At 52.3% G+C, this 273,581-nt stretch overlaps 19 protein-coding genes, 1 long non-coding RNA gene and 1 other non-coding gene across 58 annotated transcripts in view; 8 read left to right on the top strand and 13 right to left on the bottom strand.

Moving 5' to 3' along the window:
- Window positions 1-12,307, bottom strand: part of LOC132338303 (copine-5-like) — a 12,806-nt gene extending 499 nt beyond the window's left edge. The window contains 21 exon segments of the mRNA XM_059867674.1: window positions 1-127; window positions 130-224; window positions 446-503; window positions 1,178-1,280; window positions 1,347-1,474; window positions 2,241-2,422; window positions 3,110-3,156; window positions 3,944-4,005; window positions 4,083-4,136; window positions 4,885-4,960; window positions 5,253-5,294; window positions 6,231-6,335; window positions 6,518-6,621; window positions 6,845-6,908; window positions 6,994-7,053; window positions 8,107-8,183; window positions 8,271-8,310; window positions 8,770-8,873; window positions 10,011-10,057; window positions 10,672-10,712; window positions 12,145-12,307. The exon segment at window positions 1-127 is cut by the window's left edge and continues 499 nt beyond it. Coding sequence (XP_059723657.1) covers window positions 8-127; window positions 130-224; window positions 446-503; window positions 1,178-1,280; window positions 1,347-1,474; window positions 2,241-2,422; window positions 3,110-3,156; window positions 3,944-4,005; window positions 4,083-4,136; window positions 4,885-4,960; window positions 5,253-5,294; window positions 6,231-6,335; window positions 6,518-6,621; window positions 6,845-6,908; window positions 6,994-7,053; window positions 8,107-8,183; window positions 8,271-8,310; window positions 8,770-8,873; window positions 10,011-10,057; window positions 10,672-10,712; window positions 12,145-12,227 — 1,692 coding nt within the window. The 5' untranslated portion in view covers window positions 12,228-12,307 and the 3' untranslated portion in view covers window positions 1-7.
- Window positions 12,308-13,952: 1,645 nt separating this feature from the next.
- PPIL1 (peptidylprolyl isomerase like 1) lies at window positions 13,953-16,891 on the bottom strand. Of its 2 annotated transcripts, none has more exons than XM_059868057.1 (4): window positions 16,738-16,891; window positions 15,381-15,535; window positions 15,233-15,301; window positions 13,953-14,235 (listed from the first exon to the last, which is right to left on the bottom strand). In XM_059868057.1, exons 1-4 carry the CDS (start codon window positions 16,791-16,793, stop codon window positions 14,015-14,017), a joined length of 501 nt encoding a protein of 166 aa, XP_059724040.1. In that variant the 5' UTR covers window positions 16,794-16,891; the 3' UTR covers window positions 13,953-14,014. The 2 variants fall into 2 exon arrangements, with proteins under 2 accessions (XP_059724040.1, XP_059724041.1); XM_059868058.1 differs by lacking the exon at window positions 16,738-16,891 and adding an exon at window positions 15,639-15,711.
- A 50-nt stretch (window positions 16,892-16,941) lies between these two features.
- PSRC1 (proline and serine rich coiled-coil 1) lies at window positions 16,942-20,569 on the top strand. 8 transcript variants are annotated; one of them, XM_059868056.1, is made up of 7 exons: window positions 16,942-17,083; window positions 18,218-18,255; window positions 18,338-18,395; window positions 18,800-19,142; window positions 19,338-19,494; window positions 19,573-19,743; window positions 19,830-20,569. In XM_059868056.1, exons 2-7 carry the CDS (start codon window positions 18,240-18,242, stop codon window positions 19,943-19,945), a joined length of 861 nt encoding a protein of 286 aa, XP_059724039.1. In that variant the 5' UTR covers window positions 16,942-17,083; window positions 18,218-18,239; the 3' UTR covers window positions 19,946-20,569. The 8 variants fall into 8 exon arrangements, with proteins under 8 accessions (XP_059724039.1, XP_059724038.1, XP_059724034.1 ...); XM_059868053.1 differs by having other exon boundaries at window positions 17,047-17,078; XM_059868054.1 differs by lacking the exon at window positions 16,942-17,083 and adding an exon at window positions 17,114-17,214.
- Window positions 20,226-51,385, bottom strand: CELSR2 (cadherin EGF LAG seven-pass G-type receptor 2). 4 transcript variants are annotated; one of them, XM_059868046.1, is made up of 35 exons: window positions 47,496-51,385; window positions 44,689-45,336; window positions 43,908-44,130; window positions 43,229-43,344; window positions 42,746-42,834; window positions 41,937-42,094; window positions 41,330-41,493; window positions 40,348-40,473; window positions 39,720-39,886; window positions 38,908-39,093; window positions 38,665-38,778; window positions 37,179-37,353; window positions 36,389-36,530; window positions 35,815-35,935; window positions 35,408-35,591; window positions 34,480-34,581; window positions 33,616-33,710; window positions 33,329-33,538; window positions 32,526-32,709; window positions 31,517-31,627; window positions 30,767-31,001; window positions 30,211-30,396; window positions 28,981-29,107; window positions 27,752-27,952; window positions 27,114-27,288; window positions 26,008-26,120; window positions 25,859-25,935; window positions 24,944-25,070; window positions 24,338-24,454; window positions 24,125-24,255; window positions 23,520-23,608; window positions 23,283-23,426; window positions 22,513-22,719; window positions 22,214-22,439; window positions 20,226-20,841 (listed from the first exon to the last, which is right to left on the bottom strand). In XM_059868046.1, the coding sequence occupies exons 1-35, from the start codon at window positions 51,325-51,327 to the stop codon at window positions 20,820-20,822; spliced, it is 9,324 nt and encodes a 3,107-aa protein (XP_059724029.1). In that variant the 5' UTR covers window positions 51,328-51,385; the 3' UTR covers window positions 20,226-20,819. The 4 variants fall into 4 exon arrangements, with proteins under 4 accessions (XP_059724029.1, XP_059724028.1, XP_059724027.1 ...); XM_059868045.1 differs by having other exon boundaries at window positions 31,515-31,658; window positions 47,496-51,384; XM_059868044.1 differs by having other exon boundaries at window positions 23,283-23,608; window positions 31,515-31,658.
- Window positions 51,386-52,714: 1,329 nt separating this feature from the next.
- Window positions 52,715-60,190, bottom strand: SARS1 (seryl-tRNA synthetase 1). The gene is made up of 11 exons (XM_059867940.1): window positions 59,989-60,190; window positions 57,847-57,917; window positions 57,601-57,681; window positions 56,896-57,054; window positions 56,301-56,444; window positions 55,966-56,121; window positions 54,994-55,215; window positions 54,444-54,573; window positions 53,453-53,610; window positions 53,237-53,366; window positions 52,715-53,163 (listed from the first exon to the last, which is right to left on the bottom strand). The coding sequence occupies exons 1-11, from the start codon at window positions 60,122-60,124 to the stop codon at window positions 53,009-53,011; spliced, it is 1,542 nt and encodes a 513-aa protein (XP_059723923.1). The 5' UTR covers window positions 60,125-60,190; the 3' UTR covers window positions 52,715-53,008.
- A 154-nt stretch (window positions 60,191-60,344) lies between these two features.
- On the bottom strand, window positions 60,345-76,342 carry ELAPOR1 (endosome-lysosome associated apoptosis and autophagy regulator 1). 8 transcript variants are annotated; one of them, XR_009489451.1, is made up of 23 exons: window positions 73,520-76,342; window positions 71,230-71,419; window positions 70,070-70,262; window positions 68,864-69,011; window positions 68,236-68,316; window positions 67,888-67,993; window positions 67,661-67,810; window positions 67,218-67,306; window positions 66,968-67,145; window positions 66,240-66,368; window positions 66,067-66,157; window positions 65,882-65,987; window positions 65,672-65,809; window positions 65,315-65,569; window positions 64,523-64,696; window positions 63,503-63,668; window positions 62,769-62,865; window positions 62,591-62,692; window positions 61,946-62,072; window positions 61,699-61,877; window positions 61,452-61,617; window positions 61,047-61,298; window positions 60,345-60,664 (listed from the first exon to the last, which is right to left on the bottom strand). XR_009489451.1 is itself a non-coding variant. In XM_059867932.1 (22 exons), exons 1-22 carry the CDS (start codon window positions 73,814-73,816, stop codon window positions 61,230-61,232), a joined length of 3,231 nt encoding a protein of 1,076 aa, XP_059723915.1. In that variant the 5' UTR covers window positions 73,817-76,342; the 3' UTR covers window positions 60,959-61,229. The 8 variants fall into 8 exon arrangements, 7 of the variants coding, with proteins under 7 accessions (XP_059723915.1, XP_059723916.1, XP_059723917.1 ...); XM_059867932.1 differs by lacking the exon at window positions 60,345-60,664 and having other exon boundaries at window positions 60,959-61,298; XM_059867933.1 differs by lacking the exon at window positions 60,345-60,664 and having other exon boundaries at window positions 60,959-61,298; window positions 61,699-61,814.
- On the bottom strand, window positions 76,044-76,358 carry LOC132338481 (small Cajal body-specific RNA 2). Its single transcript, XR_009489457.1, has one exon. It is a non-coding gene; the product is annotated as a small Cajal body-specific RNA 2 (non-coding RNA).
- Window positions 76,359-76,757: 399 nt separating this feature from the next.
- On the bottom strand, window positions 76,758-78,629 carry TMEM167B (transmembrane protein 167B). The gene is made up of 3 exons (XM_059867646.1): window positions 78,492-78,629; window positions 77,805-77,936; window positions 76,758-77,434 (listed from the first exon to the last, which is right to left on the bottom strand). Exons 1-3 carry the CDS (start codon window positions 78,499-78,501, stop codon window positions 77,352-77,354), a joined length of 225 nt encoding a protein of 74 aa, XP_059723629.1. The 5' UTR covers window positions 78,502-78,629; the 3' UTR covers window positions 76,758-77,351.
- Window positions 78,630-82,278: 3,649 nt separating this feature from the next.
- Window positions 82,279-83,239, bottom strand: LOC132338291 (uncharacterized). The gene is made up of 2 exons (XR_009489419.1): window positions 82,875-83,239; window positions 82,279-82,593 (listed from the first exon to the last, which is right to left on the bottom strand). It is a non-coding gene; the product is annotated as an uncharacterized LOC132338291 (long non-coding RNA).
- A 51-nt stretch (window positions 83,240-83,290) lies between these two features.
- On the top strand, window positions 83,291-90,789 carry INAVA (innate immunity activator). Of its 4 annotated transcripts, XM_059867714.1 has the most exons (9): window positions 83,291-83,339; window positions 83,927-83,986; window positions 84,709-84,833; window positions 84,912-85,031; window positions 85,644-85,848; window positions 86,987-87,055; window positions 87,316-87,715; window positions 88,661-89,228; window positions 90,431-90,789. In XM_059867714.1, the coding sequence occupies exons 2-9, from the start codon at window positions 83,941-83,943 to the stop codon at window positions 90,521-90,523; spliced, it is 1,626 nt and encodes a 541-aa protein (XP_059723697.1). In that variant the 5' UTR covers window positions 83,291-83,339; window positions 83,927-83,940; the 3' UTR covers window positions 90,524-90,789. The 4 variants fall into 4 exon arrangements, with proteins under 4 accessions (XP_059723697.1, XP_059723695.1, XP_059723694.1 ...); XM_059867712.1 differs by lacking the exon at window positions 83,291-83,339 and having other exon boundaries at window positions 83,394-83,986; window positions 84,912-85,028; XM_059867711.1 differs by lacking the exon at window positions 83,291-83,339 and having other exon boundaries at window positions 83,396-83,986.
- A 709-nt stretch (window positions 90,790-91,498) lies between these two features.
- On the top strand, window positions 91,499-95,923 carry SHISA4 (shisa family member 4). The gene is made up of 5 exons (XM_059867476.1): window positions 91,499-91,802; window positions 92,818-92,989; window positions 94,107-94,240; window positions 95,259-95,441; window positions 95,526-95,923. The coding sequence occupies exons 1-5, from the start codon at window positions 91,730-91,732 to the stop codon at window positions 95,570-95,572; spliced, it is 609 nt and encodes a 202-aa protein (XP_059723459.1). The 5' UTR covers window positions 91,499-91,729; the 3' UTR covers window positions 95,573-95,923.
- A 548-nt stretch (window positions 95,924-96,471) lies between these two features.
- Window positions 96,472-99,915, bottom strand: LOC132338193 (myb-related transcription factor, partner of profilin-like). 2 transcript variants are annotated; one of them, XM_059867474.1, is made up of 2 exons: window positions 99,193-99,915; window positions 96,472-97,129 (listed from the first exon to the last, which is right to left on the bottom strand). In XM_059867474.1, the coding sequence occupies exons 1-2, from the start codon at window positions 99,674-99,676 to the stop codon at window positions 96,603-96,605; spliced, it is 1,011 nt and encodes a 336-aa protein (XP_059723457.1). In that variant the 5' UTR covers window positions 99,677-99,915; the 3' UTR covers window positions 96,472-96,602. The 2 variants fall into 2 exon arrangements, with proteins under 2 accessions (XP_059723457.1, XP_059723458.1); XM_059867475.1 differs by having other exon boundaries at window positions 99,199-99,914.
- A 983-nt stretch (window positions 99,916-100,898) lies between these two features.
- On the bottom strand, window positions 100,899-122,331 carry LMOD1 (leiomodin 1). The gene is made up of 3 exons (XM_059867473.1): window positions 121,848-122,331; window positions 102,884-104,464; window positions 100,899-101,740 (listed from the first exon to the last, which is right to left on the bottom strand). Exons 1-3 carry the CDS (start codon window positions 122,106-122,108, stop codon window positions 101,714-101,716), a joined length of 1,869 nt encoding a protein of 622 aa, XP_059723456.1. The 5' UTR covers window positions 122,109-122,331; the 3' UTR covers window positions 100,899-101,713.
- A 6,659-nt stretch (window positions 122,332-128,990) lies between these two features.
- Window positions 128,991-141,229, top strand: TIMM17A (translocase of inner mitochondrial membrane 17A). Its single transcript, XM_059867435.1, has 6 exons — window positions 128,991-129,138; window positions 133,567-133,666; window positions 135,056-135,119; window positions 135,864-135,992; window positions 136,526-136,636; window positions 140,940-141,229. Exons 1-6 carry the CDS (start codon window positions 129,113-129,115, stop codon window positions 141,008-141,010), a joined length of 501 nt encoding a protein of 166 aa, XP_059723418.1. The 5' UTR covers window positions 128,991-129,112; the 3' UTR covers window positions 141,011-141,229.
- Window positions 141,230-142,159: 930 nt separating this feature from the next.
- ADIPOR1 (adiponectin receptor 1) lies at window positions 142,160-148,908 on the bottom strand. Its single transcript, XM_059867434.1, has 8 exons — window positions 148,811-148,908; window positions 148,467-148,702; window positions 147,732-147,851; window positions 146,883-147,054; window positions 145,748-145,934; window positions 144,564-144,751; window positions 143,164-143,357; window positions 142,160-142,909 (listed from the first exon to the last, which is right to left on the bottom strand). Exons 2-8 carry the CDS (start codon window positions 148,632-148,634, stop codon window positions 142,781-142,783), a joined length of 1,158 nt encoding a protein of 385 aa, XP_059723417.1. The 5' UTR covers window positions 148,635-148,702; window positions 148,811-148,908; the 3' UTR covers window positions 142,160-142,780.
- A 1,423-nt stretch (window positions 148,909-150,331) lies between these two features.
- Window positions 150,332-152,778, top strand: LOC132338449 (tetraspanin-18-like). The gene is made up of 6 exons (XM_059867947.1): window positions 150,332-150,388; window positions 150,635-150,829; window positions 151,377-151,451; window positions 151,694-151,792; window positions 152,307-152,390; window positions 152,731-152,778. Exons 1-6 carry the CDS (start codon window positions 150,332-150,334, stop codon window positions 152,776-152,778), a joined length of 558 nt encoding a protein of 185 aa, XP_059723930.1.
- An 11,114-nt stretch (window positions 152,779-163,892) lies between these two features.
- Window positions 163,893-168,861, bottom strand: UBE2T (ubiquitin conjugating enzyme E2 T). 5 transcript variants are annotated; one of them, XM_059867786.1, is made up of 7 exons: window positions 168,798-168,861; window positions 167,707-167,852; window positions 167,097-167,166; window positions 166,274-166,379; window positions 165,557-165,655; window positions 165,102-165,182; window positions 163,893-164,189 (listed from the first exon to the last, which is right to left on the bottom strand). In XM_059867786.1, exons 2-7 carry the CDS (start codon window positions 167,810-167,812, stop codon window positions 164,064-164,066), a joined length of 588 nt encoding a protein of 195 aa, XP_059723769.1. In that variant the 5' UTR covers window positions 167,813-167,852; window positions 168,798-168,861; the 3' UTR covers window positions 163,893-164,063. The 5 variants fall into 5 exon arrangements, with proteins under 5 accessions (XP_059723769.1, XP_059723770.1, XP_059723773.1 ...); XM_059867787.1 differs by having other exon boundaries at window positions 168,725-168,836; XM_059867790.1 differs by having other exon boundaries at window positions 168,732-168,830.
- A 136-nt stretch (window positions 168,862-168,997) lies between these two features.
- Window positions 168,998-205,955, top strand: LOC132338333 (cryptochrome-1-like). Of its 4 annotated transcripts, XM_059867729.1 has the most exons (14): window positions 168,998-169,313; window positions 170,292-170,416; window positions 171,460-171,532; window positions 172,979-173,439; window positions 174,337-174,453; window positions 177,148-177,295; window positions 177,549-177,689; window positions 178,822-178,992; window positions 179,532-179,672; window positions 180,101-180,252; window positions 182,269-182,366; window positions 182,837-182,947; window positions 203,781-203,851; window positions 205,894-205,955. In XM_059867729.1, exons 4-13 carry the CDS (start codon window positions 173,027-173,029, stop codon window positions 203,837-203,839), a joined length of 1,551 nt encoding a protein of 516 aa, XP_059723712.1. In that variant the 5' UTR covers window positions 168,998-169,313; window positions 170,292-170,416; window positions 171,460-171,532; window positions 172,979-173,026; the 3' UTR covers window positions 203,840-203,851; window positions 205,894-205,955. The 4 variants fall into 4 exon arrangements, with proteins under 4 accessions (XP_059723712.1, XP_059723710.1, XP_059723711.1 ...); XM_059867727.1 differs by lacking the exons at window positions 203,781-203,851; window positions 205,894-205,955 and adding an exon at window positions 184,621-185,536 and having other exon boundaries at window positions 169,000-169,313; XM_059867728.1 differs by lacking the exons at window positions 171,460-171,532; window positions 203,781-203,851; window positions 205,894-205,955 and adding an exon at window positions 184,621-185,536 and having other exon boundaries at window positions 169,000-169,313.
- On the top strand, window positions 200,061-211,763 carry LRIF1 (ligand dependent nuclear receptor interacting factor 1). The gene is made up of 4 exons (XM_059867723.1): window positions 200,061-200,200; window positions 205,894-207,418; window positions 208,764-209,039; window positions 210,262-211,763. Exons 1-4 carry the CDS (start codon window positions 200,091-200,093, stop codon window positions 210,724-210,726), a joined length of 2,376 nt encoding a protein of 791 aa, XP_059723706.1. The 5' UTR covers window positions 200,061-200,090; the 3' UTR covers window positions 210,727-211,763.
- Window positions 211,764-220,510: 8,747 nt separating this feature from the next.
- Window positions 220,511-237,593, bottom strand: DRAM2 (DNA damage regulated autophagy modulator 2). 6 transcript variants are annotated; one of them, XM_059867735.1, is made up of 10 exons: window positions 237,455-237,593; window positions 233,082-233,173; window positions 232,329-232,402; window positions 229,550-229,707; window positions 228,555-228,622; window positions 227,843-227,982; window positions 225,519-225,696; window positions 222,072-222,154; window positions 221,289-221,381; window positions 220,511-220,825 (listed from the first exon to the last, which is right to left on the bottom strand). In XM_059867735.1, exons 2-10 carry the CDS (start codon window positions 233,095-233,097, stop codon window positions 220,718-220,720), a joined length of 918 nt encoding a protein of 305 aa, XP_059723718.1. In that variant the 5' UTR covers window positions 233,098-233,173; window positions 237,455-237,593; the 3' UTR covers window positions 220,511-220,717. The 6 variants fall into 6 exon arrangements, with proteins under 6 accessions (XP_059723718.1, XP_059723719.1, XP_059723720.1 ...); XM_059867736.1 differs by lacking the exon at window positions 237,455-237,593 and adding an exon at window positions 236,628-236,718; XM_059867737.1 differs by lacking the exon at window positions 237,455-237,593 and adding an exon at window positions 235,976-236,314.
- CEPT1 (choline/ethanolamine phosphotransferase 1) lies at window positions 236,558-269,791 on the top strand. 4 transcript variants are annotated; one of them, XM_059867730.1, is made up of 9 exons: window positions 236,558-236,698; window positions 239,085-239,485; window positions 242,765-242,912; window positions 243,969-244,110; window positions 251,650-251,734; window positions 265,029-265,160; window positions 265,790-265,948; window positions 267,170-267,295; window positions 269,004-269,791. In XM_059867730.1, exons 2-9 carry the CDS (start codon window positions 239,147-239,149, stop codon window positions 269,121-269,123), a joined length of 1,251 nt encoding a protein of 416 aa, XP_059723713.1. In that variant the 5' UTR covers window positions 236,558-236,698; window positions 239,085-239,146; the 3' UTR covers window positions 269,124-269,791. The 4 variants fall into 4 exon arrangements, with proteins under 4 accessions (XP_059723713.1, XP_059723715.1, XP_059723717.1 ...); XM_059867732.1 differs by lacking the exons at window positions 236,558-236,698; window positions 251,650-251,734 and adding exons at window positions 237,449-237,577; window positions 260,189-260,273; XM_059867734.1 differs by lacking the exons at window positions 236,558-236,698; window positions 251,650-251,734 and adding exons at window positions 237,835-238,088; window positions 260,189-260,273.
- Window positions 269,792-273,581: the final 3,790 nt, after the last annotated feature.

The raw sequence follows: 273,581 nt of genomic DNA, 5'->3' as shown, positions 1-273,581 counted from the left end.
CACCTTATCATCCCTCCACACCAGTCCCACCAAGTGCACCCCAGGAGAGATGGGGCTGATTTGAGCTCCCCAGGGCACCCCCCCCCACCATCACCCTGCTGGGTGGGCTGGGAGGGGGTCCCCAGATTCCTCATTCCTGAGGTTGGTTACCTGGACAATATCACGCTCAGCCACTTTCCCACGGGAAGAGATGCGGATGTCGTCCCCATCCAGCTCCACCATGGCTGGAGGTGATGTAGGGGGGAGGTCAACAGCACCCCAGTGCCCCCCATTGCAGGATAGGATCCCATTATGTCCCTCTCAACCCCATACCCAGAACTCCCAATCTGGGGTATGCTGAGCCCATTCATATGCTGACACATGCAACTCATAGTTCCAGTGGCCAAGGAACCACACCCCCATCCCCTCAGCCTTCCCCTAGTTCCCCCCAGCCCCCAAATCTTACCATCGAACTCGGCCTGGCCAACCCCCACGATGATAATGGACATGGGCAATTTGGCAGCCTAAGGGAGCCAGGGTGTGAAGGGAGTCCCATGAAATTTAATGATGCTGCCACCAAATGAGCCACCCCCTCCTCCCTGCAGCACCCAGAGGTGCCAACACCCCACCCCCACCAAGGATTCCAGTCCCTCACCACCCCCCCCATCACCCAAAGGTCTCAGACCTCCCCAATGGCACCAGGGGGTTCCAGGAACTTCCCAGCCCCCTTGCAGCACCCAGGGGTTTCAGAAACCCCTGCACATCAAACCCTGGGGGTCCAAGCCCTTTCCCACCTCTCAATGGTCCCAGTCCCTCCTCACTGCCTCAAGCACCCAGGGGTCCACACACCTCTCCCCCCCAGCACCCAGGGCTCCCAGCCCCTTCCCCACCCCTCCAGCACACAAGGGTCCCAACCCACCCCTTCCCTCTCAGCTTCAGGGTCGCAGCTCCTCCTCACCCATCCCATCACCCAAAGGGTCCCAACCACCCCCAACTCCTCAACCCAGGAGTCCATGCCTCTTCCTACCCCTTAAGAGTTCTAGCTCCTCCTCAACCCCCCAGCACCCAGGGGTCTCCAACCTTTCCTACCCCCTCAAGGGTCCAAATGCCTCTCCACTGCCCCAATCATCCAAGTGTCCCAGGTTCCCAGCACCCAGGGGTGTCACCACCCGCCCCAATGCCACTACAAGGGTCTCACATTGACAATGGCCTCCTTGGTCTGGGCCATGTCAGAGATGACACCATCGGTGATGATGAGGAGGACAAAGTACTGGGATCCGTCCAGCACCGTGGCTGCCGAGCTAGGGGGACCCTGCGTGACGCCAAGGGCGCAGGGACCCCACCCCGGGGCATGGGGCCCCTCTTACCGGGCAACATGGTTGACGACAGGGGCAAAGTTGGTGGGGCCGTAGAGCTGGACATGGCGCAGGCTGCGCTGATACGCCTCCAGCACCCCCGCAATGCCATGGCACGCCGGGTTTGATGCATCCCCATTCTGCCATAGGGTCACCAGGACCACGGTGACACCACAGCCCCCACCCATGGACAGGGTGACACCACAGACCCCACCCACAGACAAAGATGGCATTGCTGTGGCCCCCAAATGCTAACAAGGATGATCCCACTATGTCCATAATGTGGTGACAAGGAAGACACCAACATGTTCCCAACTCATTGTCAAGGATGATACTGCCATGGCCCCAACCCAGTGACAAAATGATGATGCCATTATGTTCCCATCCCAAGACAAGGATGACATCACCACATCCCCAACACAGTGACAAGTGAGAATAGGTTACAAGGACAACATCATCATATGCGCAGCACAGTGACAAAGACCACACCACCACATCCTGAACCTGGTGACAAGGATGATGCTACTATGCCTCCAACCTGGTGACAATGCCATGACCCCAAACCAGTCACAAAATGATGATGCTACTACGTTCCCAGCCCAAGGATAAGGATGACACCACCACATCCCCAATCCAGATCCAACCCAAACACACCATATACCCAACTTGGTGATCAAAGATGACCCCAAACTGGTGACAACACCAAGTCCCTTCCTAACCTGGTGATAAGGATGACACTGCCATGGCCCCAGACCAGTGATAAGGATCACACCACCACAGCCCCAACCCAAGGACAATGTCCCTCCATGTCCGAAACAATGTGACAGGATGATCCCACCATGGCCCCAACCGTGTGACAAGGACACCACCCTTCATCCACAGTCCTGTCCTGCCTTGGCCCCTCACCAGTGGGAACTCGTGTGACACGTGCCCATCCGGGGGGACCTTGGCACCAAAGCCAAGGGCCGGGAACATTTTGTCACTGTCGTAGTCCTGGATGATGTCCCCCACGGCCCTCAGTGCCAGGCTGTAGGCATTCAGCTGGAAGGGGCTCAGGTAGTGCAGGGACGTGGGCTGCGAGGGGTTCCCTGTACAGGCATGGGGCTCAGCACCCCCATAGCCCCCCCCAGCACTGTCATAATCCCCCCAGCACCCCCATAACACCCCCAGTATTCCCACAAGCATGGCACCACTATGGCCCCAACCCAGTGGCAAGGATGATGTCATCCCCAACACGGTGACAAGGACAAGGATGATCCCACCATGTCTCCAAATGCCACCACATCCCCATCCCAGTGACAAGAGTGACACCACAATATTCCCAACATGGTGACAAAGGTGATGCCACCACATCCCCAACCTTGTGACAGCTGGTGACAAGGATAACATCACCATGGAACCGACAGTGACAAGGAAGACATTGCCATGACCCCAACCCAGTGACAAGAATGGCACCACTCTGTGCCAAATTCAGTGGTGATGATGGCATCAAATCCCCAACCCAGAGACAGCTGGTGACAAGTATGACACCACCTGTAGTGCCAATACAGTGACAAAAATAATATCACCATGGCCCCAAACCCACAATAAGGACAATGCCATCATGACCCCAACAAAAGGGAGTGACAAGGGAGACGTGACCATGTCCCCAGCACAACTACAAGGACAACAACACCATGTCCCCAAGCTGGTGACAAGGATGACACCACCATGACACCAAACTGGTTACAACTGTCCCAGATAAATCCCCCAGGGGGGACACAGTCGCCACTCACCATTGGATGCCGTGAAGTCTATGGCCACTGTGAAGTTGAGCTGGGTCCTGGGGGGGTGGGGGTAAAGTGGCCTTAGGGTGACATAGGGAGTGACCTGTGGGTTTGGGGTGGGGCACCACTCTGGCCACAGGCTGGTCTGGGTGCACCCATATCACAATTCAGAGCACCCCCAAGTGTCCCTACACTGAGGTGTCAGTGCTGCACCTAAAGGAGTGGCTGGGGGTGCTGGGAAGCCCCAGATGACCAATTTGGGGGTGCTGGGGAGCCCCTGCCCATGAGCAAGCATCTGGGTGGGGTGCTGAGGATCCACAATGGAGAAGATGGGGGTGGTGGGGATCCTCTTTCCCCAAAGGAGCAGCTGTGGGTGTTGGGGACCCCAAAGCTGTTGCAAGTGCTGGAGACTTCTAAAGGGAGCAATTGTGGGTTCTGGGGACTACCAGTGAAGCAGCTGTGGGTGATGGGGACAGCCTGCCCCCAAGGAGGCAGCTGGGTGGGGGTGCTGAGACCCCCAGTGGAGGAGCTAGGTGTGCTGAGGACCCCCCAGTGGAGCAACTGGGGGTGTTGGGGATCCCACAGGGAGGAGTTGAGGATAGCAGGAACACCACCCACCCCTCCCCCCCATCCCCGAGGAAGCAGCAGTGGGTACTGGGGGCCTCCAAGGGAGGAGATGGCAGTCCTGGGAACTGCCCTGCCAGTGAAGTAGAGGCAGGAGATGGTGGGGTTTCTCTGCCCTTGAGGGAGCAGCTCAGAGTGCTGGGTACCCCCAAGGAAGGAGCTGGGGGTGTTCGGGACCCTCAAAAGTGCAGCTGGAGGTGCTGGGGACCCCCTGCTCACCCGCCCCTGATGTAGTCCAGGAAGGTGTGCTCGGCCTCCACAGTGAAGGACAGCAGTGTCACCTGTGGGGACATGGGACTCAGGGGAGGAAGTTCCCACTCCCCCTGAGTTCTCCCCCTCAGCACATCCCCATCCTCACTGTCCCCGAGTTCTGGTACTTCTTCTTCTTCATCTTCTTCCGGGGGTTCACCACCTGCAGGGAGGGGAGGAGAGGGAAGGGTGCTGCTTCTCACAGAGACAGAAGGCCTCAGGGGCAGTGTAACGGACTGTCACATCCAGAGGGACAGTGGGGCACAGAATACTCTGGGGGGCAGCAGTGGGAGCACTGTGCTGAGGTGCAGAGAGGGACCTTGAGAAACATATGGTGGGCAGTGACACCCAGGGGTGCATGTGGGGACCCTGGGGATTGTAGTGCAGCTGGAGATCCATGGTCGGGGCTGGGGACCCTCAAGGGAGCAGCTGTGGGTGCTGCACCCCAGGGTGCAGCATGGGAACCATAACACCCCAGGGGTGCAGTGTGGGGATCCCAACACCCTAGGCTGTAGCACAGGGAATCATGAGGACTATAGACCTCTATGGCTGCAGCATGAGCACCCTGGGCATCACAACACCTCAGAGTGCAAGAGAGGGACCCTTGGGTATATGGCACACCAGGGTGCAGGGCTGGAAGGGACCCTGGAGACCATAACATCCCAGGATTGCATCACGGGGATCCTGGGGTACATAGCACCTACACAGAGACCCCGGCATGCAGAGGTGCAGCAGAGAGACAGACCCGGGCACCATAACACCCAAGGGGTGCAGTGTTAAGACCCCAACACACAGGGGGGCAGCACAGGGTCCCTGTGGACCGTAACCCCTGGGGGTGCAGCAGTGGGTCCGTGACCCCCATGGGGGGCAATGCACGACCTTCAGTGCCCATATACCCATCCTCCCCTCACCTCATACACATTGAAGTGGCTCTGGCCTCGTGCCAGCTCCCGGTAGCTGGTGGTGAACTCCCCGATGAAGTCGTGGCTGCACAGCCGGTGGATCTCCATCAGTCCGGTTAGGGAGGCACCCATTACCCGGGGGGATCCCCATCAATCAGTGGTGTGGATATAGGGGACTTCCCATTGCCCAGGAGGTTTCCCATCAGCCAGAGAGTCCCAAATAGCCAGGGGGGATTTCCATCAACCGGGGGGGGGGGGGGGGGGGGGGGGGGGGGCGATCCATCTCCCCGGGGATGCAGGGGTAGTGGGGGGGTCTCTGTCACCCAAGAGGTGCAGGTCCAGGGTGTGGGGGGTCTCCAGGACCACACACAGCTCACCTGCCATCACGGTCCCAGTCATATACCTCCACCTTGATGGCTCTGCAAGGTAGAGAGGGGATCACCGACAGCCCCAAATCCCAACCTCCCCCCACCCCTCCCCTGGGGACCTGTCACACACAACCCCCCACTCCCTGTGGGATTTGTTTTGACGCCTCTGCGGGCTTTTTCCTGCTTCCTTCTCCTCCTCCCCAGGATATTTTTATCCATCGTTGCCACAGCAACGTTCAAGGTGGGGCCAAAGCAGTGTGAAGAGATTTTTGCTAGGACAGTAGCTGGTGACACTGGTTTGGGATTGGCAGGGGTGGGGGCAGGAATAGCTCAGTGACAGCTGTGATGCCCATTGCTCAGATGGGTAAACTGAGGCAAAAGCAGGTAACACTTAGGGAGGGAGGGGAGGGGTTCTTGTGCTACTGGTACCACAGAAACGGGGGAGGGGGTTCTGGAAGTTCAGGTGGCCACAGAGGTGGGGGGAAGGGTGTCTCATGGGACCACAGAGAAGGTGGAAGGACTGCAGGGGGTCCCGAGGTACCACAGAGATGAGGAGAAGAGGGTAAAGATGGTCCTGAGGTACCACAGACACAGAGGAAGGGATTCTGGGGGTTTGCAGAGAGAGGGGAAGGGGATCCTGGGATACCATGGACATGGAGTGAGGGGGGCTCTGGGAGTCCAGAGGTACCACAGAGATGGGGACATGGGGTGCAGGGGTTCCTAGAGTACCTGGGAGATGGGGGAAAGAAGGAAAAGCGTGTCCTGAGGGTCCATAGAGATGGGAGGAAGGGGATTCAGGGGGTCTCAGAGAACCACAAAGATGGGAGTGCAGGGTGTCCCCGGGTATGACAGAGATGGGAGAAGGGGGTTCAGGGGCCCTAGTGGACCCTAGAGATGGGGGGAAGAGGGAGAAGAAGGTCTTTGGGGCCAAAGAGGGGGTGCAGGGGGTACCAGTCGTGCAGGGGGTACCAGTCCCCTGGCACTCACCGGTCATGATCCCCATTGCAGAGGGCACGCACAGGAATGGCAAAGGCTGCCCAGACGGGGTTCAGCGTGTTCCGCACCACTTCTGTCTTGTGGCAGATGGTGAAACTGAGGGAAAGACAAGGGGGTAAAAGGGAGTCACTCCCCCAGCCCAACACCCCCCCAGTCTGTCACCCCCAGACTGCAGTGAGGATTTTTGGACACCCCCACCAATGCCAGCCCAGAGATGTCCTGTCCTGGGGCTGAGGTATGGGAGGGTCACTGCAGTTTTGAAGGGGGGGGTCACTTACGTCCCGTCTTCGTTGCTGCGATAGAAGACCATGAAGGGGTCAGATTTTCCGAAGAAATCCTTCTTATCCAGCTTGTTGGCACAGAACTGGAGTGTGGCCACGTCCTGGGGGGGTGGAATTTGGGAGGATCATCCAGCCTCCACCCCCCTCAGGGGTGGGATCCTTTGGGGCAGCTGCTCTATGAGGGAAGAGGGGATCCAGGACAGGCGGGACACAGCATGAGGCTAAACAGCCCACACTCTCATCTGCGGGCTAGTGTGTCTCAGCCACCCCCGATATTGCAGGGTTCCCAAGCTACACCCCCTCCCCTGCCCCGCCGCGGCTCACCCGGCAGTTTCCCAACTCTTCAGCGAGGAGTATGATGGTGCCACACTTCTTCCCCGGAATGCCACTGCCGGGATGAGATGTGAGCAGACTAGGGGCACACATAGTGTCCTGGGGGGGGCCTCCCGCACACTCGGCACCCCAAAACTTACCCATGGGAGGCAGCTGGGGCAGGTCTTCTGCCCCGGGAGTGCATGGTGGCTGTCCCCATCCTGCAGGGACACATGCTGAAGGGTGATGGAGGGGATCCCCACCCAATAAAAAGACCCCCTTCCCAGAAAAAGGAAGTCTACAAAAAAAAGCCCAGCTCCCCCCCAGATTCCAGCACCCTAAAAAGAAGCTGTTTCTCCCCTCAAAAATGCCAGTCCCCAAAAGACATTCAGCCCCCCCAAAAAGTCAATTCCCACAAAACAAACTGCCACTGAAAAAGTCAACCCCAAAAAGTCCAACCCCTCCAAAAGCCAGATCCCCCAAACCCATATTCCCTCCAAAAGCCATCATCCCAAGAAAAAGCCAGACCCCTCAAACCCCACCAAAAAGCCAGACCCCAAAAAATGCCTTTCCTGCCAAAAGCCACCTCCAAAAGAAAAAAAAAAAAAAAAAAGCCAGACACACCCCCGCCCGCCCCCCCCCAGTCCAAAACGACACTGTTGGCTCTGGGGTCTGGGTCCATCCTGGGCACACCAAAAGGGACCTAGGGAGACATGAGGACACTGGAACCATGGGGGTTCATGTCAAGGGCTTCTCCAGGGAAGGACATGGGGACACTGAGTTTCCCACTTTTCTCCAAAACACTGGTTTTGGAGAAACCCAGGATTTTCTCCAAAGAGGACATAGTGACCTCAGGGACACTGGGGCACAGGCAGGACTTGTGTCAGGGGCTTCTCCATGGGAGAGGTTATGGGGACATTGGGATCAGTGGGGGAGGTGGCTCACATTAGGGGCTTCTCTGGGGCGGAGACATAGGGACCATGGGACACTGGGGACAAGGGAGGCTACCATCAGGAGTTTCTCCAGTGCAGGGCATGGGGACCCTGAGGACTTTGGGGACACTGGACAACAGTGGAGGCTCAAACTAAGGGTTTCTCAGGGAAGGGGGTGGGAGGTGGGTGAGGGCAGGGACATGGAGACACTGGGGCTGGGGGGATTCATGTCAGGGGCTTCTCTAGGAGGAACATAGGCATACTGGGGCACAAGAGGGGCTCACATCAGGGGCTTCACTGGGATGGGACATGGGGACACTGGGGCAAAGTGGGGGGGCTCACATCAGGGGCTTCTCCAGCCGGCTGCCGGCTGAGCCCACAATCTCCCCCAGGGTGCAGAATGCCTGGCCCAGGAAATCCTGCAGGATCAGGAATACTGGGTGTCACCAGGGGGATGCCCATCCCAGGGAGGCCAGGGGAGCAGGGCTGACTGATCCTGCACTTACATGCTTGGAGAGGTCAGGGCTCTTGGAATCCACATCATACCTGGGGGCAGAGGGAACATGTGGGCATGGAACAGGAAGGGGGGGGGGCCTTGGATGGGACAGGGATGAAGACTGGGATGGGATGGGATGGTACACAAATAGGGATGGATTAGGTGTGGGGATGGGATGGGAAAAAGAATAGGGATAGGATGGGACAAGGATGGGTAAAGGAACAGGATGGGGTGGGATGAGGACAATGGAATGGACGGGGATGAGATGTGGATAGGGACAGGATGGGACAGGGACAGAATGGGGACAGGATAGGATAGGGATGACAATGGGATGGGACGAGGATGGGGACAGGGATGTGAACAAGGGTGGTAATGGTCCAGGAATGGGGACAGAACAGGGATGGGGACAAGAACACCCTGGGGGGCTGTGCCAGGGTGGCCAGGGGGTGACCATGGGGGACAGGGGGGTTGACACTGGGGGCGACACTGGGACCACAGGGGCCACTTACAGGTCAAAGCGCAGGTTCTGCCGCTCCTCAAAGCAATAATCGAGGACAAACTTGTGCAGGAAGTCAGGATTCAGGGAATTGTCAATGACCTCAGTCCGGCCAAACTGGGGACAGTGGGGATAATGGGCTGACAGGAAAACAGGGTGGGGACACAGACATGGAGACACAGGGATATGGGGATATGGTGATTTGGACACAGGGACATGAGGACATAGAGATGATGAGACATGGGGGTATAGGGATGGGAACATGAGAACATGGGCAGGGGGGATGGGAATACAGGGATATGGGGACATGGAGATGCATAGTCATGGGGGCATAGGGATGAAGACACAGGGACATGAGGATATGGGAACACAGGGATGTGTGAACAGCACCGGAAAACAGGGGCATGAGAATGAGGGTGAGGAATAGGGATGGGTGCAGTGGAACATGAGAATGTGGACATGGGGATATACAGATAAGGGGACACAGTGACATGGAGACACAGGGATATGACAACATGTGGACATGGGGCTGGGGACATGGGAACATGAGGATATGGCGACATAGCAACATGGGGACACAGGGACATGAGAACATGGGAACATGAGGACACACGTGGGCGGAGGAGGTGGAGCAAGGGTGGGCAGCAGGCCCGGACCAGGGCACATGTGGGGACATGGGAAAGGGGTGGGGAGGGGTGGGGAAGGCCCAGCTGCCGCTTTGTGCCTCGGGGCCAGCCCCACCCCCTGCTCATTACCCCGCAATTAACACACTGTTAATTACAGGGGGACGGGGCTTGGCTGCCTGCCGACAGCTGATTAGCTGGGCACCTCGACATGCTCCCCAGATCCCCAGGATGCTGGTTGGCTGGTCACTCTGCCCCCAGGCTGCTGCATCCCAGAATGCCCATTGTCCAGGTGCTGCATCCAAAGATGCTGATTGCTCACTGGTGACTGGCCAACTGGTTGGCACCCCAACACACTGATTGGCCAGTTGGCCATCACCCCAACATGCTAATAGGCTAGACTCTTATATGCTACTTGGCTGGCTGCCATTACCCCTGACATGCTGATTGGCCATCTGGTTGGCACACAGACATGCTGACTGTTCATTGCCCCAGCATGCTGATGATTGGTTGGCCAGCTAGCACCCCAACATCTTGATTGGCTGGCTGAGTACAAACTAACATGCCAATTGGCCAGCTGAGCACAGCCCAACATGCTGATTGGCTGCCCCCCACCAATCGGGTCACTCACCTCCCGCCATTGGTGGCTGCCAGGACGCTGCGTGTACAGCACACAGACTGTAGGGGGAGGGGTCAGGGGAGGCAGGCAGAGACCCCCAAAACTCTTAGAGACACCACCATTCCCAGAGACTCCCAAAACTCCCCAGAGAGCCCCCGAAACACCTCAGAGACACCCCCCAAACCCCCCCAAAACCCCCTAAGCTCCCCCAGAAACTCCCAAAATTCCTCAGAGGCTCCCCAAATCCCCCAGAGATCTCCAAAACTCAAAAGACCACCCAAAACCCCCAGAGACCCCAATACTCTCCAGAGTTCCCAAGACCCCCAGAACCCTCCAAAATGTCCTTGAGACCCCCAAACCCTCATAGGACCACAACAACCCCAAAGACCTCCCAAAACATGCCGGAGACCCCAAAAACCCCCAGAGACCACAACACTCCCCAGAGACACTGATGCTTCCAGAGACCTCCAGAACCCCCAGATACTCCCAAAATACCTCAGAGACACACACCCCCCCCAATCCCCCAGAAACCCCCAAACTCCCAGAGATATAAAAATCCCCTGAGTGCACAACCTTCCAGAGACCCCAAAACCCCCAGAAACCCCAAGCCCCTCAAAGACTCCTCAAAATACCTAAGAACCAAAACACACCCCATCCCCCCAGCCTCACTCACTTGGGTCCGACTTGGAGAAGGTGTCCCTGTCCAGGAGCTGCCTGGGGGGCAGGGAAGAGGGAGTGTGAGTGTGTGTGTGAGTGTGAGTGTGAGCACCTGGCTGTGTCTGTGACTGTGTGTACCCGTTGTGCGGTACGCACAGTCACAGACACAGCCAGGTGCTGTGATGTGCCCCAGAACACATGTTGAGGTGCACAGCCACATGTCATGCCCTGTTGTGACAGCGTGTATGGCAGGGTGTGCGCAACCAGGTGTGCCCCAGGACATGGATTGGCGTGCAAAGCATGTCTGACACATGTTGGGGGGCCATGCACTTTGGGGCTCAACCATGCGCCAGGGTGCACAGCAGAGTGTTGGTGAGCATGGCCAGGTGTTGGTGAGCATGGTTGGGTGTTGGGGGTGCACTGCCAGATGTGCCCCACAACACATGTTGGGGTGCACAGACACATCTGCACAGGGTGCACAGCATGACACATGTTACGAATGCCATAAGTAAGGGGTACAGTTATGTGTCAGGACACCAAATAAAGGCCTCAGGTTGCAAAGAGAGGGTACAGGGACTGTAGGGTGGGCAGGGGGTACAAAGGATGCAATGGTGCAGTGCAGCCCGGCCCGAGGATTCAGGAGTTTCAGGGTGGGCAAGGGATACGGGGGGCGCAGGGGATACAGGGTCCAACCTGACCCACCTGCATCCCCAGGATCCCCCAAACTGGACCTTCTTGCACTCCCAGTCCCAAAGACCCCCAAATGCCCCCCCATGCCCCCCACTCCCCTCAGTGCCCCACACCCTCAGCACCTTTGGCTTACCCAGTGCCCCTCTGTCCCCATAGCCAACACTCCGTGTACTCCCCATGCTCCCCAACACCGCCCAGCACATTCCAATGTCTTCCAGTGAATCCCAGTGCCTCCTAATGCATTTCAGTGCCTCCAGCGCCAGTTGCCTTGCTTCCCAGTGCCTACCAGTGCTCTTCATTGCCGACTGCACCCCCTTCCCTCGTGTCTCCCGGTGATTTCCAGAGCATCTCAGTGTATTCCAGTACATCTCAACAATTCACACCACCAACTGCTCCCACTCTCCGGTGCATTCCAGTGCCTCCCAGTGCATCCCAGGGGATCTCAGTACATCACAGTGCACCCTGGCATCCTTCGACGCCAGCTGCTGCGGCACTCCAGTGCCTCCCAATGCGTCTCACTGCGTTCCAGTGCAACCCAGTGCCCTACAATGCCAGCTGCTTCCAACTCTCCAATGCTTCCCAGTGCATCCCACGGGATCTCGATGCCTCCCACCTCAGCACCCTCCAACGCCGCTCCCCAGTGCTTCCCCGTGCCTCTCTGTGCATCCCGGCACCCTCCAACGGCAGCTACCCCTACACCACAGTGCAACCCAGTGCCTCCCAGCACTTTCCAACACCTGCACCAGCGCCTCCCCGCGCCCCCGCCGCCCAGTGCCGGCTACCGCCGCGGCCCCGCTACCTGCAGGACACCGTGAGTTCCACGCGAGTGGCCGGGACAGGACCGGGTCCGGTGCCCGGTTCCGAGGCGCCCAGGCCCGCCATGCCCCGGGCTCCGTCGCTGCCCCGACACCGGCACCAGCACCGCGATCGCGATAGGCTCCGCCCAGGTACCGCCCTTGACACCGCCCGAGACTCCCGGCACTGGCTCCGGTCCTGCACCGAGGGACTGCCCCGGGCTCTTCTTCGGGACCACCCGCCGGGAGACCGGGACCGCCTTTGGCACCGCCTGGGGCTCCCGGCACCGGCCCCGGCCGCGCACCGAGGGAGTGCCCCGAAGTCTTCTTCGCGATCGCCAGCGGGGAGACCGAGACCGGCTCGGTACCGCCTCCGCGATCGTCCTCAGATCCGCGGTACCGCCTCCGGGATCGCCTCCAGGGCCGCCTCCCCCTCCCCTGTACCACCACGGACCGTCGATACTGCCCCCGGGATCGCCCCGAAATTTTCGGAATCACCCCCAGATTCCTGCGATCTACCCTCGCACCGCTTCCAGGCCTGCTTCCAAATCCCCGGTACCTCCCGGGCCCGGGGAACCCCTCCGGCTCCGCCTCGGAAACGCCCCCAGATCTCCGGGATGGCCCCCGCATGAACCCCAGCGCAGCCTCCACAGCCCGGTTCCCCCCTGGAAGTCCGGTAGGGTCCCTGGGATCCCCCCCAGATTCCCGGGATCGCTCCGGGATCAACGCCAAATCCCTTGTACCTCTCCTGACCACTGCCACCTCCCCCGCATCGCCCGCGGGGCCGCCTCACCATTCCCGGTACCGCCTCGGACCACCGGTACTGTCCCCAGGATAGCTCTCAGATCCCCGGCATCAGTCCGAGGAAGTCCGGTGCCTTTCCCTGCATCGTCCCCAGTGCCGCCTACCCATCCCCAGTGCCCCCAAGACCCGGGTACCAAGGATCAGCCCCGGGATCACCCCGAGACCACTGCTACTGCCCTGGGATTGCCCCCCAGGCTGCCTCCAGACCCTGGTACACCGCGGACCATTGGTACCGCCCCCGGGATCACCCCCAGACCGGACCCCCCGGTGCTCCGTCCCTGGTAGGCCCAGCACCCCTCTGACACTCCCCAGTGCACTCCCCTGTGCCATAGTGACACTCTCGATACCACCCACTCCCCAGAATGAGGTCACAATTCCCCTAGTTCCCCCTTAATCAGAACCTTCCCAGTATCCCCACAGTCCCTCTGTAGATGCAGAGTTCCCCAGTCCTCTGCTATCCCCCAGTAGCTCCCATCATCTCCCCTGCACCATCCTGATAACGTCCAGCAGCTCCCAGTACTGTCCTGCACTGGGAGCAAGGGGAGTGACAACGGGAGCCAGAGAGGGCACCCATTGCTGGGGGGGGGGGGGGGGGGGGGGCTACCCAGTGCTGGGGGAGAACCCAGTGTGTGCTGGCTTGAGGACTCCACTGCCAGTTTGAGGGTCCCCAGTGCTGTGTGGGGAGCCCACTCTGCAGAGACAGCATGAACCCCCCCTTTCCAACCAAAGCTCAGTGATCCAACGGGTAGAGGGACACTCTGGGGTGTCCCAGGAAACTTTGAGGACACACAGACACAACACAGTAGGGGTAAATTTGGGTCTCTGGCATCCACTCTGCACACCCAGGAACTGGGGCCACTGGCAGCTCCATGTCCCCAAGAAGAGACACTCATCCCCCCAAGGGCACCCACAAACACTTTTTGGGGGCACTCACAACCTCCCAGATCCCACTATGCCAAAGACACTTCCCCCACCTCCCCCTAGAACCACCACTCTGTGGGGGAGCCCACCACCTCCAACCTCCTTTATTACAAATGAGCAGTACAATTTGGAGGGAGGGCAGCCCACATCCTATCCCGAGGGATACGCCTTGATGACCTTTACATCGTCGAGGGGTCGGTCCTGGGAGTTGGTCTCCACCATGGCTAGGCGCCCCAGCACCCCCATTCCTTGGCACACCCTCCCAAAAATGCTGTGCTTCCCATCCAGCCACTGTGCTGGGCCCAGTGTCAGGAAAAACTGGCTTCCATTGGTGTCCGGCCCTGCATTGGCCATTGCCAGGATCCCGGCACCTGTGAGACATGGGGGCATGTCACATCATGGATGGGGATACAGGGGACATGCCACCCCACAGCCAAGGTTCCAGCATGATGGGGGACATGTCATCCCATGGGAGGATGTCATCTCATGGCCAAGACCCCAGTATCATGGGAAACATGTCACTCCAAGACTGGGATCCTGGAGGGTGTCATCCTATGGCTGCAATCCTTGGGACATGTCACTCCATGAACAGGCTCCAGGGGAACCTGTCGCCTGACAGAGGGATCTTAATGGACATCAGTAACAACTTACTCCCATTGGTGTCCAGCCCCATACTGGCCATCACCAGAATTCCAGTGCCTGTGGAACACAGGCCAAGGATCCTGGCACCCTGAGGGATATGCCATGATATGACCAGAGTCTTGGAGGACATGTCACTCCAGGGATGGGGTCCTGGGGAATATGGAGGACATGCCACCCCATGGATGGGGTCTCAGGGACATGTCATCCCCTGGCTGAGGTTCTGGTGTCATGGGGAAAATGTCGTCCAATGGAGAGGTCTTAGGGGAACATGAGGAAGAATCGGCTCCTGTTAGTGTCCAACCCCATGTTGGCCATCGCCAGGATCCTGGTGTCTGTGGGACACAGGGACATATCACATCAGGAATGGGGAAATACAGGACAGGGCATCCCATGGCAAAGCTCCTCGGGGTCATGTCACTCCATGGATGGGGTTTTGGGGACACAGAGAACTTGTCACCCTACAGATGGGATCCTGGGGGACAGGAGAGACATGCCACCTCATGGCCAGGGTCCTGGAGGACCTACTCCATGACCAGCCTCCTTGAGACATGCCACCCCATGACTGAAGTCCAGGGAGTCATGTCACTCCATGGATGAGGACACAGAGGACATCCCATCTCATCCCATCCCACAGATGTGTTCTCAGGGGTCCTGCCCCTCTATAGGTGGGGTCCTGGGGTCCCAGGGATGCCCCTCCAGTGTTGTCCCAGTGCTGGCCCCACTCACCAGTGAACTTCAGGTCAGGGTGCAGCTCGTCCTCAAACTGTTTCCCGTAGATGGAGGCGCCACCACGGCCTGCAGGGGGATTTGGGGGTCAGCAGGAACCCCTGGCACCAGGGAGGGTCCCAGGAAGATTTCAGAGGCCTGTGCTCACCAGTACCCGTGGGGTCCCCTCCCTGCACCATGAAGTCCTTGATGATGCGATGGAACTTGGTGCCGTTGTAGTACCCACGGCGGCTCAGCTCAGCAAAGTTCTTGCAGGTGCGGGGGGCGTGTTGCCAGTACAGTTCCAGCACAAGTGGGCCCATCCTGGGATGGGAACACAGGTAATGGGAATGGGAAAGGCATCAGAAATGGGGAACAGTAATGGGAATGGGAAAAGGAAATGGGGTCATCCCAAAGTGATACCCACATCCCCAGCTTCAGACCAAAGCCAGGGGTTGTGTTGCCAGTGCAGCTCCAGCACCAGCAGGCTCATTCTGTGAATGGGAACAGCAGGAATAGGAATGGGAACTGGAGACAGGGTCATCACACTGTGATTCCCACACCCAGTTTCAGACCAAAGCTAGGGGCTTTTTCTGCCGTAAGTACAGCTCCAGCACTGGAGAGCCCATCCTGAGAATGGGAAAACCAGGAACAGGAACGACACTGGGAATGGGGAACAGCACCAGGAATAGGAATAGGAATAGGAATAGGAGATGGGGGCGGTCACCCTGCTGTGAACTCCTCCACCTATAGGGTCAATTCTTGCAGCTGCAGGGCAGGGTCATCCCACTGAGACCCCCAACCCCAGTTTGAGATCAAAGTCGGGCTGTGCTGTTAGTACAGCTCCAGCACCAAGCAGGCCCATCCAGGGAATTGGAAATAGGAATACTGGAAATGGGAATGGGAACAAAAACAGGACGGGTAACAGGAAAAGCCTCTAAGTAATCCCCCACTTCCCCCCCACCCCCCCATCCCCCAGGGTCAGTCAGGGACAGGGACCACAGGGGTGAGAGGGAATGGGGGGCAATAGGACACCAGGAGGACACGGATGGCTATTGGTACCAGGGGAAACAACCAGGATTGGCTGATTCTGTGCGGTATCAGGAGACACTGGGGCTAACGGGATAACACGGGATCGCTGGGATCTGCCTGGTACCGAGGGGCCTGGGGGTCACGAACACCAGGGGGGACACCGAGGGAACCAGGGGCCCTCTAGTACCGCGGCGGAAACCAGGACTGGTTCATATCGGGAGATAACGGAGCTGTCCCGTTCTGGAGACACGGGGAATTTCTTAGCACCTGTGGAGTTCAGGGTCTGCCTGATATCGGGGGCTCAAGGACACCGGGGACTGCCCCGTACCGGGAGGATCAGGGACTCAAGAACACCGGGGCTGCACAAAAGCCGGGGGGAGAGGGAGTGGACACCGATTTACCGCCAGTACCGCGGAAGGGGGCGGGACAAGTGGTGGGCAGGGCCTCCCGTGCCGGTACCGGTGCCGGTACCGGGGCGGTGCCCCGCCCCTTACGTGGTCTCCATGGAAACGGTGGGAGGCTGCCAGGAGTCGGGCGGGACGGCGGCCATGCTGCGGAGGCACCGATGGCGGAAAGACCCTCAGCCGCCGCACTTCCGGGCCACACCCCCAGCGGTTGAGGGCGGGGCGTGGGGGGAGGGGAAGAGCCAGTCAGCGAGGCGAAAGGCGAGGACACTGACCAATGAGAATGGATATTTAAAGGGCGCAGACCAATCGGAACCCGGGGCGGGTGCGCTGCGATTGAGCCGCAAGGGGAGGGGGAATTCGAACTAGACCACGCCCCTTTCGTTAGGCCACGCCTCCTCGGCGCGCGCGACGAGCGGGAGCCGGGGGCGGTGAGGTAGTGGGGGAGAGGGGGGATGAGGGCAGACCGAGACTCTCGAGGAGAGGGGAAACCGGCGGGGAGATCGGTTGGGCCGCGGAGCGCCGGATAAACCACCCCATGCGGAGATAGGGAGACGTGGGGTCGGGGTGAGGGGCTGGGACCCCCTGGTAGGGGCTGAGGACCCCGAGGGCTGGGGCTGTGAGGCCTGGATCCCCGGCGGGGGCTGGAACCTTCTCAGTGTGGGGCTGAGGTCACCAAGGGATTGGGGTGCGCGGCTGGGACTCGTCGGTGGGGCTGGAGTTGGGACCCCCCAATGTGGGATTGTGGTCTTCTGGGCTGGGGGATTCCTCAGGTGTGGGGGAAGGATCGCTCCATTATGAGGCTGAGACCCCACAGTGTGCGGCTGGGAGGCCCAGGAGTGAGAATGGGACCCCCAGGGTCGGGGTTTGGGTCTGACACCCGATCCCCACCCCACCCCCGCCCCGTCTGGAAGCTAGGAGGCCTAGGAATGTGGATGGGACTCCCTCGGGATCGGGATGCAGGGCTGTGACCCCTCAGAGTGGGGCTGGGGTCCCTAAGTGATTGGGATGAAGGGCTGGGACCTCTAGTATGGAATGGGGTCCCCTTGCATGCGGATGAGATCCCCTGAGGATCAAGATGTGGGGCTGGGGATCCCTCAGGATCGGAGTGTGGATGTGGGGCTGGGACGCTCTGGGTGTGGAACGGGGGCTCCCCTGGGTGTGGGGCTGCGACCTCTCAGTGGGGTTGGGCCCCTGCAGTGTTGTGCTGTGGTCCCCTGATAGGGGCTGGGAACCACCATTGTGGCGCTGGGGACTCACACGGATCAGGGTGCGGGGCTGGGACTTCCCATCGTGGCACTGAGGAGACTCGGGTTGGGGGTGCTGGGCTGTGGGTTCCCCGGGTGGGGGTCGCCGGTGTCACCCCCACCCCTACTGGCGCCGACGGAGCCATCCCTGTCCCCATCCCGGTGGCACGGGGCCCAGCGGCGCCTGGCACTGGCCGTGTCACTCGTGCGCTGGCTGGTGCCACCAGGCCCCCGCGGGGGGTTGGGACACGAGGTGGGTGGCGGGTAGGGGCACGGATGGGGAACCCCGATGGGGTCGGTAGTGACCCCCCCAGCTCCCGCAGGTGGCCCCGGTGCCCCGAGGCGATGGCCGAGGACCGAGGTACGGCAGCACCAGTGCTGCATGTCTCCCATGTTTCCCCCCTGGGGTGGGGGGCCGGGACTCACCCCCAGTGTCACCCTAGATGTAAGATTTGTCACCGAGGAGAGCTTCGACTTCGGTGTGCTGTCGCCATCTGACAGGTACAGGAGGATAGTGGGGACAGGGCACCTAATAGTTGGGAACATGGGGAATAGGACGGGACATAAAGGACAGGGCACCTCATTGTCAATGTCCTAGGGGACATGTCACCCCATGGATGGTGTTGTGGGGGATGTGGCAACTCATAGCTGGGATCCTGGGGGCCATGAGGGAGACATCGCACCCCAAAGATTGTGTCCTAGGGTCCATGTCACCCCATGAACACGGTTCTGGAGGTCCTGTGGATGTGTCCCCCTCATAGATGTGGTTCTGGGGGTCCTCGGGGATGTGTCACACAATGAATGGGGTCCTGGGTGGCATGGCAGGGGGCGGGGTTCCTCCCACTTCTTGGCAGCGGCGTTTGGGGGGCTAACACCGCCATTCCCCCTCCCCTCCCCATCCACAGCCAAGAGGAAGAGGATGAGGATAGCCCCGGCAGGGGGTGCCAGCACGGGGGTAGCAACGGGCGCTGGAGTCCCCTGAGTGGGGCCCATCTGGAAGAGATGATGCGGGAGGCAACGCGCCTGGCGGCGCAGTTGGAGGCATGTCACCTGCTTGCTCCCGGAAACCCCCCCGGACCTGCCACCACGCCCCCGAGTACACCCCGCAGTCCCCGCCGCCAGACCTTCGTGGTGAAGGACAGCCCGGTGCGGGCACTCCTGCCCACCGTGGAGTCTCAGGGCCCTGCCCCCATCCCCCACTCCCCCGCCAAGCCCCGGGGGGCCTCTGCGGCCACCAGTGTCCCCAAGGTAGGTGAGACCCGAGGGTAGGGGCCCCAGTGTAGCCGTGTCTCACCCGGGCTGAACACCCAGATCCCCCCCAAACCCATCCTAGATGGGGCAGTGAGTGCCCCCCTGTCTCCAAGGGGCATCGTGAATCCCCCAGCCCTGTGGGTGGGGGGCACTCACTGAGAGATGTCTCCATGTTCCCTGCTCTATTTTCAGGCACCCCCCAGCCGTAATTCCACAGCAGCGGCAAAGGGACCCTTGGGTGGCAGGAGGCTTCCCCCCAGCCGCATGGGCCCCCCCCGGCCATGCCTTCCCCAGGGGCTGGGGGCTGATGCCCGGGGCAAGTCAGAGCCCCCCCAGGGGGGTACAGCAGGTAGTTACGGCAAGGGAGTGGGGACACCATGGCCATGGGGGCTCCTGGGCCGTACCCCAACTCCCCCTCTCTCCCCAGGCAAGGCTAAGGTGAGGGGGGGCACAGTCTCCTGCCCCCCCCCCACCCGCCAGCTCCACACCAGGACCACCACCACCTCTGCCCCCTCTGGCTGTTCCCCAGCACCTACTGCCCTTCCCAAGGTGTCCCCTCGGACTCTAGCAGCGGGTGGGAGGACCCCCACCCCCAGAGGTAAGGATGTAATGGGGTTTGGGGGGCGCAGGGGATGCCCCATCCTCCGTGCCTCAGTTTCCCTGTGGCTTCTTTCCCCTTTGCAGGTGCAGTGGCAGCACGGGCAGCCCCCCCAACTGGTGCCTCAGGGTGCAAATCAGGACCCCCCCCCACCCGCCTGCAGCCCTCCCGCAAGACTGCGGTGAGCAGCACCCCGAGGTGACACCCCCAAACCACCCCACACCCACCCTGGGGGCACCCAGACCCCCCCTAGGTACCAGCTAAGGTACCTAGGCTTGGGGGGGGACAGAGCCAAGGCCACCCCAGGGATGAGTTGAGGCATCCACTGGGTTTTGGAAGGAGGCAGGCAGCACAAGGGGCCCCCAGGGACCAGCCAAGGCACCCATTGGGTTGACAGGTTGTAGGGCAGAGTTGGAACTCCCAGGGACCAGCTGAGGTTGGGGTGGCAGAGCCAGGGGCCTCCCCAGGGATGAGCCGAGGCACTCATTGAGTTTTGTTTTAATTACAAAAGGTCTCATCAGCATTAGGAAACCCCCCACATCCTCCAGCACCCAGGGGCCCCTCATCCCCCAAGACCCTTCCCTGGGTTCCTCCACCTGAGCCTCATCCCTGGGCAGGGGGGTCCCAGACTTCCCTGTAACCCCTAGCTGATCCCCCCTCCACATGCTCCCCACCTGGGTGAGTTGGCACCATGGGACGGGTTGCACCTTCATGGGGGTTGGCACCTTGGGGGGAAAGGGGGCTGGCACAATGGGGGAAGTTGGTTATAAATTCCTTTTTTTTGTATTTTCATGTATTTTTTAAATAAAACACTCTGCTGGGCAAAGGGGCTGGGGGTGATCATGGGGGGACAACAGGGGCACCCTGTGCCATCTCCCCAAGGTGCCAATCCCTGCAAGGATACAAAGTGCACTGAGGGGGGGTGGTTGTAGCTCCCTGCTCCTTCCTGATGTCCTCCCAGTCCTAGTGCACCCCCAGTCCTGGTGTGTTCTGCCCCCCGCCCCCACCATCCTGTAGCCCTCCCTGTCCTGGTGTCCCTGGCACAGTGGGTGGGCTGCCTGATGGGTGGGTCCCCATTAGATCGAGGTCTCGTCGCTCCTGGTGGGGGGACAGACAGATGGGGGGGGTGGATACAAAGTGCAGGATGGGGGGAGAATAAAAAACAAGACAGACAGATGCATGATGGAGGAGGTGGGTGCCAGGGTGCCCTCTGTGCCCCCCAGCACCCAGCGCCAACCCCTGGGGAAAGATGGTGGGGTGGGGTTTGGGGGGGGAGCCCCCAGCCCCCTTGGGTTAATGGAGAAAATTAAAAAACAGAAATCTGGGTGGTAGAGGGGGAGAAAAGAGTAGGGTTAGTGCTGCTGTGCCACCTCTGCCCTAGGCATCCATGGGTGGTCAGGTGTACTCAGTGGACACCCCAGCACCCAGTGAATGCTCCAGTGGGCACAACACCTAGTGAGCACCCAGTGGTCAACGGGCACCTTTGGACAGTCAATGGGCACCCAACATGCACTCCAACACTCGATGGGCACTGTTAGACCCAAGGGGCACCTAATGGTCAGTGGACACTCATGAACAGTTAACACACACCAAGAGGTGCTGTTAGACCCAGTGTGCACACAGAGGTCATTAGGCACCCAATGGGCAGTCAGTGGACACCAAATGGATCCAATACATAATGGTCAATGGATGCACAATGGGTATCCAATGGGCACCCATGGACAGTCAAGTGGCATCCAATGGGTGCAGTTAGACCTGATGAACACCTAGTGAGTATTAAATGGGCATCCAATGGGTATTCAGTGGGTACCCCAGCCCTCAATGGGCACCCAGTAGGAATCTTGTGGGCAACCAACAGCCACCTTTGCAGCCCATGGGCACCCAAGAGGAATCCTGGCACTCAATGGTCACCTGTTGGTTACCCTGGCACCCTATGGACATCCAACAAACACCCTTACACGTGATGAGCACCAAATGAGCACCCTGGCACCCAATATTCATTGGATCCAAAGGGACTGCTGGGACCTGATGGGCACTCAAGAAGGAACCCTGGCACCTGATGGGCATCCAAAGGGCATCTGTTGGGCACCCTGGCACCAAGTGGACACCCAAAAGGAACCCTGGAACCTGACGGATACCCGACAGGTAATGTTGTGCTCCATGGGTGTCCAGTCAGTACTGTGGCACCTGATGAGCAGCCAACAAGCAGTGTTGGACCCAATGTGTGCCCAGCGGTCACCTGAGAGAAACCCTGGCACCAAATGAGAGTGCAACAGGAACCTTGGCACCGTGGTACTCAGCTATCCTTGCATCTGATAGGCACCCAAAGGGTACCCAACAAGTGGTGTTTGTCCACCCAACAGGAACCCTGGCATCCCAAGGGCACCTTCAAACCCAACAGGTGCCCAGAGGGAACCCTGGCACCCAAAGAACTCCCAGTAAGCACCCCTCAGATGTGGTGGGCACTCACTCAGAGCCAGAGGAGTCCTCGTCAGCAGTGCCTGTGCGGATGCTCATGGCAATGGGGGTGAGGCCGCTGAGCTGCTCCTGGAGGCTCTGCCGAGGCCGGGGGATGGGGGTGGCCCCTGTGTCACTGCCCGAGGAGGCAGCCGTGCAAGCAGGAGGTGGTGGGGGCAGCTCAGGGTGCTGGGCACTGCCCCGCTCACTGATGGGGGGCAGGCACTTCTTCAGTATCCCTGCAGGAGTAGCATCACCCATGGGTGGGGAGGCCAGATTTGGAGTGCCCACCCTTGCCATGGCAGCCTGTACCTTTGTGGGGGTGGGGCAGGGGCAGCAGCAGGGGGTCCCTGGGGAGCGCCTCGCCGTTGGGCCAGGGGGGGTCACCCCAGGGGTGTCCCTGCCCCCCTGCTGGCTGCACTCGCAGCCCCTCACTACCTCCTGGTCCCTCACTCTCGCTCGCTGTTGTCACAAACTCCCCTGGCCAGTATGGGCACCCCGGGGGCACCAGGGGGTCACCTGTGGGGAAGGAAGGAAGCTGGGACAGGCAGGACCAGGGACCCCCTCCCATCCTCACTGGGTGCCCCCATCAGCACATAGTCAGTGTGAGAAATGCACCCAAACCCATTGTATCAGTCCCATCCACCCCCCAGACTGGACAGGGGGCCATCTTTCCCCCCTGGGTGCCCCAGTCAGCACCTCTGACTGCATGAGGAACCCCCAAACCTTTTAGGTGTCTCCCATCACCACACCAGAGCTGACAAGGGATCCTCTCCCTCATACCCACTATACCCACTATGTGTTTATCAGAATTCCAGGCTGGACCAGGGATCCTTTGTCCACTCTGTGTGTCCTGCATCAGGACCCAGCCAAGATGAGGGACCCCCTCCCACCCCCCCAAAACTATTCAATGCCCTATCACCTCTCCAGACTGGACAAGGGACCCCTACCCCCGCCAGGTGTCCCCCATCACTGTTGTGGATAAGGCGAGGGACCTCACCCAACCCACTGGGTATCCCCCATCAGCACCCAGCCAGGCTGAAGGTCCCCCATCTCCATGGGGTGCCCCCTGGGGGTGTTACCAGGGCCGGGGGGACCCAGGGGAGCCCTGGGCAGGGGGTCCCAGCCACGGGGGACCTCGTCCTCGCTGTCGGAGGAATGTGTGGAGCCATAGGATCCACTCGGGTCGTCCAGGGACAGGTCACTGTCTGACTCTGTGTCGTGCTCTAGGGGGGGGTCACGGGTCAGGAGGTGCCCAGAGGCACCTCCTGCCCCCTGGGCCAAGGCTAGGGGCACTTGCCCTATGGGTGAGGCCATACCCTCAGGCTGGTCTTGGGTGTCAAGGAAGAGCCCCCCAGGCTCAGGCAGCGCAACTGGCCCTGGGCTGCCTGCCAGACCTGAGTCCTCCCTGTGGAGACACAATACTCATCAACACCTGATCCCCACTCACAAACACCTACCATCCACTGTCACCCACTGACTGACACCAATCCACTGACACAATATCCACCCACTGACACCCAACACCCCAATATCCACTGACACCCACTATCCTGATATCCACCTACCCCTGCCACCTCTTCACCCCGACACCCCCTCAACCCCCCACTCTGTGACCACCCTGCCACCTCACCACTCCATGTGCATGCCACTCTGCCACTGTAGTGCTGTGCACCATGCCACTGCCCCACCACCCAGCCATCCCAACTCCCCCACAAGCACACTACCCCACCACCCACCATCCTGCCATCCCAATACTCCCATGTCATGTAATGCCATACTGCCACCCCCCGCAACCCACCACTCAACCACCCCAGCACCCCACTACCCCATATCCCATCACCATTCCATCTTGTCATCCCAGTGCCCCACCAGCCCAGGATCCCACAAAAACCCATGCCCTGGTCCCTGCTGTGCACAGTACCGCCGCACAAAGGGGATGTAGCTGTGGTGGCTCTTGCCCGAGCGTGCAGTGCTGTGCAGCGACCCTGAGGACCCACTACCTGGGGGAGGGTACAGTCGCCCTGCCACGTATGTGCTGTCCCTGCCATACGCCTGCCAAGGGCACAAGGATGTCATAGCCATGGCACTGGCTGCCCTTCTCTTCCTGTCACCCCCCATGTGGTCCAGCACTCACGGGAGTGAGGGTGGCCTTGGTGGCCAGTGGTGGGTGGTGGCAGCGGGCACAGCTCAGGCGGAGGCTCCTTCGCACCTCCTTGCTCAGCACCACACAGGACAGGAAGATGAGCGGGCCCTGGGCAGAAAAGGGGCAGGGGGGACAAGGAAGGGTGTGTACAGCCTGGGAGGATACCAGCAGCACCCTGGACCAGTCAAGGGGTCACCATCCAGATTGGGTGCATCCCATTGGCACCTCAAAGAGAATGAGCGTGCCCCCCACTGATATCTCAGACAGGATGAGGGACCCCATATGCACCGGATGCCCTCCATGGGCACCATGGAGTGGTTTAGGTGCCCCCATAACACTGGATACCTCCCATTAGTGCCCTGGATACAGCAAAGGACCTCTCTGTGCCCACTAGGTGCCCTACAAATAGGCATGGGACTCTGGAGGTGCCAAGGGTGTGAGGTTCAGGGGGTTCTTCTGGGATCTCTGGGAGTCCCAAGGGTCATGGTCACTGGGGATCCCAGGGGCAGAGGCTTTGGGGTTCTGGAGTCTTTGGGGGTCCCCGGGGCAGTGGCTCTGGAGGTTCCATGGGTGGAATCTCAGGTGGTTCCCACTGACCTGGAGGCAGTTGGAGGCGGCGAACAGGTAGTGACAGAGCAACGTGTCACTGTTGACTGAGAGCAGGGCCAGAAGCCAGGCCAGGCTGGGCATGGCCAGCAGGACTGCAGCTGTGCGCACCCCAGACCTGAGCACCCCAATGGCACCCCAGTGTCACCACAATGACATCTCATGTCACAGCCCTCTGTACTTCTGCCCCTCGGGGATGACCCAGCCCCTCATGGCCCCCTCCCCCTCCAGATGCCCCAACCCCCACCTGAGCCACTCTGCCATCCATGGGTGCTCCAGCCCCCTGAGCTCCTCTGTTCCCTGTGGGCCCAGCCTAACCCCAGTCCCCTGTGCCCCTTGCCCCCAATGCCCTTTTGCCTCCCCATGGGTGCTCTGTAAACCCCTGCCCCTCTAGCTGCCCCAATCTCCCCTGACCCCCTCAATCCCCCACAGGGGCCTCTGCCCTTGATGCCCCCCTGCCCTCCACAGGTGCCCCAACCTCCTGTGCCCCCCCTGGCCTTAATGGATGCCCCAGACCTCTATATCCCCCTACCCACCATGAGTGTCCTAGTCCTTCCTGTGCCCCCCTGCCCTCCACAGTTGCCCCAACCTCCCATGCTCCCATGCCCCCCATTGGGTCTAGCCCCCTGTACCCCCCGGCTCCCCATAGCTGTCCTGCACCCATCTGCCCCTATAAATGCCCCAGCCGCCACTGTCCCCTCCTACCCCTGCCCCATAGGCAGCCCAGTCCCCAGTGCCCTCCTGCCCCCCCGGATGCCGCAGTCTGTCCTGTGCCTCCCTGCCCTCTGCAGGTTCCCCAAAAGGCCAGCTCCCCATGTGTGCCCCAACCTCCCATACTCCCCTTGGGCAACCCCATCCCCACCGTGTCCCCTGCCCCCTGTAGGTGACCCCGCCTGGGTGACTCACGCTGAGCCCTTTTTCTGGAAGCCCTGAGGGGTGGCACAGGTGGCCCTGGCTGCCAGCACCAGGAAGAAGATGCCAACCTGGGGGATGCAGGGAGTGAGCAGGGTGATAGGGGGTTCCATGCCCTCCCCAGCCCCCAGCCCTGTACGCACAGCAAGGGCTGCAGCACAGGGCCCAGCCAGGCTCCACACCAGGCTGTCGTGCAGGGTCAGCCAGCAAAAGTCGGGGTTCCCGTAGCCTTCGGGGTCCAGTCCCACCGCTAGCCCTGCACAGGAGAGATCAGGAGCGGGGCCAGTTCAGTGGATGGGGCAATAAGAGGAGACGGGGCTAAGGTGGGAGGAGCGGGGCTAAACAGTGTGAAGCTATGGCAAGACGGGGGCTCGTGGAATGGCTCATAAATGGCACAGGGCTGGCGAGAAGGTACTGCTCTTGGGGGTGTGGCTACAGTGGGTAGAGACAGCGCTATGCAAATGAGGTTTGTCTAAGCTCTTGGGCATGTGGCAGTGTGGATGAGAGCAGGGATATGGCACGGGAGGCTTGTCTAAAAGGTTAGTACAGGTCTAGTCTCTGGGGGTGGGGTTATGCTGATGAGGGCGGGGCTAAAGTCGCAGGGGAGTATCTGACTACAATTGATGGAGAAAGGCTATGGCCCTGGGAGCATATTAAAGAGATTGGGAAAGATGCTCTTGGGGTGGAGATATGATGGATGAGGGTCGGGCTAAACTCCTGCAGTGGGGATAAAATGTTCACCAGATTTATACACTTTGGGAGAGGGCTATGACCCTGGGGGTGTGTCTGAAAGTTTGGGGACAGAGCTATGATGAATGAGGGTAGGATTATGGACCCAGGGGCCTGTCTAAAATCTTGGGGACTGGGTCTGATAGACGAGGGCACAGCTATGACTCTGCCTATGTATTAGGGTGGGGCTATGGTGGTTAAGGGCGGAGCTAAACTCTTGGAGTGGGGCTGTTTTGGATTGGGCATGACTATCCTGCTGGAGGCAGGATTATATCCAGGGGTGTGGCTATGCTGGTAAAGATAGATTTGGGAGTGGGCCTATATTCTGGGCGTAGGGTTACACATGGAAATAGGACCCCACCATGCATCAAACTGATTGCGGGAGTGAGATTCAGGTGGCAGGCCATAGCCTAGAAGGGGGTGCATAGCCACCAAAAAGTGTTGATCCAGGTGGAGGTGGGCAGCTGGTAGTCCAGGGCATGGGGTGAGAATGAGAGCAGGGTTTCACAGCAGGGCTCACCAGTGATAAAAGCAGGCAGTCCCCAGCCCAATACATGGTAGAAGCGCATGGGACCACGGTCGACATGACGGGGTTCACTACGGCGCCGGTACAGGTGCAGCGCCTCCAGCAGCGCCCAGCCTACCGCACTCAGATACAGGAACTGCAGCAGGATGGCCACCACCGTGCACGCCAGCTGCACCCACTCTGTCAGTGCCAGCCCACATGCCGTCCCCTGGCCGCGCCCACAGCCCCACCCATCCAACCATATGCACAACACCTTCCCCCCCCAACCTTGAGTGCCCCACCTCTTTGATGGGCCCCACTCCCTTGACAGCCAACCCCTTTGAGATAAAATGTACCCCTTAGGGAGCCTCACCCCGTTTATAAGACCCGCTGCTCTACAAGCCCCATCCTTTTATACAGACTCCACCCCTTGAGATCACTACCCCTTTGACAGATCCCACCCATTATAGTCCTCATGTCTTTTAGCTGCCACCCCTTAGGCCCAGCCCACCATGGCCGTGCCCACTCCTTAGCCCCACCCATTTCAGCCCAAACAACCCAAACACTTAAGGCAGCAGATCCCCTGACCCAGCCAGCCCTTCCCAGTGATCCCCTCTCCTTCCCGCCTTTCCCAGTCCCCTTTTCCCACACACCGGGACATCGGCCTGGTTGATGCCAAGCAGGAAGACAAGCTGTGCAAGGAACAGTGCAGCTGTGCCATGCCGGCGGATGCTGTGGCGGTTGGAGTGCAGCTGCCTCAGGGTCCCCAGGGCCAGGACGACCAGCGCCAGCCCCGCCAGCGCCACGCCCAGTGAGCTGTAGGTGAGTGCTGCCAGCGGCAGCACCTCCCCGTTCTGCAGAACCAGGATCGGCATATATCAGGCATGCGCTCAGTGGCATGCACCCCCAGACATTCCCGTCAACAGACACATGGTCCCTCTTACAAAGCAATCAGTCCCTGGGCCTGGGAAGTCCTGCCCACAATGCATAGCCCAATAGGAAGCCCTGCCCACATTATTCAGCCCCGCCCCTGGTAACCCCACTCTTTGAAACCCTTATCACAGCGCTTCAACCATGCCCCTCAAAACCTCACCCACATTTTGTAGCTCCACACTTTTAAACTTCTCCCATACTACTAAGCCCCAGCCCTCAAAACCCCACCCACAACTCTCAGCTCTGTCCCTTCCAACCCCACCTACTACACTCGACCCTGCCCCCCGAAGCCGCACCCACAACATTGACCGCACCTCCTTATGTCCCACCCACAGTTTTCAACCCTGCCCCAGGAAACCCTGCCCATATTAATCAGCCATAGCCCCTGAAAACACGCCTGCATCACTCAACCACACCTCTTGTAACCCCACCCACATCAGCTCTGCCCCTTGGAGACCGACCGGCCCAGCCTGCTCAGCTGCACCCACTGGAATCCCACTCATGCTGCCTGAACCCGCACCTGGGAGAGCTCTGCCAGATCTGACATTGCCTGGCCCATCCCACTGAGCTCTGCCTCAAGGGTGCCCCACCCACTGGATTTAGCCGTACCTCTTGGATTTTGCGCCACCCCACTTAAGCCCCGCACTTCCCTCAGTTCCGCCTCCATGAGCACTCACACCTCCACCCTGCCCCTGCCCCTCCTATTCCTGTCCCTCCCCTTTTACCAAAATCCCCGCCCCTGTCCATACAGCCCCGCCCCTATGCCTGGCACCTGCTGACATCCCGTGCCTGTTTCTGCATATGTCTCCATCCACCCACATGTCCTCACCAGGACCCTCACCCTGAGTCATTCCATGCCCCCAGGGTCACTGTGTCCCTCCACGTCTCCCATGTCACATCTGTCACCCCGTGTCCCCACGCACCCCTCCATGTCCCGCTATGTCCCCACCTCTCGGCGGGAGATGTCCATGAGGACAGCAAAGCTGGTCAGATGGTGGCACTGGCAGCTGACGTGGCTCTGGTTGCGGAAGGCGACTTCGCAGCCTCGTGCCGACCAGCCACCTACACTGCCCGCCCTGCACAGTACCAGAAGGCGACATGAGCCACGAAACCCGCCAGGACACCCACCGGTTTCAAACATATACACACACACTGGGACACCCACCAGGGACACCCACCAGGAACATCCACCCCCGCCCAAGGACACGCACCCAACCCAGGACATCCATCCAAGGGGTCACACACTTGGACACCCACCAGCATTCACAGCACTTCAACCATGCCCCTCAAAACCCCACCCACATTGTGTAGCTCCACCCCTTTAAATCCACCAGGGACACATGCGCTGGGGACACCGGCTGGCATCACCCTCCCACAGGGACTCACACCCACCAGGTACATCCACAGACAACATACACCCACCCACTGGGACTCCATCCACCCAGGAGAGACAGCCGCTGCCACTTGCAGACACTCACCCACCAGGGACACTCACTTAGGAACTACCCTCTATTTGGGGACACACCCCCATCCTATCTGACACCCACTAGGATCAGAGCTGCCCCCTTATGTCCTGCTCCCAGGTTACTCATCCATGACCCACAGGGTTATTGGGGCATCCATCCTGCCCTGTCCCCATATTCCCTGTCCCCTTAAGACGTCCCTATTCCCATGTCCCCTGTCGCCTCAAGGTGTCCTTATCCCTGTTATTATGTCCCCTGTTTCCATGGGATGTCGCCATCCCCATGCTCCCTGTACCCGCACAGTGTCCCCATCTCCTTAGGGTGTCCCCATTCCACGTCCACTGTCCCCTTTGAGGTGTCCCCATTTCCCTGGGGTGTCCCATTTCCATGGCCCCTCTCCCCCCACGGTGTTTCCTGTTCCCCTGGTATGTGCCATGTCCCCTGTTACCTCAGCATGTCTGTGTCCCCCCATGTTGTCCCTGACTCCCCAAGACGTCCCCATCCCTCCAGGGTGTTCCTTGGGATATCCCCTGTTCCCCTGGCTATTGTTACCCCCAGGTCTCCTGTCTCCCTGGGGAGATCCCTTGTCCCTCTGGAGTGTACCCATGTTCCCCAAGGTGTTCCCATCCCCAATCCCATATCCCTCTCTGCTGGGATGTCCCAGTGCCCCCAGGGTATTCCTGTAACCCCTGGGGTGTCCCCTGTCCTGCCCTCACCACAGAGAGTGGTTCCAGAAGACACAGATGGGCTTGGAGCGCTCCTGGGTCTCCAACAGCCGGAACTGGAGGGTGATGGGCTTGGCCAGCACCCGGGGGGTCCCCATGCCCCCCATGCCATCTGTGCCCCCCGTATGCACGCTGATGCTCACCACTGGTGTGTTGATGACGGGGCGCTTGGGCACCCTGGGGGGCACTGGTGTCAGGGAGCCCACTCAGGGTGCCCCAAAACCCACCTTGGTGCCAGAGAGTGTCCTGGCACCACACAGACACTGTGAGGGCACCTCTTTCTCCCCTGTGCCCTCTTTTTTGGGCACCCCATGTGCACCATCCTTGGGCATCTCTTGAGCCATCTCCACAACCCTCTGCCCCCCATCCTCAGGCATTCTCTGTGCCTCCCAGCCTTGGGCACCCCACGCATCCCCTTTACCATCCCTCCCCTGGGAACCCTCCGGACACCCCTGGCCCCATCTCCCTATGCCCCCCAGATGCTTGGTTTTGCCCTGACACCCCATGTGCCACCCCCAGCCCCCCAGGCCCCCATCCCCAGTGGCACCGGAGGCTGCGCTTGTCGGTGTCGAAGTGCTGGGGCAGGAGACCGGCCAGGGTACGGTAGATGATGACGCTGACGATGGCCTGGCCCTCACTCAGGGATGGGTGGCGCTTGTGCCGGGTCACCACAGTCATCCCTGCCTCCTCCTCCACTTTCTCCTCTTCGCCCGCTTCTTCTTCCTCCTCCTCCTCCTGCCCACCTGTGCCCTGTGGTGCCTGCCCATGCCCAGTTGAGGGGCCTGGGGGCATGGGCAGGGGGCAGCATGATGCTCTGAGACCTCATTGGGGTCCCTATGGCCACCCTGGAGTCCCCAACTCTGCCAGTGAAATGACCACAAGGTTCCCCCAACACTTCCAACTCCAGGAGTCCCCACGTCCACACCAGGGTCCCCAACCCTGTCAGCTCTATGACCACAATGAGGTCCCTAACCCTGTCCCCCGCCATGGCTACACCAGGATCTCTGATGCCATCCTGGGGTCCCTGGTCTTTGCATCCTTACCAGGGTCCCCAGCCATGCCAGTACCATCCTGGGGTCCCAAACCTGCCAGCCCTGTGGCCACACTGGACTCCCAACCCCGTCAGCCCATGGGCATTCTGGGGTTCTCCCATCCTTGACAGCCCCCAGCCAGGGTCCCCAGCTGTGCCATGTCCCCATGGCCAAATTGGGCGTCCCCGAAGCTCTCCCAGCCCCATGGATGCAAATGGGTCCCCAACCCTGCCCCCTGTCCTCCCCACTATGCCCCAGACTCACGCCTGTCCTCGCGGGGCCGGAAGATGCTGTCAGGCAGGATGATGGTCGTCTCCAGATCTGGGAGTTTCTCCCCCCGTAGCGCCTCATACCGTGGCAGGCGGGCACCCGCAAAACTGCTCTTGTCCAGCAGCACCACTGACACCACTGTGGCACCACGTCACCCATGGCCCAGCATGGCTCCCACCCACCCTGAGGCACACAGACCCCGGCACCCACCGACCCTAGAGCATACCGACCCCAGCATTCACTGATCCCAGGGCGCACCAGGCCCAGTAAATACCAATACCAGCACCCACCAATCCTGGTACCCATCGATCCTGGGGCACACAGACCCCAGGACCATAGATCCCACCACCCACCAATGCTGTGGCACAAAGACTCCAGAACCCACTGAGCTCAGCACCCAGTGACCCTGGCACCCAACGACCCTGGAGCAATGAATCCATACACCCACAGACACTAGAAGCCACCAACTCTCGGGCACATGGACCCCAGAACCCACTGACTCCAGTACCCACCAACCCTGGAACACACAGAACACAGCACCCTCTGTACCCAGCAACCACTGACCCCAGGGCACACAGACCACAGCCCATGTCCCCAGGGACACACACATGCCTCTAGGCACACCCATGTTCCCCAGGACATGTTTCCCAGCCACACAAATGTCCATGTCCCCAGCACACGTACCCAGGTACCCATCAGACATGCATGCATGCTCCCAGCTCACATGTCCTTGTGCACACACATGTCCTTGTGCACACATACTCCAGGTATATACGTTTGTGTTCCCAGACAAGCATCCATGTCGTCAACACACACACATTCCCTGAGCACACACATGTCCATGTCACCAGCACATACATCCCCCAGACACATCCATGCCCATTTGTCCAGCACCACACCAAGGGCACATGTGTGTACCCAGGCAGACACATGTTCCCAGCATGCCTATGTTCCCAGGAAGACACCCCCCACCACAGCCCTCTGGCCACACACGTCCCCACTGACCGATGTTAGGGGTGACAATGGTGAAGGGGCTAAGGTAAGTCTGGGGCATATTCCGTGCCAGGGCTCGTGCATACTCCTCAAAGTGCTGCAGCAGCTGGGCTGTGCCACCCTCCGTTTGCTGGATCAGCTCCCAGTGATGCTTGTTCCCCATGTCCAGCAGTGCACTGCCCACCTGCAGCAGGTTCTGGGGGCAAGGCAGAGGTAGTGGCACTGGCAGCTGGCACTTTAGGGTCTGGGCAGGGGGTCCCTAACATCCCCTGCAGGACTCTATGGCTGGGGCACCCTGACACTGGCAGTGGGGAATGGGGGTGCTGAACCCCCACAAAGTTGAGGGTGCACCCTGCTCAGGGCTGCCCATCACCCTGGCATCAAACCTCCTACAGCAACATTCCTCTCTAGGAGAGTGCCCATCACCCTAGTGCATGGGATCCCTCATCAATCACCCTTCCCAAGTGGGTGCCATCCACCCTTGCAGCCAGATTCCTGCACCAACACCTCCCCTCTCCCCCTGCAGATGCCCATTACCCCAGTGTTTGACCTTCTGCCCAAATATAGCCCTCCCCAAAGGGGTCCCTATAACTCCAACCTCCCTTCCTTCTCCCTCAACCTCCCTCCGCAATGCCTGTCACCCGGTTATCTTCTCTCCTGCCCCAATATCCCTCCTCAACAGGGTGCCCATCACCCTGGTGTCTGGGCTCATGCACCCACATCCGCCCCATGGGAGTGCTCATCATCCCAACCTCTTTTACGCTTTGCCCATTCTCCCTCCAGGCATGTCCCCATCCCTGTGATCTCATGCCCACCTCAGTGAAGTGCACATCCTGGGTGGCAGCGAGGCGGAAGCCGCGCTGGCGGCTCTCGTGGCGCAGCAGGGCCCCTGCCAGGCGGTATGCCAGGTGCACATCACTGCCGAAGTACCCGCGGGCCTCACGCGTTGCTTCGCGCAGTGCCAGCGCCACGCGCCGGGACTGCCCTGCATCCCACTGGGACGCGTTGCCCACCAGCTGCTCTGCCTTGGGGGGACATACAGAGAGTCAGGGGAGCGCCAGCAGCACTGTCACATGGCTGCTGCTGGTGTTCCCTGGCTCACCCAGGGGCGAAGGGCAGCAAAGGCCAGCGCGCTGCAGTTGAAGAGGTTGGGGGGCAGCCAGCCCTTGTGCTCGTCACAGTGGCGCAGTGCCGTGCCTGTGGGATGGGGACACTGAGTGCACCATGGGGACAACGGGGCAGCCTCACCTCACAGCATGCTAGCAGTGCTGCCAGTGTCACACTCCTGCTCCACCCTGCAGTGATGCCAGAGTGGTGCCCCCAGCCTTGTCCCAGTGGTGCCATGCCCTGTTCCAGCTGTGCCACCACAGTGTCACACTCCTGTGCCACCCCCCCAGGGACACCACCATGACAGTCACCAGTCCTGATGCCACCAGTGTCACACTCTTTGCAGTGACACCACAGCCTCATCTCAACAAGTCCACACTTACCTCACCCCTACTCCATCTTGGTAGTACCACCAAGGTGTCACCATCCCTAACCCATACTAGCAGTGTCACCTGCCACCCCAGTGTCACCTCCCTGTACCAACCCAATAATGCCACTACAGTATCACCCCCCTGCCCTGTCCCAGTGATGCCCCATGGCGCCACCCCAGCCCAGCTCCATCCAACTGATGCCACCACCATGACACACCCCAGCTTTGTCCCACTGGTGTCAACATCCCATAGCAGTGCCACCACCATATCACCATCCTGAAGTGACACCATGGTGTCCTCTCTCCCCACCATGACCATGTCTCAGCAGTGCAATCACAATGTTACCTTCCTGTACCACCCAAGCAATGCCACTGTGGTGTCAACCCCTCTAAGCCCCATCCAAATGATGTCACCACCGTGTCATCCCCAGCCCCATTCTGGCAGTGTGACCAGTGCCATCTCCATCCTGTCCCCATGTCCCCACGTACCAACAGACCCCTTGGGGCACGGGGCTGCAGCTGGCAGCCCAAACCGAGTGCGGGGCCACCAGATGCTGGCCTCGATGGCCCGGGGACAGCTGTCATAGTTCACTGCAAGACACAACAGAGCATCAAAATGGGTGACACAGGGTGACAGACAGTAGGGTGCCACTGGCACCTGGTCACTGGAACCCAGGGTGACACAGGGTGACACAGGGTGACACAGGGTGACACAGGGTGACACAGGCTAACAGCATGGTGACAGCAGTGGCAGAGCAGGATGACAAAAGGATAACACAGGGTAAAAGTAGGGTGACATAATGGCACAGGGTGATAGCAATGTGACAGCAGTGTGACACAGGGTGACAGTGGGGCAACAAAAGGTGTCAATGGGATTACACCAACAACCAAGGTGTTGGTGGAACTAAGTTGCCAGCAGCCAGGGTGACAGCAAGGTGACAGTAGGTGACACAAAGCGATGAGGCGGTGGTGCAGGGTAGCACAGGGTGACAGCAGGGTAACAGTAGCACCCAGTCACTGGCACCCTAAGTAACACAGGGTGACACAGGGTTGCAACAGGGCAGATTAGGGTGACACAGGGCGATACAGGGTGACAATGACACTTGATGGCACCCAGGATGACAGCTGCGGCAGAGCAGGTGAACATCAGGATGGCACAGTGTGGTGTAGGGTGACACCGGATGACAGCAGCGTAACACCAGTGTGACACAGAGTAACAGTGACACAAGGTAACACAATGAGACAATGGGGTCAGCAGGGTGACAGCAAAGTGACAGTAATACCTGGTCACTGGCACTCAGGGTGACACAGGATGACACAAGGTGACACAAGGTCACAGAGAGTAATGGAGGGTGACAGCAGGGTGACAGTAGGCACTCAGGGTGACATAGGGTGACACAAGTTGACAGTCCCCCACCTTCGCAGCCGCTGGCTGTCACCTCAGCAAAGGGATTGTCACAGTGGTCACAGTGACGGCCAATGACTCCAGCTTTGCAGGGGCACTGTCCAGTGTTGGCATCACAGCGGCGCGACAGTGACCCAGTGGGGTAACACTCACAGGGGTGGCACGTGTCCCCTCCTGGTGGGCGGTAGTGGTTGTCCTGGGGGAACACAGGGTCACTGCAGGCACTGGGATGGGGAGATAGGGGGCTGACAAGGGGTGACAGGGAGGTGGCAGGGAGGTGACTGGGAGCTTGTCAGGGGCATGAGAGGGCGTGACAGGGAGGTGACAGGGTGACAATGGGGTGGCAGGGGAGAAACAGAGAAGTGACAGGAGGATGGCAGGGGTTGGCAGGAAAGTTGACAAGGGCTGGCAGGTCCCACCTTGCAGTGACACTCGCCCGTGGTCTTGTTGCAGTCTGGGTCAAAGCCATGGGTGACGTCACAGCTGCAGGGGCCGCATGTGGGGTGTCCCCACCAGCCCCGTGGGCATGGCTGCACCTCCCTGGGGACAATGGAGCTGGCACTTGAGCACCATGCCAGAGTACTCCCACAATGCCACTTGTAAACTCACATGGCCCCTTGTACACCCCCACTGTCCCTTGCGTACCCACATGGCCACTTGTACCCACACAGTGCCACCTGTACCCCCACAGTGCCCCTAACACCCCTGCTGTGCCACTTCTACACCCACAGTACCACTTTTCATCCACAGTGACCCCTGCATACTCACCACAGCTCTTGCACAGCCATTGTGCCCTTTCCATGCTCCCCCTGCCTTTTGCACACCCACCACAGCTCTTGCACATGCACTATGCCCTTTGCACACCCACCCTGCCCCATATGCCCACCCTCCTCTCACCCCACGCCCTGCCCCCAGTGTCCCTTGTCGTGCCCCCACTCCCCTGGGCACTCCGTGCCCCCCCAGAACACGCGTGTGCCCCACAGTGTCACCAACCGGTGCTGGCAGAGGGTCCCGAAGGTGCCCGGGGGACAATGACAGGCATAGCCGAGGGCCGTGCCTGGATGGCGAGTACAGGTGCCTGGAGGCTCGCAGGGGTCCAGGGCACAGGCACTGACACAGCTGTCACCAAAGTACCCTGGGCACAGGACAGGGTTGGAGACAACAACAGGGGACATTGACAGGGGCAGGCATGGGGGTGAGAGGCAGTGCCCAGGGTGACAGTGATAAGGAGTGCCAGTGACAAGGGAAGGTGGCAGTGCCTCGGGGACAGGGGTGAAGGGGTGGTGCCCAGAAAGGGTAGTGTTGTTGGGGCAATATGTCACAGGGTGGCAGTGCTGGGGATGGCAGTGTCTCAGGGTTGTCAGGAGGTGCTGTGGGGTTTCCACTCATGCAGGTGGCAGTGGGGGGTGACACAAGTGACAGTGTTTAAGGGGGTGTTGGGACTTGTCGGGAGTTCCAGGGGGTCTCTGGTCACCAGGGTAGCAGTACGGGGTGTCTCAGGGGTGTCAGTGTCCCACAAGGTGTCAGGGGATGTCAGGGGTTGTCAGGGGGTCTCCATTCAAAAGTGTAGAAATGAGGGGTGTCACGGGGGTGTCAGCATCCTGGTAGTGTCAGTTTGTATTGAGAGTGTTGGGGGGCTGCTGAGGGGTCTCAGAGGTCTCAGGGTGTCCCCATTCACTGGGGTGGCAGAGGGGGTTGTTACAGGGGTGTTAGTTCCAGGGCTACTGGGGGAAGTCTGGGGTGTGTCAAAGGGGTTTCAGGGGTCTGGGGGATCCCTGCTCACCGGGGTGGCAGCTGCATGAGAAACTGTCCCAATCGTCACTGCAGTAGCTGTGGGGCGGGCAGGGCCCCGAGTCGCAGGGATCGGGCAGGGCACAGCCCCCCTCCACATTCACCTGCACTGCCTGTGACAGGCTCAGGGAATCTGCAGTCACCACAGGGTCGCCAACACGCAGGCCCTGCAGAGTCACTCATCAATGTCTTTGTTAAGATCCTCGAGCCACCCTGGATCCCCCAACACACTCCACTCCATGCCTCAGTTTCCCTCACCATTCCCCAGAGATGCCACAAGAATTCCCTACGGTGTCACCATCAGTGTGATCTCACCACCACACAGGACCCACCATGTTACCCTAAAATCCCCTGCCCCACTGTTATCCCTACCTCAGTGTCCCCTGCCACAACACAGGACACCCCAGGACAACCTGGACCACCCTGCAGTGTCACCCCCTCCTCAGTTTCCCCCACCATGACAATGGACCCACTGTGCCACTCTGAATCCCCTGCGTTGTGTCACCTGTCATCCTACCTCAGCACCACCTGGTGACACCCCCATGTCACCTGCAGTGACCTCTCATTGACCTAGGACACCCCCTCAACCCAACCCAACTTCCCTGTGTGGGGTCACCTGATAGTGACCCCAGTGACGCCCCAGCCACCATGACCCCTCGTGCCCCAGTGCCGTGCCCAGTCTCAATGTCCCTCGCTACCACCCAGGACCTTTTGTGTCACCCTTTTGTGTCACCTTGTTCATTCTGTCCCCACAACACCCTGAACCCCACACCAGGACCCACTATGTCACTCCAGTCTCCCTCTCCAGTCACGTCACCTCTGGGTGTTTCAGTGGCCCCAACACCAGCCAGTACCCCGAGTACAACCCATGGTCTCCCCAGTCACATCCGTGTCCCCACAGCCATGTCCCCATCCTGCCCAGGCCCTGGGGTGATGACCCTGTGCCCCATGTCACTATGCCCATGAGTACCCAGTACATCCCCAGTGTCCTGCCCACGCAGCCAATGTCTCCTTGCCCTGTGTCATCTCCCTGTACCCACATCCCAGTGCCCTTCTTCATTCCGCCCATGTCCCCCTGTCCTTGTGCACATCCCTGTGCCCCCCACCATACTGCCCATGCCCCCACTTCTCTGTGTCATGTTCCCAAACCCCACGTCCCCAAGCCCTGTGTCAGGTCCCCAGTCACTGTTCCCATGTCCCTGTGCCCCTCTTCATCATACCCATGTCCCCATCCTCAAGGTAAGTCCCTGCTTCATTGTGCCCTGTCCTCACCCTGTGCCACATCACCCAGCATCTGTGCCCACATCCCTGTGCCCATTTCCCCAAGCCCTATGCTATGCCCCTGTGTCTATGTCCCTGTGCTGCCCTCCCATTGTGACCATGTCCTTATTCCCGCTTCCACATCCCCAAGCCTACCCCCCTTCCGCTACACCCACCACCCCATGCTCCCCACACCCTCGATGCCTGCACCTCCATACCTGCAGGCACCCCCGGAACCCCTCCTCCACGGTGCCACTGTTCCCCAGCAGCCCCCCGAGGCTCAGTGTGCGCAGCCGCAATCCCTGCAGCTCTCCAGCGACATCGCCCACCACCTAGGGGGCACAGGGACCCCCATGGGTGCCTTGGGGTGCCACAGGGGGTGCCAAGTGGTGGCACGGTGGCACGGTGGCACGTGGGGATCATCAGAGTGGATGCCCCCTTGTGCTTCAGTCTCCCCATACCTGGTGGCGGCCATAGTCGAGGGTGAGAAGGAGAAGGGTGGCAGAGGGGTTGCGGCCAGGGCCCCCCCGCAGCTCCAGCTCCACGTGGTGCCAGGCACCGTCATTGACTTTGGCCTGGGGCAGACGCAGGGTGGCCAAACGGGCCCCCCCTTGCCAGGCACCAGCCACCACCTGCCCCTCGCTCAGCTGTGAGGGGTAGACATGTCAAGGACCCCAAAAACCTGACGAGCACCAGGCACTGCCCACTGGGAAATACAATTTCCCCTGGGACAATAAGACAACCCCTCAAGGAGTGGCACCCCCTTGCACTGTTCCCCCCTGCCAGCAATACACCCCCCCACAGCAATACCGCCAATGCCAACAGACCCCCTCCAGGGCAATACTCCCCTGGCACAGGGTAACTCCCCTATTCCAACTCCCTATGCCACTACCTCCCCGTGGCCATATATAACCCCCCAGCAATACCTCCTATTCCAGTGACTCCCCCAGGGCAACGACCCCTCCAGGGTAATAAACCCTGTGCCAGCAACTCCCCAATGCCAATAAATGCCAATAACACCCCCATCCTCAGAGCATTAACCCCTGGTACTAATCCAGTACCAACTCCCCTATACTCCTGCTCAAATCAATACCCTCCCAGGGCAATGACCTCCCCCATGCCAATGACACCAAAACCAATACCTCCTGTGACAATGATCCTCAGCCAAATCAGTAACACCCACATGGCAAACACCTCTCTTCCCCAGCCCCTTCCTCAGGAAAACTCCCCTATTCGCCTCCCTGTGCCCTCCCCATGCCTCCCCCATGCCCACCTGCAGGATGAGGGTCAGGCGACCTCCGGCCCCCGCCCGCAGCAGAACCCCGCGGGGGTGCCGGGTGCGGAACATGATGCGGACTGGCCAGGGCAGGGAGAGGGGCAGTGCCAGCCCATTCCACGCCACGCGGCTGCTGCCCACAAACCGCTGCGGGCCCACCATTTCTGCGGGGCATGCACGTGGGACAGGGGGCAACTCCATGACCCCCCACAAGCCCACCCCAGGGATGCCCATGCCATGACATGGCCGTGCACCCCCCCCCATACAGACCACCCACACCCACTCATGGACTCCCCGCTCCCCACACAGGACCCCCCACAACCCCATGTGGCCTCTCCCATACCCAATCTCAGATCCCCAGCACCCACCTGGGGACCCCAGGCATATCCCCCAGATGGCAACACACCCTCCCACAGATCTCCTGCACCCACCCACAGATCCCCCATACCCCCTCATGAACCCAAAACAACCCCACGGACCCCCAAACACAAGCAGGGATGCCCCTGACTCCCTTCCCACACCCCTCACACCACCGAGAGACCTCCCCCATGCCCCCCACAGCCCCATAACAAGCCTATGGATGCCACAAAGCCCCACCACAATGTCCCCCCAGGCCCCCCAGTACCCTCCTGGCAGGTTTTGCCCCCAAAGCCCAGTGGGCAGCGGCAGCTGAACCCCCCCCACTCATGCACGCAGGTGCCACCGTTGTGGCATGTGTTGGTGTCACACAGGGTCTTCTTGGGAGGACAACCTGTGAGGGGGCATGGGGGTCATATGTCACAGATGACTTGGGACCCCTGGCCCCATGAGGCACAGACATCCCCACATCCTTGAACCCTTATTCAACCCCATGGCCCTAGCACCCTGAGCCTCCATCCCACATCCCAACCCTACCCCTAAGAGGATACAGCCCCACCCCACCCCCAGGGAACACAGCCTTGTCTGTGCCACCCACTCCAGCTCAATGGCCTTAGCAGCCCCTCACCCCCCACCTCAAAACCAGGTGTTCTACCACTGTGTCCCTGGACCCTCATCCAGCCCCATGAGCCTGGTACCCCCTCCCCACACCCATGGGACACAGAGATCGTCAAGCACTGCCCAGACCTGGGCCCTCAGCCAGCCCTCAAGCCTCACCAACCCCTACTCTATACCTCACACCCTGTGGCCCCTGGCAACTCTGAACTCAAACCTGCATCCCCTGACTTCCCATCCCACACCCTGGGGAACGCCAGCCCATTCCCTGGACCTCTCTCCAGCCCCAGGCTCCTGGCTTCCCCTCAACCCCTCCCCATAGCTCTGCCCTGTGTCCCTTGGACCCCCATCCAGCCCCATTATTCTGGCGCCCCCTCCCCACACCCAGGGGGCACAGCACCATGGTCCTGGTATCCCTCAACCCACACCTGCACCCCCTAACCTCCCATCCCACACACAGGGGGCACAGCATCCCCCACGCCCCCTGGACCCTCAGCCATCCTCCAGCCCTGGAACCCCCTCCCATCGTTCAGGGGACACAGCCACGCTTCGCAGGTACCCCTTAACCCCCCACCCCATTTCCCCCTGCCGGAAGCAGCACAGCCCCTCCCCAGTCTCCCGATCCCGGAGCCCACCGGGCAGGGTGCCGTTGTTAGCAATGAAGGCGGCCATGTCCACGGGGTGCTGGTCAATGTAGAGGTGTCGCATGCACCCCACAAAGTGCCGGCTGCGGATCGGGAAACTCTCGGGCAGCGTTGGGACCCCCCCCAGCAGCAGTGGCCCCGTCAGGTCCAGTGACCTGCAGAGCCCACCATCACCTCAGGGACTCAAGAAATGCCCAAGGGACCCCACAACCCATGGGGACCCTGAGAGAACCTCAAGGGACACCCAGCCAACCCCCATCCCATGGGAGTCACAAGGGAACCCCAAAGAACACTCACTCACCCCAAAACCTATGGTGACCTGAGGGACCACCCAAAGGGTGTTCTCCCATGGAGAACTCAACAGACTCCCAAGGGACTCCCCACTTCCCCCCAGTGCCATGGGGACCCCAAGAGAGCCCCCCAACCCCATGGGGACCTCCAGTGACTCCCCCATCCATAGGGATCTGTGACCCCCAAGGGACCTTTCACCAGTGAAGACTTCAAAGGTACCACACCCACAGGGACTGTTCACCTACAAGGGACCCCTCTATGGGTACCCCAAGGGATCCCACCCATGGGATCCCCAGGCCCCTCTCACTTCTTGCTGCCAGTCTGGGTGCCCTGGGCAGCGCAGGAGTAGTTGCCAAGGCGGGGCCCGAAGCGCAGGGCCATGGTTGTGTCACAGTCGTCCACAGTCACCACAGCCACCTTCTGCTCTGAGGGGCCCTGTGGGACCCCCAAGTGCCCCACAACCGGCTGGGGGGCCCCATATTAGGCAGGGGGGCCCAGAACTCCCATCCTGCAGCCTCTGTCCTGCTCCTCATCCTCCCACTGCCCTCTGACCCCTCAACCCTTACTGCACTCCCATGTCCCTCCAGCCCACCAGCCCCCCCACCCTTCAGACCCCCCAACACTCCCCTCCATCCCTTCAGCCCCCCTTAAACCCCTCAGTGGTCCCCTTCCTCCCCCCCAAGCCTCCATCCCTTTGACCTCCTCTTCCTCCGTCCCCCCATTCCAATTCCTCGGGGGTCCCCACAGGTGAGGAAAGTATGTGGGATTCCTCAGGCGGCCAATGGGTGAGGAAGTGAGTGAGGGTCCCTTGGGGTCCTCATGGATGGGGGCATCTCTTGACAGTCCCTTGGAGTTCCCCAAATTTCCTCTCTATTCTCCTCATCCCTCCAACACCCTCTTGCCCTCCACTCCTTTCTCTTCCTCCGTCTCCCATCTCCATCCCTTGGGATCCCCAAGGGTGGGCACAACCCTTAGGGGTCCTTTAGGTGCCGCAAATCCCCTACCTGATCCCCCCCATCTCTCCATTCCCCCACCCTTTCCCTCCATCTTCCTTTCCTCTGTCTGCCCCAAACACTCCCCACCCACTGTGCCCCCCCATGACCCCCATTCCCCCACCTTGTTGTAGTAGTGCAGCTGCACCCGGTGCCACTGCCCATCGCTGACTCCTCCTGGCACGAAGGGTGACACCCTGGTGGTGGTCTCACCTGTGGGCACAGCATCAGGGCAACATAGCCACAGGCAAGGAGGGGTGGCAGTGCCAGGAATGGAATGCCTAGGATGCAGTGCTAGGGATGCAGTGTTGGGGACATGATGCAGGGGTTGCAGCTAGCAAGGGCATGTCCAGGATGTAGTGCCAGGGATGAAGTGTCAGGCATGGGATGCTGGGGATGCAGTGTTGGACAGCACCAAGAATGGCAGGCCAGGGATGCAGGGAAGAATGCAATGAGAGATGCAGTGCCAGGAATACGAGGCCCAGGATGCAGTGCCAGGCAGGGCCAGGATGGGATCTCTGGGATGAAGGGAGGGATGCAGTGAAGGATACAGTGCCCACAAGGGTGTCAGGGTATGGGGCCAGGGCACAGCAGGAGCAGCACATACCTGCTGAGAAGGTGAGCTGCAGCTGCTTGTCCACAATCTCCAGTGCCACGAAGTCATGCCGCTCATTGAAGCGCCCATTATACAGCAAGAGCCCATCCCGCTCCTGTGTAGCAAACCTGGGGGACACAAGTGCCAGCGGTGCCCCAATACCCCGCAATCCCACCATGCCCCCCTGGCACTCCCCAACACCCCCTTGACCCTGCCGTGCCCCTAAGGCACACCCCTCATGCCCTACCCCATGACCTTGTATCCACTGTGAGATGCTCGTACGCATCAGCCCCTGCCCTCACAAGGTGTCCCCCATCCCACTGCCCTCCATGCCAAGGGGTCACCCACACCCTTTGCTCCTACCCTGTGCCCTCAGGGTGCCCATCACCCCACACACAATCACCCCACAGTTCATATGATGCCAATGGGGCACTGATCACCATCCATCCCACATGATGCCAATGAGGCATCCCCACCCCATCTGATGCCCTTGTGACACCCACCATCCCACATCCCAAATTATGCCAATGAGGGCACCCAGCCAGTGCCCACAAGACACCCATCACCTCACATCCCACCCATCACCTCATCTCTTGCCAACAGGACAAACATCACCATCTACCCCACACTCCATGTGACACCCAGAGGGGCACACATCACCCCCCACCTCCCCAGATTCCCCCAGGCTCACGTGAGGCCCAGGGTGAAGTGGAAGCGCTGGCGGAGGCCACGAAAGGTGAGGAAGGAGTGTGGGGGAAAGCTGCGGGTGCTCATGGTGCAGAAGGGTTTCTCATAGTGCCCAGGGGGACACTGACACCGGAATCCCCCCACCAGCAGGTTCAGGCAGGTGCCCCCATTCCGGCAGACCCCTGGGGTGCAGCGGCCCCCTCGGGCACTCAGCTCACAGTGCTCCCCTGTGTGACATCCAGAACCCCAAAACCGGGGTAAGGAGTCCCATCTTCCCCTCACACCTCCCCATTAAACCCAGAGTGGCCCCCCTCAGGTGCTCAGCTTGCAGGGCTCCCCTGTATGATACCCCAATGACACCAGCATCCCAAAAATGGGGGGTGGGGGTCCTCTCTCCTCCCCATCCCCCAGTAACTCCTGAGTTCTCCTCCCAGGCCCTCACAGCGCTCCCCAATGTGACACCAACCACCCTAAGTGGGAGGGTGGAGATCCCCTCTCCCTCGCCAGCCTCCAGTATCTTTATCCCCAGCCCTATCACCATGGCAACCACCTCCCATTACCATGGAAACCCAAAGACACCCCCTCCTCTCACATGTCCTCCCCCACCTGGCTGGCACCCCCCACCAGGGGTCCCATGGGGGCTGGAGTCCCACGGTGGGCGTAGGGGGTATGGCCCCGGTGCCACCAGGTCTACGAGCAGAGGGAGGGAGGGAGGGCTGGAGAGGAGCCGGATGAGGAAAGATGAGAATGGACACTACGAGGAAGGGCTGGCTAGTGACTCTAACCAGTGAAGTCTTCATGGCACTCGCAGGTGTATCCACCCTCACGGCTCCGGCACCGCCCGTTGTTGCCGCAGGGGCTGGAGTAGCAGAGGTCAATCTCGGTCTCGCAGTAGTCGCCGGTGAAGCCAGGCGGGCAGCGGCAGCGCAGGCCCGTGACGGGGTGGATGGGGCGAAAAAGGATGGTGTCAGAGGCGAGGAAGGGCGCGGAGCTGTCAAACTGCAGGACAGAGACGCAGCGCATGTAGTTCTCGCAGGGCTCGCGCAGACACACGTTGTCATCAAAGGGCAGGACTCGCTGGGACGTGGTAGCCGCCAGGAGCGATCGGTTAAGGTACAGCCGCTCCTGCAGCTCCTCCGACGAGAAGAACCGCGATGCGCCCGGCACTGCCGCTGGCAGCAGTGCCGAGAGGCTGACATTGAGGATCCGTGCAGGCCCCACGTCTGTGTCCGCCTGGATGTTGAAGAGGACGACGCGATGGCGGGGGGTGGCCAGGACAGCGGCCACTCCCTCCAGGAAGCGGCTGAGTAGGGGGGACAAGAAGCGTTCCTGGGACATGTCGGCCAAACGCAGGGTGATGCTGTTGCTAAGCATTTCATCTGTGATTACTGTCACTCGCAGTGTGCACTGCGCTGTTGCACTGTAAACACCATCTGGGGACAAAGGGGGGAACACAGGAGGGAGTCAGTGACAGCAATGGACAACTCTGGGAAAGGATGGTGTGAGATATATGCTCTGGACAATGGACAACTCTGGGAATCGTGCTAGATATGGGGCAACCGACATAATCAGCTGCTGCTGGATGGGGATGGTGCTATGGGGGCTTGACCTGCTTGACCACCATAGAATCGGGACAGTGCTGGCCATGAAACACCTGGCCCATGTAGCCACTGTGGAATGGGGACAATACTGGCTATGAGGTGCCCATCCTGCTTGACCAGCATGGAATGGATACAGTCAGGTGGGGACAGTGCAGGCTATGGGGAACCTTTCCTGCTCAGCCACCAAGGAATGGAGACAGTGATGGTTATAGGGTTGGTGCTGGTTATGGGACTGGTACCGTTTTTGGGGTGCCCATACCACCTACCTAGGGTAGGGACAGAGGGATGGGGATGGTGTTGGCAATGGGGTTGGAACTGGTTACAAGGCTCCTGTCCAACCACTGAGTGGGGACAGCGCTGGTTATGGGGCTGGTGCTGGTCGTGCGTGCCCATTCCACTTGGCGACCATGGAATCGGGACAGTATGGGTCATGGGGTGCCCATCCTGTCTGGACACTGTGGGGTAGGGCACCTAAATGGGGCTGCTCGTTGGTTATGGGGTTGGGGCTGGTTATGGGGCTGGTTCTGTCTATGAGGCTGAGGCTGGTTATGGGGCTGGTACTGGTTATGGGATTGGTGATGGTTTCTGGGGTTGGAGCTGCTTCTGGGGCTGGGGCTGGTATGGAGATGGTGCTGGTTAAGGGGCTGGTGCTGATTACAGGGCTGGTGTTGGTTGTGGAGCTGGTGCTAGCTGTGGGGCTGGGGCAGCAAAATCTCTGCTAAGCACTGGGGCACCCAACTTTCCTCCTCTTCTTTGTTCTCCCCCTGGCTGAGGGCAGCGGGATGCAGGACAGAGGGGGAGCAGGCAGACAGATGGATGAAGGGAACATGGGGACAGGTGGGGGGGCCAAACAGGCAGAAGGAAGTGCTGCGGGGGGTGGCAGGGGCCAGGGCCGCCCAGTGGCCTGTGGCCAGTGACTGGTAGCCAGTGGCTGGCAGGGGGAGGTGGGGGGAAGGTTACCATGGCTGCGGCCGTGAGGGCCCAGCTATGGCTGGACCTTTTGTTTCCCTCCCGCCTGCCCCTGTGCTTGGGGGGGGACACGGGGGACTCCCTGCCCCCACCCTTTGTGCCCTGGGCCCCCTGCTTTGTGTAGCCAGAGCAGAGACCCCTGCCAGGGGAAGCTGTGGGGTGATGGGGGCCATGTGACTGAGGACAATGGACATCAGGCATGGCCTGTGATCCAGTCTCCCTCTGACCTGGGGGTGACCAAAGAGGTCTTCCCCCACCTTGGGGTGACTCCCATCCCCCAGAAACACCTCCTGGACACCCCACCACCCAAATGGTGCTGACAATTGATGGCACAACCCCTCTTATCTTGCAATGATCCCCCCCCACACTGGGATGGGGGACCTCTCAGGGGAGGTCAGGTTGCCCCCCCGAATACACACACCAGGCCTTGTATCTCCTGCACTGAATTCATTCAAGTGGAGTCTCCTGGAAACACAAACATGGCAGTACCAGGATTCCCCCAATACTGCACTGCATCCTGAGCCTTCCCAGATTCACCCATCACACCCCCATAACAAGCCCCCAAGGGTACCAGGACCCTGCTGGCCCACACCAGCCTCTGCTCCCCCAATACATGCACTGGATCTTGCCTCACCCCACTCAGTAACAGACAGAGAAGTGCCAGAAACACCTCTGGACAGCCCGACAGCCCAGGCAGATGGGGAAAGCAAAGGGGGTGCTAGGGACCCCGACAGCCTCCAGCTTGGATGTCTAGGGTGTGAGGAGGCCACAGTATCCCATTATTGCCCCCTCCCCTAGATTTGGAGGGTGGAGGCAACCAGGACAGGGTGGCGGAACTCCAAAACACCTCAGTGGGGTCGTGGGACCCCACAACACATCATCCTTTCTGATCTGGAGGGTGGGGGCAGCCAAAACAGGGTAGTGAGACCCCATAAAACCTCGCCTCCATGCAGAAATAGAGGTCGATATACCCACAAACTTCACTCCCCCTGCAAGCTGCCCTCCATGGGTGGGGGTCTTACCAGAGACAGACACCCTCATGATGGCCTCAAGTGGGCGGTTGTTGTCCAGGGCCGGGCTGAGGCGCAGGTCCCCACTGCGTGGGTCCAGCAGCACGAGGTTGAGCTCATTGCCCTGCTCAAAAGCATAAGTGAGTTGGTCAGAGACATCGGGGTCATGGGCAGGGATGCGGCCAATGACGCCCCCAGGGAAGCTGCCAGAGCGGTTGGTAATGTAGTTGTTGAAGAGGATCTCAAAGTTCTTCAGCTGGGGGCTGTTGTCATTGGTGTCACGCAGGCGCACATGGATGGTGGCCCGACTCACTAGTGGTGCCGAGGTTGCCTGGACCACCATGATGTATTCAGCCTTGGTTTCATAGTCCAGGTCAGCCAGGGCAGTGAGCTCTCCAGAGAAGATATCCAGTTGGAACACCTCAGGGATGTTGCCCTCCACGATCTGGTACATGATCTGGGCATTGGTGCCCTCGTCGGGGTCGGTGGCAGTGATCCGGGCCACCACCAGCCCAATGGGACTGTTCTCCTCCACAAAAATGTCAAACTCATCCCGCTCGAACACAGGCGGGTTGTCATTGACATCCAACACTGTCACCTGGATCTCCACTGGTGTCCGCTGGGCTGGAAACCCCTTATCCACGGCAAAAGCCCGCAGGGAATACAGCGGCACATTCTCCCGGTCTAGACGGCGCAAGGTGCGGACAATGCCTGAGGTGGACTCAATGATGAAGTCTCCATCACCATCATCTCCCCCTTGGAATGTGTAGAAAACCCTTCCATTGAGCCCGGAGTCACGGTCAGTTGCAGAGACCTGGAGGACACTGGTGAAGGTGGGGACATCCTCATAGATGGATCCCTGGTAGGAATGACGGAGGAACTGGGGTGCGTTGTCATTGACATCACTCACCAGGATCTCCAGGTAAGTTGTGTCAGATTTCTGCGGAATACCATTGTCCCGCGCCGTGATGGCCAAGGTGTAGGACACCTGGTCCTCATAGTCCAGCTCCATCTGGGTGGTGACAGCACCAGTATCAGCAGCAATGCTGAACTGGGGTATGCTGTCCTCCATCAGGTAGGTGATGCGGGCGTTCTCCCCTGTGTCCTCGTCTGTGGCACTGATGACCACCACTGTTGTGCCCACTGGCCGATCCTCATTGATGTTGATGGTGTAGTGGGAGCTCTGGAAAACGGGACGGTGGGTATTGGCATCAGTGACATTGACAACCACCTGGGCAGTGTCCTGGCGGGTGCCATCAGAGGCAGCAATGGTGAGCAGGTACTGCCGCTCCAGCTTGTAGTCCAGGGGCAGGGCAAGGGAGATGAGCCCACCACCGCTCTGGCTGGTGATGGAGAACCGGTTGCGGGTGTTGCCGCTGGAGATCTGGTATGTGATGATGCTGTAAGCATCACGGTCGACAGCAGAGACAGTCAGGACACTGGTGCCCACTGCCGCATCCTCGTTCAGGCGGGTGCTGTACTCCCGCTGGGTGAATTCAGGGCTGTTGTCATTGACATCCAAGATGGTGACACTGACGCTGGCTGTGGAGGCCATTGGGGGGGTGCCATAGTCCTGCGCCTCCACCCCGAAACTGTAGAAGTCAACTACCTCCCGGTCCAGCTCAGAGGCCAACACAATCCACCCAGTGCTGTTGTTGATGGCAAATGGGAAGCTGGTACCAGTCTCTAGCAGGGTGTAAACTAACCGGCTGTTGTCACCTGAATCGGCATCAATGGCTTGTACATGGATGACGGAGTAGCCCACGGGGACATTCTCCAGCACGGTGGCCTGGAAGGGCGTGCTGACAAAGATGGGTGCATTGTCATTGACATCCAACACCTGGATGGTAACCAAACCGCTGATGTTGGAGAGAGGTGGGCGGCCACCATCCTGCGCCCGGATCCGCAGGGTGAACTCCTTGGTGACCTCGTAGTCCAAAGGGGTAACGACATCCAGTGTGCCTGTCTGCGCATCAATGTAGAAGTGCCCACGGGTGTTGCCGCTGACAATGCTGTAGTGCACCAGTGCATTGCTACCTTTGTCACGGTCGGTGGCCATCACCTGTAGAATCGCCACACTGGGCACCACATCCTCAGGGACCTGTGCCACGTAACGTCGCTTGCTGAACTGCGGTGCATTGTCATTGTCATCCTCCACAGTGATGCGGACAGTGGCTGTGGCACTCCGGGGACCTGGATCCTGGCCCTGGTCCGTAGCCTCCACCAACAGCTCAAAGGCATCCACTACTTCCCGGTCCACAGGGCCACGGGTGCGGATGACGCCTGAGCGGGAATCGATCTCAAAGACCTCACTGGCGTCACCGGCATTGAGGAGGCGGTAGAGGACGTTGGCATTGGGACCAGCATCACCATCGGTGGCCCGCACTGTCAGTACCTCATAGCCCACTTCCAGATTCTCTCGCACACTCTCCTGGTATTCTGGTTGCTCAAAGGCTGGGTCGTGGTCATTGGTGTCGCTCACTGTCACTGTCAGTGTAGCCATGGCACTGCGCCGGGGTGTCCCGTGGTCCACTGCTGTCACACGGAACACATGAGTGCTCTTGCTCTCACGGTCCAGCGGTGCAGCGGTGCTGATGGCACCAGTGACAGGGTCCACGATGAAGAGGTCATCGGAGCGGCTGTCGAAGAGCGCAGCCATAGAGTAGTGCAGCTGGCCTGCCTGCCCTTCATCAGGGTCCTGTGCAGTCACCTGTGTCACTGGAGTGCCTGCTGGCCGGTTCTCCTCCACTGTGGCCTGGTAGCTGGAGGGTTGGAACTGCGGTGCTGTGTTGGGGCTGCGGCAGGGACGGTGGTGAGGTATGGGGGGCCTGGGGACTGTTGTGGCCTGGAACTCCACAACATCCCCCGTGTCTATCATATCCCCAGTGGCACTGGTCTCCCTGAGGATATTGGTGTTCCCAGCATGTCCAGTGTCCACAGTATTCCTGGTGTTGCTGGGGTCTTTCCCAGTCTCCCCATTATGTTCAGTATCTCTGGTGCTCCCAGTATCCCTGGGGACTTTCCTAGTGTTGCCAGCACCTCTGGAGAACCGCTCAGTCTCCCCAGTGAGTACAGAATTCCTGATGCCCCTGGGGACTGGAGTGCTCCCAGTGCCCCCAACACCCCCAGTGCTCAGCATGTTCCCAGTACTCCCAGTGTCCTCCGTGGGGATGTTGGTGCCCCCAGCGTGTCCAGTATTCCCAGCACTTCTGGTGCCCCTAAGGACATGGGTGCTTCCAGTGTCTCCAGTTCCTCCAGTAACCCCGGTGCCTCCACTATCCCGGGTGCCTCCAGCGTCCCTGGTGCTTCCAACGCCCCCAGTGCCTCCAGGCGTCCAGATGTCTCCAGCATCCACGGTGCCTCCGGCGTCCCCGGTAATCTTGGAGCCGCCGATACCTGGGGACCCCTTAATGCCACCGCCGCTGTCCCCACTGGAAGAGCCGGTGCCTGGTGCAGTCCCATCGCTGCCCGCGGCCGGTGCGGGCCCAGAGCTGTCGCCGCTATTCCCGGTGCTCGGCGAGGGCCACGCGCCGCCGCTGGAGCCGGTGCCTGGTGCAGTCCCATCGCTGCCGCCCGCGGCCGGTGCGGGCCCAGAGCTGTCGCCGCTGTCCCCGGTGCTCGGCGGGGGCCACGCGCTGCCGCTGGAGCCGGTGCCGCCGCGGAGCTGGAGTGGCGCCGGTAGCGTGCTGGACGGACGGGTGCCGGTGCCGGTGCTGATGCCGGAGCCGATGGCGGTGCCGATGGCGGTGCCGATGGCGGTGGCGGGTGCCGGTGCGGGCAGCGGCAGCAGCAGCAACAGCGGCAGCAGCCGGAGTGCGGCCCGGCGGGTGGGCGCAGGGCCCATGGCCGCTGCCCCCCGGTGCTCCAGGTGCCGGCGCTCGTGCCCGCAGCGACCCGCTCCGCCGCCTGCGCCCCGCCCTCGCCCGCGCACGCCCGCAGGGGCGGAGCCGCCAATTCACCGGCCCGGCCGCTCTTAAAGGAGCCGCCGCCGCCGCCGTCGCCGGCACTCGCCGGCGGTATCCGCAGCCGCACCGGCAACGCGGGGTAGCGAGAGCGCACTGAGCGCAGGTTGGGCACACTCGTGTGAGGTGCACATGTGCGCCTTGCGAGCACACACGTGCATACACAGACGTGGAGGGCCTTGCACGCACCTGTGCCTTGCAGGCATGCGTGTTGCACGCGCAGGGAGCACGCACGTCGCACACGCAGGGCACACAGGCACCAGCGATCACATATGACATGGGAACCATGTATGTGGCACACACAGCACATGTGAAACACGCACGGAGCATACGCATGTGAGACAGCACGTGTGTGACACAGCACAGAGATCATGTGTGTAAACACGCAGCACATGTGTGGCACATACAGCACGTGTGACATACGTCCCCAAAGCCCCCCGTATCCCTACCGCCGGCCGTGACTCCACACACGGACGTCCATCTCCTCTCACTCCGGGCCGCATCCCCCCCACCCCCAGATCCCCGGCCTCGTCCCACCGCACCAGGATCGGGGTCAATAGAACAGACTGGGAGCGACTGGACCATGCTGAGAGGGACTGGGGATGCTGGGGGGCACTGGGACAAACTGGGAGGGACTGGGGATGTCGGGGGCACTGGAACAGACTGGGAGAGACTGGAGAGCTAGACGGGGGCGGGTCCCCGCGGTCTGTGGTTGCTGCTCCCCCCCCTCGCCGCTCAAGTCGGCGCCGGTCGCGTGGGTGCAGGCAGGCGGCGCGGAGTCGCCTTCCCCCCCGCCCCACCCCGGCAGAACGGGTCCGACGGGTACCGGGGAGGGGCCCCCCAGCGCCGGGGAGGCGCTTGGAGCGCCGGAACCCTCCCGCCTCCGCCGGGGGCTCCGGTGACTCACTGGGCCGCTCCCCGCCGGTTCCACCCGACACCCGAGGCCTGCCGGGGGTTTCCCACGCAGAGCAGCGGGCGGCAGCCAGGCCTCCCCGCATGGCGATGGAAGGGGCAAAGGGGGCAACCCTCCCGTGTATCACCCCACACCGGAGCGGGGGGCGAGCAGCAGCTGGGACTAAGGCTGGGGGCTCTCGACCCCACTTAGCATCACAAAGGAGCTTGTCTGGGGCTTTGTGTGGGGCTGGCAGGAGAGAGGGAGAACGGGGAGGAGGGAGGTGCGGGGGGAGGGGCAGGGTGGTGTGCAACGGAGACACCTCCCCAGCCTGGACCCTTCCATTTTTTTCCTCGGAACTCCCAAGAACACACAGCTCAGCAGCTCTTGGCTTTATTTTGGATGGAGGAGGGTCATGTTACATGGGCACGGGGGTCCCAAGCACCATTCAGCATGAGGGGGACACATGGGGGATCCCAGCCCAACTCAGCAGGGTTAGGGGGACACACAGGGAGAGGGGCAGCACCCTGACAGTGTCAGTTCTTTGTGGAACAGGGTGCACAGATGGTGATGCCCCTCCGAGCAAAGATGATGATGAAGGGCACAGCCTGGCGATGAAGGTGAGATGACTTGGGAGGACCTCAAAGTCCCTGGGGTGTGGGGGGACACCCTCAGACCTCCATGTTCTTCATCTGCTCCTCCAGCACCTGGTCATGTCCCCCCCCTGCCTTCTTCTTGCCCCCTCCTTCCTGCTGCTTCTTCTGCTTCTTTGAGAGCTCCTGCTCAATGGGTGCCGGCTTGATGAATGGAATCAGCTCCTGTAGGTCTGGGGAGACAAGGGACCACTGTCACCCCCCCACCAAGAAGCAGGGGATGGGGAGGGCACAGGGGGATGTTACCTGGAGGCATAAAGTTTTGGAGCTTTTCAGGGATGCGGATGCCCTCAGGAGTCTGGTGGTTCTCCAGGATAGCGCAGATGGTGCGGGTGGTTGCACACATGGTAGCATTCAGCATGTGCACAAACTCTACCTGTGGCAGGGGGACACAGGGGGAACCTGTGACATGGGGAAAGCAAAGGAACACAGGAAGAACTCCCCTATGCCCACTAGCCTCACCTTGTCCATCATCTTCTTGGTCTGGCCATAGCGGATGCGCAGGCGCCGAGCCTGGTAGTCAGTGCAGTTGGAACAGGAGACAAGCTCACGGAAGGCGCCAGAGCCAGGGAACCAAGCCTCCAGATCCAGTTTTTTGCTGGCTGCATGGTTCAGGGAGCCTGGAGAGGGAACAATGCTGAGTGGGGGGGGTCCCACTGCCATCCTGAATTTTCCTGTCCTAGGGCAGAGTGTAGGGTGAAGCCTCCAAAGTCATTCCCGCAGCTTGGTGCCGATCCAACGTGGATTTCTGCTCTGCCATAGTGATGTGGGGTTACACCTCAGGCATGGAAATGTGGGGTACCCACTTGGCCACAGGGCGAACAAGCCACAAGCTGTTTGGTCATGGGGACATGGGGGTGTGGGGGTCCTGCCCACACATGGGGATGGGGAACTCCTGCTGTGCCATGGGAATATGGGGGTCCTGCTTACTCACAGGAATGTGGGGGCCTCTCCCAGCTTTGTGGATGTGAGATTCCCACTCAGCTACGGGAACATAGGGCTCTTTCTCAGCCACATGGACATGGCATTCCAACTTGACTGTGGGGAGGTAGGATTATGCCATGGGGATCTGGGATTCCTGCTTGGACACAGGAATGAGGGATTTCTGCTCAACCGTGGGGCTGTGGGGTTCTCACTCTGCCAATGGGGATAAAGGGGTCCTATTCAGCCACAGGGAGCTTTTAAACCAGATCTTTTTCCTGTGAGCATTTCCAGGAGGAGCTGGGACACTCCAACTGTCCCTCTGGAAGGGACAGCAGGGACAATCCATCACAGCAGTGTCACACCCGCTCCCGTTAACCCAGAGCAAGGCTGAGGATTCCACAGAAAACAAAATGTCCCCTTCTCTTCCTCCGTCTCGGGCTGGGAACAGCAATGAGCCAGAGACAAGAAATTGCCATGCAGGAAGCAGGTCAGGGCCCCCCTCAACTCCCTGTGGCACAGGAGCCCCTACCTGAGACAATGTTGACAATGTGGTAGGGAATCCCGAGGGACTGGTAGAATTCCTCAGCTGTGGCCATCATCTCCTCAAATATCTCCCAGGATTTGTTGTCATGGGGGGAGGAGTAGACAAACTGCTCAATCTGCAGGAGAAGTAATTCCACAATGACACCAGGTATAACTCCAATTCCCTCAGGAACCCCACAGTGATACCCGGTACAGCCTGAATTCCAACTGGAACCCCACAGTAACACCCAGTACACCCCAAATTCCCACTGGAAACCTGCAGTGACACTGAGTATAGCCGAAGTTCCCATAAGAACCCCACAGTGACATAAGGCACACCCTGAATTCTCACTGGAACCCCACAGTGACATGGGGTATACACCCCAACTTCCTGATGGAATACCACAGTGACAGTGGGTACACCCTGAATTCCTGCTGGGTATGCTGCAGTGGCACCAGATAGATGATGAATTTCCACTGGAACATGCTGAATTCCCACTGGAACCCTACAGCAACCCTCAGTACACCCCAAATTCCTCCCGGGACCGCTCCTTCACCTTCTCAAACTGGTGGACGCGGAAGATGCCGCGGGTGTCCCGGCCATGGGATCCCACCTCCTGGCGGAAGCAGGTGCTGAGCCCCGCGTACTTGAGGGGCAGGTCCTCCGGCCGCAGCCACTCGTCGCGGTGCAGGGCGGCGATCGGCTGCTCTGAGGTGGCGATCAGATACTTCTCATCGATGGAACTGTCCTCCGCCCGCTCACTGCCCTTCCCAATCACCTGCAGGGGACATGAGCCACCAGCCCTCCTCTAGCTGCTCCTGCACCTCCAGGGACCAGCAGGGAAGTTTTCCAGGGCCAGATGGTTTGGGAATTCATCACAGGGGGAGTTTGTTGGTTGTTCAAAGGGGCTGATGGCAGGGACAAATCACCTGTATCACCCGTGGAGATGGACTCCAGAGATGAGTCACCTCCTTGTCACGTCATCACCATCACAAGCCACCTCCTTTGTCACCTATGTCACCCATGGAGATGGCCCCCAGAACATATCACCTCCTTGTCACTGCACTGCCATCATGTGTCACCTGTGCAAATGGACCCCGAAGATGAGCCACATCCTTGTCATCTCATCACCATCATGTGGCACCCATAAACATGGACCACAGAGATAAGGTACATCCTTGTCACCACATGTCACCACGGACTCTGGAGACCAGCCCTCTCCTTGTCACCTCATGGCCATCACAGTGTGTCACCCCTGGAGATGCACCCAAGATGAGCCACCTCCTTGTTACTGCAGTGTCACCCACGGAGGTGAACCCCCAAGACAAGCCATCTCCCTGTCACACCATCACCATCACAACGTGGAGATGGATCCCAAAGAGAGGGGAAGGAACCACTGCTACCATTGCTGCCACCACCACTGCCGCCACCACAAGCTTGCCAGGGCAGAGGGGACCCCGCTGCCTCCCTCTCCACAGCCCCATGGGGGTGCTTGCTTCCAGGTCCCAAATCCAGAGCGACCCCTTACCTTGTAAAGCTCCTCATCAAACTGGCTGAGCTGGGCCACCTCCTGCATCACCTCCTTGCGCATGAAGAAGGGGGTGTACACTGGGGTGTACCCCCGGGCACGGAGGCTCTGCAGCGCGTACTGGATCAGTGCCTGCTCCAGGAACACCAGTGGGCCCTGGGAACAAGGTCACACTGCCTGTCACACACACACTCTGCTGGGCCACTCCTCCTTGCTCAGAGGGTCCAGGAGGCCTCTGGAGGCTCCCATCATCAATCCCATGGGAGGAGAACCAAAGGCCCCTGTCCCTCCTTGTTCCTCTCTGAACCCGATCATTCTGGGGTCACAGCTCTCACCTTAAGGAAGTAGCCACGGCTGCCAGCCACCACGGCGCCCTTTTCCCCCTCATAGCCATCCACCATCACCACCAGATCCACATGAGAATACTTCTTCCTGCAGCTGCAGTCACCCCACACCCTCTCCACCTTGTTGTCCACATCCTGCAGGAACCCGAAGAAAAGAGAAGCAGGAGCCTATCACCTCCTCAGTGCTCTGGAACACTGTGACACCAGTCCCTGAACCACAATGGGCCCACTTTGGGAGCTCAAACTCCTGCCTGTAGCTTATTGTGCAGCCACTTGGCAGCAAGCCTGGCCCAGTTTTGCTCCCCCTGGGAAAATATTCCTGTGGGATGAATGGAGGCAGCAGAGGGAGACCCTGTCCTCACGGCAATAAGTGCCTTTCCCATGAATTCCCCCAACAATGATGTGCCCAGTGTTGTCTGAGCTGCTCTTTGTCTGATCCCGGTGGGAAATGCTGGCTTGTTATGCAGATTTCCCTTACCCGCCCACCCAGACAGGCTTGGGGGATCCCCTGCTGGGAGCCCCCTGCTTCCCATTGTGAGCTTCCTGGCCCCTCTGACCCAGCCCCACCTCCCTTCCCGTGTCCCACCTCGTCGTTGCTAATGGGCACCGAGGGGTGGAGGAGGTTCCCAATCTCCCGGAGGCTCTCAAAGCGTTCAGCCTCCAGCCGCAGGCGCTCAGAGTCGCACTCCAGGATGGCCTCATCAATGAGCAGCCGAATTTTCTTTATCTGGGATACCTGAAGACACTGCAGAGAGACCTCCGGATGAGGTGGGGGAGAGAGAAGACCACTGGAAGAGGGTCCTCATCACCCAGCACAGGGAATCCTGGGCCCAGCATGGTGAATTCTGGACCCTCCACATATTCTGGAGTGAGTCCCTGGGCTGGACACATTCAAGAACAGCCTGAAAGGATAAACAGGTGACAAGCTGGAATCTGGAAGACCAGAGCTGCTCCCATGGCAGCCAGCATTGCATTCATTACCCAGGGTGATTACCAAACTGGGATGGAAACAGGCAAGGAGGGACACACTGAGGACACAGAAGGACTGAGGCTGCTCAAATTGCCAGGGATGAGCCCTTGACTGACACAGAGTGATGCTGGGGAGATGGAGGACACTGAGGAAGAGTCAGTTATTGCTGGTGTGGGACTGAGAGATAAAGGATCCTCCCAGCTGGGGCATCAGGCAGTCCCCCCTCATTTGGTGGGCACTTCAGGCCACCAATTTGGGCAATTCCAGGCAAAGCTCTGGACAAACTGTAGGCACAGTGGAGGGAGTTGGGGTCTCACTCACCCCCAGGACATCAGCCGTGAGTTCATCCAGGTTCTGTGCACTCTCTGGTACAGATTCATCTGTCCCTACTGGCTCCTTTTTCTGCAGCAAGAGGAAAAAGGAACCCCAGGAGAGTTAAAGAGCAAAATTCCAGTGGGAAAACATCCCTCAGTGACACAAGGGAGAGACTGGAGGGCTGGGAGAAGGAGAGATGTCACCAGTTGGTGGTGTCCCACCACAAGGTGACCCAGGGCACTTGTGCCCCACCTTCATCTTGTCCCCAATGGTTTTGCTGCACAGGTTCTTCAGCTTGTTCAGGTTGTCGGCACGAAACCTGCCTGGAAAGGAAGGCAGGGGCTGTCACCTGGAGTGAGAGAAGGGCTGGGGCCCCTATCTGGTACAGAGAGGTGATATGGAGCCCCCATGGGAGCAGCCTGAGGGGTGGCAGTTCCTGGAATACCCACAGGCACCATCCCTGAGTTTTTTGGAAGGACAGAGGTTGATCGTGTGGAGCAGAGCTGCAAGGAGTAGGGATGTCACTGGAAAACACCCAGAGTGACATTGCACTGGGACCTCCATGCCAGGCTGGAAACCTCCATGATGTGCTGGAACCATGCTGGGATGGGACACCCCAACTCTAAGATGAGAATCCTACACTAGGATTTCCCGTGCTGGGGTGGGACCTCCACAGTGGGATAGGACCTCCACACTGGGACCCCCATGAAGGGATGGGGTCCCCCACACTGGAGTGAAAGTCCCATTCCCGGCTGGGAACAATCTACTGGAATGGGATCCCCACCCCATGCTAGGATCCCCCGCACTGGGCTGTGACCCCCATGCTGGACTGGGAACCCCACCCTGCCAAAATGGGAATCCCTCCAACAGGATGGGACCCCCCCATCAGCATAGGATCTCCATACTTCACTTAGACTCCCCCAATGCTGGGCTAGGACCCTCATGCTGGGCTGGGACCCCCACACCAGGATGAGATTCCCCTCATGCTGCACTGGGACGCCCATGCCAGGCTAACACCCCTCCTTCCATAGGCTCACAGCCCCCCATGTTGGGACCTCCCTGTTAGGATGGGACCCCTACACTGTGCCAGGACCCCACATTGTGATGAGACACCTCCCTCAACGGGATGGGATTGCTAAGGACTGAGCAGACCCTGGGATCTGAGGCCACAGTGACGAGATTCAGGGGGTGTTGGATGAGGGGAGCATGGATGTTCCCCCTTCGTGACCCCAGGGCTTGGAAGAGCAGAGTCCAGGACCCGGGGCAGCTCAAACTGGGGGCACCTACGCTGAGAACGGGCCACCCTAATCAGCGGGAGTGATCAGTCCCCAGGGGATCCAGAGCCAGGGAACATCAACAGCACACAGCATGGCACAGCACGGACTCCACGCACTGTCGCCGCGGGATTGCATCAGCCAGCACGACCCGCCAGCCTGCCTCACCCTGCAGGCACCCGCCATTCTCCAGCACCGCCGTCCTGGGGACACGGTGCCCGCAGGAAGGGGGCTGGGAAGGGGGTGATCCCTTGGACATCAAGGCGAATGCATTAAAGGGGAGCCCCAAGCGCCGCTTTCATCCCGCAGCAATGGAATGCTGGGGTGCCCTGGGAACGGCGGTGTTTGGGGATACCCACTCCTCCCGCCGCCCTCCAACTCCTTCCCACATCCAGCACCCACTGATGGAGCTGGATGCGCTTCCCGCTGCTCCAAATCTCGCCGGGAGCCACGAGGAGGGGGCTTCTGCCCCCCCCACCCCCCCAAGCCGCCCAGGTGTGGGAGTGCCCCAAATCTGGGGGTGGCACTGTCTAGATCCCCCCCACCCAGCTGGATCCTGCGGCAATGCAGGGAGCGGATCCCTGGGGACCGCAATGGGACGGGATCCAAGTCCGGGCTAAGGGGAACCTGGGATCTACCCCCCCAGCCTGGGAGGAGGGAAGGCGGGTCTAGTGGGAGAACTTCTCCCACCTCAACCCCTGGAACTAGGGACAAGGGGGATCCACCCAGGGACAGGTCCTCGGTCTCTGCTGTGACCTACCCACAGGATCCACTCCCAGTGGGCAGTGATCCACTGAGGTGATCCCCGAGGGTTGGGGATGAATCGACAAAAAGCTGGGGAGGATGGGAAAGACCTCCCGAAAGGTCACCCCATCTCATTGAGGAGGTTCGGGGATCAGTGTGGGGGCCGCTTCCAGCTCCTCGGGAGGGAGAGAGGGACCCTTAGGGGATCCCCCATCCCCGAGGAGGGGCGATGGTGGGGAGGTCCTGTCACCTGTGGACCGGTCACCAGGCTGACGGGGTGGGGGGAAAGGCACCGGGAAAGGGAGACATGCCCGCGTGTGACAACGGGGTCCCCAGCCCGGAGGTTCCCTCCCCTTGCCCACCAACCCCCACGTACACCTCCGCCAGGCGCCGTCCGCTCGCACCAGCGCATCCACCAGCCCGGGGTCCTTGAAGCGCTTGCGCTGCATGTCCCGCACCATGGCGGGGTCTCCGCCCTTGTCGGCGCGAAACAGGTCCAGGTCCAGCACCATGACCGGTGATGGCGGCGGCGGCACCGGGAGCGTCGGCGGGGACAAGCGCTACGCGCGCGTGCGCGGAAGGGGCGTTGCCGCGGCCATGGGGACGGGAGCGCAGCATCGCCCCTTGGTGGCCTGGAGGCGGCGCAGCAGGACGGGAGGGCGGGGCACGGAGGGGCGAGGGCAGCACGGGAGCGATGGGGAGGGTCGGGGGCCGAGCACCCCTGACCCCCGCCGAGGGGGCTTCCGGCGGGTCGGGAGGCCCAGGCAGGGCGGGAGGACAGGGGTATTGGGAAGTGTTGAGAGGGTTTGGGGAGGATATGGCGGGGTCTGGAGGGGCCCGAGCGGTCCGAGCATCCTTGAGCCCCCCCGCCAGAGGGGTCTCCGCAGTTCTGGCCTCGCACCCCGAGGATTCCTGGGGTTCCTCAGCCACATACCAGACATACTGGTGGGCTCTGCGGATCTCCTGCCCGAGGACACCTCGCACCCCAGTTACTCATGGGCTCCCAAGAGCTGCTCCATGTCCCTCTGCAGCACTCCATGGCACGACTGTGGCTGTCAGTGGCACCACATGTCACCTCATGTCACCCTCCTTGGGGGTCCCGGCGGGGTTCTGGTGCCTCAACCCATGTGGGGGACCTTATAGCACTACCCCCATGAGGGGCCGTGCAGATAGAAATCAAAGTTCCGCTGCTTCCTCACCCCACCTCTAGACACCCAGTCCCACGCGTGTGACACCCTGCGGACACTCCCACATCCTCACCCCACCCATTTTTGGTGCCCACGTTCAACTCCCTGCCCCCTCTATGCGTGTCCCCCCGCCCCCGTGTGCCCACACACATGAAGCCCTTATACAAACCCCACTCCTGTATTTGGCATTTTTGGGTGCTTGGGATGGGGAGGACATGGTGGGGGGCACGGGTGGGGACACACGTACAAAACCCCTAACGAGGCTCCGGTCCGAAGCGGGTCCTAAGGCCACGTTGGGGGCGCGGGGGGATGGGCCGTGGGTACCCCCGTTCCCTTCACAGCTGCCCGCGGGCGGGGTGTCCGTGGGTGTCCCTCTGGCCCGTCACAGCTTCCGGGAGGGCTGGGGGATGTGAGGGTGACCCCTGTCCTCTTACAGCTCCCGATCGATGCTGCTGGATGAGGTCTTGAGCGGAACCGAGTCGAATCCATCCGGCATCCGCTGTGGGGTGAGGAAATTGAGGCCCGGAGCCCCCCGGGGTGGGGAACTGAGGCACGGACCATCCTCAAATCCCACCCCCACCATGGCTTGTCCGGTGGCTACTCCAGTGTTGTTTTCACCCCCCACCCCCACCCACCCTACCCCACCCCTCACCTTGGCCGTTAGGGCTTTGAGTTTTCCAAAAAGTGACATTTCGGTGGCAAAGAGCAGCTCGTCCTCCGCGTCCTCCCCCTCCATGATGGCGCAGCTGTCGGGCGACGTCGCGTCGGTCTCCCGGGCTGCCGCGTCCATCACCAGCTTGGAATATTTGTATTCCAACCTGGGAATGCAGGCGGTGCCATCACCCTCCCCGTGACAGTGCTAGCCCCCGTGTCCCCAAATCCCGCTGCCAATTGCTCACTTTTGAGTCTTTTTCCAGAAATAAGCGGCGAGCGCGGCCAGCAAGACGGCCGCGCACGTCCCAGTGGAAATTCCCACTTTTAGCCAAAAATCCACGCTCCGGCATGCCTGGATCACCTGCGGCGGTAGGGCGTCTCCGCCGTGGCACAGCCGGGGCTCTTGCCACACGTAGGTGGTTTTCTGGTGGAGGGGAAAGGGGGTTCAGGGGCCGTGGGAGCCGCAGCCGAGCCCGGGGCACGGGGCGGTACCTGAACGCCGCCGATACAGGCGCCGACAATGGGACGGTGGTGGGAGCTGGAGCAGCGGGGACATCCCTCGGCCGTCACCCACAAGAAATGAAAGGTGCAGCCGTCGCAGGTGCCCTCGGGGCATTTGCTGGGGAGGGACAAAAAGTGGGTGCTCAGGTGACAGTGAGACTCCAAAGTGGAGATTACAGCTAAGGTGACACCCCAGGGTTGGGACAGCATGACAGCGGTATCCCCAAAGTGAAGCACTCCAAAGAAGTATCTACTGATGACAGCAGGGGATCTCGGAGGTTCCCAACACTCAGGGCGCCGGTGACACAGCCAGGATGACACCTCAGGATGAGGGATTCTGACACCATGTCAGTGTCCTCCCCAAAGCAAAGCACCTCAGGGACACGCCCACCCATGACAGCAGGAGATGTCTGGGTCCCTTTGGGAGTCCCCTAAGCTCCCCTTGGTTTCCCCGGTGTTGCACCGTCCCACCCCTCCCCACCCCCACCCCCCCCACCTGGGAACAGTGAGGGACACTGACACTGTGACTATGGTGTCTCCAAAGAGAAGCACCCCAGGGATATGCTCAACCATGACAGCAGGAGATGCTTGGGTCACCCAAAATCTCCCTCGGGGTCCCCCGTGTCCCCTCCTCACCTGGGGACAGCCAGAGTGCCAGTACCAATGCGCAGGGGGTCACAACGCAGGCGGATGGTGGTGGCCCGGCCACTGCTGCAGGGCTGTGTCATGTCGTTGGACCTGCCAGGGGACATGGGGGGTCAGGAGGACAGTGGGGGCCCAGTGTGGATGTCAATCCCCTGTCACCTGCCTGCACCTGAAGAAGAAGATGATGTCAGGCAGGTCAGGGTGGCTGGGGGGGAAGAGCTCTGGGGGAGACACGATGCCGTCCAGCACAGAGCTGGTGGTGACACCTGCAGGGAGAGAGGGGTGTCTCCAGTCCCACTGGGGTGTGTTCCAGTCCCAGTGTCCTAGTGCCACCAGAGGGTCCCAGTCCTACTAGGGTGTCCCAGCACCACCAATATATCCCAGTCCCAACAGGGTGTCCCAATGTCAGTGTCCCAGTCCCACCAGTGTGTCCCAGTCCCACCAGTGTGTCTCAAGTCACTCCATGGTGTCCCAGGCCCACTGGGGTGTCAGTGACATATACTAGTGACAATGTCCCAATCCCAAACAAGGTGCTCTGTAGTGTCCCAGTCCCACCAGGGTGTATTTCAGTCCCATTGGGGTGTCCCTGTGCCACCAAGGTATCCCAGTGCTGCTGAAATGTCCTAGTGCCAGTGTCCCAGTCCCAGCAGAGTGTCCCAATCCCACCAGGGTATCCCACTCCCAGTGCCACTGGGATGTCCTGGACCCCGTCCCGCCAGGGTGTCCTAGTCTCAACAAGGTGTCCCACTCTCAGTGCCACAAGGGTGTCCCAGTCCCCCTGAGGAGTCCCAGTGTTGGTGTGCCAGAGCCACCCAAGATGTTCCAGTGTCTGTCCTGCCCATGTGCCTCAGTGACCTTGGGGTGTCCCAGTGCCCCAGGGTGCCCCCCTCCATCCCCGCTCACCCAGCAAGTGGTCACCCAGGCTGATGGGCTGAGAAGACACAGCTGCGCGGGCTCCGGTGACATCAGGGGGCACCAGAATGGCCTGGCACACATAAGAGGTGACCACACGGGCAGGGCCCCCCAGACCTGCTGTCACATTGTCAGCACATGAGGCCATCTTCCTGCCCTGTGGGGACATACATGACACCCGTGTGAGGAGTGAGACTGTGTATACAAGAGACTGGCATTTGTGTGTGCAGGGCCATAGGTGTGCAGGTGTGGCTGCACAAGTGTCCATATGTGTTTACATGAGTGCTCACATGTGTCTGCACAACTGTGCAGATGTGTTTGTGTGACTGTGCACAAGTGACTGCACAAGTGGGTGGGTGTGTGTGTGCAGGTGTGACAGTATGTACACTTGTATTTGCACTCCTGCGTGTGGGAATGTGTGTTTGCATACACGTCCTTGTGTTTGCATGACTATGAGCACATATGCATGGGTGTGTCTGTGTCTTGCCACCTGCATGCCTCGTCCCATCTGTGTGCCCAGGTGTGTGCCCGTGTTCACCCACCCAGATGCCCATTTGTGCATGTGTATTAGTGAGCCCTCCTGCCTGTGTGTGCCCACCTGTGTTTCCGTGCCCACCCTCCTGAGTACCCACCCACTGTGCCCATGTTTGTGCTTGTGCTTGTGCCCACCCACTTGCATGCCCATCTGTGTGCCTGTGTTTGTATTCATGTGCCTGTGAGTGCACACATCCCCTGTGCGCTCATGTTTGCACTTATGTACTATGACCACCCACCCATGAGCCCAGGTGTGTTCCTATACATTCATGCATGATCCTGTGCCCTCCTGTGTGTACCCTTGTGTGCCTTCCCGGGTGTGTTCCCATGTCTGCATGCATGTTTCCATGGCCTCCTGCCCGCATTTGCCTACTCTCCTGAGTGCCCACCCATGTGGCTGTGTTTGCACTTGTGTGCCTGTGCCCACCCACCAGGTGTTCCCATGTGTGCACATGTTTTTGCCCACACGGGTCTCACCTGGTGCCCACAGAGGCTAAGGTGGAAGTGATGGCTGTAGCGCAGTCCTTTGGGGGTGAAGCTGGACCCAGTGCCCACCCCGGCACCTTGGCCCAGCGATGGGAACTCAAAGTGCAGCATCCGGCCTGGCAGTGCCAGTGCCAGGCTGCAGTTGTTGTAGCATAGTGATCGCAGCTGGGAACAGGGACAGGGAGCTCAGGGATAGCCATGCCACCCACTGGGGACACCCTGGTGGGGGACTCTGGAGAGCTGGCACCACCCCTCAGAGACAGCAGGGCCATGGTGGCACCCACCAGGGTCACCCACTGCCACCCACAAGTGTCAGATACTGTCACCCATCTGGGACGGCTGGGAGGGGCTGGTGTCATCTCTCTGGGGACGGCTGAGGGACTGGCATTACCCACACAGGATTAGACATTTTCATCCACCTTGCCACCCACCCAGGATTGCCATAGGGCTGGTGTCACCTCCCTGGAGATGGCCAAGGAGGGTAGGCATCACCCACCCTGGGTCAGACACTGTCACCCACACTGCCACCCATCCTGTCACCCACCCAGAATGGCTGTAAGGGGCTGGTGTCACCTCTGTAGGGACACTGTGTCATGCATCCAGGATGACTGGGGGAGGCTCGTGTTACCCACCCGTGATGGTGTCACCCTGCTGGTGGTAGCCAGTGCCACCGTCTGGGACATCCTGGGTGTGGGGGAGGCTGGTGTCACTCCTCTGGGGCCCATTGGCATCACCCATGGGGACACTTAGGGACACTTGGACCCCCTTGCCATCCCCAGTCACCTGGTTGCTGCGTGTGCCAGGGCCACAGGGGTGGCAGGTGGGCGTCCCGTCGGAGGGGTGGCCCCACAGGTAGGTGCCAGGTGGGCAAGGCTGGCAGGTGCCTGAGCTGGGGTCCACAGCACTGCCAGGGGAACACGGGGCACAGGACCCAGTGGGCTGGGGGGCACAGCGGCGGCAGAAGGAGGCCACCCCCCCCTGCACATTGGTGACGTTGATGCTGTACAGCTTGGCCACATCACTGGTGAACCGCCGGCCCTGGCACCGAGAGCACCATCACCATCTGCCCCCCGCCCCCCACCAGACCCCCAAAAGTGGGGGCCCTCTAGCCCTCTCAAAGCAGGGCCCCCTGTCCCTCACCGCCTCGTGGTACGGGGTTCGCTGGAAGGCCCAGGTGAAGCTCACGGTCGCGTTCTTCTCCACCAGGTAGGTGTAGGATTGTTTCCCCGTGGAGCCTGTCCATGTCTCCACCGGAGTGTTGGTGTGTGAGTTGACACCCTGTGGGAACGGGGGAGGTGGCACCACCCAAATTCACTGTGCCCCCCCAAACTCCTGTGTCTCCCCACTCACCACCATAAAGTAGAGCTCACAGCCAACACTGCACAGCGTCTCGAAAACAAAGGTGATCCTGGCCACCTCCCTGCTCTCTGTGTCCTCCAGCACTGGGCTTGGAGGGCTGGGGACAGCGTGGGGACACTGCTAGCTCTGCTCCATGGCCATGGCCCCCTGCTCCCTGGTGGTGGCCCCCACCTCACCTGAAGCCAGGGACCACCAGCGTGAGGATCATGAAGTCACTGTCAGAGGCTCCAGCTGCTGTGTAAATGTAGTCCCCAGCTACCTCCCAGCCTGCAGGGGTGCAGTGACACTCAGAGAGGTCCCTGGCAGTGCCCCAGCAAGGGACAGGGAAGGGACAGCCCTCTGCCACTACCTGCAATGCCCTTGTACTCAAAGTTGATGCCGCTGAGCACGGTGGTCTCCATGTTGGGGGGCAGCACGTTCCACCACTTGTACTCCAAGCCCAGCACCGGCTCAGTGCCCTCTGGGCAACTGAGGCAGGCTGGGGAGAGGAGGCAACAGCCCTGCACAGGGGTGGCACCCACCTCCCCCTGTGTCAGCTTGGTGTGCCCTGCTTGCCCCTTGAGGCCAGTGATGGGGACAAGAGGGGACAGCCCTGCACTAGAGAGGTACCACATTCCCCTCCCTGCTGCTTGAGACGACCTGGTAACCACCTCCTGGGGACAAGGGTGGAGACAGGAGAGGACAGCTCTGTGCTGAGGTGGCACCCACCTTCCCTAGGCAGCTCCAGGGATCCCAGTTACTTACTGGGGACAATAACTGGGATGTTCTTACTGGATACATAGGGACAGCCCTGCACCAGGGTGGTACCACCTTTCTCTCTGTCAGCTTTGGGTGCCTTGGTCACCACTTTGGAACAATGATGGGAACAGGATGGGACAACCCTGCACTGAGGTGGCACTCATCTCCCCCTGGCAGCCCCAGAGACCCCAGTTATTCCTTGGGGACAGTGGCGGGGGTGTCCTTATTGGAGCCATGGGGACAGGAGGGGACAACCCTGCACTGGAGTGGCACCCACCTTCCCCCAGCAGCTCAGGCTGCCCCAGTCACGCTTTGGGGACAATGACAGGGTCACCTTACCGGAGCCGTTGGAATAGAAGCCATAGGGACAGGGCTGGCAGGTGCTACTGTTGCCTTTGGCGAAGCCAGGGTTGCAGGGGGGGCATTGGGTCTTGACCCCCGAGGATGGCAGCCGGGCCGCCTGCGGCAGCTCCTCGCTGCAGATCTTGGGCTCTGCCCACTTGTACATCAGCTGGGTCTGCCGGGGGAGCGAGTGAGCCGGGGGGGCACCAGGGGACAGGGGCCCACCCCTGGGGCGCCCCCGCATTACCTCCCCACTGGCGTCGCAGGCCGTGTGGGTGTAGAAGAAATCCTTGTCTGTGCAGGGCGGGCGTGGCTTGCAGGACCCCGAGCCGGGCTCTGCCGAGGGGGACACGGCGGATGAGCCAGCACAGCCCGGGGACCCCAGCGCTGTTCCCACCACGCGGGGTGTCTTTGTCTTCCCTCCCAACCAAGGGGTAGTGGGTGCTCCCTACTCCCCACATCATCTCTCCGTCCCCCAGGGCCACTCCTGCAGTGTAGATTGCGGGGACAAAGGGACCTCTAAGGGTGCCCCCCTCACCAGCGTAGGTGTCAGGTTTGTCAGGGGCGCCAACCCTGTCGTCACCGGGGATGTCAGGTCACACCTGCTCCCCACGTCACCCCTTCCCTCCCCAGGGTCATAAACTAGAGGGACAGCTCTGGGCGGGGGAAGCTCCGGGTGTCCCCTCTCACCAGCGTAGGTGTCAGAGTCGCAGGGCTGGCAGGCGGTGGCCCCTTTGCCAGAGAAAGTGTCGGCGGGACAGAGCTGGCAGGCGGTTGAGCCGGACGCGGGGGCGAAGGTGCCGGGCTTGCAGGGGAAGCACTCGGAAGTGAAGGCCACCCCTGGGAGAGGGAGGAGGCTCAGGTAGCAGGTAAGGGGGTGCGCGACCCCCGAGACCCTCCTTCCTGCCCCCACCCACCTGTAATGCCGATGTTCCTCACCAGCACTGGTTTAGGCACCTTGGACCAGACAGAGAAGGCGGTGGTCCGCCAGTACAGCACGTTGTTCCCACGGCTCAGCTCCACCTGGGAGAAGGATCCCATGGGCCTGGGTAATCCCACTGCCAGGGATGGGTTTGGCACCATGGGTGGGGCATCCCGCTGCCGAGGAGGGGGCTGGCACCAGTGGAGGGGGGGTGTGTGGCACCCCTGTCTGTCACCACCCTCCTCAGCCTCGTGGAGCAACTTCTTGCCACGGGAGGGACAAGAAACTTCGGGGCAACAGCGAGGGACCTCCTCCCCGGTGTCACCTCCTGCCGAACACTCACGCTGTGGAATTCCCAGCCCTTCTCTGTCGTCCGCATCCAGCGGGACTCCTCCACCGTGGGCTGGCACTGGTCGTTCTGCACCTGCAGGGAGAGTGTCAGGGACCTCATGTTCACAGGGACCCTGTATGTCCCCAGGGACACACCCCCATGCTCCCAGGGACCCTCCATATTCCTAGGGACCCCTCCTCATGTCTTCATGAACCATTGCCATATCCCATGAGGCTCCCCTCATGTCCCCAGGGTCCACTCCCATGTCCCCAGGGACTCCTCCATGTCTGCAAGGATCCCCATGATGTCCCCAGGGACCCCTCCCATATATTCAGGGTCCCCTTCCCCATGTCCCCAGAGACCCCTGTCACATCCACCAGAGATCCTGCCATGTCCCAGGGACGCACATCATGTTCTCAGGGACTCCTTCCATGTCCCCAGGGACCCCTGAGGAGTCCCCACAGACCCACTCAGGTCACAAGAGACCTCTTCCATGTACCTAGGGACCCTTCATGCCATCTAGGACCTTCTCCCATATCCCAATGGACCCCTCCATGTACCAAGAGACTTCTCCCATGCCCCAAGGACCCTCCCATGTCCCCAGAGACCCACACCCTCCACCCCTGCCCCCATCACCCACGAAGAATTCAAAGACGATGCTGCTGTCAGGATAGATGTATTCGAAGGTGACAGTCCCCGACTGCTTGAGGCTCACAGCATACATTAGGGTGGCCGTGCACTCATCTGTGTTGGAGGCCACGTAGTCCCCCAGTGGCACCCATGTTGACCTGGGGCAAGTGATATATCCTGTAACCACTCTCAGCAGGCAGGACAGGGATTGTAGGGACAGCTGGGAGGGTCCCCAAGAAGCAGGGGGGAAATGGGGGGCACAGGGGCTTGGGCACACCTTAGGGACATGGCAAGGTGTGATGGCTAGATACATATCCCTGGGGAGAATCCCCTGGCCCGCTTGAGAGCCGTGTGGACTGCAAAGAGAAGAGACTGGGGTCCCCCTGTTCTGGGAATGTGGCTGGATGAGGAACACACTGCTGGGAGTAGGGAATGCCTAAGAGGGGCATCAATGGAGCAGCGTGGTGGTGCCAGTAAAACTGAGGGTTTGGTGGTTTTTGGTACAACTGGGAGGGTTTCTTGGTTGTTGGTACAACTGGGAAGGCTCAGTGGTGTGGTACAACCAGGAGGATTTGCTGGCTGTTAGAGTACCCAGCAGGGTATTTGCTGTGTACCAGTGGCTGCTGGTACAACCAGTTGGTGGGAAATTCAGTGGCAGCAGAACAACTGGGAGGGCTTGGCAGCTGCTGGTACAACTAAGAGGCCTTGATGGCTGCTGGTACAACCCACTGGTGGGATGTTTAATGGCTGTGGAACAACTGGGAGGGTCTTGTGGCTGCCAGCACAACTAAAAGAGCTCAGAAGTTGCTAGTGGGATCAGAGGGCTGTGGCAGTAAAGGCTCTCGCTGGTGGCACAGGGGTGTGGAGAACCCCATGGGTGCTGTAGAGATACCCATAGGAGCTCTGGGGACCTCCATGGGTGCTCTGTCTCCAAGGAATATTGATGTGGAGGTCCCATGGGTTTGGGGTCCTGACACTTCTGGGGAGGTTGATGCTGCTGGGTGTTCCCTTGCTGTGACCAGGGTGCCCCTGTAGTGCCCTGCTGGTGTCACCTCCCAGGGCAGGATGACAGAAGGGTGTCAGAGCAACTGGACACACAGGGGCACTAAGGATGCACAGGGGTGTCACACCCATCCTGCTTGTTGTGCCCTGCACCCAGTCCTGACACACCAGGTGCCCATGTGCTGGCGTCATAGCCAGTGACACAGTGACTCACGCTGTGCAGTTCTCTGCCGCATCGCCAAAGCCATCATCCACCTCCAGGTTGGTGGCCACATTGGCAAAGCCATGGGGCACCTCATCCCACTCATCGAAGCGGACACCAGTGCCCAGCGAGTAGGTGCCTGCAGCGCAGGGCCGGCACGTCTGCGTCTGCATCTCCAGGAACTCACCCGCCTTGCAGGAGAATGCTGCCAATGGAGATGGGGGCACAGGGCATGGAGGGTCAACCCCAATCCTCCTGGTGCTGCTACAGCCTCATCACCCTCAGCTCTGCATTTCCAAGTGCTCCAGCTGGTGGAGGTGCTGGGATCCCCAATTCTTACCATTCCACAAAGGCAACCCCCCCATCCATGAGTTTTGGTACCTGACGCCCAGCTCTGCCCAATCCAGGCAGGATGTAATGCTCTGCCATGGAGTCGGGACACCCCCAGGCTTTGGGGGCATGTGTTTGGGATTCCCATCCTGCTCATCACGCCTGGTGAGTGAGTTTGTGTGAGGGGGATTCTCATCTTGCTCATCCTATTCTGGTGCATGTGTGCAATGTGGAGATTTCCATCCAAGTGTGTGTGGTGGGATTCCCATGGCTCTCATTCCATTTGGTGACTGTGTGTGTGACTCCCCTCCCATCCTGATGCATGAGTTTGTGTGTGATTTCCATCCCTCTTATCCCATCCTAGTGCCCATGTGTGGGATTCCTGTCCCATCCTATCCCATTATGTGTGTGGGATTTCCATCTCTCTCAGCCCATTCAGGTGAGTGAGTGCTCATCTTGCTCATCCTGTCATGTGTGGGAGGAGGGGATTTCCATCCCAGTGTGTGTGAGATTCCAATCCCTCTCATCTCATTCCATGATTGTATGTGTGATTCCCATCCCATCCTATCTGTGTGTACATGTGATTCCCATCTGTCTCATTCCATCCCAATGCCTGTGTGTGTGTGGTTCCTATCCCTCTCATCCCATCCCAACCTATCCCATCCCATGCCATCCCAGGGAGTCGCTGTGTGTGATTCCCATTCCATCCCATCCCGGTGCTTGTAGTTCTTCTAACATCCCGTCCCAGGGGATTCCCATCCCACTGATCCCATTCCATCCTCCTGCCTGCACTAGAGCCAACAGTGGCTGTGCTTGCCTCCCCACTCTCTCCCTCCTCTTACCCTCATTTCCCATCCCTGCCATTGCCACCTGCCAGCCTGACCCCATGCCATTCCTGGCAGGAATCTTACAACATTCAGTGCCCCTGACAGGGTCAGGCAGGCCAGTGCAGAGTCCAGGTGTGTGGGGTACAGCCACCCTCCAGCGTGATCCTGAGCTGTCACATGCTGTGTACTCATAGTGGTACTCGGACTGCAGGAGAAACAGAGGGAATGTGCAGGGAGCTACACCCGAGACCTCCCGGGCTGCCTCCACACCCTTTGCTCCCTGACTGGGGCTGGCCCCTGGACCCAGCAGCGCCTTCAAGGGATGGTTTTGGGTTAAGGTGTGGCAATGTCCTATGGTGCCCAGGGCCTGGAGAGGGGGAGCCCGGGAGGGTGCTCAGAGTGGGGGGATACTGGGGCAGGAGAGAGTTCAATGTGGGGGGATGCTGGAAAATGGGAGTGATTTGGGTGGGAGATGCTCTGGATTGAGGGGAGCTGGGGACCAGGGGGATGCTCAGAGTCGGGAAGTATTGTGGCAGGGGGAGGGGGGGCAGTTTGAGAGGATGCTGGGAAATGGGGGTGCTGTGGGTGGGGGGATGATCCAGCTGGGGTTGCCCAGGAGCCTTGGAGCAGCAGCAGCCCTGCACCCCTCTGGTGTGGGGGTGAACCCCCGTGCCCCCTCCATGTTTCTGGGATCATATGGCACTGTCACACCCCTTGGCACAACTGTGACACACTTTGCTCATCAAACAGCTGTGGCACAACCCGGATCCAGCTGGGGAGCAGCCCGGGCATAGGGCAGGAGTGCAGGGGGGACCAGGGGGAACCAGGAAGTGCTGGGGACAGCAGAGGCACTGTGACCCCCCATCCTGCCAGCTGCACCAAGCTGAGACTGGCTTAAGGCTGGTGAGGTGATGCCAGGGACAGATGGCGTGGGTAGGGTGAAGGCCACATCTGGTGGTGGTGTTGGGGTTTGGGGTACAAGGGGAGCTCCCCAACCCCCGCAGCAGCTCTGAGGTGTCAGAGCCAGTGCTGTGGCTTCATGCTCCCAGCGGCTGCTGGAGCGTGGCAGGTTGATGAGAAAACAACTGCTTTGATGTTCCCATCAGCTGGAAACACAGCAATGGGGGGGGGGGGGGGGGGGGGAAGAGGGGGATGGAGGGGGGTGTGAAAGGGAAAGAGGGATTGGAGAGGTAAAAGGGGGGTGGAGAAGGAAAAGTGAGGACAGGGAGATGCCTGCAGCACCCCTGGACCATGTACAGGCACCATGGAATCCCCCTGGCCGTGGGATGGGGACACAGAGAAAGTTCCCCACCACCCTGGGGGTACCCAGAGGGTCACTCCAACTTTCAGAAGCTCCGAACTACCACATTGCTCTCAGTCCCAAGGGGTTTCATTGGGAAGAGGGTATTTTTTCTCTCTTCCTAAACTTTTCCAGGTTTTCATTAAATCTACATAAATTGACCTAATTCAGCCCCAGGGTGGCTCTGGGGTTGGAGGCCACCCCAAACTGCCACTGTAACTCTGCTCTGGCCAGGGGAGGGAGAAGGGCTGTCCCTTGTGAAGGACAGGGGACACCCCCTCTGGGGGACTGATTGCTCCTGGGGCAGGTGCCAGCCCCAGTCTATTGTTTCCAGCTCGGGATTGTGGAACAGGGACAAAAATAATTGGATCAGAGAGAGGAAAAAAAAAATCCTGGCCCAGATTAAAAGCAGTTGCAGGTCTGAGGAGGGGGGAGGAAAATTGGCAGGGGTGGGGGGGGGGGGGGGGGGGGCAAGACGGACAACCCAGGGAGAGCATTGGGGGTTCACCTGCTGTCCCCAAGGTGGACAGATCCTGGTGACAGCTTTTCTTCACAGAATACCATGTGCTGGGCTGGGAATGACACGTGGCCATTGGGACTGACCCCCCCCACACACTCCTTGTCACCACCCCAGCAGCACTCAGGGAGACCCCAATGTGTCTGAGGGGTAGGGACTTAGGGATGATGATGGGTTGACACCAGTTGGGGTCCCCAAGGAGACCCTCAGGCACTGGCCGAGCCACTGGGAGCAAAGACCGCTCCCTGGGACCCCAGGAGGTCGGCCAGTCCTTCCCCCCTATAGGAGACTCCCCATCCCCAGTGCCACCGGGACGCCCGACCCCCACCTGTCCCCTCCTTGTCCCCCCCATCTCATAGGGAGCGGCCTCCCCGTGCTCCGGGACTCCGTTTCGTCGGTGTTGGGGGGGAATTTGGGGGTAATTGCAGTGGTGCCGGTGTGTTACCGGTTGCCCACACCCCGCTCCCCGCCGTTCCCGGTGCCGGTACCTCCTTGCAGACGTGTAGCTGCTCTCCGGTGCGTCCCGGTGACAAGATGACAGCCAGACACAGCGCCAGCGGCATCCACCGGGCTCCGCTACCGGCCATGGCGGCAGCAACGGCGGTGGCAACGGCGGCAGCTCGGCCGGTGCGAGCACCGGCGCCGCTGCCCCGCCCCCGCCAACGGCCCGGCCTCCGCGCACCTGCCGCTACCTGCCCCCGCCCCCGGGAACAGGAATAGGCACCGGGAACAGAACCTCTGGGAACGGCATCGGGCACAGAACCCTTGGGAATGGCACCCGGCATCGCTCCCGGGAACGGGAATAGACACTGGGAGAGGAAGCCCCGGGAACGGCACCGGGCATCACCTCCGAGAACGGGCACCGGGAACGGTGGGAATGGCAGGGGGCATCGCCCCAGGGAACGGGAACGGGCAGTGGATCACGAATAGACCCCCCCTGGAACGGCAACTGGCATCGCATCCGTGAACGCTTGCCATGAGAACAGCACCGGGAATCGGTATCGAGAATGCTAGTCATGGGAATGGCACCGCGCATCGGTGTCGGGAATAGAAACACGGGAAGGGAACTCCCAGGAACAGCACGGCCAAGGTTATACCCGGGAATGGTATCCCGAGATTGGCGCCGGGCATCGGCACCGGGAGTGTTATCCATGAGAACGCCGCCGGGAACCCCATCATCCTTGGGAGTGCATCCCCAGAAACGGGACTGGGAACGTAATCCCCGGAACGCGTTTCTGGGAACGGCATCGGGAACTTATCCCTGCGAACGGATTTGGAAATGCTATTCCAGGAACAGCACCGGGACCGTCTCCGGGCCTCATGCCCCCGCCTCCCCGCCCCCGGGAACAGCCCCTCCTCCGCCGCCCCGGGCTGGGGGAGGACCGGGACACGGCGAGGGGGAGTCATGAGCCCCCGCACCCCGGAGCCACCTCCACCCCACCGGAGACTGGGTGCCACTCGTGTACCCCTCAGGCCATGTCCCCACGGAGCCGGGCCAGCCCCACTGCAGGGGGGACAGGACAGGGGACACATGTGGCTGTATATTCTGGGCATGGAGGACACAAGGGACATAGGGGGTACAGGGGATATAGAAACACGTGGGACACAGGAACATCAGGGACACTGGGTAGAGCTGATACAGGGGACACGGGAAAATGGAGGACACAGAGGGACACGGGATATAGGGGGGATCTGAACATGAGGGACATAGGAACACAGCTGGTAAGGGGCTACAGAGGGACACTGAGTACACAGCTGATATGGGAACACAGGGAGATTGGGGACATAGGGGTACATGAAGGATTCAGAAAACATGGGAACACAAGGGACATGGAGCACACAGGGAGATGGGGAACACGGGCATATGGGGACCACAGTCACAAGAGAACATGAGGGACAGAGCTGCTAAGGCAATCCAGAGGTCCCAAATCTGGTGGCACAAGGTCACTCTGTGGGTTGGCGGACACTAGTGACACATGTTCATCTGTGGTGACACAGGGATGCCAGCAAGTACCACAGGCAGAGGGGACACAGAAAGGAAACATGCCTGTCCCTATGGCAGCATGGAGACAACCCCACACCTACATGTGCCACAGCTAGAGACAGTGGCATGGGGTGGCCATGCCCCACAGCATCCACAGTGTCACCCTGGCAGATGAAGCCTGCCAGGCACCATTAAGCACTCCTCTTAGAGTGTCCCCACAGCATGGCCACCACTAGCAGCCACCGCAGTTGCTTCTCCCAGTAACACCAGAATCACTGCTGTCCCCTCATCACCACCACAGCCTTGTCATGATGACAGCCATCCCCTTTTCACCTCTGTGGCTGTCCTCTCAGGCTCATCCTCTTGTCACCACTGTAGCCACCCCTCGGTCACCTACCCTTACTGTCCCCTTGTCACAACCACGGCCATCCTCTTGCTATCACCACAGCTGTCCTCCTGTTATCACCGTGGCCATCCTCTCGTTACCAGCACAACTGTACTTTTCCAGTTTCCACAGGGGCTGTCCCCTGGTTACCATCAGAGCTTCGTCAGCACCATAGCTATCCCTCTTATTACCATGACCATCCCCCAGTCTTCACCATGGTCGCCCCCTTGTGGCCATCCTCTTGTCACCACCACGGCCATCCCCACCACCACACACCCCCAGTAAAACAGAGGCCGTGGTGCATGAAGCTCGTAGGTCTAACGAGTCTCCGGTGCCCCGCGGGACCAGCACGGTCCGGGCCCAGCTCACACACGTGGCACGGTGCCACCACAGCCCCGTGTACAGTCTTTGTGCGGCACATTGCCGCAGGGCCCGCTGAACCACTGCCAGCACGGCACGGAGCGTGCCGGGCCCCGCAAGGCCAGCACGGAGCCCGGCAAAGCGCCAACGGAGTCCGCGGCAGGACGCACTTCCCGCCTCCCCATCTGGGCTGGCTGACTCCGCCGGGACGAGGCTGGGACGTTTCGTCTTCCGCCGCTGTCGGGAGCGGCCCGGTGTCGGCCCCGGGGCTGCAGACGTGGGCGCGGGTCAGAATCGCAGGGCGCTCAGCGGCCGTGGCCTCGCCTATCTGATCGACTCATCCCGCCCGGCCCAGCCGCACAGCGCCCGAGGGCTTCGCAGCGCTTTCTTCTCACCTCGGCCCGGCGGAGCCCGGCCGATCGAATAAGATCAACGTGTAGGGAAGGAGCGTGGCTGACGCCTCACACACACACACGGACGGACACGCACACGCGCACACACGGACACGCGCACACGGACACGCGCACACACACACCCGCACACACACGCGCGCACAGCCAGAGCCACTTCCGGTCCAGCCCTTTATCTACCGTCGATGCGCGGAGCACGCCGGGAAGATGGCGCAGCGCTCTGCCGCGCCCCCGGCGGCCCGGAGGACCGCCGAGAGTCTCCGGGGCACACGGCCGGCTCAGCGACGTGCGGCAGGCGGGGCCAAGCATACCCACCGCGGGCAGTGGCACAGCCCTCCGTGCCCCTCGCTGCGGCGCTGCATCACTCCCGGCCCCACAGACAGCAATTCCCCACCCCACAACCCCCCACCCCCATCCCTTTATTTGCACAAATCCTCCTCACCCCAGGACCCCATAACTATGGGAGCCCTCCACCCCATGGGAGGCAGCCTCCAAGGACCTCCTCACACACACCCAGTGGGACTCTCAACCCACATCACAGGACCCCCAAGCAGGGCACCAGCCCCACAGGACCCCCAGGCTAGCACTGCCACAGAGGAACCCCCACTTTATTTGCATGTGGTGGTCCAATATTTACAACCCGGGGGCGTCACCAACCCCCCACTGCAGAAGGAGACCCCCCTGAGGGCCCCCACGCTGCAGGGGCACAGGAAGATCCCACGGAACAGGGGGGACCTTGCCTGGCCCCCAGAAACTGCCATGGTCTCACTAGGACCCTGCTCAGCATCAAGAGAAGGGGCTCACAGGGCAGAGCTGGGTCCCTCAGTCCTGGGGGTCCCTTCACCCACTTCTCTACAGAATTCACGGGAAATCTTTCTCCAACAGTCTAAAGGTGCCCTGTTGGCCCTCACAGTTGCCCTTGGTGGGCTGAAGGAGGGTGATGGGCCATGATGGTCCCTAGGCTGCCACACGCAGGATCCACGTTGCTGCCAAGGGCAGGACCAGGGGTGGTTCAGGGTCAATACCAGGGTCTCCAGGGTCAGCAATGGGGTCTCTGGTTGGTGCTGGGACACTGGGGTCAGTACCAGGGTCTCTGGTCCATACTGGGATCGTCGGAATCAGTCACAGGATCTCTAGTCAGTCCCAGGTCTCTCTCAGGTTACCAGCAGGTCCCCATGTGGTCACTTTCCCACAAGGACGTAGAAGGCCATGAGAAGACAGGACATGGACACAGCCACATGCAGGCGGGTCCCAATCACAGCAGCTGCGGGTGGGACAAGGATGGGGTGAGGCCCCATGTCCCCATCCCAGAGGCATCTTGAATCCCTGTGAGCCCATGCCAGACCCCATGTTCCCATCCCAAACCCCATTGTTCCCATTCCCAATCTCTGCGTTCCTATCCCAGACCCCAAAACCCCCATCCCACATCTCTGTGTCCCCATCCTGGACCCAATGCTCCTGTCCTAGACCCGACCCCAGTGATCCCAGCATCCCCATCCTGCACCCCAGTGTTCCAAGTGCCCCCACCCCAGTAATCCCAGCATCCCCATCCTGCACCCCAGTGTTCCAGGTGCCTCCACCCCAGTGTTCCCAGCACCCCCGCGCCAAACCCCAGTGTCCCAAGTGCCCCTCACCCTTGTGGCAGACTCCCCAGATGCCCCTACGCTCGGACAGGAGCCAGGTGCGCAGTCGGGGCACCTTCCGCAAGTACGCACAAGTGCAAACCAGCAGCAGCCCGAAAACCAGGAGCCCGTCCAGGGAATAAACTGCGGGGAGGGAGGTCGGGGAGGGGTCAGGGGGCACTCCGGGCCCCTGCCCAACACCGTGAGCAACCTCCCATCTCTGCCCCTATGAGGGGATGCAGACTTCCCGGGATCCCCCCGAAAGGGACTCAGACCTGCCCGTATCCCCACCGACGGCACTCAGAACTGCCAGTGGCCCGGCCCCGAAGGGTCACAGTCTTCCAGCCGCTTCCCAAAAGCTCCTCTCAGTACCTCCCCCACATCAGCCCCATCGGCCCCGCCGCCTGCCAGTACCTGAGTGCTCTCCCCACGGTACCCTATCAGGACCCCGCCTTCGGAACCCCCAGAACCCCCCGTACCCCCCGCCCCCATGGTCCTTGAGGCCCCGAACCCGCACGGACTCCCCGGCCCCTCCATTCCTCAGTTCCCACCACCAGCCATGGTGGCCCCAGGACCCTCCACAACCGCCCGTGTCCGCCCACAACCCCTCCTTCCCCCGTTCCCAGCATTGGTTATGCCGGCCCCGGTTCTCCCCAGGCCTCCCTCGATAGCCCTTGGCCCCCAGCCCCCCGTTCCCACCGTTGGTCATGGCGCCCCCGGACGTCCCCGGGCCCCCGAGGCGCCAACGCGACAGTGGAAGCGGGCGACAGGCACGGCCAGCCGAGCGCCGACCCGCGCGACGCGCATCCTGAGGAGCAGGCGGCCTCAATGGAGCGCCTATCAGGGAGGTGCGTGAGCAGCCCCAGTCCGGCCCAGCAGCACCAGTGACCCGAGCGCTGCGCAGGAGCTGCCTCTGCGCCCAGCCGCCAGGGACTAGCCCCCATCTCGTCCCCCAGTGACCCCTCAGTATCCCGCAGTGCACCTAGTCCCCATTCCAGTCCTCCCAGTAAACCCCAGTCCTCCTTGTACCTCCCCAGTGCAACCACACCCCACTGGCCCCCGGATTTCCCAGCAATTCGCAATCTCTTCATAACCCTGCAGCCCCCAGTGCTCATCCCAGCCCACGGTAAGCCCCAGTCTTCCCAGTACCTCCCCAGTGCAACCAGTCCCCATGGCAGCAGCCCAGTAACCCACCAGCATCTCCAGTAACCCTCAGTCCTCCCAGTATCCCAGTACCACCCACGTGTAACCAGTCTCCATTCCAGCCTTCAGTGAGTTCCAGTCATCCCAGTAACCCACCCAGTACAATCTGACCCCCAGGCTCCCCTCTAACTCCCAGTCTAACCCTAAGGCCCCCTCTCCAAGCACCCAGTCCCCATCCCAGCTCTTCCAGCACTTGCCAGTCCTCCCCAGTAACCCCAGGTCCCCCAATAAACCCCAGTGCCTCCAGTATCCCAGTCCTTCCCAGTAACATCATGTGCCACCCAATCCCCATCCCAGTATCCCACGTAAGTCTCCGAATTGACCCCCAGTGCACCCAGTAATTCCTTGTATCTCCCATAACACCCAGTGCATCCAGTCCCCAGCTCAGTTTCTCCAGTAATCCTCAGCTCCCACAGTAACCCATACATTCCAGGGGTCCTAGTGCACCCAGCATCAGTGTTCTCAGTGCTCACAGCAACCCCAGGGCCCCCAGGGTTCCCAGTGCCCATCAGTGGTCCCTGTGTTTCCAGTGCCCCCAGCAGACCCCAGTGACCCAAGCTGTCCCAGTCTCCTCTGTGACCCCAGTACCCCCCATGTTCCAAGTGCCTCCAGTGGCCCCAATGTCCCCACAGTGGTCCTGGTGCCCCCAACAGTCCCGAGTGCTCCCAGTGTTCCCAGCGCCCCCAGCCAACCCAGTGCTCCCCAAGTGAGTCTGGTGCTCCCAGTGTTCCCTGTGCTCCCAGCAGACTCCAGTGCCTGTCCTGGAGTTCAGCCTGAGGACCCCTCACCCTCCTTGGGTTCCAGAGCTAACAGAGAGCATCCATTCTCCTGCTGCTCCCTTGCACCCAACCACCACGGCCAGCCACAGCTCCCAGCAGGAGGGACATCAGGGATTGATTTATTTGGTCTTCACTAGTGACATCTTGGCCAGGGTGACAACAAAGCCTCGAGGAGCAGCACAGTGCTGGGTGGCTGCTGGCACTAGGGCATGGGGCTGTGGGACCCAGGTGAACAGGGATGGGACATGATGGGTACCCCAAGGACAATGGAGATGCCAGGGGTGATGGAGACATAGGGACAATGGGAACCTGGATGTTATGGACTAGGGGGTGGTGGAATCCCAAGGGTGATGGGAACCTGGGGTCCTCAGGAGCAATGTGGAACACAGGGACAATGAGGATGCTGAAGGCAATGGAGACTTCAAGGAGTAATGAGGACCCTAAGGGATGATTAACACCCCAGGGGTGATGGGGATTCCAGGGACAGTGAGGGCTTGAAGGTTATGAGGACACACAGTACAATGGTGGCACCTGAACTGATGGGGACCCCAGTAGTGCTGGGAACCCCATTGGGGATGGAGGGGACACAGGGACAACAGAACACCAGGGGTGATGGGGATCGGGGAGTGAGGGAGACCCCAGGGACAGTAGGGACCCTGAAGGTGACAGGACCCCAAGAAGTAATGAGGACCTTGAGGGATAGTGAACCCCCCAGGAGTGGTGGGTACTCCAGGGATAATGAGAACCCTAAGAAGTGATGGGAAGATATGGGGTGGCCTGAGACCACAGGGTGGCCTGGGACAGGGACACTTGCAAACAGGGACCCTGAGGGTGTTGGGAGCAGCATGTGAGGACACTGGGCTGTGCCACCACAAGACCACAGGGGCTGGGGGACACAGGGGCTGGTGTCCAGGATCTCACCCTATACTGGCATATGGCTCCTCCCCCATCCCCTGGTCACTCTGTCCCAGGTTGTGCCATCCCTTGTGGTGACCCTATCCCCGGTGACCCTTTCCCACTGGTGACTCCATGCTTCTGGTGATTCATTCCCTGGTGCTCCCATTCCCTGCTGACCCCCTACCTCTCAAGAAGGTGACAGGAGTGATGTTCTCTCCCTGGACCTGGACCCTGATAGCCACAGGAGCATTATTCAGCCTAAGGAGGTGCCAAACCTGAAATGGGAATCCTGTAGCCACCAGACCTGCACTAGGAACTACTCTTCAGCCATAGCAAGTGGGCATGGGAATGGGCCTGTCTCCAGCTGGGTGTCCAGGTGTGGTGGCTGTTTGAAGCCTGTCATCACCACAGGGGGATCCTGCCCTGGCACAGGGCTGAGCTCTTGAAGGTGCTGGAGAGCTGGAGGCTGAGGCAGCTGCGGGAGGAGCTGCAGGGACCCCCACCTGAGGAAGTGCCACCACAGACTTGAGGAGGTCTGATGCCCCTTTGTCCTTGTCTGTCTGTCCCAGCCTCCATCCCTGTATCTAGGCCAGTTCTCCTGCCTTCACCTCACCATCTTCCATCCATTCATCCACCCATGTATCTATACATACAAGCATGAATCCATCCCTCATCCATCCATGTACCCATGAATCCATCCCCCCAACCAACCTCCATCATCCACAATCCATCCGCCCTCTATCCATCCATCCATCCATCCATCCATCCATCCATCCATCCATCCATCCCTCCATCCATCCATTATCCATCCCTCCATCCATCCATCCATCCATCCATCCATCCATCCATCCATCCTTCCATCCATCCATTGTCCATCATCCATCCATCCCTCCATCCATCCATCCATCCATCCATCCATCCATCCATCCATCCATCCACCCTCCACATGTCCATCCAGCTATGAATCCATGTCATTCCCTGGGGTCAGCTAAGTGCTGATCGGGCTGTTTGGGCAGTTCGGCTGAGGAATGTTCAGGGAAATTGAGTGGCCAAAGGAAGCTTGACGGGGTGGATATGGGTCAAGGGATGGCCAGCAGTGACCAGGTCACGGTGACAGCTGAGGGAACACCTGTGTCAGGAGACAACTGGGTCAGGGGGAGGGCTGGGGAAATCCCAACCAGGCCCCATGGCCTGCCCATCCTGCAGCACGAGTGGGAGGTGGCTGGGCCAGGGCCGGACCCTTGTCCCAGGTTCCTGCAGGTGTGGGACAGCCTGCAGAAGATGAAGCTGGCAGAGGAAGGTGCCTGACACATGTAAGCCAAAGCCAGCCCAGCAGAGCTCCCTGAGTCCCCTGGCACACACTGGGCTGCCCCCATCCCCAGCACATCCTGGCACTGGGAACAGCACCTGGCACTGCCATTCTGAGTGAGCCGGTGGTTGGGGTTGAGTCCTGGAGCCTTGGTGTCTCCATGCCAGTGATAACCAGGATGCCAGGGTTGGAAGGAGGTGGTAACACCAGGGCAGTGCCAGGGGTGATATGGGGGATGCAGGCAACACTCTCCCCCGACCTGCACCTGCCTGACTCCATAAACCAGAAAACAACCAAATAAAGTCTTTTGTCTGGTTTTCTTGATGGAAATGGGACAGAGACAGGGATGGGGTGGCATTGCCTTGGGCTAATGGTGCATGGTGGGGATGGAGGGTGGTCATGGTGGCCAGTGGTTCATTTTACCAGTGCTGCCACCAGCCCAACTGCAGTTGGTGTCCATCCAAGGCCTTCAGCCATCCCCTGGTGGCACAGAGCTTTCCTTACTCCTTCAGTCTCCCTCTCCTTTCTTCTCTGTTTTCTCCTAGTGTATTTTTTCCATTTCCATAGTTAAATGTATTTCACCCCTGCCCTTTCCACCTTCAGCTGGGGGAAACTGTGAGGGAGGAAGAGACACTGGTTTGAAAAGGTCTCACCAACAGCCCCAGGCTGACAGCACCACCCTAGGCACCAAGGCAGGAAACAGGCCATTGTTCTGGGGAATCTGCACCCCAGACTGCTCCCTGCACTCCTTGCCTGCTCCCTGCTTGCCCCCTGCATCGCCCTGCCTGCACCCTGCATATTCCCTACCTTCTCAGCCCATCCTGTCTAGCCCTGTCCCATGAGGATTCTTCCCCACCCTGCCAGGTGTAGCAATGCAGAATGTGCCCAACTCACTCCAATCCAGCTGAGAGAGGCCACAGTGGCTGCAGCATCATCACCTCGCGGCACCTTGGCAGCATCCTGGGACAATGGTGGCACCATCCTGGCACTGTCCTGCCGTGCATGGCCAGGGCCAGGACGGGGACAGTGGTTCTTGTGCTTGGCCTATGCCTACACGGCACTAGGGCTGGAGCCTCAGCAAGCACCATGCTAGGCGGTGCCACACCACACCGAACTTCACCACCCCCTGCAGTGATGTGCCAGGCCATGCTGTGACACATCTATACCGTACCATGCCATTCCATATCATGCCGTGCAGTGCCATGCCGTGCAGGGCCCGGCGGTGCAGCCGCCGCAGGCCCGTCCGGCGGGGCGGGGCGGAGACTGGGGCCGATGTTGCTCACCTTGCTCCTCCCTCCGCTCAAGCCCGGACCCGTCCGTGGCCCGGCGCAGCAGAGCCGGCAGCGGCGGCGGGCTCAGGTAAGGGATTCTCCCACCCCGCCGGGACCCCCGGGGCCTCCGTCCTGCCTCTGGCCTCCCAGCGCGACGTGGAGCGGGCTGGGGAAACTGAGGCATGGCCAGACGACGGCGCTGGAAAAGCGGTGTGAACCCCCACCCCCGCGTCCCACTGCCCCCCTTTCATCTCCCTTCCCAAGAGTTTGGGAGTCTTGGGGCGCTGGGGACCCCCTTTTCCGAGGCCGGCGGTCGCTCCCACCCCAGGATCCGCCACCAGCCCACATGGAAAAGAAAGAAAAACTGGGAGAGGTGCCCGGCGAAACCAGCCGGGGTGGGAGCGAGGGGCCCCTCGGCCCTCCCCCCCACCGCACCCCGACCACCTTTGACCCCTTTGAGGGTGTCACCCTCCCCCCGCCTGGTGCAGTCCGCGCCCTTTATTTATGGTAGGACCTACAAGAAGGCAAAGCAAAAATAGCCTCGCCTCCCCTCCACTGCCATCGCGGCACGCCCGGGGTGACATGAGGAATTTTAGGGTGCAAGGTGGGGGGCACACATGGGTGCAGCCCTGTTGGGTGCGTGGGGACGAGCTGTGTCCCCGCTGTTGCCCACAGGCTCTCGGCGCAGCATGGGGGAGGCAAGTGACATGGACAGCGGGATCATGCTGCACTCGGGTGAGAAGGGGGTTTGGGGGTTAGGGAGGTTTTGGGGTGTCCCTGTCGCCCAGGAGTGCTCTGATAGACGTGTCCCTCCTTCCCAGGCAGGGAACGGAGCACTTCGGTGCATGGTGACACACTAAGGACACATGAGCTGCCTGGAGAAAGCTTTGGGGAAATGAAGGGGTGGAGGACTGGAGGCTTCCCCTGCGTTTCGGGAGGCATCACAAGTGTAGTGGGGGGTGCTGTGGACAGGATTTGACTCAGACGGGTTTGGCTTGGAATGGCTGAGTCAGACTGAAACCTTCCTCCTGTGGCCCTCCTCCCACCCCCCAGCAGGGACGTCACATGTGTCCCGTGTCCCGGGGGGGGGGGGGGCTGAAGCACCCATGGTGCTGCTGGGGGAATTTCATGCATACCCTGGGGGATTGGAGGACCCATGGGTGCTGCTAGGGGAGGAGTTCCTGGATACCCTGGGGGGTTGGAACACCAATGGGTGCTGATGGGTGGGGGAAACAGATGTTCCACGGGAGTCAGTACACCCACGGATGCTGCTGTGGGGGAAGGGAGGCACAGCTGCTTTGGGGCAGCTGGAGTACCCATGGGTGCTGCTGGGAGGGTCATGGCTGCTTTTTCCTCTCCCTGTGGTGGAGGGAAACTAAGGCAGGGAGGCTGTGGGGTGGTGGCGGGTGGTACCCTGGGTGTTCCCATCCCTCCACATGTTCATGTGTCTGTTCCAGGCCATGACAGCCCAGTGTCCCCCCCAAAGGAGCGGGTGCAGGTGGGGCAGCGGCAGCAGCAGGCACTGGAGGCCCAGCTTGATGGCTGCATCCAGGAGCTGCGACGGCTATGCCTGCGTGAGGCGGTGAGCAGGGCATGAGGACCCCCTACCCACCTTGATATACTGCCATGGCTCTGCTCAGTGTCCCTTTGCCATCCTCAGGAGCTGACGGGGACCCTGCCCTGCGAGTACCCCCTGAAAGCTGGCGAGAAGCCTCCCAAGGTCCGTCGCAGGATCGGGGCTGCCTTCAAGCTGGATGAGATCGCCGTTCTGCGTGGGGTGGTGAGGCAGTCCCTGGGGTGCAAAGGTGGTGGGGACTCTTCCCATCCCATCCCATCCCATCCCATCCCATCCCATCCCATCCCATCCCATCCCATCCCATCCCATCCCATCCCATCCCATCCCATCCCATCCCATCCCATCCCATCCCATCCCATCCCCTCTGCTGTGGAAGCTGCCTGAGGGTCACCTGGAAATGTTGCCATCCCCATCCCATGGGTAGTGGTTGGGTGCCAAGTGCTCTAGGTGAGAGGGGCAGGGGGGTGCTTTCAAGCATGAGGTGGTGTTGGGATGTTGAGTTAATGGGGTTATCATGGAGTCCTAAACATAATGTGTGGGGTTGGGGTGCCAATGTGATGGGTGTGGGGGAGGTCCCAGGTGTATCAGGATGCCAGAATTATGGGAGGAGGTGGGTTCCAAATGTTATGGGTAGTGGTGGGGTCCTGAGCATGATAGGTGGTGTAGAGTTCCAAGAGTGATGCTGGGTGTTGGAGTCCCAGATGAGATGCTGGGAGGGGTTGGGATCCCAAGTGCTATGGGTGGCGTTGGGGTGTTAAGCATGATGGGGGCTTGAGGGTATTGAGGTGCGTTTCTGAGCGTGTCCCCTGCCCCCAGGACCCTCTGGAACGGGAGCGGGCGCTGCAGCTGCAGATTGCCGAGGCCTCCCGCCGGCTCTGCCGCGAGGAGAACATCGGCCGGCAGGTGCGGAAGAGGCGGCAGACGGCAGCACTCCGGGAGGAGCAGAAGCTGCGGGATCTGGAGCAGGTCTTGAGTCAGCGGCGGCTCCTGGCAGAGCAGCGGGACACCAGTACTGCCAAGGGTGAGCCCCCCGAGCCCCATGGTGGGGGTATGCTGGAGAGCAGGGAGGCAGAATGGGGTGCTGCTGCTTGGTTGAGTGTCCCTGGGGAATGCATCTGAATTACCCATTCCCTGTGAATGCACCCCAATGGATGCTGCCCAGTCCTTCATCCCAAGTGCATGCACCCCTCTGGATGCATGCCTCTCTGCCATTCCCCTGTGTGTCCCTTCCCAATATGCCATCCACAGTGCTGCACCTCAGTTCCCACCCCTCGTGAATGCATTTCCCTGGATGCACCCCAAATTCCCATTTCTGGTGAATACACCCCTTGGATGCACTCCAGCCTTCCATCCCCTGTGATTACAACCTGGTTCTACATCCCCAATGAATGCACACCCCCAACACCCCCTGGTGAATGCACCCCAATTTCCCATCCCTGCTGAATATACCCCCTTGGATGCCCCCTGGAAGGCCATCCCTGGTACGTGCACCTTGATATGCTCTCACTGTCAATGCAGCCTTTTGAAGGTACCCCAATACTTCATCTCTGGTGGCTGTACCCTTGTGAGTGCCCCCCAAAAAGTATTCCCCAGTGCATGCACCCCAATAACCATTGCTGGCATATATACCCCCTGAATGCACGCCAAAAGTCCATCCATAGTGCATGCACCCTGATAAACTATCCCCAGCAGTACCCCACTTAATCCACCCCAATACTTCACCTCTGCTGATTGCACCCTTCTGAAAGTACCCTAATAGTTCACCCTTGCCACTTGCACCCCATAACTATCCCCAGTCACCCATCCTCAGCACCTGCACCCAAAGGGGGGCACGATGTGGCCCAGCTGCCGTGTCCCTGTCCCAGTGGCGGCCACTCAAGAGGGTCCCCATTCTCTCTGTCCCTGTCCCCTCCAAGGACCAGGGCAATGGTGGTGGTGTCTCCTTCCCTGTTGGTGCCTCCAGCCTGCCCATCCCAGGCAGGCTGGTAGCTGCGCACAGCTCAGCAGAGCCGGCCTGGCCGGTACCGCTGCCGTCCCAGAGCGTGTTGGGACAGGTGGCGTGGGAGAGGGGAGTGGAGGCCCGCGGGGACGCGCTGGGTGGTGGCGGGGCCGTGGGAGCGCTTTGGCACCTGAAGGCAGCCCCAGCTCTGTTCTCACAGGGCCCTGCCCCATAGAGCTCAGTGCCTCTGACGAGAGCTCCATGTTTGACACTGGCCTGCTGGAAGAGGGTGAGGGGGCTGTGGGGACCAGGGTGGACCCCTGGTATGTTCCCTCCATTCCAACCCTTCCTGTGTCCCCTCTGTCTCTACTCTTCCTGTGTCTCCTCCATCCCGTTCCATTGCCATGTGTCCCCTCCATGCTGCTCCCCTGTGGGTCCCTTCCATCCCAACCCCCCATATCTCCCCTCCATACCAGCCATCCACCTGTTCCCTCCATCCCAACTCTCTCTTTGTGTCCCCTCCATCCCAACCCTCCATCTCTCCTGCAGAGGACACATGGCCACCAGGACCTGCCACCCCGCAGAGGTCCCCATCTCCCAAGGACCCCACCAAGGAAGAGGAGGAGTCAGGGCTTCTGATGCCCCCCCGTATTCCCTGGCAGGAGACCAGCCTGCACAGACCCTATGAGAGGGCCAAAAATTCCAGCATCGACCCTGAGGATGGTGAAACCCAGAGCTCCCAATGCTGTCTTGGGGCCCTGATGGCTGCCCCTTCTAGCTCCTTGGCCCCCAGCAGCCCTGACTCTGCAGGCCCCCCAGTGTCCAGGACAGGGGACCCTCCCTACCGGTTCGTCCCCATCCGGACCCTGGTGCTGTGCCAGCAGGCAGGTTCCAGTGCTCCCACCACCCCTGAGCCATCAGGACGGCAGGGACAGACCCAGTCTCTGAGGTAGGTCCTGAGTTTGGGGAGGATAGACAAGGGTTTCTGCTACGGAGGATGGAGATAACCCCATGGAGAGGGGGATGGGAACCTGGATGTTATGGGGACTAGGGGGTGGTGGAATCCCAAGGGTGATGGGAACCTGGGGTCCTCAGGAGCAAAGTGGAACACAAGGACAATGAGGATGCTGAAGGCATGGAGGATGGAGCTCAGTCCATGCCAAGTAGGATGGGAATGACCCTGTGAAGATGATGGAGCTCAGCTCATGGGGAGGATGTTGGAAATAATCCCGTAGGAAGGATGGAGATAGTCCCACTGGCTAACCCTGTGGGAAGGAGGATGGGAGTAATCCTGTGGGAGAGGATGAAGAGAACCTCATGGAGATAATGGAGCTAAGCCCACAGGGAGGAGGATGGAGATAATCCTGTGGAGAAGATAATGGAGAGAACACCAAGGGAAGTGTGGACCTAATGCTATGGGGAGGATGGAGAAAATCTTTTGGGGAGGACAGACATAATCCCATGGGGAGGGGATGGAACTAACCCCATGGAGATGATGGAGCTCAGTCATTGGGAGGATGGAGACAATATTATAGGGAGGATTGAGATAATCCCAGAGACAGGATGAAGATAATCCTATGGGGATGTGGGAGAAAACCCTGTGGGGAGGATGGATGGAAATCCACTGGGAGGAGGTTGGAGATGATCCCATGGAGAGGATGGAAGTAACCCTATAGAGACTGTAGAGGTCAGCCCCATGGGGAGGATGAACTAATCCCTTGGGAGGAGGCTGGAGACTGCCCCACAGGGAAGATGGAGCTAATCCCACGGGAGGAAGCTAGATGTCTCCCCACAGGGTGGCCTGCTGTACCCCTGGGTACACCTTTCCCAGGGCTTGCCCTGGCTTTAGGCTGAGGGGAAGGGTCCTCCCACAGCTACAGTGTCTTGCCTGCAGGGTGGACCCATGCTGGCAGCCAGCTGAGCCACGGGGCCGCAGCGCCGCACCCCGCCGGCGCCCCACCTACTACACAGTCACTGTGCCCACCTCCTGCATCCTGACCCCTGGCCCTGCGTGCCACTCTGGCTCTGATGACAGCATCTCCGACCTCTCCAGCATCTCCCACGCCACCTCCCCAGGCAGCAGCAGCCCTGACATGTCTTTTGCAGTTCGGCTTCCCCTTGCCGAGCCTGGTTACTACCCACAGGGTGCCCTCCAGCTCCTGCCACCTGCTGGCCCCCTGACTTCCCTGTATGAGCAGGATCTGGCCCCACTGCGGTACCAGCGCCTGGTGCCCTCTCGTAGCCGCATTGTGCGCACCCCCTCACTCAAAGACTACGTGCCCGCTGGGGCCCGGGGGCTCTCCAAGGCTGCCGTCGCCGAGGAGCTCAAATCATGGCACCAGCGTGCCCGGCTGAGGGGTGCCCGGCCCCACTCCCTCGACCGGCAAGGGGCTCTCCAGAGACCCCATGGTGGGACCACCAGGGATGTGCCCATTGCTCATGGAATCCTGTCACTGGTTCAGGTATGACACAGGGTCTGGCTGGGAGTAGCCATGTGGGAGAAGGGGAACCCCCTGAGTGCTGTCCTGCAGGTGACATGAATTGTTACCCGTAGGTAATGTAGGGATATGTGGCTCTGGTGGGGTCTCATGAGGATTTCTAGAGCAGGAGTGAAGTCCTGAGGGAGTCCTTGAGGTCCTATTGAGGATTGTTGGGACAGGACTGGGATTCCAGAAGGGACCCTGGGGCAGGAACATGGTCTCAGGAGGGTCCTGAGGAGAGGATCAAGGTCCTTTAAGATCCTTTGAGGCAGGATTGGGACCTTCTGAGGGTCCTCTGAGCAGGTCCAAGGTCCCATAGGTTGGGTCTGGAGAGTCCCTGATAGTTCCTGGGTCAGGACCAGTGCCCTGAGTGGGTCCCTGTGGCAAGGTTAGGGTCCTGAGGGAATCACAAAGGAAGAATTTGGGTCCCAGAGGGGTCCCTGGGGCAGGACTGGGTTCCTGACGAAGTCCAACAGCCAAGACCGGGGTCTTCTGTTCTTGGGAATGGAAGTAAGGACTTTAAGGTCCTTCTGGGGGGGGATGTGGATCTGCAGAGGTCCATGGACAGGTTTGGAGTTCCGCATAGGTTCCAGGGGAAGAACCAGGACCCCCTGAGGCAGGACTGGGATCCTATGTGAGTCGCTGGGATAGGGCCAGGACCTTAAGGGTGTCTCTGGAACAGGACTGGGGTTCCATGTAGGTCCCTGCTTTTTCTTAAAGATCCCAAGGGGATCCTACAGGGGTTCCTGTTGCAGGACTGGGGTCCCACGGGAAAGACCAGAACCTTAAGGGGATTACCGGGGCAAGACTGGGGTCCCATGAAAGTCCCATGGGAAGGACCAGGACTTCAGGGGGATCCCTAGGGCAGGATCCATGTGGGTCCCTCCTGTCACACCCAGGTTTCCACAAGCAGGACTCATGTGGGTCCCTGGGGTAGCACTGGGGTGCCCTTGAGCAGGGAAGGATTCCTGCAGACATTTCAGTGACCAGCTCCCCCTTTCCACCTGGCAGTATCACTGGGACAAATGCACCTGTGGCACAGCTGGGACACATGCTGGGCAAGTGAGGACCTGTGGCCGTGCTCCCACAGCTCCTCCAGCCCAACCCTTGTGCCGGATGTGCCCCCAGTGGTGCCCCTCAGACAAGGTAGGATGCCAATACCCACAGGGTCTTTGTCCCCCCAGGGTCCCCCAGTGCAGGTGCTGCGACGCTCAGCAGCCGGCGTGCCTGTGCAGGTCTATATGCCCGAGAACGGCGAGATCGTCACCCAAGTGTGAGTGCCATGTCCTCACCCCGGGGCGGGGGCACATCCTGGCTGGCCCAGGGGCGGCAGGGACGTCTCATGCCTCCCCACCCCGGTGTAGGGGCACAGGAGGGAGCCACAGTGGGGTGGCAGGGGCTGGCCCCCACCCTGTGTTCCCTCACTGGCACTGCAATGCTGATAGGGACACTGTGACCCCAGTGCTTATGGTGACCTTGGTGTCACCACAACCCTGAATTTGAGGTTCTGGTCTCTAATAAAAGTGGTTTTTGGGATACATCACTCTCAGGATGTGTCACCTCCATGTCCCCTCTAAGGTCCCCTACCCCTGTGTCCCGTTGTCATTGCCAGGATGGGACTGTGGATTTGGGGTCTGGCTGTGCTCGGGGCAGTAATGGGGTGATCCCTGTGGCAAGAGGGTGCCCCAGATCCAGCTGTGCAACCCTGACACCCAGTGAGCCATGTTGGGAAAGGGGCAAGGAGTAGAAAGGAAGGATGGAATGAAGGGTGCGAGGTTGGGGTGCAGGAGGGTGGGCAGGAAGGGTGCAGGGGAGGGCTGCAAGGATGGGTGAAGGGATGGGGTGTAGGGGGAGGGAAATAAGCTGCTCCGGGAAAGGATGGGGTTGGAGAAAGGGTGCTGTGAACCAAAAGGCAGGGATGGGGTGCAGGGCAGGCAAATAAAGAGTGCAGGGGTAGGATGAGGTGGGAGAAGGGGTGCTGGGAGGGGAAATGGTGGGGAGGAAGGGATAGGTAAGGGATTGAATATCGGGGATGGGGTGCGGGGAGTGGTGCAAGGAAGAGCAAAGGGATGGGGTGCAAGAAGAGGGGAAAAAAGGGTTGCCGTGGGGGTGCAGTGCCAGAGAAGACACTCCGGTCCCCGCATCCCCGCCCGGCCCTGCCAGTGCCGGGTGCCGGCGGCGCCGCTCCTCCGGTGGGGGCGGGCGGGGGCCGGTGGCTGCGGCGGGAGGCGGCGCCGGGGGGACGGGAGAGGGGGGGGACACCGGGCAGCAACCGAGAGCCGCCGGGCTGCGGCGTCGCTGCGGGCCTGCGCTGGCCCCGCATCGGCACCGGACGGTCCCGGGAGACACCGGCAGAGACAGCGGCACCGGCACCGGGCGGCACCAGGACCGGCCACGGGAGCGGCCCCGGTCCCGGTGCCGCCGCGCAGCCGCCGACCTTTTCCCGGACAGCTCTGAGCGGCGACACCGGGCCCGGCCCTGGGATGGGGCCCGGCGGCTCCGGGAGTGGCTGGCCCCTGGCCGGGACCCTGCTGGTGGCCGTGGCCGCCTCGATGGGTAAGAGATATACGGGGACCGGGGAGGGCCGGGGGACCCGGTGCCACCCTGCGACTGGACACGGTGCCATCATCTGTGACACGGGGATCCCGCTGGGTGGGAGGGACTTAGTGCCACTAGTCGTGCCACACACGGCCCCTTTGACCGGGGCTTGCTTGCAACAAAGTGTCCCCCTGGGCACTGCGTCCACTCCCCCCAAACCCGCCTCCCATTTGCCGCTTTCGGAGTGACCCCGGGAACAGCAGGCAGGGAGCCCGTGGCTAACTGAGCCGGGGAATCTGGGGGCTTCCCATGCACGAACTCTGTGCCTCAGTTTCCCCACTTGTCCCTGAACTGCCGTGATCCCATTTTGGATTGTGTGAATAATGCCATGTGAGATTCCCACAAAGTCCATTTCCGTGGCTGCTCCGGCTCCTCCGGCCGCCCCGGGCCTCGGCCCGTGGCTATTTCTGGGAAGACAGGTGGCTCCGGACAGAAATAGAGTGGGAAGTGCCACTGGAACACGCGGAAGGAGGGGAAGCTAGGGAGATCTGGAGGAATCTGGGGGGGTCGGAGAGCTGGGTGGGATGGAGTGGCGTCTGCAAGGGTGTAGGGTTGGATGGAGCAGAATATGGGGGTACATCGGGGCAGGGTTTGGAAGGAAGTGGAGTGGGATGGAGCAGGGTATGGGGGTACATGGGCAGAATGAAGCAGGGTTTTAAGGGATATGGGGCAGGATGGAGCAGAGCAGGGGTTTGGGGGTACATAGGGACACTGTGGGTGTGGGGCAGGACACAGCAGGGTATAGGGGATGTGGGGCTGGGTATGAGGGACAGCGGGGACAGGAAGGAGCAGGGTTTTTGGGGGTGTATAGGGGCACACTTTGGGGGTGCATGGGGCAGGATGGACCAGGAGGACACAGTGGGGTACAGGCTGTGCTCATGTGGGGGAGGAAGGGCATAGGGTGCTGCTGATGCCCCTGAGGGTGGTGATGGCCAGGTGCTCCAAGGCCCTGGTGGTGGGCGGCTGTCCACAGTGTCCGGGGGCGAAGACTGCCTGTGGTACGTGGACAGAAACGGGTCATGGCACCCTGGCTTCGACTGCGAGTTCTTCACCTTCTGCTGTGGCACGTGCCACCAGCGGTACTGTTGCCGAGACCCTCTGCGCCTGATCACCGAGCGCCAGCAGCGCCACTGCCTTGCCTTCAGGTGCCACAGCCAGGGCTGATGGGACTGGGGGCTCTCCTGGGCAGCCTGGGTGCTGGAACTGGGTGCTGGGCATATGATAGGCAGTTGTACTGGGTGCTGCTCACTGTATGCTCTGCACTGAGCAGTGGTGCTGGACACTGGTATTGGGTACTGGGCAGTGGTATCTGGGCTCTTGTAGTAGGTATTGGGCAGTGGGTGTTGGGCACTGGTACTGGGTGCTGGGCTCTGGTACTGGATGCTGGCCAGTGGTACTGGGGTTGGACATTGGCACTGAGCAGCGGAAGCGGGTGGTGGATGCTGGGTGCTCTGCACTGGTACTTGGTGGGGGCTCTGGGTGTTGGGCACTGGGCACTGTTACTGGAATGCTGAACGCCGGTGCTGTGCACTGGTTCTGAGCACTGGGGAGTGGTACTGGGCACTGGGCAGTGCTACTGGGTTGCCAGGCTATTGGCTATGGGTGCTGGACACTAACATTGGGTGCTGGGCATTGAGTGCTGGGTACTGGGCACTGGGCAGTGGTACTGGGTGTTGGATACTCATACTGGGTTGTTGGTCTCTGGGCAGTGGTACTGGGCATTGGTGCTTTGCTGTGGGTGTTGGGCACTCCTACTAGGTGCTGTGCACTTGGTACTGGTACTGGGTGCCAGTCTCTTGGCATTGGTACTAGGTGCTGGTATTGGGTTCTGGGTGCTGGACATGGTACTGGGCACTGATACTGGCCACTGTGGATTGGGGGATGGATGCTGTGGATTGGTCACCAGTACTGGGTGTTGGCACTGGGTGCTGGATGCTGGTACTGGAAACTTGCACTGGGTGCTGGGCACTGGTTACTGCCACTGGATGCTGGTCACTGGGCAGTGGGCAGTGGTACAGGGCATTGGCACTGGGTACTGGGCACTGCTACTGGGTGGGCAATGCTACTGGGTGCTGGGCAGTGGTCACTGCTACTGGGTGCTGATAGTAGTGCTGGACAATGTCATTGGGCATTGGTTCTGGGCACTGGGCAGTGTCACTGGGTGCTGGGCAAAGGGGTAGTGGGCACTATCAGTGGGTGCTGGCCGGGGGTGTATGCCGTGGGCCCTCCTGGCCCTGCTCCCCATGCCCGGGGGTCCCACAGCCCCAAGACCATCGCGGGCATCGCCTCAGCCGTGGTGCTTTTCATCGCCATCGTCACCACCATCGTCTGCTGCTTCATGTGCTCCTGCTGCTACTTGTACCAGCGCCAGCAGCACCACCGAACGCCCCTCCAAGGTGTGGGGCTGGAGGCTGGGATGGGGGTGCAGGAGGGTCCTTTAGGAAAAGAGGGTGGAGTGGGGTTGAGGGGGCCTAGAGGATTTCAGAGGGAAGGGGAGGTCTGGTGGAGGGCTGTAGGGATGGGGGATGCAGGGAGGGAAGAGCAAGAGGGTCCTGCAGGTAAGGAGGTGCAGGGTTAAAACTACCTGGGGGAATGGGAAGGTGCAGGAATGGGGGATGCACAGATGGGGTGTGCAGGAGGAGGCTCAGTGCATGATGGTGCTGTAGGTACAGGGTGGGGGGGTTGGGGGAGCCTGGACAGAGGCCTGTGGGAATTGGTGTGTGTGTGTGGGCTATAGGGGTGGGAGGTGCAGGAGGGTCCTCTAGGTAGAGAGTGGAGGGCTTTGGGAAGAGGCAAGGAGGGGGTGCCTGGAGGAATACAGGGGGGGATCGGAGTGGGGGGGTTGGGCAGCAGGGATGGGGGAGCTACAGGAGGGTTCTGGAGGCGCAGGGTGGTGGGATTTTGAGGGGGCCTCAGGGAATGTAGAGAGGCCTGGGGGTAGAAAGGGGGAAGTTGCAGGATGGGGGTTTGCAGGATCCTATAGGTACAGGGTGAAGGGGTCTGGGGGTGTGGGGCGGGGAGCTAGAGATGTGCAGGGCTGTTGTGGTGAAGGTGGAAGCTGAAGGGATGAGAGGGAGCAGAAGAATCGTGAAGGTATGGGGTGGGGGACGCAAAGAGAAGGGGAGCTGTTGGAATGAAGGGGGGATCGGGAGGGTGGGGGTGTGGACTGCATGAATTTGTAGGAGGAGGGGTAGGGTACAGGGATGGGGAGAAGGAGAGGTCCTGAGGTACACGGTGAAGGGGTTGTAGGAGGGGTGAAGTGGTGGGACCTGAAGGGATGCAGGGGGAAAATTTGGTACTGCAGTGGGGTGTGGATGACACCCCAGCGGCCACCAGCCTGAGGGCCACCACCACTCTCGGCACCATCTCTGTCCCTGGGTCGGGTGCTGCAGACCTCCCCAATCTCTCCCGCAGGCCCGGAAATTCCCCTGTCCAGCTACCACCCTGCAGCTCCTCCAGCTCCCTTCCCCGTGGACCCCAAAGCCGGCCCTACACCTCCCCAGCCTGGCTTCACCCCCATGGCCATGTACCCCCCTCCCGGCCCTGCCACCCAGTACCCCATGTACCCCTCCGGCCCCCCTGTCTACAACCCTACAGGTGAGCACTGGGGGGGAACGGGGACCCTCCCTATTCCCCGGGGGGCCTGGTGGCCTGGTGACACCGCATCTGCTCCCCCCGCAGCACCACCACCCTACGCCCCGGCACAACCCAGCTACCCTGGAGCATGAGTCCCCGCGGAGACCCCCGCACCCGCCACCGGCCAGCGGGGCCAGGCTGGGGACCCCAGGGACGCCCCCTGGCGCTGGGGGGCTGCCTTAGCCGGCGCTGGATCGGGCTCTTCCCAGCCATCCTGGGGTGATCTGGTGCCAGCAGGACAGGGTGGCCCTTGTGCCGCACACTGGGCCCTTTGTGGGCGCCTACTCCCCCGACTCTGGGTGCCAGTGGCCCCGAGCACCCGCGGAAGGGTTCCCGGGGGGTCCTCCGAGGGCCGTGCACCGCTGTCTCCCTGCACACTACCCCCGGATTCATCCCCGGCTCTTCCCTCCGGAGCTGGCATTAAACCACGTCTTGTGCCCACAGCCTGATGTCTTCTCGGTGATTCTAATGGGGAAAAAAGGAAGGGCAACGCCCCCAAACCCTTCCCGCGAATTGTAATGTGGGGAAACATGAATTCCGCCCTGTCCCTTCTGCTCCCGAGACTTATCCCTCCCAAAATTGTGTTGGGAAGGGTAATCCCCACCAAATCAGCCGCTTGGATGAGCCAGCCTGGAGTGCTGCCACCCACCCAGCCCCCTCACTCAAAAAGGAGCGTGAAACCACCCCTAGAATCTCGGGTGAGAAAACAGCAAATTCTGCGCCGGGATTGGGACTGTGGGCGCGTGAACAATTCCTCTATCCATGCCCCCTCTCCTGGACAGGAATAAGCGGGGGAGGGTGGGTGATCATTGTTCCTGGTGGGATTCATCCCTGCCAGCACTGCTGGCTAAATTTGGGACCAGAGTCCATCAGTCCAGGAGAAAAGCCCTACAGAGCCGCCTGGAAGGACAAACCCCTGTCCCATCTCCCAGCCCCCTGCATCATCCCCAAAAACCGTCTGAGGTGCCCGGAGTGGGGGGAGCCGTGGGGGTGCAGCTCTGAGTTTTATTGAAGTGGGACGGGCAGGAAAAGAAATAATAATAAAAATAATAATAAAAGCAGCGACGTGGGTTCTGGGGGGAGGGGCAGGGGTGTGTGTACACAGCCAGCTGCGTGGGAGGCTCAGGATTTGGGGACCCCCCGCTCCCGGAGGTAGATGTCACGGATTTCGGCCAGGCTGCGATTGAGCCCGCTCAGCGCCTGGGCGATGCCGCGCAGCACGGCCGTGGTCTCCCGACGGCTCTCGGCGTATTCCCGGCGGAACGCCCGCATCTCCTGCACCAGCCGCTCATTGGACTGCACGAGGCTGAGCTGGGGGCACTCGGGGGTCCCGTCCAGCCCCCCGGGGGGCCCCGCCTCTCCCGCGCCGCAGTGACTGAGCTGCTCGGCCTCCTGCTCCAATAGCAGACTCGGGAAGTCGGAGCCCAGCGGCTCCTGCTGCCCGCGGAGGTCGCCGAGGGAGAGTTCGGTGGGTGCAGAGCGCGGGGGGCTCCGGCTCCAGCCCTCGCACAGCTCGTTTGGCCGGCTGATGCCGGTGCGGGGCCGCCGACAGTCTGAGCGGCGGCCGGGAACGCCGTCGGCAGCGGGGCGGTGGAAGGGCTCAGTCTTCACCTCCAAAGGCTCCTCCTTTACCGGCTCCTCCTTGACACCTGTGGGACCGAGGGGGAGCTGCAGGAAATCTCCCGTGTCCCCGGTGCCCCACGGACCAAGTGACAGACCCTGTTGTCTCCATCCCTGTGCACATACATCCCCTCTCCTGCACCCAGGCCCGGCTCCATCTATACCTATCTCCATAGTTCCATGTCCCTCATGACAGTTCAACCCCATTCCCTGTGCCTTGTCCCTCTCCTACTCCCAGCACTCCCATAACCCTGTCCTGAATGTGGTGTCCCCATGTGCCTGTATGGTCCTGGTACCCCCACATCCCTGCCCCAGTCCACACATATCCCTGTTCTGAATGTGGTTGCCTCTATGTTCCTGTTTGGTCCTGGTACCACCATGTCCCAGTTCTCACCCCACTAACTCCCATGTCCCTGTTCTGGTCCCAGTACTGGAATGTTCTTTGTCTCTGTCTTGGTCCTGCCCCATGTCACTGTCCCAGTCCCACCACACCTTTGCCCAGTTCCTAGCCCCTTCTTATGCCTGTCCAGGTCCAAGTACCCTGTGCCTTTTGTCCCTGTCCTAATCCCAGTCACCCATATCCTTGTCCTGATTCTGGTACCCTTCTGTCCTGGTATCCTGTTATTCTCCCTGTCACCTATGCCCCTGTCCTGGTTCTCCCACATCCCTGTCACCTGTCCCAATATTCCATGTTCGTATCCCTTTGCCCTGACTCTATGTTCCCTCTGTGTCCCTGCCCCACTGTTCCTGCACCAGTCCTTACCATGCACCTCTAGTAGTCCCAGTGTCCTGGTCCTGGTTTTTCCTACATCTTGGTCCCAGTCCCCTCACATCCCTGTCCTGTTTGCCTGGATCTGTGTCCCAGTCCCTCCATGTATGTTCCCAGGCCAAGTGATGCCTTAGGATGCCCCCATATCCCTCATGTTCCTGTCCCAATCCTCCTGCCATTGTCCCCTGTATCCATGTCCCTGTCCCCCATGGCATGGTCCCAGTGTCCCTGCCCTGGCCCTAATCTCCTGTGTTCCTGTCCTGATCCCTCTACACACCTGTCCTGCTCCCAGTTTCTTGCTCCTCATTCCCTGCTCTTGGTCCTGGTGTCCTGTGTCCCTGTCCCAAAACCATGTTTCTGTCCTGGTCCCCTATGTCCTGGTTACTCCATGTCCCTGTACTGGAGGGACCAGTGCCTCTGTGCCTCCAGTGCCTCTGTGTCCCTGTCCCAGTTCCTCATGTCCCTGTCCTGATGCCCTGTATCCTGGTTCTCCAGGTGCTGATTCAGGTCCCCTGAGTCTCCATCCCCATCTCCCCATGCACCTGCTCTCGTGTTCTGGTCTGGCTGTGTCCCTTTCCTGGTCCCACACACCTGGTCTCCTGTGTCCCTGCATGCAACTGTCCTGGTCCCAGTGACCTGTTTCAGTCCCAGTTCTCTTGCATCCAAGTCCCAGTCCCCCATGTCTGTGTCCTGGACCCCCACATCTTGGTCACAGTATCTCCACGTCACTATCGTGGTCTCCTGTATCCTGATCCCCTCACTTCCCGGTCCCCTTGTGTCCCTCTTCCTCCCAACCTCTCCCAGTCCCACTGGCCCTGTGTCTGTGTCCTGGTTTCCCATGTCCATGTCCTGGTCCTGCATGTTCTGGTGCTAATCCTCCTCCTCTTTCTTGATACCAGGGTTAGATGGGATACTGGGGAGAAATTCCTCCATGCATAGTCCTGGTCCCAGCGTTCCCATGTACCTGTTGCTTGTCCCCACTTCCTAAACCTATTTCTCCATGTCCCATTCCAACTCATCCATGGCCCCCTATTCCATCCCCCATGGCCATCCCGGTCACCCAGCAAGTCCCTGCCCCATGTCTGTGTCCTGGTTCTTCATGTCCCTGTCCCACCATACATCTGTACCGGTCCCAACGCTTGTGTCTGCTTGCCGGTCCCCCCGGAACCTAGTCCCAGCATCCCCATGACCCTGACCCGCTCTCCCCTGTCCTAGTCCCGGTCCCGCATGTCTGTGTCCGCGTCCTCCATGTACGTCTCTTTACTCTTCCGTCCCGGCCCAGCATCCCGTGTCCCTGCCCCGTCCCGCTGCCGCTGCCCGCACATTCACCGTGCTGTGCCGACCCCTCGGCGCTGCGCATCGGAGGGTCAGTTCCGGCGGCGCCGCGAGGACCCCAGACGGGGGCGGGGGCGGGCCCCGGGCCGGGCTCGGCCGCGCCGTTCCCGTTGCTCCCGTTATTCCCGGTGCTCCCGGTGTTCCCGTTTCTGGCGGCGGCCCTGCCGGCCGGGCCCTGCCGCTCCAGCCGGTGCCGGCTGATCTTGTCCCCGGCGCGGCGGCGTAGCCCCCGCCAGCGGTTCTTCACCTCGCCGATGTCGCGCTGGTGGCGGCCGGCGGCGTTCACCTTGTGCGTGATCCGCCACCAGATCTTCTGCTTCTCGTACGCGTTCACGGTACCAGCGGCGGCGCCGAACAGCAGCGGCTCGTACCGGAGCACTTCGCTCATAAGCACCTCCAGCTCCTGCAGCGTGAAGTTCGGCTTCCGCTTCAGCAGCCCCCGCCGCGCCCCGCCGCCGCCCGCCGCCGCCATGCTCCCCGCCGCCTCCGCCGCCTCATGCCGCCGCCCCGCCGTCCATAGCCGCCGCTGTGTGCCCTGCGCCGGTTCTCCGGTACCGAGCGGGGGGAGCAGACCCGGACACCCCCGACAGCCCCCGTCGGGCGCTGCCCCTAGCGGATCCGGGACGGATCGGACGGGCCGGGGCTGCACCGTACCCCCTGCTGACCCCGCCACGCCGCTCCGCCCCCGGTGCTTTTAACGGCGGACCCGGTGCGTTAACGGCGCCCCCTTCCGGCCCCGCCGCGCACAGCAGCGCCCCCGGCTAGTTTAACAGCGCCCCCTGCCGGGCCCGCTGCCTCCTCCTCGGGGGCTGCACTGTCCCGCTCCGCCCCGCCCCCGCCCTGGTTTTAGTGACACCGTCGGTGTTCGGGTGACGCCCCTGGTGCTCTCATGCGGAAGCCGGCCGAATCCCGCGGTGCCCGCGTTAGCAGGGGCCGCCCCAAGGGGCAGGAGTTGGGGGCAAGGGAACCCCGTGGTGCGGGGATACTGCTCCTCCCGCTGGGGCTACGGCTGTGCGCGGCTGCAGAAATGCCCCCCAAAACGGCGTTTCACCTGTACCGGGAGCCTCCTCTCAGCCACGCACGTGGGTGTCCTGGAGCAGGGGGAGCCTCCCGGGGAACACCCGTGTGCTGCTGCATCCCCAAAACGGCCCCCGCCCCGTGGTGCCAGGGGGGAGAGCAGTTCTGGGTGACCCCGGGGGTTTGGGGTGCTCAGTTTTGGGGTCATCCCGGAGTTTTAGGGTGACCCTGAGGCACCCAGTTCCGGATTACCTTGGAGTTCTGGGTGACCCTGGGGCAGCCCCAGGATTCCCAGTTCTGGGTGTACTCAAAGGGTTTTAGGTGACTGTGGGGTGGTCCTGGGGTGTTCAGTTCTTCATGACTCCAGAGTTTTGGGGTGTCTGCATGGCTCTGGGTGCCTGATTGTCTGTGTCCAGCAGCAGCAGGGTGCCCCATTTCAGGGGTTTGGCTGTCCCATTTGGGGGGTCCTGGGTGCCCCATTTGCAGGGGTTCTGGGTGGGTGACCAGGGGCACCCAGTTTGCGTTGTCCAGGTGGTCCCAGGGTGCCCAGTTCAGGGTGGGCTATGGGTGTGGGAGAGGGAAGAGCTGCCCCTGGCTGAGGTTGCTGACTCCATTCCCAGACACCCCCTGCACCTCAATTTGGGGTCTGGGGGCGTGGACCTGCCCAGAGGCACAGGAAGCATTGGGTGAGCTTTATTGCTGATGCAGTGGCCACAGTCATACAAATCGTGATCAAGGTGCCACGACAGGAAGGATGGCAGGGGAGGAGGATGGGCATCACGTGACCCCAAAACCCACTACCCCCCCCCCCCCCGAGCTGGTGATTTCCCTGCTCTCTCTGAGGCGGATTTGGTTTCCATGCTCTGAGGGTTCTGGGGGTCCCCCTGCAGTGCTATGGGTGCATACAAGATGCCCCGAGCTCCTGGCCCCAGCCTGGCTCCCTGTGTCCCACCACTTCCATGCTCCTTCTCTCCCTGGCTGCTCCCTTCTCCCACACTCCCATTGCTCCTGACGTCAAGCCTGAATCCCCGACTCTGCAGCCACTGCTGTGCCTGAATCTCAAAACTCTGCTGGACACCCAGAAACCTTGTGGTGATGTGATGATGGTCTGGGAGTCCCCTGCTCCCCCCCAACGCAGGGGGTACTGTTGCTCACCCCAGGCTGGACCCTGGATAGAGTGGGGTGCCAAACCCCTTTGTTATGCTCTGATGGGGGATTTCCATAAGGATCAGTTCTGCAGACCCCTGCTCTATTCTTGGCATCTCCGGTGGGGCACAGTGCTGGTAGAAGAGTGAGCCTGAAGGCTTCACAACCATCAAAAAATAAATACAACCTCCTCCATCATGTCCTGCTGGGCCTGGCCCATCCTCCGTGTCCCAGAGAGATCCCTGTTCCTTGGCGTCGGTCACTGCAGGTTCCAAAGGGCTTGTCATGAGAAAGGTGAGTGTCTGGGGGTCTGCCATGGGCTGCAGGGGAAAAATCCTCACGCTCCCTATTGCAGCAGCTTCGGCAATTCCACCTGCAGGGAAGCACACCCCATTACTGGGCGAGCAATGGGACGGGGTGCAGGAATGTAGCTGACATGGTGTAGAGACAGCTATGGCAGGGTTAGATGGGCTACTGAGGAGAAATTCCTCCCTGTGAAGGTGGGGAGGTCCTGGCACAGATTGCCCAGAGAAGCTGGGGCTGCCCCATCCCTGGAAGTGTTCAAGGCCAGGTTGGATGGGGTTTGGAACAACCTGGGCTAGTAGAAGGTGTCCCTGCCCATGACAGAAAAGAGATGATCTCTAAGATCTCTTCCAACCCAAACCATTCAATGACCTCTTTCTCTTGGCCAGGCTGGCTGTCCCCAGCCCGTGGACAGCCCAGCAGGGACACAAACCACCTGGAGTGTGTGAGACATTTCAAGGCTCCATGCTGGGACCAGCATTAGGCCCTTTTATTCCAGCAGTTATTACTGCATGGGGTACCTACTTGACAATGTGCTGCCCAAGGGTGAATTTATGGGCCTCCCTTATTAGGAGGGCAGTTGCTGCCACAGTTTTCAAGCACCCAGGCCACCCTTGGCTAAGTCTAGCTGTTTTGAGAAGTAGGCCACACCTCTCTGCTCGTCCTCAAGTGCTGTGTCAGTACCCTCAGAGCAACATTCAGTCACTCATATGTAAACAGTTCAAAAGGTATAGTCAAGTCCAGACCAGAGCTGACATCAAGAAATGTTTCAGTTGTTCAAATGCAGATGAAACCTCTCTAGCCATCCTGGGCCACCTTCTACCCCAGGGGCATGGGCTCAGCCAAAACAAGATATCAAGAGCCCAGTGAGTTATAACTTACAGATGGGTTTTGCCTTGTGTCCCAGCCCCTGGACCCTGATGGATCTGCTCAACACAGGAGCTCTGCCAAGGGATAGATTGCACCTGTCATGCTCTCTGCCAAGGGATGGATCTCCTGTTGGATGCTCTGCCAAAGGATGGACCTGCTGGCCCCATCTGCTCTGCAGGATGGTATTAATGGATGGATCTTCCTTCCCCAGGGATGAATCTGCCCCTGTGCAGGGGTTGGACACAACCCCACTCCAGAGAAGGACACTGCCAGAGTGACAGTGACTGTGACCTCAGCCCCCAGCCCCACCCTGTGCATGGGCCCCACCTGGCCCTGCACTTGCCTTCTTGAGCTGTTTGAGGTTGCTGGAGCGAATGGCTGCCAGGAGCTGGTCTCGAGAGTTCTTCTCCTGGACTGGCAGCGCCCGGTCTCCCAACTTCCTCTGTGTGGCTGGCGAGAGTGAGTTCTTCAGGTTCTCGTTGATCATCAGTGGTGGGGCAAGTGGAGGAGGAGGTGGGGGTGGCATGGTGGGTGCCCCTCCTTTCTTGGGAGAACTTTTGGGGGAAGCCTTGGGGGATGGCTGTGGGGATGCCTTGGGGGACTCCTTCGTCAGTGCTCCAGGCTTGGGCACCTCCAGGAGGTCTTTCTTCTCCCCCCGTTCCTGTGCCAGTTTCTGCTCCTGGAGGCGTTTCTGCCTCTGCCTGTCCATGTTTCGGCTCAGCAGGTTAGTGACAGTCATGCGTGGCCCAGCCAGCTCGAAGTGGTAACCCAGCTTCAGAAGTGTGGTGTTCTCTTTCAGAAGCTTGGCAATCTCCATTTCTGTTTTCCCCCCACAGATGTGCCGCTGGTTGTGGAAACGTAGCTCTGTCAGTGTGTTGTTCTGCAACAGGGCCCGGAAAATGGCCAGGATACCCTTGCCTGTGATGTGGTTGGAGTCCAAGTTGATGCTTGTCAGTACCTTGTTGGACTTGAGCATTATGGCAATGGCAAAGGCCACGTGGTCATCAGCACGGGTGTTTGCCAGGGCAAACACCTTGACCACAGTGTTGAACTCCAGGGCCTCGGTGAAGCGCACCAGGGTCTCGTTGTTGATGCAGTCGGAGTTGTTCACATTGACCTCGGTCACCTCAGCGTCGTTGTTCTTCACCTTCTCAATGAGCTCATCAAAGATGCTGGAGGCTTCATCGTCCTTGGCTTGATCTGCAGAGCTGCTGGAGGAAGGGCTGCTCCCAGTTGCTGCCTTGGCCTTCTGTTTGTCCTCCACCTTTTCTGCCTTTTCTGCTTCTGTCTGGGATTTATCATTCTCATCTGCCGTGGTTTTTTTCACAGCTGAAGCCTTTTCCTCTGCTTTTTTATAATTTTCTTTTTTACCTTCCCCTCTTGTGTCTTTTTCTGCCTGTTTCTTTGATTCTGAACTCTTCTCCTCCTTTTTGTCCTTCCCTGTGTCCTTTGATGCTGAATCCTTTTCTTCTTGCTTTTTTTCCATCTCTGTCTCCTCCTTTGCTGCTGAGACCTTCTCTTCTTCCTTTTTATCCTTCCCTGCATCCTCCTTTTTAAAACACGAGCTGTTCTCTTCTTCCTTTTTATCCTCCCCTGCATCTTTCTTCAGCTCTGAGCTCTTCTCTTCCTCCTTTTTGTTCTTCCCTGTGTCCTTCTTCAACACTGAACCATTTTCTTCCTCCTTCTTGTCCTTCCCCATCAGCTTTTTTTCCATGGCCTTGACTTTATCATTCATAGCTTTGTTCTCTTTGCTCTTGGTCTCAGTCTCAGCTTTACCTTTCAGGTCTGTTTTCTGAACACTTTCTTCCTTTTTAGAGTCTTTCCCCACTTTAGCATCTTGTTTCTGGGCCAGTTCTTTGGAAGGAGATTCTTTTCCTTTTTCTTCTTGAGTTTTGTCTCCCTTATTCTTGCTTGACCTGCTTTCCTAGTGGGAGAAAAACACCTGGGAATTACAGAAACAGGTGCCTCTGACCTACAGACTTGCTACCTCAGTTCCACTGTCACTGACCTCTGTCACATGGGAACATCCTGCAGCCTGTGGCTGGCCTTTGAAGAGGAATATTTGGCCCAGCCAAGGTCCCAGCTCCAGGGAAGGGTTCAGCATTCTGCCTTGAATGTAGGCGGAGCCTGCAGGACCCAGGTGTGATGAGGTCCTGCTGCAGCCCTCTAAGGCAGCTCTGCCCTCCTTCTGCCTCCAGTCCCCCTTCCCAAAGGGCTCAGGAGGTCTGCAGGACACCCTCCCTGACAGGCCATAAACTAACAAGGTGTAGGAGGCACTTTCTCTCATACCCCCTCTATGTCATAATTTTTTAATCATTTTTCTAACTAGGGATGGAGGTAATGCCTGTCTCCCTGTGAGCCCCACGTGCTTTCCCACCTTTCCTAAATGGTTTCCAGCTGGATGCTTGGTGGCTTTTCCCAGTCTGTAGCCCAACACTCTCCACACTGTCCTGGATGTGTGTGCAAGCAGGGGAGAGCCCAAAGCAGTGTCCCTAGTGACACTGCTGACTCAGCAGTCACTCCAACCCTGGGTTCTGCAAAACCATTCTCCTTTCAACAGCAGTTTGCACTTTTGAGCAGAAAACCAAGGAAATGGGAGCATGGCATTTATAGCTTTCTAATGCATGAGGGTCTCCCAGCATATCTGCTCCCAGTGTCCAAAGACATCATAAGAGGGAAGGGCTTGGAGAGTCTAGGGGAAGGTCAGAAGGAAGTTTTGGTCATTTTTACAAGCATGTGACCCTTGCCCTTGGTACAGCCTGTCCTGGGCATTGCTGCTGGCCATAGCCAACTCCAGCAGCTTGGGGACACAGCCAATGCCTTGTTGCAGCCTTCAACCAAGGCTGAGGGGCTGGGCAGGGTCTCCATCAGCATTGGTTCAACCTTTTATATGGTTCCCATCCTTCTCTCTGGCAGTTGCCAGAGGGCAGAGTTAGGTGGGATATTGGGAAGAAATTCTCCCTGTGAGGGTTGGGAGGCCCTGGCACAGGTTGCTCCGAGAAGCTGTGGCTGCCCCATCCCTGGAAGTGTCCAAGGCCAGGTTGGGTGGGGCTTGGAGCAACCTGGGCTAGTGGAAGGTGTCCCTGTGCATGGCAGGAGATGGAATGGGATGAACTTTAAGGGTCCTTCTAACCCAAACTAGTCTGGGATTCCATCATATGGAACACATCCATTCCCAAGGGAGAGGAACCAATGCTTCAGGTGGCTGAAGGGAGATGAACTTGACACTGGGACCAAGTTTGCTGCACATTGGAGGATACTACCATAAATTTAACATCAAGGTTTGGCAATTTAAAAGCCCTTCTCCCTCCTCCACCGCTAGGGAACACACAGGTCCTCAGCACTGGCCTGGCTCATCATCTTTGCTGGGGGGATTTTAGGACTCCAGGGAAAGGAGGAAGGAAGATGCCTCTGGGAGATGCAGCTGTGATGCCTTTACAATCTCCCTGGACCCTCTCATGATCAGGACAGCACTGTGGCTTCACCCAGTGCCTGAAACCCCCAGATCTGAATCCTGACACCACAATCTGCAGTCAGGCTGGCCTCTTCATCCTGGTGCTCCACAGTGTCCATGCTGGGGCAGCATAAGGCTGAGCTTTCCCCACATGCAGTACTGCCAGCCCTCAGGGGCAGATTTTTATTGAAAGAACTGGCTGTGCATGGGCAGCCCTGGGGACTGTTTGTACCTGGTGTATAAACAGATGCCATCAGGGACGAGAGCTTGTTTGTTTAGTTAAGCGATTTCTTGGCTCCTGGTGCAAGGCTGAGCAGGGACAGGAAGGCTCCTGCCAGACCCCTACAGAGCCTGGCCTGGTGTCCACACAGCCCCCACTGCTGCCACCCCAGGGACCAGGGATGGGGCTCCCATGCACCCCAGTCCTGGGTGCTGCAGGGAGCAGGTGATGCCACCTCCTCTGGCACTGAGACAGGGGTCCTTCTCACCAAGGTGTGGTCTATTCCCAGCACCAGAATGGTGCACAAATGCTCAGTGACATCCTGAAGCACCTTCGTGGAGGAAGAGCCCTGGCAGGAGGACTGTGGGATGAGGACACTGGTGTTGCCCTGCTGGTACCCAACAGGGCCTCCCCAAGGTGTTTGGGAGTGCCCAGGTTGCAGGTTCCTCTGAGGAGGGACATTAACCCTCCTCAGGGCTCTGTGACCCTTTGGTGACCCCAGGCTGAGCACCCATCGAGTCAGAGCCAGCAGCCTCATCTCCATGCCAATTGCTGCAAAAATCTTTTTCCTTCCCAGCCCAAGCTCACCCAGCCTAACACTGGTGAGCTCGGAATCTCCCCTGAGCACCCTGGGCACATCCAAGATGAAAAAGAGCAAAGGCTTTGGCCAGGGATGAACAGAGCTTGGAGAGAGAGAGAAAAACCCTGGTGAGAATGACCGGCAACCTCTCCCATGCTTGGAGAAGGTGATGGTTTACTCCAAGCAAATTAAACTAGAAGAAAATTAAATCCATGGAAAATCCCTACTTGGGAAAGCTGCTGCAGCACATGCTGGGTATGTCCTGTTATGTGGTTCAAGCTTCCACCCATGTATGTGTGGCCAGTGTCCACGTGCTGCGGTCTGGGGGAGAAGAGACCTGGAGCCGGAGAATGGGATGTGGGAAAAGAGGTGGGGGAAAAGGAATCAGTAGAAAGAGAGCTGGGAGAAGTCAGGGAAAAGAACCTGGGGGAAAAGGAGCCAGCTGTGGCCCCAGGCATGGGAACAAGGGAATGCAACAGATATGCAATGACCATCACAGGTGTTTCTGCCACTTGTGGCATCATTTGCTTACAGCAAATTTGGGATGCATCAGAAGATCCCATCTAAGAGCTTCAGGTTATTGGAAGAAGTGCTGGATGGTTGCAGGGGATGAGAGGGGTTCAGCCTGCTTCATCTCCTGTGGAGCTGCCTTGGGAGAGCTCTTGGCATGAACCCCAGTGGCAGCAGAGGGGCAGGAATCAGGAGGAAAAAAAGTTCAGGCAAGAAACCACATCTGTGTTTCTAAAACCAAGGGTCACTGTGGCCCATCTCCATTCCTTGCTGGAGCCTGGGGTCATTTCCAAAGCAGGTCTGCTCCGGACCCTGCCTAAGGCCACATGTGTGCCCAAGAGGGAACATGTCTTTGTCTCCTCCTGTCTTTCCACCATTCCAGGGCTCTTGGTGTGTCCCACTGGTCCAGCCCATCTGCAGCAGCCAGCCTCAGGTGTCACCAGCCCACCACTGGTGATAATTCCAAAGTCCTCACCTCCAGGCTGGAAGTGCAACTGGAAGTGGAGCTCGGAGGCAGAGCTGTATTTCAGGAGAGAGAAAAGCACCTTACCCCTGCTCTGGAATGCCTGGCTGCCCCCGTGGCCACCAGCACAGCTTCTCCTGCAGCCCAGGGCCAGCTGTCCCTTCTTCGTGGCTATCCCAAGTCCTGCCTGCTCATTTCTCTCTGCTCACTGGCTTATTTACCTTGGGTACCTGGAAACCAGTGCTGCTGCACCCCCTCTGTGCCATTCCCTCTGCCACAAGGACATTTATTAGGGGAATATTTTTACACAGCATGTCAGACCTTTAAAAATAAGCCTAATGAAAACAGCCTGGTAGTCGGTTGATTAATCACCAGTGTTTTGATGAACTGAAATGCCTTCCTGTTTCCTCTAAATAGACTAAAATGAGCATTGCCATGGCTTGTTAGCATTTGTAACCCTCAAACCCACTCAGATGTTGCCTTAAAAGGCAAAGGAGACTGGGAACTTCTTGCCTGGAATCCAAGCACTCGCTCCAGCATTGAGCAAGGGATGGGGCTGGGGATAGAGCTGGGGATGGGGAGAATGAATCTGGAGGTGGAGTGAGGGTCTCACTTCCTGCCCCAAAAGCCCCACAGCTCATTTTGGGGTGGAAAATGGCTGGTTTAATGACAGTTATTGATCTGGCTGGTTGTTTAGCAGGTGGAAGGTGGGCACAGTCATCCTGCTGGGCCCAGAGCAGATTTCCAAGCAAAAGGGAGAGGAGAGGGAGAGGGAGAGGGAGAGGGAGAGGGAGAGGGAGAGGGAGAGGGAGAGGGAGAGGGAGAGGGAGAGGGAGAGGGAGAGGGAGAGGGAGAGGGAGAGGGAGAGGGAGAGGGAGAGGGAGAGGGAGAGGGAGAGGGAGAGGAGAGGAGAGGAGAGGAGAGGAGAGGAGAGGAGAGGAGAGGAGAGGAGAGGAGAGGAGAGGAGAGGAGAGGAGAGGAGAGGAGAGGAGAGGAGAGGAGAGGAGAGGAGAGGAGAGGAGAGGAGAGGAGAGGAGAGGAGAGGAGAGGAGAGGAGAGGAGAGGAGAGGAGAGGAGAGGAGAGGAGAGGAGAGGAGAGGAGAGGAGAGGAGAGGAGAGGAGAGGAGTTACCCAGGGATTCACAAATCCTGTACCCAAGAAGAGGGGCACTTGGTGGCTCAGCAGCTGCTGGTACATCAGTCCCTGGCAGAGGAGACATATGGGAATGCATTTGCTGACGTTTAGTCTTTGTAGGGGCCAGCTTTCCCCAACTTGCAGTTATTTTCAGAGGTATGTCCTGGGAAGAGTCCCTCATGGTCTCACCACGGCAGGATGTGCTTGGCTCAGGCAAAGAACATGATGTGAGGATGGAATCTTGGGAGCATGAGCAGCTCCGTGCTGGCTCAAGGGAGGAGTACCCCATTCAGGTTCAAGGAGGGCTTGGCTGGGAAGCCAGAAGACCCCAAGATCAGAAGGGCATGGAGCTTCTGGAGTGAGTCCAGAGGAGGCCAAAGAGATGCTCTGAGGTCTGGAGCCCCTCTTATCTGGAGACAGACTGGGAGAGCTGGGGGTGTCCAGCCTGGAAGGAAAAAGGCTCCGAGGAGACATTAGAGTCCCCTCCAGTGCCTAAAGGGGCTCCAGGAGAGCTGGAGAGGGACTTGGGACAAGAGCCTGGAGAACAGACTCGGGGCAATGGCTTCTCACTGCTGGAGGGCAAGGATAGGTTGGATACTGGGAAGGAATTCCTCCCTGTGAGGGTGGTGAGGCCTTGGCCCAGGTTGCCCAGAGAAGCTGGGGCTGTCCCATCCATGGAAGAGTCCAAGACCAGGTCAGACAGGGCTTGGAGCAACCTGGGACAGTGAACGGCATCCCATGGCAGGGATGGAATGGGATGATCTTTAAGGTCCCTTCCCATCCAGACCATTCCATGATTCAAGAGTCCACAGGTTCCTCTCTGCAGGTGACTGCTGGGGACATGAGTCATGCTCGTCCCCATAAGGAAAGGCCAAACCTGCACTTGCAGCTCCTGTGAAAGTGGCTCCAGGAACAGTGAACTCAACTCAGCCTGCAGCCATGACACTGGCTCAGTCCATAATGTCACCTGCAGCTCTAGGGGCCTCTGGAAGCTGAGTGTGAGGACTTCATCCTGTGATGATATGAGAACCTCAGGAGCATGACAGGGGAAGCTTGAGCCAGGATCAGGTCCATCCCAATCATCTGTACTGCTGGGAAATCTAGGGTCAGCCCCTAGGTGGCTGATAGTGGTTTCTGCACATGCACTTTAGCCCACAACGACCCTCCTCTGGGGACCCACTGCGTCCCTCCTTTCCAGCAGCTCCTCAGGCAGGGCCATGCTGGCTGTCTGCCATGTGGATCTGGCCACCAACAAAGACTGTCCCAGCAGAACCAAGCTCCTTGCAAAGCAACTGCAACCCCTCCAGAGCTGCAGACTTGGGAATAACACCCAGGCCAAGGGGCTGTTCCTCTCTCCCAGCCTTTGCTGGGATAATAAATTCCTCCTTCAGCCTACGAGACATTTTCCAGATCATCTCTTGGCATGGCATGGCTTAGACAACACTAGCACAATTCCATTAGTCCCACACAAATCCTAAGTGGCATTTGGTGGTGGAAAAATGGGGAAGTGGGGAAGCCCAGGAATGAGGTGAGACCTCTGAGACACAGACAGACAATTCACCCAAATCTCTTGGTCAGCTGTGGGGGTCCCAGACCACACTGGTGAGAGAAGGAAACTGTGTTGAGTTACTTGAATGATTTAGGTTTAGGGATAATTATGATCCTTGACTAACAAGCCGATCTTCTTTCACTTCCTGGAGGGTTTCAGTCTGTCCTACAGCCTTTATAGTGCTGCTGCCAAGCCCTATAAAGTCTCCAAAGCTACCACAAGACTCTAACTCTAACTTTGGGCATCACTCTCTGGAGACACTTGCCTATCTGCCAGACTCCGAGGACTCCTATGTTCCCTCTGTCCCACCCACCTATCCCAAATCACAGCCAGAGCCCATGAGCAAGGCACCAGCATCCCTCCACCCCTCAGTGTGACCCTAGGGCTGAGGAGGTTGGGCACAAGTCCTGTGAGAGCTCCAAAGGGACAGGGATGTCCTCTGAGACTGTCCCACTGCATGGAGAAGCTGTCGAGGTGGCTGGGGGCAAAAGCAGGGGGGTTGCAGGTTGTTTGATGTTCCTGGTATTTGGGTACCAGCTCCTGGAGAGGATTGCTAGAGTCAAGCCAAACCACAACAAGCTGCCTAAGCTCTTTTCCTCCATTCCTCAGACAGTTTTGAGTAGCCTAGGGACAACTCAGAGCCAAGGACATTCCCAGAAAGAATGCTGTGTCCTTGGCTGAGTCCTGGGAGCTGCTGAACCTGGATTGCCAGTGACCTGCAAAGGAAGAAGGATTGTGAGGCTTCTGCTGACTCTGGGACACCCTGGACAACCCTCCTGCTCCTCAGCTCAGAGCAAATACTGTGAAAAGCTTTGTGGGAGACCCTGCTCACATCCACAGGGCTCCTTGAGAGGATCAGGCAGCCAAGAGTTTCTCTTGGCACATTTGGACTCTTTTGGCAGGAAGGAAATTTGAAAGGACCTCAGCTTTCAGCACTGGGACATACATGACCCCTGGCCATGCTCTGTGTGCTAAAGCCCAGAGAGATGTCAGCAATTCCCTGCCCTGTCCTGCCTCACATATTATCCTATCATTTTAACAAGGAACTCAGCTTTTCCCCTTCCCTCCTGCCCAGATTTCTCTGACCCCAAATATCACTGTGTCTTTGCATGTCTCAGGGCAATGTTTTTAAAAAGTCCCCTTTCTGAGATGCAGAGCTGTTCTCCAGAGACTGGGCAGCTTCTGGCCCTGATTATGCCTCTTTTTTTCCCCCTGAATTAAGGCGATAAATGTTTTAACTTGGTTTCCTTTAACAGAAGAGCTCCAGCCCTGCCATGGAGATGCAGCCATCTTCCAGAAAGCTGTAAAGCCACTGAATACTATGCAAATGGGAACTTCTTCTCATCTAACAAAATCAAGTTTTAGAAGTTCAGGTTTTTCTCTTCTATTTGCTGTATTCCCAGCCCTTCTACTGGCACTGCCATGGCTGAACTGGATATTCCCAAGATGAGACCTTCTCCATGGTTGTCTCCTTTTCATCAGGGATTGAAAAGGGCAGGGAATCCCAGCAATTAACACTACAAACACCTCTAGGCTGGATTTCTGCCCAGTGCACTTTGTGGGAAGCCCACAAAAAGCATTCATTGAATTTTTAGGAACAGGAGAATTGCAATTCAGCCCTAGCAAGTTTTAATCCTATTTCCATCCTCTGTGTTATAAATGCTGGATGGTCAAGTGTCACTGACATGTTCTATGAAAAATCTTTTCTTTAAAATTTTTTTATTGAGAAGCTGAGAGGCCTCAAGAACAAACTGCAAACAATTCTTATCTGCTGCTGTAGAATGCAATGGGTGGATCTGTAATTAGTCTCATCTAGTTGTTTCTAATTAATACCTAATCACAGTCCACTGTCTAAACTGTCTTGGTCAGAGACAAACTTTTGTTACTCATTCTTTTTCTATTCTTAGCTAAGCCTTCTGATGAAATCCTTTCTTCTATTCTTCTAGTATAGTTTTAACGTAATATATATCATAAAATAATAAACCAAGCCTTCTGAAACATAGAGTCAAGATTCTTGTCTCTTCCCTCATCCTAAGACCTCTGTGAACAATGCATCAGTCAAGGAGCAGGACACTGCTCCCAGCCTCTTTGCAACACATGGGCACATCTCCAGGCCCCTTGCCGGTGCAGGTATCCAGTGCCCATCCAGCAGCCCATGGAACCATCACAGATACCCCTTGGCAGTGGGCACCTTGTGCTGGAAGATGATCCCAGGTCCTTGAAGCAGGTGAGATGAGCCAAGCTCCAAGTGCCTACCTGGAGCATGAGACCAGTTTTGCTGGTCATTCCCTTAAATAGTTTGTGGGAAGCAGGAGCACCAGCTCCTCAGGCTCTGGCACCACATGGGTGCTCCATCCCAGGACAGAGCACTTAGTAGGCATACAGCCAGGCATGCCAGGGGTCACCATCTCTGATTCTTGGGAACTGGGAAATTCCCTGTAAGGAAGAAAATGGCAAATCACTCTCCTTGACAGAGGCTGCCATGGCTGTGCACGTGCTCATTCCTGTGTTGGGCATGTCCAACATATGCCATGGTGCCCCTGTCAGGAGGAGGGACCCCTTGGAGCCCTCAGCAGCATGCAGCATAAATCCTGACCCAAATACTGTGCATAAGCTCTGGGCTGCTCAACGCATGGTCAAAGGGCTGCACAGGACACCTCTATGACCTGGGCTGGCGCCTCTCCAGTTGTGTTTCAGGAAATCACAGAGTAATGGAATCACTATGTTTGGAAAAGCCTCTAAGCTCAAGTCCAGCCATTCCCCCAGCACTGCTATGTTCACCGCTAACCCACATCCACAACAGCCACATCTACACAGGTCTTAAATCCCTCCAGGGATGGTGACTCCTCCTCTGCCCTAGACAGCCTATGCCAGTGCTTTCCAATCCTTTCCATGCAGGAAATTTCCCCCAGTTTCCAACTTGAACCTTCCCTGGCACAGCTTGAGGCTGTCTCCTCTCCTCCTGTCCCTGTTCCCTGGGAGCAGAGCCTGACTCCCACATGGCTGCAGCCTCCTGTCAGGAGTTGTGCAGAGCCACAAGGTTCCCCCTGAGCCTTCTTCTCCTCAGGCTGAGTCCCCCCCAGCTCCTTCAGCCACTTCTGGGGCTCCAGACTCTTCCTCAGCTCTGTTCCCTTCTCTGGTCCTGCTCCAGCCACTCAATGACTTTCTTGTCCTGAGCAGCCCAAAACTGTTACCGGGATTGAAGGTGTGACACCAGTAGTGCCAGCACAGGGCATGGGCACTGCCCTGGTCCTGCTGCCACATCATGGCTCTTGTTGTTTCCACAGCTCCAACTCCTTTCTGTTTTCATCCCTGTTTGCTCCACATTCTGGGCAGAGGAAAGGACAGAGCAGGACCCTTGACCCTCCAGGGTGTGTCTGTCCCCCACCATCCTGCCAGCCACACCTTGACTTCAAAACATATGCCCTGCCACTGAGATCCTCTTGCTCCACCCTGCCACGATTCCCACACAGCAAAGGGTGGGCTGGAGCAATATGACCGGTTAATCCCAGCGCCTTGCTGGAAGCTGAGTCACTGAGATAGTTTTAGCACACAAGTGATGTCATAGTGCTGCGAAAGAGAGTGACACATAACGGACCCAGCTCTTCTCCTCCTCCATGTCTATTTATCAGCTCAACATAAACACATAATAAACCTCCTGGGCAGCTCAGCCCATATAAGCTAAACAATCCAAACACTTCCATGGATTTATCTGCATCCCTGTTGTGCCTTATGTAAACACAGAACTCGGATTTTTACTCTTTCTTTCCCAATTGACTAGAAATCCATGGGTTTCTTTCCCTGCTTGTGCCCTTAGATGGACCGTGGATCTCCCAGACTTGTGTGTGCCTTTGGCATGAGCTCCAAGTCACTGGGAATGCTTTGTGCTGCAACTCACCCTGGTCACAAAAGGAAAAACAAGGAAAGCAAAGCTTCTGCCCCCAAGGGCATCACAAAAACACTGATCCAGCTGTGAAGGTTTTTCACACACCATTTTTTTAGAAATGCAGCTCAAAGATGCCTGTGCTGTCACTTCCTATTTTTCAGCTGTTCTCCACAATGCAGATCCTTCTGGGAGCTGTCATGGGATTGTTCTTGCCTCTATGTTAACCTTGTAGGGTTGTTTTATCATCTGCTGCAGGTAACAGCTCCTGCTGCTGCTCCTCATCCCTCTTGTGACAGGGTTGGGACTTTTTCAGAAACTCAGAATGAAACACAGAGCACAGGCAACACTTTTCATTACTAAGCAATGAAAGGGGTCTCCTGGACTTCACAGAATTACAGAATCAATTTGGTAGGAAAAGACCTCTGAGATCATCTAGTCTGATCTGTGACCAATCCCCCCACCTTGTAACCCAGCCTAGAGCACTGAGTGCCACATCCAGGCATTCCTTGGACACCTCCAGGAAAGGGGACTCCACCACTGCCCTGGGCAGTCCTGTCCTGTTCAATATATGACCACCCTTTCCATGGAGAAATTCCTTGGGATGTCCAACTTGAATTCTGGGAGCAGAGCCTGACCCCCACCTGGCTGCTCCCTCCTGTCAGGGAGCTGGAGAGTGACTTGCGCAGCTGGAGGGACCCTCTGTAGCCTCCTTTAAGGACCAAATAGGAATGGCTCAATACCTTTGGTTTCTTTCCAAATGTGTGACTAGTTTGGATATCCTGGGTATCATCCATGGAGGAACGCAAAGCCCAGGAAGCTGCCAGCTCTATTCCTCTCTGTGTGCTAGTGGAAGTACCCACAGCTTTACCCACTGCTCATTCATGGGCCGGAAGCCACTGGAGAAGCCTCTGGATGGATGTCCCAGTGTCACTCACCCCTTTAATCTCTTTTGGGAGGCCAGAAGCTGTTCAGAACAATACAATATGGTCTGTTCTCTCCTGTGAGAGAGATGAGACCCTGGCAGAGGTTGCCCAGAGGAGCCATCGCTGTTCCATCCCTGGAAGTGTCCAAGGCCAGACTGGACAGGGCTTGGAGCATCCTGGGATGCTCCAAGTGGAAGGTGTCCCTGCCCATGGCAGGGCTGGGTGGAACGGGATAGGCTCCAATGTCCCTTTGCACCCAAACCAGTCTGGGATTCTGGGATTCTTTGAACTTGATGATCTTAGTGGCCTTTTCCAATCATGAAGATTCTCTGATGAGGGAAAAGAGACCAGGTCAGGACATGGCTAGAAGAAAGGCAAGAGCTGAGAATTAGTGAAGACTCTTGGAAGGGAGGAGGAATGGTCTTGGCAGTCAAGAGAACTGGCTGATAAACAGAAGAGCAGAGTTTCAGTACACATGTTAGGGACAAACTGGGAAGATGCTCAAGGAATGATATAACCCCTGCTGTACCCTTGTTTGCAAATTCCCTCGACTCTGAACCAGCAAGTTAAATAAGAGGTCCTTTTTTCCATCCAGATATTTTAATGAAAAGATGACAAGCTTTGAGCATGAATAAAAAATTTAAATCCTGGCTTGTTTGCCTGTGGTGTTGAAGGGCTCACTGCTGAGGATCTCCACTTTCCATAGAGGGAAATCAGGTGACTGGATTAAAATCCCCCAGCAGCAAGTTCCAAGCCTGAGAGAGTCAGAAAGGAAGGCAGGACTTTTCACAAGACCTTCCCATGGTCTTGTAAAAACAAATCCTTCTCCAGGACCTGCTGTCCTCTGGCACCAGCATCCTTCAGAATTTGGACTAAATAAACCCTCTGAGCTCACTGCTTTTCCCTCTGCATCCAGACCAGGCCATAAGGAGCCTGTCCAGCTCCCAAGAAGAGAGCTTGGGGACATGGAGACATTCCCAGGAGCCTGCAGGGATAAGGATGCATGGACCTGGAACAAGAGGAGGTCCTGCCTGCAGAGGAGGGCACTTGGGGAGTGGGATATCTGAGAGAAAGCGAAAAGGTGCTGGAAGATAACTGAACCACCTCAGCTTCTCCTGTGTGAAGGGGGTCCAGCCTTCATGAGAAAAAAATACAGGGACCATCTGCACTGTGCACATCTGACCCTGGCTGTGCACATCTGGATCTGGCTGTGCAAAACTGCCCTGACATCCAGCATCCCCTGTTCAGAGTCTTCTTCTCAAGGAAGCGGGTCAGTGGGCTTCCATGGAAAGAGACACCCATGACATGAGTATCTTCATAAAAAATTGGGTTTGTGGCCCTGGAATGATTCTCCTCTATAAGCAGCATAATGCTCTGTCATGCAACTTTCCTGCACTTCCCAGCCATCCCTGCTTGAAGCTGCATGCAATCAAATCAAAACAAGCCCTGATGGGAGGCAGGACTGGGAACTCTAATGAGATCGGGGCATGCAGGTGTCCTCCCCTTACAGGTGAGCTTCAAAGAGCATTTGGACAACTCTTTGAGGCACATGGTGGTTGAGATATTGGGGTTGCCCTATGCAGGGCTAGGAGCTAGACTCAGTAATCCTTGCTGGTCCCTTCCAACTCAGGATATTCCAGGATTATATGAGCTGAGGGAAGAAGGCTCCATCCATTCCCAGGGAAGACAGTGATGCTAGAGAAGGGAAATCACAAGGAGGAGCTGCCTCTGCCATTGGTGTTTTGGGAGTCACCAGGGTGCTGTGGTGAGGTCAGGTGAGAATCCAAGGAAACCCAAGAACAGCTGCAGGTGGATTTTGTGGAATGCTTCAGAAAGTAAAACTTCCTGTTGTGGACTTGGCATCTGCTAAGGAGGACTCGTACACCAAAGCACCCGTCCATGGCATGTGTGGTTCACGTGGAGATCCTTCCCATGGGATAGCTCTTCTCATCTAGGTCCCATCTGGCAGAGGTTCCCTGAGAGTGTTTAAGGCTAAACAAATGCCAGTGGGAAAGATCATGGAATTATGGAATGGTTATGCTTGGAAGGGACTTTAAAGATCATTCCTTTAAAGACCATCATGGAAGAGACCCCATGGATGGGGTTTTCTCAGGCTATAACTGTGCTCTCTACACAGACACATGGTTTTTATAGATGTCACCAGCAATAGAGGAACTGGACCAGCTCCCACAGACCACATTTCCTCACACAGCTCAGCTCTCAGAGAAACCCATCCCACAGGGACAGCGGCACAAAGCCCCTGTGCCCTGGCACACACAGCTTTTCCTCTTCTGGACAGAAATCCCAGGCATGACACAAGGATTTCAACTGACAGCAAGTCAGCTGTGCCCCAGGTAACTCATGGAATCCTAGACTGGTTTGGGTGGAAAGAGACCTTAAAGATCATCCTGTTCCACTCCCCGCCATGGGCAAGGACACCTTCCACTATCCCAGGTTGCTCCAAGCCCCATCCAATCCAGCCTTGGACACTTCCAGGCAGGGGGCAGCCCCAGCTTCACTGTGCCAGGGCCTCACCACCCTCACAGGAAGAACGTATTCCCAATATCCCATCTAACCCTGCCCTCTGGCAGTTTAATACCACAGCACCAACTTCACAGGATGTTTCTAACTGGAATTTTTCTTGTTATGGCTTTGCCTGTGACAGTAAAGAGCCATGAGCCAATAGAAATCATCTCTTCATTTATCTACTCATGATCAGCCTCCGTGACACGTGGACCTTGTTGAGTACATACAGAGAGGGGCACTGGCCCAAGCCCCAGCCTTGACCTGGGTTATACTTCCACTCATTAGCAAGACAAAATTAAGATTAATTTACTACTGCATCACCAAGATGGGAATTTGGCTGCCCAGTGTGGAAAGGTTGGGGCAAAGCTCACGTCTATTTTGGGCTGTTTATAATCTGCTTCCTAGTTACCCTAGTTTGCCCTTTTCATCACTAAGAAGATGTGTTATTATGTAGTTAACAATATTTCTAAATATATCCACTTCTCCCAGTATTTAGGTGGAAATGTAGGTGCCTGGAGCCAGTCCAAGAACAGAGCAATGACAGCAAGAACAGCGAGATGGGCAGAAACTCAACCTTTCTGTTCAAAATAACTTATTTTGCACTTTGGAGGGATTCCTGCACATCCCAGCTAACACATAATGTCCCACAACAGAGATTCCCATCAGGAGGTATGGAAGAACAGCAGGGAGGACATAAGAAGAACATGGAACTGCTGAAGCAAGTCCAGAGAAGGCCACAGAGATGCTCTGAGGGCTGTAGTCCCTCTTATCTGGAGACAGACTGGGAGAGCTGGGGGTGTTCACCTGGAGCAGAGAAGGCTCCGAGGAGACCTCAGAGTCCCTTGCAGTGCCTAAAGGACCTTCAGGAGAGCTGGAGAGGGACTTGGGACAAGGGTCTGGACTGACAGGCAGGACAATGGGGAATGGCTTTTCACTGCCAGAGGGCAGGGTTGGATGGGATATGGGGAGGAAACTGTTCCCTGTGAGGGTGCTGAGGCCTTGGCACAGGGTGCCCAGAGAAGCTGTAGCAGCCCCATGCCTGGGAGTGTCCAAGGCCAGTCTGGATGGGGCTTGGAGCAATCTGGGATAGTGGAAGGTGTCCTTGCCCATGCAGGGTTAGAATGGCATGAACTTTAAGGTCCCTTTCCACCCAAACCATTCCATGATTCCATGAACTAAGAACAGATAAACTCTGTGTAGTTCAAGGATGAGAATCTGCCCTCCTGTCCCTCCCTACTGAAGAGCCATCACAGACACAGTGCCTGGCATTTCTAATTCAAGGCATCAAAAGAAACTTTGCAAGCCAGAAGCAGATGTGTGAGCAGGGCAGGGGGTGGGAGGGTGGTGGTGAAGCACAGGCACAAGGTCAGGGAAGGAATGGGAGGTAATTCCAGTGGGAATTACCTGTGAACATCTAGAAGATGTTATCCTGTGTCTGTGATGTCTCTTCAGGAGATCTCCTTGGAGCCCTCTCTTCTCCAGGCTGGACGTCCCCAGCTCTCCCAGCCTGTTTCCAGATCAGAGGAGATCCAGCCCTCAGAGCATCTCTGTGACCTCCTCTGGATTTGCTTCAGAATACTGGGAGCTGTTGATGAGAGGGGCTGGGACGGACATGGTATGGGGTGATGCCTACACACCCTGGGGGAATGCCAAGCCCGTGGGAGGGCAGCCACCTTGCCTGTGCTGGCTGGCACAGCATGAAATCTTCTGACACATGAGAGGGATTCGTCATTGGAGACCTCAGAGCTCTGAACAGCTGGGGGAGAGTTCGACACCTGCCTGGGGTGCTCTGGATGGCTCCATGTTCTCATTCCATCCTTCAGCAAAACATAGCCCTGGGGCTTTCTTGGACAGAGGGGACCACTGGCTTCCTGCACTGTTTTTTGTGACTGTTCCTGTGGTCTGACAATCCCATTCCACCCCATCCTTGGGCCCCATGGCAGAAGAAGGCACTACTCCACCATCAGCACGATCTGATGTGCCAGCGCTGTAAACTGGTATTTTCTAGGTGTTAATCCCAGATCCTAACAATGGCAGGGAGGAAGGGGTGTAGGATATACTTTTTTCCCCTTGGCCTTCAGGGATTGAAATAGAAGAAGAAAGTCAGTCTGCCCTATCCAGTTACTGCAATACAATCAAACTGGGCCATTTCCACTGACAAACTTGACCTGCTGCCAACTTGCTTTGTCTTCCACAGCCTGAACCTCCTTAACTCAGAGGGCAGCAGGAGATTTTCCAGGACCCTTATGCTGCTCTCCCCTCCAGCCAGGGCCCTACACACTCACTCAGGTGTCTCTTCTCTCCGGGCCATTCCTTTCCACACCCCAAGTCTTCTCCCACTGCACATATACTCTTAGGCATTTCCAAACAACATTATGTTAAATCAGGCAGTTTGCCGGATCTCTTTTTAACAAAACTCACAAATTTCCTCCCTTCCTCCTGGTCATGGACACTTCCCTATGCCAATTCCCAATCAACCCCTCATGTTCCAACAGTTAACACTGAAACAGCAACACAAATGATGTCAACCCCAAATGTCCCCCCACACGAAAAAGTAGATTTTTTTAGTGTCACCTCTTGGGATCACCTGAAAAACAGTGGTCACTGGAATGGCTGGTCCTACATAAAAGCATTTCCCTCTCCAGGCAGGTTTGTACCTGCACTGTCCCACCATAGGGAAATTTTCCACTTGTGAGGAAATCAAAGCAAAGCCCTTGTGGTGAGGGGCACGGCACTCACTGTCCCCCAGCCCATGTCAAGCACCACATATAGAAAGTGAAAGCTGCTCCTTATCCTCAGAGCCAGAGTGAGCTCCTAGGCTGCCCAGGACAGGGGTGGGAAGGAACAATTTATTTAACCCCTCATTCAGCTCTCCAAAATCAAGCTTCAGTTACTTTTCCTATTGGTGCAATTTTCATTCCCACTCATCCCAATATTTAGAAGGGAATAAGGGTGTCTATGCCACAGTCAGGAGAGGACCCTCTATATAATCTCCATAAATATCCAGAAAGAGAAATATCCAAGTGCTCTGGGGTAGTTACAGATTGATTACCCAGCTGGAAGACCCAGGGTACAGCTGGGTGACCTCGAATAGATCTGGAATCAGAGCCAGACCAGAGCAGTGCCCCACAATATTTGGCACTGCTTGTGCTGCCAAAACTCTCCAGCCCTGCCCTGGCACAGCAGATGTGAATCCTGCCTGTGACATGAAACTAACCCATGACCACATGTATCAGCTGCTGCAGAATCACTGTTTTTCATTTTTTTGGCTCAGCCTGCCATGAAAACTAGGGAAACCAGATACTTCCCAGGCTTCCACGCACAAAGCACATACCAAATATTCTTAGTACTGAGGTTAATAAATGTTACAGAAAAGCAGGACTCTCTCCCACTAAGGCACAACACAAAAAGAGGAAAAGGACGGACATGAAGCTCTCGAGCTCCAAGCAAACTCTTAAAAGATTTGCCAGGTGCAAACAGGGAGATAAATGTACCCAAATCAAACTAAAAGAAGGAATTTTAAGTGAAAAATAAATGCAAAACAAATTGCACGGGGTAAAACCTGCTTTTCAATGTGATTTCCACAGAGCTGGAAACATTTTTTTTCCAGAAGAACCAGAGACTGTTTAATCTTTTGCATAAGAAGAACTGAAAGGATCAAGAGTCTAGAGATCTCCAAAGGAGAGGGAGGGGAAAAAAAGAAAAGAAAAAATGCATCGCTGTCACTGCACGGCCCCTCCAGCAGCCTCCTGTGAATCCCAGCTCCATTCCCAGCCCTGCCCAGGGATGTTAGAGAAGGGGGAGGGAGAAAATCCCTGGCACTAGCACAGGTTTTGGCTTTGCTGGTAACATGAAGATTTTATGGGACACCCTGTTCCCTCCCAGAGTGCCAGGACCAGCTCCCTGGTCTCTCCAGGACAGCTATTCCTCCTCAGCAAATGCACACCTTTCTCAGGTTTTGTGTTTTCCATCTCGTCCCTCACTCAGCCCAGGGGAAGGGGGGGGGTGGGTTTGAGGCGCGTTCCCACTTTTCCCGCAGCAGCAGTGGGGGACGTGACTTACGTCTACCGAGTGCTCCCGCTGCAGGAGCCTCCTGGTGTCCTTGTCGTGGTGGCTGAGCGCCGTGTCACAGTTTTGTGGGCCAGGTAAGGAGTTTTCTGATTGGTTTGTCTGACTGCGCTCCATAGGGATGCTCCCGTCCGCATCCACCACATCCAGCTCCTTTTCCAGCTCCTCCATCTCCTCTGGAGACAAAGTGGACAATAAATTGTCTATATCTGGATCTTCACTAACTTGTCGCCGGTATTTGGCCACTTTGGACATCTTGGCTCGCTGGCGAGACACGGTGGCGGTTGTGTGGTACCCAAAGCAGGAGAAAAAAAAGAAGCCGAAGCTCCAAGGCTGCTTCCCGAACGGCAGCAGGTGCTGAAGTGTTAAATCTCAGCAGCTCTCCAGCCCGAGATACGATGATTATCCAGAGGGGACACTCCTCGGTCCAAGAGTTGGCCAATAACAGGATCCAGTGGCGGTTCGGGCGCTGGGAAGCCAATGGAGCCCGGGGGGAGGCGGGGAATGGTGCTATCAGAGGAGCCTGAAACCCGAGGACATTCCAGGGAACCGTGCAGAGCTACATGACCAAATTTAGTCCGAAGCATTTCGCCTTTTAAAGGCAATGGGCCAACCTAGTGAGAAAACAGGGAAAAATGCACGAGCCGGCAGGCCGGGAATGGGGGGTGGAGGAGGCAGCCCAAGCCTGTGTCATGGAGGCTGGGGGGGCTACTAAAGTGGGCAGCGTGGCTGCAAAGGGATGGGGGGAGCCTCTGCTGTGACAGTGACAGCTCTTGGCTAAAATCGGCAAGGAAGCACGCACTCCAGAGGAAGTTTTCATCTTTATCCCGCTGTAGCCTGAGATCGGTGCTGTTAGCCGATGAGCTCAGCCCCACAGGAAAGGGCTGGAGGTGGTGGCGGTGGGATGGAGGCAGCAGGTAGCGAGTTCTCCGGGCTCTGCAGACCTGACTCCCTGGGGATTGTACGAGCTCCTACCGACTCTCAGACCCTCAGGGGCTGTTCCCGCAGCTGCTCTTCTTCACACACTCCCACTTGCCCTCGCCAAGCCCCAAACACATCCCTTTCTTCTGCACAGAGGGAATTCCTGAGTCTCCCCTGCTCCTGGTCCAGGCAGTGACCTAAGCCTGGGCTTTGGCTGGCAGCACCAACTTTCCATTTCCTTAATCCATACAGAAGCTTAACTGGCACGTGGGAGCTCTCCCACAGGGATAGGAGACAGGTTTTTCTCTCCAAGTTTACAGGCAGCTTTACCCCATATCCAGCATTTTGTACCCATTTGTTATCCTGCCAACTTCATCCTGGTTTTCTTCATCCTTTATCATCCTCCTAATATTTACTGCCTGCTCCCAGGCCTCTCTCTGCTGATCCAAGCAAGGAGCCCTTTGGTGTTTTTTGACAAAACAAGCGCCCCTAGGATTTTCCTCAGCCTAATCACCTCCTCTGCCTGTCTTCCTGGCCAGATCCCACCCTGAACACAGGCACCAGGTGCTCCAGGTGAGTCTCCTAGTGACAAAAAGATATTCCCCATCCTGACAGGAAATGTACATTCTTGGTGCATTCCAGAATTTCCTTTATCTCCAGCACTGCAGTGCCCAGGTCCTGCTCTTATCCTTCCTATGATTCATCAGCACGGCTGAGATTTTTTTCCAGATTGTAAAAGAACTTGTTGATTTTAGTTTCTAAGTGCACAAACTTAAACATTGCCATGGTGAATTCCATCTCCCTCACTTCTGTTTCCCTGATCCTGCAATCTGGGGGTTTTGGTGCTTGCTTGCACTAGGAGGGACACAGCCATTCTCTTCCCCAGCAGCCCTCACACACAGAATCATGGAATGGTTTAGGTTGGAAAGGACCTTAAACCTCACCATGTTCTAGCCTCTACTACATGCAGGGACACGTTCCACCTATCCCAGGTTGCTCCAAGCCCCATCCAGCCTGACTTTGGACACTTTCAGAAATCCAGGGGCAGCCCCAGCTTCTCTGGGCAACCTGTGCCAGGGCTTCACCACCCTCACAGGGAACAGTTTCCTCCCCATATCCCATGTAACCCAGCCCTCTGGCAGTAGGAAGCCATTCCTCCTTGTCCTGTCCCTCCAGTTCCTGATGAAAAGTTCCTCTCCATCTCCTTTAACTCTCCTTCCCCAACACTGCCACAGCTGTGACAGTGCTGAGGGCAACAGAAACCGCAGTGAATTTAGTCTTTGGTGTCCATTTGGTGCCATCTTTGCCTGAAGAAGCCAAATGAGTGTCTTGTTTGTTCCACCTTAATACAGTCCTGAATCTCTCTTAAGGTCCTGTCTGGTCCCTTTTCAGGATACAATGCTGGACATGTTTTGACACTGTGTGTTTTGGAAGAGAAATTTGAGTTACAGAGTCTGGGGGTAGAAGAAATTAACTGACCTAGGTGGGTGTCGGGCTCTTCTCCCAGGGAACAAGAGACAGGACAAAAGGAAATTGCCTCAAGTTTCACCAGCAGAGGTTGAATATTGCGAAAATTTCTTCCCTGAAAGGATTTCTCAGTCTTGGCACAGCTGTCCATTCCTTGGAGGAATTTACTGGGTTAGTGGTAGTCTTGGGGCAATAGTTCGACTTGATGATCTTAGAAGGCTTTTCCAACCTATACAAGTCCATTATGCTATTCTATAAATGTCCAATGTAGTATTGTCCACAAGGGTCCCAGGATGAGGGAAGAGATGAGAAAGTTGACTCCATGTATCAGCAAGCTAGGTTTATTATTTTATGATAGAAAATATATTAAAACTATACTAAAAGAACAGAAGCAAGGATTTCATCAGAAGGCTAAGCTAAGAATAGAAAAGGAATCAATAACAAAGGCTTGTCTCTCACCGAGACAGTCTGCACAGGTGATCTGTGGTTGGCCCTTAATTCCAAACAACCAGATGAGACCAATCACAGATTCCCCATGGTGCATTCCACAGCAGCAGATAAGAATTGTTTACAGTTTGTTCCTGAGGCCTCTCAGCTTCTCAGGAGGGAAAAATCCTAAGGAAAGGATTTTTCATAAAACATGTCGGTGACAGTCCAACCCTCCAGTATTTCTGTGGTATTGTTGTGCTCAGTCATCAAGTGCTTATAAGAGGTGAGCAACAAACTGGAAGCTAATTTTCCAGCTGGAAAGCACAACAAAAAGGTAGTGAGGAATCACATCTTTGTGTTGGCCTCTTCTTGGAACAATCCATGAGCTCCCAGGTGTACCACCTCTGGCTCAAGGGACAGGACATGTAGACAGCCCCAGGGACAAACTGCAGTGCTAAGCTAGAGAAAGAATCCTTCTACTTAAAAGGGAAATCTGGAATTTTCTCTGTCTGCCTTTCCTTCGTAGTAAATTGTTGCAAACTTTCTCATGTTGTAAATAGGTTTTCAACAGAATATAATCACTATCAACACCTTGATAAAATCTCTATTTTGTCATTCCTGAAACTTGATTCTTGTGATGAGAGGTACTGCACACCAAATTCCCTAAGAAGCTGTGAATGTGGCCTGGGAGACTCCAAGTTTCTCCTGAAGTATCACCCATCCTTTCCTGATCTAGGAAAAGATCACTCACTCCTCCCCTGCACTGCAGAGCCAGGCAGAGGTAGCACAGAGTATAATTTTGTGGGGAAATATTCCTACATTAGCAGAAAGTCAGGGAGAGAAGCAAGCGACACCCCAAACTTGTCATAGTTCAGAGTGGATGGTCTCACTGTGAATTATGTTGGCTGTCACACAGTCCTTTTTAATATTGGCACAATATCCCAATATTGGGATATTGGCACAGTTCTGTTAGACCATATTCCACAGGGTTCTTGGGGCTGTAGAAAGAAAACAGTAGGAAAAAAAAATGTGTTTTCACCCCAGAATTAGAGAAGCTCTGGATATGTCTGCACTGACTGGTCCTTCATGGGCTACCAACAACTGGTAAGGGGGATGTGTTTGCGGACCCTTGGGCCATGCTCTGAAGCTGGTTTCAGCCACCACAGTGTAGAATAGGGATTTACAGAACCCCAGAACCCAGAATTGTTGGGGTTGGAAGGGATCTCTGGAGATCATCCAGTCTGGCGCCCTTGCCCAGGCAGGGTCACCTGGTGACACAGGAACACTTCCAGGTAGGTTTGGAGTATCCCCAGAGAAGGAGACTTCACACCCTCCCTGGACAGCTATTCCAGTGTTCTGCCCTCCTCCACGCGAAGAAGTTCTTCTTCATGTTTAGGTGGAACTTCTTAGGGTTTAGTTTATGGCCATTGCTTTTCATCCTGTCACTGGGCACCACTAAAAAGAGTCTGGCACTATCCTCTGACACCCCTTGGAGGTATTTGTCTGGATTGATGGGATCCCTTCTCAGTGTTCTCTGGACTTACCAGGCCCAGCTCCTGCAGTCTTTCCTCATCAGAGAGATGGTCCAGGCCCTGTGTAGTTCAGAGCACTGGGATGGTATGTGGCTTGGCACACAGGAGTTCTTGGCAGCTCTGAATCCATTAGTCCTGGATTTATCAGGGTTGCATCTCCATAGCAAACAACACCTCGAGGGCACTAATGAGTATTTCCAAACCACTGGCTTTGAAGCACCACAACAAGCCATTAGAGAGGAGGGACAGAGACGGAGTCAGATTAAGCAGCTTTTCCAGGCATATTTACAAATTCTGGTAGAGCTGAGAAAACTTTCTGTGCCCCCATCTCTCTCATCGCCACCTGGGACAATCCATCTGCTTTTATTCTTCCATATTAGCTGATAAAGGACAACTTAACTTTGAATGGATTTTTGTAGCCTGTTATCTTTCTCTTTCCTTCAGAGCCCACAGGAGAGGCTGAAAACTGGTCTTTTTATCATTTTCTAAGCTGTTCACTGAAGAGTGACATTTCCCCTGGCCACAAAAGGCGGTGGGTGTCTTGTGGCCAGTGAGAGAAATCTCTTCTCTCCCAAACCCAGTGCATCTTTATCCAAAACCTCCTCTCCAGACACATGCTTACATGACAACAAGAGTAGAGAAGGTGATATATTTTGGGAAACAAAACAAATCCTGGCTGTGGGGAAACTCAGAAATCCCAGAAAGCCCTTGGATATCTTCCATGAGCCTGCCCGAGGGTGGCACCAGGTCCCTTGGGTGATGCAGAAGCTCCTGCACCTCATGGACTCACCATGTTTCACCAGCTCTCTCCTACAGCATGTGAAAGGTGGAACCAGAATGACCATTCGGCCTGATTTAATTTACCACTCTTTAGGGGAAAGAATAAGGGCTACAGCAAAGGATTGCAACTCTGAGAATGGTCAGATCAGTCACAACATAATAGAATTGTTGAGTTTGGAAAAGCCTTGTACATCCCCCCAGCACTGCCAAGGCCACGACTAGCCCATGTGCCCAAGTGCCACATCCATAAGTTTTTTGAATCCCTCCAGGGATGGTGATTACACCACTGTCCTGGGCAGCTGTGCCAGTGCCTGACCAACCTTTCCAGGAAGAAATTTTCTCCAGTATCCAAACTGAACCTCCTCTGGCCCAGCTTAAGGCTGTTTCCTCTTGACCTGTCCCTTGTCCCCTGGCAGCAGAGCCTGATGCCTGACACCTCCCTTCCTCCCCCTTCCTGTCAGGGAGTTGTGCAGAACCAGCAGGTCCTCCCTGAGCCTCCTTTTCTTCAGACTGCTCCTCCCAGCTCCCTCAGCTGCTCCTGGTTCTCCAGCACCTTCCTCAGCTCTGTTCCCTTCCCTAAACACACTAAAGACCCTCAATGTCCTTCCTGAACTGAGGGGCCCAGAACTGACCCCAGGATTGGAGGTGTTGCCTCACCACTGCCCTGCACAGGGGGATGAAGTCACGGCAGTGCCAGAGGACACAGGAGTAGGGAGAGTTGCTCCAGTGGCTGAGAGAGGCCAATATTACCTACTTTTCCCATCTCTCTTTCTTGGCCAAGGCAGAAACAACAATGCCACAATACCTGGAGATTCCCAGGAATCTCCAAAATTGCATCACCTCTACTCCCCCCTTAAATGAGGTCAAACACACCTGTTCATGAAACAGTAGGAGTCTTTTAAAGCATCAAAACCCAACACAGCAGGTGGAGCATTCTAGCTCCTTCATGGTGCTTCAGACCATTACTTTTTAAAACAATTAAGTCACTAGAGAACAACCTGTTTTGCATTAAGTTTTTGCTACTGAATGATTTGCTGCCCTTACAAAGAGAGCAGAGAGTGTACTGTTAAATTAGGAGTGGAAAAGAATAAGCAATTTACAACTTAGGCTGCAAACCACTGGGTTGGGCAAGGCTTCAAGGCAGAAAAGGAGGCCGAGGGCGGACCTTCTCACTCTCCACAGCACCCTGACAGGAGCTGGTGGAGCCAGGTGGGGGTACAGCTGGTTCCAGGGAACAAGTGTTGGGACAAGAGGGAACACCCTCATCTTGTGCTGAGAGCTTTGCAAGCTGCCCAGGAATTTGCTGCCGGCACAGACACTGTTCTCTGGATTCAAGCTCTGCCTGCCCAAGAAACTGACCTGGTGATAGGTATGTCAAGTCCCAGCTCCAGCTGCATGCAGGACCACAAGAACATCCCCTGGGACATGTGAGGTCAGCCCAGCTCATGCAGCAGGGCTTGGACCCTGGCTAGGTTGGACAGGCTGGGAGCAATCTGGTCTAGTGGAAGATGTCCCTGCCCATGGTAGGGGGTGGAATGGGATGAGATTTAAGGTCCTTTCAAACCCAAACCACTCCTTGAATTCCATTAAATTTGGAGCAGACTGGTTTGTCCTTGGAGCAACTTGCACAGGTACAGTTTCTAAAAGAGCTGGAGATGGACTTTGGACAAAGTCCTGGAGTGACAGGACAAAGAGCTTGCCACTGCCCAAGGATTAGATGGGATATTGGGAAGGAATTCCTCTCCCTGTGAGGATGGTGAGGCCCTGGCCCAGGTTGCCCAGAGAAGCTGTGGCTGCCCCATGCCTGGCAATGTCCAAGGTCAGGATGGCCGGAACTTAGAGCGCCCTGGAATAGTGGAAAGTGTCCTTGCCCATAGCGAGGCGTGGCACTGGATGGAATTTAAGCTCCATCGTACCCAACGCGTCCCTCGCGCTGACATTTCTCTCCTCACGGCTAGACAACACCGCCACCGTAACTGCGCCTCTCAATCTGCGCCGGGGGCGGGGCCAGAGCATGGCGCACGCGCAGATACGTCCGTAATCGGCGCCTCGTCCCGCCCTCCGCTGCCATTGGCCAGCGCAAGGCGGCCGCAGCCAATCGCGCGCGGGGAGGTGGTGGGGCCGAGCAAGATGGAGGAGTACGCTCGCGAGCCCTGGTGAGGGAATCGGGATCGGGATCGGGATCGGGATCGGGATCGGGATCGGGATCGGGATCGGGATCGGGATCGGGATCGGGATCTGTGAGCACCAGGAAGGGAAGGGGCGGGGCGAGGGAGCGGTGCGGGCGCACCCCGGGGCCGCTCCCCGCCGGGGGGGCGGGGTTGACCTTGGTGGGGCCCCCTGAGGGAGGCGGGGAGGCCGTGTCGGCCGTGCCGAGGGCCCCGTTCGGAGGCAGGGCAGCCAAACCCCTCCGCTACCGAGTCCCGCGCGGCCTCCCGGAGCGTCGAGGAGCTGGCGGGGTCCTGCGACCTGCACGGCTCATGCGCCTCCGGGGGCGGCGGGCCCTGCACTGACGGTCCCCCGTTCTGTCCTTCAGCAGCCCCTTACTCGCAACTCCGTCCCTCATCCTCAGCTTCCCTTCCAGCCTTCCATTATCCTTAGTGCCTCCTCATTCTCAGTCCCCCATCATCGGCTTCCCTATCCTCAATTTCCCGTTTTCTCAGCTCCTCACATTTTCGGTCCCTTCTTCATCCCCCACAGGCTGCTCCCCTCCCCCTCTGCTCCCCATCTCAGATCATCTGTCCTCAATCGCCCCTCATTCTCAGCTCACCTCTTGTCTCCACCTGATGTACAGCCCCTCCAGTCATCAGTCTCCCCTTCATCCTCAGCCACCATTTCAGTGCCCCTATCCTCAGTCCTCCCTCTCATCCAAAGCCCTCCCAATTCTCAGTGCTACCATCTTCAGCCTCCCATCTCAGCCTTCCTTTCATCGACAGCCCACCTTGCTCTCAGTCTCACTCACACATTACCTTGGCCTTCTCTTGTCCTTAATTCATCTTCAACGTCTCTTCAGTCCCCAAGTCCTCCCTCATCCTTGGCCCCCCAGGCTCCCATCACGCCTCCCTTGGCCCTGCCCTTCTCCCTCTCCATTTCCATAAACCTAGCCTGGCCCCCTCCTTGCCAAGCTGGCAATGTCTGAATCCTGTCATGGTTCAGCACTGTCTTTGTAGACCTACACAGCCACATTGGTTGCAAGTCAAAGGTTGTATTTGAGTAGTAAAAGGATTAAATGCAAGCTCAGGTGCAGGGTTACTGAATCAGGGGCAAAGTTTCTGATCATGGTGAGGGACTTGGGACAAGGGCCTGGAGTCACAGGCAGGACAGATTGGAATGGCTTCCCACTGCCAGAGGGCAAGGTTAGGTGGGATAGTGGGAAAAAATTCTTCCCTGTGTCATGAGGCCTTGGCCCAGGTTGCCCAGAGAAGCTGTGGCTGCCCCATCCCTGGCAATGTCCAAGGCCAGGTTGGACACTGGGGCTTGGAGCAACCTGGGGTGGTGGAAGCTGTCCCTGCCCATGGTAGGGGAAGGAATAGGATGAGCTTCAAGGTCTCTTCCAGCCCAAACCAGTCTGAGATTCTGCTCACCTTTGCAGACAGAGACCTGTGACTGTTCATGAGGCTTTTCCCAAACTTTGCAGATTGCTCTCCTGACATGCATTAAGTTTGTCCATAAACATCACCCCTGCCTTTTCACAGCATAACATCTGGAACATGAGCAAAGTAAATAGTATTTATTAATAAATTGCTGTGGGCTCCAGGTAATCCCAGAATAACTTAGGCTGGAAAAGATCTCTCAGACCATCAGGTCCAACCTGTGACCTGTTGTCAACCTGTGACCCCACCTTGTCAACCAGACCAGAGCTCTGAGTGCCATGTCCAGTCATTCCTTGAACACCTCCAGGGATGGGAATTCCACCACCTCCCTAGGCAGTCCCTTCCACTGCCTGACAGTCCTTTCTGTTGAGAAGTTCCTCCTGATATCCTCCTCACCCTCCCCAGGCATAGCATGAAGCTGTGTCCTTAATGCTGTGCAGTTGGGGATGTTTTGCTGCCAAGCCATGTGGGGCTGTTGGTGTCCCCCATCGTTCTGGCCCCTTGGCTGCTGGACACCCTGTGGTCCTCCTGTTACCCAGCCCCTGGGAGCTGCTGTCCTGGAGTCACGCTAGGCCCTCTGAACCGTTGGCACAGAGAAAAGGCCCCTTTGTTCATTTAAACTGTGGCAGCCTCTGATTCCCATTGTTATCCAGCATTCAGGAGAGCTGCAGGATGCTGTGGGGCTTGGAGGGAGGACTCACCCCTCTCCCAGGCAGCCAGAGCTGGTGTGTGGCTGTCCCGTAGCCCTGAGAAAAGTGAAGTCTTGCTCTCTGCTCTTCTCATCTTTGAGAAATTTCTGGTGCTATTAGGAACAGGAACCCAACCTTATCCACATGTCATTTCCCTATAGCTAAGGCTCCACTCCGAATCAGGGAAACAATTAACAGTAATGTTTTGCTTGTAGATAAGTGCCAGATTAACGATGGAATAATCTCTTTTCTTCTCCTCCAATTCTTTATGAGGTCAGGCAGTGCCAGGTCTGGGGGTATTTTGTGTCGGCTCTGAGGGAGTTTGGAGGAGCTGACACATGCTGGCTGTGCTGGGATCAAAGATGTTCTCTCATTTAAAAGCTGCTCAGAAAGGTTTGGAGAGTAGTTTAAAAGAAAAATTAGGAACCCTGAAGGTAACAGTTAATGAGGTTAAAGAGGGAAGCATTCCTTGACTGGGGTCTCATTAACAAGGCTTCAAGAATAAAGCAGCCATGATTTGTAGATTGGAATTCCTTGACTTTATGTATACGGGAAGCCCACTTTATATAATCCATATAGATTTCCAAAAAGCTTTTTAATGAGATCACTCTCAGAGAGTTAACAAAGGAAGGGTTGGGATGTTTTATTCATAGCAGAGGAGATAAAAATCTGCACAGGAGATGTAAGAACAAAACAACAAAAAAATCCCTGAGAAAAATGATGTGAGTTGCTTTTCATCTTGGCATCTTGGACAAGAGTGTGCCTGGAGCCTTTTCCTGATGCAGGAAAAAGTGGAAGGAAAATAAACTGTTCAATTATTGAATGCAGTTAGGGCTGAGGGGGTTGTAATGAGATAAGATGAGACCATATGCAGGCATGGCAGACAAACAGGAGGTGGTGGAGGATAAAATACATCCCCCCTGCTTCCTGAGGCCTTGTGGGTTTGGGACCTGGATGTAGCTGTCACTGGGCACACTCAGTGGTGACACTTGGGTGTGGTCCTGGTGCCTTGGGAACAACCCAGCAATCCAAGGTACAAAAGCAAAGCCAACTTTGAGTGTGACCTGTGCACGCAGGAGTTCTCTTTGTAGGGGGTTGTGAACGGAAGAGACTGAAAATTAGAGATACTTTCTCCAGGAAGAAAACACCTTGTGGCAAAGCCTGCAGCACAGCGAGGGGGATTTGTCACCCCTCGCTAGGGGAGGTCTGTAAGGTGGGGAAGTGGCAGGTCCTCATGTGCAGGAGCTGGAAGCTGTAGAGGATCCTCAAGAACAGAAATATGACGTTACAAGTGAGATTGGAAGTGCTCATTGATGCTCCTGCCTGACAGAAACACTGAGCTTGCCATGGTGCTCAGATTTGTGACCTGCATGCTGTTGTAGGCTGATTTTTGCATTTTCTGATGATTGGCAGTTTAGGAGTTAAATCACCTGAGTGCTTGGCTGGAAGATCTAGATACAAGATGAAAGAAACCAAACAACTTTGTTATTCTGTGCTCTGAAATGACCCACAGTGACACCAGAAGTTAATGGCGTCTTAAAGCTCACCTAATTCAGGAGTTTGGTTTAGGATTGCAAAGCTCCAGTTCTTGGCAGAGGTTCTGAACCTGTAAATAAGGGTCCCTTGTCAGGTACTGATAGCCTGTGCTGCAGGAAGGTTTTATGCAAGGTTCTATGCAAGGTTTTCCTGGCTGCTCTGTGGTGTTGGAGCAGGAATTGTGGGTGCTGTACCTCTGAGGAGATCTCTCTTTTGTTTGAGTGGACTTCAAAGATCCCGGTTGCTTTAAGAAAAACCTTTCCAGCCTAGCAAAGATGACTTTGAAGCCTCACTTAAATAAGCAGAACTAATGAAAATGGCAAGTGATTCAAGAAAAAGTGTTTCGTGCCACCTGGGAGCTGAGTCTCATGGAATTTGGTACCTCAGTTCTCTAGGTCAAGAGAAGAATGAGATCAGGGAATTTAAAGCTATTTACACTATGTAAGTAGTGTAGGGCAGAGCTGGAATTCTGCAGGAGTTTTCCATGATGGAAGTATGTCTCTCTGCCTTGTGTGAGGAGTTCAGGCGTTTCTATCTATTTGGTACTCCCCACTCTGGGGAAGTGGGCCAGGAGACTCTGGCAAAGGTTGAGTCTGTTTTGCTGTAATATTCTTGATTTTTTGTTGCTGCCTGTGCAGTTAGCTGGATGTGAGATGGTATAGCCACCAGGCTCAGTCTTCACCCCAGTTATACCAGTGCTGAAGTGCTGGATCCATCCCACTCACATGACGGGATTCAATATTTTCATCTCTATTTTTCTTTCCAGTCCCTGGAGGATAGTGGATGACTGTGGAGGGGCCTTCACCATGGGGGCCATAGGAGGGGGCATTTTCCAGGCTATCAAAGGCTTCCGAAATTCCCCAGTGGTGAGTATAATCCTCTGAAGGTGTATTGACTGCAGTCTTGCCTCCACTGTCCTTCCCCAGGGAGTGTGGCAGCAAAGGGGAAGGAGAATAAATCCCTGTGCAGGCAGCAGGGCTGATTAAAGACCTCTACATTGTTAATACAGACCATGAGAATCTGTTGTGGCTCAAGATATTTCTTCATCTTTTGGGATAAAGTTGCTGCTTCCTCGTTTGCTCTGGTGTCTGCAGCGGGACACTGGTCACTTGTCCCTCCTAACTGATGAACATTTTCCTCAGGATGGGAAGTGCAGCAGGAAAGATTCGTCTGCCTGTGGTTCTGTCTGCATGGAGGGACATGAAGCCTAGGCTCTCCTTCCTCTCCTGGCCTTTCCCTTTCTTTTAAAATATGGAATGACTCAAAGAATCTTTTTCTCCTTCAGATTTATATTAAAGGGTATATTTTTCTTTAATTAATCTCTTTTTAATCATTGCAATTTTTATTAGCTCGATTTCTTAATGCTCAGATTTGTTTTCAATGCAGGAGTGAGTAAGCATGGAAGTGAAGTTTTGCTGATACAAGTCGGTTTTCACTTTTGGGATATCTGCTGCAAAATTTTGGCTATAAACTCATTGCAGAGACATTTGGTAAATTAAGTTTCAATTGCTGGTTGAACATTAGTTTTAAAATTTCTCTGACTTCATAGATAAGGTGTTTTTGATATTAGTCTGACAATAAGCTGTTGGTTTGAGGTGGGTTTAATAAATGTTTCCCAACTAGTCAGATCCTTCAGACACTTCACTTGCAAAGGACTATGTGCTTAATTAGAGTCTTAATTTTGCTTAAGACTTGCTAAATATACCTGTCCCCACTTCTGAGTGATTGTAACAAAAATAAAACTTGGTGGATATTCTTTAAACTGTGTTAAAGTCTGGGAGAGTGTGCAATTGTTCTGTGGGGTCCTGGCTGACATGTTGAGTATTGGACTCTGGAAGGCTCAACATGAATTTGCTTCTCTTGACTACAAAGACACCTACAATTGCACCTGCAGGAATGACTAAACATAGGACAACTAGTGGGATTCCCCAGCTGCTGGGAAGAAAAAATTATACATGTGAAAAATCACTGCTTATCCTGATAAAATGTTACTGTAATGCCTCCTTCAGTCCCACTGAGACTCTGAACCCAGATTGTTTCCTGCCTGGTGACTGTAATTCCCATCTGTACCTGACAGGAATATTGTATGGGAGTGATAAATAGTGAAATAGGTGTAAAGTATGCTTTGTCTCAGCTCCTTACAGCTGCTGAGGGTGCTTAGAAATGTGTTGGGCCTGTGGCAGGGTTTTGCAATATAGACTCAGCTTGGCCGTAAGATTTTACTGTTTTCTTTTGACTGAATTCTCTTATTTTAGGGTGTAAACCACCGGCTGCGGGGCAGTTTGACAGCTATTAAAACCAGAGCTCCACAACTGGGAGGTAATGAATTTTGAGGTTTTGTTGCACAGAATTGACTGTTGTTAGATAACAGAGTTTGGGAATGTAACATGGTGCAGCTGTACTGACACCTGCGCTGAGTCTCAGCAGGTTTGTTGACCCAAGCAATAGGTAAATACAGTTCTGATATATCCAAAATGGGTTTGGTTGGGGAGGAAACAGTCCATGTTCCTGGAGTGATAAGCCAGCTGTAATAACTGGTCATATCTTAAACAGCAGAGCTCCCTGGAGCTTCTTCATGGTGTGGAAGGGGTAAAGATAAAACTAACTCATTACAAGGAGTGATCCAGCTTGGATGAAGAATAGAACTTGGGGGTATCCATGCATGTGCTGTAGGATGCCGAGCTCCTGAGGCCACAGGAACAGGGTTGGGTGAGGTGTGAGGTGTGACATGACTCCCCATCATTGTCTGTAAGGAAGCATGTTAAAAAGGGATAAATCTGGAAGTTCCCTTTGCTAATCTGACTTTGTTAGGATGAAAGTTCCATTATAATCACAGTTTGATAATTTTTCTGTAGTTAATTGTAGCTTAGTAGCATCTAGAGATCATATGTAAAATGGGGTGAGAGGGGGATGATGACATGTCAAGTTGGAAATTTCCCTGTATTGATTTTAACCGTATTTAGCTCTTTATGAGTTTGAATTTACTACATGTCTGAAAGGAAGCACAGTAACACCACAGCATCTGTTATGCAGCATGACTGGCTTTGGTTTGATTTGGAACAGGGAGCTTTGCTGTCTGGGGAGGTCTCTTCTCCATGATTGACTGCAGTATGGTCAGAATGAGAGGGAAGGAAGATCCCTGGAATTCCATCACAAGTGGAGCCCTGACTGGAGCCATTTTAGCTGCAAGAAGTAAGAAACTGGGGACATCAGTTGAAAATCTCCTATTCTCTAAACGTACAGTTCTCATTGTTGTAGCAAAGCAGCAGTGACACTCTAATTGGCATTTGCTGTCTCAGATGCTGGAAAATAATCTGAAACTTTTTTCCTGTGCTTAGGAAAGTAATAATTAGGCTCCCAAGTGTTCCCAGTGTTCCTTGAAGGGAGGATGGGGGGAGTTGCCCAGTAATTATCCTTTAATGCAGATTAATGGATGCAAAATTACTGCTCTGAGTCTGTTTTAGGAGAGATTAAGGCATGGAGAGCGTGGTGAGGCCCTGACACAGGTTACCCAGAGCAGCTGTGGCTGTTCTATCCCTGGAAGTGCCCAAGGCCAGGTTGGATGGGCTTGAAGCAACCTGGGATAGTGGAAGGTGTCTCTGCCCATGGAGGGGTTGGAACGAAATGATCTTCACGATCCCTTCCAGCCCAAACCATCCTGGGATTCAATGGATTCTAACATGCAGCAAAGAAATTAAATGTTGGTTTGTGCTTTTAATTTCCAGATGGCCCTGTTGCCATGGTTGGATCTGCTGCAATGGGAGGAATTCTCCTGGCCCTAATCGAAGGAGCTGGAATTCTGCTGACAAGATTTGCCTCCACACAATTCCCAAATGGTAAGGAGCTGGCAGAGGATATGTCACAAGGATTTGCTTTGCTGATGTGCCCCTGTCAGTCATCTTATCTTAGAGTGAATCTGCACTCCCCTGCCAGCTCCTGAGGCTGTGGAAAGCCAAGAATGAGCTGCAGATGCTGATGACATGAGATTATCTCCTGCTGGGAGATGGGAGGTGGCATGGCTGAGAGCAGGGATGTCCCTGCTGTCCCTGGCTTCTGCCACATACATGGTGGCAGAAGGGTTTTACTCAGGGGTGAGACACAATGGTTTGAGGGAATGGCAGGCAGAAAATTGTGCAGAAGAGGGGTGGTTCTGGCAGGCTGTGGTCTGTGTGGGGAACCCCAGGTAAATGAGAGGATGAAGACCTGGCAGGTACAGATACATGATTTCCAAAAAGGGTGGTGGTGATTCTCTTCTAAACTGCTTCAATATCTACATCCCTCTTTTCTTTCCCAAGTAAAATGCAAGCAGAGCTCTCACTGAGTCACATACTGTTGTTTGAATGCTTCCTCTGGAAAATCCTAAATACCTCTGTCAGAGAATCCCAGACTGGTTTGGGGTGGCAGGGACCTCAAAGTCCATCTCATTCTACCTCCTGACATAGGTAGGGACACCTTCCACTATCCCAGGTTGCTCCAAGCTCCGTCCAGCCTGGGCTTGGACACTGCCAGGGATGGGGCAGCCACAGCTTCTCTGGGCTGTCTGGGCCAGGGCCTCATCACTTTCATAGGGAAGAATTCTGTCCCAATATCCCATCTAACTCTGCCCTCTGTCAGTTGGAAGCCATTCCCGCTTATTCTGTGATTCCAGGCCCTTGTCCGAAGTCCCTCTCCAGGTCTCTTGGAACCTCTTTAGGCACTGGAAGGGGCTCTAAGCCTTCTGCTCTCCAGGTTTAACATTGCCAGCTCTTCCAGCCTTTCCTCATAGGAGAAAATGCTCCACCTTATTTTGGGAAGAACACAAACCACTAGTGTTGGATGAGTAGCAGGTCACTAATTCCCAAGTGAATCCTCTCCTGGGTTTGTTCACTAATATTCTTCATACAGCCTAAACTATGACAATTTCTGTTTTTTAAAGATGCTTGAAAATTAATTTGCCTTGGAGAAGGTGTATCATCTGTCTATGACAATTAATTCTCTCTGGATTGTCCCACCACAGCTGTGTTGCTCCCTCCAGCAGCAGGCAGTAGATCAGGAAGCTGAATCCACATTTGTTCCATTTCACTGGTTGCTTTATTGTCGGGCAAGTCACCGTGGTTAAACTTTTCCAGAGGGGCCAAGGTCACCTCAAAAGCCCTAATGTGCAAGTTTCCAGCTCCTTTAGATGACTGGAAAGGTTCCCCTCTCCCTCCTCTGATCGATTTCCCTGTTAGAAACTTTGTCTAGTGCTACGTGTCCCTGCCCATGGCAAAGGGTGGAGCAAGATGAGCTTTAAGGTCACAGAATTCACAGAATGACCAGGTTGGAAGAGACCTTAAAGATCATTGAGTCCAACCCATCCCCCAACACCTCAACTAAACCATGGCGCCCAGTGCCACACCCAGTCTTTTTTTAAATAAATCCAGGGGTGGTGACTCCACCACCTCCTCCGGCAGGCCATTCCAGAACTTTATCACCCTTTCTGTAAAAAACTTTTTCCTAATATCCAACCTGTATTTCCCTTGATGCAGCTTGAGACTGTGACCTCTTCTTCTGTCAGTTGCTGCCTGGTGAAAGAGACTGGCCCCACCTGACCACAACCAACTTTCAGGGAGTTGTAGAGAGTGATAAGGTCACCTCTGAGTCTCCTTTTCTCTAGGCTAGACAACCCTAGCTCCCTCAGTCGTTCCTCACAGGGTTTGTGTTCCAAGCCCCTCACCAACATCATTCCCCTCCTCTGGGCGTGCTCGAGTGTCTCAACATCCTTCCCAACCTGAGGGCCCAGAACTGGACACAGCACTCAAGGTACGGCCTCACCAGTGCCAAGTACAGGGGAAGAATGACCTCCCTACTCCTTCTGGCCACACCATTCCTGATCCAGGCCAGGGGCCATTGGCCTTCTTAGCCACCAGGGCACACTGCTGGCTCATGTCCAGCCAGCTGTGGACCAGCACCCCCAGGTCCCTTTCTGCCTGGGCACTGTCCAGCCACACCGTCTCCAGCCTATAATGCTGCAGGGGGTTATTGTGGCCAAAATGCAGGACTTGGCATTTGGACTTATTAAACTTCATCCCATCCATTCAACCATTCTAAGTCTCTCTGTAGAGCCCTCCCACCTTCCAACAGATGGACACATGATCCTAACTTAGTGTCGTCTGCAGATTTACTAATGAAAGACTCAATTCCCTCATCCATGTAATCAATATACTAAACAGAGCTGGCCCCAGCACAGACCCCTGAGAGACACCACTGGTGACTGGCTGCCAGCTGGATGCAGCCCCCACTCACCACCACTCTCTGGGCCAGCCATCCAGCCAGTTCTGAGCCCAGGAAAGAGTGCTCCTGTCCCAGCCGTGGGCTGCAGCTTTTCTAGGAGTGTGCTGTGGGAGACAGTGCCAAAGACCTTGCTGAAGTCCAGGTACACATCATCCACAGCCTTTCCCATATCCACTAGGCAGTTCATTTGGTCATAAAAGGAGATCAGGTTGGTCAAATACAACCTACCCCTCCTAAACCCGTGCTGGCTGGGTCTGATACCCTGGCCATCCTTTAAGTGCTGTGTTGATGACACTCAGTATAAACTGTTCCATGACCTAACTGGGTACTGAGGTTAGGCTGACTGGTCTATAATTGCCAGGATTGTCCTTCCCACCCTTGTTGTGAATGGGCATCACACTGGCCAGCTTCCAGTCATTTGGAACCTCCCCAGTGAGCCAGGACTGTAGGTAAATGATGGAGAGCAGCTTGGCAAACTCATCTCCCAGCTGCCTCATCCCCCTGGGGTGGATCCCATCTGGTCCCATGGATTTATGAATATCCAGGTGGCTCAGCAGTTCTCTGACTGCTTCCTCTTGGATAATGGGGGGACCATTCTGCTCCCTCATTTGATTGAGCAGCCCAAGAGGACAGTTATCCTGAAGGCAAGTCTTCTCACTAAAAACTGAGACGAAGGCGTTAAGCACCTCTGCCTTCTCCTCATCTGCAGTTCCTAAGTTCTCTTCTGCATCTAATAAAGAACAAAGGTTAGTCTTACTCTTCCTTTTACTAATATATTTATAAAAACATTTTTTGTTATCCTTTACAAAAGTCGCCATTTTAAGTTCAAACTGAGCTTTAGCATCCCTGATTTTTTTTCCTACATGCTCTAGCAGCCCTCTTAAATACTACCTGAGAAACCTGACCCTCCTTCCAAAGATAATACATCCTTTTTTGATTCCTGATTTCCTTCAAAACCTCCTTGCCCATCCAGGCTGGACGTTTGCCTCGTCGACTTGTCTTTTGACACACAGGGACAGTCTGTTCCTGTGCCCTCAAGATCTCCATTTTGAAGATGCCCACCCTTCCTGAACTCCTTTATTTTTAAGGACTACTTCCCAAGAAACTCTCTGAATAAGTCTCTTGAATAGGCCAAAGTCTGCCCTCCGAAAGTCCAGTGTAAAAGTCTTATTAATGTTCCTATTGACTTCACCAAATATTGAGAATTTTATAATTTCTTGATCACTATGCCCCCAGTGGCCTCCAATCACCACCTCTCCCACCAACACATCTCTATTTGCAAATAACAGATCTAACATAGTCCCTCCCCTGCTGGGCTCACCCACCAGCTGTGACAACCCAAATCATTCCACAATTCCATGGATTCTATGAAACTCAGAGAGAAGGGGTTTGTCTTTGGAGCAGCTTGAACAGTGTAGTTTTCCTAAAAGAGAGCTGAAGAGGGGTGTCAGACAAGGTCCTGGAGGGACAGGGCAAGGGGGAGAGGCTTCCCACTGCCAGAAGGCACAGTGAGATGGGATATTGGAAGAAATTCTTCCTGTGAGGGTGGTGAGGCCATGACACAAGTTGCCCAGAGAAGCTGTGGCTGCCCCAATGCTGGAAGTGTCCAAGACCAGATTGTCTGGGGCTTGGAGCAACCTGGGCTAGTGGAAGGTGTCCCTGCCATGGGAGGGGGTAGAATTGGATAAGCTTTAAGGTCTTTTCCAAGCCCAACCAGTCTTTGATTCTATGTAACTTTTGAAAATTTTTATTAAACCCAAACAATACCATGGTTTATGATTCATTTTAAGAGGTATTTATATAAACAAACCAGCTGTGAATTCTGTTAATAGGAAGAATCTCCTGCATTTTGGTATTTATTTGCCTTTTCCCCTGTCCCTCCTCCAGGCCCACAGTTGTCAGAGGATCCATCCCAGCTCCAGTCACCCCCATTCAGCGACTACAGACAGTATCAATGATGGTCCCCGACCACCTCCTACCCCCACCCTCTCCTCCTCATCTTTCTCTTCCTTCCCTGTCCCCTCAGTGGTCCCACCTGGAGGATGCGGAGGGGGTTTGTACTTAACACCAGTGGTCATCCCTTACACACCATGCTAGGAGGACCTGCAGCATTTCTCAACGTCAAACTGCTCAGGAGAACTTTTAGAAAAGAAAATATATTTATTCCTGATATATTCCATTGCTGTAATGTTACACGTCTGGTAGAATACAAGGAAGTTTGAGACAAGGACCAAATAGAGTCTTGTCATCCTTTGGACACAGACTGGAGTGAAAGTCTTGGAGTCTCCTCTGGGATGTTGTGCCTGCAGTGAGCACAGCTGGAATGTAGCCTCTTCCCTGTTAGATTTAGGTTATGGGGCTGGAGGGGGAAGTATTGCACCTGCTGCCAGCATGGCCTCCTGCTTTTCATCTCAGATCTTGGCCTGAGCAAAGCTACCACATCTGCTCTGTGGTTTTGTCCTTAAACTCCAGCTGTGGAAACACCTTCCCTCTTGCCAGCAGTTACAAATTCACATCCAGTGAGATTTTTTGTTGTAACTTGTTAATTAACTAATTGACGCCATTGTTTGCTGGCAGTTCCTGATACAGTATGGAGCCTGGGGGATTTCCAAAGCTGGGCTACATCCAAACAGCTCAGCAAAAGGACACCCTCACCTCTGAGGGATGGCAGGGACAGGTGGCACAGGAGCTGTAGTGGCTCTGCATACACTCCTTCACCCATAGGTCAGGCAATGGCCTTCTGCTGCCTGAGCTGGGCTTTACTGTGCTGACCTCTGCCCTTCCAAACCCCCTGATAATCACTGTCCCCGGGGGAAGAAGAAGCCTCTGCCTGAGGCATAGTCCTGCACTGCCCCCACCCTACCCAGGCTGTGACACCTCTCCTGCCCTACTGAGCCCCAAGGGAAGTCACAGTCCTGGAGCTGTCACCAACTAGGGCCGTTTCTTGCCCTGTCACCACCACAATGCCCAGTTTCCTGGTTTATTCCAGCCCAGTTCAGAGTCCACCACAGCTGGAGGGATCCCAGTGCCCTGGGGCACTCCTGCTCTGCTCCTGGGGTGCCCAGAGCCCTCTCTTCCCCACCTCAAAAACAGACACAGACACATGGTGACACTGAACTATTGACCTTTTTATTTCAATCAGCTACAGCAGCTCTACATTCCCTACAACACTGTCCTTCCTCCCGACAGCGAGGGAGCTGAGGACTGCAGTGGCAGCGCGTTGTCTTAAAGCTTAGTATTAAATATTAAATATTCTTTCATTTATGTTTACATTACTTTGTCAAGGAAAACAGAACAAAACAAAAAGGACAATTAAAACTTTAAATTACATGAGTGCGTGCCCATGCCTGGGGCTGCCCCAGCCAGGCACTGCTGTGGGGGATATGCAGAACTCCTGGTGCAAGAGGAGCGAGATGTGCTCGGCTGTGCGGGAGCAGGAAGCTGTTCCCTGTGCTGTCGGAGCAGCAGGTGATCTCGGTGCAGCTAAAACACTGTCTGGAGGAGTCGGGAGTGCCCCTGCAGCCCCAGCACAGTGCATGGGGAAAGGGGTGAGGATTTGGTCAATAACTTTGCTAAAGGATTTATCCATTTCTTTTTTTTTTTTTTGTTTCTTTAAAAAAAACAAACAACAAACCAACAACCCCAAATGGTTTTGAGTCTTCCTTTGATTTTAGCAAAGACAAGAGTTTAAAAAGCACTTAGGAAGCTTGTACTAAAACCAGGTGCTCTCAGAGGAGAGAGTCATCTGTGCACCCCCCTTCCAGGCCATAGCGGAATTCCTGCAGGTTGGACACCCCATAGAAGTGGACAAAGGCTGCAGCCACCACCAGCACGTGGAAGATCTGATGAGACTGGAACTGCAGGGAAGCAAAAAAAGCCTTTAGGCCACACCAAAGGGGCCAGGACTGTCCTCTGTGCTCTGCTCCCCACTCTTGCACCCAGCAGCGATTTCCACCCTGTACTTTGCCCTGCCCACACACAGAACCTGTTCAAGGTCTGCCTACCAGCATGTGCTGAGGCACAGCCGGACACCCCCAGCCTCCAGCCCCTCAGTGCCCCCTCCCCTGACCCCAGAGCTGCCCCCAGAAAATCTGTTCAGCCCCACACTCACCCAGATGTCAAACTTGCCCGGGAAGAAGCGCTCAGGGATGCGGGCAGCGTAGAGCCCAGCGCCCGTGATGTACATCACAGCCATGAGGAAGAACCAGCCCATCTGCCCCACCGTGGTGGCCTTCACAAAGCCCTCAGCAATGGTGAAGTGCATGGTGGGCACAACTCCACTCAGTCCCAGCCCCAGGAACACGCCTGCAGCCCAAAGAGGAGGTCAGGGAAATGAGCTCAGTTGTGGAGGGGGAGCCACTCCTCCCACAAACTCCCCTTGATCCCTCATCCTCTGCTAGGAAAGCAGCTTTTCTTCACTGAATTCATAGAATATCTCAAGCTGGAAAGGACCCATTATGGATCATTGTGTCCAACTCTTATCCCTGTTCTGCAGACCCCCAAACAATCTCATCCAGTGCCTGAAAGTGTCCAAACACTTAAACCTCTCCAATCCTCATGGCACTTATCCTTCACAAAATGAGGGACCCACAGCTTCACATCCAAGGTACACCACCCCTGTGCTCACTGGGCAGAACCCACCCAGTGTTTCTAATGCAGGGCTGCAGCAGCTCCCACTCCTGGCTATGGGAATGGACATTTTGGAAAGTTCCAGCCTTTTGGATTGCACCAGGCACACAGCCACCCCTTCTAAGAAAGTAATTTCTTGCAGCTCCTGAGGAAGGAGCTCAGTGGCAGCTGAAATGTTCCAACTCTGGCGTCTGATGAGTTGGAAGAGAACAAGTGGCACCATAGTGACACTGGCCTGAAGAGGCTATGGGTGGCACTCGGCTGGATCCTGCTCATGGCTGGGGGCACAAGATGCAGTGGGGAGGAGCCATGGGGACGTGAGTTCTGCCTGTTCCCTGCCCTCATCTGAGGGCTCTCAGGTGGCCTCTGTCTCAGCATGGTCTTTTCTCACTCATGTAGCCAGGACAGTGTTCTGAGAGATATTTGTTTCAGGACCCTTGGGAGCTGGGGAGGGAAGTGTCTCCTGGTGCTCAGCAAGGCTGATGGGATCTGCCATTAAAATTGGGGTAAATTGGGGTGTGGGGCTGGAGGCAGCCCCCCACTCCACCCCCAGGAAGGCAGGGACCAGCCAGCGTGTCTCTGGCAGGGAAGAACTCAGGAATGCCTTCCTCCTTCGCCCCAGCTGCAGGTTGCTGCTGCTAAACTGCTTCCCAGAGAAGGCAGAAAAGGCACAGCCCCAGCCTGCCCAGGGCTATTTTTAAACTCCAAACCTCAGGCTCTGCTCAGGAGATGAATCCCCAGCACAGCAAGAGAAGACAGGAGGCCACTCCCTGCAATCCTGTGCTGCTCAATAGGAATGAATCCTGCAGGTGCCCAGAGCTTCTCCCAGATGGGATCGGCCCAAAGTGCCTCCCAGGACTTGGGGGAGGAGGGAGCTCCTACCTGCTCTGGTCTGCCTGTGCTTGGGGGTAGCAAATCGGTCCCACTGTGCCACAATGATGGCAGAGATACCCAAGACACAGACGATGGAGAGGTAGATGAGTCTTGGCTGTGGGGAGCAGTAGAACGAGTAGTAGAGCCACGGGACGAAGCTCCCCATGATCAGCAGTGCAATTCCTGAATAATCCAACCTGCAGGGAGGGTGCAATGACACAGAGCCACAGGTGAGCCCCAAAATCCACCCCTTTCATGGGTGGGAACTCTCCAGCCTGCACCTTAGTGGAGTCACTGGGCAGGAGGGGTGTGCTGGGCAGGTGTGACAGGAGAAAGGGCCTGGGCACAGTGGGAATGCTGGGGGTGGAGGAGGGGAGGGTGGCCAAGAGGTGGATGGAGCTCAAAGCATCGGGAACAAATCCCTGTGCACATGGATCTGTGATCCTCTACTCATCTCACCACAGAAACATAGCCCCTGAACTGCCCTGCCAGGAACACAAGGGCATTTCTGCAGGATTTGTTCTGGAGACAGGATCCCATGGGATCTCTGGCGGTTGTGCAAAGGGGATGGGCAGGATTCCCGGCAAGCAGCACCCAAATAAATGCCTTTAACAGCCATATGGGAGCAGAACGTCACTTGAGAGCCTCACTGCAAAGGCTGATGGGAGCTTGACCCTTGGAGCAGCCCAGGAACAGGCACAAACCAATGACCAGCCTTCCCACTCTCCTGGGAATCCTGTTTGTGTTTCTTCTTTCCATTTGGCTTCAGTCCAAACTGGATCCAAAACAGAAGTTTTTAAAAGCATCCAGTAAACTGGAACCTGCCAAACTGGCCATGGCCCCCAGCTGTCCCGTGAGACCGAGACCCCTCCTCAATTCACTACTATAAGGGGCATAGAACCTGTTCACTTGGGAGCACAGAGGCCATTCCTGTGGGATCCTCTTCCCTTGGGAGCTGCAGGGTCCCAGCAACTTTATCATGCACCTGAGGCCCCTGACCTGGCACATTTAAGGTGCTCAGGCAGAAACCTCCAGAACCCTGTTATGGTTGCCCTTAGTTCCATGCTGGATTGGGTTGATGCTCCCTTCCCACAGCGATAAAACATTTGGGAATGCAGTGCTTTCCAAGATGAAGTGCTGCAAAAACCCAAAACCTCCCAGAAGACCACACAACCACACTCATGCTGACTCACTTGGAAAAAGTCCGTGAGACCTTCTCTGAATGACAGTACACAGTGTGGAAAAGCCAGGAGAAGCTGAGGCACAGCACTGCTCCCAGGAAGAACATCCCAAACACCACCTTCTCTTGGAGAGGAGCCATAAAGTACATGTTGGGCCGCAGCATGGTCAGGATCCCCAGGCAGAGGAACAGAACAAATCCTGCAGGAACACAGGGAGAGGGAAGTCAGGGGGACAGTGGGGAACTTCAGCAAAGCCAGGATAAAACCAGCCCTGGCCATGCTCCTGGAGGTCCTGGATGTATCCCAGGGGTGCTCACTAAGCCACAGTGGGTCCTTGGCTGAGGCCTTTTTTCATGCAAACAAGAGAGGCTGGGGTCAGGGAAAGGGGCAGGCACAGGGCAAAGAGCTGCTGAGCTGCTGTTTCACAGGGTCATGGAATCATAGACTGGTTTGGGTGGGAAGGGACCTTAAAGCTCACCACATTCCACCCCCTACCATGGGCAGGGACACCTTCCACTATTCCAGGATGCTCTAAGCCCCATCCAGCCTGGCTGTGGACACTTCCAGGGATGGGGCAGGCACAGCTTCGCTGGGAAACCTGGGCCAGGGCCTCACCACCCTCAGAGGGAAGAATTTCTTCCACTCTTCCATCTATCCCTGCTCTCTGGCAGTGGGAAGCCATCCCCCCTTTTCCTGTGACTCTTGGCCCTTGTCCAAAGTCCCTCTCCAGCTCTCCTGAGGCCCCTTTAGGTACTGGAAGGGGCTCTGAGGTCTCCCTGGAGCTTTCTTTTCTCCAGGCTATGTATTTCCAGCATTCCACACCCAGCTCCAGAGCAGAAGAGCTCCAGCCCTCAGAGCATCTCTGTGGCCTCCTTTGACTCATTTCAGAGGAATATCCTCTGAGGCTCCCCTGTTTTGCCCAGGACACATTTCCCTGTCCCACTCCGGCAGAGGCTGAGCCCAGCCCTGGTCCCTCTCTCCCAAGGGGCTCCAGGAGTTCCAGGCACTCCACGTCTGATCCTCATGCATGCACAGGATCTGCACAGGGAGCCCTGGGCCCGGAGAAGACATGGCACCAAGCCCGTTCTGACCCTAATGCAGGGTCTGAGTACCTCCAGCCCCAGGGCTCCCCCTTCCCCACAGTCACCCAGCAGGTGTGTCCAGATGTTGCCTGTCTCGGTGTGAATGCGGAAAATGCTCCGGAAGCAGGCGCGGAAGGAGGGCATGGGGGGCCGGTGTCCGTGCAGGAGGTAATCGTTGTCCTTGAGCCAGTCAGGCAGCACGTCGTACGGGATCACACGCCAGCGCCCCTCCCATACCTGCAACACACCAGGAGGATCAGGGCAGCCCAGAGCTCCAAACCCATAGGAACAGCCCAGCCCTGGGATGCTCCTCAGAGAGAGGAAGTTTGGCTTCTCTGATATCAGGTGCCCTGTGGGACCCTGTAAGCCACTCACCCACATCCTGCCCTTTGCTCTCCATAACTTCCCAGGCAGTGATTCCCAGTCGTCCCAGGGAGTGATTTTACCCCCACCTCAGTTCCCACAAAGACTGACTCCCAGCTCCTGAAGGGAATGATTCCAGGACCCCCCAGGAAGTCAGGGGTGATTAATACCTTCAGATTTAACCCTTCCACACCCACAGACTGTTCCCTGCAGGGGGAATTCCCAATTGATCAGGGAAGAAGTACAGAAGCCACAATGACTGCAGGCACCGGGTGACTCCCCAGCTGGCACTTGGACTCCTGGGCCCCACCCAGGCCCGCAGGAACATCTGAACTGCTCCCAGGTTTTCACTCACCATGGCTGGGCCAACCCCCTATCCAGCTATCCCCTTCCCACACCGTTCCCAGGGATGCTCTGGAAGCAGCCCAGCAGAGCTGGAGCCATCTGCAGCCACGTGGAGCTTTATGTGGACACAGCCTGTCACCCCAAACCTGGGGATTAGAGAATCTGCTCCAAAATCAAGACTGGGGGATCACCACAGGCTCCGGTACCTTGTACACAAACTCTTCCATCTTCTCCATGGCATGGTGAGCCTGCAGAGGCAAGGTCAGCACCCGCACCACCTCCTCCTCCTCCTCCTCGCGAGCCACTGGGCATGGCGGGTCCTCGGCCTGCAGCGAGAAGAGGCGGGAGGGAATTGTTCCAGCCCCGGGAGAGGAATTATCCCTGCCCTTCTGAGAGCACCTGAAGCTTCATCCCTCTGACGGGATGGGCAGGACCCGCCGGTCACCCTTGTTTATGCAACACACTGCTGCCTGACCCATCCCGGGCATGCTAATCCCAGATTTATCCTGTTGAAAAGCGGGATTAGCACCAGGGATTTTCATCCCTACAACCAAGGCTGGAACGGCCGCTTGGCCCAGCCGGGAGACCCCAGCTGGCCCACCCAAACAGAGGCGGCTCCGAGCCAGGAACGATCTGGGTCCCGGCACAGCTCCCGCTCTCTTCAGACGGGAAGGGGTTTGGGAAGGTGATTCCCGGCCCTGTGGAAATGCTGGTTGACGATCCCGGTGACATTCCTGTGAAGAGCTATTCCGGCTCTATGCCTGCTTGGCAGGAGCAGTTTATGCCGGCTCGGAACACGGACCGGCCCGAGAAACACGGAGCCGTTCTCTAGCTCTTAATGGGATAACGGGCAGATTCCCGGCATAATCCGCTAAAACGGAGCGAGGAGACTGAGCCAGGCTAGGGTTCCCTTCCCGCCCGGGGGTCTCAGAGGGGCTCACGCTGGCCGCGCCGGTCGGTCCTTGGTCCCCCTTCTCTTCTAGGAGCGGCCCCAGCTCGGCGAGCTCCAGGTGCGCCCGTTCCCGCTCCCGGTCCCGGTCCCGCTCCCGGTCTCGGCCGGCGGCCACAAGCCCGCTGCCCGCCCCGGCGGAGGCCTTGCGGGACGCCATCGGGGCGGCGGGTGCGTGCGGCTCCGAGGCAGCCGGTGAAGGTCCCTCCGCGTCCTTCTGCCGCCGCGCTGGGGGGGAAAGAAGCACAGAGTTACCAGCACTGAGAGGACCGGCGGCAGGGTTCCCCCCAGGGGCCTGGAAACAGCGGACGCCCCGCTACCCCGCCCGTCCCTCACCGGCCGCTACATCCCGCGGGCGGCGGCGGCGCCACCGGAAGCAACGCTAAAGGAACGGGAACGCACAGGGCTGGTTCCGGCCTCGGGGCCACGCCCCCACCAGGGCCACGCCCCCAAACCGCTTTATGATTGGTCAAGATCACTGTCTGTCTCTCTTTTCTCCCGCCCCAACTGCCGCCACCCGCTGCGATTGGCCGAGCCGCCCCGCTGGGGCGCCGGCGGAAGCCGCTCTGGCCGCGCGGCGCAGCTTTGTGGCTGCGCGCTCGGTTGCCCTCTGCTGGCAGCCCGGCGATACCGCGGGGGGACAGAGCCCCGAGGGCCCCGGGTGACCCCGCGGTGACACCGACACCGCCGTCCAGCTGAATTATTGGCCCCCGGGATGAATTCTCTCACCTTTTGCAAACGTAACTGTCATAATTCAATTTCTTCATCAGTAGATGCTGTAATGAAGAACTTTGTGTTTCAAGCATTGAGTAAAGTCACATCACCAAAACAAATACGCATTAGGCAGGCGAAGAATATGCTTTAGATATGTGGGGTCATGTAAATTTTACTGTATTTAACCTTTTACCCCTCCGTGTGCTTGATTTTTTGAAACCTTGTCTTAGTATCTGGTGCAGAATAAATAATGTTTCCTTTCTAACATGACCATCTGTTTAGAGAGCTCCTAAAGTAGGCAACAAGAGAAAACAGACCCTGTCATCCATTTGGGATGTCCCTGTGTCCCAACAGCCAATAGCTGTGTCCTTGCAGCACCATCTGCCTGCCCACGTGTGGCCATTGAGGGCTTTCCCGAATGGCCACAGCAATTATCAATGGCCGAGGTCACCCTTGGCCTGGTAGGGCAGCTCGTCTTTCCCTGCCCACAGGTTTAATTTCCTTGGCTGACAAGAGCAGGAGACTCCCTGCCGCCGGCTGTATAATGGTGGATCCTGTTCCCCATCAATCATTCATGGCCTTGCTGCTGGAAGAGATTTCTTGGGGACTGCTGGAGTATCAAGCGGGGAGAGATTTTCCGACCTTTGTGATGTTATATAGGTGCTGGCAGCACCAGGGAAGGTTGGAGGTACCTGGGTCGCCCACTATCCCTGCAGGGTGAGTGGTGTGGGGGCTGAACACAGGATTTAGAGAGGACATGGGTTTGGAGGGGACATGGAATTTGTAGGGGACCCACGATTTGGTGGGGACACAGGGCCTGTAGGGGGCATGGGTTTGTAGGGAACGCAAGATTTGGAGGAAACACAGGGTTTAGATGGGACAGAGGACTGGAGACATGGGGTTTGAAGGGGACATGGGGCTGGGAGGGGACACGGATTTGCAAAGGACACAGGTTTGGGGCTTTTTGGGGTGTCATGGGAGATGGTGGGGATAGAAAATGATCTGGGAATTTTGGGAAGCTGCATCCCCCCACATTCTGCTGGAGCCATGGGGTCCAGGACAAGTCAGGGCTGGCTGTGGGCAGGGCTCTGCTCTCCTCTCCATAGGGACAAATACTGCTGTGTCCCATCTCTTGGTGTCCCCATGGGTGTCTTGAGCTGCATGAAGTACCTGATGTTCATCTTCAACATGCTGGTGTTTGTGAGTCCCCCTGGGCCCTGTGGGGTGCAGGGGTGGGGTAACCTGTGCCTGGGGATCGGTAACTCCAGCTGGCTCAGGGGTGGGTGACACCAGTCCCAGGGAGGGAACCAAGGGTTGAAGCATCCCCTATCCACATGGGGTGACATTTCTGTCTGTCTCAGGGGTGGGTGACACCCATTCCCCGGGAGGTGACCAAGCCTTGGACATGTCCTGAGCCCCTGATCATCTCCTGACCTCCCCCTGCAGGCTGGGGGAACATGCCTGGCAGGCATGGGAGTCTGGGTGGCCGTGGACCCGGCTGGTTTCCAAGACATCGTGGCCACCAGGGCCGTGCTGAGCGCAGGCGCGTGGCTGCTGCTGGTTGTGGGCATTGCCCTGTCCCTGCTGGGCTTCCTGGGCTGCTGCGGGGCCCTGCGCCGGAGCCGCCCACTCCTGCTGCTGGTAAGGGAGGGAAGATGGACAGGAAGGGGCTGCAGGATATGGCCAGGGGGCACTGGTGGCAGGAGTCAAGGGCTGAATGGTGGTGTTCCTGGGATGAAGGTTTCCTGGAGGAGCAAGGAGCTGGTGCTCCTCATCCTCAACATGTCCTGCCATCCACTCCCCACCTTGTGAGTCTCAATTTAGAGCCCAGAGGATTTATAAAGCCACCAAGTAGGGTCAATTTTCTCTGAAGCCACTGGCGTCTCTCACATGGCATTTCCAAGATGACCCCACTGCTGCTAAGGGGCAGAAAAACGCCTGTTTGAGCACCAAGACCCCCATTTCTTCAGCATCCTCAGCCCCTTGCAGACACTGCTTGTTTTTAACCCCTGCCTTGCCGCCAGAGTGGTCAGAGATGTGGCATCTGTCCCCAGGAGGTGTACTCATGTCCCTTATCTCGGGGGCACAGGGAACAGGCAGGGCTGGTGCAGAGGAGGGCAGGGATAACGTGAGCAAGCTGCTGGTGGGATCAGTCTGGTCTCTGACTCCTTCACCTGCTGCCTTCCAGTTCTTCATCCTCGTCAGCCTCGTCTTCCTCATGCAGCTCATTGGGGCCGTTCTCTTCCTGGTGCATTGGAAACAGGTACCAACACCATCCCCAGTGTCACCAGCCTCCCTCTGTCATGCCATGGCCATGGCTCTGAGTCCACCCGGCAGCTGGGGCTGGTGGAGGGACACCCTTTACCTCACCTCCATCAGCAGCAGCACACTACAAACTGCAAAGCAGATGGGGGGGATCCACTGGGTGCCCAATTCCCCTCAAAAAGAGCTAATCCTGAGTAGAGTGGGAGAGGAAAAGTCCCAGCCCTGGCACCAATTCCACAGGTCCAGCCCGAGCACTTCCTGTCTGAGTTGCAGAGGAACTATGGTGGGGACGAGGGTGCTGAGGTGTTTTCCACGGCCTGGAACACCCTGATGGTCATGGTGAGCAGCAGGGAGGCTCCTGGGGGATGCACAGGATCCACCAAGGGTGACCACGGTGATGATGTTTCCCTTCTGTTCCAGTTCTCATGCTGTGGTGTTTTAGGACCTGAAGATTTTGGAAATGGCTCCCGCTTCCAAGAGCTGCACCCAGGGATGCCATGGCCACGGGCATGCTGTGCCCGGGATGGGCTTCTGCAGGTGGGAGAACTCCTGGGCTGGGAGCAGTGCCAGGACAGAAGCCCTGGCTACATCCATGAGCAGGTGTGGCACAACTCTGCTGTGTCTGTGTACCTGTCCCAGCCTCAGCCCTTCCCAGGCTCATGGAGGAGAACATAAGGGACAGAAACCAGGGACATTACCTGGTTGTGGTTCAACAGTCCAGTGGTTCCCAAAATCTTCAGCTCCTCCTGCCCCACAGGGGACCCCCCACATACCCCTGCAATTCAGTCCCCCTCTGGGCTCCCTGTGGCCATGGGGAACATGAGAGAGCCCTTCCCTCTTCTCTGTGCCGTAGGGTTGCTTCTCTACCTTCGGCAAGACCCTGCAGAGGTACATCTCCCTCCCTGGAACCTGCAGCTTAGCCGTGCTAGGCATTGAGGTAATGAGGGGGGCCGGGGACAGGCAGGCAGAACATCCACTCTTTGTGGCAGAGGGGTTGCTAAGTGGGCAAAGAGAGCATAAATGGGCTAAGGTCTGTCTCGGGGTACAGAGCCTGCTCTCTGCTGCAGATAGGGCAGGAGAAGGAGCAAGGAAGGTTTTGTTTTACGCCCCCTGGGTCTCCTTGCCCTGGTGTCCATGTGCAGCACCAGAAGAGCTGGCCCAGGCCCCTTGAGGGGCACAGCGATGGCCCCAGGCCAGGGATCCTCCAGCCCCTCTCTGCCCCTGGCCTGGCCTGGCCCTGCTATAGGGCTGACCCTTTCCCATCTCCATCATTCCAGATTTTTGCCATGTTCTTCGCCTTCTGCCTTTACTACAACTTCGACTGAGTGGGGCAGGGACACACCCAGGACTTTGGGAGCAGCTGAGGACACAGCCTTTCATCACCCAGCAGAGATCAGCTCATCACTGTATAAACGACTCAGACTCCGGGTGGGAATGACTAAATAAATTTTTATTAGAACCCGTAAAGTTACAAAGCAAAGAGGGGACAGTGCTAGAGCATAGTGACACTCTCTCTGCTCACCAGAGGGTCAGCTCACAAAATGGCATCTTTGCCTTTTATACACTCAAGGTTGCATCAGCCACATTAGTATTCATACACAGTCCTTCTATGTCCTCCCAGCACTTCCCACATTCTGTGGCTTTGCCCATATATATATACTTGGCTCCTCCTAGGGTCCATGACCTCATTCTTATAAGTAGATTTGTCTCCTCCCAAGGTCTGTCTGTTAGCCCTCTGTGCCTCTCATTAGTGGAGCCCTTTTTGCATCTTGATTGGTGGTGAGGTGTTACCCTGCTGTGGGAAATGCAAGCACAGAGAGCTCCCAAAGCCTCGAACATACAGGCTCGGAGATAGAGTGTTTTTGACCTAAGACCTTGGAGAAGGCTTGAAGATTTAGAATAAAAAAGTGAAACAAACACAAAATAAGAATAAAGATTTGTAGTTTAAGCAGAAAAATATTTTATGCAAGGAGAAATATGCCTCATGTAAGCGAATATGTTAGCAAGATAGTGGAAAATTTTAGTCTAGTAATGGAACTTTTATAGAGTTAGTAAAAAGTAGAAGATAGAGCAATAAGTTTCTGTAGAGTTATATGATTGGATAAAGAGACACATTACAGCAAAATAGTCTAAAAAAATAGCAATTAATGATTGTTTTATGAAGATGCTGGTGAGTTTTGTGGAAGTAGCTGTTTGGATAAGAAATTTATAAGAGACATTGCAACTAGAATTAAAACAGCTTCTGGTGTGATGGTGTTGGATGTAACAACCTTATGGTCTCACCCTTCCATGAGACTGATTTTGCAATAAACCATCTTTTAATCACCTCATCAGTCAACCCTGTGTACTCTGTATCCGGAACAATTGTTGCCCACTATGTGAGGAAGAACACTTTTTGTCTCAGTTTGGGAGCATCCCAGAGGATGATTAAAAGGCTGCTGAAAGGAAGCAGATTCTGTGGAATATGTACACCTGAGATGAGGGTGAGTCGAGCTCTAATTGGCTGCTAAGAGGCAGCAGAATAACTGTGCTTGCTGGATTGAGCCTGGCCTGACCTCAGCTTGGATCACCTGCAAAGAGAGTACAGGTGAGCTCTGGGGAACAGGACAAGAGATGTCCAAAGAACAGAGAGACGTTTATACCTGTTTAAAAACCCCAATAAGATCTAATTCCTGCGCTGTACCTAAGCAAGAACTTAAAGATTTTTTAAGCTGGGTACAAAAAATTTTTCAAATGCAGATCTTGAGTCTGCTTTTACTTTGTCTCTTTGGGATGCTGTTGGAGTTAAACTCTATGATGCGATCTCCCATTGAGATTTTACAGCTGCTAAGTTGCTCTCAGTGTGTCATGTGCTTACTGAGCTATTTAGCAAGTAGTCTAGTCCAGCTGCACCTTTGGTAACTTCTTCAGCTCCACAGAGCCCACCGCCACCCACTGTGGCTCTGCCTGCTTGGCTGCACCCCTTCCTTGGGTGTTCTTCCCTCCTGCCTCTGCTCCTGCTGCCCTGGCAGCAGCTGTGCCTGCAGCTGCAGCACCAATTATGCCACCCTTAGCTGCTTCTAACACTACAAAGGAGGGAAAGATGAAAAGGAGCTTGGAACTTTTAAACAGATTATGGGGGTGCAGGAGCCAGAAAATGACCATACTTCTGAAGAAGAAATTGATCTGCTAGACTCCGGTCCCACGGACCCAGATTTAAAACTTGACTTGTTCCCTCCTGACCCCAGAGTCCCCGATGCTTTCCAAATCAAAGGGTTTTTCAAAAAACAATTTAAAATTGACTGATTGGGCTGAAATATGGCACAAAGAAATAAAAGAAAGAAACTTTGACTTAGCTCATGACTGGCTCCTAACTATGCCGGTGAGGTATGACAGGCAGAACATAAATCCAAGCCAATGACACATGACGAAATTAAAGACTTGCAAAACCTATGCTTAAACAATGGCTTAGGCTCACCATATTTTAAACAGCTATTGAAAGGCATTTATGGTAATTATGATTTAACACCTCATGATTGTCATTATGTCTCATCCATCATTCTAATAGACTTGCAATATGTTTTGTGAGATTTAAAGTGGAGAAGGTTTCTTAATAGGCTGATAAAAAACTATGCAGGAGGTGCAAATGCTGCTCTTACAATTGCCCATCTGGCTGGAAATCAGCTTCAAAACAGAGCAGAGGATCAAGCAGTTGAATTACCTAGGGTTGAGCTTGCTGACATTAAAGATGCTGCTTGCAAGGCTATCCTGCAAGTTCAGCTGGCAGGGAGCGCTGAAGGAGTCTACACACAATGAAGGCAAGGAATATCTGAGCCATTCACCACCTTCACAGGTCACTTAACACAGGCCGTTGAAAGGCAATGTGATGACGATTTAGTCCTTCCATATCTGCTTTGTAATCTTGCCTTTGCAAATGCTAATGAAGAATGTAAAAAGATTATTGTGCCTTGGCTGACATACAGCCAGACCTGCCTCAGACGATTGAAGCTGGTAGCAACATAGGTGGTCCACAGTATATAGCTACAATACAAGCAGACAATTTAGGAAAGAGACTTGAAGAAACCTTTGCAGCACAGGCAGAAGTGATAGACCAGTAACTTATAAAAACCCTCACTGCTCTTAACACCTCAACAGAATACTTTTAAGGCAGTAATGCAAGCAGAGACTGTTAAAAAAGTATGTTTCTGATGTAGAAAGCCTGGACATGTAATAAAAAGCTGCTCAAAGCCTGCAGAAAGCACAAAACCACTTACTCTTTGCCCTAAGTGCAGGAAAGGAAGAACTATGTAAGTCAATGCCACTCAAACTTTGATGTTTCTGGGAAGCCTTTGTTGGGAAACTCAAAAGTGAACGTGCAGCACCACTGTGTGATGACGCAAGTAGCAGCAGCCCAACAACCCAAAAACTTTGTAAGGTGACTCAAACTGTAGACTTTGGCCAGATATCATTTGTGAAATTGTCAGTAATTTTGCAAGCAACCCCAAGTTGTTGCCCCCAGAGGCACAATGCAAACTGGCAACTTCCAAATTAATACTTTTTATGACTGAGATTCATGTTGCAGTTCCCACAGGAGTTACTGGAACATCACAGAAAAGACAAGATTTTTTAATTATGGAGAAAGATAGAAACTGCTTTCTAGGACTTGTTGTTTATCCAACCATTGTTTCAGCTAACTGTAATGAAGAACCTACAGTCTTAACTCAAGAATATCAACCACCATCAGTAATTCCAGAAAAGATCCCAATAGTAACAGCTATTGCTTTACCAGCTAACCTGGCTGAGTGAGTTTGGTAACAAAATGCCAGTCACCACCTGAAAGCTCTGACACAGAGACTGATGTCTTCTGGATAAAGCGCATCGACCGTGATCAACAACAGATGACCTGCTACTGATGCATAATAACCAGACAATTACAATTACAGGCTTGCAAGACACCAGCACAGATTCACAATTATATCTCACATGTTTTGACTGAGAGATTGCAAGCTAATAACACTCTCTCACAGGGATTGGGGGAGCCAAAATACAATTACAGAGTGAACATATGATTACTGTTACAGGTCCTGAAAGGAAAACAGCAGCCATATGTCCCTTTGTTGTGCAAAAACCCATCATAGTGTGGGGAAGAGACCTGCTATCCCAGTGGGGAACAAAAAAAGAAATGGGTTTTTGATGGGGGCCATGACAGCACTCACCACTCTAAAGCTGTCGTGGAAAACCAATGATCCTGTTTGTGTGGACCCGTGGCCCCTAGAAGATAAGAAACTTAGTGCTCTTAAAAAATTGGTGGATGAACAACTGCAAAAGGGCCACATAAAACCAACAAACAGCCCCTGGAATTCACCAGTGTTTGTCATACACAAGAAAAACTCTGACTCTTGGAGATTGCTTCATGATCTTAAAAGAATTAATGAAATTATAGAAGACGTGGGACCTCTACAACCGGGACGTCCTTGTCTTTAAATGATCTCAAGAGATTGCCCTTTCCTTATTGATCTAAAAGATTGGTTTTTCAATATTCCACTTCATCCCGAAGACGCCCCTCCATTTGCCTTTTCCAGTTCCAAGCATCAATTGACAAGAACGTTTGCAAAGATATCACTGGGTAGTTCTCCCTCAAGGGATGAAGAACTCACCCACTATTTGCCAATGGTTTGTTAGCACGAGCCTTGTCTCCAGCTTGACAGAAGCATCCTCAAGCAATGATTTTACATTATATGGATGAGTTGCTTATTGCAGCACCAACACAAAATGATGTGGATGAAGCTCATGACTGCATAATCACAGAAAGTCAAAATGCTGGACTAGAAATTTTTACATCAAAGATAAAAGAATCCTCACCATCAAAGTATTTGGGATGGAAAATAACAGGACAGTCAATTATGCCACAAAAAATACAACTTCAGACCAGTGTTAATACTTTGCAAGATTTGCAGCAACTTTTAAGAGAAATCTATTGGATTAGACCTGTTTTAGGGATTACTAATGATGAACTTGTACCACTTCTTGATTTGTTAATAGGAAACTGTAACATTAAATCTTCTAGAATTTTGACACCTGAAGCTCAAATAGCCCTTGAAAAAGTTACTGAAGCTCTTCAACAAAGACAAGCACACTGTTGTGTAATACCACAACCCTTTTTTCTTGAAGTATTAGAAGAAAAAATTTGGTTGTATGGTCTCATATTTCAATGGGATACTTCTGAAAAAGATCCTTTTGTGATAATAGAGTGGATTTTTTTACCTTACAAGTCTCTAAAAATATTTTACAACATTAGAAATGATGGCTCAGATCATAATCAGAGCCAGAGCAAGATTGCTGACTACAGCAGGCCAAGATTTTTTTGTGATTTACCTTCTTTGAAAAAGAAATATTTTGATTGGGCTTTACAACATTCAGAAGACTTAGAAATTGCACTGCTAAATTATTCAGGTGTTTGTTTAATTTGATTAATTTGTTGCTACTGTGGTTAGAAGAATAGAAGGATCAATTTTAAAAAATGTGACTAATGATAACCTGTATCGTTAGCTCACATGGCTTTACTAAATTTTACAACAGAGAACTAACAAATATTTTGTTTCCCATATTGGGGCACATTCTTTGCTTCCAGGATTTTTAGCAGAAAGAAATGCAAGAGCAGATAAATTAACAATGGTTGTTGCAAATACCTTAGCCAATATTTTTGAACAAGCAAAATTGAGTAATGCCTTTTTTCATCAAAATGCAAAAGCACTTATGTGAATGTTTTGTATTTCTAAAGATCAAGCAAAGGCTATTATATAAATGCTTGCCCTGATCGTAAACTTGTGCAACCTCTCATGTCCACAGGAACTGTCAACCCATGAAGGTTGCAAGCTTGCAATTATGACAGACAGATATCACCAAATATCCATCTTTTAGGAAATTAAAAAACATTCATGTGTCAGTGGACACTTTTTCAAGAGCAGTTTTTTCTTCCTTACACACAGGAGAAACTGCCAATCATGTTTGTCAACATTTTTTGCAAGCATTTGCTTCCTTAGGTGTACCTCAAGAAATAAAACCAGACAGTGGTCCTGCATATACAGCTCAAAAATTGGCCACATTCCTAATGGGTGTTCGCCACACTTTTGGTATTCCCTACTCTCCCACGGCTCAAGTGAAAGAGCACATCACACTTTGAAACATATCTTGGATAAACAAAAAAGGGGAGTAACACAGGCAACACCACAGACGCGACTGAATAAACTTTTATGTCTTTAATTTTTTAAATCTCTCTTTTGCAGAACGTGGCCCACTAATTTTTCGGCATTTTTCTAATAGGCCACAGGCAAAGTTGAAAGAAAATCCTTTAGTTTTAATTAGAAACAGGACAAATTGAGGGTCCATTTCCTTTAATAACCTGGGGCAAAGGGTATGCTTGTGTTTTGACATATAGAGGACCTAGGTGGATTCCAGCAAAGAATAAAGCCGTATCGTACAAAAACACACTGACAACCCCACAAGCAGAGAAATAAGCAGACAGACGTGAGCGGAACAGAGACTACATTTAGCAATGCATGCATGAGCAACGAGGAACCATGGAATCCTGTCTCATCTACACTGACCAAAGACCAGAAGAAAAAGAGCGGGGGACCAAAGAAACAGCTATAGGAAGATAGTGGGCACATAGCTATTATCCCACAGGGTGATGTAAAAACACAGCTAGTGAGAAAACCACGAGGAAGGCCAAAAGCAAGCAAGAAAGTGACTGTTTTAACTGGGGGAATGTGGAGCTAAATCAAATGCTATGCTTATTTCTTTTTATTTTGTTTGCTTTTAGTAGCACAACTTTTACCATTAAGCAACCCAAAACAAATGTTTGGGTGACTTTAGTTAATGCATCAGGCTTAGACACCATATGCTTAGCCACTTCAACTCCAGAAAATCCATTTTTACCTTGCTTAGTAAGGCTGCCTGTGGACATACGGCCTATAAAAGAGAAAACTATTCATGTTTTAAGAGGTAAAAGTGCTGGCAGCATGTGGGATTGGGATCACAACCCTGTAGATGCCTGGAATTATTGGGCAGGAGAACTTTCTTGAACATCCTTAGAGCCTCAGGAGATTGATCTCTTTGGCTCAGTAAAGATGTATTTTTGTATTCAGTTCAGCTATACAGGGAAAGAGTCATGGCTGATTAAAGATATTTCTCCCTGTCACCAAGTGTATAAGAACCAGATTTCTTGGTGAAATTATGCCTGTCCAGTACAAAGGTCTATTGACACACCTTTACAGTTGCCCCAAGGGATGTTTCTTATCTGTGGAGATAGAGCCTGGCCTGCCATTCCATCACACATCATAAGTGGCCCATGTAGCCTGGGGAGACTTACTTTGCTAACACCAAGTATGAAAATGATCACTGACAATAAATGCAGAGGAAAGAAATTTGTTCATCAATATGAATCAGATTGTAAAGATGATTTTAAACCCTTGGAGTTTAGGAAAAAGGTTTTCAGCATCTGTACTTTTACCTCAACTTGTCTCTGCAGTAGTGTTAAAGCAAATAGATCTAATAGGCTGTTGGCTAAGTAAACAAACCTGTAGGAATGTGCCCCCTTTTGATGGAGTGACCATATTATTCTTCGTCTGCTTAAAAAGGCAAAAAGCTCAGAAGTTTCTCTCCTCAATTTGTAAAAAGACACCTCATAGGACCTTTGGGGCTTCACCTCAAACCTGGGGCTGCCCAATTGGACAGAGGCCAAAAGGTCCTGCCTCGGTAATTCACTAGAAAAAGAAGAGAACAGAGGAAATAATCACTATTGTGGAGTGTTTTAGCGGGAGCAAGAACCTCTTGCCCCTGGCTCGGTTTTTCTCTGAAAGAGCTTTGTTATTTTGCCTTTTATTAAAACTTTTTCTGTTTTCAACACTACCTCAGAAGCCACCCTGCTAATTTTATGCCATTCAAGGTAGCTGAGCTATCTCGGGTGTGATAGGTTCTCTGAGAGCTCATAAGACCTGGCTCAAGGAGAAACCTATCACAAACCAATGCTACTTCTCTTGCATTAAATGATTTGTTAGCAATTGTCAAAGGTGTAAGACATGCAACTCTGCAAAACAGGGCAATTGATTTTCTCTTACTGGCACACAGTCATGGATACAAAGATTTTGATGGAATGTGTTGTATGAATCTGTCTGATCATTCAGAATCCATCCATAAAAGCATGCAGCAATTGAAGAAGGTATATCCAAAATTAGGGTTGATGATAAAACTTGGTTAGATGATCTGTTCAAGAGATGGAGTTTCGCACCTTGGCTAAAACAACTTCTAAAAATAGGCATATATATATTAATTGACATAGGAGTTATGCTAATAATGGTGCCTTGCTTGCTTCAATGTATGCAGCAGATGTTTGATAAAGCTATTAAGAGAGTGTTTGTGGTTTGACAGAAAGGGGGAGATGTGGGAAATGCAAGCACAGAGAGCTCCCAAAGCCTCCAACATACAGGCTCGGGGACAGGTGGATACAGTGTTTGACCTAAGACCTTGGAAAAGGTTTGAAGGTTTAGAATAAAAAAGTAAAACAGAGACACAGAGTAAGAATAAAGATTTGTAGTTTAAGGAGAAAAATGTTTTATGCAAGGAGAAATATGCCTTGTAAACGAATAAATATGTTACACAAGATAGCAGAAAATTTTCAAGTCTAGTAATAGAACTTGTTAAAGAGTTAGTAAAAAGTGGAAGATAGAGCAATAAGTTTCTGTAGTTATATGATTGGACAAAAAGAGACACATTGCGGCAAAATCATATAAAACATAGCAATTAATGATTGTTTTATGAAGATGCTAGTGAGCTCTGTGGAAATAGCTGATTCGATAAGAAATTTATAGAAGACATTGTAACTAGAGTTAAAACAGCTTTTGGTGTGATGGTATGAACAGAAAATGGTTCAAAACCAAACTGGAACAACAAAAGTGCATGTCAAAAGAACTGTAAACCTTAACAGAACTTCTTCCCACCATACTTAATAACTCCTCCTTATTTGCATGAGCCAGTTACTACACCTTATTCATAACATCACTGAGCTTCATTGCTTCCAAGGCATTGGGAATCTCACTGCGTGAGGTTCCTAATGCCTTGGAATGCCCTCTCTGTTCCAGAGATGGGCCTGACTCACTTTTCTGGGAGCAGGGACAGGACATGGGTTAAATTCCCAGGAGAGAACCTGCAGAGCAAGAGGCCAAGCACCTGACTTGCTCCTACTGCAATCTGCTGCCAGCCCTCTTCTTTGGGTCTGTGGAAGCACCAAGAATTGTCCTCCTTAGCCCAATCCTCTTGCGCTCTTCACCCTGCACATCACATCACTGACATCCTGCACTTCCACATCCATCCTCCCAGATCTCTGGGAATCCTTTGGGCTCTTCCTCACCTGCTGTGAGCTGGTTCTTGTCACTGGCTACCTCTTGGAGTCACAACAGAACCAAGACACCATCCAGGTTATCCTAAATGGTCCAACTGGAACCTAACAGACTGCTCTGGAGAGCCAGTTTTCAGACTTGAGTTTAATGACTTAGCCCTTGAGATTATGTCGCAGTGAGGGAAGTTGGGATGCTCAATGTGAGAGTTCAGGAAGCTTCATTTATTGATTAAAGCATCAGACATTTATGCACAACAAGTAATAAGCTCATGCATATTCTGTAAGCTAAGCAGTCTATTGGTTATACTATAAATATCAGTTCCCCTCTTACTCCCTCATTCCTTATGACTTACATCTCCCTTTTCTCATGTCTCTCTCTCAGCTACATCATCTTGTTATCATACTACAGCTATACTCAAGGCCATGGCGGCTTTGCAGGTGAAGGTACTCAGATTAGCTGGGTCCAGTACTTTTCCAATTCTCAGCTATCCAGAGCATATTTACGTGGCCTTTTTCATGTAACCATCATCCCTCCACAAGATTACATGGAAAACTAAGCCTTTCCTGGAAAAGGATTCCCACCAGCTGTTTCTGACCTGTCTGCTGCTCAGCTCCTGCTCTCAGTCGGTCGTGAAAATAGCAACCGAACTACTTGGCCCTATTCCCATGTCTCTGAAAGTTGGAAACTGGAAGCTGAAGCGGTGGTTCCAGTTTTCCTTTTGTCATGGTTTGACACTGGCCAAACACCAGGCACGAAAGTCATTTGCTTAGCCTCTCCTGCTACTGTTGGGCAGAGGAGAGGGAAAAAAATGAAGGGCTCATGAATTGAGATAAGGACTGGGAGAAAAAAAACCACTAAGGGCAAAACAGGTTTAAATTTAAAGGTATAAAGTATATTTATTATTAACAGAGTCAGAAGAGGAGAATGAGAAGTAAAAGAAGCCTTTAAACCACATTTTTCCTCCCCCAGCCCCTCCCTCTTTCCCACTGACAGTGTGGGGTGACAGGGTGTGGGGGTTTTGGTCAGTTTGTCACTAGAGATCTTCTGTTCGCTCAGGGAGCAGAGTTTTTTCTCTGCTATGCTGTGTGGTCCCTCCCACAGGCAAACAGTCTTCCCAAAACTGCTTTGGTGTGGGTCGCTTACCCATGGGCATGTAGTCTTTTAATGATAGGCTGCTCTAGTTTGGAAGCAAGGGCCCTCTCTCTCTATTCAGGTCTCCCACTGGACTACAGCTTTCTCTGGCATCCACTTGCTCCAACATGAGCCCTTTCCTCACGGACTGTAAGTGAATTTCTGCATCCCCTGTGGACTTCACGCATTACAGGGGGAGAGTTTGTTTCACCATGGTCATCACCATGGCTTGCAGAGGAACCTTGGCCCCGACACTTGCAGCACCTCCTCCCCCACTGACCTTGGTGCTGCCATGTTGTTTTCTCTCACACGTTCTCACTTCCTCCTCTTCTCTGACTAGAAAAAAACCTGCTACTTGCAGGTACTCTTGCCAAGAAATCCCTCTAATTCTTGCAAGATCCTGCAGCGCAGAGAAGCTGATCTCACCTAGGTTCCATGTCAGGGAATTGCTTACCCTGTTTCCCTTGGTGGCCAGTTGTCCCGGCTGTCATTGCATGGGCAGTGGCTGCCACGGCACTGGCACCATTTAACACCTCTCCTCATGCAGGCATCGGGAAGGGGAAGACACTGTCCTGCACTTCTGTCTGCAGTGGTTGGCTAGGGGTGCCCAGGCAGGCAAGGCTCACCACAGGCCACACCAGCAAGGCAGTGCCTCCCCAGCACTAGAGAAAAACTGTCTATGTGTGCTGTTTTGACTTTCTTCTTAAATGTCATCACAGAGGCATTACCAACCTCTCTAACTGGGCCCTGCATGTCCATCTTCAGAGCCATCAGAGGGTGGCTGTGTCAGAAATGGTGGAAGCTTCTAGCAGCTTCTCACAGAAGCTACTCCTGTGGCCCTCTCCCACTACCAAAAACCATGCTGCACCACATCAACTCGCCTTTTCTTTTGAATATTCCAAAACCTCCACTCAACAAAATGGAAAAGTAGATATAAATAAAAGCTTTATATTTATTAATATAATGGAACTTTTAACAAAAAAAAAAAACCACCCCAAGGAAACAGAAACCCAAAGCTGGTGCAGCCCTTAAAAGGCAGACTCTTTCCTTGTTTATGTGTGAGGGGAAGGGGACAGTAACAGCCCAAAGAGAACAAAAACACCTCAGGAATCTGGGCGGGATTTCTTTTCCTTCCTACTGATGTCAACCCCTTTTCTTTTCTGCATGGTCAATTCACTGCTGGTGCTTGTTTCACTTTGGATGATTTTCTTTTCCAAAGGCTTGGAAGCCTGTGATAACCCGAGAAATAAGAGTTGTGAATAATTTCATTTTACAGCCATTGGAATGCCCTGTGCTCCACCAAGGTCAGAGCTGACTGTACTCTGGCTCTTACGCAGTGAGCCTTTGTTATTCTGCTCCCACTGCTGGGATTTTCAGGAAGGGGGATGACAGGAGTGCAAGACAATGGCTGAGCAGGCAGTAGAACACACACAGATGAGCCAGGTCGCTCCAGAGTTCTATGTGTTGTTGCAGGGATGGCTTCACTCTGTGCCCTCCTGACAACCACAGTTAACTTGGAAATGCATTCAGAGCTGGAGCAGTGAGCATGGCTCCTGCAGGGAAGATATCCCCATCCCAGAAAGGGTGTTACCCAAATCAGGTGCAAGGGAGGGAAGGCACCTAGGGAAGGGAGAAGGCCCAAGGGTAACTGATTTTTGGGCAGAGGCTTTGATCTGCTTAAGTGTGATTTTATTTTTATGAGACTCATTGGTGAGGTGACAGAGAGGAAAGAAGGCAGGAAGAGAGGAAGGATGATGGGAGGAAGGCTGAACTCCATCAGGGAATAGGGAGACCAGTCAGTGAATGGATGAGCAGGTGGAGAACAGGCACAGGTGGGCATCAGGCACAGGAGGACAGGGAACAGAGCTGAGGGAGAATAGGGCTACAGCATCCCTGGGAAGGGTTTACCCATCTGTCTCTCCTCCTCCCTGAGCAGCCTGGCAGTTATTAGTGAATGAGCACATTTAATTGGAAGGAGAGAATGTAATGAGCTAAAAAAAATAGAATGAAATGAAATACAGATCCAAAACACAGAGCAGTAGGTGAGGAAGGAAAGAAGAAAGCAACTGTGAAAGAGAAACAGACGAAAGGACTATAGACCAAGATGGAGCTATACCAAGTGAGCAGAGCATGGTCCTTACCCTCAGCTGCCCTGCATATTTCTCAGTCCACTCCCTGGCATTGAGCAAGAACAGCTGCTTGTTGTACTTGTACTCCGAAGACTAAATGGGAAGAGCAAGACAAAGACAGATATTTGATTGAATACATAGCACTGAGAAGTTGGGACCAAGTCTGGCTTTAGGACTCCTAAACCAGACTAAAACTACAACAAGCATGAAGTGTAAAATTCATTTAGCTTGCTTGAAGAACTTGTGCTGCCATTTGCACTGAAGATAATGGCTTGAAGACAAGACCTTGACCATCTCTTCTGGCCTCAGCTGCCTCAGGGAAGCCTAGGGATGCCTCAATTGATCCAGGTCAGGCCACACTCCAATTGCGTCAATCCAGAGTGAGTAAAGCAGAAGTTGAGCCTAAGTCCAGCCCCCCACTCCCTCCCCACCTGTGTCCATGGCCAGGAGAGAGGGAGCTCACATACGATATTGGCCATGAGAGGATCATCAGGGTTGGGCTCTGCCATCAGCAGCTGGATGGAGGTCAGCAGGGTGGAGATGTTCAGGGAAGGCCTCCAGGCACCCTGTAAGGAAACAGGACGAAAGCAGCAGCTCAGAGAAAGAAACCAGCACATGGTAGCCCAGAGACACCTCAGAACCTACAGCACTTCAACACAACCTGCCCACAGTTGCCTTGGGACTTGCAGCACCTAATGCCCCAGGGAACACACCAGACCCACTCTCAATACAAGGCTCCAAGGAAGACCAACTGACAACCAGGGCAGTGGTCATGGCTCCAAGGCTGCCAGAACTCAAGAAGCCTTTAGGTAAAGCTCCCAGGCACACAGTGGGACTTTGGGCTTGTCCTGTGCAAATCCAGCTTGTGGCCCTGATGATCCTTCCAATTCAGGAGATTCCATAATTCTATGGGCTGTACCCTGCACATCTCTGCTGTGTTGGGGCAACTCATTTTCAGACATAATGCCTTTTGACTCCAATCTTTAAAGCCTTGGAAACTTATATGGAACAAAAAACATCATGTTCTGGCTCTAAACAAAGAAGATGCCACTCAAAACTTCATTCCCTGCTCCCTGTAAATAAGTCAGGAGCTAAGAGACATTCAATCAGGCTTTTACAAGAAGCAGGTAAGGAGTTCATTTTCCTGCCCAGGCTCACTTACCCACACCCAAGCACTGTCTTACCTTTGGTGGTAACTTAAGAACATCCAGGCAAATCCTTCCAGCAGAGTCAATGTTGGGATGGTAGATGGGGGTCAGGAAGCGAATCTTTGGTGGCTCAAACGGGTACCTGAAGGGATAAGCATTAAGAAACAAAAGTTACTGTTATGTCTATGGGACCAGTTGTTTTGTCACCCAAGCAATGCCATAATTTCCTCCTCCCAGCCTACATGACACCCTTCCCCACAAATCTTCAGAGGCAGTGGTCTGCCTTTGCTGCTTCTAGCTGTGTCTGACTAACACTTCCCTGGACAGCCTTCCACAAGGGGAAGAACATAAGAAACTCTGTACTGATGAACAAGCTCTTTCCAGAAAGCTTTGAGACAGTATGATGAGGCAAAGTCTCATCATTGCACTTTCACGTTTTTTAATCACACATCTTTGATGTTCAATGCAAAATAAGTATCAACTCCTAGAAAAAATGCATTCCTTAAAAAGATGGTCTCAATTCCTTGTTGAGAGGATAAAGACTCACATGTCAGTATTTACAGCAAATACCTTACATCAGTTTGCTCATACTTAAAGCAGGACTACACCAACTACTTAATCAGAGAATCAGCCTAGTTTACATTAGAAGGGACCTTAAAGCACATTTTGCTCCACCCCCTGCCATGGGCAGGGACACCTTCCACTATCCCAGGTTGCTCCAAGCCCCAGCCAACCTGGCCTTGGACACTTCCAGGGATGGGGCAGCCACAGCTTCTCTGGGCAACCTGTGCCAGGGCCTCCCCACCCTCACAGGGGAGAGCTCCTTAATTAATCTAGCTAGAGTCTATTGCCCACTTACCTCTCAGGAACTATGATTTCCAGGTTGAATATTCCTTTCTCATATGGTGTGTCCACACCTCCTAAAATTTCTTTAGGAGCAAGATGAAAATACAAGAATTACATTCAAAATCAGAATTACAGAATGGTTTGGGTTGGAAGTGATCTTCAAGATCATCTCATTGTCCAGCAGTCCCCACATACCTCCCACAGTTACAGAGCTGTTCAAGTGACAGAATCACAGAATGTTAAGGGTTGTGAGGGACCTTAAAAACCACCCAGTTCCAGGAACCCCTTCGATTAGCCCAGGTTGCTCCAAGCCTCATCTAACCTGGACACTCCCAGGGATGGGACAGCCACAGCTTCTCTGGGCAACCTGTGCCAGGGTCTCACTTCCCTCACAGGGGAGAATCCAGGAATAGAAAAATGGCATCAAATGTCTTCCTATGCAAGACCAATTCCACCACCTGGCAATCAAAACTAAGAGCAGACCAGCCAAGGCACAGGCCAAGCTATGTTTAAAGGAAACTACAATCCCACATTTCCACATAGCCTGCAAAGCCCAAAGCATGCACCAGCCTAGCAGCAAACTGCAGCCCAGCCCCACCTTTGGGAACCCCCAGGGTACGTACGGGCCCGTAGGTCATCCAGCTGCCCATTCTGCCAGCAAGTAATGCCTGGAGGTGGCTCCGTAGCCAGGAGTGAGAGCTCCCTTGCCAGCCGTGAAGCTCTCTGCATGGTGCTGGAGCTCCGAGACCGAATTCTATTCCTGACAAACCTGGATTTTTAAAAACAGCACTTTAAATTGTGATTTTTTTTGGCTAAGGACCTGGGTTTTCAGCTGTTAGCCTGATGCAATAGAGTCACAGAGAGGCTGAGCCAGTTCCTGGAGCTGCTCTTGCACCCAGCTGGCAGGGGGGCATGAGACCCTTTATAATCCATCCCAGCCCCTCAGTCCCCAGCTGAGTCTAATAAACCCTGGGGTTTAACAAATCCTAATAAACTGTGAGGCCATAACCAGGCTCAAAACCCCTTATAGGACTGTGACATCTGCCCTGGGACCTCTTGTGTCCTTTCATGGTTAAGGTACCCACTGCCCTGCTGGGGGCATCCATCAGTGCCCCTTCCTACCCAAAGGCTCCATCTCCCCTTCCTGTGCAGGGAGAGACCTGAAAGCTGATTCAGGGATGGGCCACCCCCTACCACAGCAATGCTCCTGACACTCCCAAAGGAGTGGTCTGCCCCTCAGTCCCCATGGACAAGGACATAGGCACTCCCTGAGAGGAACCTGGCTCGATAATCCACCACAGCCCTAACCACTCACCCTGAGGATGAGGGACACCCCCCGAGGCCTAACTGCCCCCTCCAGGGATTAGCCTTTCCCGTAGGCACCATTAACACCCCACAGACTCCCTCATCCGAACACCCCTCAATTTCACTGCACCTCTAGCCTGACTATCCCACTGAAGAAGCGTTTCACCCTCTTTCATCAGCCTAATTAAATACCTCTCAGCCTAATTACCCCCGCACACGGACAAGAGGTGCGCCCCCCTTCCCACTCCCCAAGGACGGGAACGGCCACCCACAGCCTCACCCCTCCAAGATCCCCCACACAATCCCTTCGGAACTACTTCCACCCTCTCTGCTTACTAATTACCGCCTCACTCTAACTAATTAACGTTCCCGCCGCAATGAGCAAGCCCCGGGCTCCCGCGGCACAGACCGTGAGGCGGCGCGCGGCGGGGGCCGGACTTCCGCTATCGCCTGGCAACGGGCGGACGCCTGGCGGGCAGCCCCGCCCCTCGGGCCGCCGCTCGGGCGATGATTGAGCTGTCCTGGAGCTCAGCCCCGCCCCCTCAATTGAATTGGGGCGCTGCCATTGAGTGAGCGCTGCGGGCGGGAACCCAAGCCCCTCCCTTCCTTAAAGTGCGCGCGCGGAGTGTAGCCTGAGGTTGTGGTGTGGAGGCGGGAGCGGGGCCGGAGGAGCTCTGGGAGTCACCGGGACCCTCCGGGATCCTGCAGGACCTTCCCGGACCCTCCTGGATTCCCGGCTCTAGAATGCTCCAGCCCTGGGACCCTCCTACCCTGAACCGCGTTAAACCTCCGCGGACAGCGGGCAGGGCCCCATTGGGAGCGGTCCTTACATAACCCACCTGTCCTAGCCGGCGTTGTGTAACCGGCCCCGTGGAGCGAGGAACCGCTGCCGCACCCGCCGCCACCATAGGCCGTGGGGAAGGAGGTAAAGGCGGGCTCAGGGAACCCCCCCACCCCGGGAAGGCGGTGAGCTCCAGGCTGACCCGTTCGCCCCCAGCTGCTGCGGGGCTGGCGTAGGGCCTGCCCTCCCCCTGTCCGTCTGAGGGACCCGGGCAGCGGGTCCTGGGGCCTCAGCCCGTCCTCCCTCTGCCCCATCCCCATGGGTGGAGACTCTCGGGTGTGGTTCTCGACCCGTTGCAGGAGAAGTCCCAGTCAAGCCCCTACACTAAGATGTGTTTGGGACTTATTTCCTCTGCTGACTCCATATGCTATTTTCTTGCATCAAAGCTATATCCAGCACCGTATTTATCACCTAAAGTATTCAAACAGGGGAAAGAACCTAGAGATTGGAATCAACAGTAGCCTCAGATCTGGCTCAGTGTGGAGAGTGGGATTATAGACCCAGATTTATGCAGAAAATTAATTCTTAGATCCCAATTAAGAATTGTTCTCAAGGCTGTCAAATCAGATTAACATTAAACAATTTAATGGTGATCATTATTCCACCTCCCAAGCCCAGAATGTGGTTTGAGAGAGCAGGTGTAAGGCTGCTCTCTCCAGGTGTCTGACACCTGTGTTTATCTGTTTCACTATTGCTTCTGAAGCAGCCAAGATATAGTCAAGGAGCATTTGACAATGGAGAGTGTTCAACAGAGGAAATGAAACTGTTAAAAAATTCTCTTCCCATTTCCTTAGGCCTTGGTCTGTCCCTGCCCCATCTGGCTCTGTCAGCTCCAAGGGCCAGTGAGACCAGAGAGGAGCTGCCTGCAATCCTCCTCCTTTGCTCTTGGGAATTTCATAAAAGCTTGCGTGGCTTAGACCATCTTTGATGCAGAATCCACATCAGTACAGATATTTATGGTATTTAGTGGTGTTTAAAGCTGGAAAACTCATTTCTGGGTATGAACAGGAGCAGCACAGTGGGTTTTGGATAGTGCCACTGACAGCCTTTGCATCCCTCTAGCACATTCCTGCCTGTGGAGAGAAATGCTCAGTAGCAGGAGAGCTGGGATCAGTGAATGTGTGACCTCCTCTTTATGGGGTGACATGCTGTAAAGACCTCAGAGCATCAGCTGTGCAAGCCTCAAGGTAAGGCCTAGATTTCTATGCCTTCTGTTTTGGTGTACCTGTTCCAAAGTGCAGGGATGAATCCTATGTGAGATGTATTTTCTGCCTGCCTGGTTGATTTTTGGGGAACAGATGTGATCTGGATTTGGCAGGGAGTCTGCCCAGCCTTGCTGGGTGAACACTCGAGCCACTCGTTCATGGAGAGGTGGAAGAGTAACAGTGGATAAATCCCAACATGATGTCAATGATAGACAGCACCTGCTCTGCCTTTTCCAACATTCCAGAGCATCTTTCCTTTCCTTGTGACACAACAGGAGTGTCCAAGAGCTCAGTTTCTTTCTCACACCACTCATGGCCTGCACAAGTGATCCCCCTCCCCATTCTTTCCCACCCAGTAGGGGATCCCAGCTCCTCACCCAGCTTTGACACCTCTTTGGCTCTGGGCTCCCACCCTTCCCAGTGAGCTTCAGCCCATTTTAATGGAGCCCCTGCTCCTCCCAGCCTGTTTTATTGAAATCCTTGTCCCCCCAGCTCTGATTCCCCCAGTCCCCTTTAGTGGAATCCACAGAGCTGCTGTTAACCCAGACCCTATGGCCTACCCAGGCCCTGGCCTGGGGCCCGCCTGCCCTGTGCCCAGTCCCTGTTGTTGTGTGGTCCTGCTCCCCACTGCTCCTGCAAGGGTGCCATCTCTGGAAGGGATGGGATGGGTCCCGCCTAGGGATATATCTTGGGGCCATCCCATGGGCTGTGTGGGGCACTGGGCTCAGAGCAGTCCCAGGTGTGTGAGATGAAGGGGCATGGGGGTGAGTGTGATCCCACAGACATCAGGGAGCTGCAGGGCCCTGGATTTGGGGTGACCCTGCAGACCATGTGGGGCCACAGGGCTTGGGACAAAGGCTGTAAGGCTGTGGGGGCCTTAGAGCCCCTGACTAGAGCAGTCCCTCAGTGAGCCTAGCTGGTGCATAGGATGCAGGGGACTCTTCCAGCATGCTTTGCATGGTTTAGTATCCAGAAATGCCATCTGGGCGCTCCCCTGAGCAGCAAGAGTCACCTTGTTTTTCCAGTTCTCCCAGGAAGTGGGTGCAGGATAGAGCATGCCACACAGCCCAGCCCTGCACTGGGCTGCACCCCGTGTTCGTGAGTATGGGGCCTTACTGGGGGTTGTAACAAAGTGGGCCTGTCTGGGTGCTGCTGGTGCATGTGTTTGGGAACAGAGCAAATCAGATTTATGGAAAAGCTGCTGGATGTGGGTTGAGCAGGGACAAGGGCTGAGTTGTCTGGTGCAGCCATTGTGAGGGGGCGAATGGAGCTGTTTGGCTGGAAGAGCTGAGCTGGATTAGGGATTGTTGTTTGGTTCTTTGCTAATCTCTAATCTCTTCTCCTCTGCGGGTAAGGCTGGAAATTAGCATCAGGTGGGGGCCCACCTGGGAGGTGGGTGTTGAATTTTACACGGGAAAGCGAGTTTAGGAGGTGCTGCTGGGCTTGGTGCCGGCACAAGGTGGCAGCTGTGCTTCTCCTTTGCTTTTTGGCGTCTGCTGGTCCGTTGTCCTGAACAGGGCAACCAGAGCTTGGGAGCTGCTTCCTAAACTGTACCTTGAGATGCTTCAGCCTAAGGCGCAAGGTCAGCACTCCTGCTAACCCTCTGAACTCAGCTGAAGTGACTCAAAGGGGAATAAATGTATGAATCAAGAGTAGTTTTGTGTCATTATCACACCCAGCTCTCCTCTGGAGGCAGGCTGGGAGAGCTGGGGATGTTCAGCCTAGAAAAGAAAAGGGGAGACCTCAGAGCTCCTTCCAGTGCCTAAAGGGGCTTCAGGAGAACTAGAGAGGGACTTTGGACAAGGGTCTGGAGGAACAAGACAATGGGGAATGGCTTCCCACTGCCAGAGGGCAGGGTGGGATGGGATTTTGGAAGAAATTCTTCCCTGTGAGGGTGGTGAGGCTATGGCCCAGATTGCCCAGAGAAGCTGTGGCTGCTCCATCCCTGGAAGTGTCCAAGGCTAGGTTGGATGGGGCTTGGAGTAACCTGGGACAGAAGAAGGTGCCCCTGCCCATAGCAGGAGGTGGAACTGGATGGCCTTTAACGTCCCTTCCAATCCAAAGCAGTCTGGGATTCTGTGAAATCCATTAGTTCAGATGTCTCCTACCAAAATCGCCGGACAGACAGATTGTACCAGGTCTCTGATGAGCTGATTGCTCCAGTGGACCTCCTTGAAATCAGCTGATACTTCCAGAGGGTTTGCTGACAGCCACATCTGTGGGGTTAAAAAGTGTTTGTGCACTAAATGGAGCTCTGGCAGCTCCATCTGTTTTGATTCCTTCCTTCTGGTGAGTGTTATTGGGATGTAATTTCATCGAGGGATTTATTTAAGATTTTGATTGACTCATTTGGGGCAGAGGCCATTCTCTGTGGAGCTGGGTGGTGATCCTTCTGCTGAATGGTGGGGCCAGAGGAGAGGTTCGGTCTTGTTCCTGTGTTTATCTCTCATGAAAACTTATCAGAGCAAGAAGTTTGTGGTAAAAACTGCAGAGGATTTTTTTGGCGCTCTATTTCTAATTGTTAATTGACTTTGCTCTTTATAGGGGTTTGGTATCCTGAAAGCCAAGGGTTCCCTTCCCCTTGTAGCCAGGATGCTGCATCGCACCATTCACCTTTTCCGGAAGGAGCTCCGGCTCCATGACAACCCAGTGCTGCTGGCTGCCCTGGAGTCCTCAGAGGCCCTGTACCCCGTGTACATCCTGGACAGAGCATTCCTGACCTCCTCCATGCACATTGGGGCCCTGCGCTGGAATTTTCTGCTCCAGTCCCTTGAGGATCTCCACAAAAACTTGGGCCAGCTGGGCTCCTGCTTGCTGGTTATTCAAGGGGAGTATGAGCTCGTTCTTAGGGATCACGTCCAGAGGTGGAATATCACGCAAGTGACGCTGGATGCAGAGATGGAGCCGTTTTACAAGGAGATGGAGGCCAACATCCAGCGCCTGGGGGCAGAGCTGGGCTTTGAGGTGCTCTCCCTGGTGAGCCACAGCCTGTACAATACCCAGCGGTACGTGACTGCCCCAAACCCACAAGTGTCTGCAGTGAAGTCATTTTAGAAGAGAAAAGGCCAAGTGTCTTGGTTTTTCCTTTGGAGGAAATTGAACTGTGTGAGGTGAACGTGTTGCTGTGGCTGGGAGAACTTTGTTGCTCTCTTGGAAGAAACAGAAGAGATTGTGTGCAGGTTTTAGAATTTCAGCCCAAACAGCTGCTTAACTTTTTCCTTTTGGGCAGTTTAATTCACCTAAAAATGTCCTCTTTTAAACAGAGTGGAAGAAATTCTCTAACACCTTTAGTAGGACTTGTAAAAGATCTGTTAAATATGGTAAAAAGTTTTTGGTGTCAGATTTTTTCAAAATCTTTCAAGTCAACTTTCACTAGTGTCTGAATACACTTGGATCCAAGCTGTTATTCAGTGTTGAATGACTGAAGATATTGAAATTAGTAAGAAGGAAAGCAGTAATAACTAAACCAGCCCTGACACTCCAATTTTGCAAAACCCCTAAATTATGTAAATGAATGGATGTGTGTAACTTGCTGTCTTGAATTCAAGCTGTTTGCAGAGGTGATTGCTCAGAAAGGACAGGTATTTACTGCCCTGAACCTGGTTTTGTGGTACCAGAGGTGTCCCACACCCTGCTCTGTGTGTCCTGGCTGTGTATCGCTGTGCAGGTGAAGCCATGGCTGGAATCCTGATCCCAGTTTTGTTGTCTTAGGTCCTGAAAAACTGCTCTTGGGATAGATGTACATTTACCCAGGGGAGTTTCACTTGTAAAATCTGTAATTTCTACATTCAGTTGCACTAATGGAGTTGTTACAGCCTATGATGTCACCTTCCTGTCCACTGGCAGTTCCAGCTTCTTCCTTGGTTTCTGTTATGTGAGATCTTGTTTTTTGGTTTTTTAAGGATTTTGGACCTAAATGGTGGGAGTCCCCCATTAACTTACAAGAGGTTCCTTCACATTCTGTCTCTGCTTGGTGACCCTGAGGTGCCTGTCCGAAACCTCACAGCTGAAGACTTCCAGTAAGTACCAGCCTGTGAGTGGGAATTGCTGGTCCTCTTTCTCTCCCCAAAAGAAGAGCTAGGCCCAAATGATAATGAGGCATTTTAGATGTTTTCTTGTTTTATTTCTGGGCGTGGAGGGTTATTGATTCTATATACAGGGGATTTGACTGTTGTTGGGAGAGCAGATGGCAGAGTGGTCTGATACTCATCTCTTTTTATATTTGTGCAGATTTCTCACCAGTGGGACATCTCACAAAATAATGGTTGGATTCAATGACTTAAAGGTTTTTTCCAACCTTAATGGTTCTGCGATTCCATAAAAGTCTTAAGCTTTTGCAAGGCACTTTGTCTTGGTTTAAAGAGACAGGTGTCTGCTAAAGAAGGCAGAAGCTTCCCTTGGAATGGAAAATGTAAACCCCCTCTCTCCAAATTATTGTAATTTTGAAATTAAGGGGCTCTCAGGCAAAGAGATGGGAATAGGAATAACAGTTCTTTACTAGGAATATTAAAAATACAAATGCAATAGTAAAAAAAAAACCAAAAAAACCCACCCCACCCTGATAGAATCAGAATATGCCCTGGCACCCTGTGGGTCAGGGTGGTGGCAGCAGTCCCATTAAATGGTGGCTGCAGTCCTTCTGCAGTGACAGGTGTGGTTCTGTTGGAGCAGGGATCCTGTAGAAGGGTGGAGTTTTCCTCTGAGGGTCCAGTGGTGGTGTAGATGGGCCTGGTCTTCCTCTGGGAATCCAGTGGAAAAGGCTGCTGTGGTGTTCCCAAAGTCAGATATTATCCAAGTAGGAATGCTTGGCTCCTCCCCCTGGGCAGAGCATCTCCCCATGGGATGAAGTCATTTTATCAGCCATGCAGGGACACTCACTGGCCCATTAACAGAAGAGATCTCCCCAGAGGGAGAGTGTGAAGATATAAAGAAAACTGCCCCACCTGGTTTTAACAGGTGGCCCAATGAACAGAAGATAACTGCCCCACCTCTATCAGATGGCAATAGAATACACAGCCCTAGCCACATCTTGTAACCTAAGACACACCTTGAGAAAAGCTTTTAAGAGATGTCAAACTCCTTCAGAAGAAGGCCTGGGGAATTTACTCAAAGGCATGGTCTGCATTCCTCTCAAGATTTTGGACAGGAATAGGATGAACCACCATAGTTTGTTTTATGCAGGAAGTTCAATAGAATGATCCTACTGTTCCCTCCTGGCTTTAAATCTCTGCTCCCCTCTGCTGTATGGGAAAGAGAGACTGAGCCCTTGTCTCCCAGGACTTGAGAAGAAGCTCAGAGTCAAGGATGTCATGTGTTTAGCTCTCCCTGAGGAGAGGTCAGTGATCCAAAGGGAGGTAAGGCTGGAGCAGGAGAGAGCTGGAATGGGACTGCAGGTACTTGGGATTCAATATCAGGAGCCTCCTGCATGGCCTCAGCTCAGTGACACCAACCCAGGCTTGGATCTTCCCATCTTGTGGGAGTCCTGTTACTTCCTGAATGTTGTCCTCAGACAGTCTGATGACAAGACTTATGTAAGTACTGGAATATATAAGTTCCTGTATTTTTTTCTAGCGATGTTTTTTTTCCCTTTCTTGCCTGATTTGTTTGGACTTTTAAAATTAATGCTGATGAGAGATAAGTGGTTCACATGCTTCCCAGCAGGCCTGAGCTATGTCAGTGCTCTGAGAGCTGCACTGGCCCCACCTCTGTAGGTGTCTGCAGCAGGGCTGAGCTCAGGTTTGTCCAGGTAAGTACAAAGATCTTTTGATGTCTGACTTAATTCACGGGTTGTGAGAAGGCTGTGTCACCAGCACTTCCTTGGGCCTCTTCATCTGTGTTTTATGGGGTGGAAGAAAAACCAAACTGATGCTCTTCCAGCCATATGGGGGGCAGAGGCCTTGGGAAGCCTCAGCAACTGAGGCTGAGGAGGTGGGGAGAGGGGTGTGGGCTCGAGGGCCCCAACTTGGTTAGGAATGAGTAGCTGGGGTGGCCCAGCTCTCCTGCCTCCTCTCTCTCTCCTGCCTCCTTCCCTATGAAACTGAAAGAGAGAAGGTTTAGATGTTGGGAAGAAATTCTGCAGTAGTGAGACCCTAGCACAGGTTGCCCAGAGAATCTGTGGCTACCCCATCCCTGGAAGTGTCCAAGGCCAGGTTGGCTGGGGCTTGGAGCAACCTGGGGAAGGTGTCCCTGCCCATGGCAAGAGGTGGAACTGGATGGGCTTTAATGTCCCTTCCAATCCAAAGCAGTCTGGGATTCTGTGACTCCAGAGTGACCTCTCCTCAGAGGCACTCAGAGAAGCTGGAGTGGCATTTGGAGGCAGCACCATAATTGTGTTTAGGGTCTGAGGAGGCTCTTGGTTCCCTCCTAGGGATGGATGTGACAGCTGGGAGGAACTGGAGAGGAGCTGCCTCTGAGCCTTGTGTAGGACATGGGAACTGAAAGGGATCTGAGCTGGGGGTGCAGCTGACTGCTCTGAGCACTGTAACTTGGTGGGACTGTTCCTCTTCCCCAGTTCAGGCTAGAATTGCCTGGAGCAATTGCAGGATGAACTCTTCTCCCCCAGGAGAGTACAGTCTGGGATTTCTCACTGTGCTTTCATTCTCTGTGCTCTGGTTGGACTGTGATAGATGATACTTGGTATGTGCATGGACAGGGACTGCCTCTATCTCCTGGCTCCTGTTGCTCCTTTCAAAGAATTTTCTCTCTCACCTCAGGAGATGTAGGGCCCCTGACCCGGACCTGGCTGAGTGTTACAGGGTTCCTCTCCCTGTGGATTTGAAGATTTCCCCAGAGAGCCTTTCCCCTTGGAGAGGAGGGGAGACTGAAGGGCTGCTGCGCCTGGAGCAACACTTGACAGACCAGGTCAGCCCTGATGGAACTCAGGGGATGGTGGTGACTCCGGGTGGGCTGAGATCAGTGCACAGCTTGGCTTGGAGGAGAGTGACAGCTTGGGCTCGGGTTTTGTTCTCCATGATTTCTGGCAAGTGGGAATGTTTTCCAGGCATGACATCAAACAAGCCCCTCTGATAGTGAAGCCAGTTCCAAGACCTTTCCTCTATTACTGGCCATGTGTCATCTTGTGCTGCCTGAACCCAGATTGCTGTTTTCATTTCAGGGCTGGGTGACAAGTTTTACCAAACCAAGGACAATCCCAAACTCACTGCTTCCAAGCACCACAGGCCTGAGCCCATATTTCAGTATGGGCTGTCTGTCAGTTCGGACATTTTTTTATAAGTTGTCAAACATTTATGCTCAGGTAAGCAAATAATTGGTCCTAAGTAAGCAAATCCAAAACTGTGACAAGTCTGGCATGGGAGGCAGGATTTAACACTTGGGTTGTCTTGGTAGAGACTTGGTGTATCAAAAAATGCTGCTTTGTTAATGTCTTCTCACAGTGTCCCATGAAATCTGTGGAGTGGCTTCATGTTCTGTGAAACAGCTGTGAATGTCTGCAGCTCTTCCCAATTAAGTTTTAGAAAGGATATTAGTAACAGGATATTGATATTCTAAATTCATATTTTCATCAGGAACTGTAGTGACAGGGCAAGAGGGAATGGCTTCAAACTGAAAGAGAGCAGATTTGGATTAAATGTTGGGAAGAAATTCTTTCCTGTGAGGGTGGTGAGACCCTGGCACACGGTCCCCAGAGAAACTGTGGCTGCTCCATGCCTGGAAGTGTCCAAGGCCAGATTAGATGGGGCTTGGAGCAATCTGGGCTAGTGGAAGGTGTCCCTGCCCATTGCAGAGGGTGGAGTGAAATGGGCTTTAATGTCCCTTCCAACTCAAATCATGGTTCTATGAAAAGGGAGCAAGCAGACCTGGGATCAGTAGGGAAGTCCAGGAAAACCTTCCTAAATTTCAAGGATTTAGTTTGTCTGTCTGTTGGTTAAGGGAAATATTTCATTGGTGTATATAGTTTTGTTTCTGGAAATCAACTGGTTTTAACTTAGACAAGTTTTAATTGTTCCATAAATGAAAACCACTTTCTGAAATCTTGTTTGATTCTTAAGAAAAACCGAGCTTGAAACCAGCCGAAGAAAACCAGCCTCCTTTACCTCCATCTTAAGATTAACATTTGAGACATGGCTGAGCCACCTGAATTCAGTTAACACATTAATAAACACATACTTGGTGTAAGAAATTCCAGTGTGACACAGTTTTGGAAGGTAGATGTAGTATGAGGTAACACTGAAGTCTGTCAGTTTGGCTTTGGTTTGGGCCAGACAGCATTGCCTCAGATATTTGATTTCCTTGACTTGAACCATAAAGTGCCTTGAAACTAGTATTTTAGTCAGATTAATCTTTATTTTATGGGCCTGACAGTCACAAAATGAGTGAGGCTGCAATGATATATATGAACTGAAGCTGTCACCTTGTGTCATTTGCAGGCAAAGCACCACTCTCTGCCTCCAGTGTCGCTCCAAGGGCAGCTGTTGTGGAGGGAATTCTTCTATACAGTAGCATCAGCAACGCCCAACTTCACCCAGATGGCTGGGAACCCCATCTGCCTTCAGATCTGCTGGTACAAGGACACAGAGAGGCTCCACAAATGGAAAATGGTAATGAGGTGCCTGGCCACAGCAGCTGCATTGGAGCTTGGAGCTTTCCTCTTCCCTTGATCCATCCCTGCTGGCAGTTTGAATGCATCTTGCAGTGGTGTGACAGGCTGTGAGAGCTGGGAATATTCATCCTGGAGAAAAGAAGGCTCCAGGGAGACCTTAGAGACCCTTCCAGTGTCTAAAGGGGTTCCAGGGGAGCTGGAGAGGGACTTGGGATAAGGGATGGAGTGACAGGACAAGGGGAATGGTTTCCAGCTGACAGAGGGCAGTGTTAGATGGGATATTGGGACGAAGTTCTTCCCTGTGAGAGTGGTGAGACCCTGGCCTAGGTTTCCCAGAGAAGCTGTGGCTGCCTCTGGATCCCTGGAAGTGTCCAAGGCCAGGTTGGGTGGGGCTTGGAGCAACCTGGGCTAGTGGAAGGTGTCCCTGCCCATGGCAGGGGGTAGAATGGGGTTCAGTGTCCCTTCCCACCCAAACCAGTCTGTAATTCTGTGAAAGCAGTGTATGGCGGGAGAGCTGATATTCCTGTTCTGCTGCAGGCACAGACAGGGTTCCCATGGATCGATGCCATTATGACCCAGCTGCGCCAGGAAGGCTGGATCCATCACCTGGCTCGGCACGCTGTCGCCTGCTTCCTGACACGAGGGGACCTTTGGATCAGCTGGGAAGAGGGAATGAAGGTTCACTTCTGGCTTTTATTTTCCTCTGTTCTGCCTAGCCCTGAGAAACCCTGCACAGCCTGAGTCTAGCAGTGGACAGTTCTACAGAGCAGGATTTAGTTCTGCCTCTTCCTGTGGATCTCAGGGTTTATGGAATCTCTTTGTCACTCAGTGCAGTGGTGAGAGTTCATTCCCTTCCCCAAATCCTCATGATTTTTGGATAACAAGGATACTGGTGGAGACATGCTCAGTCTCTAGCAGGTTCCAAACCCATAGTTTTTGGGTTGCTCTGTCTTCTGTCCATGGAGAGCATTCTTGGCGTGCCTGTGAGGAGGCAGTCCTGGCCCCACAGTGCTGTGCTTCCAGCAGCAAACTCCCAGCCTGCTTTTGTCTAGTTTTTGCAATATAGCCATTTCAGGGGTATTTCTCTTCCAATCCCTGATGTGCAGGTGTTTGAAGAGCTGCTTTTAGATGCTGACTACAGCATCAATGCAGGGAACTGGATGTGGCTGTCAGCCAGCGCCTTCTTCCACCAGTACACACGGATCTTCTGCCCCGTCCGCTTCGGGAAGCGCACAGACCCCCAGGGCGACTACATCAGGTCAGGGGACACCCACCCCATCACTTCCCTGGAGCTTCTCAAGCTCCTCTGACAGCAGGAACTGATGAACTGGATCAGTTTCAAACACACACACCTGTTAAACAGGACTCATAGCAATGGTTTTATAGAACACTTGGGGGAACTGAGGCATGGAGAAGCAGAGAGATATCTGCCATTCCAAGCGATGGCTGAGCAGGGCTTGTGTTCATTTGTGAGTGCTTGTTGCGTCCAGCACCATGTTTGATCACTAGGCTGGCTCCTCTTTCTAAAGGATTTGAGTAGAACTTCCCACAGCTTCCCTGCTCCAGTCTGCACTTAGTTTCTTGCTTTTCATAGAATTCTGGGATGTGCTTGGAAGGGAGCTTAAACCTCATCCAGTTCCACTCCCTGCCGTGGGCAGGGACACTTTCCACTATCCTAAGGTTTCTCCAAGCCTGGCCTTGGACAATTGCAAGGATGGGACAGCCATAGCTTCTCTGGGCAACCTGTGCTAGGGCCTTACCACCCTCACAGGGAGGAATATCCCAGTATTTCATGTAACCCTGCCATTCTTTAGTTGCACACACATAGATTTTATTTCCCACTCTGAGTCCTCTTTGCTTCACAGTCTCATTTTGTTGTCTCTCCATAATGTGCTGATGGGTTTTCTCAAAGCACTGGGCTCACTGTGTCAGTGCTGAGCAAACAGCTTGTCTTGGTTTGAAAGACAGGTGTCTGCTAAGGAAGGTGGGAGCCTCCCTTGGAATGGAGAATGCAAACTTTCTCCCTCCAAATTATTATAATTTTGAAATTAAGGGGCTCTCAGGCAAAAATATATGAGATTAGGAATAACAGTTCTTTACTAGTATGTATAACAAGGCAAACAAACAACAACGACTACAGCATTAATAGTAACAGAACCGGGAGCCCAGTCCCAGCCTTTGGGCTGCTGCACTTTCCCTCTGGTGCAGTTCTGCGCACAGCCAGCAGGGGCGCTGCTGGCTCCCGGTGGGCAGGGCAGGTGCAGTGATCCCCCCGGGGCTGCAGGGGGCGCTGTGGGGCGCGGCAGTGGCAGCTGGCCACCCCCCACACGGGGAGGGATAGAGGATAGGCTTCGCTTCACAAACCCTGGGGCAGTCAGTACCAGTGTCCCCACAGGACTCTGAGAAACACTAGGCTGGAACAGCAGGAATGAGCAAAAAATCCCTGCATGATGGGTGAGATGTATCAAGATCTGCGGCAGGAGCTGGAACTGCCGGTAGTGCACAGGGGTGCAGGGCCCAGCATTTGAGGAAAAGCAGCTCCTAGCTGGGTTGTGGCCGTGGCAGCGAATTCCTTTTCCCAGGCTGCGGGTCCCACCGTCCTCTGAAGCCCAGATTGAGTGAGAGATCCACAACTGCCCCAGCCCCCATCCTTTACCTGCTTCTAATCTCGGGGTGTCTCTGTCCCTCCCAGAGAAGCTCCCAAAAATCAGAGGAGTTCCCCCTCCCCACAGTCTCAAGCACACAGCCATCAGTGCTTCTTAGCAACTCAGTGGGAAAAAATTCCGCAACTAGAGGCAGGAAAAGGAAAGAAATCCCAACCCCCAGCACAGCTTAATTTCCCCACATCTCTTCCTCCCATCCTGTCCATAGTTGGGTATTGCCAAGGAGAAGCCTGTGCTGAGGTACCTCACAGAGTGGGACAAAAAATTACTTTGCCATTCTGCAATAATTTTTTTAAATTAGTTTGTTTTTAAATTTTATCGATGTTTAGGACAAAATGTCAGTGAAAATGTTAAAAACATATTTCGGAGGAAATAAAAACTGAAGTACTGTTTAAATCACCCCATTTATTCTACGCTGTGAAGTTAACTTCTGGAAGATATCACCTATGGAGGTTTGAGAACATAAACAAAATTTTTGTGGAGAATGAATCAGAACTTTCCCACAGATTGTAATATCAATATTAACATGGCACAGGTTGGTTTACACTTCTCTGAATCTATGAATATTTGCCTGCAGGATTATAAACTGCCCTATTCTCCCTGTTTTGTAGGAAATACTTGCCCATACTAAAGAACTTTCCCTCCAAGTACATCTATGAGCCCTGGACAGCATCTGAAGAGGAGCAGAAGCAAGCAGGATGTATCATAGGTAATTAATTCACATTCCTTGCTGAGGATTTTTCTGCTGCTAACTATCCAAAATAAATGTGTATGAGATGGAAGCATCACACTTCCAACATAAGCCATTTATCTTCTGAAAATGAATTAATCCAACAGCCTTCCTTCTGTTCATTCTCCATTAACATTTTTTTAATAAGAGTCTCTTTTCACAGTACATATTTTTGCTTCAACTTTATGTCCTAAAACTCTTGGATCACTCCACATTTTTGCCTTTGAATTTATCCATCTTGGATGCTTGGCTGCTTTAAATAATATCAGAACATCTTGTCCTTTTACTTCTGCTTTAACACATCTTTGAAGGCTCTTAGGTCAAAGTGGGTGCACTTCTTTTTGATGGAAAGGATTAGGCACTTCCATTTAAGAAAAGCTGGAAGTATCCCAAATCCAGGGAAAACGTCTTTGCGGAATGTGGTAAAGGCTCTATCTCCACATTACCAGGTCAGGATTACCCCTTTCCCATGGTGAACCACAAGGAAGCCAGTGACCACAACCTGCAGTTGATGAAACAGGTCAGAGAGGAGCAGCACAAAACAGTCCAGCTCACAAGAGGTGAGAGATGCTGCAGCACCCACATTCCCTGTACTGTGACACACAGACTGTCCTCAGGAACCTAGGGCTCTGGGGCTCTGCTTTGGGTACTTTTCCAGGATGCTTTTCCATGTTGGATACCAACATCATGAGCAACTCTTCTGGTCACTGTTAAAATGCTGTCCCAAGAGCGAGAACAAGCCTTTTCTTCCTTCCCTCTCCCCTTGGAGCAACCTCCTGCCTGCTGCAGAAATGCCTTCCTGAAACCAGATCTCCTCCCCCCTGCCCTGACTTCCCAGCCCCAGGCTGGCTGCATGTGTCTCCAGGGTGCAGAAATCTCTGCAGCTCTGCCCATGCCTCTTGTAAACCAGAACATTCCTATTTGTCCTTGGTACCATGATCTGCCCTATGCCGTAGCAGAAATTGAGATTCCCACTGAGCACAAAGCTCTGGAGAGGTGAGTTGTTCCAAATTTACCCTTTGGCATGGTTTGGCATGGTTTTCTGCATTGCTTAACCCTATGGATAACAAACAGGTAGTTATCAGGTAAGGCTAGAACACTCAAACTGTGCCGAGCCTGAAGTACTTAATTTATTAGGTATTTCCAGTCACACAGATGTGTCACTTATGGCACCTGTGCTTTTAAAATTGAAATCCCAGGGCCTGTGCTGAGCTCAGAGGAATCCTTCACAGTGAAACATGGAATGTCAGCCTGGTTTGGGTGGAAAAAGTCTTTAAAGCTCATCCAGTTTCCATGCCCTGCCATGGGCAGGAACACCTTGCACTATCCCAGGTCCAGGTTTTTCCAAACCCTGTCCAGCCTGGCCTAGGACACTTCTAGGGATCCAGGTGCAGCCGCAGCTTCTCTGGGCAGCCTGTGCTAGGGCCTCTACAACCTCACAGGGAGGAATTTCATCCTAGTATTGCACCTAACTCTGCCCTCTGGCAATGGGAAGCCATTCCCGCTTGTCTTGTCCCTCCAGGCCCTTGTCCCACGTCCCTCTCAATCTCTCTGAGCCCCTTTAGGAAGGGTCTGTCAGGTCTCCCTGGAAGCCTTCTCTTCTCCAGGCTGAACATTCCCAGCTCTCCCAGCCTGGCTCCATAATGGAATTTAGGTGAAAAATTACCTTTTTATTTAAGGGTGGGCCACAGCAGCCTCTCTATATTATAGAAACCCAACATGCAGCAGCTGAGGGGAACCTTAACTGTTCTTTCGTTCACCCCTCTAATTTGAGGGAATTAATTGTTCCAAACCCTGGAATGGATACCTATTAATGTGTCCGCAAGGTTGCACACTGGAATAGTACAGATATAACCACTGTATGGTGGCAGTTCTTTAGCAGCCCTGTGGTACCAGGGACTAAATGTTGGGAATGTTGGAAAAGCCAAAATTTTGAGAGTCCCTGACTCCAAGAGTTATCCCAACGCCCATCTCAGTATGTAAACCAGCTCATACAGGGGAGCCGATATTGGAATAGAGTAAGGGCTAAGGAGTAGGATGAGACTTGGAACAGTCTGGAAGGTGTGGGGTGGAATGAAAGAAGCTTTAAGGCCCCTTCCAACCCAAACCATCTTGGGATTTCATGATTCTTGTTGCCTATGAACAGAAGCATTTTGTGATACTTAGTATCTTAACCTGACTGAAGTCAGAGAAGACTTTGCAAACTTTAATCCTTCTTTATTTCTTGCTGTAGATGATGCAGATGACCCCATGGAAATAAAGGTAAAACGTGACCATTCAGAAGAAAACATTTCAAAAGGAAAAGTGGCCCGAACAGCAGAATAAACCAAATTCCCTCAGGGGAGGGACACCTGCTGGGTACCAAAAGAGGCAAGAGAGGAGAGCCAGGGGCCAGCTGAGCTGGCCAACCACTGTCCTCCATACTTTGCCCTGCTAATGGTGCCTCTTGCTTGTGACCTGACCTCAGGAGACGTGTTGGATCTTGAGTAGTTTTAGTGCAGTTATTTTGGATGGAATTGTTTATCTCTGAGTGGCTTCTGGACCATTTGTTGAAGCTGCTGGGTGAATGCAAGAGGTTGTGTGGTTGTGGCAGGTCCCGCTGCTTGCAGCATCCTTCAAATCCATGTTTTTCATGCACATGAATAAATAGATTTTGTGAAAAATATCTTAATGTCAGAAGACCATGTGCACATTAATGTGGCTGCACATTAGTATTAGGACCTTGCCTTGTAGAGACAGACTTAGGGATGTTCATATTATTTATTCTAAGTTCCCAGTTTATGATTGTAGTCCCCAGTTTGGGGAGACAGAGCAGAGTGCAGCCCCTTGTACGTTTTGTGTTAAGTCATAAGTAGGAATTGTTATGCATTTTAAGGACAAAGTTGAAAATATCTCACTAAATTAGGGCTAATATATAACTTTGTCACCATAATTCTCTTCCTTGCTAAGTAGAACTGCAGGGCAGAGATTAATTCTATCATGTACCACATGGAAAGATTTCTCCTTCCACTGAAATATATTGTTTGACAAGGCTGGATTAGTCAATTATGATTGGGGGTTTGGGGGTGAGGAAGTGCAGTGGGATTTTCATGGCTGCAGGTAGTATTCAGGGTTTGGAAATAAATAAAACTTATTTCTGACATGAACAATGCAGGGGCTCTGAAGCAATCTGTTATCACAATTGATATCCATTGGTCCTCTCGGGAAATCTGGTGGCACAGCAGCTCCAGCAGCAATCCAAACTCCTTGGAAGCATCCCAGGATCTAGTGCAGGAGCAGCACAGGAGCCATGAGCACCAGGAGGAGGCCGTAAACTGCAGGATCTTTCAATGCTGCTAGAGACCTGCAGGACCTGTCAGGACAGACCATGCTGGCAGGAGGATAGCGAGGTGTAAATACAAAGCTGCAAGGAACTTCCTGCTGCTCCAAGCCTGCATCAAGCTCCTGGAGATGCCCATATTCCCTGATACTACAGCCCTCCAGCAAACCTAATGACTTGCAGGGATGGCCAGAAGGAAAGGCCTTCTGCCTCCCTCTTTATGGAAGGTAGAATTCCAAGGTGGTGCTTGTTTCTTTGGGGAGATCTGCTGCTCCAAAGCCTCCTGGCATTCCTCCGCTCTGTCACTGGGCTCCTTCCTGTGCCTGAAGGGGTTTATGGCATCCCTGAAGGGCTGGAATGAGCATCTGGGAAACTCCAGACCTGTCAGCCTGACATCAGTGCCCAGTAGGATAATGGAACAGATCATCATGGGTGCTGTCACCTGGCACCTACAGGACGCCTGGGGGTTCAGACCCAGCCAGTATGGGTTTAGGAGGGGGCAGGTCCTGCCTGAGCAACCTGATCTCCTTTTATGACTAGGTCACCTGCCTGGTGGATGCAGGAAAGGCTGTGGATGTGTCTTCCTGGATTCCAGCAAGGCCTTTGGCACTGTCTCCCACAGCACGCTCCTGGAAAAGCTGCAGCCCACGGCTGGGACAGGAGCACTCTTTCCTGGGCTCAGAACTGGCTGGATGGCTGGCCCAGAGAGTGGTGGTGAGTGGGGCTGCATCCAGCTGGCAGCCAGTCATCAGTGGTGTCTCTCAGGGGTCTGTGCTGGGGCCAGCTCTGTTTAGTATACTGATTACATGGATGAGGGAATTGAGTCCACCATCCGTAAATTTGCCGATAAGACCAAGCCTGGAGCCTGTGTTGATCTGCTTGAATGTAGGAGGGCTCTGCAGACAGACCTGGAATGGTTGGATGGATGGGCTGAGTGCAACAGGATGAAGTTTAATAAGTCCAAATGCCAAGTCCTACATTTTGGCCACAATAACCCCCTGCAGCATTATAGGCTGGAGACGGTGGACAGTGCCCAGGCAGAAAGGGACGTGGGGGTTCTGGTCCACAGCTGGCTGGACATGAGCCAGCAGTGTGCCCTGGTGGCTAAGAAGGCTAATGGCCCCTGGCCTGGATCAGGAATGGTGTGGCCAGAAGGAGTAGGGAGGCCATTCTTTCCCTGTACTTGGCACTGGTGAGGCCGTACCTTGAGTCCTGTGTCCATTCTGGGCCCTCAGGTTGGGAAGGATGTTGAGATGCTTGAGCGCATCCAAAGGAGCACAACGAGGCTGGTAACGGGCCTGGAACACAAGCCCTATGAGGAATGAGGGAGCTTGGCGTGCTCAGGCTGGAGAAAAGGAGACTCAGGGGGACCTTATCACTATCTAGTGACCACCCTGAAAGGTGGTTGTAGCCAGATGGGGGTTGGTCTCTTCTCCTGGGTGACCAGTGACAGGATGAGAGGTCATAGCCTGAAGCTGCACCATGGGAAGTTTAGGTTAGATATTAGAAAAAAAATTATTCACAGGAAGAGTGGTTCAGCACTGAAATGGGCTGTCTGGATTCACCGTCCCTGGAAGTGTTTAAAAAAAGATTTGATGAGGCACTCAGTGCCATGGCTTAGTTGGTAAGGTAATGGTAGGTCACTGGTTGAACTCAATGATCTCAAAGGTCTTTTCCAACCTGGTTTATTCTGTGATTCTGTGTCTGCAGCCTGGCCCCAGTGCAGGGGCTCTAGGAATGCAGATCTGGCTTCTGCCTCGTGTTTCAAGGCACAGTCTTTGCCTTCAAGCCCTAAAGGGGTTGGTCTTTTTTCCTGAATGTTTCTACCTTGAAGTAGCAGTCCCTACCTGAGCTTCAGTGAATTCTGGGGCTGTGTAGTACAGCAGAATTGTGAAATCCCAGATTGGTTTGGGTGGGAAGAGACATTAAAGCCCATCCTGTCCCACCCCTTGCCATGGGCAGGGACACCTTCCACTATCCCAGGTTACTCCAAGCCCTGTCCAACACGGCCTTGGACACTTCCAGGTATGGGGCAGCCAGAGCTGCTCTGGGCAACCTATGCCAGGGCCTCACCAACCTTTCAAGGCCTCTTTGGAACTTCTGTTGTTGCAAAGCAGTTTCATGGTCTGGTGTGTGTTCGAAAGGAGCACGAGGACTTGGCCTGCAAAGGAACTGCTGTGAGAGTAGGAGCTGTGTTTGAGCAAGAAACGGCAAGTGCAGTTGGAGTGTGACCTCTGCTTCTGGCTGACAAAGTAGCATAGGAGAAGTTTCTGAAAGAAGCAAAATGAAAGAATCTCAGAATCCTTGAGGTTGGAAAAGCCCTCTAGGATCACCAAGTCCAAATGTTTCCCCAGCACTGCCATCTACGCCATAACCCATGTTTTTCTAGATGGCACATCCACATACTTCTTGAACACTTTTATGAGTGGTGACTCTACCACTGCTCCAGGCAAGGGGGTGCCTTGCCATGGCCTGACCACCCTTTCCAGAAAGAAATTTTTCCTAATATCCAACCTAAATCTCCCCTGGGGCAACTTGTAAAGTCTTTATTTTCAGTGCTGAACCTTCTTGCCTTGTCCCTGTTCCCCAGGAGTCCAGCCTGACCCCCACTGGCTGCTCCCTCCTGTCAGGGAGTTGTGCAGAGCCAGAAGGTCGCCCCTGAGCCTCCTTTTCTCCAGCCCCCCCCAGCTCCCTCAGCTGCTCCTGGTGCTTCACACCCTTCCACAGCTCCATTTCCATTCCCTGGGACATGCTCCAGTCCCTCAAGGTCTTTTTTGGGGTGAGGGGCTTAAAACTGACCCCAGGAACTGACCCCAGGATTCAAGGTGGTCTCACCAATGCAGGGGGATAGTCACTGGATAGTCTTGTTGGACATACCATGGCCAGACAAACACCCCCAGGTCCTTTTCTCCAGCAGCCACTTGGAAGGACTGAGCTGATTTGTGACTTCATGGCCAAGAGACTTGCTCCGTAAAAATGAATTACTGGCAGAGTATCAGAATGAATCAGGTGAGACTCCATTTCTTCATGCAGGAAAAAGCCAATTCTTTTTTCACACAACCCATTTTAATACAGTTTTTACTGACCTCATGTACAACTTTAACTGGTTAATAGCTAATTGGTTAATAGTTTTCTTGCCAATTACTCTATTGGTTAGTAAAAGGTACTTGTCTATCAAATCTCTCTATTCTTAAATTGTTTCCATATTTTCTTCACTGGTTTTCATGGAATAGATTTAATGTTTATGGAAGCTGTTTTCACCCAGGAATAGATTGTTATGTTAACAAACTGTTCACACCAGGATTGTTTTCACAAGGGAACTTGCAAAGTGCTATCTGCACTTAGAAGAAATGACAGGCCAGCCATCCATCCAACTGAGCAGGTCTGATTTTATGAGGCCTTTCTTTTCTAATTTTTCTACTTGACTGCAATAGCAGAGTGTTTCTGTCTCTGCACATTTTTCTCTGTTGAGGCGATCTGAGTTTGGTGGCAGCAGGATTTAATGTGGAATTGTTCAGATATTGACCCACAAAAATGCTCCTGATGCAACTCTCTGAATTCTGGCGTATGGAGACAAGTAATGGCATCTTTGCTGTGCATTCCTGGCATGATTCAAAGCCACTCCAGCTGGATTTGGGTCACCTTAGGTGCTTTTATTGTAGGAGGGTGTCACGGTCCATTCTTACAAAGGGGATTCGTGATGGTTCAGTAATTGATCTCAGAGTGTGAAAAACTGACACGGAAAGGGGATTTGCAATAATAATCAAGAACAAATGCACCTTTATTGAGCAACCACAGCAAAATGTGTTAGGGGGAGATTGGGAAAAAGGGAAAGAATAGGGAAAAGAGAGGGAGGAAGAGAAAGGAAGGTATATAGCTACCAAATGTAGAACGATGAAATCCTTCGAAGTCCAGTCGACAGAGTTCGCCTGGTCACATCAGGGGAGAGCTCGAAGACACTGGTCAAGTCAAGGTTCTTTATAGTCCATTTTTGGTAGGGGGAAAACAGGTCGTGGAATTGCCGGGGGGAATCAAGTACAATGAAGAATAGTCTATTGAAATTTCTGAGGAGAGAGAAGGCATTGAAGAAGGTACAAACAGTCCATATTCTTAGCTGTCGCCAAGAACCATTGTGTTCTTGGTCCATTGCTCACACCTGCAGGCAAACATCTGTCTTTGGTCAGTTCACCTCTCCCACACACCTTAGGGGTTTTGGTCTCACTCCTTGGGAGGAGGGGGAGCTCCTCCATATAGGGGTTTCATGTCGCAGTCCTTGACGGAGAGGCTTCTCCCTTCTCAGCCCATCTGTCAGGGTGGTGGTAAAACAGATGAAGGATCTTCTGTGGGGACCACCAAAGGTTACCTCAGAAAAGTCCAGCCAAGCCAAGAGGTGGGGAAATTCCAGGGCTATTGTTGGGAAAGCAAGTGCAGGTGAAGAAGAGTAAGGTGCCCCTTCTCCTTTCACTAGGTTCAGTGTTCCAATACAGCAAACACACCTGCAAACAATAGCTTGGCAGGCCAGAAGCTCTGCTCAGGCCTCAGGATCTTGGTGAGCAACCATCTTGAGCAAGACCAGGATTCCAACCAGGGTCTTTTTTGGTGATCCCAGTTTCTGTCCTTCCATGATGATCGTGAGGCAGATGAGAGAAACTTCAGGCAGAGACTTACAGAGGGAAATATGTCTGATGGTGTTGATTTTGTTTGATTTTTCTTTTTTTTTGACCACTCCTGCCTCCCCTCTTTGGCTTCTTCACCCCTACACCTACATGCCCAAAGCTTCTCTCTAAGCCTGGGTGATATTCTTTCTCATTTTTGCTTCCTTATGAGATTTATCTTGTAAAGTTTTCATTTGGTGGTTGTGAATTAGGGCTTTAAGTGTCTTTCCTGATCTCATTTCCTTTGGTTAGAGTCACCATTGGCAGAAATGAGAGCGAGACATGAATTAAGTCACTTTTTTTGGGTCACTTGTGCTCCAGGGAGCCTTTAATGAAATCCCAGATTCGTTTGGGTTGGAAGGAACCTTAAAGCTCACCCCGTTCCACTCTTTGCCATGGTCAAGGACACCTCGCACTAGACAGGTTGCTCCAAGCCCCGTCCAACTCAGCATTTTCAGAGTTGATTTAGTGTTTTGCCAACAGTGGAGTTGATGAGCTATCTGCCTTCCTGGCTGTTGAGGAAACTTTCACTTCCCGTAACAGGGCAGAGCTCCTGGGGGGTTGCAGCTCTTCCTAAACAGCAGCTCTGATCTCTGCTCTCTGTGACCAGGGACAAGACCCCAGGGACAGGCTGGGTATCAGGGAAAGGTTCTTTCCCCAGAGGGTGCTGGGCACTGCCCAGGCTCCCCAATGAATAGGCACGGCCCTGAGGCTGCCTGAGCTCCAGGAGTGTTTGGGCAGCACTGCCAGGGATGCCCAGGGTGGGATTGTTGGGGTGTCTGTGAAGGGCAGGGGTTGGACTGGATGGTCCCTGTGGGTCCCTTCCTGCTCAGGATGTTCTGTGATTCTAGTCCTCCAATTCCTTTGGCACAGGAAGGTGACCAAAGCAGCTGCTCCCTGGACAGCTGCAGCCGGGCTCTCTCTGCATCCTGCCATGTCACACATGATGGTGACAGCAGAGCTTTTGGAGTGGCACTGGCTCCACAGCACCTCTGTATCCCACTTTGGTGTCCCTGAGGATGGGATATGCCATGATGGCCCTGATCCCTCTGCCCCAGCTGCATCTCCACCTGACTGGTTCTTCCCTTGCTGGAAATCCCTTTTCTCTCAGGAACATGGTGGGATTCTTAGGGTTGTCCTGTGCAGAAATAGCAATTGGGCTTGACAGGTCCGTTCCAACTCAAAATTTTTTGATTCTATGATTAAAAACATTCACCAGCTCAACCAATTCTACTGGCTGTGTTGAAGGATTGAAATCACAGGCTGAAAATAGGAACAATTATGTAACCTTATCCCTGAGGGCTTGCTCCTGGATGGTGACAGTTGGAACTTTGCCAGCAGTGACAGCAGAACGAAATCCCACCCCTCACCTTGATATGGTCCCCCCTGGTCACAGGGTGTGCTGTGCTGTGACCAACCCTCGTGGTGCTGTACTTCCAGTGCTGGAGCATTTGTGTCCCAACACATTCCCTTCTGCAGAGCAGGGCCTCAAAGAGCCCTCTCTGGCCGGGAGTGAGGCAGCAAAGAGCCGCCAGGGAGATGTTTGACACTAGGCCATAGCTGACCCTCGAACCAGAACCACCTCTCCAGGCCTCCCACAGACGATCCTTTTCAGAATAAACCTGTTCACTGTGAACCCAATGTACTGAGCCACAGCTCCAGCTGAGCAGGGCTGGTGCCTCTGTGCTACCCTTGAACCTCCACCAGCTGGAGAGAGGGAAGGACAACCTGCTTGTCCTCCAGTCAGCACTGTCTTGTTTAGGATGGATGTTTATGGGAGAAATAGCTGAGTTTTAGACTGATTGGGTTTTTCTGGATAACTAAACTATGTTTTCTTTGGTTTCTGCTGATGGGAGAAGTTCTGGGTATTAACCTTTCATATAAGTTTATTACAGTTTTTTATAAAATCTTCTGAGTTTTTGTATCTAAGAAATGTTCTGTCTGAGCTAAATCTAAATCCTTTCCCATATCTAAACTCCAAGACCACAGAAATCTGTATCCTAATGTTTTTCATTACATTACATGGTTACGTGAGATATCATTTTAAAAATGAGATTTTGAATTCCAAGTAATTTACTCCTTATTTTATTCCGTTCATTAACAGGAACAATAATTACCCTCCTCTATGCAGTAAACACCAGTGGGAGGCAGTGGAGCCAAAGCCCACAGTTGGGCCTTTTGCCCACAATTAATTTTTTTCATGGTCCGAATTGTCCTGTCAAAATTGTAACTTTCCTTTTTTACTCAACTGGTTTTCCTTAATCCTGAAACTTTAAGCATGATGGTGATGGATCCTCAAACAGCCCACTGGCATTTCAGACTTGGGATGAGTTTTGACTTTTAATTCTTTGTGGTTGAGTGGAATTGGACAAAGAAATATCTTGAACAAAATAAGCACTATGACCCAGGTTTTGGTGGGCCTTGAATAGAATTTCAAGCATTCATTTGCTTAATGTGTAGAAATCAGATTTGGAACATTAAATTATTGTGAACCCTCATAAAGTCTAATTTTAATTAAAATAATGGGATCAACTAATCTCAGCCTGGTTAGGGTGGGAAGGAACATTGAAGCCCATCCAGTCCCACCCCCTGCCATGGCAGGGACACCTTCCACTATCCCGGGTTGCTCCAAGCCCTGTCCTACCTGGCCATGGACACTTCCAGGGGTGCAGGGGCAGCCACAGCTTCTCTGGGCAACCTGTGCCAGGGCCTCAGCACCCTCACAGGGAAGAATGTCTTCCCAATATCCCATGTAACCCTGCTCTTGCCAGTTTTTATGGTTTAAAAACCCTAAATGAGGTTTTTGTGTGTCTAAGGCCAACTCTCTCTTTCCAAGCTGCAAAACTGACAGTGAATTTAGCCAGTCTTACAACTTTATATATACAAATTTACTTTACGTGGTGGAAAATATGAATTCAGATGTGTCCTCAAAGAGGTGGAGCCCTGCCCTTATAGCACAGGTATGACTTTGTTGACTCAGTCCTAAATATTGCACTGAGAACTGTAAACCAGTTTATAAGTGACGTAGCACATATTGAATAGGGAGCACATGGTAACATCTAACTCAGCATCATTTGGTGCTTTCGAGGTTCCTGATGAATTTTGGCACTAGTTCTGTTACAGCTCAATTTTCCTTTTCATGATATCTCAGTGGCACCAAGTTTGACAAGAGCAAGTATTCACAGCATCTCTATTGACAGGCAGTGGATGCATCTGTCTGGCTGCTTTTCCAGCTGAAATTGTGGACCAAGGAGCCAAACAACCCTCTTGAGAGCAGACTGGACCAATACCTGACAAATAAATAGCTAATCAGCTCTGCACACAAGTCTCTGCTGACATTGGACCTCAAAGTCAAACCCAAATGATGCCAAATGAACAGGCAGGAGAGGAGACAGTCAGCTGAAACATTTTTTCCCCAAAATGTTTGTTTGAAGCCTGTGGCTCCATGGTTGGCAATTCAGAGGAAGCTGAGTTACACCTTGCTCAATGTGTTTGGATTCAACATGAGGAAAATTTCTGACCATAAAAAAAACCTGAGAGGAGTTGTTAGCCTGGCATCTCATAAATGAGGAAGGCAAAGATCAACCTCCAGAGGCTGGAGGACTTTGCTAATTCAAAGGGAGTTGAAAGACTTAGCAAAAATTACCCAAATCTGAATGAATTTGAATTTTCCAAGAGACCAGCTGGCATCCTTTAGCTAAAAGGACCAGCAGTAAATACTGCTGGCAGACAGTGATCCTGGGAAATAGCAAAAACTTATTCTCAAAGCCTTTACCTATCTGTGCTGGACAGGTGACATCCAGAACATGCTGGATGCTGTATTTCCAGTTCAGTCAGATACCTAACCTCATTCATTTTTTAGGATTAGGATCCAGGAGAGAAAATAAGGAAATAGGAGAAAAAACTTTTGACTGGGTTGAACGAGGTGCTCTGGTGAGGCAGCTGTAAAGCTGTGTCCAGTTCTGGGCCCCTCCTGGAAAGAGAAACATCGAGGGGCTGGAGCACATCCAGGGTAGGGATTGGAGCTGGGGAAGGATCTGGAGCACCAGGAACAGCTGAGGGAGCTGCGGGATGTCATGAGCCATTGGTTGGTTCATTGTAAATCCTCATCAGGCTGAACAAAGGTCAGGGAGCACTTGTGCTTTTATTGTACTGCTGCCTCAGCTCCAGCAACCAGCCAGCTGAGTTGTATAAACTCCAAAGGTGTTGACCAAAAAGCTCTTGAATATTTACAATGCACTTCCACAGGAGTGGTGGCTACAAGCCCTTAATTTTGTGCCCTTTGCTTCAATGAGTTATCAACTCCCACAACAAACTCCTTAGAGGAGCTGGCTCACAAGCCATGGTACCACTACTCAATCTCCCAACTCCCACATCAAATTCCATACAGAGCACAGGATGGAATGTGAAAAGCATGCTTTGCCCAGGCAAAGAAAGGGAGCAACTCCAGAGCACCCTGAAAACTACAGACCTGCCAGTGTCACTTCAGTGCCTGGTAAAGTTATGGACAAGGTTACTGTGTATGGAACAACACACCTGAAGGATGATGCGGTCATTGGTCACAGCCAGAATGGCTTCATGAAAGGAAGGTCCTGCTTATCAAACTATTTCCTTTCATGACAAGGTGACCCACCTGGTTGACCCAGGGCCAGTTGATGGAATATTTTTGGATTTCAATAGTTTTCAACACTGTCTCTCCCAGGATACTTCTGGACAAAATGTCTAGCCCACAGCTGGACAAAAACATAATGGAATGGTGAGCAACTGGCTCATGGGTCAGGCACAAAGGGTAACAATAACTTAGGTGACATCAGACTGGGGACCTGTTACTATTGGGGTTCTACAGGTCTCTACCCTCAGCTCTGTAGTCTTCAACACCTTCATAAATGACTTGGATGCAGGACTGGAAAGGATACTGAGCAAGTTCACAGAAAATACAAATCTGGGAAGGAGCTGTGGACTCCCTCGAAGGCAGGGAGGCCCTGCAGAGAGACCTCAACAAATTAGAGGTGGGCAATCACGAAATATATGAAGTTAAACAAGGGAAAGTGCTGGATTCTGCACCTGGGATGGGGCAAACCTGGATGTACAGAGAGAATGGGGAATGAGAGGCTGAAAAGCAGGGCCTGGAAAGGGACCCAGGGGTTCTGGTCAGTGGCCAGTTTGGTCTGAGCCAGCAGTGCCAGCCAGGAGGGACATCCCTGTCCTGGGGGGCATCAGGCCCAGCATTTTGGCTGGGCACAGAGGGGATTGTCCTGCTCTGCTCTGTCCTCACCTTGAGTGCTGGGGGCAGTTTTGGCCACCACAAGATAAAAAAGACATTAAACTGTTGGAGAGCATCCAAAGGAGGGAAACAAAAATAGTAAAAAGCTTTGAGGGGAAGACATATGAGGAGCAGCTGAGGGCAACTGCTCTGTTCAGCTGGAGGAGACTGACAAGAGACTAATCACACTTACAATTTCCATGTGAAGGGATGAAGCAAACACTGATCTCTTCTCTTCCTGACCAGGGACAGGACCAGAGGGAATGGCTGGACCCTGGAGTGTATGCAGAGGTTTAGATTGCATATCAGGGAGAGGTTCTTCCCCCAGGGGGTGCCGGGCATTGCCCAGGCTCCCCAGGGAATGGGCACAGCTCTGAGGCTGTCAGAGCTCCAGGAGCATTGGGACAGTGCTGCCAGGGATACCCAGGGTGGGATTGTTGGGGTGTCTGTGTAGGGCCATGAGTTGGACTCTTCTTGTAGTTCTTTTCCAACGCAGGACATTCTGTGGTTCTGTGAAATAAAGTCAGAAAAGAGGGAGGAAGAGAACAAAAGCAGAGTCTCACTAGTCCTTAGATCCCACCTTGTTCCTGGAGCTGAGCTTGTGAGGCAAAGTGAAAGTGAAAGAGAGGAAAAAGAGAACCAGGAGGCCCAATCCACTTCCCTTCATAGTTATCCCCAGTGCAGCCTCTTATGTAAATTAGATTTTTTGTTCTGTTTTATTCACAAATGCACAGCCAACCCTTTGAGTCCTCCTCAAGAGGGGTAGCTGAGCACAAGTCTCTGAGAGTTGGCTCAGCTCCATGGGACCTGCTCTGATCACACCTTTCCTGTTGTGACAGTCACAATGTCTTAGACAAATCATGCCTGTGCCTGATCTTCTCAGGGGTCCTGATGAAAAAGGAGGCTCAGGGGGGACCTTCTGGCTCTGCAAAACTCCCTGACAGGAGGGGGCAGCCAGGTGGGGTCAGGCTCTGCTCCCTGGGAACACAGACAGGACAAAAGGAAACAGCCTCCAGCTGTGCTGGGCAGGTTTAGTTTGGATATTGGGAAAAATTTCTTCATGGAAAGGGTGGTCAGGCTCTGGCTCAGGCTGCCCAGGGCACAGGTAGAATCACCATCCCTGGAGGTGTTCAGGGGATTTGGTTTAGTGGTGGCTTTGGCAGTGCTGGGTTAACAATTGGTCTTAAAGATCTTAGAGGGCTTCTCCAGCCAAAATGATTCCATGATTCAGTGATTCTGGGTTGTGACTAGGATAACAGGTGTTGTAGAAAAATGGAAGACGTTTGCAAACATGAGTTTGGGCATGAGTAAATCCCATTGACAAGTTGCTGGCTAAGAAGTACCCACAGGGGCTTGTAAAGGCTCCCTCCCTGGCTGAAATGGTGGGGTGTTTCTCCAGATAACCCCTTGATGTAGCCCAAGGGTTGGATCAGTGCAGGATCATCTCAGAGCAGTGACATGGACAGACTGTGACTGGTCATGGTGCCTTTGCCTGGTGTCACATTGTTCTCAAGTGTCCCCATGACACCTCTCTCTGCCCACCACTGGTTTCATGACAGGTTCCAAACTCAGTCTTAGTTTATAAAGGAATAGTAATTCTAAAGATTATAAATTTTTAGGTGTATCAGGAACCACAAAGATCCGAAGATGGTCTAAACCTCTGTGTCTTGAGCCTCAAGATGTGCTAGTGGAGGTTCAGGTTGGACATGAGGAGGAATTTCTTCATTGAAAGGGTGGTCAGGCAATAAAAGGGGCTGCCCAGGGGAGTTTGGAGTCTCCATCCCTGGAGGTGTCTGAGGAATACCTGGACACAGCACTCAGTGCTCTGATCTGGCTGATAAGGTGGAGACCATTCACAGGTTGGAGTCAATGATTTTGCGGGTCTTTTCCAATGTGAATGATTCCAGGATTCTGTGGCTGACTTTATAACGCAACCCTTTGCCTGGATCATGCTGTACAAAAAATAGGAGGAGGATGATTGGGTTGGGTATAAATTACCCTGGGGAGGAGGAAGACCTTAGAGAGAATCAGTGGGTGACTCTGCTCTCACCCCTCCCAGCTGGTGATGCCTTCTTGGTAATATTTTGCATACAATTATTATTACCCACGTTACCACATCATTATTAGTATGGTTGTTGTTCATCAGCATCATCACATCATCATTCTATTGGTGCTGGTGCATTTATCAATGGCAATTCAAAACCTGTATTTCTGTTGTTTCAATAATTCCTACTGTTTGTGGATCTGTGATTATGAAAGTCCTTATTGAACAAGACCAGACTTGTGGTGCCCAGTTGGTCATGACTGGAAATTTAACCCAGCTGTTCCCAGCCCCTCTGAGGACCAGTTGGGACACAGGGGGATTATTTTCTGCCAGAGTCCTATAATCTCCACATGACACCAATAATTGTCATGGGCAAACACTTGATGTTGGAAAAAATAATTTACTTTATTGCAAATTAAAATATGTTTGGATGTTGAGAAACCAAGACAAGATTTAAACAACTTTTTTCCCAGGCTCAGCTTCACATCCCCAACTCTTCCCTTTCCCTCTAGCCTGGGCAGTGCAGTGGGGATGGGGAATGAGGGATGTGGACAGTGTATAAAAACTCCCCTCTGCTGCTCATTGTTCCTTGCCTTTCTCCTTCTCCAGGATGGGTACTTCATGGAATGGATGTGGTTTCTTCAGGACACACCCATCTTCTCCTTTATTACCCCAACACCCTGTTGTTACCACAATCTGGACATTCACAAATCCAGAGAGTTTTGACTCATTCTCTTGCTTGGGGTGGAGGAGGGAAATGGGGGCTCTATTGGTGGTAGTAATTGTCCTTGGACATTTTCAAGGAGTGACTGCTTGTGGCACTCAGTGGTCTTGTCCAGCTGGTGACTGGTCACAGGTTGGACTTGGTGGTCTTGGGAATCTTTTTCAACCTAAGTGATTCTGGGATTCTGTGATCCTGGTCATGGAGCAAGAGAGAGGACAGAATATGAAAGGGTCTTTCAATCTGTTCCCAAGGAGCAACATGAAAATCAGTGACAAGAATCTCTCAAGCAGTTTTGTAACATCTCAGAATCCCAGAACCCCAGACTAGTTTGACTTGGGAAGTACTTTAAAGCTCATCCTGTCCCACCCCCTGACATGGGCAGGAACACCTTCCACTATCCCAGGGTGCTCCAGGCCCATCCATCCTAGCCTGTGTTCATGGATAACGTGACATGGAGCACCATGTCTGGCCCCACTGGTGACTGTCAGTGTGTTGGCTCAGGGCAGGGGAAGCAGCTGGAGCTCTGGGATGTGGGCTGACAAGGTCCTGGTTTACTATCTAAACCACACGGGCTCATCCCTGCCAAGGAAGGAGAATGAGCCTGGTGGCACTGATGGAGGGACACAGCTGCCAAAGCTGCTCTGAGAGCAGCCAAACGTGTCCCCAGCATTTTGTGTCACTTGGGCAATTTATGGTTGGGGAAAGCAAAATTTTATCAGGTGATTTTGAAACTCTTCCCTTCCATGGAATAGAGAGTCTGACACTGCAAGTCATGGAATTGCTGAGGTTGGAAAAGTCCTCCAGGATCAAGTCTAACCTGTGACCAGTCCTCACCTTGTCAACCTGATAAATTCCACCACTTTATTAATATAACAAAATAGCATTAATAGAATAGAATAGAATAGAATAGAATAGAAATGATATTATATATAACATAACATACATAACATAACAACATAATATAATATAATATAATATAATATAATATAATATAATATAATATAATATAATATAATATAATATAATATAATATAATATAATATAATATAATATAATATAATATAATATAATATAATATAATATAATATAATATAATATAATATAATATAATATAATATAATATAATATAATATAATATAATATTTACTTCATGTAATCTATAGTACAGATTTTATAAAATGTAAAAGGATAATAATGATCAATTTTCATTCTATTTGATTATAAATGTCATTATTTATTACTTTCATTTCAATTTATTTTACCACAATTAATTATAACTATACAATTATATCATGATAATATTAAATGATCTATGATTCATGTTATTCACATTATATATTACATAACATGTAGTACATATAAAGCTCACTGACAGCATGCAATGCTTCCCATGTGAGCATGTGTTCACCTCACTCTCTCTGACAGACATCTGCTATTGCATTCACTATATATTGCATTCACTATATATGCTATTCACTATAGCATATATTTGCATATGCAAATTGCCCTGTAAACGCCCGCCCCGCTCAGTGGCGCCGCGCCGTGGCTAGCCCGTGGCTCCCGCCCCTGCCCGGCCCCGCCCCACCCGTTTCCGCCCGCACCGGAAGCTCCACCCCCGCGGTGCCGCTCGCGGCCGCCGGGCGGCGCCACTTCCCGGAAGCGGCGGTGGGAGGGGCGAGGCAGGCGGAAGTGACGCGCATGCGGAGCCGCGGCGGGGCCGCCCCGCCATGTCGCGGAGCCCTGGGCGGCGGCCGCAGTTGTGAGTACGGGCGGGCCCGGGGCTCCGCCTTGCAGGGACGCCCCGCCAGGTACGGTCCCGCTGCTCCTCGCCCCGCCGGGACCCGTGGGCGGAAACGGGAGGGTGGGGGCGGCGGCGGCCCCGGCGGGACTGCCGGGAGGCGGGGAGGGCGTCGTCCTGTTCGTTCCTTTTCCCTCCATTCCTTTATTATCCCTTCTTTTCCCGTCTCTTTCTTATCCCGTTCTAACCCGTCCTTTCCTTGTCCTTTTCCCTCTTCCCTTGCCTTCTCCTTTCCTTTTCCCCTTCCCGTTCCAGGCGGAGCGGAGCGGCCCGGGGGCAGTTCCAGCTCCTCCCGCGTGCGGTGCCGTCTCCGGCTTGACGCCACTTGAGTTTTGGTTGAGTTTTGGTTGTGTTTTGTTTGTGTTTTGGTTGAGTTTTGGTTGTGTTTTGCTCTCGGGGGCTCTTGGTATTTGTTGTCACTGCTGCCACATCGCGGTGAGGGTGGTGTGTGCTGTAAGTAGTCGGGAAAAGGGGAGCGGGGGTGGAAGGAAGAGGAATTGAACCTTTCACATTAACGGAATTACTTCCGTTGGAAAAGTTCTTAAAGATCAATGAGTCCAACCATTCCCCCAGCACTGCCGCATTCTCCACAAACCCATGTCCCCAAGTGCCTCATCCACTCATTTTTTTAAACACTTCCACCGATGCTGATTCCACTTCTGCCTTGAGAAGCCTTTTCTGATGCTTGGTCACCCTTTCCTTGAAGAAATTTTCTCCAGTATCCAACCTGAACCTCCCCTGGCACAACTTGAGGCTGTTCCCTCTCTTCCTGTCCCTGCTCACAGGGAACACAGCCCAGCATCACCTGGCTGTCTCCTCCTGTCAGGAGTTGTGCAGAGCCAGAAGGGCCCCCCTGAGCCTCCTTTTCTCCAGGCTGAGCCCCTTTCCCAGCTCCCTCAGTGCCTCGTGGTGCTTCAGCCCCTTCCCAGCCCTGTTCTCTTCCCTGGACTCTCTGGGTCAGTTTCACTGATCCCTCATTACCATCAAACCACGAAGAGGTGGCTGTGCTGGGCTGTCCTGGCTTCAATTGTGCCCAGGGAGTCTTGGGCTGCCCAGCTCTCTGTGCCTCCATTCCTGCTTGGGAGCTCGGCCAGCCCAGTGGCTCAGCCGTGCTTTGGCTCTGAGGCTTTCCCTTTTCTCTCAGGGATTCTCAGGGTGCTTTGTGTGCTCAGGGATGAGTTCTGGGTGGTTTCTGAATCCTAGGGCTGCTGTGGGATCCATGTTAGGTGTTTGTGATGGTCACAGATTCTATCAGAGCTTTTGTGGCAGAGGAGGATTTGGTCATGGATCAGGAGAGCTGTGGTTGATAGTATAGCTCAGGGGCTGTTTCCTGGCAGTTTGCACATCCACAATTGTCTCTCTACTCCAGGGAATATTACACAGTGAATGAAAAGAGTTCCCAGAAACAATTACTGTCAAACAGAAAGTGTTTTTTCTGCCATTATAGAAAGCTTCTGGTTTAGGATAAAACCTCAAATCATGAGATAGCTTGGACTGAAATTATGGTCAGGATTCCTCCAAATTCAACGTCAATTTCTTGATTTCCTTTAGATGATGATAATGATAATAATGATGGTTATTCTATATTATCTAGATTATATGTTACTATATATTTATTATTACCCTTACTATTATTATTTTATTACAATTTTCAAGTAATCCATGGAATGAATGCAGCTGTAAAAAATAAATATGTGTCAACTACAGTCAATTAATTTTACTTTGTCCCTGGGTGCACATTTCCAATTGACAATAAATAGTTAGTTTGCCACTTCCTGGATCCAACTGAACCCATTAAAATAAATTCTTTTGGTTCTCTGGAGTAGCCCTGGTTATTTATTCACATTTGTGGATGAAAGTTGCGCCTAAAGGAACAGTTGGGAGGGAAGGCAGATGGAAAAGTAGCTCATTGTCCCTTCTGATAACTTTGCAGGAAAATTGAGCTAGGCTCTGGTTTCTGCTGATGCATTTTTTAATGGCACTGTCAGGATTTCTGTGAGAATCATGTGCTGGTGTTTGTACTGGATTTGGTGAATGAATTTATTTGGCAGAAATAAATATTCCTATTTCTTGAAACTATTCCGTGGGTGTTTTTGTTAATGGAAGCATAAAGGACAGAAGGTGAATGTTTGAATACTCAGTATTTTGTGTTTTGTGCTGGTTACTGAGAGTAATGAACACAGAGAGAAGTTTGGAAAGTAAAACTGGTGTGTCTGGTTATGAAAACAGGAATTCTGGTGAACTGAAGGAAATATAGATTATTCTTTTTATTTTTCTGTTTTGAAATAAGTAAAGAAATAGATCTCCCAGTTTCTTTCTGTTCTCTCTGATTTCCTGCTTTCCTTAATGCCACATCCATAGGGAAGTGTCAGTGTTGCCACACACAGACTGTTCACTAAAAGAAATCTCCTTTTTGGGTCAAAAAAAAGTGATCTGGTTGACAGATCCCTCTGTGAATGCCACAGAATTTTATTTGATTGGGTTTTTTTTTGAATTTGATAATTTCTCTGGTGATGTTAAATAAGATTTCTTCCAGTCCACCATTTTTTTGGTCTTCCATGAGCTTATTTCCCTCAAGGTTTGTTGATGGATCTGCCTTAGGCCTTTCTAAAGCATCATAACAACACAATTATTTCTGAGTGTTTGTATATGAGACTTGAAGAGATTTATTCTTATGGGGTTGGAAGTGAAGGAGGATGAAGAGGAGAAAAAAAACTCTACTTCAATAGCCATGGGAGAAGTCCCCATGGACAACCTGACATGATACAGATTAATCTGACACCCTAAAAAGGGAATACTGAGGGAGTTTTTTTCATTCTGCTTAAGACATTCTTAAAGATTCATTAATTCAAGGAAGCAGTAACCTTGAAGACTGAAGCAAAACAATTTCTAACGCTTCTCTTCATCACTCAAAAATGTATGGGGACAGTGCTTTATTTTATTCTGGTAACATGAAACTTCCTCGTGGTTGTTTCTTTGTATCACCTGGGAAAAGCTTTATGATGTGAAATTATTGCAACGAAGCCTTTTCAACTTGAGAGAGCTAAAAAGATTTGCCATGATTCTTTCCTCTGTCATTGGAATAAATATGCGTGAATTCCACTTCTCGGTATCTTGTTGGACTTTTCATTCTCTCTTGCCTATCCTTCAGCTTTTTGTCATTCTTCAGACATGTAAATACCTGATATTTGCTTCCAAGTTAAAGAATGCTATTTCCCAGACAATTATGATTTTGGGGCATCTTGCTCTTCTTCATGGAGATAAAAAGCTACAGTTGCCTTCTGTAATCATTAAAAGTAGAATGATCTGAAATTCAGGCAAATGAGATTTTTTTACTGGTGCTTTTTCTCTCAATCTACTTTTAAAGTTCCTGTTTGTAGCAAGTAAAAAACAATTTTTAAGTCCGTTGAGCTGGAGCTGAATGGTGATTCCAGGTGGAATAAGGGGGTGAGTGCTCGAAGCTGGCAGAGGAACATATTGATGCAAATATATCATCAGCTCATCTTTCCCTGTTTTTCTTGCTTTCTCTCCCTCTGGTCTGCTCTCCCTCCTCTTGCCCAAAAGTTAGAAGTGTCCTCTTGCTTTGACAGGTGGAGGAACAAGCCTCTTTGGAGGTTTCTTCTTGGTGCCAGTTTGCAGCCCTAGTTAGTTGGGGGTGCAGGTAAGTGCCTGTTTCTCTGTTCAGCACTTCCACGTTTGTGTGAATTGCTGAAAAAATCCTTCTGAATTTGCCTTTACTTCTTATATGCAGAAGCATAGTTGAGGCTGTAGATCATGAAGTTATGAAAGAAGTGTTGAGAGATTCAAAGCACAGAACAAAGTGTTGTCCAGGAGCTGCTGCTGTTCCTCATTTGCATTGTCAGTAGTGCTAGAAGGTTTAAAGTTCTCCAAAAGTATTGTTTCTCTGCTTTAATTATGTTCAAACACACATATTGTGTGTGTAGAATATTTCCACTTCCTCTTTGTTTAAGCAAAACTGTTTTCTGTCAGATTGTTGCCTGTCAGTGCTAGTCCATCTCAACTCTCATTGTGATATATTGCCCATATTTTAATTTTCAGTACCTTAAAAACAAAAGTACTGCAGAATTTCCTGCCCACTACACTATTACCTTATGTAAAAATCTCAAATTTTCACACACTGTGACCAGAAATGAGGCATTGTACCAAAATACTAGGTATGGGAGTTAATTCCAAGGTCACAGCAAGGAAAGCTCTGTGTCCCTGATGCCTTTGTGTGTTGGGCATTTAGTAGTGGGTTGTTTGTGTCAGTCCCCAGGGGAACATTCCCGCAGCAGCAACTGCCCAGCTTTGGGAGTGAAGAGCATTCCTGTGACTTCTCACTTGATGGGAAAAGGCAAAAAGGCAAAGGCTGGTTGACTCCTGAGCAGGCACAGTGGTGGGAGGCAGGACTGAGCTCTCCCAGACACTGCTCCAAGCTGAGTTAGAAGCCAAAAAATATAGAAAAAATGCTGGTTTCAAAACTACCTGACAGAAGGCAGAACACAGCACTGATGTCATTGGGATGGGACTGGGAACATTCCCATGTTCATCTTCCCAGGCATTTAGTGATGTAGGAGGTCGATGGGATGGAGCTGGTGTTCTTGGTGACTCCAGGTGGAGTTAGCAGCTCTGCCTGTTAATCATTCTGGATCTGCTGTCAGGAAACAACTTCCAGTGATTTGGTCTCTTCATTCCAGTGAGGGCAGCTCTGTTTACCCACACGTGTCTCTGCAGTGCTTTGGGCAGTAGATTGTTCTGCTCAGAGTCCAGGAGCTCTTTGCAGAAGAGCTTGCTTTGGGCAAACTCCACCAGAGTGGAAAAGGTTCTTTGTCTTGCTATGGACTCAGAAAATCTTAGTGTTTGGAACAGTCACAACTAACTTGTGTTTTGACAAGATCTGTTGGTCTCTTGGTGAGTTCTTAACTTCACCTGCAAGAAATCTTTGTTTTCTCTTTGAGATGTCCCTAGTGTTTCCATGTGTTCTTCCTTGGTTTTGAGGCCTTTTCCTTCCCAGACTTAGACTTCTGTTTTCAAAAATGTTTATAACCCAGTAGTATTTGAGGGTTTTCTATCTCTTTGAGGACGAACCACCTCTGTGGTCTGTATCTGCTTCAGGAATGCCCAAGCAGGTGCAATGGAGGGACAGGAGCCACCTGTTCCACAAGATAAACACATCCTGCTTCCAAATTCCTTTGTTGTGTCTGAAGTAATTTCTGCTTCCATCTTGCCATGCAACTACTCTGCCTGTATTTTCCTGAAGTGTTCCTGAAATTCATAGTTTGTAGCACTCAGGAAAGATATAAGGACTAACAGGGAGGTGGGAAAAGGAAGAATATGGCTTCTCTGGGAAATCGGGAGGTAGTGGTTTCGTTTTCAAAATGAAAGGCCCCATGAGGGGAAGCAGAGGTAATGTGAGGTGTTTCCTGGGGTCTTTTAACTTATTTTTAATCTGAAAAAGATGCCATTTCTTGTTACTCTGGGGTGTTGAAGTTGGACACTATTTTCAGACAGTCTGAGGTGGTCTGAAATGGAAACCCATGTAGGTCAGTTGGAAGCTCCTGAAGATTAGCTCAGTCATTTTCCAGGAGTTAGTCTGCTTCAGCCCTGGGTGTAGAGTTCACTGATGCTCGTGAATTAAAGTACCTATGCTTATTCACTTACACTGCCTTTCATTTTTCTCTCTTTTCCCTTTTCTTTGTCAAGCATTGCAGGCTGTATGTACCGAGTCATTCAGACAACGGGACCAGATGGAAAAAACCTTCTGAAATTGCTTCCCATTTCTAAAACTTCTGGAAGCTTTGTGCCAATAGTTCAGTCTCCAGCCATGCCAAATAATTCTAACGCAAATGTTTCTAGCCCAGTCCATCTTACTTTTAAGACACAGATTGGCAATACTGCTGCACCTTCATCTGTTCAGATACCGATTTTTCAGCCTCCTAATCCTGGAAAGATTATTTTTACGAGGACATTAGACAAGCAGGAAAGTGCTAGGGCAGGTTCTGAAAAGGAAAGCTTGATTCCAAGTGCAGCTGCCAATGCCCAGAGCAGCTGTGTGCCCATGGATGGAGTGTCCTTGCAGAACGTGGCCATCACGAGCTCCTCTCACCAGAGCAGCACAACCTACATGGTGGTGAACACCAAACCCCTCCCAGTGACTGTCAAGTCTCCAGTGCTGCCCTCCGGACACCACCTCCAGATTCCAGCTGATGCAGAAGTGAAATCTGTCCCAGCGTCTCTTTTGCCACCTGCAATACAGCAAAAAATCCTGGCAGCTGCAGCCACCAATGTGTCTGGAGGGGCTGACAGTACAAAAGCACCGACAGTGATTTACGTGTCACCCGTAAACACAGTGAAAACCTCCCAAGTCCTGCCCAAGCACTTGCAGAGCTTTTGCCCCAAATCTGCCACGGAAGTTTCAAAGACACTGATAGTGACAGCTGCCCAAAAGGGATCTGGTTCTTCTCCTGAGCCAGTCACATCCGAGGGGCAGCAGTGCCAGCAAACACCCATGAAATGGATTGTGGAAGAGACTGCCCCGCTCTCAGCAGCTTGTCGTATCCCTGTAAAGTCTTCAAGTAATGTGGCTTCCAAGATCCTGAAAACTTTGTCAGACACAAAGAATGTAGAAGTTAACCATGCAAATATTTTGCCACTCTGTTCTAATGGTCCTGGTGGAAGCCAAACCAAAATCACACGTTTAAAAGATAATGCTCTGGTCATGTACAATGGGAAAGTCTATTTATTGACCAAAAGAGGCTCTGATGTTCTGTCAGCCCAGGCTGACAAACAGACATCTCCCTCTTCTGATGCTTTACTTAAAAAGGAGACATCCAAGCAAATTGATTCTACCGAAGTCAATAAAATAACCAGCAAAGTGGTGAATCTGGTGTTGTCAAAAAGCAAAGGAGTGGTGATGTCTCAGAAAGACCCAAAAGCGTGTACAGTTTCCAAAAATTCATCACCAATTAGCTTAAGAAATGACTTAAAATCCACACCTGCAGCTCTGCTGACACCAAGTGCTAATCAGCAGGATCCCACTGTAGTCCAGAGACAGAGTTTGCCCTTCACCAAGAGCATTTCTTGCAGTGAAGTGATCCCAGTTCCAGCAGTAGGGATGCAGGAGAGTGTGTGGCAAAATGGCAAAGACATGAGTCATTGCCCAAGAGCAGCAGGGGCTGTGTTACCTCAGGCTAAGCAGGAATGTGCTGTCAGTGAAGACTGGCCAAAGGTAATAAATCATAAACATGGTGCTCAGTGGTTCTGTGGTCCTGGTTTTAGGTGGATAAAATAACTCTTGATGAGTTCACACATTTTTGTAACCACGTATCCTGGAAATGCTGCTCTAAGGTTGGTCCTAGTCAATAAATGGCCTTTTTCCCAATAATTTTGCATTGTGCAAGTGAGAAATGCATAGAAAAGAAAGGGGCAGAGGAAAGATGGCTTTTGATTTCCTCCCAAGATAAATGATCAGCAATAACTGAACTCCAGGGAGCTGTTCATGGTTTGAGCTCTTAGATGTTGATGCCACATGCTTACAGCACAACCTTAGGGCTGTAGGGGTGGTGTAGGGTAGAGAAGGACAAGTTTGTGGCTTCACAAGAGGAAAATAAGTTGGAAGAGCAGAGTTTGTCCTCCAGAGACAGCTCTGGTGTGGCACTGTCTGCTCCAGACTCCGCTGGCTCTGACAGCCATGGGCAGGAGCTGTGTTTCCTTCCTCCCCTGCCCTGGTGGGGAGGATCCACCTCCTTCGCTCCTGGGTCCACGCCAGGCAGAAGGAACTCTGGAGATCCTTAGCGGCTGAATTGACATATTCTTTTAAGGTCATAATGTTGAAAATATGTTAAAGGTTGTAAGCCTTCATTCCCCAAACTCCCCACACAGGATTGGGGGTCGTGTTTTTAGTAGCTTCAGAGGCCAGAATGAATTTGTCTCCAAAGGAAAAAAAATCCGAAATTCTTTTATGTTGTCCAGGAAGAACAGAAATGTCAGCTGAGTGTATTTTTGCAAATTGTAGACATTTAATTGTTGCAACAGACTTAATACCTAGCTTTTTGATTGTCAACTGAAAAATGGTTGAAATACCATTTATTTTCTTCAGTGCTGTGCGATGCTGAGTCTCAGCATTTGCTTTAGCCTTGGAGGGAAATAGCTCAGCAAATTTGGTATTCTTGTCTCTAAATTTGCAAAGCCCTGGATTGCAGAGTAAAGATACTACTTGCTCTTCCCTCCTCTTTCTTTGGTACTTTGAAAAGGTAGAACAAGTGATTCTCTTGTTGCTTCTTTTATTTCTGTGGTTTCTGGTTGGCCTGGACATTTTCGGGATGTTCCACAATGTACTTAAGGTGTTAAATAACGAGTGGTAGACCTATAGTAATTTGCATATAATTTATCAAAATCAGTTTATCTGTGTCAAATGTTACCTGTTAAATGTAGCTCTTGGAGAATGGCAGACAAAATAAATGTTCACCTGTCTTTCTAGTACTTACTTTTTGTATATTAATATATGTAATCTATTTAGAGATATACATGGTGAGAGAGTGATTGATGGCTCTCTCACTGTTTCTGTATTTCAGATGCAATGTGTAAAGATGGATTCACCGGGAAAGGTTATTCAAATCAAACACCAAGAGCACCCACACTGGAGACAATACTTGGAACTAAGGAAAAAATTTGGTCTCTTTAAGGAAGAGAGAGTTTACCTTACGAGAGTACCATTAAGGGCCTTCTGTGAGAATCCAGAAGAAAGGGTTTGTTCCAGTGACAGCGTGGAAAGGAATAATGAGTCTTGCAGTTCATCCTCATTGGATGTGGAAGTAATGAGTCATCATCAGGAATGTGTTAAAGAAAAGGTACCTGGGATTTTTCAGTGCTAAACACACTCAGAAAACAGTGTATGTTTAGTCAGTAGAGAGCTGGGGGTGTTTGGAGCCTCCCATCTCTGGATTCACCAGGAGAGTCAGGAGTTGTTGGGATCTTTATGAGAATTATTCCTAGAACTTGTGTGAGATTTCTGTATGACTCAAGCACCTTCTAGGAATTTTTATTCTCAGTTTTGGATTCTGCTGGAGGGAACTTGAACAGCAAATGCTTTTGAGAAGACTGTCTCTACTACTATGGTGATGGTCCTTGTTAGAATAGGGACCTGACCTCGGGATCCTGATTTATATTTAAGCCTCTGCAGATGGTTATGTTTGTCAAGCAGTGCAGTGGGTAGGCAGAGGAATGGGTTACTTGAAATTAAAAAAAATTTACTTGTGGATCTGTTCAATCTTTAGAATTACCAATGTTATTACAAACTTTGTCATTGTTTGGGTATTTCTGGATGGGAGAACTTCCATGTTAATGCATGGAAAGGATTTTATCCATCTAAGTATTTCTGTTCAGCTACATTTGCTTCTGTGTGATTCTACTCAACTCAGTCAAAGACTTTCTCAGGTTTACTAATTTTGTGCTAATAATTGAGCAGATCCATGGCTGCTCTTAACATTAGCATTAACCCATCCTTTAGAAGTGTGCAAGACCAGGGTGGATGGAGCTTGAAGTGGCCTGTTCTCATGGAAGGTGTCCTTGCCCATGGCAAGGGGCAGAATGGAATGGGATTTAAGGTCTATTCCAACTCAAAGCAGAATGTGATTCCATTATTCAAATAATAAAACATTTGTGAGGAATTTAGTCTGATAATGGACACTACTCTTCAGATTGAGGTTTTGGAAATGTAGACATGAAGAATTCTTCTGCACTGAATTTTCCCATCAAATTAGAAAGTTTTTGTCTTGCAGTACTGTTAATTTAAACAGCCACAGGAGATGATGGATTTGGCCAGGAAAGGCAGACATGCAACATTGACTAAGGAAGGAATTCAGTGTCTGGAATTGTTAAGTGGGAATCTTTGCTAGAAAAACATCAAACACAAAAATATGTTTGTTCCTTTGCTGAAAGAAACTTCTTCCAGGCAGTAATTTTAGAAAGCTTGAAACAAATAAGTTGTAATTTTTGCTTAGAGAACTTGGTGTTATAATGTAACTGATACCAACTTTAACAGAAGTGCATTTTGTCTGTTTCTAACTGCAGATAATTGTGGATCTGGAAGAGGATTTGATTAGGAAAAGGAAAATAAAATCTTCACCTTTGTCGGACAGTGGCAAGAGGAGGAGAACTTCAATCAAATCAGCCACAAGTCCCAGTTTAGAAAACAGCTCAAGTTCCAGTGCATGTAACAGGAATGTTTCACCTGCACCAGCCTCAGCACAGCCAAGTGTTCCCACTGGCTTTGTTGGAGTGTCCCAAGAGAGGGACTTGGAGCAGGACACATTCCCCCGGTACAGTGACACTACCCACCCAGGGATTTCAGTTTTAGTGACTTCTGAAGAGGATACTTCCATTCTGGAAGGTTCTTTCCGAGATGATGCTTTCCCTATGGCTCCCCCAGACCTGGATGAGACAATACGGGATGAAAAAATCAAGCGACTGAAGCAGGTCCTGCGGCAGCAGAACGCGGCGCTGGAGGAAATGCGCCGGGAAATGCAGCAGACCTGAGACCCCTGCCCTGGGGATCCCAACCTCATGCATCACCTCTTCAGTGACTTCAAGAGAAAATTCTGTGCTTAAATGAATATTTCTGGTAGATGGAAGAACTAGATGAATTTTAAGTATGTGTGTATTTAGAGAACTGTAGGTTTTTGTTAAATGCCAGAAATAAGAGAGTTGACCATCAAATTCTACTTCTAGGACATGATCCAAGAGCACAGACAAAGGGCATTTTTACCAGCATATTCCCCATATTTTGAATTGAGGGGGTTCTTTATTAGCCTCAGCAAATAAACTTTCCCCTTTCGAATTCCACGGCCTGGCTCTTAGAACACCAATGCAAATTGCAAACCCTAGTTGTAGATACTTTTTTGTTTGTTTTTCTTATGTGCACGAGAACTTTGATAACTCCTGAGAACTGTTAATTTTCAGAAGAGGTCAACAGTCAGTGGTTAAAAAATGCTTTTTAAATTATCTGGGAATTAGACTTTAGACAGTAACAGTACAGATATTTATGCAAAACCTCTTGCAGATGTGAAGACAGAGGCAGGAGGAGCCCCGTGACATTTGTTTGGATTCATGGTTCTCTCTGCCATTATTGTGAGCCTTTATAAGGCCATGGCCAGCTGTGCAATGTGGAAATTTGGTTGTGGGGTTGCTTGGGAAGAGTGGGATGTATTTTTTTTTAAGCAGAATTCTGTTAATAATAATTTCTTGAAGCTAAAAGACTTCTTTATCCCTGGGTGGTATCTTTAACAATCCTCAATGAGTGTCTTTTAATTTGTTGTTGTTTGAACATGTCCCTTGCCTACTTCAGTTGTGGTACCTTAGTTTGTCTTATAGGAGGGGATGTGCCCTCAGACTGTCTTTACATCCTAATTTTCGGAGAACTTTATGTGTATTTCCCCTCCGTGCTCTGTTGTATGTGTAGGGACACCTTTCCTTGTCCTCTATTGTCCATGTCTTTAATCATTGCAGGTTCCTTCTGCAGTTTTTCAGTTTCCCTTTCACCAAATAATAACTTTTTTTGCCAGCAGAGTTTGTAATTGCTTTGTTACTGTCTGTTTATACTTATGTTAAACCACCAATCCTGGCAGAGCTCTGCTGCAAATTTGTGTTCATGGAAGCCTTTTTTTTTTACTGTCCTTACTTTCGGTTTTATTCTTATTTTGTTTAATTTTAATCAAATTCTCATCTGCCGGGTTTTCATTTATTATCCCTTGATGCCCAGTTTATCTTTAGGGTTTTGGTGGAGGATGGATGTTTCTTGGAGACCTTAGTCCCGTATTCCTTATTTATTTAAGTTTTCACAGTGGGAAAAATTCCAATGGATTGGAGAGGCAGGAGAGGTTTTTACAAGGGAAGAAAACTGAAGTTCCTGCTCTGAAGAATCACAGAATCAGAGAAGGGTTTGGTGTGTAAGGATTCTTAAAGCTCATCTCATTCTACCCCCTGCCATGGGCAGGAACATGTTCCACTATCCCAGGTTGCTCCAAGTCCCGTCCAGCCTGGCCTGTGACACTTCCAAGAATGGGGAGAGCTCAAGCTAGACGAAGGTGATGGGCCACAGGCACAGTGGTGGGTGAGGAGGGAAGGTGAATAATAGAAATAAACTCTGCAGTGATTGAGATTACTTCATAGGAGGGAAGTGTGGTGGAACAAGCAAGTCAGGATGGTAGTGTGGTATCTATGGGCTCACTGTGTATGGAATGGGTGTTTTGGGACAGAATTGACTTTGGCCAACCCTGGACACCCACCTGTCCACTCGCTCCCTTCCTGCGAGATGTCGGAAAATGGAAGAATGGAATTGTGGGTGGAGATAAAGGAGTTTAACAGGTCAAGCAAAAGCCGCTTGCACAAAAAGTAAAATCAGGAATTCAGTCACCACGTCCTGTCAGCAGGCAGAAGATCAGCCATTTCCGGGGTCTCTGTGTGCACAATATTCACTTGGAAGACAAATGCTGTGACCAGAAATGTCTTTCCATCCTCCTGCTTTCATAAAGCTTTTATTTGCTGAGCATGGCCTCCTGTGGTATGGAATATCCCTTTGATCAGTCTGGGAAGACTGTCCAGGCTGAGTCTCTTCCCAGTTTCTTGTCCATCCCCAAATTTCTGTCCATCCCAAGCCTGCTAGGGGGTGCACAACAAGAGAAGGAAAAAATCTGGATGTCATGGGAGCTCTCCTCAAAACACGGGCGTGTGATCAGCGGTCTCCTCAAAATCCCAAACATGGCATGACGTGGGGCAGCTGTGAAGGACATCGACTCCATCCCATCTGAAAGGATGAAATGGGACTTGGGAAGGAGATGGAGGCAGCCTTGTGTTGTGCGTCTGGTGCTGCAGTCACCTGGTAGATACTCTTCCAACAAGCTTTGCTCACTGTTCTCTAACAAATATCTTTCCTTTATTTTCCAATGATCTCAAAAAAAAATTAATGAAGCTGAGTTCTCTTATCCTCTCATTTCACTTGAGGATTCCAGCATTGACATTCTACAATGCACCATCTTTCTCCCAGAACCTCTTTTACCCTAACAAAGTAGTCCATTTGCCTGAGTTTTTTGTAGAGACGATAAAGTACTCAAAGTTTGGAGAAGAATCCTCACTAAAATTTTGAAGAAATGTGACCAGGATTTGATGGATGAAGGTGAATGGGCTATGTCCAGTATATGATGGAGAACACTTGCTGCAGTTCAGAAACCAAGTATGGAAGAGAGAGTTCTTCCTTGGAACAGCACCAGTGCAAAGTTGCAGGGATCACTGAGAGTCAAGAGAAGCCTCTTGGTGTGCCAACGGGGGAAAGTTGTGCCAAGAGGAGCAAAGGAGCTTCTGACAGTCAAGGACCTTGAGGCTGTTGGAGCTGCTCCTCATCCAGACTCATGATCTGCAGCACGGATTGTATTTTGCTGCCATGAACTCCGGCAATTTATGAAGAGTCTGTGACAAGAACAAGAGTTCTGGAAATGCTGGCTGTCACCCCAGGAGTGAAGGTGACTGGTGGCCATCCCTGAGTGCAGCCCAGCCTGGCAGGAAAGTGTTACACACCGGAATTGCTGTGCTAAGTACATATGAAATCCATGGATTTAGGATACAATTACAACTTCAAGCAAATTCCTGGCAAGAATCAGTGGAAGACCGTTTAGGAATTTCAGAGTCCAAAGAGCAGGGGTGGCAGTGAGTGCTGGACAGAACAGATCAGGAAGTGAAGATGGTGCTGGGCCAGTTGCCAACATCAGCCAAACCTGGCGCCTTGGAGTCCCTGGCCAGAACTGTCCCTGTGCCTGTCTGGAGACCCATCACAGAATTTCTGTGTGAGGCAGAAACCTTCACAGGGGTCTGTCCTAGACATAGAATCATTGGATCATTTAGATTGCAAAAGGCCCTCAAGATCATCAAATCCGACCATAAACCTGAGGTGGCTAAGCCCAGCACTGACCCAGATCTGGGCATTGCCAGGTGCAGCCCAGGAAGCCAACTGGGGTTGGCTTTAGGGGGCTGTACCAGGAACAACCATTATATGAAGCTCTGGACAGACAATAGCTGTGCCACATTCACAACACTGAGCAGAGTATAATTGATCCAGGAGGTTCTGGAATGTTGAGGACAAACTCTAAGTGAGAGAGGAGCCAGCAAGGAGAGGAGCTGGGCTGGACCTTGTGCTCACGAACAAGGACGACCTGGTAGGGAATGAGAATCTTAAGGGCAGCCTGGGCTGAGTGAACATGGAATGGTGGATTCAGGATCCTCAGGGCAACAAGGAGAGCACAGTGAGCCCTGGGACTCAGGATGCCTCTTCAGGGATCCCCTTCGTTGAGTCTCATGGGATAAAGCCCTGGAGGGAAGAGGGGCCCAGGAGAGCTTGTTCATATTTAAGGATCTCATCCAAGCTCAGGAGACGCATCCCAAGCACGAGGAGTTTGGACAAAAACTCCAAGAGGTCTGTGAGAGTGAACAAGGAGCTCCTGGACAAACTCAAAGAGTGTAGAAGCAAAGACAGGCAGCCTAGGAGGAATACAGAGGGATTGTCTGAGTAGCCAGGGATCCAGTTAGGAAACCTGAAGCCCTGGTAAAGTCTGGCCAGGGACATCAAGGGCAACAGAAAAGCTTCTATAGGTACATTGGTGATAAAAGGAAGACTGGGGAAAATGTGGGCCCTCTTCAGAAGAAAATGGGACATCTGCTTTCCCAGGACATGGATAAGTCTGAGGTTCTCAGTGTTTGTGCCCCAGTCTTCCCTGGGAAGTGACCCAGTCACACCGCCAGAGATACAGGGGCAAAAGCAGGGACTGAGAGAAGGAAGAACTGTCCACACTAGGAGAACCACAGAATTCCAGAACCATTAAGGTTGGAAAAGCCCTCCAAGGTCATCAAGTCAAAGTTGTGTCATCGAGTCCAACCTGTGACCAACATCTACCTTGCCACTCAGCCCAGAGCACTGAGTGCCACGTTCAGGCATTCCTTGCACACCTCCAGGTATGACAACTGCATCATCTCCCTGGGAAGACCCTTCAATGCCTGATCACCCCTTCCAGGAAGAAATTCCTCCTGATGTCCAACCTGAGACTTTCCTGTACAACTTGAAGCTGTTTCCTCTTGTCCTGTCCCTGTTCCCTGGGAGCAGAGTCTGACCTCCCCTGGCTGCCCCCTCCTGTCAGGGAGTTGTGCAGAGCCAAAAGGTCTCCCCTGAGCCTCCTTTTCTCCAGGCTGAGCCCCCCAGCTCTCTCATCCATTCCTAAGAGGACTTATGCTCCATACTCTTCACCAGCTCTGTTCCTTTCTCTGGGCTTGAGAAGATAAAGTATCTTCTACTGGAGTATCTTAAATACTCCAGTAAAGGAGTATTTAAGGAATATGAAGGTGCACAGGTCTGTGAGACCTGATGAGATGCATCTATGGATCCTGGGGGAACTGGCAGAGGAAGTTCCTAAGCCACTCTCCATCACATTTGAGAAGTTGTGGCAGATCAGTGAAGTTCCCACTGACTGGAAAATGGAAAATTTGACCCTGTTTTTCAAAAGAGAAGGCAGATGCAGTATGCTACAGGCCAATCAGTCACACTGGTGTCCAGCAAGATCATAGAGAAGATGCATCTGGAAACTGTGCTAAGGCACATGGAAAATAAAAGGTGATTGGTTACAATCCGCATGGCTTCTCTGAAGACAAATTGTGCCTGACAAATTTGGTCGCCTTGTATGACAGGGTGACAGTGCTGATAGGTGAGGGCAGAGCAACTGACATATCTACCTGGAGTGTGCAAAGCATTTGACACTGTCCTGCAGGACAGCCTTGTCTCAAAACTGGAGAGACATGGATCTGATGGGTGGAACACTCACTGGATAAGGAATTGGCTGGATGGTGGCACTCAAAGCATTGTGGTCTGCAGCTGTAGACAAGTATGTCTGAGTGGAGACCAGTGACAGGTGGTGCCCCAAGGGTCCGTCTTGGGACCAGTGCTGTCTTTGTCAGTGACATGGACAAGTGGGATTGAGGCACCCTCAGCATGGTGCTGACAGTGAGATGTTTGGTGGAGTCACACACTGGAGGAAAGGGATGGGGCATCCAGAGGGAGCTGGATGGGTTGGAGAGGTAGGATCATGTGAACCTCATGAAGTTCAACAAGGCCAAGGATGAGATCTTGCCCCTGGGTGGGGGTGACCCACAGCACAACTCCAGGCTGGGGGATGAATGGAGCAGCCCTCAACAGAAGGACCTGGGCGTGTTGGTGGATGAGAAACTCAACAGGAGTGACTCCATCAGTGATGAGGGAAAGCTGACAGATGGCATGTATCTAAACTTCTGTAATAATTTGATGTGGTTTTCCCCTAGTATCCTCTAAATTGGAGAGTTGGATTTAATGGGTTGACTGCCAGGTGGATAAGGAGCTGGTTGGATGGTCACATCCAGGCGGTTTTGGTCAATGGCTCAGAGTCCCAGTGGACATTAATGACAGTGGTGTCCCTCATGAATCTGTACTGGGACCTGTAGTGTCCCTCAGGGGTCTGTACTGGGACCAGCATTGTGTAATATCTTCATTAATGACAAATGAAGGGATCTAGGGCACCCTGAGCAGGTTTGTAGGTGACACTGAGCTGAGGGGGTAGGGACACTCCTGAGGGAGAGAGTCATTGAGAGGGACCTGGACAAGGTCAGAAGTGGCCCATGGGAAACTCAAGAGGTTTAATAAGGCCAAGTTCCAGGTGCTGCAGCTGGGTCAGGGTGACCCTGGGATGGATCCAGGCTGGGGGTGAGCAGATGGAGCAGCCCTGGGAGAATGACTTGGGGGTGTTGATGGGTGAGACCTGGATATGCCTCAGCCCAGAAACCCCCCAAGCCCTGGGCTGATCCCCCAGTGTGGGCAGCAGGGGAGGGGGGTTCTTCCCCTCTGTGCCACTCAGGTGAGACCCCACCTGCAGAGCTGCCTCCAGCCCTGGAACCCAACAGCAGCAGAAGGATGTGGAGCTGCTGGAGCAAGTGCAGAGGAGGCCACGGAGATGCTCAGAGGGCTGGAGTCCCTCTGCTCTGGAGCCAGGCTGGGAGAGTTCATCTGGAGAGAGATGCTCTAGGGGAAGAGAAGGTTCCAGGGAGACCTTAGAGCCCCTTCCTGTGCCCAAAGGGCTCCAGGAGAGCTGGAGAGGGACTTGGGACAAGCATGGAGGGACTGGACAAGGGGGAATGGCTTCCCACTGCCAGAGGGCAGGGTTAGATGGGATATTGGGAAGGAATTGTTCCCTGTGGAGGTGGGGAGGCCCTGACCCAGGCTGCCCAGAGAAGCTGTGGTTGCCCCATGCATGAAGGTGTCCAAGGCCAGGTTGGACAGGCCTTGGAGCAACCCGGAATAGAGGAAGGTGCCCTGCCCATGACACAGTGGTAGAATGAGATGATCTTTAATGTCCCTTCCCACCCAAACCATCTTGGGATTCTATTAATCAAGATCCGAGGACTGTCCCCAGAATGCATCCCTGGGCAGAGCTGAACCAGGGCCACCCACAACAGCCCAGGCCAGGGCTGGATGCTCAGGCTTGGGCTTATGTGGAGCTCATGGGCCATGAGTGTGTGAGGAGGTCCCAGGGGGCTGGTCAGAGCAATTCAGGTGTATTAATGGATCCTGTCAGTCTGTTCAGTGCTCGGCTGGTCAGGCATTGGAAGGGGCTGCCCAGGGAGCTGGTGGAGGCACCATCCCTGGAGTTGTTTAAAGGGTGTCTGGATCTCGCTGGCTGATGTGATTTAGGTGTTATGGGGCTACAGTGGCAGTATGGGATGGACTTGGATGGATGATCTTGAAGGTCTTTTTCAACCATGATGATTCCGTGGGAGGTGGGACCCAACCTAGACCCTGGGTCATGACTCTCTTGCTGGGACTGCAGAGAAAGGGAAAAAGGCAGGGATTCACTGGGAGTGTGGAACTCTGGAGCAGCTGGGGGCAGGGAGCTGCTCCTCATTGACTGCTGCTCATTGACTGAGACTGCTCATCCGTCTCTTGGCAAAGGGTGATTCAGCAGGAAAAGGGTTTTCCTGGCATTGAGGAGGCCCCTCAATGTCTCAATGTTGTTGTTAAACAGAGAAGAATTGGATGCTCTGAGGCTGAATTTCCATGGATCTGCAGCTGAGCAGGAATCCCAGCACGTGGTGCTGGGCTGATAGGGGAGCAGTGAGGGAGGTTTGGAGGCTTTACCTGTAAACCCAGGAATGTACTGGTTTGGGCAGTAAAATCATAATCTCTGAGGTTGAAAAAGCCCTCTGAGATCATGGAGTCAAATTTTCCCCATCACTGCCAAGGCCACCATTAATCATGTTCCCTAAGTGCCACATGCACATGGTTTTTTAAAATCCCTCCAGGACTGGTGACTCCACCACTGTCATGGGCAGGACTGTGCCAGGACTGGACAACCCTTTTGGGGAAGAAATTTTTCCTGTTGTCCAACCTAAACCTCAGTCTGCCCTGGCTGGCTCATCACAGTGGCATTAAGTTACAGAGAAATTCCTGCTCTCTGGGGCAGGAATTGCTTCTGGGATGTCTGTTCAGGATCAACCTCTCTGTATTTCACAGGGATCCGTGGAGAAAGCAGTGAAGGGAAGGTGAGGAAAGCCCTGTGAGCAGGCAGATGCCTTCTTGAGAGCTACCTGAATGCATCACTTGGGGTTTTTTCTTATCCTCCCATCATATCAGGCAAAGAGCTCTCTCCCTCCTTCTCCACAGGGATCCCATCACTGTTGGCACTATCTCTTGCTTAAACCATTTGTCTAATGAGCCTTGGGGGAGGCAAAGGATTCTCTCAGCTGAAACATCACATTTTCTACACTGGAGTAGTTAATCAGGAACTGCGCTTTACCTATTCCCTGCTTAGGAATTGCGTGGCCAAGAGTGCAGCTCTCCAGGGTTGCTAGGATCCCTAAGGATTCATCAGCAGGTAAAACAGAATACTTGAGAAACCTTCCCAGGCCATTGAGTACAGGGTTCTCTGTGACTCAATGAGAATCACATCCACCTGTCCTCCCACCCCACTGCCCTCAGTAGTATGGCATCTTCTGGCCCCAAATGTTGTTTCCACTCTGTGGATTTTCTGAACTCTGGCTGAACCAGGCTGGAAGTGCAGTAACAGGGATGGAGACATCCCATTTAAATCTGGAAGAAAGAAGCTATTCAGAGAAAGCTGGGGTTTCCAGGAGGCCTCCAGCCTCCTTGATTAATTTCTCTCCATGTGCTTTGTCTGCTTCTCCAGGAAGGGAAGATGCCAAAGTAAGGGATTTTGGAGTAGGAGGAAATGTGCTGGGACCCATGTACAAGCCTTGAGCACTAACTTGGGAAGGGAACTGAGCTATTCCTGCCAAGCAGGGCTCAGAGGCAACTGTGGAGGTACTTGGTAGGTCTGTGTGCAATCAAATATCCCTCAATCGGCTGTACTTTGATAGAATTAGAGATACTTGTTTTTAAGGCTTCTGGCTTGGCCCTGGGCATGAGTGTGGGAGGTTGTCCCTATGGATTGACCCTGGAAGCAGCTGGTGTGTCTGGCACTTAGAGGCTCATGGAGCTCGGCCTCTGGAGCACACAGACACTCCACTCCGCAGGGTTGGGATAAGGGCTGTCAGCAATCTGGGAACTGCTGGAAGCAGCTGGAGGAAGGAGCAGCTGGCTTAGGTTGGAGGCTCTCAGAGAGCACCAGGGATGTCGAGGACAGGGGTCACTCTCTGGGGTGTTTAAGGGACAGCTCTTTGCTCAGTGGGAACAGGACATGGGCTGCCTTGGCCAACTCTTCCACCTGTGTAACAGGGATGCTTGGCATGAGAATTCCTGGGTCAACATGCCTGTAAGATCCAACAACTGCCAGGGAGAAGGAGGGAAGGAAGGCCAGGTTGGACAGGGCCTGGAACAAGCTGGTCTAGTGGAAGGTGTCCTTGTGCATGGTAGGGGATGGAATGGGATGGGCTTTAAGGTCCCTTCTGAGCCAAACCCTTCTGGGATTCCATGGCTGCGTGGTTCCTGCTGCTCCCTGTCACTCCTCTCCAGAGCCAGCATAGGGCTGCCCTTCCAGCAGGAGGGAGCTGCTCAGCTGCCTCTTGACCTCCAGAGCAGGCTGTGGTGTGAAGAGGTTTTTCCCTGTGGGCTGCTCAAAGGATGGGGTGGCTTTGGGGTCCATTCCATCTGGCCCAAACTACAGGGCATGGATCAGCCCCCTGGGCCCAAGGGGAGCAGAGGTGAGGCTGGAGGCATCCAAAAGGATTTGGCCTGAGGAGCACTGGAGAGAGGAGGGTGAGGGAGGTCAAACTGGGTATGGGGGAAGAGACGAGGAGACACAACTCATTAATAACCTTCATTTAATCCTTCATGACATTGGAAAATGTAGAAATGTCACAGACTCATTCACAGTACTGGTAACATTTGCAAAGCTGTGCAAAGCCCTTGATGTCAAGTACAAGATAATCACTTCATACTTTTTTAATATAAAATAAATGTTTAGAAATAACAGCTGGTATTGCTATTAAATTCCTGAGTTATCTCCATCCATCAGATGCTCCCTGCTATGAGCAGTGCCTGCTCTTCTGCCCTGAAGCTCCCTGGGCTCTCATGCAATGTCTGGCCCTGCAGGCTGACCACGGCTCGCAGGGAGATTTTCTGTGGAGGGAAAGCAAAGGAAGTCCCTGTGAGTGGCTCCCTCACTGCCTTGGCACTGGGAAGTTCAGTTGCCAGAGGAAACACCAAAGATTTTTGTAAACACCAACAGATCAGGTCAGAACCATGGCTCCTAGCTGTGCTCTGGACTGGCTCCATCATTTGCTTTGTCCTGGAGGAAAAGGCCCCTGTGGCTGTGACAGGTCTGGAACCAGTCAAGGCTAGTTAAAGCCAGCCTGATGCTGGAGCTGTGGTAACACAGCAGGGACAGACTCTATGAGGGTCACTTAGAGCTGCTCATGGGTCTCCAGCCCTGGTGACTGATCCATGCCAGGTTAATGGTTGCACTCCATCACCTTAAAGATCTTCTCCAACTAAAACGAGTCCATGATCCCATAAAATCTACGGCTTCCCTGCAGCACCACACTGGGTTATTCAGAAACAGAGAATGTTAACTTCATTTTACCTGGAAGTCACGGATGTAGGTGAGGAAAAAGCTGAGGAAGGAGAATGCCAGTGACCACTCGGAGACGGTGCTGATGATGTGGGGGGTGTAGCCCTATGTTACAGAGGGGAAAAAATCCGTGTGAAAACTGCTCTGGAACCTGCAGTGGCACAAGGATGGCTTTTGACTTGTGACATCCCATGTGAGATCCTGCATCCAGAACTATTCCCACTGGAGACCAAAATCCCTTATTGTATCTGGAATCTCCAAGAATGAAGTACTGAAGAATGAGAATGACCAGGAAAACACCTGCTCCAACTGGGATGATGCCCACTTTTAATACACACCTGCAAAACCTGAAGGCTCAATCCAGAGCTCAACTAACAAAGAGGAGGGAGGTTCAAGGCCCTCCTCAAGATGCAGGAGGGATTAATTTAGAGTTACACTTGAAGATCCAACAGTTTTGCGCAATTAGAACTTCAACAAGTGCTGGCACAGGTTGCCCAGAGCAGCTGTGGATGCTCCATCCTTGGAAATCCAAGGCCAGGTTGGATGGGGCTTGGAGCAACCTGGGATAGTGGGAGGTGTCCCTGCTCATGGCAGGGGGTGGAACTGGATGGGCTTTAAGGTCCCTCCCAACCCACCCCAGTCTGGGACCCCACAATTCCAAGGAGCTGCTGGCTGGTTCTGCTGGCACAGCTCTCTCCTCTCCCACCCCAGTCTGTGTTGTGAACTGCAGGAAGTTCCTACCTGTCCCTCCAAATCCAGCTGGATTTGGTCTCCATTTCCCCCCCAATCACTTACTCTTTCCTGGGGGTCCCAGTGCAGCTTCTGCACCAGGTTCTGTCCATACAAGCCACTGTACAACACAACTGAGGACACAAACACTGAAGGAAGAGGTTAAGGAAGATTCAAGGCCAAGAATGAGGAACATGGAACTTGCTGACTGTGTTGAGCTGAGGCTATGAGATCTCAGCCTGAGGAGCAGTAATGGTGCCAAGGACTGTTCACATTGTGCCCTTTAACCTGTAGCTTGTCCCAACCCACTGGTTATTGTCACATGAAAAAGTTAATTTGAACCTAAACCCATTATTTCTGTTCTCTGTGTGCTGCCTCTTGTTATTCCTCTTATCAAACCCAGCACTCTCATAGGAGTGTTTAAGCTACAATCAGATGTGCACACTTACTGAGCATTTTAATTTTACTGGTATTTCCCACCCTAACAAGAGTCTAGATCTCTTCCTCTGATGGCTTGTCAGTATCTCAACTACCTTGCATTCTTGCTGTGGCCACAGGTTGGAATTCTGTATCACCTGCAGCAAAGAGGATTTTTGGCTTTTCTGTTTCCCTCTTAGTCAAGGTTTGAGAAGTGCTTTGGATTTCACTCCGTGTGACAATGATCCCCCATTTAATCCAAGACCTGCATCTTTCTGGAATGCTTGATGTCACTTCTTCAACATCTTACAGAGGGAAGGTACCCAAAAAAATGCTCTTGCTACACAACAAATAAAATGCAGATCATTAATTTATAGACAACCTGATTTTCATAGGATTAAGATATTAAATTCTTCAGTGGTTAATGAGATTAAACATGAAGAGCCACCTGATGTGAAAAATTAATTTTGGTGGTGAACAAGGCTGGACTTCCTAGCACAAACATGGCCTTAAGAAGACAGTCTTCCAAAGCTTATTTAAAAATGGATGTGAGTGGTTTAGGAGCTCTGGTTACTGATCGGACCAAAGACACCAAATTTTCTGCTTAATTGAACTGGGCAGCTCTAGGAGCTGTTTGTTATCTGCTTGAGTTCCTGCTGCAGTGGGAAGAATTTAATCACTGTGATATAAAAATAACTGGTTCCCATTCCCGCCCTGCCCCCACAATACAGTGGGTCATCAACTGCCTTGCTCTGGGCTGGTAATTCTGCTGTTACACTCCACCACAGGACCGGGAGTATCTTCATAGATTCAGAGAATTATTTAGGTTGGAAAAGACCTCTGAGGTTGAGTCCAATTGTTCCCCAAGGCCAAGGCCACCACAAACTCATGTCCCCAAGTGGCACATCCACATGCCTTTTAAATCTCTCCAGGGACGGTGACTCTACCACTGCCCTGAGCAGCCTGTGCCAGTGCCTGACCACCCTTTCTAGGAAGAAATTTTCCCTAATATCCAACCTGAACTTCCCTTGGCACAGCTTGAGGCCATTTCCTCTTGTCCTGGCCCTTGCTCCCCAGCAGCAGAGCACAACCCCATCCTGGCTGCCCCCTCCTGTCAGGGAGTTGTGCAGAGCCAAAAGGTTCCCCCAAGCCTCCTCTTCTCTGAGCTGAGTCCCCCAGCTCCCTCAGCAGCTCCCAATGCTCCAGACCCTTCCCCAGCTCTGCTCCCTTTCCTGGACACACCCCAGCTCCTCCGTGTCTCTCTTGTCAGGAGGGGCCCAGAGCTGCCCCAGGACTGGAGCTGCCCCTGCAGTGCCAGCACAGGGGATGGGCGTTGCTGTGACCCCAGAGCTGACACAAAATACATTTCCTTCTGTCTTCCAGTACCTGTAACAACCATTTAACCCAAGGCTGCAGACTTTCTCTCTTTCCACATCTTTCCCTTATTACATTATGAGCTGTAATTTAGAACAATAATTTCTCTTTTCTTCCTCTTTCATTGCTATATATGTATACATCATTACTTCTACAACTTCCCTATAATTTTGGTTAGACTACATTGGCACCAAAACCTCTATAAATCTGAGGTTTGTGGGCTTTTGGCATCTGTAAGAGGAACATAACTTGCAGCAGATCATATTGTTCATAGAATGTATTTTAGTTTCACCCGTTTGGTTCCTCCCTATTCAAAGCTGAAAATCTTGTTTGCTAATACCAAAAATTTCTGTTAAATACAACAATTCTCCAAGTTTCTCAGATGATTTCCTTGCTGTCTGCTAAGGCCCCTCAGCAGGTGAAGGTTCTTCAAGCCCGTGCCCCACTGTCCCTGCTCCTCTGACTCCTACAGATTCTATAATCCTGCAGCAGCAGGGATGGGAGCCCAGTGAGATGCTCCAACCTTGGGAAATGGGACATAGGGTTTAGTGTTGGTATTGGCTGCCAGCCTGGAAATACGTGGGATTGGTGGGGATTAAATCAGTGGCCTGGCTACAGCTGCAGAGGGACAGTGTCTAAGCAATGGGTTTTGCAACTTGTGTCTCTGGAATTCAGGAAGTTTGGTGGTGTTGTCCTTTTTGACAAAAAAACTGAGTTTAATTTTTAAATCCAATTTCCAAGTCCATTGTGGTGAGCAGGAGAACTGTTCTAGTGCAGTTTCCGACTATTTCAGTGATTTGGGAGAGAAAAAGGCCTCTATTTCTGAGTGAGTTTGCTCACATTTGTTATATAAATATATGGCTAAATGGGAATGGATTCCCACTGAGCGAGAGCAGCACTAGAAGGTCCCTTCAACACAAACCATTCTGTGTTTCTTTCTCTAAACCCCACAGCTGCTTCCAGCACTTGGAACTCAGAGCTAAAGGGGGTGATGGACTCTGATGCTGAGAGAAAGTGGTAGGGAATGCCAGTCAGAAATATCTTGTCTTTTGAACTGCAGGATGGGCAAGGAGGAGATCAGAGATCAAAGTCCCCCCCTGACTCCCCCTTGAAATGTGCTCCAGACTTGTCTCACTGGCAAGTGCCAGCACATCATCCCTGTTCCAGAGCCAGCTGGCACAGCCAGCCCTGCTCCACATGGTCTGTTTTCCTCTTGTGCGACATTCTGGGTTTCTTTTTCTGTTGCCTCCAGCCCTAACACTCCACACCATTTTTGTCCTCAGGAACACACTTTTATTTCTTACCTATTTTTTCCCCCCATTGAAACCACTCATCCTTTAGGCACACTTCCCTTTGGCCCCTTATTTCTTAATTTAGTCAGACCTCTTAGGGATAAACTCCTATTTTTCCTGTTTTCAGTCTCTGGTGTGCAGTAGGAAAGGGGAGGAGAAAGGGCAGTAACTGTCCCTCTTACCTTTTTTTTTTTTTTTTTTTTTTTTTTTTTTTTTTTTTTTTTTTTTAAATATCCAGGGGGGAAATACTAAAAGTATTAAAGGGATTAACCGTTTTCCCTGAAATTCCCAAGCTGGAATACAGAACAGGGCACACTACGGGGTGTACAATCTTGTGCCTCTTGTGGCATGTGGTGGTGGTTCAGCTCAAGTAGGTGTAAATCGTGTGGAGGCTGCTGGGTTTTGGTGCCAGTGCCCAGGCAAAGGATACTGCTCAAGATGCTGGAACAGCTCCACAGAAACACGGCCAGGCGGGCCCAGAAGATGTCTTTGCTGTGAAGTTCTGGCTGCATCAGGTAGGACAGGATGGTCTGAACCAGCATGTAAATGGACCCCACCCCGAAGGTCAGGCAGGCTCCCAGCACGTGGATGTAGTACAGGATGCATTTCTAGGGAAAGAAAGTGCTGCCTGTGAAAACCTGGTTTCATCTTCTTCTGTAAACCTGTTTCATCTTCTTCTGTAAACTCCTCAGTGACCTCCTCCCATTCTGACCTAAGCAGATTGTGCCAGTCCTCAGGAGACTTTTTTTGGAAGCACCATTGTAAGATGTCTGGACGCCAGAACCTGCCAGCTGCTGGAATTTCTGCTTTTGTTAAGTTCTTGTGGTGAAGTTACAGGTCACAGCTGTACCTTCAGTACAGGAATTTGTGAGAGCTCTTCTCATAAATGGACAATATCACAGGAATTGGGTAAGAGAATCCCTGCAGGTGGGTAAGGAGTGGGAATGACAACATTTCTACGCCAGGAACCTGTGCATCTATGAAAGATTATGTAATACAGGACAGACACAACACGATTCTAGCACCCAATTTTGGATTAAAAATAATGAGGTTTTGCATTTCTCGAAATGAACTCTGGTTTGAATAAAGATTGTTTGTCAAATTAGTATCTTGGAATACTCTGAGGGAACAAGGTTCAATCAAGCAGCAATACTTAAAAACACCACCAGGAGGACCAAGTGTCAAATAGCAAAAATAACTAAAACCAGAAGATATTCCAAAAATCCAACCCAACTAAAAATTTATTATTAAAATATATGTGTGTGAAAACCCAGGTGTGCTCACCCCTTTACTCTCATCCCCAGCTTAGCACATGAGCCAGAGACAGGGAACAAAAAGTGTCATCTGACCTGTTGCACAAGGCAAGGCCTGGCAGCCTCCTGCACCCCAATCATGCCGATGTTTCCTGCCCTAAAACATGAAGTTCTCTGTGTATCTTACTGAGTAACTCTTAAGATCAAGCTTTTCCTTATGTACTTTTTGTGCATAAATGAATTTTAAGTGCTGCATCTACAGTGAGAATTTCTATTTAAGAAATAAGCAGGTTGCAAAAGTATGTGCTCCAAAATCATGTACTGTGCAGGGAGGTGTCAGCAGAGGGAAATTCTCAATTTTCACACTTTGGGGTCTTCAATCACTAGTGGATTTCAGGGCAATACGCAAGTGCATCACTTCCAACTTTTGTTTTGCTCAAGATTAAACGAGACACGAACTGTTACCAGATTAACATGCACCTACTGGGTTTTGACTGTTGTGAAATACTGTTGAAAAACCCTTTCTTGAGGGCAGTGGAGGGAAATAATGGAGTTGAGCAGAGCCTGGAGGATTCTTCTTGGTGAGTGTGGAGGCTGGGACCTCTGAGGGCTCTAGAAAATAGTAAATAGATTGAGGCCTCCAAAAGAAAAAATGCCTAAATTAGAGAGTGCTGAGGTTTTTAAGACGGGGTGCTAAAGCACTTGAGGAGCTGTGCTAGGGAAAAGCTGGAGCTTCCCAAGACCTTTCGTCTTTTGTTTTCCCTGTCCCTAATCCAGCAGGAGCCTGAGGTGACAATGCAGCCTGTGGTGGCTACAGGCACCACAACAGAGCCTCAGAATCCATCAGGTAATTAATGTGATAAGACTGGCAATTATACAATCACCTGACAAATAAAGCCAACGAAGGGGAGCTGCTCATGGTGTGATGTGTGAGAATATCAGATTTGGTTTTTTTGGAGTGGAAAGTATTTGGGAGAAAAAAAAAAAAATTACCTGGGATGGAGAAAATCAGAAGAATTAATGTTGCAGAATTTTCAAGAATTTGAGAAAGTTAGAAGGAAAATCTACCCAGGAGGGCAGATTTTCCAGAGCTGGGCTTGTAGGGTTGGGTGGTTTTGTTGACTTTACTTCTAGTTGTAGCAAGTTTTTGATACCTTTTATACTATTTGATACCTGATTCTCCTGAACCACAGCTGTAGGCTTTCAATCAGGATCTCAGGCGTTCAACCTGCCTGGAAGGAGATCTAAGTGTGGCTTCTGCAATGCTTGGTGGTTATGAATGTTTTGAAATGTCATGAACAGCTGCTCACAAGTCCCAAAGCAAATAAGGAATAACTAACAAATTAAAAGTCAAACCTTATATTTTTTAACTGTTCTCTGTAGAGAATTTCACAAAAAAAGCAGTTTGCCATGGAAAGTTGCTTTCCATTACTCTGCAGTTTATCAGGTGTGACATCAGGTATCTCTGGCAGGGGCAGAGCAGTGCAGGCAGAGGACAAACCTGGAAATTTGCAATAATGCAGAGTCCAAAGCAGCTCATCCATCCCAGCGTAAGGCCCAGCTTATTCAGCCTGAGGATCTTGGGTTTTTCTGGGCTCAGGGCAGACACTTGTTTGTACCGGACGTACATGGTGGCCATCCCTGCCAAAGACAGCCACAAGCAGTAAGATTCCTGCTAGGGAGCAGTGTCCTTGTTTACTTGGGAAGATGCTGAGTGTCAGAGGCAAGTTTTAAAATACAAGAATTTTTTTAGAGTACAGTGAAATAGGAAAGGTGAAAGGCTGGAAGTGAAAATTGAATTAATATAATGGCAAACCAGTCAAATTAATAGATTTTCTGATCTATTTCATTTAAAAACCATATTAGGTTGTTTTCCCTCCCTCCATTGTTGCAGCACAGGTAAGGTGACTGCCTTGAATTTGCATTTTTATTGCTCTTACTTTTTTTTTTTTTTTTTTTTTTTTTTTTTTTTTTTTTTTGAATGCATTTTTTGTCCTTCCGGAATCCGCAGTTGCCATACTGGGCAATTCATGGATAACATCCCTGATTCACACTTTGAATTGCTTAAGAGAAGTGAGATTTATTGCTCAGTATTTAGTTTTTGAGTGAGAATTCTGGGCTGTTTAATGATATGGAGAAGGAAGTGAACTTTTTTAAAGCTGTTGCATTCCAGAACTGCCTGCACCTCACCAAGGACAGTTTTCTGTACTCACCCAAGAAGGTTGAAACATTTAACATGATCCCAAATAAGCATCTTTCAGGTGGTATTGTCCCTGTATCACTGGAAAAGATAAATGGAGTGATAACATATCCTATATTACTTATATTAAAAATACTTCCAATACAAAGTTATTTATTTCAGTCTACAAAGGACACGTAAAAAAAAGTGTCTCCCAGATGATTTTCACTGAATTTTTCATTACTCAAACTATGCTGTGCTGGTTTTAGAGCTGTAGAAATCACCATTGTAAAGACAAGCCTCCTTGGAGCAGGGAATGATTATGCTCAGAATAACTGCTCCTTTCATATTGATCTTGATGCCATAAGAGGTGAACAAAAAGGATTAAAACTGGAAAAATGAAGAACATGGAAAACTAAAAGAGCAAAGCTTGAGTTATATATGAGCCTTGACAGATTAAAGTTGGCAATGTAGATTTTAGTATGGATTTTCTGGTGCAACAAACCTGGTGGCAGCAAGTGGCTTCACTCTGAGCAGGGATGTGGTGAGGCACCCCCAGTTCATCTTTTTAAGGGTATGCTCACAGAGCCAAAGCTTAGAGTTTTGCACAAAAACAGACACCTTTAAATAGAGTAACAACAAATCCCAGAATGGGTTGGATTGGGAAGGACCTTAATGCTCATCTCAACTATCTCATTCCAACCAGGGACATCTTCCACTATCCCAGGTTGCTCCAAGCCCTGTCCAATGTGGCCTTGGACACTTCCAGGCACAGGGCAGCAACAGTATCTCTGGGAAACTTGTGCCAGGATTCACCACCCTCACAGGGAAGGAATTTCTTCCTAACATTTAACCTGAATTTCCCCTCTGATAGTTTAATATCACCTATAACTATATATATAATGGCTCTAAAGAGTAACTTTAGAACTGGAGCTGTTGGGTAAGAACTGCTATTTAAGTCTGGAGTTGGGAAGAATTCACAAGCGTAAGGTCATTTCAGTGCTCTGACACAGGGTGGACATCACTGACCTAATGTAGGGCACCAAAGGGTCAACATGGTGCAGGACAATTGCAGTAATGTAGGAAAACACAAACGACGCTGCTGACCACACAACCAGTGCCGCAGGCAGGAACGAGAGGCCTTGCTGGAACCACCACATTTCAGGGCTGACTTCTGCCTCCAGACACTGGGAAGAACCAAATGCAAAGATTTACTAAGAGTTCTCAAACATTTACTGAGATTCTCAAATTTATTGAGTTCTCAAAGGTTTACTAAGATTCTCAAAGGTTATCTAGAATTTTACTACGAGGACTCTGAAGTTTTGCTTTCCTTGAGGCAGGCTTCTTCCCATATAGCAGTTTGATATATCTCTCAGTCCTTTCCTGCAAACCCAAAGTGAACACTGACTTCACAGAAGAAATCATAAATAAGCAGAATTAAATCTGGAAGTGTTAATTCTGAAATTCTGAGAGTATCATTAGAAACCAGTACTGTCATTTTACTATGTGGCTTGGATTTTTTGCTGCCAGAAAAGGGTCAAGTGGGTCACTGTGAAAAAGTGACTCCATTTTCTTCTCAGCCTTGTGTCACAACACCAGGTCAGTAGAGCGAGCTGACAGAGAACGTGTCTCTGCACTGACACTGCAACTGATGGTGGCTGTGGTGGGGCCTCCAGCTTCTATTAACACTTAGCTGGGTAGATGTGGAGGAAATGATCCAAAATGACTTTAATACCTGCCCTCAATTATTCCCTGTCAGACTCTGTGACTCGACATTGGTTATAGAGTCCCAGGGCTGGAAGGGATTTAAAACCCCATCTTGCTCCACCCTCTGCCATGGGCAGGGACACCTTCCACTATCCCAGGTTGCTCCAAGCCCTGCCCAACTTGGCCTTGGACACTTCCAAGGACGGGGCAGCCCCAGCTTCTCTGGGCAACCCGTGCTAAGAGCCTCACCACCCTCACAGGGAGGAAAATCCCAATATCCCGTCTAACCCTGCCATTAGTTGCACACACATAGGTTTTATTTTCTACTCTGAGTCCTCTTTGCTTCACAGCCTCATTTGGTTGTCCCTCCATAATATGCTGATGAGCTCTCTCAAAGCACTGGGGGAGTTTCCTGGGCTCACTGTGTTAATGTTGAGCAAACAGCTCAATTTCCCCACATCTCTTCCTCCCATCCTGTCTAGATTTGGGTATTGCCAAGGAGAAGACTGTACTGAGGTACCTCACAGAGTGGGATAGAAAATGACTTTGCCATTCAGCAGCAATTTTTCAAAATTAGTTTGTTTTTTAAATTTATCAATGTTTAGGATGAAATGTCAGTGAAAATATAAAAACCCTTCATAATTTAGATTAAAAAAAATGAGGTACTGTTTAGATCTACTTATTCTATGCTGTGAAGTTAACTTTTGGAAGATATCACTGATGGAGGTTTGAGAACATAAACCCAATTCTTTTGTGGAGAGTGAATCAGAACTTTCCCATGGATTGTAATATCAATAAAACAATATGATATTAACAGGGCAGGGGCACCTTTCACTAGAGCAGGTTGCTGAGCTCCATCCAGCCGGGCTTCATGACTTCTCAGCTGTCTGAGTTCACTGCTACCAACCACAACCCTCACACTCAAGGGTTGCTCACAGCAGTTGCTGTTTTACAGGTGAGAGGAAAAGATCCATGTGCAGTGCAGTGAAATTATGACTCTACTCACACTGTCCAGCTCCCTTAATTCCAGCCTGACAGCAAATCTGTGTCTCAACCCAGTTCTTTAAGAGTAAGAAGGGTGTCTTAGGTTGGAAATGGGGGGTGTATTCTATTCCTATCTGATGGGGCAGTTATCTTCTGTTAATTGGGCAGTTCTTCTTCATCTCTTCCACAACCCATCTTCCCTCCAGGAGGTATTTCCTGTTAACGAGGCCATTGAGTGCCACAACATGACCGATAAAATTCTATCATCCCACTGGGAGAAGCTGCACCCAGAGGGAGGAGCCAAGCATTCCTACCTGGATAGAATCTGAGATCTGGAAGATGACAGGCAGCCTTTTCCACTGCATTCCCAGAGGAGCAGCCTTTTCCCCACTGGATTCCCAGAGGAAGACCAGGCCCACCTACACCGCCCCCGGATCTTCAGAGGAAGACTACACCTTTCGACAGGATCACTGCTTCAACAGAACCACACCTGTTACTGCAGAAGGGCTGCAGCCACCATTGAATGGGACTGCTGCCACCACCCTGACCCACAGGGTGTCAGCTCCTGTTCTGACTCTGTCAGTGTTGTTTTGTATTACTGCATTGTTAATTTTGTTTTTATTTTCTTTCCTAATAAAGAACTGTTATTCCTGCTCCCATATCTTTGCCTGAGAGCCTCCTTAATTTCAAAATTATAATTTGGAGGGAGGGGGTTTACATTTTCCATTGAGGGGAGGCTTCTGCCTTCCCTAGCAGACACCTGTCTTTTCAAACCAAGACAAAGGGCCACCCCAGTGAGCTTTGTAATTTGCTACTAGCTTCAAAAGCAAAGTAATTTGCTACTAGCTTCAAACACAACCAGAGCTATTTCAGCCTCCCAGAATGGCTGAGGTGGGGAAGGAGCTCTGGGAGTCACCTGGGCCATCCCCCTGCTCAAGCAGGGCCACCAGAGCCAGTAGTGCGGGATGACACCCTAAGGATGGAGATATCACAACCTTTCTGGGGAGCCGGGGATGACCAGTGCCAGTCACCCTCACAGGGAAAAAGTGTTTCCTGATGGTCACTGGAGAGAAGAGGAGAAAAAGTGTTTCACCATAGTTAAAACTGAAGACTGTACATGGAAGATGAAAAAGGACAAAGGTGAAGACCAAATAATGGAGAGTGAACATCCAGGGGCATCCAGGCAAAGATCTGTATGTGAGAAAAGCAAATAATGTTAAAAAAAATTAGAAGGAAGTATTGAGAGATTTTAGAAGGGCATGGCCTGGAGTGAAGAGGCTGAAAGAAAGGAGGAAGAGAAAAGGAAGAAAGAGGAAGCACCAAGACTAGAAACTCTCATGGCCAGAAAAAAGTTGAAACAAAAGTGAGTGAATCTTGCAAGAGATCAGAGCTGGTCAACTTCACAACCCTTGCATGGAATAGACAACTACAGCCTTGTAGAGGTGAAGGTTCAGCTGCTTGTGAGAAAGCTGGTTGGTGACAGGTAAAGGTGTTTAACAGAATATGTAGTGAATAAGAACAGATTGACAGAATTCAAGTTTCCTGATCTCTTGCCCATTTTTAAGCTAAATATAAAGTTTGTCATATGATCATGATTTTAAGACTGCAAGCAGTAATGACTGTAACTTCATAATCCCACATCTAGTATGAGTAAATCGGGAATTTGAAAGAGAAATGTGGATTTTGCATGACACGTTATAAATGTTATGTTCCTGTGTATGTAATTCCCAGCTCCAACCAGTCCATCTGAATATACTTTTCATTTCACATTTAAATATTCATAGTGCCTTAATTTTATTTCTGAGCTAACATACTTTCCCCTGCAAACAAACCAACCAACCAACCAATGAACCAACCACATTCCACATACCTGAGAAAAAGGGCATCAAAGGACATGTCACTTAAGGGGAATCCAAGGTCATTTTTCTGCTGAAGCTCCACGTTCGTGTCATTTTTCTCACTCTGAGATATAAAGGAAAATAAGCAAGATGTGAGGTTCTTCTGTACCTCTTGCCGTGTTTATTCTTCTTAGCACCTTCTGTTAGTCACTGCTGCTGACTGGACACATGTTAGACTGTTGGCTTGCCCCACAGTGTTCTTCCTGCATTCCAAGTAGGTTAAGGAGTGAAGCTTGTGTGTGGTGGGGAGGTAGAAATGAAGAAAAACTAGTGTTTAAGGCTCTTGATTTTAGGAGTTGTCTACACAACCATTTAATTTGAACTGAAGAGCTTTCAAGAGACAAAGTGAATGCAACTAAAACCAGTGCCTAAGACCTTAGTGCTTTCACCTAAGAAAGGGAACAGAACATGGAGACTTCCCATTTCATTGTGGACACACATCCCAATGTCCTGCTGGTGCAATGCTAAATATATGGCTGGAGAGGGGCTGGAGCAACCTGCGTATCATAAGACCATTTAAGCTGGAAAAGGCCTCTAAGATCATCAAGTCTAACTATTCCTCTGGCACTGCCAAGGCCACCACTAAACGCCATCCTCAGGTGCCACATCCACAGCTTTTAAATCCCTCCAAGGATGGTGACTCCACCTCTGCCTTGGACAGCCTGTGCCAGTGCTGGACAACATATTCCAGGAAGAAATTTTTCCCAATATCCAACTTCAACTTCCCCTGGTGCAGCTTGAAGCTGTTTCCTCTTGTCCTGGCCCTTGTTCCCTGGCAGCAGAGCACAACCTCCCCTGGCTGCCCGCTCCTGTCAGGGAGTTGTGCAGAGCCAGAAGGTCCTCCCTGAGCCTCCTTTTCTCCAGGCTGAGCCCCTACAGCTGCTCCCAGCGCTCCAGACCCTTCCCCAGCTCAGTTCCTTTCCCTGGACACACCCCAGCCCCTCAGTGTCTCTCTTGTCAGGAGGGGCCCAGAGCTGCCCCAGGACCGGAGCTGCCCCAGCAGTGTCAGCACAGGGAAGCACACTGGGCCTCCTGGACACACCATGGCTGTGACAGTCCAGATGCCATTGGCTACTTGCCCCCCTATACTCATGTCCAGCCACTGTTACTAGCATTCCCAGACCATTTCCCAGCTTTCCAGCCACTCCTTCCCCAGCTTGGAGCATTCCATGGGATTGTTGTGACCCAAGGGCAGAACATGGCATTGGTCTTGTTGACTCCCCCACTGTTGGCCTCAGAAATGGATCCTGCCTGTCCATTTAATCAGACATTCCTTAACTCCTGACTTCTCCTCCCACAGGTTTGAGGCACTGCTTTGGGGATGCAGAGCGGCTAAAGCTCTTTGGGGGTGAAGCTCACAGACAATGCAGATTCTCTTCCTGCTGATGGTATTTATGTGCCTGTGCAGACTGATTTACCTGGGCTAGGACAAGCTTAGTAAAGCAGAACAGCTATTCCCAACTTCTCCCTGCATACTGCCCTTACTACAAAATAAACATATCCACACAGGCAGCTCATCAGCACTATCTGCTCCAAAGCAAGCTGGGCAGCAGAGAAGCCCTCACTCTGTTAGGACTGGGAATCTTTGTACCCTGAGCTGTCATGGAGCCCAAAGCTGAGCCCTGCACATGACTTATCATCATTTTCATGTGGTCTGGAACAAAGAGCACCTTCAGTGCTCACAGAGCACTGCTGAGGCACAGCTTCTTACTGAAAGTGTATGTGCAGGCTGGTGGAATCATGGAATTTCCTGAGCTGGAAGGGACCCACCAGGATCACCCAGTCTGACCCCTGCCCTGCACAGACACCCCAGCAATCCCACCCTGGGCATCCCTGGCAGTGCTGCCCAAACACTCCTGGAGCCCTGGCAGCCTTGGGGCCGTGCCCATTCCCTGGGGAGCCTGGACAGTGCCCAGCACCCTCTAGGGCAAGAACCCTACCCTGATCTCCAGCCTGTCCCTGGGGTCCTATCCCTGGTCACAGAGAGCAGAGGTCAGAGCTGTCCCTCAGGAGGAATCTGCAGCCCGTCACGAAGATCATCCTGATGGCACGAACTGGGCTCTGTCCCTCTTGCCTTCCCCAGCAGAAACCCTCTCACTAACTCTCCTTACACTAAAAAGAGTTCTATAATTTTCTCCTCCTTTAAATTCTCTTATGTCAGTCAAGATCTGCCCTGAGTTCTTTTCTCCCTCCATCTCTCCCCTCATTAAATATTTTACAGTGAAATCAAGTCAGTTTTCCCACTGCTCTGGTGGCAGACTGCACATCTCCAACACAGGCTTCACTCTGCAAATCCCTGGGCACAGTCAGGGAAGAGTGTACTCCAAGCTGTCCCAGCTTCCTGCTGTGCAGCTGCCCTGCATGCCCGCCAGCTCTCAGGCTCTGTTTGGGCACAGAAAGAGGCACCTCCAAACACCAGGAGGTAGAAAGGAATTGCCACATGCAGATGCAAGGTCCTGAGATAAATTATTATCAACACTGTGTCCTATCCCATTGTTTTCAACAGCGAGAAGGAAAACATAAACTCCTCGTTTTTTCATAAGCTCCTTTGCAAGCAGATTATACAACAGCAATTGTAATTTTCCATATAACTATGATTTTCTTAAACAACTATCCTGATCTTCAGGCACTTCAAAGTTCTAAGGGGCTTTTTTTAAGCTCCAGTTTGAGCATCACAGATTGTTTCCAATATCAAGAGCAAGTGAAGGAAGTGTTTCAAAAGCAAAGCAGATTTTAACCCTCTTGAAACGTTTCTCCCAGTGCAAGAATGCAGCCACACCCTACCAGGGCTGGAGCATGTGGAATAGAATCTAAAAAGGAAAATGAAAGGTGGGCAAGACCATCAAGGGCAGGAAGTTCATGTTACCTGGAATGACAAAGCTGCAAAGATGGTTGAATTACGTGGGGAAAAGGGAAATTCCTGAATTACTGATGATCCTTGTGTTGTCAACCTGCCTCTTCCCTGCTCTGCAGCCAGCCAGGCAGAGATAAAGCTCAACCTAGGGACACTTCCTTTTGTCTCCAGCAAACTGTCCAGTGGACAGAGGGAAGGACAGAGGAATTTGTCTGTGCCTTCCTAAACAAACAGAGGTTGGATGGGGCTGTGTCTGAACAGCCTGCACAGGTTAGGTCCTACTGATAAGCCATAGGTAAAGGTCACTGATCCTCAAAGCACTGACGTCAGGAAGTAGGAAATGTGTCACCTCTGCTGTCCCTGCTGCAGGGTAATGACAGGTGACTCATTTTGAGTGTTTTCTCAGTACAGACACCAAAAAAAGTTGCCATGAAATCTTTCAGTCCTGGAGGGCAGCTTCCAGGGGGTCTCCATGTTCTGGCCCTGCTCCTGTTCCCTGGCTGGGAAGACATGGCAAGGCCTGAAGCCAACCCAAACAGTGCCAGGATACTGTGACACAGGATGTACCCAAGCCTGCTTGGGACACCCGGCACATGGTGACAGTGGCTGGGTGCTCTGGCTGATCCAGGAGCTCTGTATCATGGCACTGGCCAATCCTACTTGCCTGAGCTGAGTCCTCCGGGCAGAGCCACCAGGAGATTCCCAGGGGACAGCTGGGACTGGAGTCACTGCAAGGTCACACCGGGAGTGGGGTGCTGGGGGCAATCAGAGAGGAAAAGGAAAAGGAACCAGGATGGAGGGAGGTTTAGGAAAGGAGGAAAAGGGAGTGAAGGGGAGAAACGGGAGGCTGAAGGCAGGGAGATGAAGGGGCAGAGGGGCTCAGTGGGGTCCTCGGAGCAGAGGAGTTACTGGAAATGATGGGGGTTCAATGCGGATGTGGGGGGGGGGGTTAACAGGGGCTGACAGGGGGGCACAAAGGGGATGAGGGGGATTTGTCAGGAGAGAGAGAGAGGACAGCTGAGGTTTCTGGGGCCCTGAAGGGCAATGGGGACTGCAGGGCACCCGGTGGGGGCTGCAGTGGGGTGGGGGTGACATGGAGGGGGTCAGGGGACACCGGGGGATCACTGAGACGGAGATAGCAGAGAGGCCATGGCGTCACTGAAGATGGGGGACCTCTGAGGGGATGACAAGGAGTTTCCAAGGGGGTCTCTGACGTGGTGACAGGGACATCGTAAGGTCGCTGTGGGGGATGAAGAGGGGTCCCTGAGGAGGTGACAGAGGATCTCGCAGGGGGTAACAGGGAGTGTCAGGAACACCGGGCGGTCGCTAAGAGGAGCGACAGGAAGACCGGGGGATGGTCGCTGAGGGGGGTGACAAAGGTGGCTGGGGAGGGCGAAGGGGAGGTTGTGGGTTCTCTGAGGGGGTGGCCGGGGTGAGAGCGACGCGAGCTCGGTGCTTGGGTCCCCCCGTCCACCCCCCCCCCCCCTTCACCTCAGCCGCTCCCGCGCCGTCCTCGCGCTGCTCCGGCCCCGCCCCCGGCGCGCTGCCACCGCCTCCTTTCCGGCCGTCGCAAAAGGGGCGTAAAAGAAGCGCCGCCCGGTGCGGGGAGAGGAGGTAGCGTTGGGGGTGCCCCGGTGGTGGCAGCGGGGTCTGCACGGGGCCCCGGCCGGGCGGGGGCCTGAGGGCGCGAGAGGCGCGTGGGGGAGAGGGGAGGGCCCCGAGGTGGGCCCGGGCTGGGCCGGGGTCCGGGGGAGCCGGGGCTACTCCGTGGGCGGGGGCGAAGCGCCGGCGGGGCCGGGGTGCCCTGGGCCCCTCCCCGGCCGGGTGTGTGCCAGGCCGGGGGGGAGTCCCGAGGCAGCCGGGCAGGGCGTTTGTTTTGGAGAACGAGGCGCTCCTGGGCTGTTTTCTCCTGGCTCGTCTCCTCAGGATGAGGGAAAAGCCCAGTTTAATGCACTGGGAGTAATTTTTCTGGTCATCCAGGGCAACGCCCACAGGGACCTCCACGGTGACTAATTCTGGTCTCCAGGCGATTGGAGAGGTGTAGCTCGGCTTCCTCCCGAGCTTAACGAACGCAGCGAAGGCCCTGCCACTTTCTCTTCTCCTCCCTCTGACGGGGCTGCCTGAGGTGGCTTTTCACTGCTGGAATTTGCCTTGCTGAGGGAGTGGAGAGTGGAGCTCAGATAATTTGTTCTTAGGCCAGTGATGACCTTTGATTCGCAGTTTTCTCTACCCATGCGGTGCAGATGGCTTTAGAGCTCTCTGTCTTCTTCCTTTTTCTGCTTTATTTGCTGGTCTTCAAACGGGTTTTCTTTTTTTTTTTTTTCCCCATGGTTGTCTCCTACAGATGAACAGCAAACTCTTATTTTGAGTCTCCTTTCTCTAGTGCTTCTCTACTTCTTGTGGAAAGTTACGTGTCTCTGGTCAGCTGCTTTCAACGGAGATGGAACATCGTGAGGGTTCTTGTTTGTGCTGGAAAAGTTGTTCCTGACCCTGTATTTTCTTTTCACAGCTGCTTCATGCTGTCTCTGGCCAGTTAAAGCTCTCCAGCTCCTGCATGTTTTCTTGTATCTCTTGAAAGCTGAACAGACAATGAGCTGGGTTAAATTTAGAGAAGAAAAAAGCTATAGCAAAACTGAAATAAGGAACAGAAATCTAAAAAAAAATGTGCATTACTGTTTTTAAGTGGTTGTCCAGGATCACTGCGGAGACAAAGCTGCTCCAAACCAAACCAATTTAACTTAAAATTTTTCAGTCTTAGTACAGTTTTTGGTGCTGTCAGTTGATAACCTGAATGGTGTCACCTCCTCTCCTGGGAGAGGTGTGAGGGGTCTGGCTGTGCCCCAGTCTGTAACACAACTCACTGCTGGGGTTGGGAGTTTCTGTTGCTGCTGGAATTTCAGCTGGTGGCTGCAGGATTTTATTACTGCATTTGGAGCACTTGTTTCTTGTCATCCTGTCAGGAATTCTCCAAATAACTTTCTCTTTCAAAGGAATAGTCCTATGAAATCGTCTTGTTTTGCTGGTGGCAATTGAAATGCTCTTTAGGGCAGCGCCTGGAAACTTTTGATATCCTAAAATCTCATTTGTGTGCTCAGGTGTGTCTTGCCCCTTTGTGTTGTAGGATCTTATGGTTCTCCAGCCCAGCTGCTGCCTGCCCAAGACAATTCCTCAGCCACCCAACCCATGAGTGGGCACCGGAGCTTCAAGAGGCGATGTGGGGAGTCGCACCTGGAGGGCCCCGCGGGCTGCGGTCACGGCCCCAGCGCTGCCTGCGTGCTCAGCAAGCTGGTGCAGCTGCCCACGCCGCCCCTGTCCAAGCACCAGCTCAAACGGTTAGAGGAGCACAAGTACCAGAGTGCCGGACGCTCCCTGCTTGAGCCCCTCATGCAGGGCTACTGGGAATGGTTAGTTGGAAGAGTTCCAGCCTGGATTGCCCCCAACCTGATCACCATCATTGGACTGTTAATAAATATACTTACAACTCTGCTACTAGTATGTTACTGCCCAACAGCTACAGAACAGGTGAGTTATGCGCTCCTGACACTCTTTTGTTTTGGTTGCTGTCACTGGTTTTGGGTGGGTTGTCGCTTTGGGGAGAGCTGGTTCTTGCTGTTCAGTCCACAGTCCTCGTCCTTGTTACCTGTTCTCTGTAAACATTTGTGCCTCTCTGTGAGGCTGGCATGCAGAGAGAGCCTGTGTGGATGTGGGAGTGAGACAGCAGTTCCTGGGGCCAACACACCCTTGTGGAGCAGGATTTGACACCGAAGCAGCCATGAGGGACCTGCTGCACAAAGCTCACTCCTGCCAGAAGTTGGAGCAGTGGCTCTGCAGCTGCCTGGCCTGTGTGGCAGGAGGAGTTGGGACCTGTTTACTTTCTGTGACCAGAGCAGGGCGACTCCCCCTCACCTCTGGGATCAGAGTTGCCGCACGAGGTGGGTGGGTTAGACCAGAGCTGGGGCTGCACCAGAGCCAAGGCACTGAGCTCTAGAGTAGTGCCACTTAAGATATCAAAGCTGGTGTGACCAAATCCAGCTTAATGAGCCACAGGGACACCTTCCTGGGCCCCACAGGTTCTGTGTCCTGGCAGCTCAGTCAGGACTTTGTCACAGCGTTGTGTAGTTGTGTTCCTGAGCTGTGGCTGTGCTGTGAGAAGGCCAGATAAGTCAGTGGTTTTATTCTTTGTTCTGAATGCTCTAAAAGCTCCTCACCTGCCCTGAGCAGAACTGTTTTAACCTGATTTCAGGGGTACAAAAGTCTTTTTGAGGCATTTCAACTTCTCTCTATCACCAGTTACCTCATAAGGCACTTGAAGACTCATTTTTGTGCACTGGAAGAGTTCTCACTTGAATGTTGAATCTTAAAAGCTGCTTTTATGTGTGTGTACTGAGAAAGGGAGTTATTTGGTATAGAAATGTGTTACACACCACATGGCTGGGAATGTCTCAAGAGTTCCAGCTTTTAAAATATCTGAACTCCTTCCTAACCAAGTCTCCCAGCTGAGGTTGGGAGTCCAGCAGGACACAGTTTGTTCCCCACCAGTCTCCAAAATTTCACGTAGGTTGGCGCAGTCAGCACTGCATCCCTGCTCCATGTATGACATGGGAAAGGGATGTTTGCCTCTTCTAGAAATCTGTTGAAATAGATTGTTTCACAATAATCTGTGGAATTTGGCAGGTGTAAAATAAACAGTGACTATTCAATTTGAGCAGGGAATACTTGGGGCAGCTCCTTCCTTTTCCAGGCTGCGGCATTGTGGTGTGTGTTGGTTTAACTCGTGTTACTTCTGAGCAGGATTACGTGAGGGCTCAGACTCTGAAATCAGCTCTCAGGAACCCAGAGCTGGTTTGGGTCATTAAACCAGAGAAGAATTTAGAATTTGGAGAACAGTTGTATCTTGGTTGGTAACCAAACTTCTGAAGTGCCCAGGAAGCTGCACTCGGAGCGTCAGAAATTCAGTGTTAGCTGAAGGCTCCTGTATGGAAGCACTGTTTGGTGTTTAACAGTTTGAGAAGTACTTTGTGTGAGGTGAATGAGATTTTTTTTCCTCACTGGAACTGAAAAATAACTTAGTGCTGAGGCAGCTTTTGGCCTGATCTGATTTGCCACATGGCACAGCATGACCAGAGAGGTGCTTTTTAAGCGTCATGGAGCTATGTGGAGAAGAAAATGGGGCTCTGAAACTCCAGGAGCAGAATTTCTCCTCCTACCCCCAAACCACTTTTGATTTCTGATGTAAATTTTCTCCTCCCTGTAGCTCAGTCTTAGTTCTGCTTTTTTTCAAGAGTTACTCCTCCCTTCCTGTTGCTGAAAGGTGCAGCCAGGGCAGAGCTGTCATTCAGGGCCTCGTGCAGCCAGACAGTAAAGGAGATGCAAATACTTCTTGCTTAACTGGGAGGACCTAGCTGGAAAAGTGCTGACTGGTGGAATGGTACCTGAGTTTAACAAAAAAAAAAAAAAAAAAAAGAAAAAAAAGAAAAAAAAGGAAAAATTACTTGGATAAGGAGAGAGCTGTGAAATCTTACTTGGGTATAAATAGGTCTAAGTGGAAACACCTACACTGCTCATGAAAGGAGCTTTTAAGAAAGGAGAGCCAGCAGATTGATTTTTAAGTTTATAAAGAAACCTTCAGGGTGATGCAGTTTAACTTGACTGTGGCAGATAAAATCTGTACATGAGGGATAAAAATGAGAGGGAGTTGTGTGGCATCAGAACCTTGGCTAAATGTGGTGCTCTGCTCTTGGGTGACACGTTTCCCCTTTCTCACCTTGTGCTGTTTGTACAGACAGTATTGAAAGCACATCACAGCGGCAGCTTTTGGGGCCGAACAAACTGTTTTGGTAAATGTCAGGAGCAGTGCAAATTGTAGAAGGAAATATATGTTGATGTGCTACAAATTAGTCATGGTTGTGTTGGCCAAAACCAGCTGGACTTCAGGGCTTTATGAGAGGCAGGTCAGCTTGATTAAGCTGTATTTGGTTTTTCTTGATGTGGTCTGTAAAATAAAGCTGCTTGTAAATGCTCACTTCTGTAAAGTGTGTCAAATGTGAAGATTGCAAAATAGCCAATACTATCTGATTTATGGATGTGTAAATGGAGGTGGGGTAATGGCAACTCCTTGGCTTTTGTGTTCTTAATGGTTTATGCTTCAGAAAGCATAAAAAAACCTGGATTTTAATCTTTGCTCCAGCAGGGCTTTGGCATTGTTTGTGTTTCTGTCAGAGTAGAAATAATTTTCATGGATGTGACCATTAAGAGTTCTTAGAATAGATTTGGCAAAGCTGCTGGTGCCTTGTACTTTAGGGGACACTTGGTGGTGGAGGGGCTGTGCTGCAGAGCTCCAGAAATGTTCTTGGACTCAAAGTCTGGGCACTGGCAGTGACACAGCTCTCAACTGGTGGTGGACTGATGAAGATGAATACTGGTGAAATGTTTGTGACAAAGTTGGGGGCTAAAAGTTCCCAAGTTTCTGAAATCACAGTGACAGCTTGCATGTATTTAATGAGGACTTTGTTGTGCACTGCTTTGCAAATATAGTATTACAATTTTTCCAGCTGTACAGTGCAGCTTCCTACTTTAGAGCAGGGGCTGTAGCTATTAATCTGTCAATGGTTTATTTACATTCCACATGTAGCAACCCATTCTGTCTGTCCTTGCAAGGACCAGCTGCATAAAAGGCCCTGGGTGAGGAGGACATACATGCAAAGGGAAAACTGTTTTGTCAGGCTGTGGGACAAAACTTTCTCTTTTTTAAGGAGAATTTTATCTATTTTAACCCTTATTGTGATTGCCTTTGTCTCTTAGGCACCTCCCTGGGCATACATTGCTTGTGCTTGTGGCCTTTTCATCTACCAGTCCCTGGATGCTATAGATGGAAAACAAGCAAGAAGGACAAATAGCAGCACTCCGTTAGGAGAGCTTTTTGATCATGGCTGTGATTCCTTGTCCACAGGTATTGTTGTCTTTTTTAATTGAAGTAGGTGGATTAAATTACTCTTTTTCAGGGATCAAATCTGCAGTACAAGAAAAAAAGCTTCTTTACTGAAGAAAGGACAACTGATAGTGTTGAATGTATCAATTTCAGCCAAGAAAGTCACCTTTCTTTCCATGGAACAGTTCTCTGGATCAGCTGAATGTCTTCTCTTGTATTACATTGAAAACAAAACTAAGCATGTGACTAATTCAACCTGAGCCAGCACTTCTCTATGATGCTTTAGCAGACTCTTGGTTCTAAAATATTTTCTGTAAGAAATTGCCATAATACTCTGCTATATTATTTCATATTGACTTGATAGAGGGTGATACCAAGACAGGTCTAAGCCTAAGCAGTGGGACTCTACAAGTCAGAGTTTAAGATTAGAATTGTTTAGGTAATTTCCTGGGTAGGTGAAGTTCATTGAGCTAGCCTGAAGTTTAACCTCTTTGCAAAACAATTGTAAAATCATAGAATATCTTGAATTGGAAGGGTCCCACAAGATTGAGTCCAACTCCTGATCAGGTGTTTTGGGTTCCTTAAATTCTAAAGGTCTTAGGCTTTAAATTTTGTGAATTCTTTATCAGAGTTGTATATGGAAAGGGTGGAGGGGAAAGCTTAGATATGTTACTCATCCCGAGTGTATCCAGACCTTTGGTTTTCTTAATGCCATCAGAAAAATTCAGAAGACAGGGAAAGATGTCTGGCAAATGCAGGAGAAAGCCCCAAAACTTGCTGCAGCTGCAGAGATTACTCAAGTCTCTTAATGACATTAGGCATCAGAGGGAATAAAAATGTAGGAGACTTAGAAGCCGTTAACATTGATGACTTCTAATAGCTGATATGGATTGAAATCTGTGTTGTGCAGCCTGTATATTTTTAAGCGGAAGCGTTAATCTCTTATGTCCGTGAAATAACCATGCCAGGATAACCTTCCTGCTGTCCCTCCTTGGGACCCTGTTGTTAGCTTTGCTTCTGGTGAGGATGCTTACACACATCCACCCTTTTCACTCTGTGACTGATTTTCTCCTGCAGTCTTTGTGGTTTTGGGAACTTGTATTGCTGTGCAGCTGGGCACCAACCCTGACTGGATGTTCTTTTGTTGTTTTGCTGGGACGTTCATGTTTTACTGCGCGCACTGGCAGACGTACGTCTCGGGGACGCTGCGCTTTGGCATGTAAGTACCTGGCTGAGAGAAAGGGAAAGGCACCCTAATCTTCTGAATTGCACCTTGTGTGGCCATAGTGCAGCTCCTCAGAGCAGTAGCAAATTGTTTTTATCCATAGTGACACCCTTAGAGCTTCTGGCAGGTGTTGGATCTGTAATTAATAGTGAATGTCCCTTAGCTTGTGTTAGGAGTGGTAAAAATACAATATTGGCCTGTTAGTTAATTAGAGCTTTTGTTATGATGTAAAGTTAAATAAGTAATGGAAAGTACCTGCTGTTTTATCCTAAGACTGGAATGCTTTGGTCAGATGGTGGCAGTTTGGCTTTAGCATTCATTAAACTCTGTCTTGATACTGCTTGATTGTGATGTGCAGTTATTTGTTAATATTAACCATAACTCTTAAAATATACTGTATTAATTGCCCTTGTGCCTCCAATTTAAAGTTCAGAATCCCTTTTGGTTAGTGCAGATCATGGTTCTGTCAATAAATGGAACCAAAATTGCAGTGCCAAGAAGGTCAAGAGCAGAAATCCTGTTTCCTGCTGGATGAGGCTGGGTGGGAGGTGCAGCACAAGGGCTTGGTGAGCTATGGGATTCTCTAACCTTAATGAGGAAATAAATGTATTCTATGTGGAGAATTTATTCTGTGTTTGCATTCACAGAGTAAACAAACACATTTCAAATAAATGTACTGGAGAATTTTTTTTTTTTTGCATCTGGAAACTGAAGTTTGCCCTTAGTTTGTGGGATTTTGAAACAATTCTAGAACAACTACATACAGATGTCTAATAGACTGTTATTTATGGTCTGTAATTGCTAGTCTACAGGCTAAAACAGTACAAATGTGAGTCTCTTGTATACTCTTGTATATGACAGCTTTTATTGGCAGGATACTGTTTCAATAATGCAGATGCTCTTGAGAAACTTCTATGTTTCTGCTCAAAATTTTAAGATGTTGGATCAGTTTTAAATGTCTATTAGAGGGAGAAAAGAAGAATATCTAGGCTTCTGTTCCAACTCTGGCTACACTAAAGCATATTGACTGAAACTATCCCATTCTGGTGCTTAAACCTCTAAAATAAGACATGTGGCTCAAATAGTTTCCTGTTTTAGGAGTCTCACTTTCATGCTGTACCAAAAGTCTGAATGCTTTTAGCTCCCTTCAAACTTTACAGGGCCCTGATAATGAAAGATTTCTGGATATTGATCAAAGAACACAAAAGCCTGACCTTGACATGTGCTTGACTGTACAGATAGAAGTATCAACCTCCCCAAATGCTGCTGTGCTGCAGAGAAGTGTTTGGGTCTGTGCTGGTGTTGACTAGGACATTCCTTTGTGAAGAGTCTGTATTTTGGAGGCTTTTTTCAGCAAATATGATTTTTCTGCCTGGCCTTACAATAATATAAGAATGTAGTGACCATTAATATGTAGCTAATTCAGATAAGGCAATAAGCACCTAAATGTGTGTATCATTAATTTAGATAACTCAGCACTGTGTAGTAAACATATTTGTTCCTTCTTTTGCCCTCTGTCACAAGGTTAATAGACTGGCATAAGCTGATGTTCATTTTAATGCATAAACCATGAGACTATTTATTCAGTTAACAGATTCTCACTGTTTGTCACTTTTTTTATGAAGCTTTTGTTTCACTAATCTAAAACTGAAAAGAAGGTATTTTATTAACCCTTCCAGATTCACTGCAGTGCACACACTTAGGGATCCTTAATCCTGAATAAGTGGGATCAGAGACAGCTGCTGAAAGGAGCCAAAGATCCTTGTGCACAGGAGCTTTTTCCTGTCTGTATCCCATGTTGTGACTCTCAGAGAGAGGGTGTGGTAGTGATGTTTTAGGGAATGTGACAGTGGTTTTGACTTGCCTGAATTCCAGAGCAGCAGGAAAGAGTAGACAGCTGGTTATCACTTACTTTATTTGTGATATGTCCAAGAAATTGTATTTCAGTGCGGAGAGAGCTCGATAATGAAATGGCTTGGAGAAGAGCAGAGGGTGCTAAAGGGAGAGATTGTATTTCCCTCCTTCCGCACAGGCCTAAACTGTTGAGTTATAGAATCAGCCTGTCTTGCTGGAAAAGTCCATCTTAAAAAAAGCAGGGAAATTAGTGTGTCAAACAAGGTGTGTGCTTATGGAACAGTGTGTGGTTTGTGTATGGGGAAGGGACTGCAGCTCCAGGAGCAGCTGAGGGAGCTGGGAAAGGGGCTCAGCCTGGACAAAAGGAGGCTCAGGGGGAACCTTCTGGCTCTGCACAACTCCTGACAGGAGGGGGCAGCCTGGACAGGGTCAGGCTCTACTCCCAGGGAACAAAGGACAGGACGAGAGGAAATGACCTCAAGCTGCACCAGGGAAGGGTCAGGTTGGACATCAGGAGGAATTTCTTCCTAGGGAGGGGTGGTCAGGCATTAGAAGGGGCTGCCCAGGGAGGTCTGGAGTCCCCATCCCTGCCCAAGGAACAACTGGATGTGGTGCTCAAGGCTGGTGACAACATGAGGATCAGTCACGCTGGGTTTGTTGATCCTGGAGGGGTTTTCCAACCTTAACAATTCCATGATTCTCCTTGGTGTCACTGCACCAACCTTTGCAAGTCCCTGAAGCTGAACAGAGCATGTCAGATTGCAGGGCAGGATCAGTTCCCCTGAGGGAGGAGGAAATGGGATCCATTCTGCAAGATCCCTACAGATTCTGCAGGTGGAGGTGGAAAACTTTGTTCAGTTGGGCCCAATTACTGAATCTATCAGCTGTGTAGGTTCTTTGTCTTCTGCCCGACAGCTGTGGGGGATGTTCCTGTGCTGCTCCAGGATTTAGAATAATCAGTTGAGTCAATAAAGTTCTATGATCTGTCTCCATCCTCAGTTGATCACATAATTCCATTAATTATGATCCTGGCAACCACCACTCTTCAAAAAGCAATTGGTGTTGATTGAACAGCTCAAATAGCTAGAGGTCAGTATTGCTTAAAAATTCCCCAGCAGGAAGTGTCTCAAGGCAAGTGGGGCAGGCTCCAGGAAAGTCACTGTAACAATATCAGCAGTGCAAAGGAAGCAGGGAACAGCAGGGATAGAGTTAAGTGCAGAAGATTTACTTAAAACACCTGATCTGGGAATGATCTTATGGAAAAACAGGAATACTCAGCATATTTGAAGAAGAGAAAGGTGATTTTGAATGGCAGAGAGACTTAGTATTGAAGCAGCCCAAATAATGACTTTGTTCTCCTGACCTGGTTTCCAGCCCAGGAACTGGTTTGTCTGGGCTGTGGATTTACTGTGCTGCAGCACAGGATGAACTGAGTCATGCATTGGGGCAACTTTGCCATCACTCAGGCACCTCTGCTTTGGAAACAGAGAATTTTTTCCTGCATATCCCAAAAGTTAAGATGGACTTCCATGTGTCCTTGTGGAAGCAGATGTGAGGTGCTTCAGGAACATGCTGTGGAAAACAGATCATTAGGGAGTACAAATCCTGAAAGGATTTTCCTGATGTTATCTGGAGCCCAGGTGTGATCACCTGGTTCTTCCCCAATCCAAGGTTATCCCACTTGGATTCAGTAGTGGTCCTGGTCCCTGCAGGAAGTGCGGAGGAGAAGCAAGTGTGTGCAGGCTCAGGATGTTCCAGCTACTCAAGGTCAGAGCACAGCCTGACTGCAGGGGCTGTCCCACATGCAGGGGCTATCTATCCCTGTCAGATCTGGATTCTGCAGCACAGCTCAGAATCACAGAACCATGGAATTGGTTTGAGTGGGAAGAGACATTAAACTCATCCAGTTCCAACTCCTGCCATGGGCAGGGACACCTTCCACTATCCCAGGTTGCTCTAAGCCCTGTCCAGCCTGGCCTTGGACACTTCCAGAGATGGGGCAACCACAACTTCTCTGGGCAACCTGTGTCAGGATCTCACCACCCTCACAGGGAAGAATTTCTTCTCAATATCCTATCTAACCCTGCCCTTTCTCAGTGGGAAGCCATTCCCCCTTGTCCAACCTGGGTGTTCCCTTGAGAGATAGGAGACACAAACTGCTCAGTTCAAGTCCTGGTGCATTTGTTCATGATGGAGATGTTGGAGGTGCTGAATCATATTGAAAAAACCCAGTGGGCACTGAACACTCAAGGGTCCATCCAGAGACATAAGGGCTGTACCATGATCTCCAGCATTTCTCCTACAAGTTACTGTATTTTCTGGTTTATTACAACCTTTTTTTAAGGAAAGTACCTTAACTTAAGGAATTATAGCTGTGTATATATGTGTGTAAATATAGACACAATGAGATGGAAATGAGTTTCCAAGGAGGTTTCACAAAGGAATATTCTAAATATGAGAGGAAGAATCAGTTTTTACCACCTTTCATATAACTTAAAGTTATATGGTTACACTGCTGTTTGAATAATAATCCCCAGAGAAAGCAAAATAATTCAGACTGCTGAACAAAACAGCCTTTCTTGATGAGAGTTAGAGAATTTGGGGAAACATTCCTGTTCAGTGGCTCTGGAGTAGCTGTCCAGGCCCAAGAGCCTGTGGGATAATGGGTTGGTTCACCTGAGCCCTATCACCACTGCTGCCACAAAGGTCCAAAGGAGAGATGAGGAAATGGGGGATTTCAGAAAGCTAAGCCAACCTTCCTCTTCAGCCTCCGCAGAGGAGGAGTTGATGTTCTATCTTGCATAGACAGCACACACCAAATACTGAAATACAGGGTAGGAAACCTTCCAAGTCAGACTTTAGCACATTGAGTTCTTGCTCCTGGGAACAGCCTCAGCATCTCCACTCTGAGACAAGGCAGTCATTACCATGGTTGTCGAGCTTAAAACTTTCCAACACTTCTTGGAGAACTTCTACGCCCAGGTTATTTACAAAGGAGAGTCTAAGTAGAGCCTCTGTTGATGTCAGGAGGTGTTGGGCTCTCTATACTTGCAAGCAGGATCTGTTGAAATGTCTTTGTGGTGCTTGCGAAGTTTGGTGCTGGTAACCTGTACCTCCTGTTCCCTCAGTCACACTGGCAGTGTCACAGAAACCTGTGCAGCTAATGAGGGCTCACAGAAAAGGTGGGGGGTGGTTTCCACATCTTCCTCTTCTTCCTTCCCCAAGTCCTTCAACAGCATTTTCAGCCACAATCCCATTGGTCATGTGTGGAGATGCTGCTCCTGATTGTTCTGATAAATCCTTGGAGTTCTCACTGCTCTGTGAAATAATGAACTGCAACGTAACAAGTATATTGCTATTGCCTGACCTGTGCAACTTTTATGTACCTCTGTGAGCAGCAGAAGGAAAACTTTACATACAGGATGTGTGTAATAACAAGGAAGGGAGCTTATTTTTAATTATTTTCCCCTTAATTTTTAATATTATTTTCCCCTTAACATGGATTTCCTGGTGCTGAAAATAATTCTAATTCATGTTCTCATTTTTTCTGTACAATTTGCTTTATTCACACTATTGTATTTCATGGCATCCAAGTGAAACTGCTGGATTGGAATGAGTTAGGATAAAACTCTAATAACTTTATAATGAAGCGTTTGCACTTCTGGCATGTGACTCTCAGCCTTTCTTTCTCTTGTGTTCTGATGTTGAACATTCTTTTCTTGATGCTGTTCTTCCCCTAAGAAAACAGTCCTTCGTCTCCTGCTCAGATTCCCAGTTCATTGCTCAGCCTTAGTAATCCCACTGAGCGCAGTAGATATGGACAAGACAGATGGAAGAATCATCATTTTCCAGACCAGAGCATTAACTGGTAGATGGATCCCTGTAAGTTTTCCAGCCCCATAACTTCTGTTTTCTGTTGAGGCAGGAGTGTTTATCTTGTCTGTTGTGATCTGGGACTTTTTCATGGAGTTTTGTGTGTTGGGAGAGGAAGAGGAGGGTGGTGCATAAACTTCCACCGTAGTTTCACACAGCTTAAAAAGCTGTGTTAGATCAGCTGTGTTGCTAGTGATTGACTTGATTTCAGGGCCATCTCCAGTGTAACTGTCTGCTTCCTGTTGTTGTTGGATCATTTTCTCATGGCATTTCTCCATTTGAATTCAGTTTGGGTTCCCTGTTAGCACAAGGAAGGGACTGACTGCAGCTGTCTCTGAACCCTGAGCCAGTGGTGGCTCTTGAATTGTCTAATGATTTGTTTAGTCAAACAGGGCCTTTTAAGAATTGCCCGTGGAATACACTCAATAAATTAGCACTGACAAGGGAATATTCTGGATGCAGCACTAATCCCCTGTGTGTTAATTGGCTCCAGACTCAGGAGCCTGACAGGGTTCCCAGCAGAGCAGGCACAGGGATTGACAGTGCCAGTATCTCTGTGGAGTGAAGCACATGCCAAGGTGAATGCCCCTTCTTAAACTTCCCAGATGATGTTTAGAAGATGGATCCATGTCTGAAATACAAATATCACCTAAAATAACATAGGAAAAAAATAATAGAAACTGCAGCTGTTGTGAAGCACCAAAGTAGCTGTGGGGTTTGGGCATTGGGCTTTCTCTTCCTGTATTCCCTAAAATACCAACTATTATCTCTCCCAGCTATTTACTGTGTTATGTGCTGTGATAATTAAACTGAAAATGCTTATCAGGCTGAACTTCAGTGGCCCCTCTCCTCAGGCCTGGTGTCTGCATATCATCACTGCACCTGTGTCCTGCAGTAGGGCCACAGTGACCTTTCTGTGCTGCCCATTTGAAATCCCTTGGCATGATGGGTGTCTGTTCCAGCACACTCTGATAAGCACAGCCATAAACAGGAGCTGTGTTCTGGCTGACCCTGCTGCTGCTGAGTTATTTCCTTTTTAAACTAGATGGTTTGATTTTTTTTAATTTGGTCCCATTTAAAAATCTTTTTGTTATGGTAAAATGCAGATTTGTGGCTCTGTATTAGGAGAAAGGGTGGTTTCTGTGGCTCTGTTGGCTCCAGCATATTTTTTCATCCTTTTCTGTCAAGGGTGAGAAATAAATAGATACAGAATGGAGTGTGATTACCCCTGAGCAGGGGTCCAGAGCTCACTTCTTGGAGCATTTTTTGCCAAGAAGCTGCATGAGGAGGGAGGTGAAACTTCTTCCTTTCCCTCAAGGTGTCAAACTGAAATACAGTCTGCATTTCTGCTCCACTGAAACATGCAGGAGCATTTTCAGCTAAAGAATTCGTATATTCAGTGTTGTTTGCAGACACGAGCATGAGGTCAGGAGATGAGAGTCCTGGTTTGTGCTTGGTTATGGGTTTTATTCACCATGACTCGGAGCAAGGAATTTAATTTATTCCCTCATGCACACATAGAATGATTGATTGTTTTTCCTCATGTTGGAGTGATACAGTAAAACTGTAAATTGCAGAAATTCTGAATGAAGATTTAAATGTGTAAAATACTATGTAGATTAGAATGGTTTTGTTAATTCATTAATACTCCTGGGTTTTGTGGTTGTTAATCCCTACCCTGAATTTCCCTTTGAATCATCCCGACCCTGGATTTTGTCCTTTAGCCTGACTGAAGATGTTTAATGGTTCCCCTTCAGAGGAGTGCTCAGGACAGTGCTCTGAACTGTTTCTCTCCCTCACATGTAGATTTGATGTGACAGAGTCCATGCTCTGCACAGTGGCCATCCAGCTCTTCACGGGCACGCTGGGGCCCTCGTTCTGGAATTACACGGTAAAGCCTTCGCTGGGCAGCACCTTTGTCATGCACTGCTCTGTGCAAAGCAGCTTCTACAGTGTGTTCATGTTTCACACAAGGAGGAAAAATATTTGAATGAGTAGGAAAAATTTGATTTAACTGGAAGCAATTTTTTTTGAAAGCATCTCATTTTATCTGAAACCAAAGCAAAACCTGCCTGTTCAACAAAAGTTTAAATCAAACTTTTATCACAGTTTTGGCTTCACCTAAAAGCCAAGCAGAGCTGTGGAAGCAGCTCCAAGTGTGGGTGTAGAATAATGTTGTTGGAACTCCTTTTTTAAAAAAATCTTCTTTTGTTGCTGCCATTTCAATACCTTTCCACCAAAAAATGGAGAATTTCTTGGCTCTTTCAGGGAATTGTGTCTTGTGTAATAACTTAAAAAGTCTGGTTAAAAATGTCTGGTTTAAGCTGTGCAGTTTGATCCTTGTGCTTGTAGCTTCATGAAGAAGTAACTTCCTTTCCAGCTTGTCTTTATTTTTAAAATGCTTTTCCTTATGTCTGTGCTAAATAAGTCCTTCTCCCCTCTAGTTTGCTAGCCTTAAAAAAGACTTTCTCTTCCTTATTTCAACCTCTTTGGGTTTTTTGGGGTTTTTTTTTTGGTTTGTTTTTTTTTTTTTTTTTTTTTTTGCACTAATACATTGTATGTGGGTGAGGTCCCCTCCCCATAAAATGTTATCATTAAAAGTGAATGAATTGGATTCCTTGAAATATATAATAGATTATGATTATTGTTGATGAATTTTTAGCCTGGACTTTTTCTTGAAATATTTGAGGATATAGGAATAGCTTTTTGATCTCTTTCTTAGTACTGCATCAGGTGTTAAACGAAAGTGAGGTTATTTTTTTGATGGTTGGTTTGCATAGCCTTTGTTAAACCTGTTTTGATGCTGATTATTTTCTAATAGTTCTTTTGTTTTTTCATGTAGTAGTTCAGACAAATCTCTGCTTTCAGGAGGTTATTTAGGAAGGTTAATTACTGGCTCTGCTTTAGATGCAGCACCATCATCAGTCTGGTAAATCCTGATGTGTCTCCAACTGACCTTGGGAGCTGGGTGGCTCTAAAGGGAGTCAGGTGACATCAGTGACTTAATTTTTAAAATACTTTGTTCATAATCCACGAAAGGCTGGAAATAGTGTCAGGAAATGGTAATTTAGCAAGCAGTAATGCAAAGGAAGGAAGAGCTTAAATCGAGATTTAGCCTGTAATATCAACTGACCAAGGAGTCACTGAGGGTGCAAAAAATTATGAAATCACATAGTTCTGAAATACTCAGAGGTCTGAAATCATTCCCTAGTGTGATGGTTGTGGGGTGGAAATAACTCATATTGAGTGATGAAAGGAAATTGTTTGAACTGGAGTAGGACAATTTATCATGGGGTGGAAGAGAGAGGAAGGGCAGGTGCAGAGGACCTGGAGCTGTCCATCTGCAACCCCCCAGCAAAGGAGGCCTTTGTCATTCCAGGAGATACTGGTGATACTGGTTTTACAGCCAGCTGGGGAGTAGGGTGTGAGGGGATGGGCCAGGCAGGGCGTTTTCACAGATTCCCAGGATGGTTTGGTTTAGAGTGTCCTTAAACCTCATCCCATCCCATCCCCTGCTATGGGCAGGGACACCTTCCACTATCCCAGGCTGCTCCAAGCCCCAGTGTCCAGCCTGGCCTTGGACACTGCCAGGGATCCAGGGGCAGCCACAGCTTCTCTGGGCAGCCTGGGCCAGAGCCTCACCACCTGCGCAAAGAGGAACTTCTTCCGAGTGTCTCATCTGTCCCTGCCCTCTGGAACTGGGAAAGCACTTTCCCCTTTTCCTGTCCCTCAGGCTCCTGTCACTGGCTCCTGAGACAGTTGCCAGTGACAGGTCTCCTCACACACTTATTTTAACCCAGTTTTAGGCACTGAGTTACAGGACAGACTTTTAAATCTTTTTAAATTCTTACATGAGTAATTTCAGATGCCTTCTGGCATCTTTAGTTTTAGTCTTAACTCATAACTAAAGATGCTGCTGCTTCCAAGTGGTTTACTCAGACACACCAAGCATCACTGACTTATTTACACACTCAGATGTCAGGCTGAACAGATTTTTAGGTCAGTATTGCACATCTCAGATGGGTAAGCTACAGAGAATGTGTATTCATACTCTGGCTGTTTCATGTGATAAACATTTGTACTGAGAAAATATAGTAATAGAACCTTGTCTTGAAAATTATACAGGAGCCTGGACAGTATGAAGTGAGTAGCTTCAAATTCTTGCAGCACAGCCAAACCTTGTACTTGCTGGGCAGGAAAGTTTTATGTTCACCAAGGAGGGGAAAATATCTTAAATTGTTAATGAAGCTTACTTATCCCTATAAGCAAGGGGAAGTTATTTAGAAGAACCCGAAGGCTTAAAAAGCTGGAAAATATAAATATTTTGGGAATCAAAATAGGTTTAGTCCATTGTTCCCCACATTCACACTCGAAGTGTCAGAGTTTCAGCTCTGCCTCCCTTTCCCTGCAGCTCTGCAGTGTCACCCAGCAGTTCTTGTACTGGTGGAATCTGACTTTGGTTTGGAACATTTTGCCTTGGTGATTTTTCAAAGACCAGAATGGGGCTGTTTTAATACAGTTTAGCACAATGATATAGAGGAATTGCAAATAAAGGTCTTGAGGATGATTCAATCTGGAGACCACTCAGCATTTTATAGAAAACAAAATGTTAAAATAATAATGTTCCTGACAATATTTGGCCACAGAGGGATGGAAGCCTCCTATGAGGAAAGAACTGGGGAGCTGGGGATGTTCAACCTGTAAAAGGGTAGAATCCAGGGAGACCTTTGAGCCTCTTCTTGTGCCTGAAGAGCTGGAAAGGGACTTTGGACAAGGGGTGGAGTGCCAGGACAAGGTAGAAAGGCTTCAAACTGCCAGAGAGCAAGGATAGGATAGATGGGATAGTAGGAAGGAATTCCTCCCTGTGAGGGTGGTGAGGCCCTGGCCCAGGTTGCCCAGAGAGGTTGTGGCTGCCCCATCCTGACAGTGTCCAAGGCCAGGTTGGACAGGGCTTGGAGCAACCTGGGATGGTGGAAGGTGTCCCTGCCCTGGCAGGGGGTAGAATGGGATGAGTTTTGAGGTTCCTTCTAACTCAAACCATGGTGGGGTTCTCTGGATCTTCTCTTATGTGGGAAGACTGTACAGGTTTGAAGACAGGCAAATAATCTGCATTTCAATTTGTCACAACAGGGAAAGGAGGATCAATAGAGGAAAACACTGCAGTGTGTGCAGGAGAATCCATGGATGGCAGTGTCGCCACAGGAATTGCAGCTGCCCCTGGAAACTCTGCAGGAATTCTCCTGTCTTGTGAACTTAGGCAGATAGGGAATGAGGGTTGAAATGGGCATTTAAAAACTCACAACTTGTATGCTTCTCTGACTTCATTTGAATTAAATCCTTGGGTGTTCTGGTTTTCAGGCTGTGGTTGCCCCCAGTGCAGTGCTGACATTGCCTGACCCTGTTCCTGCCTTCTACAGTGCTGCTGGTTATTATTCTTCCCTAACATCACTTTGCTGCAGAATCAGTACTTCTAAGCATTATTGTGAGTGTTCTCCCCAGCCTTGCCACTGGATGTTCTGTCTGGGCATTTTAGTTTGTCAGATATTGAGTCTGGGCTCTTTACTCTGTTGTCAGCATCAGCTCTTTGTTCTTGTTCTTTGCCTGGATGTTCCTGCTGATCTTAAAGCTCAATACGGGGTCTTCTGTTTATTTTATAGAAGATGAAAAAGGCCCTGGTTTATTTGAAGAAGAGATTTTTGGAACTTGATTCTTTGTGTCCTCTGAACTTGGACAATAACTTTCCGTCCATCTGTTGTAGTGTGGGAATGTCTTGGGAAAGGGGCTTGTTTCATTTTCTTCACTTCATGGGCCTTGATGATCTTCCATACAATGTGCACAGTGTCAGTGTCTGGGCAGTGCTGACATGACTCAGTTGTCAGGAAACATCAGGCAGCAAAGCTGTCAGGTTGGGGGGAAGTGTGGCTCCAGTGATGTCTGAAAATAACCCACATAATAAAAATATCCCAGTTCAGAGGCTTTAAGAACCTCTTGCAGAATTCATGCTGCTTGCTCTTCCCATTTGTTTTTTCTGAGGATTTCCACTGTTGTATTGAAATGAGTAAATAAATACAAACACAAGTTGCAAATAGAATCTTTGAACTGGCCGATTCCCTTCTTGCTTTGAAATGGTTTTGCTTTCTTACAGCTCTGTGTGTGGTACCTGCTTATATGTAATTAAATGTGATTATAGTAATTAAATGAGGCAGCCTGCAGGAACAAAGGCCTTTCCCTATTTTCTGCTTTTTTTCCCCTTATTTTTTTGCTATTTGATACATGATCCATTGCTCCAAAATTGTCTTTTCTCTAATGTTTACCATGGGAGAGTCACTTGGATATGCAATGGAACTTGATGTAGAATAAAATACAGTACTAATGATGTCGTACCTAAGCAGGAACATTATCACCCTGCTTTGTGAATAAATTCCCCATCCACTAAAGCAAGGTGGGTGTGTTTTCCCTCAAAAAGAAAGGCATTGGTCAGTCTCCTTCTGTAGAAACCTCCCTGATGGGGAGACTCCTAAAAAGTTCTGTGCTAGGAATGAGACACAGATGGAATTCTTGGTTTTTTGGTCTTCAGGTTGTTGTTTATTTTTCTCTTAACAGAAGTTCTGCACGCCGCCTACATCTCAGACTTAGCATACAAAGAGAAGGCACCAAAAGTCACAAGACACACAGATTCAAGGTCTTTTAAAGCTATTTTGCCCAATTAACTCTTAGAATGTACTTTATTTCTACCTTTCTACCAATAACTAATTATTTTTCTGTCTTTGCAACATCTGCATTGGGGTTCTTTTTAACCAGTCACTCTGTGCTCCCAACACTGTAAAAAAATGGAGTAGATGAAGAACAAGAAAGATCATACAATGCCCAAAATCTTCTGTCTTGTCTCCTATCTACCTCCATACTAAAAACCTAAAACTCTAAGTTTTTCACCCTTTAATAAACTATACTGTCTATTCCACACACTCACAGATTCCAATTCATCCCAAAGTGTTAGAAGCTTTCTCCATGGACAAAAGTTAAAAGCAGTGTTCTCCTGAGGTTCAGGACATCTCAGTACAGGCAGAGAAATATTCCCTGTGCCCTGGATTCCAACATCCCTCCAAGTGGAGCAAGTGCTTTCCTGCAGCCCTGCTTTTGCCTTCCCATTTATTGGTACTTCCCAGCTCTACCAGAGTTTAAAAGCACTCTGGTGACCTAGGCAGTTTATGGATTTTTTTGATTGCTAGCTCATTTTACCTGGATACAGTGCATAAATTGAAGTTAATCATTTAGGTGTAAGAATGTCCTCTGGATCACCTGATGTGTTAATGTTTTCCAGGCAGTGTGGATATTGCTTTGCTCACATCTGTCTTGACAAAACCCTTGTTGCTTTGGTTTATAATGGCATTCTTTCACTTCTTTTTCATTTTAGGGGCTCTTTAGGATTTTTATGAAGGCTGAGAGCAATCCACTTGTCTATCATTCCCATTTTTTTCCCTCCCCTCTCTGGAGCTGTCAAGTCCCACTGGCTTGGTGTTGGGTTGTTTGGCTTCCAGGGGCTGAGCAGACCTTCCCTGCCATCTCCTCAGGGCTCCCAGCATTCCTGAGGTCACGAAAAAAACACCAGGAAAGCTGATGGGCTGGGAATTGGGACAGGAATTTCTTCTTTTTTGGTTGGACTGTTTTAGCCAAGCCAATCTCCTGACCCTACTGATGGCAGGAGATGGTGCTGGCACAGGAGAGAAAGTGGGGCTGAGCAGGTGTTTTTGGGGGAAGAAAGTGGTCGGATTTTAAGGAACTTGGGATGACTGCTCCATGTAGCAGCATCATAGATGTATCTGGTTCATGCTGTGGTTGCACAGTTATCTTGAATTCAAGTTAAACCCAGAGAGGAACAATGTGCCCCTTTCACACTTTGTGCTTCCAGATGTTGTTGCCTTCTGTGGTCCAGCTTTGAGGAGCTGCCTGTGGATGTCTGCATTCTTAGATATCTGTCCAGAGGCACCTTGCCATCCTGCAAAAAAAAAAAAAAAATTCACTGAATAATTCCAACATGAGGCATGTGCTTTACTAATGTCAAGCCTATCATTTTAAGTCATCTGACAGTGGTTTTAATGAGCATGGGATGTTCCCAGGCCGTTTTCCTCCTTGGGATTAAGAATTTATTCTTTCTTTAGGGGATAGTTTGGTGTTTAGTTTCTCTTCAGTGGGTCTCATTGCTTTTGTCTTCTGTTTTAAGGAGCCATTTGGTATTAAAAATACAGAATATTAAGGTGGAACTGAAGTTAAGACTCATATTTGTTCTACAGTAGGAGATTCTTACTGTAAGTCAGGGGCAAGTTTTTAACAAATATCCTTGGCTGCCTGATGCTGTTTCTGTTTGAGCTGGAAGGGCAGAGCCCTCGGCAGGGGAGTAAAGGTTGTGCCATGGCTGTGTAAAGATAAAACTGTTTCCCTAACCTCAGTTCAGGCACTGCTTCCCGTGTATTTGTTGGGCTCTCAGTCTTGTGCAAAGGTTTGTCTAGCAGAATAACTTGGGTTTCCTTACATGACTTTATTGTGCATAAGATTTCTGCTGCCAAAAGAAACCTGGTTTCCTATCCGAGGAAAGCTGTAAGTTACCTCCATAACTTATTAGTCACTGTTTCTGTGAACTTTCTCAGTTTCTTTCTGTTCTTTGGGAGATTGACAGAAGTAGTGAAATGGGCTAAAACACATTCCTGCACTCCTGGAATGGAGCTGCTCCAGTCCTTCCTTGGCTCGACACACTGAGAACACGTTTCTGTGCTGACTCCAAGGGCTGTGAGGAAGTAATTTGCATTAAATCAGTTGGTTTGTGTATCTCTGCTGAGCATTTTTATTTTTTTCTTGCAAGGTACCTCAATGGCTCCATTTGTTTGTATCAGGACTGAAAACAGAGATATTTTAGTACATCCTTTCCTCAGTGGAAGTCAGTTTTTTCTCCAGCCAGTTGTGATTGCCTTGCAGGATTGTTATTGAGCGAATTGAATATAGGAGGGCTCCAAAGGTTGTTTCCTGGATGTTCCATCTCCAGGTTTGTGTCGTGGAAAGCAAATTGGCAAAGCAATCATGGAATGGGTTGGGGTGGGAAGGATCTTAAAACTCATCTCATTCCAACCCCTGCCATGGGGGGATATCCACCATGGGATTTAGCTGCAGCCCTGGAATGATCCCTTGTGCATGTGCTCTGCTGCTGACCAGACTGGAGATCCTCAAATGAGAGGATCCACTCCCAAAATGAAACAAAGCCTATGGAGAAACACTGAGCTGATACTAAAATCAATTCCATGGTCTTGTAGCTTAAGGCAGACAGAGGAAAGCCCGCCCCATAATCCTTCTTCCCTGTGCAGGTGATATCAGCAGGGTTTTCTCACAGCAAAGCTTGTGTGTGCATGAAGGGATTTGGAGTCTTTTAGGTAGAACTATCTAATTGGAAATGTGGATAAACCAGAAATGTTTCAAACTAACTTGAAGGATTATTATTGATGTAGCACTTCAGGGCAAGATACTATTATGTGGCTATAATACATATTTATATACATCTGTATGCATATATATATAGCTGTATAGAATGTGTGTCCCTATTTATCACATATATAGTGTATATACACCCTATACATATACATATATATATATATATATGTATCACACCAGCAAGTCCATCTTCTTCATTTCACTTGTGTTTTTATATACTCCTATTTCTGGCATTCATTTGTACACCCATTTTCCCCTCTTTCTACCTCTAAGACTTTAACATGCTCCTTAAAACAAAGCCATAAATTTTCTGTTTTCTCCCATTTTTCCTACAGCACATCCTGGCTCTGCTGGAACCAGAAGGGGTTTCTCTTCTTGCTGCCACTGCACCATTTCCATCAACCCTTTAGGGATTCATGTTTCTTTTCAAAGCTTGATGCTATTCAGATGATATTCATATTAAGATAGGGTAGGGAATATAATAGGGGTTAAAAATACATTTTTAGAATTTTATCATCTGTACTAAATTCTTTTTTTTTTGGTGGACAAGGTTAAAACTGAATATTTATTTCTGCAGCTGCCACTGGGCAGTGAAGAGTTCCAATGTTTCTGGTTGATAAAATGGATTTTTCTGTTATTGCACTGTGAAGTAAAACAAAATTATAGTACAGCATTGCTCTTTATTTGAACAATAAAACTAAATACATTTTTGCCTTCTAAGTTATTGGTGAGTTTTTCCTCTTTTCCTCAGCCTTTATACTGTGCATGACAGAGCTGTGCTGCTGAGCTTGCAAATAACCGACTTGAAATTGCTTTGAATAATTTTGCTTTTTTTTTTTTTTTTTTTGGGCTTTTTATACCTAATCAGAATTGATGTGACTGAAGTACAAATCTTCATAATAATCATGCATTTACTGGCAGTGATTGGAGGACCACCTTTTTGGCAATCTCTGGTAATTTTGCTTGTGTTCTTATTTTATCCTTTATAATAATCCAGTGATCACTGAAGGACTCCTGCCCATCTTGAGACAGTTTCACTTCTGCAGGAAGGTTTCACTTTTCTTTATAAATGGAAACAGATTTTTGAATTCAGATCCCATGGAATTAACTGTGGATTCTGTCTGTACCAGAGACATTAAAACAAGGTTATTTTATACCCTGTGTGTGCAGGTAAAAAGCGATATGAACATAACATGAACTTAAACCTTTGGTGAAATCCTGGCCAAAACCTGAATGAATTTCATGCAATTAGCAGTGGAGGAATATTAAACTGGATGAGGATTTGGGGAAACTTTTGGAGAGCAGTTGGGAGCTATCAGTAGATAATTTGGCCTGGATGTGGCTGATGACTTAATTTTTGTAAGGGGACAACCCCCACTTGTCAGGTTTTTCCTTTTAAAATAAGATGATCCTGATTAAATGAGCTGCTGGCACAGCCTGGCTGCAGAACTTTTATTTATATCTATGTCTATGTATATATCTATATATAATATAGATATGTTGATATAGGCTTACCAGGCCATGTCAGCTGACAGTTTAATAATAATGATAATTATAATAATAGTAATACAATAGTAAGTATTACTGAAGTGACACTGAGCTATTAAAATGGCATTGTTCACAGAAAAGCATGTATGAGCATACATAAATAAAAAATGTGTAAGTTTACTGGAAATAAAATCCAAAGCATTGATTTCCTGAAAGGTTTTCCTAGTTTTCCTTCCTGGATATTGATCTTCTCTCTGTATTTGGTAAATGCAATTCTTAAGGAGAAAGAAATCTTGATTTCAATAAGACCAAGAGATGGTCAAAAGTCCCTGAAAAGCTTCACCCCAAATGGATGAATTTCTAATATGCTCTGTGTAATGGGAGCAGTGAACCCACAGTATGTGGAGAGGATCTCAAATGAGCTAATTGTGGCCATCCTGATTTTGCTGCTTATGCTTTCATGCTTAAAACCCTAAAGCCCTTAATTAATTCTATAAACGGCAAAATAAATACCATCTATACGGAATGAGGGTGGGAAGGGCTGATTACAAAATAGAAATTAGGCTACATATCACCTTATTGGTGCCATTAATATCTAGAAATATTAAGGTGGCCAACATCCGGATGCAGCTATAATTTAATATTCTGTTTTATCAAGAGAATTTATCAATTCCAGTTCTCAGTTTCCTTTAAAGAAAAAAAAAAAAGCGGGAGTGCTGCTACAGCAACCTCTGGCATAGTTCAGTAATGTTTGTGTGAGCTTAGAAATGGATCTCTTGTTATTAAATAGCTTAAATAACTCCAAAATGGCCTTTTAAATAACCCTTTTCAGCAAAATCTTGAAATCTATCAGAAGTTCTGGGTTGGAGCAGCCTTTGCCTGAGGCAGCTCCCAAAATTATTAAACTATTTTGGTTAGTTTAACAGAGCATTTCTCCAGAGAACAACATTAATCAGGTCTCCCATGAAAATCCTGTATAATTCAATGAGTGAGATTTTGTGTTCATTTAGAGATAAATGTTACTTACTGCTTGCAGAGCAAAATAAATCATACAACCCCTTCTCACCCAGCCCTCTCTAATCCTTTAATACTTGATGTGACTGCAAAGTTGGTAGTTTGGTATTTTCTGTTTGCTTCTGTTTTGGGGAAATAGGGAGTAGATATAGTTGTGTACTCAAACATTCCACTTTTCATGGGAAAAGCAAAACACTCTGAACAGGCAAAATGCAGAGTTGTGAATTTTGGAAATTGTTGCTTTCATTACCTGTCTTTTATTCCATGAAACTGTGTGTGCCTGTCCTGGCTCCCTCCGTTCTGGCAGTGTAAATTTTCTTCAAAGCCTGTTAAATGCTGCTCCCCATGCTTCTGGAGCTGGGTAATTCCTGTGGGATGCTGAGTATGGCTCAGTTTGGATCATTTGGGACATGTGAGTAAAGAAAGGAAGCTTAGAGTAACTTGTTTAATAGATTGTGTATTTGGAGTTGATTTTCCTGCTTGAAGCAAGAAAAGTGATGCAGTTGCTGGTGTTTTTTCCCATAGGGTCTGGAATATAAAAAAGCACAAACACTTTGGGAATATGAAGCTGGAATTCAGCCCTCTGGAAGCTGTTCCTTGGGCAGATGTGACTGCAGTTTTTCTGGACAGCTCCAACCTCCAGCTGGGATCTAGCCCTGTGAGAAGGACTTCAGGGTCTGAGTTGCCCAGCTGGCTGTGATATTTGTGGGATTGGTGACAGGAGGAGTTCCTGGAGGAAACAGGACTCTTGTGTGCTCCCTCCCTGCTGCTTCCATGAGCCCTTAGCTGGGCTCTGCTCTTGCCTATTCCCTCATAATTTTATTTTTAAAATCCCAATTCATTCTGCACAAAACTGATGAAATGTACTTTGGAATCCTGGGAGTAATTTTCTGGCAAAATATTCCAGACTTGCTTTAATGCCGGCTCTGGCAGCCCCTCCCGACTCCATCCATTGCCTGCTGCCACTTGGTTACTGCTGTGCCTGGGCTCTTCCCAAACAAAATCTGGAATCATGGAACGGTTTGGTTTGGAATGGACCTTAAAGCTCATTCATTCCCACCCCCTGCCATGGGCAGAGACACCTTCCACTAGACCAGGTTGCTCCAAGCTCTGTCCAACCTGGAATGCTTCTTTCCCAGGGTTTACCTGGATTCTGCAGCTTTCCGTCTCTGATCGGTCTCAGAGGGTTTAAAAGAGAACCTCATTTGCCTGTAGATGTGACTGGTGGTGCTTCCCTGCATTGCTGACATGCTTTTGGGAAGTTCTGCCTGCATGTGGCTTTGGATGAAGCCCCTGGAATCACCGGTAAGGGCGGAATAGTTGCAGGTACTGTAGTGATACATGGAATACCAGACAGGGAAGCCTTGCAGCTGTCTTCCAGTGTCCTCTGAGTTAAAGTTCAGGTGCTGTGGTGTCTCTTTGTAGGACCATTTCCCTCTCTCCCTCCAGTCAGAGGGAAAAAACAAAAGTAATCTGATATGTGCATGATTTTGCTGCTTCCCACTTTTGGCTTTGTTGATCCCCTTTTGTACGCAGAGAAATTCAGCAGGTGCTGACTTTTTAATCCACTCCTGGCTTTCCTCTGCCAAATTTTTGGGTGTGGCTGTTTTTCAATATTTTTTTCTTCAGACATGTTTTGCACTGATGCAGCTGCTGTGGAGGCCAAAGGGAGGGTGTTAGGAACCTAAAATTGGTCAAACTGGGTGTTACAACAGTGTGGCCTTATCTTCTCTTTCCCTGTCCATCTTTCTCCAGTGTTCTAGTGGCAACTGGGAGTTCACGGGGTGTTTTTCCCAGCCATTTCCCTTTGTCTTGGGGAAATGTCAACCTTAAGGTCTTTTGACTCCTGCAATTCAGTTTGCTACTGTTTCCTTTTGCTTGTAAAAGTCAATCCACCCCCTTCTTTAAATACCAAAGTTCTAAGGCAGAGGCCAGTGCAGGTACCTGCTTTTAGAAAAGCTTGAGGAGTCCTGAGTCTCCTGACATTAATGAATGATTACAAGTAGTGCTCCAGTCTGGCAATTCAAGCCTTCTCTTTGCTTGTCTTTATTCTTTCTGTACAATCTTGTAGGAAATGCCTTTTTTTTTTTTTTTTTTTTTTGCCTTAACAGGGTAGCCTTATTAAGGGAGAAATATATTTAAGTGTCATGAAACTGGGTGGAGTTTGGGGAGTGGGCTGAACAAGGGATGAAGGGTTAAAGCTCCTCTGCCTCTTAATCATGCCCTGGAAAGATGAAGAGATTGAGTTCTTGAATGGAATAGAAAACTTAGGATCTGCAAGAACAATCTTCAAGCTCTAGTAGGGTTTGGACAGCACTCTCAGACATAGGGTTGGGTTGTTGGGCTATCTGTGTAGGAACAGGAGTTGGCCTGGATACTCCTGGTGGGCCCCTTCCAACTCATAATATTTCATTGTTTACCTGCTGAAAACTACTCTGAGAGTGTAATTAAAGAAAAACAGAAGCAATTTGACCTCCTTTGGCTTTTTGTTCCTGGCTGGACTCATTGGGGAACCAAGCATTTATTCAGTTGAGTGCCATGACTTCAGTTCCTGAATAAAGAGCTTTTAGTAGTTGAATAGATACAGTTGGGAAGTTTTGGGTAGTTATCTCTAAACATTTGCTCCCATAACATATTTCCTGTGGTTTACTTTGGACTGTTCTTAATTTCTAGTTTTTCCTGTTCTGCTTGAAACAGTACTGTTAAAAAACGAAGGAAACTTTCGAAACTGCCTGTGCTCGTTCTCCCCTTCTTTAGCAACGTCATCCTTCCTCTCCTGGGTCACTGACTCTGATCTGACTTGTCTGATCTCTTTGCTTGCCTTGCACAAAAGTTTGGATCCAGTGCTTGTAAGGGTTTATCTGACCATCCCCAAGTGGCTCATCTTCTGCCCAGGTTGGTCTTGACTGCAGCTTCAGGAAAGGTGATGATTCTCTCCCCTGGGATGATTTAGAGGAAATTCTTGGTTTCTGTCCATTTCTCTGCTCTTGGTGTCTCTTCTCTGGTAACTGAACATAAGTCTGGCTTTCTGGGAGGCTTCATGGAAGCTTTTGGAAAATAAATTTTTCTCTGTAGAAAAGTCAATCTCTGAATAGCAGAGAGAGAAGAGCAAATGTGTTGAAAAGTGGAGTGTTTGAGTGCACCTAAAATATTAACCCAAATTTGAGTTTGTACATATTGTAACTTCTTGTCTCTCTTCCATTAAGATTCCAATACTGAATATTCAGGTGAAAATATTCCCAGCTCTTTGTACTGTGGCAGGAACTATTTTCTCCTGTACAAACTACTTTGGTGTGATCTTCACGGGTGGAGTTGGCAAAAATGGATCCACTATAGCAGTGAGTACCTTGGGCTGCCAGTTCCTCCTCAGCACAGAGGCTCTTCAGCCACAGTTTCTATTTAACATAATCGCTCCTCCATGGAAAATATTTTCCCTTTACCTCCTTGCTGGCTTGGGAAAAACAAGTTAATATTGTGTGTGTAAGAATAGTAGATTTAGGAGTCAAAGTTTTAAAATTTTTTATTAAAAGTACTCATTGTACTTTGATACTTGGTTTTGAGTTAATGAGATAAACAAATTTATACAAATACACCCCTCACTGAAGAGTTCATAGAAAGAAATTTTTCAAGAAGATTCTGGGTTTGATCCTTCTGAAAGATCTATATTATTTATATTACTAATATAAAAGAATGAGTGGAGGTGTCTGCACAAGCACCTTCTGTTGCAGTGTTCTTGCTGCCTAAAATCTGATTTTTTTTTCCCCAGAACCAGAAAGTTTTCACCACATTCTCAGCTGCTGCATGTTCAAGTTTCACTACTATTTGTTCCTTTTACCACCAGCATTCAGAAAGATGTTTCTAATGTGATTTTATTTTTAACCCCTCATTGCACACTACATGAGGGGCTCTTTGCGGTTTCTTTGCAATGTGTGTGTTTTATTAACCTCATGCTTTAATCTCACCACAGGGAACAAGTGTCCTCTCACCTTTTCTCCATATTGGCTCAGTGATTGCCTTGGCTGCAATGATCTACAAGAAATCTGCTGTGCAGCTCTTTGAGAGGCACCCCTGCCTCTACATTCTGACTTTTGGCTTTGTGTCTGCCAAGATCACAAATAAATTGGTGGTGAGTGTGCCAGAACCTTTCCCAGTCTTGTTGCAGGAGAACTTTTTGTAGATTATGGAGCTCTCTGGGTATTCCACTGAGTAACTGGCACTTGTTTGTGCACTGAAGAGATACTCATGCTTTGCTTTAAGTAGCCGGGAGGTGCAGCAGAGTCTTTTTGTATTTGAAAGGGCATTGGAAACATGGAGGTGATGCTGTGGTTGCACAGGCAGCACCAGACAGCTCAGAGCTGTTTCTCCCCCTTCCCCAGCTGTTAATTCACACATTTGCAATGTATTTGTGCATGTGTGAAGAGTTGGGCTGAAACAGAGGGGGCTGGAATCCCCCTCAGACCCAAAGGGGAGGAAGGTTTGGCAGAAGGAGAGGAGGTGATGGAGCTGCTGAGGTTTGGAACACTTCCTGAGGGTTTAACTTGAAGAATTGGAGGAAAATAGGGGTTAAAATAGTTAACAGGTTTATACAAGGGCGGAGGTGTCATTGAATGAGGGTTAAAGAGCTCCTGCCTCAAAGACTATCCCAGTTCTGCAGGCCTCTGTTGGGCTATTGTGAGCTGGGTCAGTGCTGGACTTAACTCACAGTGAAAGAGTTTAAATTCATAGTGGAGGAAGAGTTTGAGCTCATAGTGGAAGAAAAGTTTCATTCTTACCAGGCCTGCTTTGGTGCTCAGTCCCATCCCAGCTGTGTTGTGCAGTGAGGATGGAGTGTGGGATGGGTTCTGTGCACCTAGGGAGGTGAGAAGGGCACACTTGAACACCAAAAATGTTTATCAAATTTTAACCAGAGAGAGGTGGTGATCCTTATGAAATGGGAGAAAAAGAGGTGGAGGGAGAGGAACAGTGAGTGTCCTTGACGTTTTCAGCTCTAGCAGCTGTGAGTTTTTGTTTCCAGGTTCAACTTTAAAAGTTACTAGTCTGCTTCCATTTCACTCTTTGGTTTCTGGGAGGAGGAGGAGGTGAGCTGGAAAACTCGTTAGTTTTTTTCCTGTGCTACATTCTCTGCTCTAATAAAAGATGCCTCCCTGCAAACCTTGCATCTCTCTTGCATCTCTGTGGAGCACCATAGTTCAAATATTGTTGCTGCCACTTGAGTATTTGGTATTTTGCAGTAATGTGGCTTGAACTGTATGGTTTTGGCTTTGTGTGTTCTGAAATCACTCTACCTTGGCTGGCATATATTTATTTCTTAAACTTGTTTTTTTTTTTTTTTTTCTTTTTACTATAGGTTGCCCACATGACCAAGAGTGAGATGTATCTTTATGACACAGCATTCATAGGCCCAGCATTGCTGTTCCTTGACCAGTATTTTAACAGCTTTATTGATGAGTATATTGTCCTCTGGATTGCCCTGGTGAGTCCAAGCTCATTTTATTAATTAGCTCTGCCACTAATTAATTGTGTTGGCTGTGCCCAGCTGAATCCCCTGGAGGGGGGGTAGATTTGAAGCTGGTGCAGGGCTGAGCAGGGTCACAGTGTCCCTGATTTGGTGTTGGGACAGTCCTGGGCACTGTCTTTATGGATGGTCTGGGTGAGGGGATCAAGGCACTCCCAGTCAGTTTGCAGAGGACACCAGGTTGGGTGGGATGTAGATCTTCTGGAGGAATCTGGACAGGCTGGATCCATGGCTGAGGCCAGCAGTGGGAAGGTCAGCCAGGCCAAGTGCCAGGTCCTATCCTCGGGTCACAACAGCCCCATGAAATGCTCCAGTCTGGGAGAAGAGAGGCTGGAAAGCTGGGAAAGGATCTGGTAGTTCTGGTGACAGTGGCTGGACATGAACCCAGGTGGGCAACAGCACCTGGGCTGTCACAACCATGGTGTGTCCAGGAGGCCCAGTGTGCTTCCCTGTGCTGGCACTGCTGGGGCAGCTCCAGTCCTGGGGCAGCTCTGGGCCCCTCCTGACCAGAGAGACACTGAGGGGCTGGGGTGTGTCTAGGGAAAGGAACTGAGCTGGGGAAGGAAGGGTCTGGAGCACCAGGAGCAGCTGAGGGAGCTGTAGGGGCTCAGCCTGGAGGAAAGTTCTAGCTCTGCACAACTCCCTAACAGGAAGGTGCAGCCAGGGGAGGTCAGGCTCTGCTGCCAGGCAGCAAGGGCAAGAACAAGAGGAAACAGCTTCAGGCTGGGCCGGGGAAGTTGAGGTTGGATATTTGAAAAAAAAAAAGAAAGCTGAAAGAATTAATCAGGCATTGGAATGAATTGTCCAGGGCAGTGATGGAGTCACCATACCTGGTATAGTTCAGGAGGTTTCTGAATGTGGCACCTGGTGACATGGGTTAAAGATGATTATGGTGGCTCTGGGCTGATGGTGGGACCTGATGATCTTGAAAGTCACTTCCAGCCTTGATGACTGTGATAGTTTAAAACTTCAAAGCACTGTAGCAAATACTCAAAGCTTAGATTAGAATATTTTGCAGGTGAGTGTTGCTGCCTTGTTAGCAGGGTCTGCGTGATGGGCAGTGCTGGGGTGCTCTGGCTGTGGCTTAAGATCTGGAATGTCTGTCATGACTCCAGCACCCATCAGGATAAACATCCTAAATTCAACTTATCTGGGCTTATCAAATGCACACGTTTAATGTACAAAAACAGTATTAACCTTTTGGTAAAATTGTGTTGATGTGATGGGAAGATATTGTGTGTGTGGCTATCACCATTCTGAGTTAATGGGGCATTTCATAGTATCTCTGTAGCTGCTGTAACTCTTTTCCACTTTCTGATTGGAGAATTAAGAGTCTGTCTTGTCTTGGGCTGGAAGAAAGCCCACACTTCCCAGAAATTCTTTAGGGAGTGACACCCCATCCCTGGAAATGCTTGAGGCCAGGTTGGACAGAGCTTGGAGCAACCTGGTGTAGTGGAAGGTGTCCCTGCCCATGACAGAGGTGGAGCTGGATGGGCTCTAAGGTCTCTTCCATGCCAAGCCAGTCTAGGATTCTGTGGTTATTCCTGAAGGTGGAGATTCAGCTCAATGGACTACAGTGCTATGGTTGTGGAGTGTGGGCTGTTACACGCATAACAGCACATAAGGAACATGTGGGTATAACTGTGGATGATTTTTTCCTGTGCAGATCCTGTCCCTGTTTGACCTGCTCCGATACTGCGTCAGTGTGTGCAACCAGATTGCTGCCCACCTGCACATCCACGTGTTCCGTATCAAGGGCTGCCCCACGCACTCAAACCACCACTAGGGATGGGAGCTGCCACAGGGGAATGGAGAAGGAGTTGGGTTTCTACAGGAATGGATGAAGACTTGTAGGAGACTAAGGCTAAAAGCAGATAAGAACAAAGTAATTTATAATAATCAATGTTGTATAACTTTTCTTCTTTGTTATCAGTAACACTCCTTAACTAGTCTCCTGCCTGAGAGAGTGAATTCCAAGTACACCCTAGTCAACTTTCCATGTAGTCAACTCTGTTGGTTCCAAGCCCGGGAAAGCATGCAGGAAGAAAATGCTCTGTCCTTGTAATTACCTTGAATACAAATTAATCTCTCTATGGTGAATGGATCCCCACCAACTGAAGTTTCTAATGTAGTATAATTACAGCTGCAATCTGACTTGCTTTTAATTTTAATATTTCATCATCTCTTAGTGAAATACTTGTTTAGTGTCCACTTGGAATTTATTTACTAAAGACCTGAGCTGGTAAAAACCCAGAGATATCTCACTAAGTTGTGTGGCTGCAGCAGCTGCCAGGTGGGAGCCAGGCTGGGGTGGTTTTTGCTCGTGCATTGCTGACAAAGCGGTTTCATGCTGAACAGGGTCCTGCGAGCCAAGGGGTGCCCGGCATGCAAAATAGTGTGGTATCTTTGTCAATTAATTTTATTTTTTTAAATAAACATTATCTAAAAAGACAAGTTATTTCTCAATTTTCTTCAGTGGAAAAGACTATAAGAAAAAAATTTTACTGTTTACTTTTTTATGTATAAAACTTAAGTAAAATTTCCTTTCTGCTCTTAATAAATAAGAATTCTGAGAGCAACAGTTGTCTTGAGATGTATGTGTTGCTCTGTTGTGCTTAGACTTGTGAATGACAAACCTGCCTGTGGTTTAGAGAGTAGTTTTCCAATGCTTTTATGTGGATCATGTCATTCCAGCGTCTCTGAGAGCTTTGCTCACTATATAGTGCAGTAAGTTTGGGTTTCTTTTTCCTGTCATTGTTTTCATACAGTTTTAACTGTCGTGAACTGCACGAGGGACACTAAGATTAATGGAGGGTTTAATCGCATGTTAATGAAGTTCACGTGGTGCCACAGGCCCTGGAACTGAGGTGAACTTCAGCCCTGAGCAAAGGGGCTGAAGTCCTGAGCAGGGAGTGACTCAGAGCAGGATCTGCCTTGGCTGTGGGGAAGCTGCTGGGGACAGAGCTGGAATGCTGGGATCCCATGTCTGAAATCCCAGCCCTTAAACCATGGAGCATCTCTCTGAAGGTAGGAAGGAAATCCTCTGTACTGGGAGGTCAGGCCAAGGCAGTGCATATGGACAATGACATGGCTCTTAAGGAATTAAACACAGCTCACGGTCAGAAAAAAAAAAAGGAACCAAAAACCCTCACACCTCAGTAAGAGTAAATCAAACCTCCCCTCAGCTCCTGTAAGTGCTGATGTGGATTTCCTGTGATACCCCAGTGATTAGAAAATGTGCTCAGGAAGTGGAGAGAAAACTCAGTTCCTGCAGTGCTTGGAGAGGTTTGAAACTCTTGTGCCCTCTCCCTGGACAGTGCTTAGTGTCTGGCTGCCGTGGACTGAGAGACTGAGCTTGCTTGTGTCCTGGCAGGTACAGGACTGGAGGAGGCATGGAGGAAGGTGGCTCTGCTTTAGTGGTTGCAGTGTTTGTGGGGAGAGCCCAGACTGGCCCTGCTGGGCTGTGCTAGCAAGTGGAACAGAGGTGCCAAGTCCTTTGGCTCAGCCTTGGCACAGGGAAGTGCCCAGTCTTGTGGCTTCTGTGCTTGGAAGAGTCTTGGTTCCTTCCCATGGGGTGGCACCATGTCAGCAGGTGAGGTGGAGGTCATGTGCCAGCCTGGGGGCACTGGGGGAATCAGGAACATGCTCGGGATGAGGAGGAGACTCCTGTAAGGCTTACCCACTCCACCCTTGCACTCCCGCTTTGAATCTTGTGAGCAGCAGTTTTATGGCAAGAGCAGCTGAAGGTTCTTTGGGGACCTAGCCCTGTGTTGGGGGTCCTGTCAGGGTTCCTGCCAGGCTGGAGCCAGAGAGGGTATTTGATTTCTGCATCCTGATACACCTGGGGCAGCTCCCAAGTGTCCTGGAGCTCTGCTCCGAGTACCTTGGTGCCAGAAGTATCTCCGTGCATGAGGTGACAGCTCTAGAATGACATTTTTAGGTATAAGTGGAATTCAGGGAACTCACTGAGTTTTAACAGCAATGAACTGGGGAAGGGGTTGATCTGGACAATGTAGCATGTGCTACTGTCCTTCAAGGGCAGCAGGTAAGTCTGCAAGGGAAGAGAGTGGAAGGGTTTGAACATGCCCTTTACAAATCACGTGTTTCCTTTCATCAGCATTAAGTGGGTGCAGAACTGTTGCTTGGAAAGTCCCTCCCGGGAGTGTGAGTGGTTTCCTTGAATCAGAATCAGTCTGGTGGTTTATCAAGTCCAACCTTTAATCAAGCACCTCTGTGCCCACTTACCCATGTAAACATGGAGATTCCTGCTCTCAGTCCTCAGGGGTTTAAGATTAGGCCACTCCAAATAACGTGTTACTAATACTTGAGACTGGAGAAGAACCAAAGCCTTTAAAAGGCTGTGCAGGACCAGACTTCCATGTGCAAAGCTAAAGCCTGTTGCTGTTCAGGAAATGCAATAGGGCACCTTTTTCTGAGCTTTTCACTCCCTGGAAGTTTGGATGCCTCCAGCCAAGAAAAAAATTCCATTTTTCTGCTGATATAGTTTCATTGTTAGCAGGGAACAATCACTGCTAGCAATCCAAGCCCTCTAAAGTGCTGCTATGGCTCTGGGTTTGGTGGCAGATAATGGAATAAATGACCTTTCCACCTACGTTGTTTGTGGCCATGTGTCACCTCAGATATGCCTGTGGGGTTGAGAATGGGGACAGGGGATTTATGGGCTCAGTCTGATCTCATAATGGAACCCTTTCCCTTTCTGTTCTGTTGAGAAGACACTCTGGAGGGAGAACTGCAGCAGCAGCACCTGAGAATGAGAACATGCCCTGCTAAAACAATACAGTTCTGCTCTGCAGGTTTTCCTCTCAGTTTGTAAAGAGAAGCTGGAAGTTTCCACTGGGTGTTGTGTTGGCTCTTTAAGAACTGCTGAAGGAGTTCCCTTGCTCTGATAAGGGGTTTAACACAGGAAAGGGGCAGGTCAGGACACCTCAGGGCCTCTTTCTGTGTCATCAAAGCATCAGCTTTGTTTCAAAGAACTATTTTCCTCTTCCCATCCTACCCAGCTTGCCTCAGGTACCTCCAGTGCTGCTATGACCTAGCTGTGAGCATGGAATGGAGCTGCAGAGGACTTTAATCATTTTCAGAGGGTGAGGACTACAGCAGTTCAGAGGTTATGGCCAGGTGGGCTGAAAGTAGGGTGGGAGCAGGGGCTGTTCCTGCTCTGGAGCAGTGGGAAGCACTGGGCTATCACCCCTGTGCTGGCTCCAGCAGAGTGAACCCTCCCAGGACTGTTTGCTGGCACAGGCCACTTGCAGAGGGTGACACATGCCAGAGCATGAAATTATCTTCCCCAGAGCAGCTGCATAACAGGGATTGAGTCCCAAATCAGCAGCAGGGGCCGAGCTGCCTGCCGGCCTCAGTCTCTCAGGCCCCAAGTTGTTTGGATGGTGCGAGTTGGCCAGTACTCTGCTGGGAACTATGTTAACAATTTAGCAGAATAAATGAGCTCTTTCCAATTCAGGGAAACATTTCTTGGCGCTGTTTTATTTACTGTTGTAGGCTTGGATCAAGTGTTGGGCAAATCTCAAGCAGGAAGAAGGATTTGAAAATACACTGTGGCTAATGCTGATATGCTGCAATATGACCCAGCCCCAGTGTCCCTGCTCCCAGCAGCCCTAGCTGAGCCTTCCCAGAGTGTCGCCAGCAAAGTCTGTCCACCCTTTGGGCATTTAAGGGAGGGTATTAAAGCCAGAACTCAACAAATACCTATGAAAAAAGGAGAGTGATTTTTTTTTACACAAGGTAACAGTGATACAACAAGGAGGAATGGATTTAAACTAAAATAGGAGATTTTTAAATGACATGTTAGGAAGAAACTCCTCTCTGTGAGGGTGGTGAGGCCCCAGCACAGGTTGCCCAGAGAAGCTGTGGCTGCCCCTGCACCCCTGGAAGTGTCCAAGGTCAGGTTGGACAGGGCTTGGAGCAACCGGGGATGGTAGAAGGTGTCCCTGCCATGACAGGGGGTGGGACTGGGTGATCATTAACATCCCTTCCAACTCAAACCATTCTGGGACTTGATGATTCTAAGGCAGCTCCTGTCCTTCTGAAGCTGAGGTTCATCCTATCCTAGCAGGTGGAGCACTGACTGCATTTGAAAATTTATATATTTGATTTAAGGATGCATTTTTGTGTATCTGTTTTCAGCAGTTGAGGAATAAATAACTTTCTGTCAGTTTTTTTCTCCAGAAGAAATTAAGCAATCACGCAGTCTAGTCCCTTGGGTGAT

Source organism: Haemorhous mexicanus, chromosome 25 (genome assembly GCF_027477595.1).
Source record: "Haemorhous mexicanus isolate bHaeMex1 chromosome 25, bHaeMex1.pri, whole genome shotgun sequence".
NCBI classification, from domain to species: Eukaryota; Metazoa; Chordata; class Aves; order Passeriformes; family Fringillidae; genus Haemorhous; species Haemorhous mexicanus.
Note: the sequence above shows the minus strand (reverse complement) of the source record. Positions and strands in the feature narration are given on the sequence as shown.

Excerpts from the sequence above, each read along its gene's own strand:
- TMEM167B (XM_059867646.1), bottom strand. Across the intron at positions 77,435-77,804 it reads CTGGGGAGTCTGCCACAAGG|CTGCTGTGATTGGGACCCGC; the intron begins GTGAGGGGCACT and ends TCCCACCCGCAG.
- SARS1 (XM_059867940.1), bottom strand. The coding sequence starts at position 60,124 with ATGGTGCTGGACCTGGACCTGTTTCGCGCCGACAAGGGCGGAGACCCC. Across the intron at positions 57,682-57,846 it reads CCATTGGGGACAAGATGAAG|AAAAAGGAGCCAGTAGGGAC; the intron begins GTGGGGCACAAG and ends CTCTTGCTGCAG. Across the intron at positions 54,574-54,993 it reads GCGTCCACCAGTTTGAGAAG|ATTGAGCAGTTTGTCTACTC; the intron begins GTGAAGGAGCGG and ends CTTCTCCTGCAG.
- LOC132338193 (XM_059867474.1), bottom strand. The coding sequence starts at position 99,676 with ATGGCGGCGGCGGGCGGCGGCGGGGCGCGGCGGGGGCTGCTGAAGCGG. Across the intron at positions 97,130-99,192 it reads GTCGGCACAGCACGGTGAAT|GTGTCAAGGAGGAGCCGGTA; the intron begins GTGCGGGCAGCG and ends TCGGTCCCACAG.
- ADIPOR1 (XM_059867434.1), bottom strand. The coding sequence starts at position 148,634 with ATGGCGTCCCGCAAGGCCTCCGCCGGGGCGGGCAGCGGGCTTGTGGCC. Across the intron at positions 147,055-147,731 it reads TGGAAGAGTTTGTGTACAAG|GTATGGGAGGGGCGCTGGCG; the intron begins GTACCGGAGCCT and ends GGTGTGTTGCAG. Across the intron at positions 144,752-145,747 it reads GTCTCACGGACTTTTTCCAA|GTTGGATTATTCAGGAATTG; the intron begins GTGAGTCAGCAT and ends CCCTCCCTGCAG.
- SHISA4 (XM_059867476.1), top strand. The coding sequence starts at position 91,730 with ATGGGGCCCGGCGGCTCCGGGAGTGGCTGGCCCCTGGCCGGGACCCTG. Across the intron at positions 94,241-95,258 it reads CCACCGAACGCCCCTCCAAG|GCCCGGAAATTCCCCTGTCC; the intron begins GTGTGGGGCTGG and ends TCTCTCCCGCAG. Across the intron at positions 95,442-95,525 it reads CCCTGTCTACAACCCTACAG|CACCACCACCCTACGCCCCG; the intron begins GTGAGCACTGGG and ends CTCCCCCCGCAG.
- CEPT1 (XM_059867730.1), top strand. The coding sequence starts at position 239,147 with ATGAGTGGGCACCGGAGCTTCAAGAGGCGATGTGGGGAGTCGCACCTG. Across the intron at positions 244,111-251,649 it reads GGGACGCTGCGCTTTGGCAT|ATTTGATGTGACAGAGTCCA; the intron begins GTAAGTACCTGG and ends CCTCACATGTAG. Across the intron at positions 267,296-269,003 it reads TTGTCCTCTGGATTGCCCTG|ATCCTGTCCCTGTTTGACCT; the intron begins GTGAGTCCAAGC and ends TTTCCTGTGCAG.
- LRIF1 (XM_059867723.1), top strand. The coding sequence starts at position 200,091 with ATGCGGAGCCGCGGCGGGGCCGCCCCGCCATGTCGCGGAGCCCTGGGC. Across the intron at positions 200,201-205,893 it reads TTGCAGGGACGCCCCGCCAG|CATTGCAGGCTGTATGTACC; the intron begins GTACGGTCCCGC and ends TTCTTTGTCAAG. Across the intron at positions 209,040-210,261 it reads AGGAATGTGTTAAAGAAAAG|ATAATTGTGGATCTGGAAGA; the intron begins GTACCTGGGATT and ends TTCTAACTGCAG.
- PPIL1 (XM_059868057.1), bottom strand. The coding sequence starts at position 16,793 with ATGGCCGCCGTCCCGCCCGACTCCTGGCAGCCTCCCACCGTTTCCATG. Across the intron at positions 15,536-16,737 it reads ACCGTTTCCATGGAGACCAC|GATGGGCCCACTTGTGCTGG; the intron begins GTAAGGGGCGGG and ends TTCCCATCCCAG. Across the intron at positions 15,302-15,380 it reads AGGGGACCCCACGGGTACTG|GCCGTGGTGGCGCCTCCATC; the intron begins GTGAGCACAGGC and ends ATCCCCCTGCAG.
- LOC132338333 (XM_059867725.1), top strand. The coding sequence starts at position 171,410 with ATGCCATCTGGGCGCTCCCCTGAGCAGCAAGAGTCACCTTGTTTTTCC. Across the intron at positions 179,673-180,100 it reads GCTGGGAAGAGGGAATGAAG|GTGTTTGAAGAGCTGCTTTT; the intron begins GTTCACTTCTGG and ends CCTGATGTGCAG. Across the intron at positions 180,253-182,268 it reads CCCCAGGGCGACTACATCAG|GAAATACTTGCCCATACTAA; the intron begins GTCAGGGGACAC and ends CCTGTTTTGTAG.
- PSRC1 (XM_059868049.1), top strand. The coding sequence starts at position 18,184 with ATGGGGTCGGTAGTGACCCCCCCAGCTCCCGCAGGTGGCCCCGGTGCC. Across the intron at positions 18,396-18,799 it reads GTGCTGTCGCCATCTGACAG|CCAAGAGGAAGAGGATGAGG; the intron begins GTACAGGAGGAT and ends CCCCATCCACAG. Across the intron at positions 19,143-19,337 it reads CGGCCACCAGTGTCCCCAAG|GCACCCCCCAGCCGTAATTC; the intron begins GTAGGTGAGACC and ends CTCTATTTTCAG.
- INAVA (XM_059867711.1), top strand. The coding sequence starts at position 83,869 with ATGGGTGCAGCCCTGTTGGGTGCGTGGGGACGAGCTGTGTCCCCGCTG. Across the intron at positions 85,032-85,643 it reads TCGCCGTTCTGCGTGGGGTG|GACCCTCTGGAACGGGAGCG; the intron begins GTGAGGCAGTCC and ends CCCTGCCCCCAG. Across the intron at positions 87,056-87,315 it reads CACTGGCCTGCTGGAAGAGG|AGGACACATGGCCACCAGGA; the intron begins GTGAGGGGGCTG and ends TCTCTCCTGCAG.
- TIMM17A (XM_059867435.1), top strand. The coding sequence starts at position 129,113 with ATGGAGGAGTACGCTCGCGAGCCCTG. Across the intron at positions 135,993-136,525 it reads AGCCATTTTAGCTGCAAGAA|ATGGCCCTGTTGCCATGGTT; the intron begins GTAAGAAACTGG and ends TTTAATTTCCAG. Across the intron at positions 136,637-140,939 it reads CTCCACACAATTCCCAAATG|GCCCACAGTTGTCAGAGGAT; the intron begins GTAAGGAGCTGG and ends TCCCTCCTCCAG.
- DRAM2 (XM_059867735.1), bottom strand. Across the intron at positions 227,983-228,554 it reads AAATGTTTCAACCTTCTTGG|GGATGGCCACCATGTACGTC; the intron begins GTGAGTACAGAA and ends TGTCTTTGGCAG. Across the intron at positions 222,155-225,518 it reads CTGTTCCAGCATCTTGAGCA|TGTTTGTGTCCTCAGTTGTG; the intron begins GTATCCTTTGCC and ends CTCTTCCTTCAG.
- CELSR2 (XM_059868044.1), bottom strand. The coding sequence starts at position 51,327 with ATGGGCCCTGCGCCCACCCGCCGGGCCGCACTCCGGCTGCTGCCGCTG. Across the intron at positions 27,953-28,980 it reads TGGACATCTCCCGCCGAGAG|AACGGGGAGGTGCTGCCGCT; the intron begins GTGGGGACATAG and ends CTGGTTCTGCAG. Across the intron at positions 26,121-27,113 it reads ACTGCCTGCTTTTATCACTG|GGCTAGCGGTGGGACTGGAC; the intron begins GTGAGCCCTGCT and ends TCTCCTGTGCAG.
- UBE2T (XM_059867786.1), bottom strand. The coding sequence starts at position 167,812 with ATGCAGAGAGCTTCACGGCTGGCAAGGGAGCTCTCACTCCTGGCTACG. Across the intron at positions 166,380-167,096 it reads GAAATCATAGTTCCTGAGAG|GTACCCGTTTGAGCCACCAA; the intron begins GTAAGTGGGCAA and ends TTATCCCTTCAG. Across the intron at positions 164,190-165,101 it reads AATATGCAGGGCAGCTGAGG|GCTTCCAAGCCTTTGGAAAA; the intron begins GTAAGGACCATG and ends GGGTTATCACAG.
- ELAPOR1 (XM_059867932.1), bottom strand. The coding sequence starts at position 73,816 with ATGCCGGGTGCCATTCCCAAGGGTTCTGTGCCCGATGCCGTTCCCAGA. Across the intron at positions 68,317-68,863 it reads GCATCGTCTTTGAATTCTTC|GTGCAGAACGACCAGTGCCA; the intron begins GTGGGTGATGGG and ends CTCTCCCTGCAG. Across the intron at positions 62,866-63,502 it reads CCTGGGTGACCACTTGCTGG|GTGTCACCACCAGCTCTGTG; the intron begins GTGAGCGGGGAT and ends CTCTCCCTGCAG.
- LMOD1 (XM_059867473.1), bottom strand. The coding sequence starts at position 122,108 with ATGTCCAAAGTGGCCAAATACCGGCGACAAGTTAGTGAAGATCCAGAT. Across the intron at positions 104,465-121,847 it reads AGCGGGAGCACTCGGTAGAC|GAAAGCAGGTCAAGCAAGAA; the intron begins GTAAGTCACGTC and ends TTCTCCCACTAG. Across the intron at positions 101,741-102,883 it reads ACCTCAAACAGCTCAAGAAG|GTGGAATTGCCGAAGCTGCT; the intron begins GCAAGTGCAGGG and ends GCTTCCCTGCAG.
- LOC132338449 (XM_059867947.1), top strand. The coding sequence starts at position 150,332 with ATGGGTGTCTTGAGCTGCATGAAGTACCTGATGTTCATCTTCAACATG. Across the intron at positions 150,389-150,634 it reads TCTTCAACATGCTGGTGTTT|GCTGGGGGAACATGCCTGGC; the intron begins GTGAGTCCCCCT and ends CTCCCCCTGCAG. Across the intron at positions 151,793-152,306 it reads GGAACACCCTGATGGTCATG|GGTTGCTTCTCTACCTTCGG; the intron begins GTGAGCAGCAGG and ends TCTGTGCCGTAG.